This window comes from Poecilia mexicana, unplaced genomic scaffold (genome assembly GCF_051168715.1).
Source record: "Poecilia mexicana isolate PSO_F unplaced genomic scaffold, ASM5116871v1 scaffold_18, whole genome shotgun sequence".
Taxonomy (NCBI): domain Eukaryota; kingdom Metazoa; phylum Chordata; class Actinopteri; order Cyprinodontiformes; family Poeciliidae; genus Poecilia; species Poecilia mexicana.
The window spans coordinates 4,116,172-4,369,278 of NW_028263387.1; the positions used below are offsets into that span (position 1 = coordinate 4,116,172).

General features: G+C 39.0%; 1 long non-coding RNA gene and 1 pseudogene across 1 annotated transcript; both read left to right on the forward strand.

The window, feature by feature from the left end:
• Positions 1-4,220: 4,220 nt before the first annotated feature.
• On the forward strand, positions 4,221-6,701 carry LOC148153874 (neurexin-2 pseudogene; annotated as a pseudogene).
• A 91,450-nt stretch (positions 6,702-98,151) lies between these two features.
• On the forward strand, positions 98,152-235,685 carry LOC148153875 (uncharacterized). Its single transcript, XR_015766045.1, has 3 exons — positions 98,152-98,766; positions 142,947-142,964; positions 235,270-235,685. It is a non-coding gene; the product is annotated as an uncharacterized LOC148153875 (long non-coding RNA).
• The last annotated feature ends 17,422 nt before the right edge of the window (positions 235,686-253,107 follow it).

Here is a 253,107-nt window from a genome sequence, read left to right on the forward strand (position 1 = left end):
ATTTTTGAAAATTATAGACAATTGAACCACATGGATAGTAGTACTTATCCCAGTATCCCTGCATTATTTTACCACCTCAATTTAGAGATGCTCTTTTATACAGTCATCAATCTGAACTCTTATCCACACCAGCAGGTGTGAAAATGGAGTTGAATGAAAATTAAGACATTTATTAACACAACCTGGTGGAATTAAAAGACCAACAGACTAATACTGAGCTGTATTTGTGGTATTTGCAGCTCTAAACATGCTTTATTTGCTGTAATTGCAGCAGTTGCAGGTCTCTGTACTCTTCCTGTTTGCAGTATAACTCCTGTCTGGTGTGTTTTTGCCAAAGTCGCTATAGTCCTCCTCCGCTTCTCATAAAATGATGAGAACAGTTTTTGACATATCACTAAATTCAGTCAACAACAGAATAATCAAAGCAGAAAAGTTTGACTTTCAATAAGCCTGTCAAATAAGGCTGATTAAAATCTCTTACAGTTTTCGTTTTGTTTGATTAAGTTCTATGAATCAATGATTCCCTCCTCCTACTCATTTGCTGCTTCTTGGCATCTATCTAACTCTACCACCTTGTTAGGGCTTTTATATGACATCTGAAAGAGAACATAAAGCAATAGTAATTTGATATTTTCATAGCTAAGACCCAACACGTTTTATTATGTTTAACTTTGCTGTTCCCCGTCGCCTAATATCTTTTTTTTTTCTTCTTCTTCTTCTTCCTCTATTTTACTGCCCATGTTTTCCATCTTGACCAGAAATATTGAAAGCAGCTTCACATGCTGCTCTGGGTAATTAGAGCTCAGTGGTAGCAACGGCAGCAACTTCACGCTGACTGATGGAACACCAGTGGGCTTCTCACACGCCTAGATGAATGACTTTTGCCAGGATATGCTGTTTGAGTGCCTGCTTGTGTTCTACAAACTCCTTGGTTCGCCCACTTCACACGCTCTTCTTTTTTTTCCTGAGCTACGTCTCTATTATCCTCCCGCCGTGTAAATGTTTGAGTTTCCTCAGTCGTTTTATGCTACCAGAAAGGTGTGCGGTCGTCGGTTCTAAATGACGCGTTCAGTACGGCGGAGAGAAATGCAACACGGTGAGCTCCCTTTAGCACTGACGGATGGCAAATTATTCGAAGCAGGCCTAATCTGATCGTCGGTGGGCTGAGTGTTTGCCGAAGGAAGAAGATGAAAGCCTGGCGCCGCTCCATGCAACAGGTGTGCGACGGCCTGTGGGGGAATCTAAAGACCAGGGGCCAAGGCGGAGCTCGGCAAGAGCTGGATTAAAAATGAAAACACATTTAAGCCAAGGCACGCCGAGAGTGCAGAGGAAAAGCAGATATTAAATTCCTCCAAACAGAATCAGACTGTAGAGAGAGAGATCCATACTCCTCTTTTCATCGGACAAGTCAGTTTATCTCTTCATTTTTTAATTGTGTTGGAATTTTGTCAGTCCATTTAGCAATAGAGTTTTGCTTTCATTTGCCGTGTGAGAGCAACTTGCGTCGCTGTATGTTCTATTGTTTCAGTGACATCCAGTCGTTGTCTCTAGTGACGAAATAAAAATAAGAAATGGGACACTTTGCGCTGCAGTTTGAACGTAGCCGCAGACACTTTGGAACAGAGTCTGTCAAGATTAAGCCAGCTTTTCCCCAGGGGGGCGATGAGAGAGGAAATGGGTCAACGGTGGCTCACATGACTCCTGAGTTATTCTGAGGGGTGAAGAGCTCTGTGTGGACAAAATGTGTAGTGAAAGTTTATGATGACGGTGGGGAAAGATTCAATCTCACAGTGAATTTCTACCAACTTTTTTCTGTTCTTTAGATGTATAATTTGAGAGAGAGCATTGTTTTTTTTCTTGGTGAGAGCATTTACAGGTTTTCTTGACGATTCTGAATCGTCCGTCGTAAAACCAGATGGATGCAGCAGCCATAAGCAGTTAATTTTCTCAAAGGAACACAGTGAAGGCACCAATGATGGTCACTGAGGGACGAAACATCGGCTGAACTCGGCCAACTTTGTATCGTTTCACAATAAGGAAACGTAAAGTTTACAATTACTTAGTTGTTTTGGAATTTGCAAGAGACGCATTTCACTCTATATTCAGTCATTTTGTTCCATTTTGTGTTTTTGTAAAGTATTGTTAATCACACAAATTTTCTTATTTTTCCCAGTATCACTGTACATTGGGAAAACCTCTCCAGACCACTCAGGTCTTCTGGTTCTGGTCGGCTCTGCATCTCCAGAACCAAACATGGAGAAACGGCATTCAGCTTCTATGCACCACAAATCTAGAACATTTCAAACAGGAAATCAAATACATCACATGCCAGATTCTATCGATCTAATATGTGAGGTACCCAAAGTTCTGTTTTGGGTCCACTTATTATTTTTATTTATTTATTTTTTTTGCTCTTTACTCATAACCTTGGGAAGATCAAGTAGCTGAATGTTTTTTGCATTTGTGAATATTTTAGCTCTACGGAAAATCTGTGAATAGGCGAGTTTTTCAAAAAAAAAAAACCTCCTGAAATGGGTGAATAATGATCCACGAATATTCAGGGATCTAATGTACTATAGTTAAGATGCTGTCTTTTAAAAATGTTAACTTCTGTTACTGACTGCTGTGAATCCTACGTTGATTCCTACAAAAAATGTAAATGTTCATTCAAAGAACTTTCTCATAGATGAGAAACGTTTGGACAAGAACAGGATCATATAAAATCAGCCTTTTAGGGTTTCAGTAAAGCTTTTCACTCCGTGGCTTTTATTTATTTGGACAGAGAGGATGCCAGTTTGGAATTGCTCTCTCAAAGAACAACATCAAAAACCAGAGCTGCACAATACATCAAATCCTAATCATCACCACCATAAGTGCGCAGTAGACTGTTTGGAGGCAGGACTTGGCAGGCTTCTGCATTTCATGTGCCATGCATTCCAGTTTTGGATCCAATAATTTAGATTATAATATTAAGCCAGACTTTTAACTGTTGATTGTTCCCTAGCTGAACTAGGTCTTAGTAAATAATATGCTAAAAAAAGAGAGAGAGAGAGAGGAAGGGAAATATTATAACAATGAGGGGAAAACATAACTAGAAACATGTAGTACATCATAATAAATACAAATTCAGTTCAATTACAAAAAAACTGTATTAATCCCAAAGGTAAATTAGAAGTTACTGTAACTCATATTACTATTTAAAGACTTTTTTGCACAGCTTCTGATGGTTATGGGTAGGAAGAGTCTCTGTAGCAGTCAGTATCGTCTCAGATCTGAAGAAGTGTCTGACTGAAGTCAGCCTGCTGTGGTTTGACAGTTTGAAACAGACACTCAAATTTCATAAAATGGTGAACATTATGAAACTGCTGCAACATTGCAACACAAACGTTTCAGCGCCATGTTTTTCATTCAAACCTGCTCAAAAGTGTCTTGCAGTACTTTATAGTTCATCCTCAAATTCAAGTAAAGAAAATAATAATAATAATAAAAGGTTAATCCATGCTGTAGCTTCAGGTACCTTAAAATCTTTGATTGGTGTCCGTGAGATTCAATATTCCCATTTTCCTGAATACATTGTTATTTCCAGCTTATTAGGAAATAAACGGTTGAAATATGGACTGACTGAATTTCAGCATTGACAAAAGCAGCAACGATTAGAACGCAAGAAATCCGATCTCAGCAATCTCTAAGACTGTAATCAGACAGAAGTGAAAGTTCAGAAGTGAAAGATTAAGTATTTCAACTCATAAGATACATATATATCAGTACTTGTTTTTTTAGCAATTAGTTTTACTTTTTATTTTTGCCTGATTTGCTGGCTTAGCTTCTAAACAAATTGGGAATAAACCTTTGCATATATCTGTTTCATGTATTTTAGTAGTAAAAACACTGTTTTCTGGAAAGTGTTCACACACATGCACAAAGTAAGCTGGACTGCTTTTATCTCTCCTATTCGCTTTTCAGAAGCTGCTTTATCCCAGTTGACCCTCATTTATAAATGTAATGTATTATAAAAAAATATTACAGGGGTTCTTCAACCCGTTAAACATGTTAAACTCAGCTGTATTGAACCAGGCAGGATGTAAATCTTACTTTTTCTCATGAGCATCAAAAGCCAACTTGACCTCCTTACTGCCACACTCCAACCCGACGTTTTACCCAAATAAGATGATTGGAGCAGTTGCACATCAACAGCTATTTGACTGCCTTTATGTGTGCACTCCATTAAAACACTCCTCCTGGGAGGAAACCTCAAAGAGATATTTAATGGGCTTAAAAAATGGAGCATAGCAAAACCAAAACAAACTCCCTGTGGAATCTAGACTTAAGTGTTTACGGTATCACATTTTTCATCTTTGTCAGGGAGATGCTGCAGCGCGTCTGCACAGACTGACTTCAGGCTTTTTTTTTTTTTTTTTTTTTTATTTATTTTTTGCAGTGAGAAGCTTTAAAATGTGCTGTTGATCTGAAGTGGATTTAATATTGTTAGTGTGTTTGATTGTATATATCTTTGCTTTATTAGGCTTAATAATAAGAAGTGAAAACCAGCCTTGAATGCAGGGTTGTATTTTGTTTTATGGTAGGAAACAAGAACGTCCAGCAAGGCAAAATGACCAAAATTTCACTTTTTCATTAAAGTCTGTCTCTGACATTTCCAGCTGCTCTCTGTGTCCTTCCTAATCTTCCTCCATGTTGTGCTTTGAGATCACGATTACGCTGCTTCTTTCTCTGTCTGTTTCTCTTTTTCTCTTTCCTTTTCTTGCATCCAGCCATGATTGGTATTGTCACATTAAAGCAGTGTAGGGTAACGGGGGGGGGGAGCATGAGCAGAGTTGAGTCTTGCTTTAATTTTAGACTGTCTGTGATGGAAATTAAATCTCACTCAAGAATTAATGGCTGGGGATCAGGTTGAGCCCCAGGGTCAAGATCTGCTATTCACATAGCTATTGACTCTGCAGCACTCCACTCTGAATTACATTGGATTTAATGATGTGTGTGTTTGCAAACGCATGTCTGTAGTGCGTGTGTGCGTGTGTGCGTGTGTGTGTGTGTGTGTGTGTGTGTGTGTGTGTGCCACAGTGTAACGCCGTGCTTTTTAAATATGAACTATTTCTGTGTAAAGGCACGGGTTTGGATTGCTCCCTACATTGAACTTTATTACAAAGCTCCATAATTATATCTCACTATATTTCAGTACATCCTTAAAACATGAAGTAGATTTTCTTTTGGATAGTTTATTTATTTATTTTTTTTATCAATTCATAGAGTGTTGGCATATTACTTAAATTTATTTTCTGTTTCTTTTTTCTAGGAAAAAAGCTGCAAGCTGCTGCTACAATCATGGAACCGATACCTACATAAATCTTAAGGCTTTGGAAGAGTGGGAGGTCATGGGGAAAATATGAACCTCTTATACCCTGCAGCTGACACTCTTTAAAGCTGTCACCTTATGTCCTTTTATTTTTCTTGACAAGAACACCCTCACCCTCCCCCAAAGCGTTTGGCACAACTCAAAAATTTGTGGAAATTTCCTCAAAATCTAGACATTAGAGACGTTTCAGTCCAAGGTACAGCAGGACCCTTCAAACCGTCTCACTGTTATATTTCCCCTCTTTTACCCTCCTGCTACTTCTTAAGACTTTCAAGCACCAACTGATGGAGAAACGAAGGAAAGAGTCAGGATAAGGACGAGAGTTATCGTAACAGGAAGTGAAGGGAGATACTGCCTGTTGGCTTGGCCGCTTGGAACAGGGCTCCTGTGAACAAGTTTTATATTCCATTTAAATTTTTTGTACAGCTTATATAAATTGAAACTGGGGATTGGCTTTGTAGCTACAAAGCATAAAAAAAAAAAAATAGGCAAAGAAAACATTGGAAATTTTAGTATGACAAGGGTGTTAAGATTCCTATGCTGGCCCCTGTGGCCTTTGGCCCTTTTCAGCATGCTAGCTACCGTGGACATGCTGGAATTTGGTGGGGCAACAGGTCAGTACGCACGCTACGGCCGCTGGGAAGCAGGATCCGTGGGTGAGCTCAGCTTCAGTCTCAAGACCAACGTCAGCCAGGCCTTGGTGCTCTATCTGGACGACGGTGGGAACTGCGACTTCTTGGAGCTGCTTATCGCCGGCGGCCGCCTTCAGCTGCGTTTCGCCATCCACTGTGCCGAGCCGGCCATTCTGCACATGGAGACGCGGGTCAACGACGACCGCTGGCACATGGTCTTGCTCACCCGCAACTTTCGCGAGACTTTGCTAATGGTGGACGGCGAGACAAAAGTGGCCGAGGTCAAATCAAAGAGGAAGGAAATGGCGGTGGTCAGCGACCTATTCGTGGGTGGGATCCCTCTCGATGTGCGCCTCTCTGCTCTGACCTCCAGCACTGTGAAGTATGAGCCACCCTTCATGGGGCTAATCACCAATCTGAAGGTGGGGGAGATGCCACCCACGCTGTTAAACAGCCAAGGCATTGAGAGCGACCTGGAGTACCTCTGCACCAAACAAAACCCGTGCTTCAATGGAGGGTTTTGCTCAATTCAGTATGGAGAAGTTCACTGTGACTGCACCAACACCCGCTTCAGGGGGAAGTACTGCAAGGAAGGTAAGGACCCGTCTCACTGTGCATGTGTCTGTGCTGATTGGATTTGTGTTGTTGTGTGGTACCAATTTGGACATCAGTCTTGCTTTTCTGAGGTGAAATTGTAGGTGAAAATATTGCCTCACTTGGTTTGAAGAACATATGCAGAAAAACATAGTGTTTTGATATGCTGGATGCATGCAACAGTTTTTCCTCCCCAAAACTCTAATGATAACCAAAGTAAATATTGGTAATTTTATTGCTTAAACACACCCAGCGAAAAAGCCTGTATCAACTTGTCTTGGTTCATGTACCAGTGACCACCTGGAGATTTCAGAGGAATGCTGAGATGCTTAATTCCAATAATGGAACTTATAGAAGTTTACATACACCATATTGCCAAATTGATTGAGCCACCTTCTCAAAAATAGTACAGGTGTTCCAATTCCTTCTTTGGCCACAAGGTGTACAGGCCACTTTATCACGGTGGAGTCAGTGGATTCTGACCACAGAGGTCACCAATCTTCAAGAGAACCATCAAATTTGCTCAAGGAACAGGGTTCAGAGATCTCAGTGGAATGACTTGAGCAGCTGCATTAAAGCCTTACATGATCATGTGTAATGCAAAGTGCTGGATGAAGTGGTGTAAATCACGCTGTCATTAGAACATGGAGAACTAGAAATGTGTTGTTTGAAGGGACATTTCTTGCCTTTTCCTTGGAATGGCACTTGAATTGAGTCAAGCGTAAAGTTTGGTGGACAGGATATTATGGTGCGTGACTTATCTTCAGGAGTTGAACTAGGCCGCTTTTGACAACTTCATGCTCCAGCAGACTGTGTGGTGACAGTTTGACAAAGTCCCCCCCCCCCCCCAGAAAACTTGCTAAGCCCGGTGGTCGGGGCATTCGGCAGTCATTCATCCAGCTGCCGTTTTTTTGAGTTAAAAAATCTTTAAAGTTGATGGGGGCACAAGTAAAGCCTGGTGGCCTGCCAGGCTTATAATACACATGGGGGGAAACCCTGGTTTGATAATGGCTGACAGTGCACATTGAAGCACAGTCTGCAAAGGCATAAAAAGGGAGTTTGGTGTGTAGAAACATGACTGGACCTGCACAGAGTCCTGTCCTCAGAGTGGAGGCTGTAACACAGGCAACTCTGATCAAGGAAATGTTCACCTGGGAGAGTGGTCACATCTGCCTGTGAATGGCTGAAATTAGTGAATACTTGAGACTTCCTCTAGAATGCTGAGAACTGCATATTTTCAACCATCAAACATACCTCGACTGAGCATTAATACATGCAGGCATGCTTTCCAAATGTGAACTATTTGTGTATCGGCGGTTATCGCAGAAGCTAGCCGCCATAAACTGTCTTATTTCCGTTCTTGGGGATACAACCAATCAGCTCAAAGGGGGAACAAACGGCACATCTGGATTGGCTGCTTTGCGGACAGCCAATAGTGTGTCAATTAGCATCGCACACCCAGGTATTTCTTCTTCAAACTGCATGTTGTTTTGATGAAACAGAGACGGATGTTTCACAAATCATTTGGAGTTGAATTCCAAAAAAGGTCCAACCTGCAAAGTATGAAATTCCCGATCACAGCCAAGGTTTCAAAACATCTTCAATTAGTTACTTATTATCATAATCAATATCTCTGAGACAGTGTTTATGTTCTTTTCATAATGATACTGTAATTGTCTAGTAGTTAAGGTAAGACTTTTTCTGGACTGTTCAGACAATACAACCTTCAGATTTTGTAAGTATTACATCAATATTACATTTATTTCAAAACTATATATACCATGAAATATGGAAAGATGCAACATACTAGATCACGTACAGTGCAGACACTCGACATTGTTGTGTTTTTCTGTTTGTTCTCCTCGCTCCTCTCCTGCTTTTATTCCGAACCAGCCCACTACTGCTGGCGAGCGGCCTCCTCCTGCCTCCTCCTGCCTCCTCCTGCCTGCTCCTGCCTCCTCCTGCCTACTCCTGCCTCCTCCTTCCTCCTCCTGCCTGCTCCTGCCTCCTCCTGCCTGCTCCTGCCTCCTCCTGCCTCCTCCTCCCTCCTCCTGCCTGCTCCTGCCTCCTCCTGCCTGCTCCTGCCTCCTCCTGCCTGCTCCTGCCTCCTCCTGCCTCCTCCTGCCTCCTCCTCCCTCCTCCTGCCTGCTCCTGCCTCCTCCTGCCTCCTCCTGCCTCCTCCTGCCTGCTCCTGTCCGCTCCTGCCTGCCTTTGCTCTGGGGACGTCAGCTCATGTCAAACCTGCTTCTGTTTTAAATCCCTGGAATGACACATCCCATTTCCATATCTGTGGTTTCTCCTTATTTTTCACATTCATCCTGTTTTCCTTCTTTTTTTTTTCCTTTTTTTTTATTTCTCTTCATCTTGGAATAAAATTCCTCCCATCTTGCCTCCTACCTTCTTTTCTCAAGGCCATCTGCTCTCCACCTCCCTTCACCTCTCTCCCTGTCTGCTTCTCTTGAGGTGACTCCGTTCCTCCTCTTATCTTCTTACCCTTTACCTGCTGTCAGCACTTCACAGTCCTTCCTCTCCTCCTCCTGCACTTATCGCCCTCCTCTGCTGCTTTCATGTGTCTGTGTCTTCCCCCCATCCTACTTGTGAATTCTCTAATTCCCCATGTAGCCATGAGGAATTGCTCTCTCCATCTTGATCATTTGTACTCTGGGTGGGGGGTACGGTGGGAAAGGCTCTTCATCCCTCATTATCGCCGTGACTTATAAATGTTGCATTATTACTTTCGGAATAATCAATACACTCGGTATCTCGCAGCTTTTCCCATGTGATGAAATGACGTGTAATTAGCGCTAAGAACTGCAGATAGCTTCATCGCCGCCGGTTACGTGCTGGTTGTTTGAAGTGACGCGTTTTTGCGCGGCCCACACTTCAGTTTTGACAGCGCTGGAAAAAGATATCCAGCCAAACAAAAATATTTAGTTCTTCTTTCTTTTTATTAACCCGAGGTGGAAAAACTAAAACTGGCATCATTTAGATCAAAGCCTTTTCAAACCTTCTTAGGTGAGACGGAGATGCCATATTGTCGCCTTTGTAATCCAGCGACTCAAAGTCTGACTCTGTATTTACTTGACTATTACTTCTTGCAGCTCAAGACTCGGGAGCTAAAGTGAAAAAGCCACGCAGTTCTATTCTGTTCCCTCCGTTTTTCTGTCCAACTTTCATAATTACTTTAATGTCTCAAAGCCTCTCTCCTCGCGTTCTTGTCCATGTACTTTACCTAAGATTGCCGTCTGGGTGAAGAAAAGCATACACTGCTGCTTGTCTCTCGGCTAAATTGAGAGTAGAATACCAATGTAGGGCTAGAATGACTGCAGGAAGCATTTGTCCTTTTGAAATGGAGTGAGGAGGGGAGGAAAACGAGGTGGCTGAGGCGATATGAAGGTGTTGCAAGGCCGGAACAGAAATTTGGGGGAGGTAAGAATGATGATGGTGAAAAAACTGAAAAGGGGTGAACGGTTGGGGTGCTGTGGTGGCGTATGGGCAAAGCACAACCCAGATATGGAGGCCTTAGTCTTCGTTGCTGTAGTCGCAGGTCTTCCCTCTCTTACCTTCTTTTCTCTCTGACTACTTTCAAATAAAGGCCACTAGAGCCAGCAAAACCTTTAAAAAAGAAACTGGACAGGGGTGAACGGCGGAGCAGTTACCTTGCAGAAAGAAGGTGCTGGTTTTCACTCCCATCCTCTGGGGTCTTTGTGCGTGGAGTTTGCATGTTCTCCATGTGTATCAGATGCTTCCTCTCACAGTCCAAAACATGACTGTTGGGTTAACCAGACTGTTGTGCCTCTGTGGTTCCCTGTGATGGACTGGCCAGCTGTCGGGTTCGTACCCTGCATCTCGCCCAATGACCGCTGGAAGTACACACCCCGAAAGGTTTTTCTATGCACTCTGAAACGAATCAGCAAGCTTTCAGTAAACATGCAGACATGCTTTATTTGCTCAAAAGCACAGTTTTTATCATGCTTTTTATTTAATGTTAGATTTATACATGCTACTTCATCTATAAATCAACAACTGCTTGTTAGACGTACATTAATATTTTGAAGAGCCTGAATACTAATCTTTATGTAAAGATTAATATTTGTAACCATGGCAAAGAGACAAAGGGGGCGGGGTTTGGACCAGAAACCCACTGGTTACAGAACAAACCAGTGTTTGTTCTGTAACCAGTGGGTTACAGAACAAACACTGTAACCCACTGGTTATTCAAGTAATCCAAGTAAAATTACTTGAATTTTACTATAATTCAAGTAAAACATCATTTTATTGTATCCCCATATGTTATGAAGTATAATAAGCCAGAATCTACTTACAGCACGTTGTGTATTTCGAGCAAATAACGGGTCCTTTGGTCTTACTCGTGACAATGTGATTGGACTTTTTGGACTACTCAACTAAGTCAGCCTAAAGTTGAGTATTTGCTAAAATCTGCAAATATTTAACAGCACCATTCTAAAAATACTAGCTTCAATAGCCTAAACACCAAATATTTCTTAATAAGCAATAATATCCACAGTAGAAACCGCCTTATCGTTTCAGCAGAAGATAACATCTAAAGTCTTCCTCTTTCCAGTCTTGTAGAGTACAGCCAGTCACCGGTGAAGGAAAATAAATTGCGGTCCTACAGCCTATAGCGTGTCAGGTAGCAGTGCACCGATATATTTCAGTTTTTGATACAGAAAATTTCTCAAAAAGACAGGTTTTCCATGAGAAATATTCAGTTACATTCCACATATGAATATGTGAATACTCATCCTTTTTGTTTTCGCTAATCTAGACATCAGCTTGGATGAGTAAAACTGATTTTCTAAGACACACATCTCCATTTCACAACACCTCACATCTAAACATAGACCTCACATTGTGTCCGAAGCTAATATGTAGCTTAATATACCCAGGTTACGTCTTTTTGGTTATGTCCGGTTAGACTGAGACCACTCTGACTGCTGACCTCACTCATGCCTCAAAAAGATCCTGTTAAGTATTTTCCTTAATTAAATTTGTTGAAGACGATTAAAATGGGGAACAAATATAAACATTAATCAATAAGCCAAAGAGTTTTAATTATTACCAAACATTTTCCTCTCCACATGCCACAGTAAAGGTTCTACCAATGAAGCTCACATATTACTTTAGTGATTGATGTGCTTTAAAAAAAATCTCTGTTCTTCCCTGTTTTAATCATCTTATTAGAATGCAATTTGTAATGGTTAGAGGTTTGTGTTTTACCATTAGGAGTTGTAATTAAAGCAGCTCTGTGACTCTGTAGGCCTTTGTTTTTGTAATTGATGCTGACCTCTGCCTCATTCTTGGGTTGACCTCTAAGTAGAGATGCAGGAAAGTCAAGAGTTCTCAAGTCAATGTAATTAGGATGTAAGTGAATGATTACTTTTATATTATGACAGTGATTAATAAGCAGACAACTAACAATGGTGCTTATTTATTTGAAAAGAGATGATGCAGAAGCATTAGCAGAGTTTAGCTCTGCTAATGTGGCAGATTTAGCCGACAGGGTTTGTTTTAATCAGCAGCCTCAGGTTGATGATACAACTATTATAAAACAGCTAAAATAAAGGTGGCAAAATTTGACTTAAACAGACATAGAATGAAAAGTATAAAGCAAAATAAAAGGGAAATAAAATGCTTATGAATGTTCAGATTTATATTTTAAGATAAGCCTTAAACTCTAGTATTATAAACTGTTCAAATATTTACAACCCGGTGCCTTCCCAAATATTCAAATCCAACTATTTCTTTGCTGTAACAATGTTTCCTGGCAGGAAAAAAAAATCGTATAATGTTCAAAATCCACGTCATTCTACTTTTAAAGTTTTGCCATATGTGCTACAAAAATGCATTTGTTATATGAGCAGCAGAGTTTGGGTGGGTGGGAGGGGAGGGGGTGGACTGATAGTCGTTTAGAAAAACAAGACACTTTGCCAATTTAACTGTTTGTACAGTGACTGAACGCCGCCCTCTGTAGGGGAGGAGCGTAAACAACCACAGCAGTCTGGAGTCTCCCCAGGCTGGTCACCTGACTGGTCACACACTGTTGTGGGATGCCATCCTGCTCGTCAACCAACACTTTTCACAAGTCGTCCAAGTCGTTTCATGATCTTGCATGTGTTCCTTGAGGTTGCAGTCAGGACTGCATGCAGTACATCATGGTTCTTGAGAATACAGAATTTTCTCACATGCGTTTGTGCCTTTGTTTAAAATTAGTTTTATGGATTTATTGTCTGATCTGTTTGTGATAAAATGATAATATTTGATAGGGGGGGAAACAATCAAAGAATTAACACACATCCTAGTAGCAACAACAACTGCTAACTATGGTCTTAATGACTTAATGATTTTTGTAGATGAAAATAGCGTTTGGCAACTTTGACTTGATATCTCTAAAACATGGAGCAGAACATGAAGAAAATGAAATGTTATCAAGCTGCTGGACTCAGGAAACAGGAATACAACCTCCAGCAGCTGAGAGTCATCTGCATAACGTCATAGGCTCAGTTGTTCAGTGTTCAACAACAGATTCTAGAAGTCTGTTCTGTACTTGATTCATACAGGATGTAATAATCGATCTTGGACATTTTTTGCATGTTTAAAAACCACAGTGTTGCCGTCATACGTTTGGACTGTAAACACGTCTGAAAGAAACACTGTTAGCAGTTATGTGTGAAGAAGGGAGTAAAATCTCACATTTCTTTTTGAGGAGGAAGTTTATCTGAGCATGTCTCACAAACATGCTTTCATTATTACATTATATAAACTTTCCAGTCACCAGTAAACTGACCCTAAACAGCCTGGTGGTCCCCGACTCAGAGAGAATCTGTGACCTGAGGCGAGCCTCTGGCTGCAGAGCCGAGGAGAGGAACAGTTCTGTTTTCAGGAAATCCCACATGCGCCGTTCTGTTCTGATCGTCGGCTGTAGAAGTTTTATATTGTATCCTGGACGTGTGCTGGACACAACAGAGCGAAGTGACCCGTCAGCTGTTTTAGTTTGGAACAGGAATTCAACACAGAATTGTACATATTCTAGATTTAAGGGGGTATCTTTTCACAAATTCTACAGAGAGCTCACATTTGGCGCTTAAATGTTAAATTAATAAGTTATTGTTTTGTAGAATCATCCTAACTTCCTACTTTTTTTATTTCCTGGCTCGGGTGTTTGCTATTGGGAATAACATTTTTCTTCAACTGGAAATCACTGTATGAAAAACTGATTCATGTTGTTGTGGAGTGTGCAGCTGAAAATGAGAAGCTCACCTCTTTTTTTTCTCTTCAATAATGAGGGAGCAGAACTCTGAAAACATTCTGCAGATTTCCCTGAGATAGACTTGGCTGAATAACAAGACATTGCTTTCTGCATCCAACTATGCAGGTAAGGCAGTAACTGCACTGAGACTTCAATAATCTGTATTTTAAAACCTACCACCATACAGCAAAGGCAGGGACTTGAGGGCAGAATAACATGTTTTATATTTCCTGCTAATAATCTCTGCAAATTCAGAAATGGTGTTCAAGCTTTAGGAAGGTGCTTTAGACACACTACTCGGCTTTTGTTAGGGCTGCATAATATGACTGAAAAATGTTTCATGATATGAGCGTTTCATATCAGTCGATATCGATAGCTACTGATTAGTTTTTTTTTTTTCTTTTAAATATCTGAAATACTGCAAAACTGGTGGCAAACTCTGAAACTGCTGCTGCTCAAGTTACTCAACAGGTTGTTGCTTGGTAACCAAAGAGTGAGCGGGTTAGTTGATGCCACTCATGTAACTTACCTGACGCTGAGCAGCTAACGCTAAAGCCTTTTTCTGCTATGCAGATAAGTTCCGTGAAATGATAGAATATTCTGACAGTCAGACCTGAATGTCTCCTAGGGAATGATCAGAGGATTTACCTGCCTCTCTCTCTCTCTTCTTGATGCTGATTGGTTGTCCACCCAAAGCAGAAATCAGGCAGGCTATTGATATTAGCTTCTGTGGTAGTGCTACAGAAGCACTTTCTACTGTGTGCATTGAGTTTGAACTATTAAATTATGTTATTATATGTGTTTTCTGAGGGGTTCTCAAGTATTTGTGGATTTTAGATATTTGCGTGTGACTGTAATGTCTAAGCCCTGGACCAGGGATCCACTGTACTGCAGAAAACCCTAATAAAGTAACTAAATCAGACCTCACTTTCTTGAGTTTAAGAGGCACAAACCTTGTTCTAAACAAGAATACAACATTCATTTCTTTTAGCAGAATCTTTGTACATTGATTAAAAGAAAGGAGGAGAGAAAAAGGCATGGAGAGAAGGATCCTTTGATAATATTGTAGCCATTTTGTCTGTACGGACAGACACTAAAGTGAATTCCTGATGGACCAGTTCTCAACGCCTATAGTTGAGATTAAACAACTTCTCAGACACAATGAGTCATGTTGTGTTTGCATTCCAGCATTTTCATCTTAGATGTGCTCATGTTCAATGTCATTACATTTTATTTACTTTTTTTACTTTCTGCTCCAAACTGCCATGCAGTTGGGTTTGATTTCTCTGTGTCCATTAAAATGTTAGCTCTGCTGTTAGTGAAAACTGCTAAATAAAGAATTCAAGTTCACATTTAGCCATATTAAGTATTAACTCCTGTGTTTTGGCTGCTTTTCTTCACTGACTGATGAACGTCCACTCAGGTTTTACTCCTCCAGCTTTGAAAGATTCTTTGTAACAAAGGATATTTACATTAGGAGTTAAATATAAATATATTTAGAGATGTGGCGACTAACTCGGCAAGTGTTGCATTTGCTCGTTTTCACCTCTCCTCCTCCAAACCTGAATGGTTAGCACTGTTCTGCTAGCCTTTATGCCATGTTTCTTACTTAATGTCTATTAATACAGCTGCAGAAACATTGCGGCTCAAGCATGTCAAAGGGAGGAATTGATCCTGACATGCAGGGGAGCATTTGGCCTGAAAATACCTGAAGGAACTGAAACGCCATCAGTGTGGGTTTCCACACAAACAAGGTGACATTCATTATTACGTTATAGATCTCCTGCGAACCGAGCTAGCTCCCTGACATTTATTTCCTAATTCAGCGCTCCAAACAGACAGGCCCACCTATGGAGTTAATACAGCACAAGCAACATCAAATTAGTCGGAAATGAGCGTCTGATTGCCGATGTGCCTGCTGCTTTAATGCTGTCACTCAAGTTGCAGATTGTTGTTGCTCGTGGCTCATCAGTATTAGCGAGGCTTCTCAACAGGAAGGCTAAAAGTTAGCCTGTGTTTTTCTATTTTAAACAGCCCTTGTGTGAATGTTTTCCCAACTTATGGAGGAAATACAAAGTCTCAGCTCTGCTCAGCTTGTGAGTAAAAGATGTAACGAAGATGGGAGCCGCCGTGAGGTTCAGTATTCCTAAACATAACACTGAGGATATAATGGCTTTGCACTTTTGAATGCTGTGTGCCTGTTTAAAAATTGACGAAGAGTATGTTGCATAGGGTGATTGCCTGTAATTAAAAGAATGATGAATATCGACCAGTTTTCTGGACAGGGAGATGAGATCGAGGGTGAACTTTCTAACTTCCCCTTTCTAAAACATGGCTTCCATTTTTTCTTGTTCCTTCATGCTGAGTTGAAGCCACGGCTGACTGTGGCTGACCCAACAGCCTCTGCCTCGACAAGATGAAAACGAGAAGCATCAACACTAGTAACCCTGTTTTAGAATCAGCAAAGTTTGGGTGGACAGAAATGTTTTGGCTATAGAACCTTGTTGGCATTCCTTCCAAATGTAACATTACCACTTACAGTTGGTTATATCTGTAGTAGACACACTACTGCTCCACAATGGTTACATTGTTTTTTTTTTAAATTTTGTTTAGCATTTTCTTTATTTATAGCTTATAATTAGACAGAAGGGATTCACTACTGAGCTTCGTGAAAATGTCTGAAACACTTTTCTTATGTTTCATCTCTGTCAGTTGTATCAGTTAAGAGATGGACAGTTATGTTCACCATTAGACTCTGATATAACAAATGATTTTTTTTTTATAGTCTCTACTGCTAGAAATGAACACTGAGCCATTTTAAACAAAGTTCTGTATGGCATTGTGATAGCTTACACATTGGGAAACGATGTACTAAAAGACTTGGTGCATTGTATACTTTAGTACTTTAATCGAGATGCTTGAAGTACTTTCTAGAGACTTTACTATGAGCAAACTATGAGTCTTGGAAAAGTCACTGGATTCCAGCTAAAAATCCCTGATGGATATGCTAAGCTAACCACTTGGTGCACTGTTACCTGGGTTACGGTCTAAACCACAGCTGTCAAACTCATTTTATTTTGAGCCATACCTTGATCATGAATGTTCTCAAAGAGCTGGTTGTTCCCAAATGTATTGATAGAACCTATTATCAAAGTGATAAAATATGAATAAATAACTGTCTCTGGATTTGATAAGTACTGCTTAAAATTAATATATCAAACATCTTTTCACACTGATGTGATCTGGCTGTGCACAGATTTTATTTGATTGATAAAAATAATAGTTAAGCGCACGACTGTTGTCTTGAAGGTTCTATTTATGTGTCCCTAAAGAGGCACATAAATAGATGGCCATTTATTGTCGGCCATCTGTTTATGGCCATAAACAAATCGCCATAAATAGATGACCCACCATGGCCATTTTAAAAGCCATGGTGGGTCAGATTTGGCCCCCAGACCCTGAGTTTGACACACCTGGTCTAAGTGGTGACAGGTTGTACTGTGTTGTTGTAGTTCTTCTTCTGAGTTCTAAAAGTGACTGGTGAGGTGAGTGAAAGCTGCGTTACTGCCACCAAGTGGACTGAAGTGTAGCCATGTTCTCTCTGGGTCACGTGACATCATCACATCCATGTCATAAAAAATTATATTATTACAGTTTGTAAATCATCGCTCATTACTACGTGACATTACAGAAACACTTGAAATCTGAAGAAGAGACTCATGGCACAAACCGATTGAAAATAGTCAAATTGGTCAGGAAGGATGGATCTGCTTGACAGAGTGTGTGTGTTGGAAATTTGGAAAGCCTGTAGAGAGCATGGATCTGCCTTTAATGCACCTTGGTGATGAGGAAAGTCGTTTTTACCTTTTTCTTTCTTGCATTCCTTTATAACTGGACAACATAGCAGCTCGAAACAAGCATAAATCTTAGATTTCCACTTGGACGAAATCAATAAGACGATGAGACGTAGCGACGCAGAGCGGCGTTTCTTTTCCCTCCGAAAGGATTATTGTTTGTTCCGTCATCCCACTCCGAAGCCGTCATCCCAACACGGCCCAACATTTCTTCACAGCCATCTTTGTCAGCTAAAGGTCTTAATCACACATTTTCATAAACACACAAACACACTGACACACATCCCTCTGGCATCACCGCTCACAAGCCAAGCAAGGAAGGTAAATATTGACTCACAGTCTTCTCATTAAAGAGCTCGCTGACTACCGGAGCCTGGGAAGGACACATAGTACACTGGTTTCAAACAGAAGTCTTGCTGTGTGTTAACATTTGCTGGTGTTAGTAGTTAATAGCGAAACCCTTTTTGTCTCCTCTTGATCCGGTGTGAGCCTTTTACCAAGGGATCACTTGGATTATTGAATCAATTTATTTATTTTTTTTATTTATTTATTTATTTTTGGTCATTCTGGATTGTAGGAATTACATGAGCTCACTTTTTATTCTCCAAAGATAGTTCATATAAAAAGAAGGGTTAATCTTGTTATGCTAGAAAGTTATGCCAAGTCCATACAATGAGCAAAGCCTCTAGCCCCATTCTCCCTGCCAACTGTTGTCTGTACTCCACTGAGGCATGATTTGTTCTGAATTATCTTCCCAGCTTAGGGTTACAATGACGACGACGCTTTTCCCTGATGCTTGTGTTTTTCTTTTTCTTTTTTTTTTTATCCTTTTGGCTTCGGTTTCATTTTGGTCCATAACAGCTTCCAACACCAGTTTTGTGGCACTGCAGAAACGAGACATCACAGTGAAAACCGCGATCACGTATGAGCCTAATGAGATGGAAGGTAAAAGAACGGGAGCATTGTTCGAACGCGCACACGTCTGATCTGGCCTAAAAATGCTATTACCTTATTGTCACTTGAGCTGTTCTCCCTGGTTTAGCTCCAGAAGAAGCAGTGACCTTTTCAGCGCCGTCCCACATCAGGTCTGTTACGTGCTGACAGTTCACCTCTCCCTTTTTCCATGTGAGAGGATAATATCAACCGCCCTTTTTTTTTTTTTTGTAGTGATGAAAAAGCAAGACTGGCCTCAGTGTGATTTCATTTTCTCTGCTGCTGGAGCTTCTTTTGGCAGCGGTGCTAACAGTCACTTTACCTGAAAGCAATCACAAGGACTGACAGTTCCTTTAGTGTGTGATTAAATATCAATAAATCTCTGTTTTTTTCTCTTTTACTGAGCATTGAATAGTGATGTGGATACCAGCTTGCATGGATAGGATTGGATTATCTTTAGCACTGGATGATCCAGAATACCCACACACAGATTCTATCAAATATGTAGTTGGAGGGATTGATTAAAGCTGATACTGTAATCCATATAATACTTGAAAATGGAATATTCCATCAGCCGGTGCTGCATGACTCTCATATATACTGTTTGAAGACGGATTTTCTACTTTTGCTGTTTAATGGCACAGGAGCTGGTTAAAGCTTATAACTTGTAGTGATCGAAATGTTGATATTCTGCTAAGCGTAGAAAAACATTACATTTCGAAGTTGCAGTGTTTCCAAAAAACAAGGAATGCGATCAAAATCACACCTGAATGAGCTTGTTCACACGATAAGTCATTAAAAACCATCTCTGTTTTTCAGCTTCTCTACAAAGTAGTGTTGTGATTTAGGGTACAACAAACCGACTTCTGAAAGTGGTGAGAAAGGTTATAAAAATAAAAAAAAAAATCCATTATTGCAAAATGTTATTCTTACTGCAAAGAAATTGTTGTTTTGGAGGTCAGAGCATTTCTTAAAACTTGTGAAAGTGTCATGTATTAGGAGCTAGTGCTCCCTAAACTGGAGTACTTCAGATTAGTTTCACCTTGAGTTATGAAAATACACATGTAGCGCTCTCCAAAATAAATATTACATTTCCTTAAATACAACAGAAAGTCAGCCATTTTGTTCCAAAGCTAGCAGAAGAAATGCCTTGTGGCCTTTTGCCAAGAACCAAAGAGAAATCATAAAACCACTAATATCTGACGCCACTTCATTTTTGTCTCCATGTTAAGAAGGAACGTCTTATTTACCCTGCTGACGTTACCAAACCAGCACACCATTCCAAAAGTTAAAGGAGAGTCAATAAAAGATAAAATAGTTAAAATAGCCTCTAGTCAGCCTGTTTTAGAACAAAATAAGTTGAAATCATACACTGACATTGTGAGCCAGGATGTTGGCATACACAGACTGTAGCACTGCTGAGAGGGCGAGGCTCATGAGTATCACTGGATCCTTCTTCTCTTCCTGAGTTTGTTCAGATTCAAACTTAACACAAAAATCCTGAAATTACTGCTTGGATGATTTTGTAATGCAATAGTTGATAAATTGTTGACAAATGAACAATTGAAACTAGAAATCAATCTGAAAATTGAAGAGGCAACATTCTGACAAAAATGAGTTTACTCTGCTTTTCATTCTCATGCACTGAGACTAATAACTATCACCCAAAACCCAGGTGATGAATAATCAACCTGGCGTTATCCCTTTATCCTTCCTCAACATGGGTGTTGATTTTAAGCTGTGACAGTAATGGATTTTTTTTTTATTAAAAAAAATATATATATATATAATAAATGCTAATATCATTCATGGTTATGGAGGGATGAACATATAACCACAAAGACGAGGATTCTACATGAGCTGAAGAACTAGAAATACATCTGTTTTCTCCAGCTGCACTCAGCTGAGTAACCACGGCGATAATGCCTGGGTTAGTTACGATGTTGGTATTCAGTGCTGTGTGTCACGCTGCGCAGGTGGCCAGCAGCAGGGGCGGAAACTGGCCAGGTAATATGTGGAATATTACTGAGGTGGAGACGGTGGTAGTGGGGCAGATTACGCTGGAAAGAGATTCCACTGATCTGACCATGGGTATGTTTTCTGTGCTGGACAAAACCTACAAGTTTGATTAATTTGTATTTGCACAGTAGTGAAAGGTGTGCAATTAAATAATAACTGATGTTTTTTCTAGAAGAAACCAGAAAAAAAAACCAATATAACAGATAAGCTAGAGACAATAAAGAGTTGATTCAGAATCTTTAGGAGGTAAAAGAAGCAACTCTGGCAAAAAGTTTTAATTTTAACCACAGTCACATTTGTTCAGGAAGGAGGTCAACATAGAACTGGTTGATTATTTTCATCAAAGGTGATGGTAGGGTTGGTTATTGGCTGCAACAGTGGCCTACATCCTGATTTAAGACACATGGAAAAATTTAATGTAGCTGGATTTCCATTGCAACTCTACTGGAAATCCAGTACAGTTGTAATGGTGTCGACCTGACTGTTCCACTAAGGTCCACAAAACACAATTTTGCAATTGCAGTGTGTCCAGTTAAAATCACGATTGTCAATAAATCAAACTTATTGACAAACTATCTGATAAATTTGTTAAGTTTAAAACATTAAAAAACCTTCCACATCATCATCCTCCAATTACTTCCTGTCGTCTTGCACCAGTGGCAACATCTGGTTGTCAGTGATGTGACGTGTGACGCGAAAAACATGTTTCCATTTCAGTTTTGGGAAACAAACCAATTTAGATACGGCCAAAGATAAAACACTTTAAAACTTTTTATGTAAAAACAAGTGTTTATTTTTTTTTAAATTGGCATTAAGCGAATATCTTTTCAAAATGTCAAATTGTGCAGTTATACGGTCAATGGAAATGTAGCGACTGCCTTGTTCCATAAATATTTCCGCCAAACCAAACCATCACATTTTCAGATCGAACAATGGAAAATATCCGCCAGGCAGACCAGCTCCCAACTTGTTACCGTTGGTGTTATACACAATAATCAACGGACTTCCTGTTTGTGCAAGTGTGTGTGTTACAATGACATTACTTGAATATTACTGCTGTAGTTTTGGACCTCACCAATGGAAGATATTGGAGGGAGGCGTTTCCACATATCCTGCCCGGAGAATGGAGTCTGGGATATACTATACAGAAAAATCAAAGAATCAAGGGACTCATTAGCAGAACACTTACACCAACTGAAGCCGACCTTACAGTTTGACTGAGAAGAAATAGTTTATAATTTTATGAATAAGATCCAAGGAATAACAGTTTCCTTCTGGGGAGACCAGGTGCCTTTTTATCCATCTTCCCACTGTGCTCCTGGATCAGGAAATAAAACAAACAAAAAAAAACAACAATGTCAGAAGTGTTGGAACACAGTAAAATTCTCAAATTACAACGTTATATTCAGGTTTTAAAAGATGTATCACAGGCTTGACTGTCTGACCTGCACACAAGTGAAACTTTTTGGAATCTGAAAATAGCTACGAGGAGCAGGAAAGTAAAAGGAGACCCCCTTCTGTTTCAGCCGCTTTAAATCCTCTCTTTGTTCTCGGGATTTTTGGCAGTTCAGTCAACTTTCACTACCGTGATTCTTCAGTGGCGCTCCGCTAGTTCACAGATCTGCTCCACACTCGATGCTCAAAGAGTTTAAAGGGGTGAGCGTAAGTGCAAGCGCATCCTGTAAGGCCTGCCCTCGGTCCAGGCTCTCACATCACAGGCGATTCTCCTCCATATGCAAGTCCATTCTGCTCAGCCGGAAAGCCAGCCGCCGCATTGATTGAGCACAATGTTTTGGTTTTCCTGACCTGTTGTCTTTGTACTAAGGGCCGGATTTCCATGACTGTGCCAGGCTGTGCATCACATTTTAAATACAGTACTGCTTTCTTCATTTGCTTTGTCAAACCCAGAGATTACTGGAAGAGTCTCGAGTTGTTGTCCTGTCATCAGGAAGCTATAATGAAGAAACTGCAAGCAGCCTCTCAGAATGCATTTAGAATCCTCCTCAGACTTCCAAGATGGCCGTTTGCTCGTCACATGTTATCCTGAGCAATCTTCCAAATTTTTAATGCTTTGTCGAGGATCAACATGTATGAACTTATGCGATGCCTGGATGTGTCACACAGCTTAATAGTACAAGATCCGTCAACTGCAACATATAGTGAAACAATATTTTTTCAATATTGGAAAAACTGTCTATTTCCTGACTGATGTTTGTCTTTTTGACTTGATGATTTGTCCGAGTTACACACATGTGTGTATATATATATATAAAAAAAAAAAAAATTCCCTTCTCACCCTCCGCGGGTGGTCTCTTTCATCCTCTGAGCTCGGGTCCTCTACCAGAGGCCTGGGAGCTTGAGGGTTCTGCGCAGTATCTTGGCTGTGCCTAGAACTGCACATTTCTGGACTGAGATGTCTGATGTTGTTCCTGGGATCTGTTTGAGCCACTGCTCCAGTTTGGGGGTGACTGCCCCGAGGGCCCCTATGACCACAGGCACCACTGTGGTCTTCACCTTCCAGGCCTTCTCCAGTTCCTCTCTGAGGCCCTGGTATTTCTCCAGTTTCTCATGCTCCTTTTTCCTGATGTTGTGGTCACTTGGTATTGCTACATCCACCACAACGGCTTTCCTCTGTTCTTTATCCACCACCACAATGTCCGGTTGGTTCGCCATTACCATCTTGTCTGTTTGGATCTGGAAGTCCCACAGGATCTTAGCTCGGTCATTCTCCACCACCTTTGGGGGTGTTCCCCACTTTGACCTCGGGGCTTCCAGTCCATATTCGGCATATATATATATATATATATATATATATATATATATATATATATATATATATATATATATATATATAAACCAACTCAATGCTAAATCTGTCTCGTTGGCATGACAACTACCAATTCATCATTCACGCACTTGCAGATCTAGAAAAAATGTGTTTAATTGTTCATGATACAATAAAGAATTTGGGGGAAAAACAGAAGCTTGAGGTACTGTTTACCTTAGTATAAACCAGCTTATTGTTCTACGGCTCGCTTCACCCAGAGGGTCTGGACCGTCAGCTTTTGAGAAACAATTGCGTCTTAGAGGCGTGGACTCTGTTAAAGTTTTAACTGTTTGACTCTGATTTTACCCAATCGCTGTCATTTGGTTGCGAAATATGTAATGCGCCAGTTCATCCATAAAGGAAGCTACGAAGCTAAACGGAAATTGCGTGCGTTGTAATTGACACCGTAGGAAGCAGCACCACAACATCTTTGCCAGCAATAAAATATCTTATACATTCCTCTTGCTCTGACATAATCGTTCATAACTCTTCCTTCTGCTCGCTGATTGGCTTGGTTGAAATCTAAATGGAGAAATTTAGCTTTATGGAAGAAAGCCCACACGGAGCACTGTAAGGAGATGAGAATCAAACACAACGGCAAGGCTAGCCACTTTCAACAATCTCAGCTGAATCAAAGGTTAACAGTTGGAAGCTTTGGTTCGTTTTGGTCTTAGGAAACAGAAAATACCTTCTTTCACCTCATTAATTCTTGTTGGGTTCTACTGTCTTTGCACAACTGATTTCCAGCTACAACAGTGTGGTTCAGGTGTAAACGTATCATTCAGAGAGCTTTTATTTTCAGTTTTTAGTGCTTTAGATTTCACCTAATCCTAAAGCAAAGATTTCATTTTAAAATGCACTGTTTAAAGAAAAAAAAAAATCATTTGTTGGGCCTCTTTTCTTCTGTCATCATCAAAAACTGTAAACACTGATTATCAAATTCACCAAACTGATAATTAGTTCATGTACAGGAAAATAAAAAAACTGTAACACACCATTGGATAAAATACAGCTGAACATTAAATGGAAACTTTTCACGTTTTTCGGATCGACTTGCTCACTTGTACAGAGTGAGTCGTGCTGGTTTATGAAATGCTGAGAACCGTTTTGCATTGCTCTGCTGGATTAAACAGGCATCCTGCTTCCTCCTGGTGTCTGTCTCCAGTGGTCACTGGGCAAGAGGTGTGGTGCAAACTGTTTTTGCTTATTAAGACCAACATGCAGCGTGACCCACCTGGAAGTTCCTGACTGTGTAACACTTTGTTTCCACGTTTGGCAGAAATGCTTTCTTTGCATTTTTGACATCTCACCTATAATTAGAATTCCTGCTGCACATCCCATAAATCTTTCCCATCTGGTGACTCACTAACCCCTTATTCACATTTACTCACTCGGAAACTTTAAAGCTCCTCTTTTTTTCTCTTAGCCACCAACAGACAATAAAAAATATTTAATATTACCTTAAAGTTTTCCCTCAATTTGGAATAAAAAAAAAAGCATTTTCCAGGCATGTAGCGCCTTTTCATAGCAAAATCGACTAACTGTGACCTTCATTTGCTATGAAAATGTTGTTTACATCGAAAATAACAACTTCACATCACAGCCGTATCTGACTTCTTGATAATGGCCTCTGTCTCTTTAAGAAGCTCCTACTATTTCCAACACTCTCCCTTCTGCACTTCATTACCACAATGGATGTTTTTTTTTTTTTTTGCCCGTTTTCGCTCAAAACTCAAAAGATTGAATTAATGTATTAAAAGATCAAATAGTTGCCTAATTACAAGAGAAGTTTAAGAAAAAAATGTAAAATTGTGATGATCCAAATTTGTCTATTTTCTTTAGGTTTTAGCAAACAAAACAAACAAAACAGTCACTTTGAAGTGAACAAACATTAAGTAGTTATAGATGTCTTCCTGAAATTGGTAGTACTATATTTTTGCCATTAATCATAGACTCCTGTTTATGTAAATATATTTGATAGATTTAATTTTGAAACCTAAAATCTGATAAAGAAATCTATTTAGTCTGAACAGTTTTATTATCTTTTTCCATTTCTTTGGAACAAACAAGAGTCGTCAAATGGAAAACAAAGCTTGAAGCTGCTCAGAGTAATTTATGTCAGCATTGAAAAACAATAGACTTTGTAATAGCTTTCTAGTTAACATCTATCTTTCCTCCTCAGCATCTGTCTCCCAAGCAATATTGGATTTTTAGCTCTGTGTTGAAAACAGCGGCTCAAAGCAGCAGCTATCGCCCACATTACCCCTTATTTTTCTATCATTAAAGGTAATAAGATAATGGACCTCCTGCCGGAAATGGGCTGTCCAGTAAACCTCAGGGTCATCTAGAGATAAACTACACATGATAGTCCTGATAGCGGTAATTTAGTGGGTGAGTCAGAGATGGAATATAAAAGACAGATGAAAACTGCTAATAACAACTAGATTATCTTACATTTGTGTTTTTTGTTTGTTTTTGTTTTTTTACATTATTTACATTTGAAGAGATCTGCTTTGTTTTTACCTCGGTCACATTTGCATACAACACCTGAAGTTTACATACTCTGAATAAAAGGACATATGCACCTTTCTCTGCTCTCCATACTAGATGACCTCATGAGTAAATAACAGTATGTGGAAATCGAAACAAAAGGAATGAGCCAAGAAAAGTTAACACTTTTGGCATGTAGCTGTGGATTTCTGTTTGTAAAGTTACAGTAAAAAATTCACAGCAGAAATTTGGGTTATTAGCCCAAGAGGAAAAATATGTGGATTAATTTCTCAGTCATATCACGACCTTATTCGTTTATTAATGTCTATTTCAAACTAAATATTTAATGAACAAGCTAAAGCTAGAGCTAAAGTTTGACGCTAAATATTTTGCTACATATGCTCAAAGCTAAATATTAACATTTACTGATACTTAGATGAATATGTAAATATTCATGAATATGTAAATATTATTCTAAAGCTAAGTATTAGCATTTACTAATACCTAGTTTTAGATGAATATTTACATTCATCTAAATATTTATTTATATTTATTTGTTTACCTTCAAACTAGACATTTAGCTCAGTGTTAGCTATTTAGCCAATATGCAGATTTATGTGCCAATAACTGGAAGTGGACTGTCAAAATAAAAGCTGAGTTTTGAGAGCTTTTATGTAAATTTCTGCCAGTTAACTGGTGCAGTTGTTGTTAAACGTATATATTGGCATTAAAACAGCTCATCCTCTCTTTAAAGCTAAAATGTTTTACATGTCGAGAGGAAAACAAACAATGAGACAGACGAGAAACATGAGCAACAATTGAAACCTATCAGTTATGCCAGCAGGAGATTATATAAAAGTTAGCAAGCCCCAGCTTTTGGTTACCAACAAATGAATTAGCAGATCATCTAAATATATAAACCTGAGCAAAATGTTTATCTTGAAGGTAAATATTTATTTTGCAAGCTTCATTAAATATTTAACTAGGTAATTTTCAATTGAGGTAGAACATTTAGCTCACTAGCTAAATATTGATGCTCAGCTAAATGTTTAGTTTGAGGTTAAATGGGTAGTTTGAGGGTAAATATTTAGCTACCTAGCTAAATATTTAGCTCCAAGCCCACATTAGCCCTACAATGTTATCTTGCTAGGTAAATATTAGCTTAGAGCTAAATATTGAGGCTAAATATTTGGCTTGCTAGCTAAATATTTGGCTTGCTAGCTAAATATTTGGCTTAGACATAAATGAGGCTAAATACTTATCTGGCTAACTACATCTTTTCTTCAGAGCTAAATATCTGGATCAACATTCTGCTCTGATCCAAAATCTTCCTGTTCTTTTCTTGACATACTGTAACACACATTTTCTTCCCGACATTCATCACTGTTTCACTGCAGGGAACTAAAACACGATGTGCTCACTGCATTCAATGGCTCCCGCCTCTGAGTGGTGGCATTTTTCGAGATCTATGAGGGTGTTTATGAGAAGCTTGAAAAGGGCATTTTGCAGATTTATGAATGACAGGCCTAACTGATTTCTTGTGTGTGTCTGAGACGGCGGTTCTCCACACACCCTACCATATCAATGACTCCGTCAGACGCAGAAATTGACAGGGACGGGGTGGGAACCGGGGGGGCGGCGGGGGAGAACGGCGGGCTTTCGAATGAATAAGTAAAAAGGGCACGTCAAGCCAGTTTCATGAAAGTACATTAACTTTTATTTGTTCAAAAAACATGCCTGCGTAATTAAAATGGCAGATCGAGGTAATGGCGTTCCAATAAACAGCGTCGAGGCGGAAGCGGAAAACAATGATGCAGCGCTCACACGTGCCTGGGACTTAATTGCACATTCTTGACAGGTGACCTTTAAAGGAGATTGAGGTAGATTCCCAGTTGGACATTTTGAATTCGTCTTGTATTTCTGGATGTGTGTGTGTGTTATCTCTGTGATGTCTGAATACTTTTGCTATATAGGACTCACTCATGCGTGAGTAAATCACGTCCGTACAGTAACCAAGAGGTCTTATTGCGTCTTCGACTTTCATTTATTGGCTCCATTATCCCCTCCTGGCAAGGAAGTGGAACAATAATATTTTTGACAAATGGCAAGTTGTCGAACGGGCTTTTACTACACCTTGAACAGAGGAAAAAAAAAAAAGGATATTACAAGCTCACATATAAAATTTATGAGCAGCTTTAACAGTGAGATTTGAAGCACTTTTATCCAGGCTCTCATAGTACTTGCCTTTACTTTACCACTTTGAAAAGCCAACCAAAGCAAAATATATATAATTTCAATATCGTCAGAAAAAAAAAAAAAAAAGCAGCAAGAAGTAATTTCAGTTAAAAAAAAAAAAAGTCCTTTCAACCTGAGGAGATGGAACTAATTGTTGAAATGTGTTCAGGAGAAGCTGCCCGCTTTCCGCCCTACGTGTCCAGACTTTTAGCCGGTCCCAGTCGGACGCCTCTCCCTCTCCTCTGGATAATTGACAGCAGCTGAGAATATTTTTCACTGCGTGCCATTAGCAAGTCCAGGCCATAAATGATGGATGGTTCTTGATGGTACATTGATAAGACTAATCAATTCTCCGTCCGATTAATTATCTCGTTGCTTTAATATCTGGGAGCAGTGACGCTGAGACATGAGTGATGGTCAAGATAAAAATAATAATAATAAAAAAATTCTCAAAGCGTCCGTAAATTCCATCTGAAGGCGCGTGAAGCTACGATGCGTCACCTTTCCCAACCTGTGTGCAGCCTGGCTTCATTCTGCTGATAGCGGGGAGATTTGCCACCGCCCCTGTTTGTTCGCTGTGTGTGTCCTGATAGCCTGGCAGCCTGGTTTGTTTGTTTATACTCTGTCTAGGTCAAAGCAGATGCCCTCACTCTTCTTCTGTCTTCTCACTCTCTTGCCAAGCCGATGAGTCTCTTGCAGGCCCCGTTGTTCTGACCTTTTCACAGGACTGTATGTGCTGTAAGGTAATGTCACAACATTCAATTCTCACATCCGCCGCACACCGGCAGACAGAGAAGCTGTGTGTCGTCTCTGGACTGTGTATTTTGAAGGTTCAAGTGTAACACTGGATGACATTTTTATTATTGCAATCAAGTAAATCAGACTAGTGTGGTTTTGGTCAATATAAACATTTGAAAGAAAATTCTGGGCAGTGCATTGCTAATATTTTAGGCCAATACTGAGGCTTATTTGGCAATATATTTTTGACATTGAGCTTTGTTTTATCTGTTAATTTGTTTATCTTCCATAGAAAATATGAAATGGTCAGTTATAATGTAATTAAAAATCCACTTAATTAGCTCTGAAATAAATTTTGTTGTGCACTTGGAATCTAAGAGTTCAGAAAATGTTGAATTTGGTGTCTAACGCTGCTATGTAGATATCTTTGCATTCTGTTTGGGTCATATTTTTCAATCTCTCCAGTTTTCTCTATTCCGTTAGGTTTTTTTTTTTTTTTTTGCTATTGTGTCACAGTATTTACTGCGGAACTGCTAAATAAGGTCATGGGCTTTCAGCTAACCAGTCTTCCCAGTCAGCCATTTTTATTTCTTGCATCAATTTTGTAGTCATAGTGCAGGGATGCCGATAATACAAATAGATAAGTCTAAATGTTCTGTGTATGGCTCGTTCTTTAAGTCATTTGTGCAGTGGAACGCTCTACGATCTGTTAGGGTCGGTGGGATGTGAAGGATCTCATTTGCATTTAAACCTCACCAAAATAAGTTGCTCTCAGATGGGCATCAGAACAAGGCTAAACAAGGGACAATAATAGTTGCAGTTCCACTTTACATTGACAACAACTGAATGATTAAAAAGTGAAAAGAAAAATTTTAAAGGATGACATGTTCACTATAAAGTGAGTTGAATAAACCAGTTGTTTTTTGTTTCTTTGTTTTTTTACTTCTGTAACTCTACTGTTATGGTGGTGGACAGACCTCAGGTGTCTATATATTGTGATTTTCCAGTTCTTACAATTTGGGTCAAAAAAGGTAAAATACACAGAAGAAACAGACATTTCTTTCACTGAGTATTTTTACGTTCAACATTTTTATCTCCCCGTTGTTTTTATCGGTCACTGTAACACAATCTTTAGCTTGTTCTGTCTTCAAACACACCATGTAGCCAAAACTTTCAAAGATTCGATGACTAGAACAGCATCGACCAATAAAATGGGCCAACCTGTGCTTCTCTTTATTAACATACAAAGTGACAAGGGGATAGACGGATTGCAATGTTTTTGTCAATTATTGATTAAAGTATAATAAAATTAATATACAGTAACATTTTTTACGTGTTTAATGTGGATGTTATTGGACCTTTTGCTCATGTAGCATAGTTAATAAGCTAATTGCAGGTTAAAATTGTGATAGTTGAAAAGGAATGGATTTTTTAATCTCCTCACTGTAACACTGCATGTTTTTCATGACCCAAAGATTGAATTTGCCTCTCCACCATTACTCACAGCGCCCTTGTCTATACAGGCAGAGAAAACTGGTCAGTTCAGCACTTTCTCCATTTTGCTATTAAAGGGATTTGCAACAATAGTAACAGCATGATGGATAGATTCAGTGGTATTTAAAGTTTTTTTTTTATTTATTTATTTTTTAAAAACCCTTGGTATATCTTGACATCAGTAACCATCTCATGTCTACATCTAGCACTTAACTGAAATTACTTTCAGACTGATAGTTTGAAGATTAAGATATTTAAATCCGGTGTCAATTTTGAAGAGTATAAAAGTTAAATATCAGATGATATAACAGTCAGTAGATTTTTTTTTTCTTGGCTAGCTTAGAGTTTTTCCTCTTCAATTAAATACTTCTGTGGAAAACCTCACTAAAGGCACGGACACGAGTCATTTTCTATGTTCACTTATGTTGCTCTGTGCTTGTAGCATTGGGCTTGAAGCTGTTGTCATGCTGACATACATGCTACTTCTCATAGCTTGTTGTTGCTGCTGTTAATTTTATGACTTTCTCTTTCTTTCTGTGGATTGAAAGTCAAGAAATGATTCACTTCAGCCAGCTGACTGGCAGTTTGCAACTACAGCTGGGATAGGTTGGGGTGCGCTGCTTTAGCTTAAAGGTTTCACCATTAGTATGACTTTTCTTCTAGCTGTCTGTGATGAAATGGCTGTGAAACCATGTTGAGAGAATATTTAAAATGATTTTTTTTAATTTTTGTTTGTTTGTTTGTTTCCAAAGTAACCAGTTAAAAACCAGACCCTTGTCTTACGCTTCACTTCGTAAACAACATGGACTTATTGAGAAATGATTGCTTGCTGGAGGCGTGTTCTTTGTCGAAGTTTTAAGTTTTAACAAATCGTTAACATTTGCTCATGACTTGTGTTATTTGCCAGTTTGACACTATGAAGCTTACCAGACAAAATATTGTATTAGGGGAATCCAGCTCAATGGGAGAAATCCCAGATGGAGAACTAGAGGGAGATGAGAATCAAGGGGAAATGCATAGGAAGGCAACGGCCATGCTAGTTTTATAGTGGTCACAATCCTACTTTTAAGTTCTTTCTTTTCTTTCTTTCTTTTTTTTTAACAAAATGAACCAACAGAAACACTGCGCAATGCTTTTACGTTTTTGAAATCTATTATTTTTATGAACATGGATTGTGTTATAATAGCAGAGTTTGATGCAATTGCATCTCTACACATGCTATAGATTATTATTAGGTGCTTTTTGTTGCACAGGAAAAACAATTCGTCTGTCTGTTTCCTCAAGCACTAAAACTCCACCACATTTTTTAAAAGAAAAATTAAGTACCCGAACACAAAGATCCCTTTTCACTTCCTGTTGCAAACAGTGCAATGAAAAATCATTTTTCCCACTTCTACTTAAGAGTTCCCTCTGCTTGTTAGCACAGACACGACAGTTGGTACGCTTGAACTGTATGTGGCCACTACTTAACTTCTTGGCTGGAGGTGCCTCACAACAGATTTTCAGCTCTCTGCAGACAAGCCTGCGTCTGTTTCTGATGTGCAGCAGCCACCGTAATCTCCACGCAAGACAACGGGCCTCATTGCCAGTCCGCTAGATCTCTACAGAAGAACAACTCCTGCTGTGACATACTACTCTAAAATAGCCGCATCCGCTTTCAGATGGGGGAAATCTCATGTGGATTATGACAGTGTGTGCTGAGACATAGTTGAACCAAAGCAGACATTCCCTCTAACACACTGCAAGATAATGTAGGTCAACATGCACTCTTATCCACACGTTGTGAAGATACATACTCTCTATTTGCTGTCATCACCTTGTAGAAAACCCAGACTTTGACTTCTTCTTTTTTTTTTTTCTTTTTCCATGTCATGTGAATTTTGCATCATGCGCTTGTGAAAACACAGCATTACATTATTTGAGTTGGCAGGAATGTAACAGCACTCAGGCTACATGGAAAATTATATTCCTTATCCACTAAAAAATTTGTCTTTTTTTTTTTTTTTTTTTTTTTTTTTTTACATTTAAAGGACTTTAAAATGTAGCAATATTATGAAGTGACATTTGTGATTTTGAAACCATAGTTTTCATAGCTGTGTTTCCATTGCAAAGCTGCGCAAATCTCTATGTTCCGCGAACATCATTTCGCAATTGCAGTGTTAACATTAAGTAAGAAGTGAAATTAAAATTACATGACAATAATCTTCATGTAAATAAGGCAACTTGTTCAGATGTTGTTTTGCAAAACCCATCTGATTTGATACGGCTGAAAAAACCACATCATTCTATCGTAAAATATTTCTATCAAAAGTTTTTTGGGTTTTTTTGTAATTGGCTTGATTCCATTTAGTGAATTTATTTTTGGAATTTAATTTTGTCCAGTTTTATCTGCTTTTGATAATAGTGTTTCATAATAACAGTGTTCCAAAATGTGTTTCACCTTCTGATTGTCAAGCAGCAGAATGAATTCAGGACAGAGCTGACTGTTGAGTATCGTTGGTTATAAACCGAGTCTGGTGTAGCAGTGCACATTCTTATAATGTCCACTGTTGGAATACTTTTTTTATTTTTTGTTTTTACTTTGTGTTTGTTTTTTAGATTTAGAAGAACCATCAATTGTTGCACAGAAATTTGCTGCTGTAAATCACAGAATACACCTCCAAGCTAGAAAATAATGACAGGCGTGCTCTATAAAACCCATCCAAGCTGTACAGAAAAAAAAGAAAATCAATACTCCTCTGTTGATACAACACAAGGAACGAAATAAGCAGCAATCGCAGTGCCACTTTGTTGTAAGCTTTCGCAAACGAAGACAAATATTTCGTCCCTGCTTGGCGTTTAATTCCCGGTCTCTGCACTTTTTCCCCATTTAAGAATCCCCTCCGTCCATGTAATCCAGGGCCATGCTGCTGACACACCGGAGCCACTGCGGGCAGCTCCAGACAAAGTCACATTAGCTTCTCTTGACCTCGCAGCTGTAATCGGCTCTGGGGAGAGGCAGGTGGTTAGTGTTTTGCAAGAGTCCCTTGCTCAACGTTAATAGTTTTGTAAGCACAGGGCTGAGACTGAAGAGCGAGGATGCAAGCGTTACAAGGGGCTTACCTGGAGATTAGAGCATCAGCAATTCCCCCACAATCCCACCCTACAGATTTAACCATGGTGACCCCTTTGCCGGACCCCTATGAGGAGGAGGTTCAGCTCAGAACCAATATATTCATGTTAAATTCAAACAGAAAATGTATTAATCTTGATCAGTGTTATTTTTGTTTCAATCTAAAGAACACAAAGCCAAACGTAGTATTTTGAATTCGTGTCAAACTGGCTGCATTTCCATTCGCCTTAACATTGTGCAAATTGGAATTATGAAAATATATGCAGCAGTTTCAAAAAAACCTTCCGTCTTTTGATCTAAAGTTTTTGTGCTCAGATGAGGTGGATCACATATCTCTGCCTCGTTGTTTACATGAGGGTCTGGGACAGAAAAGTTTTCATCCACATGAATCCAACAAATCCATCCTGAGCGTTGTTTTAAGCATGCCAAACCCACAGGGGGCAGTGTAGTGCAAAGCTAAAACCTTTGTCAGCCAATCAGATTGTTTCCAGACAACCACGGCTTCCTGTTAGAAATTAAACCCGACACCATTTGTGTGAATGGAAATGCTGCATTATTTGTTACACAGGACCCTACATTTTTTTTTTTTTTTTCATGAACACATGGTGAGTTTTCTAAAACCTTCTCTTTGGTTTGATTTTCCATGAATACTCATTTTTAGTGGTATGAAATTGCGTTTTTGAGTGGATAAACGGCCAAAGCGCAGAAAAATGCCTCAGTTTCCCCAGATATGCGGCTACATATCGACCAGGCCCTAAAAATGAGACCAGATAAAACTCCAAAGGTTCTCTACCTCAATAAATTCTGTGCATCCAAAAGCTGCTGCGCACCGCTCCAGTTTCAAAGACAGATGAGAGCGGACGGGGAATTGGCAGCGCCCTTCTAATAAAATCACAACGGCAGCTGTGCCGTAGCAGCGGGAAAGCCGGCTAGCTCAATCCTAACTCAATCGAGGATCATCAACAATTGTCACTAAATCAGCCCCTTTAGTCTTTTACTTCTCTTTCAATTCATTACAAGTGAATGGGCCTTTATTGGCATGACAGTTTTAAGGGGGACTGTGGGAGTGTGTGGAAGCTTGTAATGTCGCATTGACACAGGCAATGTACTAAGGGATCGACGGCGTCTGGAGGCCAGAAAAGCGGCGCAAAAGTAACAGAGACGCAGAGTAAGAGGTTTACCTCTCCACCCCCAAAACTTCATTGTACATCATGTATTTTATTGTCCTTCAATTCTTGATTTTTTTTCTTCCTTTTTATTGTATTTATTTTGGTTTGCTAATCTTCCTTTGGTCCCAGCTGCTTTGCTGCTTTATTTATGAGTTTATTTTCCTTTCCAAGTTCAACACGGCGTCCATCGAGACTGATGTTCAAACTGCCTTATTTTATCTCGTGTTTTCATTTCTCCCCAAGGACTCAGACAGTCGAAGTACATTTAGAGTGTGAAGCACCATTACATAAGACCAAACTCTAAGAAGCACTTTCTCATTCCAACTTCTGTGGAGTAGCACTGTGCAACAAGATAATATAACACATTATATGTACCAAATTGGAAATGTGGAATCTGCACAAAGCTTATCTCTGCAGTAACCTCGATGTTACAGGACATGGTATTCAGCTGTGTTTTGTTAAATGTAGTCGTCACTGTAAGCTCTACAGGCAAGGAAGGGTGTATCATCTTCCATAATAAAGTTATGGGAGATGATAACTCCCATAGCTTTACCCTGGGTAATAGGGCAATAGGGTACTAGCAGTACCCAGGACTATGAGTACTGCTGGTACCCATACTATCTGGGTAATACTAGCATTAAGAGCATGTCAGTGGAAAAACTCCCAAAAGCCAGAAGATAATCCTAAATATTCAGAAAAGTCTGCCACAGAATAAGCGCTCCACACATTTAATCAACTAAAAATCATATTCAAAAGATACTATATAATGAAAAAATTAAGGTTCAGAATTCTTTTTCCATGTTGGTTTTAGACACAAGCCAGCATCACGCTGAAAATAGAAGACAGGTGATACGACTTTAAAAAAAATCTGAGTTAATTTATTATATGTCATATAAAAAATATTAACATGGATAAACTCACATTGAGTCTATCCAAGTTTAAGTAAAAACAAAAAGTTTAACAAAATGTTTTTGTTAAACAAAAGTGTTTTTTTTTAACAAAACAAAAAGGCAAAATTGACTCTGTGGTCAATTTGCCTTTGACCACAGAGTCAGAGGCAAATATGCCTTTCACTCTGTTGTGTATTCATCTGATCTGCACTGCAAAAACAACATCTTACCTGGCATTTTTGGTCTAATTTCTAGTGCAAATGTCTTAGTAAACTTGAATTAAGACACAATTTGTTTTAGTTCAATAATTTCTTAATCTTGATGAAATGGTACTAGTTCCAGTGGCAGAATATTTCACTTGTAACATGAGAAAAAATGCATCGCCATAAGTGAAATGATCTGCCAGTGGATATTTTTTCATCGATATTAAGCAATTGTCGTCTTTAAACAAACTCCTGTTTCTTGCTGGAAAGTTATTTGTAAGTTAGTTTTGTCTCATTTCATGTGAACTTGCACTAGAAACCAGACAAAAAAATACTTGGAAGGATTTTGTGTTTTTGCAGTTTGTCTGTGCAGCTTATCTAGAATTGTCAGCATCAGGCCGTCTTTCTGCAGTGTTTTTATGTGTGTGTGAGATAGATTTATGGGTAATGCATGCAGTAAGAACATGCCCATTTATTCACACTGCTTGTTTTTATTGCCTGATACATGACATAAAGTTCATAAGTGGTATATTGCGCCAGAGTTCTGTAAAGTTTTTCATCCCTGTATACTTACTGTTGAGAAATATCAACTTTCTTGGCGCATTGCACAATTGTTCAACTCCCTTTAAAGAAGAAGAAAAAAAGCATCGACATGGAGTTTTAAAAAAAACCACACGAGTCACACTACTGAAAGTGTAAAATAAGGCTTTGACTGGGTATTCCTGCCAGACTTTTCAAATTAAAATCTGTGTCTTTCAAGTCGACGCCTCACCTTTTAAATCTCTGCTCTCATCCTCCTTCCTCTTCCTCGTATATGATAAGCCGTCTGCCAAGACTTCTTACATCTCGTATCTCCCTCAGCCCCTCTCCCTCGGTATAAACTTCAACTCTCTCTCTCTCTCACTCTGCCTTTCTCATTATCTTCTCCCTCTCTCTCTCTGTCTCCCTTCTCTCTGTTCCTAGCTTTGCAAAGATAAGACTCATTCCCCCCAGTGAGTTCTTGGAGTCGATAATAATGTGCTGCTATCATCGATAATCTGTCAGGCCCCCTTTTCCTGCGACCCGGTCTTCACTGTACCTCTCGTCCCCTCCTCCACCTCACCCCGGCAATCACATAGGGGGGATAAAAAAAACAAAACACACATCTAGTCACACACTGATGCTAATTTAGATGGACGAAGTTGAATCGTTCCAATCTTTTTATCCGGCGCTGGATGTTGGTCCTGATCAAGGCGGCGTTTCATTGATCAGGATTGGAATTCTTGAGTGCATTCAGCCTCCTATCTCTGTTGTTTTAACTCAGGTGAACTGGAAAGGCAACACATCCGCCTTCAAAAAGTGAGGTAGGGATGTGAAAGCAGCCGATTGGAATTTCACATGGACCAGTGGATTAATGAGGTTAGGGTGGCCATTTATCGTATCGCTTATCGTGATAAATTGATTTATTGTCGTCCTGATAAATTTCAGTTATATTGATGGTAAATGTTATTTTTTTGCTATTTTCTCCATTGTTTGTTCCACGGGAAAATATGAAAAATCTGGTTAAATACAGTTACTGTGTGCAGTTTATTGATAAAATTACTCTTATAAGTAAGCAGCATCCTAAAGAAGCCGACTGTTGAATATTTTTCAAGAACAGTATTTGTGTCTGTGGTGCTATGAATGCTGAGCGATGCAGATATACAGTTACCTGAAAATTAAGTAATACATTTTTTTTCATCATAATCTTTATTATCACAATAGCACCACAAAATACCACGATAAAATTCAACATCCATATCGCCGACCCAAAAAATCCGATCTGAGATCGAATGACTCCAGGTTTCCGATTCGCAACAGAAAAGTGATATTTATTTCCTCATAAATATAATTTTTAGTTTTGATTAGTAACTCATCCTGAACTTTCACCTTGATCAACTACATAAACCAGAAATAACAGATCACATGTTCATCTTACCTCGTATGGACGTGATTGTGATTGTTTCTTACTTAATGGAAACACGGTAATCACAAAATAGTTTTTTTCGACATTCTCAGTATCTTGGCAAAGTTTTGCGCACATTTGCAGTGGAAACACAGCAAGAGGGGGTCTAGAAAATGGCAAGAGACCTCAGCAGGTTAGCAGTGCTGGTTCTCCTCGTTGAAGTATGAGCAAAATTCCCTGTAGATAAGTGGTGCTTATAAAATATCTACAAAAATATTTAAAAAACTCTCCTCTGAGGCAATTTTGAAGTACAAATGCCCTCTCTCCCTATTTCAGCGGAACATGTCAGACGTTGGGATACTTTTTCTGCTGTATTTTGTTTCTAGGACGTCAGACATCAGGTTTGCTCATAAAATCTATGATCTCATGAAATTCACCTCGTCTTGTGAGGTTTCTGTTTTTATTGTTGGGGCCTGCAATAGCAATGCATAGGGAGAGCAGTGACTGACTTGCTTCGCAAGTCACAATAGGTGCATGGCATGCAAACTTTGTTATTATAGTTTTATTTTTCTTCCGTCACCATTAATGCGGCCCGTACCGCTGCGCGCAGTGCACCCCCACAAAAGTGGTATCAAAACGTTCAGCTTGATCCCGAGAAGGGAGCTATTACTTTTAGTGGGATTCTGAGTTAAAATGACGACATAAATTGATAAAAACGAGAAAAATCTAGGCTGAGTGTCTCACAGAATCAGTAATCTTTCTCTCTGAAACACACACACAGCACAGTGGATTTCTGACTCCAAAACTCTTTTAACTCCCACTCACAGGCACAAATATCGCCCTACTGGTCTAAAAGTCGGTCATGACATAGAGACACATGCCTGCTCCCTTAAAATGTTTTCAAAATTGTGCTAGGGCTTATGGTTTTTTGTCAGGGTCCTTGAGATCGACGCTGGGTGTCTCACAAGTATAGAAACTCTGCCTTCAGCATACTGTCTGACAGAGAGCCAGCCCAAGTGCAGATAATTAATTACCATAGCAACGGGGCCCAGAGAGAGGCACAAACAGGCGCAGTGACAAGTCTCACAATGCATTGTGGGAAGAATACTTTGTGTTTTATTTACCGTTGTCATAGCAACTGAACTAACGGGCGCTGGGAGGAAAAAGAGCAACAGCGGTTCTAGTTAACTGAGGTATAAACCTACTGTACAGGAGCTGAATTGCAATCTGTTTATATGTACAGATTGCTTAATACACCGTCAGTTATCAGCTTTGAAATAAAACCGTTCTGGAAGTTGTTGGAAAGTAGTATTGACATGTTTAGATTGTTTTTTCGTTACATGAGTCGAATCTATTTAGCTATATTGTCTTTTTGTGAAAATGTTGGTGTACAACCCCCCCCAAATATATTGTATATTTGCCTTCTTTCGGAATACAGATGTATTTTTCATAGAAATACTTTTGCACTCTTTCTATGTTGTGGCATTCACATTTACTCATTTGCTTGAGTAACTTTATGAAAAAAAATATTTTTTTGAAGTAGTTTGACAGCACAGTGCCGGTTATGTTTACTTGAGTTGTGTTATGAAGAAGTCTCTTTTCTCTTTATCTTGGTTCTGCTGTGATGTGGATCTCATCACAGCATCTCGTTGATTAAACTCCAGCTGAAACGGCGAGCCCTAAGCAATTTTTCATTCTTAAGCTATTCATAAACTGTTCTTTTGTTTATTGTAGGTAAGACTAACAAGGGAAATAGGGTCTTAAAAATCACACATGAGTGCGTCATTGTCGGGAAGCGATTAACGGGCTCGGTAAACCGCCACCATCTGTCACCTTCAGCAGACATTTCATTCATTGCAAACTTAATTGGACTTTAACTTTTGTTTGTTTTTAACGGCACTTGGTGAGAAACTGTCTAAACTTGGAGCGAGCTGGTGGGTTTCAGACAGAAGGTCTTGTCAGTGTGCCTGTAACAGCTTATTTACAATCATGTAAACTGAATTAAAGAGGTGGCTTTATGCAAAATTGACTGTTTTTAAGCCTTACATCTTGTTATAATGTTCCACCCTAATGCTGCTTTGAGTCTTTCTAGCACTTTTGAGAAATCATTGAATCTCATAATTATGGAGATATGGCTTAAAACCAGTCAGATTTTTTCCATACTAAATCCCATTTCAAAAGATTAATTTTTCCTTTTCTTTTCTTTTTCCTTTTGTACAATTCAATAAGTGCCTTTTATTTCAATTTTTGATATTTTTCAAGTTGGAGTTGTCTTAAAATTACTACTTTTTTACTCCTAAAATTACAACATTATTCTGGTAATATTATCACTTTTTTCTCTTTTATAAAAACATTAGAGTAAAAAAATAAGAATCTTACCCTAATCTAATACCCAGTCATAGATTTTACTGAATTCAAAGTCCTAATAAGCTGTAGAACCTGCTTGTCAATCAAGATGGCTGTCTTGGGCGTGCTGACAGCCAAGTGCACTAGTAAAAACAACAAAACAAAAAAAAATCCCAACTTTCCAAAAGTTACATCTTCAAAATCCCATAAAACTTCACTTTATCGGCCCCAGCCCTCACCATGACGGAGAAACATTGTTGTGATGTCCTGCTGAAGGTGGATTGTCAGAAAGAGTCGTGGCTTCTTAAAGAGACAAAAGACTAATTTCAAGGCATCAGATGAACATTTTATTTTTTTTGTTTTATAACAATTACAGGTAACAGTTACTTGTTTGTGCTAGAAAATTGCACTATGTGCCTGGAAATACATAATAACCCTTATTTAATGTTTAATTTGAAGGCAATTAGAGCATTCTGGTCAAACAAGTGATTAGCTGTTAGGTATGTTTTTAAAGACAAGGCAGAAGAAGCATCGGCTCAAGTTTCTACTGCTGAGGGGATGGGGGGGTTGCCCCCCATTTAGTTCCGCCCCTGGTTTGACTTCAAATAAACAGCCTGTTTGTATTTTTTTCACTCGGCCTGGATGAAGTCTTAAAAAAAAGAAGGGTAAACACTAAATTAGAATGCGGCAGCTGCATTGAAAGCTGCTGTCTAGTCTTTGCTGATAGCTCAAAAGCTTCTCCAAATAGACAGCAGCTTTAGATGTCGTGAACAGAGACTGTTTTTGAACAACCAATCATGTCATTACTTTCACAGCTTCTCCTTTTTAAACCTACTATTTGGCAAGTGTGTGTGAATTCTGCCTCTAAGACCTGTTCTAGCTGACTGGAAGAGGAAGACAGCCTTTCTTTAACTGCGTGAACACCCACACTGTAATTTACTACCCTAAAAACATCACTCTTCTTTCATCTAATGTTAGTGTGTAATGAAATTGACTGGGCTGCTTAAAACATGTTTCTGATCAATACCTCTGTACTCTTAAGGTCCTTACGTTTTTTTTTTGTTTTGTTTTGTATTTTTCTATCAGGCATAATAAGGAGTAAGTACAGCTTAAGATGGTTGGATGTTTTTGTACATTGAAGAGAGTGATGCACAGAACACGCCGTACCTTTTAAAAGAGAGTGACGACTGACGTGTTGTGTAATGATGGGAAGCTGAACAGAAAAATCTCAGGATGGTGTGAGCTGTAGAAGTAGCTAAGTTTTAGAGTATCATGAGTAATGCGTTTGAAGAGAAGAAGGCAGTCAGGATCTTTGAAGAATTCTGATTTTTTTACAGTTACAGCAAGTTCATCAACGGTACAAGGTAATTTTGAGTTATTTTGGGCAATGATTAGAGTCTCTGATGGTCAGAGTATGAATATTTTGTTCTAGTCATTATAAAAGTGTCCATGCATTTGTAAAAGTCTTAAATCTTAACATTTTGTTTTTAAAATTAAAGACTTAAAACATCTTAAAATGGCCTTAAATATGTTAATTGCAGATCTTAGTTTTTTTTTTTGTTTGAGTCCTATGCATTCATCTTCATTCGTTCTATGACTTGAGGCTACCAGGAACTAGCTGCTAACATACTGTTGCTAGCCAGCTAGCTTTTTAGTCTCTATCATGGACGCAAAACCAGGCTGCAGCAGACCCACACATCCTCCATATTTATTTATTTATTTATTTATTTTCGGTCTTAAAAAGCACTCGAGGTGGCATTATAAAAGGTTTTAAAAGGTCTTAAATTTGTAAATCATTAACAATTGCTGCAATAAATCTACTTATCGTGCACATTACAAACTACATTTTTGAAAATAAACTACTAAACTCATAAGAAATTACACTTTATTTAATCCAGTTGTTGAAGGTATAAGTATTCTGTCATCACAGAACTAACAAAGAAAGTTTAGAATAGTGCAGAGCAAACAGTTATGCTGAGTGGTTTCCACTTCAGGAACCTTTTTCAGGTGCTTTCATGAGGTCTTTATTCACGCCCACACAACAAAATGCTTTTATGTAGGTTGTGCTAGCCAAGCTTGCCTTTCAGTTTGTACTGTAGATCCCATCAGTACTTAGAAGCACATCTCTTAAATGTGCTTCTTTCGTATTTTTACTTGAATGTGTATCTTTATCTTCCAAATAAGTCGTGTTTCTGCTGATCCAGCTTTGTTTTCCAGTTCTGTTGTTTCAACATTTGCTCCTCATTGGTTTAATATTTTCTCCTCCTCGTGATTTTTTTTCACAATCCAAATGTTCACTAAAGTCTATAGTTCTTTTTTTTTTTACGTAGATTACAACTCTGAGGTCCTTATGGAAAATCTCTTGATGTTTCTGCAGCACACAATCAAAACTGAAATATGGAGTGAATGTGACACTAGAACCTAGAGATGGGAAGCTCGATCCAAAATATTTTTGATTTGCTCTCAAATTATATTTATGTGAAAAATACCCCAAAATGTATATGTTCCGTTTGTTGTGGTAACATGTTAAGTTTTTTATGGTTACCTATAAACTTTGACCAAATTCTGACCTAGGTTTCAACAAAATAACTCAAAGAAATCTACAAAAACACCCAAAGGTCAGACGTTTGGTATGTCGAACCTAAATAAAAACTATTGCTGGCTATCGGCAGCTGCGATACTGGCCTTCTATTTACTTGGTAGCACATTAGTGCCAAAATATGCAGTATTACACATGTATTACACACCTATCTGAGATGCTACTGGCTGGTATGTGTGGAGTACCCAACCAGGAGGACCATTTCTTTTTCCTGTTTGGCTGTTTCCCCAACAGCACAGAGGAAGGCTGTATAGCTTCTGTGTTCCTGCTAAAATGGCTTCCACTGTTTGCATTAATGCATATGAAGACATATTTTGTGTTTAAGCAATTAAAATAGACATTTTTTTCCAAAAGTGAATCTTAAGTACTTGTGGATTTTAGCTAATTTAGCTGATTTTCTATTTGTGGTGGTCCAGAATACCTGGACTGCTCTGTATGCAGTTTCTACTGGCAGGTTTTGTGCAAATCCTCCTGTCATTTTTTGCCAAAAGTGATTTTTTTCTTCATCTTTTTGCAAAATAAGAGGTATTTTAATTTATTTATTTTGCCAAAATCACTTTTGGAAAAAAAAATACTTATTTTAGGATGTTGACGACATGCTAAAGATTACTTAGTATCACAAAATAATTACACGACCGCTGGTTTTCCTTGGGGTGGTAAAGGTAAACCTGCCACGTGAAACACCAATGGTAAAATGTTTATTTGCTTTAATATCCATAAAACTGTCTGGGCTTTCTAGTGCCCAGAGTTTTTGTCAGTGTTCAGCGGGGGGGCAGAAAGTCGGTGTTCTGTGAAAATGCCAAAGATATCCCACTGATAATAGGTTTACCAGATCAGAATGCCAGGCCCCCATGAAACCATGTTTTTATTGTATCCAAAGGAATGCTACATTTCATCTGAGAGGATAAAGCTTTATGTGCTGCTGCAATTTTCACCCTTTATATAAAACAGGCCACATCGTCTGCTGGCTTTCAGAAAACATTCAAAGAAATGTTGGTGTTCACTGACTGGCGTGGACACCAACTGTGTGTGCGTGTGTGTTTGTGTGCAAAGCAGGCCGGCTATACTTGGACGATATAAAGTACCACTTTGAATTGTTTTTTGTTTGTTCTCTTTTCTGGAATCAGTTATTCTATTTCTTGGTACCCAGTGGGCTTGAATTACACCATCAGAAGACAGTAATGAATAGCCGCAGAAAGAGGCTGAAAGGTTATCTTTTGTTTCTGTATTCTCTCTGGTAACACTTTATTTGAAGGGGTGTGCATAAGACTGACATAATACTGTCATAAACATGACAACACCTGTCATGAACATAAAGAAGTCTTTATGAATGTTTATGACTGTTGTCATGAAGTGTCATTCGGTAAATAAAGACACTCTTAATGCAAAGTTGCTCTAAAAGTTGCATTAAAAGTCCATTAAAAATGCCAACTTTGCATGATTTTGTAAATTCTGATAATTTAATCCAAACTTAGCACTTTTAATGGACTTTTAATGCAAATTTTAGAGCAACTTTGCATTAAAAGTGTCATTATTTACCGAATGACTGTTCAAGACAATTGTCATGAACATTCATAAAGACTTCTTTATGTTCATGACAGGTGTTATGTCATGTTTATGACAGTGTCATGTAGGTGTTATGCACACCCTTTCAAATAAAGTGTTGCCTTTTCTCTTTGTTAAATTATTACGTAAAGCCGATTTGCAGAGCTTCATTTTAAAGCCGTAACACGGCGTTCCCAGGCCAGCCGACAAACTTAAGGGTTAAAACTGATGGAATCAGTTCTCATTGCGCCGTTGAATGATAAAGAATCATGTCGTTCGACCTTGTGTCGTCACCAAGGTGACGAACCGCCTTCTCCAGGCCAGCCTGTTGTGTGACTGGTCTGAATTTCATGGTTGTGTTTTATTTAAGTGGAAAAGAAGAGCTACTCATCAACCCAGACACCTTGTGGAGGAAAATGTTTTGGTAAACCACACTTCCTGAATCGGAGGTTCGACTGTCCTGTCCAGAACCTCTGAATAAACCTTACTTGTGTGATGAAAATTCTAATTTGTCTAGGAATATTACACTAGACGTTTGCAAAGGACAAAAACACAAACCAAGACAGCCTCAAATTGGATTAATACTACTAATTCTGTCTGGTGTTTTTCTATTGTTTCTATAATTTTTTCCACTACCACTAACTTTGACGAGATAAAAAAACTTGTACAAATATCGGTCGTACTTGACTCCGAGTCTCAGGTGTTGGCTTTGTAATGTAACTTTTGGTGAATAAGTACCGTAAATACTTTTTCCGATAAGTGGCAGCAACATGGCTGCTTTGAAAAAAATAAAAATAAATACAGTAGCCTATCAGGAGAAGTCATTGATTGCTATGTTCATATTCCTCCTGCACACTAAAACCACTGAAGTTGTGAACTGTTTATTTTATTTATTTAGTTTTTTACATCACCGGATCATAAACAAAGTTTGTGCATGTTTGTAGTGAAAATACGGCTCTTGTCAGAACTGAACAGCCAAACACACACACACACACACACACACACACACGCACACGCACACGCGCGCACACACACTTCCTCAGTCTCTCTGTCATTGTTGTTCTCAGTATCATTATCATCTCGAAGCAAATTCGCCCTCCATCCTGTGCTGTCCTCTTCATCATGCAGCCTCGTATTAAACACAGTGCATTGAAAAAAGTTGAGACTTATAGTAGTTTTCTACCTTTAATATTTTTAACCCGATTGTCTTCAGTTGTCTTTGTTTTTATCTCACTACTCTCACTTTTTTCATTTCCTTCATCGCCAGCTCAGTTTAACATGCTGACGTTGCTTGCACTGGATGTCAAAATATATTTTCTTTAAAAAAAAATCCATTTTACTCATCAAACACATCTGTTTTCTGAATTTATACAGTAACAGTTGTTTTGTTATATCGACTTTATTGTTTTCTCACTAAATCTTGTATGAAAGATAAAAGCCTTGCAGTGTCAGCTATTGTCTTTAGCTCATCATCCAGCTGAGCGGCTTGACTTTGACAGGAGAGTCAGGACCTTCACACTAGAAGTTATTACATTTGCCTGACCTCCCTCTGAAACCTGCCTGGCCATCAAAGCAAATGACTCAGATCACCGGCGTCATTCTCCTGTGAAGATGGACGTTCATGAGAGCCAGGAGTTCTGCCAGGATGAGGCCCAGCGGTGAAGTCCACCTCCGGCTCATTTCCCGTTCACACAGGTTAACAAGCAGCGCTGACCTGGAGCTCTTCACCTCGGCTGCTTTGACGACTTACACAAAGAGAGCAACGCGCTCCGTTTGGCTTTCAATAAAGAAAACGACTTATTTATTTCCTGTGACTCATTCTAAAACAAAACGCCATTAAGAATTACATCAGTGACTCCATAACGTACTGCGATTTTAAGTTTTTCTATTCAGGCAGCGCAGCAAAGCAGTGAAAGCTGGAAATACGTACATAGCAGTTCCATTTGTTTTATTTTAGATTATGTAAATGTTGGTAACGATGGCAACCACTCTCATATAGTTGACCTTTCTCTGCTTTAAATGGAACGGGGTATTAAGTGTTTTCTAGGCACAGAGACATTTGATAACATAATTAACTATGTTACCTTCAGTTGGTATGAAAATGAAATATATATCAAAAGTAACTTCAAAGAAATTTGAATTTGATGCCTTAAAATGATCCTCTGTCTCTTTAAGAAGCTCCCACCCATCTTTGGAGTTTCCTTTGAGTATTGGGGCTCCGTCTTGTTGGAACAGGTGGGGGCCAACCCCAAACAGCACTGAGCACAAAGTTTGTTCTCTGCTGTATCAAACTTCACATTTGACAAAGAGCAGTCAGAGAAGCACAGTTCAACTGAAAGCTGTCAAATTTGGACACCCATGCTGGGTTGTGGGATGGAGAGATTCAGAATGCTTCTCCACTGCTCTGTCCATCCCAGCCTGTTGCAGATCTACGCTTTACCTCCACTGACAGCTCTCTGGTTTTGCCATGGCAGAGATGATGACTGGAGTTTCAGACCAGCTCGAGTTGCAATGAGGGCTACGCTCACTCTGCAACCTGAAGTCTTACTGCCAGCTGCATCTGATCGTTTCAGGTCGGATTGTTTTCAGATGCGACCCAGGCCACTCGGACTAAATCCGGTTAAATGCATCTGATCTTTTTAAGTGTGATCTGAGTCTATACAGTCGGGTCGCACTCATCCCACCGCTCCACCGTTTGCATCCATGGTTACTTCTGCAAACACTCAGCCCCACAAATAAAGGTACGATATACTCAGAGCTGAAGTATAAGCATTATTTATTTGTTGTATCCTTGTCATTTATTTTCAACCTTTTATCACCACTAAACTTTAAACTGTAGGTGGCGGTGTGTATTTTTTTCCCATGCAGTTTTTAGAGACTTCACATCATCAATGAGCGTTAGCTCCTTGGCTGCTATAGAACTCACAATGTATATGGTATATTATGCAAAGTGTATTCTGCTACTGATGAATCTATTTGTTTGGTTATGATTGGGTAAGTTGTGCTGCTTCCTACAGCATATAAATAGGGGGGAGAGTGATATGAAAAAGGCTTATTTTAAATGCAAGCAAAGCTTTCTTCCCCTTGGTAAATCCACTAGTTAGCTTAGTGAGAGGATTAAGAAAGAAAAGTCTCTCAGTTGCCTCCGAAGCCCTTTGGGATTTATTGTTGAAGAAACTCAGCTTTCCCACTGCTTCCATCTGAACTCAGTTGGAATACTACACTGCTGTTCTGCTTACCTGAATTCTCCTTTTTTTAGGTACTTATGATTAATTGTGGCTATTGTATTATTTTTGTTTGGTTTATTTCGGAGGAAAATTTGTCTTCCCCTGTGTTCGATATTGTTAATTATCTTAAATGTGTTGTATCAGGGGCTACGCAGGAAGGCGCAAGGACAGAAACACTACATTCTCTTAAATTTAGTGAGAAAAATCTGCGGAGAAGAAAATAATTCAAAAATCGTCTTCATTCTCCAGAATTGCGCCAAAGAATCCAGAATGGGCGCGCCCAAATGAGCAAATATTTGTAATATTTTTAAATGTTACAGAAAACTAGCCGTTTTAAACCTGATGCAGTGCTGCAGCAGAAAACCTAATGAAGTGAGAGAAATGTGCTGGAGGAACCTCTGCGTTCAGAATGCTGAGCTCTTGTTGTGTTTTGATAAAAGACAATGTGTTTGGCCTTGGCTAGCGGTTCTCATTTTAGCACCTGTTCCAAAAAAACAGCAAAAAATAAACACACACACATTTCTCTCCACAATCGGCTGTGAATCACAAACCGTCCTGACAAGATGAGAATCCTGCTGGAGTTTTGAAGCCAGTGGCTATTTGAAATCCACTCTAATGAAAAAGACCTCTGGGATAAAAACCAATGGGTTGTAAAGATAACAGGAAAATAAATTGGATAAAAACGACAAAGCTTCAAATAGTGAGAGAATCCTGCTTTCTGAGAGCAAAGTCCTCTCTGCTCTTTTTGCACTTTGATTTAAGGCAGTTCAGATGTGAACTGTCGGGTTAAAATCCTGCTGTTAATGCCGTTCATTCATCAATTTATCATTTATATCGGCAGTTCTTTTAATTACACACACGGAAAAAACCAGAGCAGACCAAGCCTGGCTTTCAGTGTGAAACGATAAAACTCCCCGTCTGCAGGGGTTTATTTTATCTGCTCAATAATACACTTAGACAATGTCAGTTTTAGTGAAATAGTTCACAGAAACACAGCAAAAGATATTGCAAGATTGCATTAATATAAGACGAGCCGCAGATTCTATAATGATTTTTTGAGTAGAAGCAGGTCAATAATTGTGGTTCTAGTTTAATCATTTCTGTTTCTCAATTCTAGAATTGATACACCAGGCTAAGAAGACCATGTAAATATATGTTTTTTCTTTTTTTTTTAATTATGTGAAAATTTTAATTTAGAACACATCTGCTCATCACTACAGGTACCAACTTTCTGTAATAGTTTGAGTTTCCTCTTCTTCTTCAGGCTCTTATCCTAGTTGTTGGTGGATGTTCCTGTCAATAAAAGATGATTTGAATTCCTGGCAGTTTGAAAGAATTCGCTATTAAATCTGGAGAAAAGTTTATACATGATTGAAGGATGTGTTTAAGAGGATCTATTTTCAGGAACTCGACTTGTTGTGGCTGATCTGATTGACTGTCTTTGCAGCCACACGTCTTCTGTGGGGATTTGTTGAAGTTTTATCCTAACAGCTCCACTTATCATAAAATCTTAATGTTAAAAGCCAGTGGAAGAATGCTCGGGTCATATTAACGCATTTCAATTCTGCTTTCTTTTTCTTTTTTCTTTTTAACCCATTTATTTATTCATGTATTGGAGGCGGCATGGTGTGGGGTGTTTTTCATAGTTTTTTCCAGGTTTTTTTGTGTCGCTGGGACACAAATTCCCGTGAGGATACCACATGCTGCTTCCGCCAGACTGACTGAAATTCTGACTTCAAGACTCTGAGCTAGTGCAGAGCTGGGCTAACAATGTTTCATGGACACCAAAAGACCCATACATACACACACGCACACGCACACACACACACACACACGCACAGAGATGTAGATCAAAATGCCAAAATCTCCACAGGGACACATTGTCAACTTCCATTTTTTGGTCCCTTCTTATCTTCAAACGTGGCCCTTTTAGTGCGGCAGGCGGCTTCAGTTTTGTGCCGCTGAGCGATAGCTTCATGAAGTCACTGTAGTGCTGTTGTGTGCTGATTGTTATAACACCGCCTTTCTTAGCACAATAAAAAGTATGTGAGAGTGCTACCTGTTAGGGGCTTGGCGATATGGACTTTGCGTTATGTCACAATATTTTGTGGCGCGAATGTGTAAAAGTGACGATAAGAAATTTTATTTCTTTTTTAGCTAACTGTATAACCCAGAAGTCAGCCTGGTTCTCACAAAATAAATAAGTCGTTCCCATGAGACAGCAAGTCGTGCCCACAAACTAAACAAGTGTGAAGGCGCTAAGCTGCACACATTAACTGCATTTTATCATATTTTCAAATTTATTGCTTTGTATTGACACACGTTTTGAACAGTGGAGAAAATAGTGATATTAACAATCCTGACAATACAGAGTATAAACAGTAATAGGAATTTATTATGATGACAATAAATCAAATTTATTTCAATAAATGATTCGATAAATCCCCATCCCTGCTACGTACTTCAGCTGGTACTGGGAGTGGGTGTGGTCACGGTTGGCTGATGGTTACACATATTTACTGTTTGTTTGATATTTCTTTAAAACAGTCATGAGTTTGGAAGACGATTTGACTTGTTCTCTGTGTTTTTCTCTCCCCCTGTTCTTCATGCATTTCGTTTGGATCCCTAAGCTGAAGAGTATGCTGTGGAAGGTAAGACCGATGCTTTTCTCCTCAGGCAGTCTGTTTGCACTCCCCACTGCTGTCATGGCTGCTGATGCTGGGTGCTTGTTAATAATCTGTGCAGAGGTGGCATTGTCAGTTTGGACTGCGGTTTGAAGTGACGTCCAGGGGCCTCAATTCAAGTTTCTGAACGAGATAAAAGGGATACATTTGCAATCATATCGATCCCTTTTTATCTGGTGTTTTTTTTACTTTTTTTTATATATATATGGTTCTTTATTTTTGACTTTTTAAATATTTTTTTTCCAATTTATTTATTTTATCTTGGTTGTGATTTGTTTACGAAGATGCAAAACCGTAAATCGCACGCAGGTGTGTTGAAGTCAGCAGTGTTTCACAGTGTTTCATCGAAAATAACAAGAAAACTTGTGATTTAGAGATCAACTCTTTTTACTTTCCTTCCCTTATTCTCCTCCCCTCAGAGGTGAACAAATGCTTTTAGCTGGGGCCCCTGAGGGACGCCCTAAGCCCTTAGGCCAGGCACTAAGCCTGAGCTGGATAGAGGAGAATTAATGGATAGATCAGTCTTCACTTGGATGTCTGCAGACACTTGCCTGTTTCACCTCTGCAGCTGAGGAGCTTCAACTGTTTAAGGGGATGCAGGTGTTGGTTAAGTAGAGTCAGAGCTGGCGTCTCGCTGTGCTTGCATGGCGTGGCGTTTAAGAGGTGGGAGCTGACAAATGTCATCGAGTTTGTTGGGAAATGATCATTTATTATTTTTATTACGATCAGGTCTAAACCTAAAGATTGAATCTATGAGGAATGTTAGCAGTGTTCTTCCAATCCAGACTTGCTGTCGGTTGTGATGCTACATACGGTACAGTCTGCAGATGCAACTTAGGTATCTTCATTTCATTGTTTCCTTCACGTGTGCAGTTCACTTAGTTATAGGGAGTCTATCATTAGCTGCGTTTCCATTACTAATGTACGTAGATCTTTGTCGATATTCTGCTGATGTCGAAGAAATTATTTTGCAATCACTGTGTTTCCATGCAATAAGAAATTAAATTAAGGTCACGTGCTCACGTGATAAGTCATTAAAAATCATGGCAGGAGAGCCGCCTCCTCCTATCACAAAAATCTTTATAGCGAAAGCTGTGCCTTTTCAAAATTGGCACGTTTCTATTAATTGAATTTATTTTCATAACTTCAATTTGCGCAAATCAATGGAAACACAACTAATGAGTGAGTAGGACATATTTTGCATTTGGTCTATGATCAGTAGACAAGTCTATGGTCTATGATCAAACAGTTGGTTAGTTTCTGATGAATGACATAAAGCATTGCCAAATGGTATAGTTCCCTGCCTAGCTTAGCTAATATTTTAGTTAATCTTTATCTGTTTTATGAAAAGATGAGACTTTTTGATAAAAAGTAGGAGTTTTGTTGGTGAACATATCCTCTTCAGAGGAGCGTTTTCAGGTCTATTGTCTCTCAGACTAAACTCATGAATGTCTCTGAGTTTTCCATTTTGTCTCTGTCTTTACAGTTTACTTGAGTCTGTGTTCGGTGAGATTGAGTTCGGTGGCTGCAGGTTGGAAGACTGGCACCGACTGATGGTGCAGAGAGAATGCAAAGGCCAAGAAGTGGCAGATGACCGAGAATATATTCACAGTTCATGGTGTGCTTGTGATATGTTGCTGGTTTTAGTGGCAAGCTTGAAATACTTTGATTGTTTCACGGATAAGTACGCGAATAAACGTGTTGTACTAAGAGGACGGTGGTCAGAATATCAGTAGTTTTATTTTGTAAGCACTCTTATTTTCTCTGTTATTTTCTCTCATTGCTGTGTGTTCTTTCCTTGGGTTAAAAAAAAAAGAACTGAAACTCATGGCAGTAGTTTAACTGGCTTATGGCAGTGAGGTAGACTCATTGTGTCTGCAGTGGGGTACTTGCGTTAAAAAAGAGAAACACTTTAAAAAATGAGACACTTCAATTTTCTGAACCGTCTACAAGTGTTGGAATACTGATGAGGTTTTGTGTTGGAAAAAGAGAGCAGAAGTTCAACATGGTACGAGGTGATGCCAAATTTAAGACTACTGCGCAACCAGCAGTAGCTTCTTCCTTTTAAACTAGAACCAATTAAAGATGCTCAAGGTAGTAAAAAGGTGGTGGTATGTTTATGTTTGGTGTCACACTAGAGTACTCTGTCAAAAGAACACATCAGTGCATCGGATTGTCTCTTGCGTTGTATGCCAACCATTTTTTTCAATTCAGTTTTTTTGTGACCAGCCTAGGTATGCTAGTTGCTACCCGACTGAAGGCTAATGATAGCTTAGTTGTGCTAATAAACAGCAGAAGAAATGGGTAAACCAGTGAGTGACCCATCTAGTTAGTTGTGAGAATCTCCTATTGCTAGCAGTAGCCTATTTGCGCTAATGAATGGCAGAGGAAGTGGGCAAACTAATGATTGACCAGCCTAGGCATGCTAGTCTTTAGCCTGTCCTTCTCCCAGCGCCAACCATTCAGTTATCAGTGTCAGTTGCTCAGTTGCTGGTGTCTCCTTCGTCTTCAACCAGTAAGGTACAGTAAGTACAGTAAGTAGCCACCACTGGGGGTGCAATAGTGTCATTTTTATCCCTAAAACTGCCCCATAGTTGAAACTATCTCTTCCATCAAACATAATGGGCAAGAACCATATTCCTGATTCCAAAGTCTCCCTGCCTGTCTTCCCACATATAGTATAAGTAGACTGTTTATTCCAGTGCATAGGTACAGTTTTGTCCATGACCATGAACATGGATAAGAGGAAAATAAAATTCCGGGTACAGGGACAAGATGATGGATTTAGTGACCAGCTGCTGTGTTTGAGTGAACAATGTCCTGAGCTGCCCACACTGATCTTAATCAATCTGGTCAAGGCTAATGATCTTTTCTCTCCAAGCCATGCAGGCCTCCGACTTAATCTTCCTCTCCAGGGGAGAGAATAACTGATTTTTCTGCAGAACAACAGACAGAGGCTGACATCGCAGAGATACAGGATTATTTATATAAGTGGAGCCTGTAGATTCAAGAGATTACTTTGGATCATCCAAACCAGATTATGAAATTTGTTCTTATTTTGGCGAGGATAAATAAAACAGAACAATAGGCAAAACTGTTCCTATTTAAGTGTACATGTTTGTGTGCATGTGTATAAAGAAGATATTAAATGTAGTGATTTCATGTAATCATATCAGTCTGGTAGTAACCTAGATTTTTTTTTCTATAACAACTAATACTCATAAAGCTTTATTTAAATGCTAAAAATGTTGGTGTTTACTTCACAGCAGATAGGAAAATGAAATCAGTTTTTACCCTATAAACTGGTGAATTCAGCTGTTATTGTTGAAATAATACGTAAGTGATATTAGAGAATAAGTGACATTTCAGTCTAAAAGGGGAAAAACATGAGATAGTTCAGTCACTTAACAGAGCTAAAGAGTCCTGACTAACTGCCCCTATGGCCAGTAAGTGGTTGGGACTGCACCAACCTTATAGATGGTAACTTTTATTTTGATGGTCCTTTATCAAGTGTAGGGTTAGAGTTGGTGAACAAAAACAGTGACATTAGTTATGATTCTTTTTGGAATTTTAGGTGCTAAACTTGTGGATGTTGTGTGTAGTTATACTTCAGGAACCAAATGTGTAAAAAATAATATATATTTTGACTTGCATAACCAAGCCTAACCTAGCTAAAAGTCTAGACAAAGAGAAAATGCAATAATATGATATACAATAAGAGCGGTATTTTTTATTTATTTATATGTTTTTTCGTTGAGTGATACGAGCCTCTCCATGTTTTCCTGAATTCCAGGGAGATTAGTTGTGTTCAAACAAAACAATCAGTTTCAGGAAGATAAACGTTTTGAACGTAGCAAACCGAAAAGGCTGGATTACAGACACACACTGTGACCTTGTTGAAAAAGGAAAACTGGACCAATGGGAGGGAGGATAAAATGGCGTCTCCTTTTGCCGCTCGCAAATTGCTCATACTGTTCAGACCGTAGGGGGCTTCCTTTGTGTGCCCTGCTTTTTGCCAGATGTTGGGTTGAGATTAAGCTCTCTCGGGTCCAACCATGCCAGGTACTAGTTCCAAGGCTCACACAACTCTCATTTTTTTCATGTGAATGTTTTTCTTTGTCATAACTCGTACGTGAACAATCAAATGGGCAACTTTTTTTGTTTTTTTGAGAAACTAGCTTTTTCAGTACCAGAACATGTGGCGGGTTGTGTTAAATCCTGCCTCTATGCACCATACATATATCAGAGATCTCAAGAGATTTTGCTATATGAAAATATAAATATATTCCTGTTGCCAAGGACTTCTCCGGATGGCGAAAGAGAGACTGTAAGAAAATATTACAATACACCACGACTGACTAATGAAACTTTGGTTTCCATCTTATTTTAGGTTTTATAGTTTAAAACCTGAAAGACTAATCAGCAGGTTTTACAAATTAATTTTCTGAGCTCGTAAATCTTTATTCTGTTTTTAAAACACTAAAAAGTATTTTTTTTATGCTTATTTTAACCTGTAGGCACAAAACCGAGGAATTCTAGAATAGTTATTAATAACTCTTAGGAGAATTTGCTCAAAGTCTAAAACATTTGGTATGGTCAAACATGACTTGGATAATTCCACAGCTAAAGGGTTCAAATTTAGTCTGTGTGAAAAGCCAAAGCTTGGAAGGAAGGTGGTAGGAACCAATCTGTAGTGAGCTGCTGTGTAAATGGGGACAATGGAGATGATGCACAGCTGGTGAGATATGGAAGAAGTCCAGGAAGTGCCAAACAGAAAAGTGTGAATTTCTGTAAAACGAAGACATTTCCATCTACTAGAGAGGCAGCTGGTAATGAAGGGAACTTTAAAACATGCAAACACTGTGTTGGACATTGTTGTTTCTCAGATGGTGCTACTGCTGATGCTGGTACAGAGCTAATTGCTCTATAGGGTGTGGCCCAAACACACCCCATACCAAGCAAAAAGCAAACTATTTTTTGCTTGGTGTCTCATTAAACCCATAATGAGGACATGCCTAGTGAATATTTATAGCTTCTTAAATTAATTTGAGTTCTTCTTAGTTATTTTCTGTGAAAGAGTATTGTATGGATTTTAAGCACAGCCATGATTTTTGAGAAGTTTAGTCCTGTTGATGAAAATTGATCTCCTGATGTTAACGGTCTTTTGTCATTAACAGATTAAGCATAGGCTATTTAAAATCCAGTCTTGTGTTTGGTCTGTGGTATTTGTTGAAGGTTTTTCATCTGAAAACATTGCCTATAAAACGACTGAAAAATACTTTTCGCTTCCTGCCTGAAAATAAATGATAAAAGGAAGAAAGAAAGTTTGGTGATTGAGCAGAGTCCGGTTGATAGAACTCTTTTTTTAGATATCGGTCCCTTTCAAGTGCGGAAGCATGATGAAACAACCTGAAAATACATAAAATTGTACTCTTTTGGTGAAAACAACAGAAGGCCATTTCTCTCTGTTTGTAGCGTTAGGAACACCTTAGATAAAGGGAACTACTGTTTTCTCATCCAGGCTTTGACTCAAATGTAAACCAAAGTGTGATACTACATGACTGCATCCTTTGAAACATATATGGACCAATGAAACCTTCACTCTTAACATAAATTGGGCTACAACATTTTCTTAAAATTGTTTACGTAAACACCTTATTTTATATTGTTGAACTTTGTGGTTCAGTCTTGATGGATTTTTCTCTAGAATGCAACTCCAAGATATTGACGGAAAATTTGCCTACCTGCATATGTTTTTGCAGAGCACATTGAAAATATTTGACAATGGAGATTGGGAAGTTTCAATATCTAGGCAATGCTACTGGACAAGGTGTTGCTCTGCAAAGCAACCAAACTAGGAATGCCTTCATTTTCCTTGAACTGACTGGCTGCTGCTCATGTTGGCTACTGGAGTAGTGCTAAGACAGCTTTCCACTGTGCGTATCAATGCATGTTAATACACACATTTGAACTATTAATATTTGAACTATTAAAACAGGCATTTATAAGTATTTTTAAAGGGGATCCCAAGTATTCTCGAACTTCAGCCATCCACGGTTGGTTGTTGCCTCTCACCCTGGAGAAATCCGAAGGTCTACTTTGTCATAAGGTCTCATCAACTGAAAATAGACTCACACTTTTGCTTACAATATCAAACGATTTGCTCACTGTACAATCTGACACAAACAAAATATTAGTTACAAAACTAAGTGACTACCTGTTTGACTCCCCTTGTTATACAATGTGTGTCCTGGGGGGATGAGGGGGGTATAGAGAGGAATAGAGAGACTCGTACAGACTCCCTGTTATACTCTTCGACACACACACACACACACACACCTACACACGCACACACACACACACACACACACACACACACACAGCGTTCATCGTTTTTTGTTTTCTTTTTCTTTTTCCTTTTTCATTCATTCATCCCACGCATCCCCACCCATCCCCCTTACAATGGCACGGTGTCCCCCCTAGGGGGCGCGTCCCACAGTTTAGGATCCTCTGCTGTAAGCAATCGCAATGTATAAGATTGTTGTCAACTTCTTTGTCAACTTCTTTCAACTTTTGTAGTTGGGTGAGGTGACAAAGGTTCTTCCAAAGCGAGTCTCCCTCTATGGGAGACAACTATATAGTCTGAATCCTCAATGTGTTTTTTTTCGCTGGTCTCCAAAGTGAAGTTCCTCTGATTACTGTCCACTCCTGGTCACACACGAGCTTATTAAATGAAATTGCTTTAATGAAAGCGGATTATGTATCAAATTAAAGTATCAAATTAAGCATATTTTACAGTATAATTGTTCACATTGTTTTTACAAAGTGGAGCTTTTGACATTTAAATGCTTATTCAAATGTGGCGTTTCTCTTCTAACATGAAAGTAAATCTCTTCTTTTTGTTTTACCGACTGCAGTCAAAAACACAGTCATCCTATTTTCTGCCTGTTTTTGATCTCCACGTCTGTCAGTCAGGTTTTATTTCTACTTTTGTTCAGGCCGTCTGCCATTTTATTCTGCGTTTTCCTCCTCCTTGGCGTCAGGCAGCTCTACGTTTCTCGTCTTGCCGCAGTCCGTTGGCCACATTTCTATCCTTTCCTTCCATATGTTGCCTCCATTCTCGTTGTTCCTTTGCTGCGAGTTGCGCTTTGAGGCTGAGCTAAGAGGCGTATTGCAGAGCTTCTCGTGGGAGGATTTTTTATTTATGTCTGTGGAGTGGACAACATAATGAAGCTTTAATGAATTAGAGGGGAGCAGGGGTTTAGGGGCTGGTGCCCACCATGTGTACTTAACAGGACAACATGTCCTTTTATCATTTGTTGTCCCTGAGCTCTGATGCTGCTCAATTGCTAAACTATCAGAATATTTGTAAAGGTAAACAAATATAAGACCTGAGTTCTTGTAAATGAATGCATTTACAAGCCCCCAAGATTTTACACAGAGGTTTAAAAAAAAAAAGTCTAAGAAGGTGATTAACCTGAAATAACTGTGCCGTCAAAGTGAAACCAGACCCAGAGGAATGGGGATTATGAGGCCAGTGTAATCACGGCAACACTTTAGTAATTCCTTCTCCCTCTGCATCCTTAGTCAGTTTCACTTTGTGTGGAAAGACAGACACACTTGTCTTTAGTTATGAGGAACTCAAATGTTACAGATGTTTTTTATTTTTTATTTTTGTCTTAATTCACACTCTGTCCTGAAATGACAAAGTTAAATCAAAAATCCATCCATTCATCCATCCAATTTTTTTAATATCTGCTCATCCTTCACAAAGTTTCTGTTGCCAAATAAACCAAAACTACAATCCAAAAACCACTTCAGTCTAATTTTTTATTGAAAAAAGTTTTTTTTTTCTTTCTTTCTTTTATATCTGACTTAATACTGACATTATTCTTGGACTGAAGCAACTAAACCTGGGTTGTTATTGATTGTATGCTGAAATTCTACTTAATTTGATGTTTTTTATCTAAAAAGATTTGTCAAGTTCTCTGAAGTTTAAGTCGTTGTTGAAGCCAATTAACAGTCGTCTTGCTTCATAGTAAACACTCTGCTGCTCAGCATGGCCTTTTGGAGATAATTCAGTATTTAGGAGAGAAAATTCAAGCTTTGTCTTTGTTGGTTGGATCCTCATGCCCTCTGTCTCTCAACAGTTTAACACCTTACCATGTATAAATATGCCAAAGATTAGATTAAATAATATTTTCATATATTGACGAGGTTTGTTTTTGATGGGATATTAGACGAGCTTCATCTCCCAAAAAATGTCAAAACCATGTACAATGAACATCAGGCTTTTACTTTTACATCTCTGTTCTTCGTGGAGTTTAGGAATCAGAGCTGGCTGCGAAAAGCTCAGATCTGTGAATCCTTTAGAGTCCCTGTGGAAATGATTATAACTGCCTATTTTAAAAACACCATGTAGACCTTAATATGCTTTAACACACACAGTGGAAGCCTTCCTAGCACTAGCACAGAAGCTAATATCTAAGTTCTGATCTCTGCCAATCAGTGCCAAGGAAAAGGAATGCTGCTCCTGGATTGGCTGCTGTGCAAACACCATCCAGTAGCGTGTCGGGTAGCATTGTGTCAAAATATTACAGTTTTCCAACCTGTCATGTCTTTTTGATAAATCAGTAAATGCAATAAAAGCACAATAAATTTGGAATCTACAAACACTGAACCACAAATAGACGAAGTTCTGCTGCAGTTGGAGAGCAACAGAGCCTTCTCTTAATACTGATCACCTTATTGCATGTTTTCACTTGTATTTTGACTATTTGTCTTTGTAAGCTCTCCTTGCCATCACCCTAATGTTTAGCTCCCTTAAGTACTTCCTTATATTGCCCTAAAATAATATCTCAAGTAATTGTTTGCCAAAAGTGATTTTTTTGTGTGTGTGTGCCTAAAATATATTTTTTGGCCAAAAAATAAGTGGCAATTTATTTATGTATTTATTTATTTTTTTGCAAAAATGACATGAGCCATTATTTCAGGAAGGTGATGATATTCAGAAATGTAGCTGGGCCTCTCCAAAAATGATTTTGATTATTATTTGCACACAGATGAAACCTGTATGTGGCGTTCAGAGCACTGTAGACCTGAGTCTGTGAGGGGATATTAATTATTTTGAGCTTAACCATAGCTGTGAGTTGTGTGTGAAAGACTTAGCAGTTTGAAACAGTGTTTGTATTTGTTCTTATTGAACAACAGGATCTTAAACTGTTTTTATCGATGGATATTCAGATTTGTTAGAAATAGAAAAAAAACTCATATTTGTTAAACATCTTCAATGTGTTCCGGGTCCAGTTGTCTCTTGTGTTTGACGAACATTTTTTTAAACCTTGTTGTTGACCAGTCAATGGTCAGGTTCACTCAACCCAAAGTTTATATGCTGGTTCTTTTTTATGGTTTATCTGTATAAAGTCTGTTTGTTTGGGACTCTTGTGTGCAGAGCCAGACTTGATAGAGTAACAAAATAGGCATCTAAAAAGATAAATAGCTAATCTGTCCTTTTTACATCAGTATAGTTAGAAACCCCACTGCTTTTTTCTTTTTCTTTTTTTTCTTTTTTTGTGGCGTTTCACTGCTCATGCTGTCAGTGTGCTCCAAGCACTATGATGAGTTGTTATCAGAAACACCATAAATTTGTTCAGCATCTGCCACAAAGCCTGGGTCCCTGCAGCTCTTATTTATTTATCTGTCACCGGAGAGGAACGGAGAGGAGGAGCTTTAATGCCACTCAGGCTCGGGTCGCTTTGCGTCTCGTCTTATCTGCTGAAAAGCGAGGAGGAGAGGGAAAGGCGTCGGCGGGGGCGGGGGAAAGGTGGACTGGGGGGAAAAAAAAAAAAAAAAAACTGGGGTCAAAGAGCAAAAACGATGAGTGCAAAGAGGAAAAAGATGATAACAAGCTGACGTGAATCACCGTTGGGAGGGGAAAAAAGGGCTGAAGAGTTCAGACATGAAACTACCAGTGGAAGAAGACGTGGCCTGAATATTTCAGAAAGATTCATTGTTAATGACTGCTTAGTTTGGACAAGGTTTTATTTTGTCAACTGAATTAGTCTTCTGCACAAATACAGTAAGAAAGAAAATTAAATTAAAACCAAAAAAAAAAAAAAAAAGAAATTGATGTGAAATGTATCTTTGAGGTTCATAAAGGAAGCAGAATTTAGACCATCTGTCAAACTTCATTTTAAAATATTTAAAAGAAAAACAACTATAATGACAGATTCTTCTTAATCTTACATTGCGTTAGATTGATTGTGTATGTTTTCTGTGGCTTCACATATTGAAGTGAACAACCTTTTGTAGTTCGTTTTTCATTAAACCATAATTCATTTTTGGTTTGTGGGCTTTATTTTTTATTTTGTAGTTTTATTTTGAATTTCTGTGATCTATGTCTGTTGTTTTATGTTGAATTTTTATTTGTTTAAATAATGATTGTGAGTCACATCAGCCACTTTTCTTGCTGACATTATTTAAATCTATTCAGATTTTTTATTTTTTTTTAAGTGAGGGAATTAAGTGGAATACCAGTTTTAGTGAAACAGATGGTCTCAAATTTTTGATCTTCAAATCAACAATACATTTTGTTTTTAAAAATCACTGGAAAACTGAAAATAAATACCTTTTTAATGACTTGACAGTTGGCAAATAATAAAATCGACAAGCTACAAACACGTCTTGAAAAGGTCCATGAAGGCAGTCTAGTCCAAGGCTGTTGACGCTCCTGGCTCAGTTAGCTAAAAACTCACCTCTAACAGCCACCAACGGTACGCGTGGCGGCTCCGTTAGATGCAGAGAGATGTGCTCTGGAGCCTGAGAGTCAGTAGATCTGTTTGTGGATATTAGCACAGACTGCTAGCAGAGAGCTATAAGTGAGACCAAAGTTAATGGAAAAACCTGACATCTGAGTGAATCTGGAGATCTTTCCAGTTACAGCAGCAGACAGTGTGATTTCATGAGCTAAAAGCCGAGAGTCGCGTCCGCTGGCCTCCCTGAGCAAACATGAGGGATTTGAACCCGATGGAGGAAGCAGCTCTATGTAATTTTACTCTAAAACCATATACTTTTTAATCGGTTGTTTTGTTTATTCAGCCATCATTTGGTGCAAAGTGCTGTCCCACCTGTTCAGCTTTTAAGTGTTTCACGAACTCCTGATCATTTAGGAACTTCTCTGAAAAAATCCCTTAAACATGGACTGTGGATGCTGAGGTTAGCGTTGGGCACGTCTGTGCTGCTGCTACATTTTTAGCATTGAGATGCTATTTTAGGCTTGAATACCTTCACTGATTGGCTAACTCCTTTTAGTGCAACCTGAACACAACAGTAGTTTTGTTTGGGGGGTTTTTCCAGGGTCCCATAAGATTCTTTTTCTGAAGCAAAATATCACCACCAGTGGGTCAAAAGAGGTGGATTTGTCATCCGCTGCTGTTTGTGCGTCAGATTTACGGGCGTATTAGAAGCATTTGAGCATTTTTTCTTAACTAATTACGAAAATTTACCATGTTCGTCTCCACGTGTTACAGGGGCTAATTCTTATCATGGAGTTTCTCTTGTGATACAGCCAGTGACTCCACCCTCTAGCCAATCAGTAACTGTCAGTCTTCTGACTTCTTGTTGTCAGCGTGACTGATTGGAGCCCTAGCGAAGTACGTTCTGAAACGTCAAGTCACTCCACGTAGGGGGCGATGGTAGCTACAGTCTGTGTATGAGAGTAAGGGACAGTATTATTGTGCAGGGCATAAATTGAGCTGTCAAACAGGCATGCTGATCAATGTGGGGACCAGCTTGTAGATAATAAAGTAGCTCAGCCTGCCCCCTTCGCCTTTAATTGAACAAGTGTTGTTGGCCCCATCCAAGCAGAATCCAGGGAATTGAACGGTCAACGTGATCGGTGAAGAACACACCTAGTTATATGTAACAGCTGAATTCATCTTTTATCTTAATGTCCAATGCTACGACCGGATTTTGATGCAGCTCATTCCTAAATATGCTGTACCAGTTCAGAGAGAGTCTTCTCCCACTTTCTCAGCTTTGTGTTTCTCTGGGCAATCTCTCCCAGGCAGTGAATGAAGCTTTTCTTTAATGCTCTCTATCTGCATGTCCTGTCCCTATCTCTGGCTCTCAGGAGCAGAGTTGGTCGGATTGTACAGTCAGCTGTTTAAAGTGAGTCCAGCAGCTGCCCACTCTCTTGGAAGCAGATTTCTCCTTCTGCGAGAGTCACAACCCTAAGCAGAATAAAGTCCCTGTTCGTTTGAATTCCTTGGAAGTGAAAATATAGCACAAGAGAAAGTGTGTCAAAGCACATTTATTAACATCCTGTTAGACTAAAGGCGTAGCCGTGAACTGGGGAAGGATGTTACCTCTGTGTGCAGGCAGAATTTGCTGGAATTCTTTACCACAGTCAGAAACCTCACTGAACAATTCAGCAGCTGAAAGGGGCAGAATTATGTAAAGTTCTTGAGATTTACATCATATTATGAAGTTATTCCCTCATCAGAAACGCACCTGGAGTGTTGCCTTGATTCTTTTATCCATGTTTGAGAAATCCCTTATCTCCATGCCAACCATTCAGCTGTTAAAAACGCCTGGGTGGACCTAGCTCTGCCTTCGAGGATGAAGCTCCTCCTTGATGCTGCAGTTTCCAAGTTTCTAGCTTCTGACTCCCCCACTCAGCTCCTTCAGACTAGCCTGCAGCAATTAGCAAACACCTGGTGGAATAATTCATCTGCTGAGCTCATTATAGGAGCTACTAGATTGGTAGAAACGTTGATAAATGCTAGATAGAGGAGCCATGTTTTTATGACTTTCTGAAGGCGGAGTTTCAGAAGGACCAGGAATTTTTAAAGAGACAGAGGCCCAGTTTTTCAAGGCATTAAATTGCAAAGGAAAATTTATTTTAAGTCAAGTCTTATATATACAGCATTTTTATACAAACTAAAAGTGACATAGTAACTTGACTGTGCTATAAAATGGTCTGGAAAACATAGTACTGTCCCTTTAAGTGGGTGGTCCAGTTGAATAAAGAAGGTCATACCTCCACTCATGATCCAAAGGATACAGAGCAGTTCCCATCTGGCCATTGACAACAACACTATTTACTTGAACTAAGTCAATGAAGGGAGCGCCTACCTGTCTTGTTTTTCCGCCTCTCCTTTCCATCAGCCAGGGCCCCGACACACTATTCATAAAGTTGGCCAGAGGGTTGTCTGACCTTTTTGTTGAAATGTTAGGGCAAATTAGTTGTCAGAGCGGTGGGACGTGGCAGCCATGCCAAGACCCAGTAGTAGTCCCACACAGCTCCACCGGCCATCTTTCTTTTTCTTCTTTTTTTTTTTCCTTTCATCTTTTGGGGATTTTGGGGGATTTCATCACAATGTGCTTGCCCTTTTACAGTTATATAATGTTGGTCCCAACACAAAATACATCTTTCTTCTTTAGTAATGGATTGCTATAAGTGCAATGCAGCACAAAGTTCAATACCAGCAAGGTAAAAAAATAACAATCTGTGAGGGGGGGGGGAAGAAAATGGTTCGAAACGCAAAATATGGATTCTAAAATGAAAAATGAAAGACATTCTGAGTAAACTGCACTTCACTTTCAATCCAAACTAATTTTGAGCTTTTAAATTCTGTACAGGGAGTTGGTTTGTTGGTTGCCTTAACTGGATCCATTTATCACAAAACCTTGATTTTTTACCCTGAATGTGAAAAAAAAAAAAGCCTGAAAGGCAAGCAGCACCCTTTAAAAGCAAACTAAACACTACGCCTGCTCACCCACCGGCCACCTCACTGTATACATATTCATTACCTTACATAATGGATTTTTTTTTTTAAAGTAAACACCACGGCATCCAGCGAGCATTATTCATTCCTGCATCGTAATTACCTAATGGAGGCATTTTCGAGGGGACGTGTTACTGATGTTGCACTTTTATTTTGCCGCGCTGATTGAGAGTGAAATCATACTCTTGTGTTCATCTCTGAACTCTGATTTCTGCTCTCACTAACTGATCTGTCCTCCACGTGAACCTGATCTTAACTATGGGTTTGGTGCTGCGGCTGATCCCTCCTCTCTGTGGGTCTCTCCTTGTACTCCTGACCTTAGCCTGATGCTGATCCTGCCTTTTGAACACAGGAGTAAGATCAAATGGGAATTAGGAGGTTACTTTCTCTTGAGGTCTCTCTTTTTTTTTATTTATTTATTTTTTTGTCTTTGGGTTTTTTGTTTTACTTTTTGGGTGTACATAGCATGCTAAAGCTAGCTGCACAGTTCCTAGCAGAAGCATCAATGTCTCTTGAACTATTATTTCACATTTTGCTGCATATTCAACACAAACCTGCTATGCAATTTACTGGGATTCTATGTAATGGAAGGTAAAGAGGAATGGAAAATGAGCCATGCATTTGCATTTAGTCTCTTTTAAATGAACAAACAGCATCATGAGGACAAAGGGACGTAGCAGACATGTCAGGTAGAATAATTATAGATTATAGAACAATAATCCAAGTTCTACCAGATGACTTATTGTATTGGTCATAAATGATGAACACCAGATTATTCTTGGTTAAGCATTTGGAGTTTAATCTCTTTGTGGATTTTTCTGTGTAATGTAACTCCATATTTGTGGAAAATATGTCCATCTGTGGATTTCTTTGGTAGAGCATACCTAAATTATCCAAAGGAAAATGCAGCTTGTGCAGCCGCATGGCTGCTTGACATGCTATTGTTTGTTGAAAAGGTGTGTTCTCTCTGGGTGGGCCTAAAGTGCACACTGCATCAACAAATCACTAAACACAACTACAATTTGAAAAACACAACGCATTCAAAAACGGGAGAGAACCTGGGGCATCGCTGATTGGACTACAACACTTTTGGTTTTAGAATCGGAAGTTATTCTGGCTTTAGTGCGTTTGTTGAAGCATGACTGTTGTCGCTGATGCAAACGTAGCCACCGCTATCTGGGAGTATTTGGAGTCGGGACGTACAGCTTTGTTTTGGCTTTTTTCATTACCTTGCTCTGTGACTGTCTGCCTGCCTGTCTAAACAAAAGGAGAGTGAATGCCTGGATAATTTCCAGTTGTAAAGTCAAAAGTTGTGTCTCACAGTCAGCGATGTCTCAGGTTCCTCTGACCCCTACCGCTTCCATTGTCGTTCTTAATTTGCAATTGTGTTTCGTTAACGTTGTTGTGTTTTTGAATATGCCGTTGTGTTTTTCCAATTTGTAGTTGTGTTTAGTGATTTGTTGCACTTTGGGGCCTCCATAGTGTTCAGCTGAAAGTCATTTCATCAACATTTAGAGAAACTAACAGGATCAGTTTCAGTGTGTGTGAATGTTGTCTGTAGGTGTTTCAATCTAGGCTGGTGTTTTGATCCCCGACTGTTTGGCTTCGCTAATTGTGGCACACTCTCAATTTTAGCTCATTATCAGTCATAAAAAGTTGTGATCCTTTTGCGAAGTGGTGATCTGTTCAACTTTAGTAGAAGTGTCACCAGCGTATTGTGTGTAGTGCAGTTGAACCGCATAACCAGTTCCATTGAGTCCAATCCATTGCAGTAGACATGACAACAAATGAACCGACATCAAACATTTGAGGTCAGTTTTTAGTCTTTATCAAAAATATGAATAAATTCCTTTGTCAACTCTTCAGTGTCACCAGTTGTCAATATATTTATTGCTACCAGGTCCTGTGAACCTGATGAGAAATGCTGTTGAACTGAACCCAGCAGTGGAGCGTCCCTGTCGAACATCGCTCCTCTACGCCGGTGTGTACATAACGGCCACGTTGTTACTGTCGCCATATCGAGGCCTATCACGTTCAACTACCCTTGCTGTTTACCGAAGGCCATGATTAAGCGCTATGATGGAAACTATCAACATCCATTTCATCCATATTTGATGAGCGAATGCCTCCCTCCCATTACACACAACAGGGGGAAGCTGTAATCAGCATCCAAACACACTGCGAATAATTATTCACCCAGATAATGGCTGTGTTTATGCAAGGACATAGAAAAGGTTGCTTTTTATTTTGGTTTAGTATTTTTCCCCCCACTTCTATGCTAAAGAGAACTCTGATTAGGCAACAATGTGGCTGATTTCTGTTTGTCTACATGTCTTTTGTGTGCCCTCATCTATAAGCTAATGTTATTAGCCCACATCCTCTCTCTCATCAGGGGTAGCAGAACCAGAGTGAACTTATCAATATCGATCCCAGAACGTTGTTGTTTTATTGTCCTAATAATGTGGGATATCAACTGATTGTCTAATGTGGACTTGGACTGAGCAGAAAGAGGTTTTACGACTCCGTCGAGCCGCGCTGCGTTCGGTTTCTGAGCCGTCCTGTAAGCTGTAGATATGGGCGAGCCGGACCCGATTCCAGCTGGGTGTCACCGCATTAAACTGACTGCAGAGCTACAAATGAGGTCAGCACAGAGGTCTGCTGCGTTAAGGGCAGAGGAATTATCTTTTTTTTTTTTTTTTGACTCCATCTATTGCAAATGCCATGTAAAGATTGGTTTACACGAGACACTGAGACCGATTGTAAAATGTAACTTCAGCACAGGGTCACATTGACTCCAACATTTGCTGAGTTGTCACCTTATTAGATGACTTCACACTTTCTTTCTGGCTTTTGTAATCCTGTAAATGAGCTTTTACAACAAAACCTGTCTAAACAAAGATTGTGTTGTTTGTTCATGGAGTTGTTTATTCAGCAGTTAATTCATTTTGGATTAAATTCTGCCCTGTGTACACATTATGTTAACTTTCACATTGCATGTGAATATCTGATCCTAATAAGGTAACAAGCCAAACAGCGGTAGATCCCGACCCGGATGAGTCTGGGGGAAGATTCTGAAATTTGCTGAACTGCTTGTGCGTTCAAATTCAAACAGAAATATCTTTCATGTGATGCATTTAGACGATTACTTTATTGAACCTTTCAGATTTTACAAAGCAGGAAGTGCATACGACTGGCTGATCCTTACCGTCCAATCAGCAGCCTGCTGCAGTTCACGTCTCAGCTGATCTCTTTTGGACACAACTGGCATGTTGGTGAAATACAGCAGTGATGGTTTACACTCAAATGTTTTTGTCCAAAGTCAGAATCAAATTTCAGGTTTTTAATGACTGAAAGACACATTTTTGGTCAGATGCATTTAAGCAGTTTTTTTTTTTTTTTCAGGTTGTCATGATTCAAAAACATGCAACTTCACAGATTTTTAAAAACTAGAAATATTGTAAATATTGTGCTTATGCCTCCAAATGTAGTGAACTGCAGCTGCCTTTAAAATAAAAACCTTCACATTACTACACAGCAACAGGACATAACCCAGGACCAGGCAACACCATTTTGTCTGTCAGCCATTAGAAACATACATGACATCTACGTAGCTTGAGATGTTTTGTTGTTGTCCAGAGTTGTGGAATCAACCGCTTGGTAGTTTAAACTGATGTTTTTCCCCAATTAGCCTCACAATGCAGCAAACATGCTGTAAAGGAATCGCTGACGAGTGTCACAAGTGTGATTAACAGGTTCTTAACAAGTATTTCCACTTAGAGTTTTTTTCACAATTAGTTGTTGATGCCGAACAAGTGGTTCAGGCATGTCTCTTAATTGGCATAAAGATATCATGGTTAACTTAAGAGTTCAACGAGGAAGCTTCTTAATGCGTAAAACATTATGGATTTGAAGGTAAAAAATAAGAAAACCTTTTGGAAAAAAAAAAAAAGATTTGTCATTATTGGGTAATTACGTTTATCTACCTAGTAATTTATGTTGATGTTCTTTCTTATCCTTAATGTTTTTGGGGAGAACTAATAAAGTGGCTCTGCACTCATTATACAAACAGATTTGGAGGAATTAGGACTTGTGGCAGATTTCTACTGAAATAAAATCCACAACAAACCGAGCTCTAAGTAATTGTTGCAGCCTTATAGGCTACATGTCCTTGTTTCCTGAGAGTTAAGCTATTATTCCAGGCGATCCACATTGATCCCTGTTCCCTGTAGCATCGATCCTACTTTTAAACAGAACAGAAAGGTCTCTTTTGTACACCACTTAAAAAGGTGGGCCATTTTGTTGTCAATGCACTCTGTGTCTTTCCATTCTGCTACACTCAAAGTAAATCTGCCCAGCGCACAATGAAAGGGCCACAGTGCCAATGGTTTCATTTTTCTACTCCTCTTTACATTATTTTTTTCTGTGTTTTTATCTTTTTATTTTATACGGCTACTTTTTTAGAGTGTCGGACAGGACCAGGATTTGAAATTGGTACTAGAAGGGAATAAGAGTGTATTAAAAAGGGTAAACAATCCCATTTATTTGTTGAGAAATCAGAGTCTGATTTGCATTATGGGCTTTTGGTCATCTTTGAAATACTTGTGTGAAAATTCTAAACTCCTGTTGACACAAACTTATTCAATTTCAAGCAAAACCATATCAAAGACTGTATGTATCAGTAGAAATCAAAGCCAGTTGTAGAAATCCCACAGCCTGTCTTTATATGCAAACAGGCGGCGCACACAGTTTCACATATTTGACTTTCTCAGCATATGGTTCTAACTTTAAGCACGCTCTTTTTTATATGTGTATGCTTTACATATTTGACATCCCTCAGCCTTAAGCTGTGTATGCCTTACTTTTCTTGATCACTCCCATTGCAAGGCTCTGGGTCAGAAACATTCTAAGAGCGTGCCCTGCAGCATCAAGACCTGATATGGTTTGAGACTCGTCTAAAGTCTGGAGGACTCAGTTTTCCACATTTTTACACATATTCCTATATAATATCTCCACAAAATAGCTCTGTCTCTATTACAAATGTGCACAAATCTTTCATTATTCTGCTAATGTCGAAAATTGCGAATTTCGCAATCAGTGGTGGGAAGTAAGTACTTAAGTACAATTTTCGTGTATCTGTACTTTACTTGAGTAGATTTAATAATGGGTACTTTCTACTTTTACTCCACTACATTTCACAGTAAGTATCTGTACTTTCTACTTCACTACATTTCTAGAAAGCCGTCGTGTTACTCGTTACATCCAAGTCGCGTTGTGCTTTTTGTCCGTTAAAATGTGAAGTTCAGGGTTTTAAGGTGGCGCCGTAAAATCCGAGCAATAACGTGACTTAGTGTCTGTTGTCACCCATCGCCTCCACCTTTACTCGCACGCGGAGCTCCAGACATGCGCAGTGGTTTCCTCTGAGCGGGAGAAGATGTCTAACTAAACGATAATAGCTGCATAAATCATAAGATATGGCGACATGTAAAATCAGCAGCGCTTCGCTTTCACAGACGGTGGGGGCTTCGTCCAACTTTTAGTGTCACTTGGAAGGATATTAAATTATGATGCATAGAATCACATGTCTAAGTCTAATCTATGTTACAGAGTAAACATAATAAAAACATGCTTTATCTCTGGCATTGTTCATTAAAATGACACATTTCTAATGTATTAAAATTAAATACGATCAGTTCACTTAATGATATTGTATTAGGGATTAGGTAATGCATTCAGCAAGTACTTTTACATTTAATACTTAAGTATTTTTAAAAGCCAGTACTTTTTTACTTTTACTTAAGTAAAATGTTAATGTGGTACTTTGACTTTTACTTGAGTACATTTTTGTCTGTGTATTTGTACTTTTACTTAAGTACATTTTTTGAGTACTTTCTCCACCACTGTTCACAATTGTGGTGTTTCTATTAAATAAGAAATTAAAATCAAACGTGAACAAGCTTCTTCACATAAGTTACTCTAAAATTATGGCAGCAGCGGATTTAATCAGTCACATGAGAAATATTCATAATATATTCATAATATTCATAAACACAGATGAGCTTCTTTACATGTCTTAGTCTGTGTAGGAAATGCAAAGAACAAAAAAGTGCACATTTTCAAGACATGATACTTAACAAGTGTCCTAGTTATCTTATGGAGGTGTGACTTATAGGAACAAATATAAACAGAGAAATATTGCAAACTGCTGAAGCTGATTTCTGCATGTATTGTATTTGACCCCAAGATGATTTACCCACCAACAAACAAACAAACAAAAAAACCCTAAAAGGACATGAGAGCTGAAATTAAGGCCCCATCTTCATAAATATCAATATATCACCATGCATATTCTCTCCTTGCTCTTCTCAGTCTCATGTAAACAGCATTATTTTGTACCAAAGTTCTGAAAACACACAGAGAAGTCGCCTGGTCACCGGAAACCTCCAATTTTCAGCTTGATCGTCCGTGAAGAATGACAGGTGGTCAGATAATCAAAAATCCAATATTTTTCTGATCAGTGAACGCTCCTTACTAAGTGCTGCCAGGTTGAGCTAATTAAACCCTTCAGAGTGGAGGAGACTGACACAGTCAGCTTTTTCCTGTCTGTGTCGTCCTTGTAAACAAAATCAGAGCGAGCACAGAGATAAAAGTCTAGATCAAACCCACCGATATGTTTTTTTCTGTTGCTTAGAACATTTAAATTTAGAGTGATTATTTAAATGTTCTATTTATTACATTTTGCCTCTCTCTCTGTCTCTCCACAGTTTCTTGATCTGTGTTAAGAATTTAGTTTTTCACATAAAACCCAATGATTGCTGTAACAATGAAGGCATTTAAAGATCAACCAAACCATAAGTCAGTTTTATTTTTGCACAATAACTATATAAATTGGTCATGTTTTCTATACAAACTGACATTTTTAATGTTAATTTGTTTAATTCTGCAATATTTCATCTTAATCCATCAGTTCTGTTTGCAAACGTACAGCTTAGTCGATATCTATGTCACAGCTTTGCTGGAATAGAACTGTAATGAAATACTTTCACTTACATAAAATTCTGCTTTTTTGAAAAAAAAACAAACAATTTGGATGTGGAAAAGGAAATGAGGAGTTGTGCCAAAGTGAATATCATTTAGAATTTGATTCCAAGCTATATTAATCAAGAGAAGCTGCATTTCCATTACAAATATGCATAAAACTTTGTCAATATTCCATTAATGTCGAAAAAACATATTTTCCCAATTGCAGTGTTTCCATTAAATAAGAAATGCAACTAAAATCACATGGGAACAAGTAGTTAAACGTGCTGCATCATGATCCTCCAGCTGCTTCCCCTCATCGTCTTCTTTGTGGTTTCTACCAGTAGCAGCATCCGGTTGTTGTTCATGTGATGCAAAATAAGTGTTTCTGTTGAATTTCTGCAAAATAAACTATTTTCAATGTGGCCAAAATAAACACACCTCATCCTAAACACACCTTTTTTTTTTTTTTCAAAACTGGTATGTTTCCATTAAGCTAGTAAATTTTTCAAAATGTCGAGATGATTATGTAGTCAGTGGAAATACACTTAGCAGTGTGAAACGCAACGTAAGAAATTGCATCATATTTGAGGATCAGGCAAATAAAAGCAGCTTTTTTAAGATGTCGATTTTTTTTTTTATTATTCTATTTTTTTAAACCCTGAATAACTTTCTGCTCCACATTCAGTCAGGTGTTTACTCCACCCATCTGCAAACAGAAACCCCCGAGTGGATCACGCAGAGTGAGAGGCTGACGTCAGAGTGGGGGGAGGGGAGGGGGGCGTTTGAAGACAAAAATATTTGAAGATGAGCAGGGAGACACCACGACACGAGAAGTCACAGCTCAGCTTCCCCGCTTATTCAGTCAGAAATCTGCATGGCGCCCCCGTCGGTGTTTCTAATACAAAGAGACAACTCTCAAATGTAAGTGCTGAGACACTCTGCCTCCTGCTTCTGACTGTGCTTTTCATTCCATCCTTGCACTGCGCCTTTTGTCTTGCTGCATCTCCCCCCTCTGTTTGTGTCTGCCGTTGTACAGGTGACATCACACAACTAATGCATTTTTCATGACAATTCTTTGCCCCTGAGCAAATAATAGATGCTATAAAAAGCTTAAATATGCTCCTGCTCATCTCAGGGCCCTGCACACGCCCCACTCCCTTTTTTTTTTTTATTCCTCCACTATTTCATCATACCTTTTTGCCTCAGTAGCTGTAAGAGCCGTACAGAAGAAATACATAAAAACATTTTTTGAGAGGGAGCCCAGTTGGTAATGCAAACCTGAGCAATAGTTTGTGGACATAATCTCTTTGGTTGTTTTTGCTGTTCATGTGCCTGTACAGTTTGATGGTTTCAATTCAGATTCCCTTCATTACTTTTTTTTTGTTTTACTTTCCCTCCTGTTTCAGAAATAAAGTTTTCTGTATTTCCCTGATGTTTAAGAGACTGTTCGTCATCACTTCCTAACTACCTCTCTGCCCTAAGAAGTTAACATTTAACCATTCTTGCCCATCCGACTTCATCAGGGTCTGTAGGAAATCTATTTATCTGGTTTATCTGGAGCCTGATGGCTCATTCCTCTTACAAATCCATCAAACTGAGAAGCTCTGCAGTCAACTAGGATTCACACACCTCACCCATTTCCAACCATTTTGTAACTTGGTCTTGACTGTGAACCAGGCGTTGTTGTGACTCGTATGGAGCCCCAGACGTGTTGCTTTTACCAACCTGGGGATTTAAGGCAATCTGTACAAACCTCCCAGACATTTCCAAACTGTGAACTTAAGAGGTTAACTGACCTTCATTATCAAAGCACAGAGGACTACTGTAGCAGTATACTCCCATGTATAAAACACTTATTGGTTTACTACCAGTGTATTTGACTTCCTATATTTCACCTTAACAGACTAACTACTCACAAGATGTCATCCTCTGGTCCTCCAGTTACATACAGAACTTGTGGGACCAAAAGGCATTTTCTTCCAACGCTCTTCATGTTTGAATCAAGTTACATTTGGACCTGAAGCTGTGCAGCTTAACTGAACTAAAGGGTCTGAAACATAGAGCCTACGGTCAGCGGAGAAAGCATTACTGGATGGCTGTTCCTGCTCTTCATGCTTTACTGAGTTGGCTGATCACTGTTAGATGTTGGGTTTTTGTGCAAAAAATGTGTATATATATTTAATTATATATTAATGGGGAGCTTTTCTTATAAACTCTACATTTCAGCACAACTTTCAGAGGTGAAATTAGTGTGAGAAATGTTAAGGCATTAATTTCCAAGTGTCTGTCCATTTCATTTTTCTCACAGTGCCTAACATAAAGCTAATGGACACTAATGCAATGGCTAGAGCAAATCTTACACACCATGAGTGCCTAATCACCCTGTTCTTTTCAAATCAAGTACATTTCTGGCCAGTGCCTATGTAGGCCTCGGGCTTAATTACCTCTAATACATGCCTGTGTGATGTTGTACCTTCGTGGTGTACCTGTTGAAACCCTCTCAGGCTGAAGTCAATCATACATGCGTAGGTCAGAAACAAATTACAAAGACCGTGGCCTTGTGAAAGCCCACACATTTCATTTGTCTTAAAAGATGTGATTAGTTCTGTGTGGCTACAGGGAGCCCACACTCTGTCTTTGCATGGAGAAAAGAAAAATGGAGAAAAAAAACAAAAAACGAAAAAAAAAAAACATCTAGTTAGAAAATAAATTCATGTATTCTCTGCTGTGTCTTTAGAACATTTATAACTGAAGTGGCTCCTCAGTCTAGTCTGCAAGGGTAAGAGACACCCACAGCGAGCGCTCCACTTCTGATTGGATGCTATTTGCAAAACCGACACATGCGGAGCTGGATTTCTTTGATTGCACAGCAAACATGAAAAAAAAATCATATGTATTCATATTTATATTCAACAGATTCCCACAGAGAGTTCTTATTTTTTTTTTTTGTTTTTTTTTTTGCCCTCATTCAATAACATAACGATGTCCAAGGTCTTGCAATCTGGACAATGGTAGGTTGCTGTCACAAATCGCTAACAGCAACACTCTTCGGTGTGGAAGTTGTAGCAATGCAGCAACAAAAGTCAAAGTTAAGCATATTTGGTATTAGTTTGGTGTAAAACAAAGTACGTGAAACACAAACATGTTCAACAAGCCAATGTTGTAATGAGCTAACGTTGTAGCCAGGTGAGCTGAAGCAGAGGACAGGGCAGCAGACCTGGAGGGCTGGAGTTTGAGCCGCTGCTTTAGAGGAAATAAAACTAAAGTTTAAAAGGAACAGTGTTTTAAAACTATACAAAGCAAAGGAAAAGGGAGAAGGCTCATTGTGACACTCAGGTTGTTTATTGTTAATCATAGAAACATTCTGAGGGAACAAACTGCCTCAGTGGTGGAACGTTCTCACACATAGAAATGTCTGGCACCGACGTCAAGGTAAAAGTTTAAACAGTCCTGGATGTGTGTGTGTCCAGGATATGTGTGTTTCAGACTGTACAGTGGCCGTGAAGACAATGACCCGCATGTAAAAGGTTGTACTTGTGGAGGGGTGTTCTCCAGAAGTCAACCAAAATGTAGATGGAAAATAATTGCTTCGATTTATGTTTTGTTCATAGTTTGAAAAATGTTGTTTTCTTTGAAATTGTGTGGCTTTTCTGCTTGCATGTTCTAAATCACCGTCTCCCTGTGTGCGAGCATGTTTGTGTTTTTCCCTCTCGGGCTGCTACGAGAGATGCGTTTTGTCCTGACAGTTGAAATGAACGACATTCATTATTGAAGACGTTGTCCACATAAAACTCACAACTCTGCATCGTCACAATGTCAACTGCTGGCTGCCACGAGCTGGATATCAGGGAAGAGCTGCTCCACTAGACCCTGGTGCTTGGGAACCCACATAAATAAGTGTCTGCATGTGCTAAGATGTGGAATAGTGTCATGTAAAGACAAATGGAGAGAGATCCATCTTGCTTGTAACACCAGCTGCGTTTCTGTTGATCATATAATTGCTCTTTTGACATTTCGAAAATAAATGTGCTTAATGGAAACGTGGGAATTTTAAGAAAGGTCTCGTTTAGGAGGAGTTTTTTTTTCTTATTGGCTGTATAGAAATTGGTTTATTTTTCAAAACTGCAATGGAAAAACTTTTTCAACAACCAGATTTTTCCACTGACGCAAACCACGAAGTAGACGACGACAGGAAGTAGTTGGAGGATGATGGTGCAGCATATTTTTTTTAATGATGTATTCCGTGAACAAACTTATTCACGTGATTTTAATTTAATTTCTCATTTAATGGAAACACAACAATTGCAAATTTATTTATTTATTTATTTATTGTTCTTTTTTTCTACTTTGGCGGAGTATCGACAGAGTTTTGCTCTCATTTGTAGTGAAATCGTAGTCACTGATGTTTGCCAGATTACATTTCCAAAAATTGAGCCTGAGGAAAGGCTCTCAGGCACTGGAGGAAGCTCTTTGTTGCGGCACTTTATAATTACTGTAAGCAGTCGACACAATGGGGGGCGAGCTACACCAGAATGTTTTTGTCTGCTTTGCAGGCATCTTTTGAATTGAACCATCGACTGAGGCATTCCTTTCGGACTCCTTTTGTAATTACCGAATGGCTGAAAACTCTCCGGCTGTCAGGTTTACCTCGTTGTTACCGTGGGATTTGTGGGACTGCGGTGTTATACTTTGTGAGCAACAAAGTCACAATAGATTCATTAATAACTCGAGGAAGAACAGGTGTTTTGGCTCCAGTGTTTTCGCTCTGATGGAAAGTGCTGAAGGCATTTCATAATCAAACACCTAAACCAATCCAGCAATCTGCCTATACGCTCGTCTTGGTCACATCCATCACCGATCTCCATCTTTTGGTTGCTTTTAAAGCGCGAATTGACAGTAGTACAGGAAGCTGTGTCTTCTCCCTCCACCTTCTTTACCTCCTTTGCTCTGGAGGTTTGGGTGGATTACAGCTAAAGCCTCATTAAATCCATCTCTGCCGCTCGTGTTTCCTTTCTTATTCTCCCACTTGTGAACACAGTTTCAAGATTAGACTTGAAGGTGCAGGATTCCATCTTGACCACTTCAGATTCCCTTAGACCGAGTCGTGTGTGTGTGGGTGTGTGTGTGCTGAGGAAGTTATGATGAAGCCTGTAGAATCTGCAAGATGTGAGAAGGCGAGTCTGAGGATGGATAGAAGGTTGAAGAAGAGAATGGATTTTAAGGATGAAGTGTTGGTTTTGTGATTTATGGTCAAATATTTTCGACTTTTCTCGAGCTGTGCCGGTCCTGATGGTAGCATGTCGAAACGGTTCTGCCCTTTTAGCGCTGATTTGTTCTTTTTGTAGACTTTTGTTGACCTTTTTTTTCCGGTTGAGGCATTGCAATGTTGGGACAATGTTTCCCTCTGGGTTTGGATGCCAAGCAGCTGGAAGGATTTTCCCTCTTGCTTTTTGGACGGCCATGATGTGTAACCATGGCAACAAGGTGGCGTTTAACTACTGCGAGCAGCTGATAAGCATCTTAAAAGCGAAAATAAAAACTAAACTACAACCCCGAATCCCAGAGGAGGTGAAAAGGCGACTTTGTGGATGCAGTGCAGAGAGAGTTCAAACCAACGCCGCTCTGCAGACAGACTGAGAGAAGCAGCAAAAGCAAACGAGGTGGATAAGCTGTCGCTGCCGACAACTGATGGTGTCATTAGCTGCATTTCCATCGACCTTTAAAATTGCGTAAATTGGAATTACAGAAATAAATTTGTTTAATGGAAACATGCCGATTTAGAAAAAAAAAAAAAAAACTCACGTTTGCGCTTGGATGAGTTCTTTTTTGGGCCACTTCAAAATTAGGGTAGTTTTTAAAAACTGAATTGGAAAACTGTTTTCACACTGTATGAATCTTGTGATCAGCAACTGGATGCGACTCGATGAAGAAGATGACAGGAAGCAGCAGGAGGATGATGACACCGCAGGTGTTTTTTTTTTTTTGTTGTTTTTTTTTATTACTATGCAAACTTGTTCACATGTGATTTTGTTTGTTTCTTATTTAATGTTACATTAATTGCAAAATTGTGATGAATTGACACAGTTTTGAGCACATTTGTAATGGAAACGCAGCTATGGTGTGCCATGATGCTGAGTTGTTAGCATATCGTGACACATCCATACATGAACAGTGTTTTCAGTCAGAGGCTGAGATCCTTCCTGCCCACAGCGTCACCGTCTGCGACTCTGAAGATACTTGAATCGTATGAGGTGCATCTACAAACTTCAAATATTAAACCCACATTCAAACAGTCTGTACTATAACTTAGCAAAATGATTCCAAACAAGGTTTTTCCAAATGAATGACCAGCATTCATTTGCCTTCTGACCCAAACTTTTATATTATTATTCAAAGTTAATGAGAGATATCTTTACTTGTGAAAGAATGAGTTTCCGTAATTCATTTAGGTTCACACTTGCCTGTTGCCAGTGACTGTTTATTCATTTCTTCAGAATGTCTGTGAAATGATACGTTTTGATCGTTTTTGTGTAAATATTAAACGCGCCTGTCAAGAGATTTTCCAGCTTCTGTCATCTGAAAAGGGCAAATTCCTGGTCTTCTCGGTTTGAGATCACTCACACACCAGCCTATCTTTTCCATTCCAACATTTTATTTGCTTAATTATAACCGTTTAGCTCCGTATCGACACTTTGCTGTCACAACTTTGCGTTTCAGAAAACACTTTACGTTTACAAGGCCGTAGAGCAGATTCTCCCTGCGGTGTTGTCAGTGTGTGTGTGTGTGTGGTGAAGGGTAAAGTAAAACACAAAAGATAACACAACCCTTCAGAGGCAACACAGGGCTTCAAACCCTCTCCGCTGACCATCTTTCTCTCTCTTTCTTTCTTTTTTTTGTCTCTCCCCCCTACAGTGACATTTTTCAAGACTGTGTGTTGCCATGAATGACAACTAGGGGCTCTTTGGAGTGCATGATGGCAGAGTGGCCTGGTAGGAAGAGATAAGGAGGGAGAGGAGGAGGAGGCCACACACAATTGCACATTCCCTCACACCCACATGCATATTGTCCACGTTAAAATAAAAAGCAAAAACACCGAGACCTCCACATCCAGAGGCCAGTCGAAGTCGCTATCATTCCAGAAGTGTACATGCCCTTGTGAAGGAATTTCATCATAAAGCAGGCGTCGACGGCCGCCACAAACGGCGCCGCTTACGTCTGTGTTTGCCGGTTGCAGTCAGGCGTTCGCTGACATGGACACCGTTTGCATTCTAAAGCACCAAGCAAATTTCCATACGAGAGCTCCCTGTCGACGGCAGATAATTAACGACACGTGTAGCCACGTCTGACGGACGCTGCATGCAAACAACGTGTCCTCTCACTCCACAGCTGTGTAGCGTGGAGACCCGGGTTGCCACGGCTGCAGGTGGCGGGAGCTAAAGGAGTCTGAAGAGCGTCCCGGGTTTTGTGAGACGGATAGAGAAATCGTTGAGCCTCGAGATGAAGATGGGATGACGGGAGCCGAGTTTCAGTCGACCAAGCAGTTGAGCGATTTGACGTTCGGAAATAAATCATCTTGATGAAAGCGCAGCAATTTAGAAAGAAAAAAATCAGCTTTTTTTAACCTCAGACGTATCAAAATTGGTTTCATTTGTAAAACTTCAACGGAAACATTCTTTTTCGTTCTTTTTCGCATCACATTTTTTCCTACTTTTCTTACTTGTGCTTAAAAACCTCCTGGTCATTTGGTTTGACGACACAGTTAAATATTTAAGATAATAACAAAAAAAAATCAAGTGATGGTTCTTCTTAATTGCTGCTGGTATTTTTGGAAACTCTAATCCTGTTTTTGTGCGGCTTGGAAAAATCCGACTCCTTTCTGAAATGTGGTCTCAGTGCTAATCTCAGTTTGATGAGATTTGTTTTGGAAAGCAATTAGTTTTAATTGCGGGAGTTTATATTAAATTGATCTGTTAATAAAAACTGATTGATAGGGAAATTCTTGATGGGGCCATTACTGAAGGGTTTCCTCCTTAAATGTGTGTGGGGCTTATTAAATTATCATTTGATTGGAGGTGTTGTTCTTTTTGTTTTTTTTAACCAATTTTCTTGTAATGTGACGTCTTTTTAGGGACCAAAACATATTTCTTATTAAGCTCAAAGTTTTATTCACACAATTCAATCAATTCTGGACAACTAAGCAGTTACAATGCTAATCAGTGATTGCGTTTAAAATGTTCCAGCCAACATGAGTGGATGTTGAAAGAAGAAATTCTGCCCAGGAATGCTGGAACCCTGGAAATCAGCCCTCGCTTGGTCGCTCTCCCTGCTCTGTAAGTCTGTAAGCTCCCGCTGCTGTTGCACCATCTCCAGATAACATGCACACAGAGGTGTGATTGATATGAACATGAAGGAGTTCTGAAGCCTCCGAGTGTAGCTCTGGAGCCAAGAAGGGCTGCGACTCGGTCCTGTAGCTTAATACAAGCAGCACGCCTCTCATTACCTGCTCTTCTTCTTGGCACCTTCAGCCGAATCCGACATTCAAAGGCATCAAAATGAAGCGACGGTCGATGCAGAGCTGGTGTGAGAGGTGCTGCTTCATTTACAGACGGGGGGAGGGGGGGGAGAACACCAAACTGCTCACTCATATTTGTTTCTGTCTTACTTCTGGCTTTCTAAAGCTTAGAAACTGTATCCAATAATCTCATGGGTAAAATGTGGACCGTATCTTTTAAAAGTGTTGAGTTGCAGCAGAGGAATTAGCCTGCTTTTGGTGTAACGATGATTCTTTACGGATTTTAAGCGTTCGCAGGCGGTCCTGGCCTCGAAACCGAATGAATATCAGATTTCTATTCTAGCAAATAATTTACAGTTGGATCACATGTAATTTGCAACTTAAAATCTTGACAGTAGGAGTTGTAAAACCTTTTTATAGGACATGTTACTGAAGCAGAGGTGTGTAATGACATGGGGAAAAACCTAATATTATGCGTTGCTTGGTTATTATCACTTATAATATTTCTTTGCATTGGTACCTATTGATGCAGTTTTCAGAGATCTTGTTCTTGCAGGGGAAATTGCAGGGAATGGTGAATAAAAGACCCAATTTATATTTAAGGTACCTGCTAATAACCCAAAGTCATGAGCCTGCTGGCGTATGGTGATGTTGTTATAATAAATTTTGCTACTCGTCTCACATTTTACTTGTAGCGTTCCACCCAAAAGGCATGGTGCAGTTTTGTTTTGTATTTTTCTTTTTCTTTTTTAACATAGACTGAAAGTTATGCAAAAACCCCCAGCTTGGCTGAAAGACACATTTTCATATCAGATAAAGAAAAACTCATCAATAAAACTTACCAGAGGGATTTTCATAGGACATATTCCGTTGTATTCCAGTTTCTCTTTCTGTTGACGCCACATGATGCTCTTTAGTAACCTTTTAGTTACATAACACATAGAACATGATTTAGAGTGTCACTGACTTTCACTGTCTGAGATAGAAATGATCTCTTGTGATCATATATATATTTATGCATACAAAATATGAAAGTAAAACTAACAGTAAAGAACACGATATAAACATGAACACAACATCTAAAGGCATGATAGAACATGTAATGTCATTTAAATGAATGCTTGGGGCTAACGCTAAAGTTAGCGCATTAACATTGGCTTCCAGTAAATACTACAGTGCGTCACTTCAACATCTGCAGGAACGTCAATGTTGACATACTGCTTTAGCGTTAGTGGAAATAGTATTTATGATTAGTGCTTTTGTGTTAGCACAGCTAACTTGTTAGCTAAAGGTACCCAGCACTGATGGATGGTTAGAAATGTGATGATCTTGACGTTGGATCTAAACAGAGCTTAGTGTGTACAGCAGTGGAGGTGTCCTGATTTTTAAGTCATGCTATTGTGGACTACTAAGATTTATTTCCTTTGACAAACTCTTGATAAGAATTTTACACAAAAATTTCAGTTGTAGCTTTTTGAAAGTCTTTGAAAACTTCATTCATTCATTAATTCATTCATTCATTCATTCATTCATTCATATTTTTCAAATATGGAAGATCCTTCTGTGAATTAGTTGTCTTTGTAAAAGGAAGAAAGCTAGCTAAACTGTATTGAGGCTAGCTAGCATCATTCAAACCTAAACTGCTTGAAGCAGGTTCCTTAAATATCGTATCAGCTCCCCTAAACTTGTAGCTTGTAACCAGGTAATGACCCCCTGCACTGAACACAGCAATAAACCAAAATTAAGGAACTCTCTCTGGTCCATTAAGAAGCCCATTAATCCAGTTTGCTGTGGGCTCCCTGTGGATAAACTAATCCAGTGGGAACTGGACACACTGGTAGGAAGAGACACGTAGTGGACGAGAGCCAAATAACTGGAGGTTCCACCTGATCCAAACCCCTCTGTTCTGCTGCCAGACGTCTCTGTAGAGCTTCAGGTAGTGGATGAAGAGGAGAGGAAACTCTCACCACGCGCCTTCGACTGAAAACACCCTCTGCCACCCGGTAAACATTTTCCCTGAGCCTCTTTTTCTTTTTATTGAAAATTACTAAAGATTCAAAAATAGCTCAGTGAACAGATTGAACGGTTTTCTTAAAGAGCTGTCTTGGGGCTTGAGCAGCACGGAGGATCCAAGAGGAAGTTTTGACAGATGGGCTCACTAGAGCCCAGCACAACAACGCTGTCTGATTAAGAAATCCCACACTTTAAGAACGCTGGCCAGAATGACTCTGCTGGTTGAGATTTTGGAAGCAGTGGTGATGACAATTTCTAAAACAAAAAATAATAATAATAAAATTCTCCACAGCAATGGTTAAAGTTCACTCTGGCGCAGGCCCCTAAGTATCAAATGTAGCGCCGAAGGAGCTTCTAGACTCCATGCAGGCACTTTAAAATTTATGTGGCTCACATTCAGCATGATCTTCTACAGAAAAACTGTATTTTTAACAAGCTTAGAGACACGGCTCCATAACTTTTCTTAAAATGTAAGGAATGTGTTGGACAAAAAGACTTTTCCCAACCATCCATTGCATTTCTGCTCCGATAGAGAAGAGTTTATTTGGGTGGGATTTTTTTAGAGTTTTACTAGAGTTTTAGGACCTACCTAAACTCTGTGGTGGATACTCTGATGATCCCACTTTGCACCCCTGGATGGCCTGTTTCTCTGAAATCTCTTGGTATGCGTTAATTCTGGGTTGCCCCATAAAGTTAAGACTGTCTGCGTTCTTCCACAAGTACTGCCTTTACTCATCTAGTGATGTAAATCCAATGTGCCAGTCAACAAGTGCAGTCTGCTGCCGATCAAAATCGCTTGCCGGACAAGCGATTTTGATCGGTACAAGTCGGACGCAATACCCGGCTTGTACCACCCCTGAAGCAGTTCCGAAAAACAGGGAGGAACTACACAGGATCTGCAAATGTAGACCAGTCTGGGGGTTGAGTCTGGAGTCGGGGCTTTAAAGGCTCTGCTTTCTACAGGGGAGGTGGGTCACCAGCTATCAGAGCCATTACTGTACGGGAATAACTGAGCTACATTGGAATGGATTGACTCAAATTATGTTAATGTGTTACAATTCTAAAATCCAGACCTAAATCCTACAGGCTAGACTTAAAAACTTGCTCTAAACAGTTTTCATTCAGCCGATGCGACTTAAATTGATGTATGTTGTAAAGAATGCACCAAAGCTTTATTTTTCACATTTGCAAAGCTGGTAGAGATGTACCCAAACAGACTTGTGGCAGTAAAAGCAGTAAAGGATGTTGTATAAAGTATTGACTTGGTAAGGCGTCGGTTTATCACTTGTGTAAAAAAGAAGTTAGAATTCTCTTTCCCTTTTTAATTATAGACTTGATTGATTTGATTTACTACATAATATTTCATTAAAATGCATTAATGTAAGGTTGAATTGTTACAAAACACTTTTGTAAGGCACTGCAAATTATCAGTTTGAAGGCTCTGATTCACAATTCAGTCAATGCTCTTGTAGCAACATCACAATTACTATGGTAATAAATAACATTGACAGCCCACTACCATGCTACAGTTAGCACTGAGCTATTTCAGTTGTGTGTTGAGGTAGAAAAAATGGTCCTTCAGAGGAAGGTGGGGGGTCCGGACACCTGTGAGCCAGTTAAAGGGGACAGAAATATGTGAAGCATCAACTTTGGCCCAGTGTTTTAGATAAACATAGCCAGTTGGGTCAAACCTGACAATGCAGATAGCACACTGTGGCCGACTTATCTCTTCTCCCTCTCACACAAATGCACTTACACAGAGAGTATGGTTCTCTTGGTGCTCAGAACGGTGTCTGGCAAAATGAATTGCTAATGAAGTTCTATAATAGACTATCTATTCAGGACACAGACCAATGATGTGATGTTCTGGATTGTATGTAAAGCATCAGTGATGTATCTATTCGAGACAGGAAGACAAGTATGGGCCGACCCACCGTTGTTATCCTTTTGACGTGTCATTTGTTTTGCATAAATCTGAGTCTGACTTTTAACGGGTTACCTTTTCATGCCTGGGATGTGTCCTTGTTTTCAGCCTTTCCTTTTTTCTTGACATAAATCAAGAAAAACACAGCTGACTTAACAAATGCACAAAGCTTATAACGTCACGTGTGCTACAGCAGTAGTTTATGACGGATTCAATGCTGCTGTAAAAGCAGGGAACTGGAATTCTGCAATTCTAATGTACATGGGGCAATGGTAGCGATGGTGTGGAAGTTTCTCCTGTAACCAGTGGGTTGCCGGTTCAAGACCCTGCACTGTCCATTTCTGGCGTTGTGTCCTTGGACACTACCTTGCCAGCTGGAGGTCAGAAGCTCAGCTAACTGTCAGGTTGATGAGGTAAAACATGTAAACTTGGACTTACTTTATCAGTGGAGCTTCTGAACATAGTCATCCTTCTCCCCATCTTGGAAAGCCTGTGTAGTTGATCCATGGAGCGATCAAGTCTAAAAAGTCACCAGAGAGCTGGCGGGCCACTGTTTTCAGAGTGTACTGATAAAGCCATAATATGTCTGTACACAAGAATGGACACTATTAACCCACATACCAGGCGTACTTCATTCTGCAGAAGTCCACTTGTACTCTAAGCGGACTAAAAGTGGTCGTCCACCGGACACGTACGTTTTTACGACTGTGTATGTGGTGTTACACAGCAAACCGCTTGGAGAAAACACTATTCCCATCGAACTGTTTTATAAGTAACACCAAGCAGAATGTTGAGAGTCAGTACAAGCAGTGGCAAGGACGCGCTGCAGGGGGACTGCCACTCTGTGCAGGACTAGCCAGTGTGCGGTTGCCGTCCTGGTAGAGAAGAAACGAGGCTAGGCGCCCAGCTAGCTCAAATTTGCTAGTATCCATTCAGTTTGTGGGGAGCTAAGGAGTCTGTCAAGAGAAAAGGAGACACACCTGGTAAACCTACCATCCGCGCACAGTGTTTGCAAAGTTTGCGCGGTTCATAGAATATGCACAGAACGCCCTAAAATGTTGGAGCCTGAACTCTGAGGTGGTCATTAATAAGTTGAAATGGGTTCAGTGCCAGAGACCGTCATCAAAAGATCTTTTCCACTTTAAGTTCTGTAGTAAAGGGGCAGGTTCTTCGGTCTCTATTCAGTGGTTGCCTTTGTTTTAACTACTTTCTTCCTATTTGTTTGAATTATTCAGTTTCCACTCTGTAAACAACCATGGTCAATGTAGTGTAACAGATGTTGTCTCCATTATGTTGCTGATGGGATAACCATGAGAAGATTTTTTTTTTTTATCTCACTGAGTAAATGATCAGATATTTTGCGTACAGCAAATATTCACACTTTTTGTGTCTGCGAGACACTACAGCCAGGTTTATTAACTTATTCTGAATCTCCCTTGACCTTTGAGACGGATGCATTATGAATAACATAATAAAACTGCTTGCAGAGATAGACAGTCTGGATGAAGTGTGTAATATAGCACTGAGGTCAAACAGAAAATGTTTCAAAATTAAGAGGGGGTGTCGTTTTTCTGCTAGAAACACAACAGCTGGACCAAGCATTGACTCTAAATGGTGGAAAAATAGAGTTTGAATTAATAAAGCAATTTAGTTTTGTATCTAGGAAAGCCAATTTAATTTTCCTGTTCTGTTTTTTTTTCTGTATTTCCTGTAGTACCAGTTTCCTTAGTGTCCATTCAACCCCATCTACACCGTCAGACATTTGTTACATTTTCAGAAGTTTAACTAGAGGGATTCATCCCAGTCTAATTTCTTTTGATCAGCTCTCTTTCCTCTCCTTCCACCGTTGTGCTCCTTCCAATAGCTGGAAGTCAGGAACCATCTTGTTTGAATATGCATAGGACTTCCTGTTGCTGTTATTTGTTCAGTCAGCCCAATTAGGGTTTGGCATGATGAAAGCAACCAGCAAAGCCTCTGCTTTGAATGTGAAAAAGGGGATAATGTCATGTCTGCAGGAAAAGGAAACTTGACATTTGCTGAGGTCTGTTTTTTTATATATAAATGTATGAACTTAAGCTATAACAGTTTGAAATCATCATCATAATTAAACAACCACAGGAAAGACTGTCTATTATTGTCACTTTAAGGCTGTTTATGAGAGCAAACCTGTTAACAAATGTTTGTATCGTTAACCACAGCTGTTTAAGCTAGTTCATATTTAGAAACATAACAAATTAATACGTTATGTTCCCACTTTGAGAAGAACAGGGCCTTTCCAATTACTCAAGTAGGCAGTTTTCATTTTTGACAAACATTTTTTTATAACAGTTTTATTTTGCAGGCATGCTTTTATTTTCTAATGGCACATTCATTCTATTCTTCACATTCCAACACACTGACACAAATCACATAATGCTCAATGTTTGCAACAAAACACATCTTGCACATCTCAAAGTTAAGTCTGGAGGGATATTAGTAAATAATTATAATGACTAAATTGTATTGACCATATAATACCTAAAATTAATCAATTTGATGCCTCAGGAAAATATGAAATTTGTTTGGTTTAAATAACTTTGTCTTGTCTATTTAACTCCTGGTCCCCTTGGAAACAAAACAAAAAATCTTTCCAGCCAGTTGAAATAGACACTACAAAAATAGTGTCTGAATTATATTAACTATATAAAACCTACATTTAATAAATCGGATGGTTCAGTAAAATCCAAAATTTGTTTGGTTTGAATAACTTGGTCTTATCTATTAGTAGTTGAGTCATTTGTTGGTTTTTCTAATTTCACAAAGTTGCATATTTGAATACTTGTCAGATATTTAAATGAAGTTGTAATATAGAAAACAAATCACTTTCAAAGCAGTGTACTCTTGAAGTGTAACGTCTACATTGACAAATCAATTTACATAATTTAAATGTTTCAATATTGACCAAAAGTAATCCTGAATGTAACTCTTGATGATCGCACGGCCATAAGAGAAACCAGGCGAGACCCTCCAATCTGAAGGAAATCGATCGTTTCCCCAAAGATTCTCAGAATCTATCCATAAACGATGAATACATTTGTCACACACATTTCCATTAATTTTCCCCCATAATTGCCAAACCCCTCTCAAACGACTGAACTTCCAGGAGCGTTGCCGTTGTCGAGGTCTAATGGTGTTTACGAGATGTTGAGTTAAATGAAGTTGGCGCGCCGACTCAGCTGGAGGACATTAATTTTCCATTAAGGGAAGTTGTTGTGGTTACCTGCTGACGCCCACCCTCAGACACAGAGCGGGGTGGGGGCTTCCCTATCGGTACCTCACTGGGAGCCTCCCCCCGTTTTTAGGAAAACTCATTACAATTTCATGTTTTATTTCTCCAGACGCAAATCTGCAACACCCGGCGTGGCGGTGTCGATGCAGAGAAACAGGATTAAGCTCCGTAGCGCGAGAGATGATTGTCGAAATGAAGTATTAGGCATCAAGAGATGCTCAAGGCAAGGTGCTGATTTGCTCTAATGTCCCTTAAGATCTCTTTGCATTTAACTTGAGCTTTTGTAGCTGAGAGGAGTAAAGAGACTTTGAAGGTTGTTCTGATTTTATTTGTGCGATCTGAAAATAACTTGGCAATGGAAGCTGGGAAAAGAAGAATTAAAGGAATATTAAATTCTGAACTTTTGCATAGGTGAGGGTGGAGCACTTGACTTGAGGACCGGCTTTCTTCCTCCATCAAAAAGGGCAGTTTTTTTTTTCTTTCATAATCTCAGGAAAAGGGTTGAGGAAACAAAAAAACTTTGTGTGTTTAGTTCATGTAATGAGCTACAAAGTGGCAATCAGAAACATTCACTCAATGAAATTTGCTTGTGAAACAGGACGGACAGACAGATGGACGAAGGGAATACGGTGTGTAAATCTGGCAGTCCAACACGAGAGAGAATAGAAATGACCTTATAAAATTAATGTGCATTATAAAATATCATTCCATACATTAAGCAGTCCTCTGACTGCCCAGGTTGATCAAATACTGCGTTCTTTTTAAATTCTGATAGCTTATCTGAGCAGTTTTCTTCCTGTGTTGTGGTTGGTTGGCATAAGAGAACTACAGCAGTTTTTCCCTGACACCTTAAACACAAAATGAATCTAAGTTTTTCCATCCTGACATATGGACGTCTGATTTATTTATGAGATGTTTAGTGAAGAAGGAAATGAAGCTGTACGATCTCTACACCCCCCACCGTCTCCAAGAATTTATTCCTCACAGTGTTTTCTGTTACATACTAGCAGTTATAATTAATAATAAAGTGTGAATCAATGGGGATCAATTAGTTATGGATTTAATTAGTTGATATGAAGTGTGAGATTTTCTTTAGTCACCCTCTCTGATCTTTATCCAGCGAGGCAATTAACTTGAGATTTAAGTTTTTGCAATATGGTAAAAACTATCCAATCATTGTCTGTGTCCAAGTATTCATGAAAGCTCAAGAAGGGGAAGGTACCTACTTCCAGCGGCCATTGGGTGGTAGACCCTGGACATGTCGTCAGTCCATGACAGAGCAACACAGAGACAAACACGACCAAAAACAAACACACTCACTGCGAAGGGCAACTTCAGGATGCATTCACACCAGTCCTGTTTAGTTCTCTTTACTCCAACTCCAGTCCGTTTGCCTAGAAAATCTGGTTCGTTTGGGGAGATGTAAATGCTCAATCATACTCTAATGCAGACCAAGAAAATGAACTCTGGTCCACAAACCTATGTTCAAATGTGTATGTCAATGTCATGTGGACTGGAGAACGCTCCCAAACCAGGAAGCGGACTGTAGCGCAGGGCACTCTGGGTAAATTCAACCAAAACAAATACACGAGTCTACCTCTTGCTGGAGAAATGGCTGGTAGAGTTTTGCATAAGACAAAAGAGAAATCCTCCAACCGCTAATATCTGACCCTACTTGTTCTTGGTGCAGCATCAGGACAGGCGAGGAGGGGAACAGGTTTCTCATTGCGTTTGGTTTGTTCGACACTCTGAAGATGTAACAAATTTTGCAATTCTGGTCCCAAATAGAACAAAGTTTACTGGCCTATCAGATGTGAAAACATTCTTAGACTCCCCATCTAACCTAGCAGGCATATTTTTGGACTTTGGGAGGGTCCAGATTCCCCAGAGGGAACCCATGCCAGTACATTCAAACTTTATTTTCCCCAGACCAAGACTGCAGTGAAGATGAAGCCAATGCTTTAAAAATACAAACTACTAGTAGAAATAAAATGTTCATCAACCTCTACCAAGACCTGCCACGACAACAAATTGTACTTAATGATAAATTGTCCCAGTAGTTGTTATAAGCGATATTGTTGTTTTAAGATCCTTTTTCAATTATTAATAATGATAATAACAATCCAAGTTTGCCCTTTCAAATATCAATAAAGTTTTATGTTATAAAGAACACTTAACACTGGAACTGGGAGATATTTAAAATTCTTCAATAAAACACAACAACCAAAAACAATAAATGAAACAAATATAAACGTACACATACAAACATCCAAAACCATAAATAAAATGGACTATTTTTTTTTAAATTGCCCTTCAAAATATATTAATCACAAGGTGAGATAATCAAGCTCATTTAAATGTATGTGATTAATTGATTAATTGCTTATTGTGACAGGCTTAGCCAACCGCTACTATAAACCCAATGACAGGCTGTTATAAGCCGGACCTGTAGGAATATTTTGAGATGAATCATTGCCATCTCTTATCCCAGTTAGCAGCAACACACTCATAGAGTAGCAGCATCACTTCAGCTTGATTGTAGAGCCCACTTCAAACATTGATTTAAAGGTCTCACCTTTATTCTAACATTTACACACCCCTGTAAAAATTCTATCCTGTGGTAACACTTTGAAACTGAAAAGTTTTTCTACCTTGTTTGTGTCATAATTCTTATAAAACGTTAGTACTGCCAAGATCCTGATAACATTATAACCACCAGAGGGCGATGTTTAGATTTTGTGTTACAGGTGCCATAACCATGACGCCTCTGCTCTGGAGAATATGAAGGAGTTAAACTCAAAGCTGAAGTTTGCAGCCTGCAGCAATTAGCTCAGACACTTATAACTATATTAGTGCCTACCTTATTCTTCTCTCATATCAGTTTCAGGTGATTGTAACTAATCCTGTCAGACCTGTAAACTCGTTTACAATTTAACTTATTTTGTTATCCAGTAAATAAGCCACCACAGTAACAGTGTTTCAATTTCTACTTTAAGATTCACTTTGTCATTCAGCACTACCTCAAGAGGTAGAACTTATGATTCTCATAAGATATGTGCTACGTCCTGGTTACCATAGCAATAGTCTAACGGTATTAAACAGCTGTCTGTGAGAAATTTTTTATTTTGCTTTTGTCATGTCAAAATAACACCCGTTGGCTAAGAATGCAGATGTTTTTGTACTTTCAAGAAACCTCCTGGCAGCATTTCTGACTATTACCATCTTTTTCTCATTTCTACCTTAGATTCTGACAATATACTGAGTTTATAAGCCAGAGCTAATGAGATTTGCCGGATGCAGTTGTCTGCATTCATAAACTGGATGTAGTGCACACCACTATGGTGGCAAAAAACTTCTGTTATAATCCTTTGTATGTTACTTATATGTATGAAGCAGCATTTGTGGTATATGTACACAAACTTTGCTGTATTCAGCCTGTAATGGGATTGATGCTAATTTGCGACACTCGTCATAAAGGGGTCAAGCATTTATTTTTCTCCTTGTCAAAAACACACAGTAATATGGAAGAACATGCCTGATTCTGAAAGTTGACTTGAGAAAAGGGGGCAGGATCAATCATTAAAGCATAAAGAAATACATTTGACATTTATATAGTTTTGGTATTTTGAGATTTTCAAAAGACTGAACTATATATAGAGCATGCTCAAAGATTCAGATGTTTAATACGTTTAGCCTTACTGTCTTCTGCCCCATCCTTCCTGTTAAAACATCCAGCGATGTTAGAAATACCCACCAATCAAATGGATCACCAATCAGAGCCTGTCAGATTCCAGCCACCAGCCATTTTCTTGGATCATTTGTAGTTTGAAGTGTCGATGCTGAAGTACCTGTTATCAGAGATTGTGGTTCCAGTCAAGTCTCATTGGTGGTGTGTTACTCTGAGTGACTGTAACTTTGAATAATGACTCGCATCATCTGACAGACCTGGACACAGTTTAATGCATCACGACTGACAGATGACCACTGCTGCTGCTTTGTAAAACGGAACGAGACCATAAAGACTTTATGCTTCAGTTGCTTAGTGCTTCACCAGGAGTCGGATACCCTGTGGTAGTTCTGTGGAAACACTACACTGAATGAATAGACTCAGACTCAAAAGTAAAGCAGCAGATCTCACACGTACTAAGATAAGTGCAATCCTTTTTCTCCCTTTTTTGAGAATCACAGGAAGACCAACCCGAGAAGACTGTCCAGGGGTTTATTCACTCCAAATGATTTGAAGAAACATAAAGAATAGTTGCTGCAATTTGAACAGCAAATACACACTTTGCTTCTATTCCTAACATACCAGGTGTTCTGCTGTTTGAATTCTATCCATCCTGTTGGCGCTCTACCCTCTCATGCACCTGTAACACCAGACAGGCAAGTTTCTGATGTGAATAAGACAATGAATTACCTGTCAATCAATTTGGACAGGATCAGTTCAAGCAGAGGAAAGAAACAACTGGAAAACAGACACACCTCGAACTCACCTCTTTTACCAGAACATCAAAAATAATGTTGTTTACTCTCGATTTGCAATGACATTTGTGTCAACCAAGAAACTTCAGCAAAAATGCACAACCTTAATTTTTATTTATTTAATTAAAACGGCACTAATGTTCGGTTTGATAGTATTTATGTTGGAGATTTGTTCATTTTCCCGTTTTGTTCGAACCATTGAGCTGCAGCGTTTTGCATGACTCACTGCTCCCCTTTCTAATTTTCTTAAAAATACTATTAGATTTTTTTTTTTTGTTATTATTTCTGTTTCAGGGCTAAATAATATGTAACAATCAGCAGTGCAGTTAAAATATAAAAGTGTTCTGGTAATTCTATTTTGCCTAAGTTGACTAAAATTTTCATTGCTACTCTTAAATTTTTTATGTAGAAACACCAGATCTGCTTGTGGGGGAGAAAAAAAAAGTTGGTCTGGAGAATATATTAATAAAAAATATTCCTCTTGATTCATTAATGGTCCTCGTGGTATTACAAGTGGTATTGCGTATTTTCATTGGTAATGAAATCTTTGTAGAAATTAAAGGTTTTGCGCATTGCAGTTTGGTTAATTTTCACTGTGGCCATTGTGTTGTGAAATCTAATAATTTAAGTTCCGATTGACATAAAATTGCTGTGAAAACAACGGGGTATACAAAAAAAATCCACAACTTTCATAAAGTCCTAACTTTATGAAAAGGGTTGATATTTATAAACTTTTTGAAGCGTTGAAAGACGTGGAATCCATATGGCAGAAATGTTTGTAGCTGTTAGCTCCTCATCACCTGCTTCTCTTCCCCATACAATTGGCACTCAGACTGAATTATTAAAGCCTGCTGAAATCTGCTGCAGCTTTAATATTTAGTTTTGGAAAGGTCATACATTATAGATCAGGCCGATGAAATGATAAATGTTCACATTGAATGAGATCAACCTTAAAGCTATTGCACTGTTGTTTTTAAGCAGAGCCTGTACCTCTTTCCTAACAGAGATAAAACAGCATTCACAGGGGTAACATTGATCCAGACCTGATGGAAGCATTAAGCCTTGATTTGCCTCATGTTTGTACAGTAGATGATTCCTACATGCTAATTAACTCTTATAATGAATCTGTAGTGGTATGTTTTTCTATGGCATCTTTTGGAATTTTTATGAATTTACATTTAGGTTATTTTTGATTGGTAAATGGAAAGCCATTTATCTGCCATCATCAGTGGCCATGCTAACTAGCCTTAGCATTTGTGGCAGGCTATTTTGTGGCGAACCAGCTGTAGCTTAGCAGATTGCTAGCGAGAGGAGTTACAGATAGCACTAAGACCTTCTTCCTGTCTCTGATTGGTTGTTTTTGACTGGTGTATTTCTGCAAGTTATACTAGGAGCACTGGGAGAAGGCTTGTTTTTTTCCCCACAGTATTGTATTGCAACAACATAATGAAAATTTTAACAAATATGTATTTTTTCCCCCTAAAAGTTACATACTGTAGCTTTAACATAAAGTGCATGGGGTGAAACGAGGGCAGAGTTGCTTTGTTGGGCTTGGAACCCGTCCACAACTGCTTGCAGTTCTAGTTTAATGTATTACTGCTGTTTCAGTTTGTACCTTTTGATCATGCTTGCTTCCTTCTTCAAAAGTAGATTTGAACAGCTGTTCTCAAACACACTTTGCATTCAGGAAAACAAAACCTGTCTCTACCTCGATATGTTTTCAAGGAGGACATAAACCAGGAAATAACCAGATGTCGGTGTAAGTCTTTGGAAATTATACTATTTAATATGCCATAGTGCTTATGTGGATCCCACAGGAGGGAGGGGGGGCTTCAAGGTGAACATATTCTTGTGGCTCGTTCTGTGTGTTCATCCAAGAAACGAGGGCTGCGGCGTTAGATGAGAACCCAAGTTGAAAAGGAATAGAAGACGATAATGATGATGACGGCCATTTTTCTTTGTCCCCCTCGAGTGGCGAGTCGCTTCTGCTGTGACCCAACACATCTGCTCGTGTGTGTGAATGTGTCTGGGATGATGGAGCTTAAGATTTATTAAAAAAAAAAAAAAAAATGCGAGTAAAGCTGTGACGGCTTTTTCAAAAATGCGTGCCGCTATAAGACAACCATTATCTGCTAAACATACATGCTATGCTAATTGGATGCTATTAGAGGTCTGTTTTTAAGCATCCAATGGTTTAAAAAGAGTGTTTAGAAAAACTAAAGAGCATTATGTACTGGCAGATGAGAAAGGAGGAAAAAATAGGTGCTAATGTAGAGTTGCATATGGAGGCCAAGAAGGTTAAGGTGAGCAATAAAGGTAATAAACAGAAGGAAATGGGAGAAAAACAGGACATAACAGAACAATGTCTTCTTCTAATGATAGAATTATGACTGGCCTCCATCTGCCACTCGATCATAACCAGGCAGTCCCACTCTCCAGATAGCGCCCGTTCCATTAGACACTCCCATCTGTGCTCGCCACACGATTAACAATGTAATCAATGCTCAGATGTCAAGGAGGTGCGAGAACGGTGGCTCGGATTTCATCACGCTCCCAGGCTGTAAGGAAGCAGCGCTGCTTGTCTTGTTGCCGTGGCAGTTTGATTTCCCCTCCGATGTCGATGAAGCCTTGAAGAGCGTTTCCTTGTGATTGGATTTAAATGTGTTACAAAGATAATTGGTGTAAATGCTCAATCCCGCTGCCTTATCTGTCGTCGAGCCGGTGGCTTTGAGTAGTGTAAGGAAGGACGTTGGTGTGAATGTGGCATGTCCCATAATTTGGTTTGTCCAAAGGAAACAACTACACAAAGTATGTACCATAATGTTTATTTTTTCAATTTCCTTTAAAGCAACAAATATTTTTTTTATTCTTAAATGCTTGATTTGGCAATTGAAGTCTCACATTTTTTACTCCATTCAACATAATTCAAATTATGTTATAATTGTTGTTAATCAATGCTGGCAGTTTCAAAAATCAGTCACAGCATTGATTCTGTTTTAATTTTTATTTATTTATTGATTTATTTTATTTTATTGTTTTATCCAAAAATAAGTTTAAAGCTGTTTTAACCATTTAGATTTTACTCAAAATGGCTCCACCTGGTTGAAAACATGTTGAAACAATTTCAACACCAGAGAATAATAATAATAATAATAATAATAATAATAATAATAATAATAATAATAAAGTGACATTGAAATAAAACTGTGTTCTAAAAGTTGATTTCCAGTCAGAATAAAGACTGACACATGTTGATTTGGCTTGGGGATTTTTATTTATTTATTTTTTATTTTTTTTGCGATAATGATTATGCATCAGTCATAACATTATGACCACATGTCGGTCCAAAACAGGCCTGACTCATTACCAACCTTAACACCCTAAAAGTATATATCTGACATCAAGCTTGCTATTTCTTCCTACTAAGAGTTCTCCATTGAAGTGATGCACATGCATTAAGTCATTCATGCAGTTAAAATGGCTGTCTGATTGGTGGGACCAGGCCACCTCCTTCTGTTGCTCCATGGTCCATTTCTGATGTTGTTTGGCTTTGAGATCCGAGTTCAGGTCCTGGTGAGCCAGCCTTTGCTCTCCATGTGCACCACTGAGACTCTGCTGCTCCTGGACCTGGATGATGGGCAGCCTGGTCCGTTGCTGTTTCTCCTCTGGGATGATTTCGATAGATAATGACCGCCGCTGCCTCTGAACGCCCCACAAGAGCTGAAGATGTAGGGCTGCTCCTCTCACCCAAGCCCTTCATCTCGCCCGTCGTTTCTGCTTCCCTTATCGCCTAGCGTCTTGTTTGAAAGGGAGACTGTGGTGTGTTTTGGAAGTGTGATCTCGGATTGGTGCATACCTTTTTAATAGCTTTCTACCTACACCTTTGCTTTTTTTTTCCTTTTTCCTTCGTTTCAACACCTCCTGATAAAAAGGCTTCTTATCGTTTCTTATCTCATGTTTTCTTTGTCGTTCACCTGTGTGTGAAACTAAAGCTGGAAGTTTAGTTGTGAATAGCAGCCATTTAACAACCTGCAGCTGCAGCACTTTTTTCTCCACCGTCTCTTTCTCTCTCTGTGGTTTTTCCTCTTCTCATACTTGTTTTTTTTTTTTTTTTTTTTTTTTAAATGTATGGATTTTTTTCTTCTTCTGTTCGGCTGCTTCAGCCACATGAGGCTGGAATGAGAGAACATGCAGACGGTGGTGTGTTTGAGTGATTTGGTATGCAGCGACAGCAGCATTCTGTTTCATTGCAGGAGCCTCAGCCTTATCTCCTTAATGGACTATGAGCAGAGGGAACAAAACCAGAAAGTGGCACAGTGAGAATGATTGGTCTTTATGCAAAGGGAGCCGGCAGGAAACCGACCTCCACCGGATAAATAAAGCTCTCTGCCTCTACATTTCCTCTCACCCTGGATCACAGGATGCATTATATGGAGAACAGCAAGAACAGCTTGTAGTTATTTAAGTGTCTTTGGTCTTAAATGACTAAAGAGTCATCTAGCAGTTACATAATGTCCTGGTTTTTAGAGCAGAGTTACAACATAGATGTGTCGTTAATCCTTCAACAGGCCTTTATGTCGTCTTTGGCCCCTTGAAAGACTAAAAATAAGACAGTATTGAGTAAAAACCTGAAGTCCCTTTTAGATCACCGTTGGCTGAGTTGTTGTCTCTGCGTGGCTCCTGTTTGGACCGCTCCTGTTCTTCGTACAGTGCCAAAACGCCGCCGTTTGACGCTGAATTGTTGCTGACGTTGGATTGTTTGCTCGGGCCGCCAGAAGCTTTGTGTTTGAGCTGCTATCGATCACCAAAAGACAGGCTGGCTCGAGAAAGATTTGACCTTTACATTCTCCTTGTTTGTGACCTGTAATGCCGTTTTATATCCTGCTGTTGCCCGAGGATAAATCCAATTTCTTTTTAGTTGGGAATGTTCTCCGCTTTAGGCCACAGGGTTTAATTTTTTTGCTCCTCAAAGTGTTTTCTCAAAGGACTTTGTTCACAAAAAACATGCTGCTGTTTGAGTTCATGAATACAGCTCCATAGATAGAAATGCGGGGAAAAGACAGACTTATAGATGAAAGAAACAGAAGCAGGCAGGCAGGAACAGATGGACAGAAACAGACAGACGGAAAGAGATGGACAGATACGGGAGACGGACAGAAACAGAACCAGACATTTAGACAGAATCGGACGGAAACAGACAAACGTATAGACGGAGATTGGAAATAAATGGATAGCAAGAAACAGAGACAGATATGAAGACACAGACGAATAGACTGATATGAGAGATAAACAAACAGAGACAGATACAGAGAAACAGAGGGACAGATATGGAGATAGATGTAAAGACAAACAAATAGAAGCAGATCGAAATACAGACAGATGGACAGAGATGGATAGAGACTGAAACAGACAGACAAAAACAGAAAGAGATGCAGATCAACAGAGACAGAGATGGTGAAAAAGATGGAGAAAGAGATGGAGACAAAGAGATAAAAAGATAGAAACAAAGATAGAGACATATAGAGACAGAGATAGAGACTGAACAAGACAGAGAGACAGAAACAGATCCAGTAGAGGTGTGAGACGGACAGATGGCCATAAACAGACATGATGCACATCACTTTGGTATTTAATGTTTCTATTTCCTTAGAAGCTTGGCTGAATTTGACAGAAACGTAGATGCTGACATACTTTATACTAGAAGCTGAAGTGAAACAGTGTGGCAGCAAAGCGTTCATAAGCCGGCATGTTTCTTCTGTCTACATTCAGTTACAGATCCGTGTTTCTGTAGTTTATACCTTGTTTTCTGTGGTTTGCGCTTATTACCCTCCTTCCATGTATTTATCTAGTTATGACCACAAGTAAAGGATCATCAGATTTCTGTGTTTTCAATAAATATACTGTAGCTGCACGTTTCACTCAGTTTGTGTAAAGTAGCCGTCCACCAGTATGAGGTTTCTATGCCGAGGTTGTGATGCTGCGGCGGTGCCGACGGTATTTGCTCTGTTTCGTGTTGTTTCAAGTTCTTAGCGTGTCTTCCAAAGTGATTCATTCCCCTTCAAACGTTTTCACGCGTCACGGTTTGAGCTCACGCTTCAGTGTGTTTCTACAGGGTTTTTGTGGGTAAACCAACAGAAGGCGGTGCATAATGTTAGAGCAGAAAGAAATCGATGCATGATTTCCTGGATTTTTACCATATCAAAATCTGAAAAGTATGTTTTGAAATTGCATTCAGACGCTCCGAGTCGATGCCTTGTAGAGTCGTCTTCCACTCAGATCACAGCTGTGGATGTTTTGAATTCTGCTCCCGGTTTTAACATCCAAAAGAAGACAAAGCAGAATTTCTTGGCCACTTTTCTTTTCCCAAAAAAAAAAGACGAAGCTGGGTGGAAATGGTCTTTGTAAGGACGTTTTTATTTCGTGCTGCAGTTTTTCAATTGGATTTAGGTCTGTAAAACCTTTTCTGTCTATTATTATGTACAACTTTGTGTTGGTCAGTCACACACTGCAAAATCACAAAATTTTTGCCAAGTATTTTTCTCTAGTTTCTTGTAGAAATATAAATCTATCAGTCATGTTTTTTTATATAGCACATTTTAGTAACAAGGCAGTTAAAAAAGAAAATCAACAGTTGAAATTTTTAAATTTTTCCAAGTACTGCCGTATTACACTTGAATTAAGACAAAATTAGCTTAAAAGTAACTTGTAATTAAGCTTGTTTTAAGTCAATATTTCTTAAATTTTGATGAAAAGTTTGAGTTCCACTGGCAGATTATATAACTTATAATTCGGGAAAAAATGTCTCGTTATAAGTGAAATAATCTGTCGGTGGAACTCGAACTTTTTCATCAAAATTTAAGAAATATTGACTCATTTCTTCCTGAAAAGTTACTTCAAAGTTAGTTTTGTCTTTATTCAAGTGCATCAAGATATTTGCACTTGAAACCAGACCAAAGATACTTGGTAAGACTTTGCGTTTTTGTGGCGCTTTCATCAAAACGGCACCGTTTGAAGGTTGGCAGCTGAAACATGACTGAGGTGGAAAAGTTTGGCGGGTGTGGAAGCCTCCCTCTGAAAGGCCGTCGTGTCTTCTCTGTAAATCGGCTCAGGTTCCTGCTTTGTGGTTTGAGTAGCGATGGAGATAACCAATCAGATCCAAGCCTGTTTTTTCTGCCAAACAGTTCTCTGTGTGTTCCATAAGTACTCCAGTGGAAAAAAAAAAAGCATTTGTGTGAGCAATAGCCTTCGGCGGTTGCGCCAAATGAAAATGCTTTTTTTTTTGTTTTCCAGAACCCCTCACACCTCACTCAAGAAGTGTTTGCTTGTTTTCTGTTGTTATTCGCTCTCTATCTCTCTATCTTTCACTCTTTCTTGTTTTTGTTTTGTTCTTGTTTTCGTTTATTTTTTTGTACTTTTTTCTTTTTACTTTTAAACTCTGACATCCAAGTCTGCCCCAGGATGTCTGTCACAAACTGCAGTCCAACGTTGTGACAATGCTTTTTTTCCTTCCCGTGCCTTTTATGACCTTCTTTTTCTGCCTTTGTGTTCCTTTTTTCTGTTTTTTCCCCTTCAAGGTCTGGCGCACCTGACGTTAAACGACCAAGGTATGGGTTTATTCGTTTTTTTTTCCTTTTTTTGTTTGTTTTCTTTTTTTTGCCTTTTTTTTTTTAGAGGAATTGACTCAGCCTCTACGCTCCCAAAACTACTGTTCTCCCTCACAAATTCCTCCTCTGCTTTCCACCTTCCCTCTGTGGCGTATCCTTCCATTTTTCTCCTAAATCCCCTGCTCTGTTTAATCCTTTTCATCTTCTTCTCGTCCATGTCCTCTTTAACTTCCCCTCGTTTTTCTGGCCCCCTCTCCCTCCCTCTTTGATTGTGCCTCCTTCCTCTCCCTCGCTGCCATTATCTTTGTGTTTTTTCTGTGACCTCCGTCAATGTGTGTCCCACCCCTTGTCCTGTCCTATGGCTCACGTCCTGGACTTCAACACTGACCACCTTTGACCCCGCCGGCCTGACCTTGGGGCTGAAGGTAACACTTTTCTGCTCTCCCTTTCTGCTTGGGCTTAATCAAAAAAAAAAAAAAACCCTAACCTGAAAAAACTTCTGATTCTATTGGAAATGTGTTTGTTGGTCAATGTTTTAACAGCGAAATGCCTTCCAGCTTCCATTCACTAACACTTCAAGGTGAAAGTGTTGTCGAATGTGCAGAGTTTCTCATCACCACTCTGCTGACATTCCCATTGTTTGGCAATGATTTTGTATAATTTCCTCGATGGGCAAACTGTGACAAGATGAACTGGGATCAGGTTTTGTACGTTGGTTTTCATGGGAAATGTTTTGACATGAACACAGATTTCTACTGATGTTTTTCTATGTGTGACACAACAGCTGTTTAATATCTGCTACACATCCTCTTTTGTCACAGATTTCCCCTTTTTTTTTTACAGGTTGACAGAATTGGTTTTAAGTGACTCTTCGAGCTTTTTTTTTTTTTTTTCCTGTGATGTCTTTTCATTTCCTGCCCTTTTTCAGCCTCTGGCCTCTCGCCGAGCCTGGCTTATTGAATGTGGTGTTAAAGCAAAGTTCACGAGAGGAAAGTGAACATGTGCAATGAATGTTTTGACCTTTACTGGAATAGAAAGAGGTGCCTCTCCTCTCATTATGAACCATGTCACACAAAAGCAAGAAAAAAAAAAGCTGCTCTACTTTTTATGTAATTGTCTCTTTTTTATTGTTGTTATTATTTCAGCCTCCTGATCCAATCAAAGCTTTTATACATTTCCTTTTCCTTCAAGTGGTTTACAAATAGGCAGTCTGAAACTTTACCCAACACATCTTGATCCCCCTCTAATCCAGGTGTGTCCAAAGTGTGGCCTGGGGGCCATTTGTGGCCCTTGGGCTGATTTTGTTGAGCCCCCAACTGCAATTCAGCAGTGATACAGATCTGACCCATGTAGCACAGGAGGTTGATGCTTTTCAATCAGGGTAAAATTATTAATGACATCATTTTCTTAAAATGGAAAATGTTAAGTGCGACACAAAGTATTCATCTTTTTAAAACTTCTATAATACATGGAATCACATTTATCCACACCCGAATCAGCTTTTATTTAATGTATTAAACCCGGTTAGTTACAGCAGCCATTTTGGAAGAGAGTGACCAAAGTCCTGTTCCTATGACTGAAAATAAATGTATTCAATCGAGCCCAAAATAAATTGAAAACTAGAAGACTTTCTTTTAATACAGCAAACATGTAAAATCTTTGTTTTGGATTTACAATGAAGCTTCTCTTACAAAAAAAGACAACCCCCCCCCCCAAAAAAAAAAAAAATATATATATATATAATAATTAATTAATATATCAGGGGTTAGGAGGGTTTGGTAAAAATTTGGTCAATGAGGCAAAGTTTGTAAACCGTTGCTCTAAAGTCTTTTTTTCACATGACAAGATTCTAAAATTGTCAGCTGATTTTCAAAACCTGAGACCATAGACAAGATGGTTTCAAAAAGAATAACAAGTCTTAGCTATAACAGGTTTAGCCGTACAGTGTGAGGCGTTGAGCAAAACATCACATACAGACAGATTTCATTCACCAACATTCAGATGTAAGATGGGAAAACTCTCAAAACCTCTGGAGACCGAGCGTGAGTTCAGAGTAAACAAACATGGCCGACTGCGAAGAAGCTCTGGCGATAGTTCAGAGACTGTATTTAATAACAAAGGAAAAAACAGTAGAAAAAGACATTTCCCCACCAGACTTTCTGGTGGACAGGGTTAGTTGACACACAAACAATAAAATATGTTGACTTCAGTTATAGAAATATATATATGTATATATATAGAGATGTATATCAACTATGACTTCATAATTTAACACCTTTAAATGGGGCCTCTGTCTCTTTAAGAAACTCCTGCTCTTTCTGAAACTCCGCCTTCAGGAAGTCATCACAACATGGCTCCTCTATTAACCCTTTAAGGTTTTTACCAGCATTGCTCTGAGAAGTAGGAAGCTGCAGCTCTGAGGAGGAGCTGCGTTCTTGAAGGCGGGGTTTGGTCCACCCATCCAGGCTTTATGTACATCAGAATGGTTGCCATGGACATTAAGTGATTTCTCAAACATGCATGAAAGAATCAAGACAACACTCAAGGTATGTTCTTGATAAGGGAATAACAATATAACAAAGTACAGCTCAAAAAGTCGATTTTACACGATACTGCCACTTTAAGAGCCGTCCTGATAATCTGGGTGTCAGAAGTGGGAAATTGGGACAAAAGTATAAATTAGAAATCAGCCAGGCACTTTTTGGATACATTTAAAAAGTCTGGGACACACATAATCCATGCTGCTACTAAGTTGACTAAAAATATTGCAACAATAAATCATAAATTACATTTCTCTATCTCTTAAAATGTGCTATTTTTCTCCACAGGCAGACATGAGTCTGTCTCATTCTAAAGCTGCCAACCTTCATTGTTTTCAATGCCTTTAATAATATGTAAGGCATTATGTCCACTAGAGGGCAGGTCTGAGTTAGCTTCTTAAATCTGAGGCACATTTTCAATGATGGCAAGGATGAAAAAAAAAAATCTAAATATTGTACATGATCTTAAAGAGAAATAAAAGGAGCCATAAAATACGTCATGACATTCTGATGGAGAAGTTCTACTTGTTTATTTTTTCTTTTCTTTTCTTCTTTGGTTCTTTTGCTAGTTGCACATCAGCGATACTGTGCCACACTGCCCCAACCCTACAATTACCAATTTCTGTCTGAATATGTATCCACAAACTCCCAGATTGACTAAAATAGCACAACAAATGAACACGGAACGCATTAGTGTGCTTACCAATAATTCACTAAGTCAGAATAAACTTTTGGCAAAATTATTTTTATCTGACTACGACACACCAAAAAAATGAGGCAAAAATGTTTTAGATTTTTTTTTTACCACAAATAAGTTTCTCGTTTAACACAAGATGCGAAACTCATTAAAACGAGAGCTTGTTGTTATACCAAGATTAGTGTTATGTCATTTTATAAAGATAAGATATAAAAAACAACATAAAGGGGATAAACGAGCACAGAGGGACTCGCTATGACTCTCCTCACCCTGTTTCCTCTACGACATACAAATCCCCAGAGCCGCAGCTTTTTTACTGTTACGACCTTTAAAAGATGTTTTGGTTTTAATGAGATATAGACGCCGTTATAATGTGTTTTTAAAATCTTGTTAAAACGAGGAACTTTTCTCATTTAAACGAGTTTTGCGTCTCCTCACAGCGAGAAAAGTTTCCTCGTTTAAACGAGATGCTCAACCCGAATTTATTTCGGCACTCGGGCAGTTAAACGCTTCCGTAGCTTTTGTGTGGCTTAGCAACTAAAAAAAGAAGGCATTCAATACTCTGAGCAGATGTTTTCTAAGCGTAATCCTGTTATCTTTATACTGCCTCTTTTTTTTTTTTGTCTCGTTAACATTTCCATAAACCTTCCTCAGCTGAACTTTATCAGGTATGCATTCTGGGATCCACTCCAAACTGAGCCGCCAGTTCATCAAAGCCCACATGCTTAAAGAGAGAAAAGCAAAAACTGCAAAAAAAAAAGAGAAAAGGAAAACATTAGAACAGCAGGAAATCTGACACCAGCATTTATCCATTGTGATTTCCCTCTAGCATTGCTCTAAATCCAACATGAGACATATTTTAGATTTTACACTTGAAGGATAAACTCTTGATTTTTTTTTTTTTGCTTCTTCTTTCATTTATATATATGTAAAATAATATATGTAAAATGTGTAAAATAATAAAACTACAGTTTAGTAAAACATTTTTTGACCTTTTGAAGAGAACTTTCAAAAATGACCTTTTGTAATTCCTTAGAACAGGAGTTCCAGACCTCATGAACCTTTGGCAAAACTTTTGGTGCTTGCTAGCTATGCTAGCTATGCTAGCTGTGCTAACTTGAGGAGCAAAGCAGCTTGATAAATTGGACTGGCAGCCAATCAGAAAGATGCGCATGGCAATAAATTATTCCAGCTTATATTTTATAATGAAGCTTAAGAAACAAATTAAAATTTATTTTTTTTAAAAATGAGTAAAATATTTAAAAAATGCATTTTTTTAATTTTTGCATTTTTTTCTCATCTTCCCTCCAGCTTTCCGTAATTCCCCCATTTTGAATAACACTGCCTTAGAAAATTAAATTAAATGACAGGATTAATATAATTTTGGAGTTTCATAAATGCAAAACACACTTCATTGAGATTATCGGAGTCTGATAGTCTCAAGTAATTGGCATCAACTACGATTTAGTCTTATGTTTTTTTTGTGTGTGTGTATCTGGTTTGATAATAAATGTTAAACCTTTCTCCTTAGTGGACAAAAACATGTCAGATTGTAGAAACCTCATGTTGGCGATTTGTGTCAACCTCACCAGGCAGCACGCAGTTCAGCTTGGACTTGGTCTTCTCCTCTAGCCCACAGCAGCAGCTAAAAGCCATCATGGTCCAGCTGTTGGTCCAGACAGATGCTCTGCCCGGGGCTGTAGGTGATGGGAAACCTCAGAGCAGGACGATGTGGTAATGGAGTCTGATCATCAAACTGGATCCTTCGGCTTCAGGGTGATGGGATGTGAAGCGCTTTGACATGGGAGCCATAAAAACAGAACAGGGTCTTGCCTTTTGTTTTACCCCTAAGGCTTCTGGTTAGCCCCCTCTCCATCCTGACTAGTTCAAACGTGTCCTACCTAAAATACATTTCGGTACTTTACTAACATCAATCCTTGAAAATGGCCTTTAAAATGATATTCAGTTGCAGTGTATAGATTTAAAATGTCCACACACTTTGGTCCAAACTGTGTCAAATGGCTGATGTTGTGGCTTCTACTAAGGAAATAAGACACATGTCTAAAACTTTTTGCCCCAAAATAAATGTGTAGGGATTTTTAAGGTACTTGCATCAACAGAGCGAGAGTAGTAGTATAGGAGGGGTCTTTAAATCCAGCCTTCAGGGTCCAGTTTTTATGCTACGCTAACACAGCAGGCAAATGCGACCCGAGTCTTTTTTTCCCCCCAAATGCGACCTGTATCCAACTTCCTCACAGCAGTCTGAACGACCTAATTCTGATCTTTTTATCCCTAAAAAATCTGATCTGTGCCTCTCTTATTTGCGGTACTGAATTGGATACGTATCGTTTCTCCGTGTCATGTCGCATTTAAACCAACTTTCCATCATCAACGTTCGTCACAGTCCTGCCCCAGAAGGAGTCGGACATGATCAATCCAGATTTAAACAATGGCTAAAAATTATAATGATCAAAATTATAAAATGCGTCTCGTGGCAGTGAAGTGCATCACGTCACAATCCCACCGCTCTTGGTTCTGACTGCACATCCAAACAGAAGCTGCAGCAATGACTGCACTATTGGTTGTGCTTTCTTTTTGTTAACGTCCTTCATGTGATGATCTCGTGACGGTACCGTCAGCTCTGGAGAACTTTAAAATCGATCCATAAGCAGCGGTGTCCATTGTTACTCCCGAAACAGCGGGTTGCTAAGTTCTTTTTTTGCGCAAATAGGTCGTCGCTTTGGGGTCATTAACCGTTCACACTGATTGTAGCCTTATTGGTCCAAAACACCAGAGTCGGTTTTCTGAACCACTTCCTCAGGGTGCAGCCATGTCCTCCAGAGTCCTGCTAACGATCCCGTTACTCAGCTCAGGTGTGTTGAAGCAGAGAAACATTTAGAAGTTGCAGGACACCGTCCCCTGAGGACTGGATTTGAAGACACCTGCTCTAAACTAAAAATGGATACTGCGTTGTTCAAGGACAAACTTTTAATATTTTATTCAGAAAAGAGTTGGAATGTGAACTTTGCGATTGTGTGGCCGTGTGGACACGAGAGCTCTCCTACAGGGAAGTTGTTGTTCAGACATGATCTTTGCAGTCTTTGTGGGAACCGGACCTTGATCATGTTTGTTTCTCACCTCATTTTTAAACTCGACCAAAATACAAAAATGGCTTTAAATGTAACAGCAACAAACGGCTACAAACTGAGCAGACCTTCCTACATTATCTGTCAACAATGCAGCGGCATAAAATAAATCTCAATTCTGCTGCTAAAGCTGCTTTGTCATATTTTTTAAAAAAATCTTTAGTTTCTATGTTAGACTCCATACCCTGGTAACAAGTCCAATAAAAATCTACTGACATTCAATTTTGAGTTGAAATTGCCAGGGTGAATCATCTCACCAAACACTTTATTCAATTTTCACATGGTTTTGCTGCTGCTGTCAGGTGAGTGAGTCAACTCTACATACCAATGCCCTCCGTACATGCAAGTCTCACTTCTATTTTGAACTGCTGTGGGTGCGTGGGGCGCTTGGGGAGATGCTCAAGTTGAATCCTCAAAGATCCACTGGTTGGGATGCTCAGGATCAGAGGTTTCCAAGCCTGGACTTCAAGATCTAGTCTCCTGCAGGATTTAGATCCACCACCATCAAATCAAATGATTGAATTAGCTCTTCAGCAAACCACCAAGCTTGGGAAAGGTCTGATAATGAGTCATTTATTTGATTCAGCTGTGATAGAGCAAGAATGTATCCAAAACCTGCAGGACAGTAGATCTCAAGGACCAGAGTTGAAGACCTCTGGTCTAGATGCTTTCTTTCTGAGGTTAGCAGTAAATGACATCACACCTGCCACTGATCTATTTAACCCTCCCTACAAACTTGTAACTTCCCCATGATTGGAAATCTGTGGCTGTTCACCCTCATTTCAGTGATATGACATATTAAACCAATACAGACACAGACCTGCCTCTATTTAGAAATTTTAATCATTTCTATGCTGATAACACTGTTCTGTACGTTCTAGTCAAATCCTTACAGTTCCATTGAGTTTCTTACAATGCAGTTTTCAACACGTCTTCTCCAATCGTTTATGAAACAAACGTCAAACCAGACAAATGATTTTTAACCATCACTAACCTCACACTGTCCTCTTAATGTCCACTCTGAATGGAATGATACGGCATTGAAACCTATCAGTTCATAAAAATACCTAGCTACTGTCCTTTGACACTCACATTAATTCAGGACTTTGTAAAATCCCATCAATAGTTATTTTTTTGTATTGTCACAATATTTTTCACTCTTAACCTACACTGCGGTAAAACCGTCTGTTTTAGATCACAGTGACAATATCCACAGGAATCGGATGTCGCCTGTTATACTGCAGTCTGTTTTGCCTCAGGTGGTCTCACTGTAATCTGCACTCGCCTGTCAGCTGGCCATCACTCCGTCCCCACAGGATGCTGCATTTTATTTCAGTTTATTTATAAGATGATCATTGGCAAAACTCCTCCCTGCCTTCACACACTTCTCAACCTTCCCAGTAATCACTGCAGTTTTTGCCCCAGTAACTTTATCTTCAAACTCATTCCAAAAGTTTGTCAGCTGACCCTGACCCCTGGAATGTAAAAAAAAGAGAGAGAAGTAATTCTCTCCCATTTGGTAAATATATATATATATATATATATATATATATATATATATATATATATATATATATTTTAAACTGAGTTTATTCTAACTATACAAAGTAAGAGATTAAATTTTATTTTAGATGGAGATACAATCAGGTCATGAAGAGAAGCAGGAATGTAATACGTTGCCATTTCTAATTTTTCTCATGGACATCTTACACATATTGTTACCGAATTAACATTTCAGATCATTTAATTTAATTGGTCTGACTTTAGATTTTCTATATCCAGTTTATATATAAAGCACTTTAAGATTAGCAGGTTTCCTAAAGTGCTGTACAAACAAAACCCTGATCTCTAACAGATAATTAAAAACTGAAAAAGAAAAAAAAAAAAGTTCACCATAACGCTTAAACAGATTCTGGGTTTTATTTTAGAGAAATGCTAATTGACTTTCACCCAAAATTTCTAATTTGTCTTGTTTTCTAAAGCATTTGACTAAATTATTTATTTATTTATTTATTTATTTATTTATTTATTTATTTATTTATTTAATCCTAAAAATAAAATAAATATTAAGAATTAGACTTTTAAATCTGGGCTCTTCAGGTGACAAAAAGTACATTTCGTCTTGTTCACTTTGGTTTGTTGCTAACAGACACTGTGAATTTCATGGCCGTCGTCCCATTAGAGATATTTAAACTCAGAAAAATGTTCAGGTGTTCAAAACTTATTTTCCCAGCTGTAGAAAGTGAACGAGTTCATTCTTCTGTGAACTGAACTATTTATTTTTTTAATTATTGTTAACTGGGGCGTTTCTGTAAATTTGACCTTTCGGCTGAACAGCATAGCTTGGCCAAACAACCGACAGGAGAAATGAAATCAATACAGAACTCCTCCGTGTTTAAAGACAATTTCAACAACATTGTTAGTTTGGCCAGAGGACTTAGAGATTATTAAATGTTTCATAAATCTCTATGTCATAGAAATAACATTTTAAAATAGGTCTTGGTCAGTTCTATAAATCTTACTGTATGCTGCCACATAATCAGGCCAGCAGAATCAATATCAGCTGTCCTTCACAGACTGAAGAAGGACAAACCCTGGGCTTTGGTTCCTATCTTCCTGAAGTCTGATCCTTATCTCCCCGTCTATAAAAAAAAAAAAATAAAAATGTTTCCAGACTAACACACTGCGGCTTCACTCTTTCACATAAGCATGTCACATTTAACTTTAAAAATGTTCTCTTCAGTCTAAGGGAACATGTGACACTGTCACATATTGTTCTCAAGTGAAAAACTTTCAAATACAAAAGCAATAAACATTTTTTTTCTGGAGAGAAACTTTATCACATTCATCATGGATGGACATGATTATTAGAATTAGTTTGCAGGTGACATCTATGAACTATTGCTTATGAAATTGTTTTTTTTTTTTTTTTTACCCTGAGAATCTAGTAAATAAAATAAAATTACAAAATATTGTGAGTTTATGGGGTAGGAGTTGATTAGTTTCTTACTTCTTCCTACTCCTTTTCGAGCATGTTAAGATTATTGCACAAACATGTCTTTTGCATTCCTTGTTCATGTGTGATTTTATGTTTCTATCATGTTCGAAATAAACATTTTCAGCTCAACATGTTCACATTTTGAGATGTTTTACAGGGGCAGTGTTAAGTAAAATCTACTATTGTTGTTCCCTCATCAGAAACACACCTGGAGTGTCGCCTTGATTCTTTCATGCATCCTTTAATCTCCCATGGCAACCGTTTGGCTGTGCACAACGCTTAGGTGGCTCTAGCTCCGCCTTCGAGGCAAAGCTCCTCCTCTGAGCTGCAGTTTGCTTCACAATTGGCAAACGCCTAATTGTGGAACTCAGCCGAGCTGTTTGTAGGAGCTACTTCTCAGTGAAACGCTGCTAAAAAAACAAAAAAAAAACATTGTTGGTTGGTTTATAGAGGAGCCATGTTGTGATGACTTCCTGTAGACGGTTTCAGAAAGAGCAAGGATTTTTAAAGTGACAGAGACATGATTTTAAGAAAGTAGCATTTCTTAAGCCATATTTGATACACATGGCATTTTTTTTAACAACTTAAGGTAGTTACTTGATTATGCTATAAAATTGCACTATGTGACTGGAAAACACAGAATACTGCTCCTTTAAAATCCTCCTCAACCCAATTTTAAGTCCTCATTACCAACAGTAGTTAGTTTCTGTGTCCACATACATGAAAGTGATTCCATTGACTGCTTTGACCAACACAACAAATACAACATCAAGGTTCCAACCTTTTTGATTTTAGCTTTCTGTATTGTTGGATTCAGCCTTTTATCACTTGATCAATGCAACATCGCTGCCACTTCAGCAGAGCAAAAATACTCATCACTGTGAAACAAACAACAAAAACAACATTAGATAAAACAGAATGTTGCCTGTCCATTCTTTGTATTTAGGATCTTCAGCACTTTAAAGTGCTTTAGGACATGGTTTCCAAGGGTTTTGCACACCTGAAATGCTGCCAATTTTATTCCAACATTACATACATTATATGTTGTTGTTATTTGTTATATGTTATATGTTGTTGTTGTTGTTGGCTTTTGTTGTTCTAAAAACCAGTAAAAAGTAAGCTAAATATTTTTTTCTGTAATTGTTTGTGAATTTCAGCTGGAAGGAGCCCTAAATGTTGGAGTCAAAATCTCTCCCTATTATACATTTGTTGACTAATTACTTCAGCATTTTTAGAAAAGCCTCACAATAATAGTAACACCTCGGATATGCAAAAAACTAACCTTGTTTGTTTTAAATGAACCTTAAATTATACCTGATTATTCCATGGAGTTGCATAATGAACATTGTTTGTATTTATATGAAACAATGTCACATATCTAAGTAATTTCATTAATTACCAAAGTGTAAAAACCAGCCTTTAGGCAATCAGCTAATACAACCTACAAAATAAATTAGATGCTTTAAACAAAATAAATGTTTATGATTTAAGAACTTTCTTTTAAATCTGAAAAACTTGGAACTTGACAGAACCTTGAAATAGTTTTCGTTTTACTCAAAACCTTTCATGTAGTCGACGAATTTATTGAAAAGGGACCCAAAAGCAGAGCAGATCTGTTGTGAGACAAAATATTTTATTAAAATAAAATATTCTGAACATATCAGAGTGCAGGTCTTGGAATATAAGAAAATGAGCTTAGAGACTAAGGCTTTGTACACATGTAGCCAGTTCTTCATAAAACAATATCTCCACATCATTTAAAAAAAAAAAAAAAAGACATGAACTTGCACAAATTCCCCCTAATGTTGTTTAAAACATGCCAAACCCTTAGGGGGCAGTGTAGCCCCAGTGATGGCATAGTTACTTTGAAAAAGTGACTTTGATAAGATTACTGATTACTCCTTGAAAAGTAACATAGTTAGATTACTGATTACTTAATTTGGAAACTAAGTTATTGTCAACAGCTACTTTCAGCAGCTGTTGACAATAATGTTCCGCCACCTGTGAAAATTACACAGGTGTTTTTAGTACCATTCAGTACTAAAACCGAGTTGCAAGTTATAATGGCAACATGCGTCTCCTCTTATAAGGCTGAACTGAAGAGGAGATTGTTTAATGGTTACAAAAGGAAAAAAAAAAAAACTTTAGTAATTTTTGCGTGTTTTTGTGTGTCCTACTTTTTGTGTGTCCTACTTTTGTCCTACTATACTGTAAGTAGGATTTTAGACCCCATGCCACCAAACCCCTCTCCCTCCTTCCCCAGCCTCCAGGTTCTGTGTTTACGGCCCTGTGTTTGCTGTCACAGCCCAGCTCACAGCACTTCTCCTGCGGTTCCACAACTCAGATGTCCCGCTGCACAGATTTGTGACACTTATCTTAATATTATTATATTATAATAGCGTTTAGTTGCACAACTTTACCAACTTGTTCATTCGTGGCGGTTTTCGCGTTTATTGCGCTGTTCATATTAGTCTCGATGTTTACAGTTTTCTGGAGCGCAACGCGAAGCTCGACGTCATTCACAGGTAATACATTAACTTGACAATTACAAAGATGGAGCAGGATGGATCATCCGGGAAATGATGGTCAGGGAGAGTCTGACTAAAACTATCTGGATGTCAGACAAATTCTGGGCCTTATTATGTGTCTCTGCTCATTTCAAAACCCAAATTAGCAACTTCACGTTCAAAAACGAGCCCAAAAGACCGCAGCCCGCAGCTCATTAAATTTACAAGTGAATTTAGAAGAAAACAAGCCCAAAACTGTTTACAATAATTGTATTTGGTGATAGAAACTCAAAATAATTCCTCTTTTTTCAGCAACAAAATGTACATCTCTCTCCTTCCTCCATTGTTTACATTCCATGGTGGTGAGCTGCTGCTGTCGCATAGAAACGGCGGTCAGTGGACGCTTAAAGGAAATACAATTACATTACAAAAGAAAATAGTAAATCACAGTGATTTGGGTAAGTAACTTTAATCTGATTACTGGATTTGAAATAGTGAGGTGTTGGATTCCTCCTTACTGAAAAAAGTGGTCCGACGTCAGTAACGCAAAGCTAAACCACTGTCAGCCAATCAGATTCCGTCAAGACAACTGCAACTTCCTGTTAAGAATTAGACATGGCACCAGGAGGTTTGTTTGTGGGGACAGATATGGAGTTTGAACTACTTTTAAATAGCATATCAGATTATAAAGTTAATAAAACACAAAACCATATCAGTTGAAACTTGTCAAAGCAAGTATGTGAAAGCCTCCTGAGCTGATACTATTCACTAATGTAAATCATATTATGGGATAACACCCTGAATTTACAAGTTACAAATTAGTAGAAAGATGTTTTTTTATTATTATTATTTCTACAGCGGTATCATTGAAATGTCAGACATGTGATCACTGTCCAGGTTAGTTTTCAGCAAAATTAAACTAAAAACTATGTGTAAACATGGATGTTAATGTTTGATATATATGTACACATCTTAAGTTGAGTCTGTAGAATGTATCATTGTAATTAAAGGGACAAAAAAATCATTCATATTACTATAACTACAGTGTGGGGTGTAGACAGTAATACAGGTAGAATGCCTTGGCCTTTTTTTTTGTTGGCTTAACAATTTCTATGATGCAGACATAATGCTCTAAACAAGCTACCCTGAAGCCGTTTCAACCGTGGCAAAGTAATTAAGGGGCCTTAAATAAACCGTGGTTTACAATACAGTATAAAAAAAGAAAGTTAATAGATCTAAATTGAAAACATTTCCAGGCTCTTGGCTTTGGAATTGCACCTGCTTAGCTTGTGGACCATTTAATTTGCGTGTAAGAGATGTTCCCCCGCTGCGGCTAGCAGCCATTCATAGCCTGATGCGCACGTAATAAAATAAGCCAAGCCCTGAGAGATAGTCTCTGCAGAGATCTCCTTGGAGATACTGAACAGAAAAAAAAGAAGGGGTATATCTAGTCTGATCTGTATCTGACCTCAAATGTAATAGACTAGGTCCAGGCCGAGATAGCCATCTCAGCCGGCACTCACTAAGGGCAGGGTATGTCCTGTTTTCGTCTGAGCTATGCAAAACACACACACAAAGTGGACTGGTGGGAAATGAAGCAGATTTTGTTCTTCATGCTGTCTGTTTTTAGACAGTAACTAAAGATTGATATCTGAAACAGGAGGTATATGGTCCTTGAAATGTGGAGTTTTGTGTGATTTTCTGTTGGCTACCATGAGACACAAAGATGAAAGTGGCATTTCAGTAAAAAGAGACCAAGACGAAATTATAAATAAATTATTCCATTTAAAGAGTGAAAGTTGAAATCACCACGTTCTGAGACACTTTTTTTGTATATGTAGGAATGCCATTCTAGAAGTTGTGAACTCACAAGACATAAAACCTCAAAGGTTACAGAAATGGGAAAAAGCCACAATGCAAAAGGTTGATGGCACACTCCTCTTTGAACGGCTTCCTTTAGAGGATGAAGTCTTGCCTCTCCGTTGCCCGCCTTCGTCACATCAACCATCTCTAAAACCTTTTCACTGCAGCCATGATGCTTCTCTACGGTGTTCATTTCCTCCTGACCGGTGGTCAGACTCGCATATCAACCACCTCTTTTCTGCTGTCACATTCTTTTTCAGGCTCTACATATTGTCAAAAAAACAGCCTGTTTTTTTTTTTTTTTTTTTTTAACATTCTAAAACATGATTGACCGCATAATTGACCAAACTCAGGAAAACTCAATAGAAATATTGACGCAATGAAGAAAGACATCAGCCAGGAAGTTGAGGCTTTCACCCAAATGTGTCTTCCAAATGGAAAACGGCTCTAAGCAAACAGCCAGATGGGTTACAAAGTGGCTCAGGGACAACAAAGTCAATGTTTTGGTGTGGCCATTGCAAATTAGTGAAATCATTCAACTAAATTACCAGCATTTGACCGTAGTAATTTAATCAGCATTGGAAACAGTCTATTGGCCAATGCCTTCCTTAGTTCTAAACATCTCTTTATACTGAATTTGAAAGAAAACCCTCTTTCTTTCTCTGTCTGCATAACTAAAACAGAGCGTTGCATGAGTACGTCTAAATGCGACATAAATATGCAGCAACCGTACAGTACACACACACACACACACACACACACACACACTTACACAACTGCACACACTGTGTATTAAGTCATCGTTGTGAAATTAGCTGTAGCTTGACATTTTCTCAGCCATTAACCAGAGATACCTGCAGTTTGCATAGCAAGCTGTCAATAAAACACTGAGAGTAGCGAGCCTAATGGCATAAACACAAAAGGGCGAAGCTGATTCAGTCAAAAAGAAAAGAAAAAAATAAACAGCTTTCAGGAAAAAGCTATATGAAATTTTACTGATGTCAGAAAATGGAATTTTCAGAAGTTATCAAAACACACTTAGTGACCTTAACATTTTCAATTTGTTCTTTTTCCTACTGATTCAAAGGCTAAACCATTGTTTTCTGTCAGCATGTTATTGATGAGAAAGCGTATTCTTCTGCTGTAAGTGGCGTTTGACCTTGTGGATTACTGCAGCCATAGAGGAGTGTGCTTTGATGATCAAAGGTATGTAGGTAGATGGTCAAAATAACGTCCAGTTAACCCACGTCTTGAATGAAAAAGAATTTATATTCAGTCTTCATTCAGATGCTGCAGCTTTTATTTGGATGGCCTTGCTTTTTATGCAGTTTAAGATAAATAATCCTTACAGTGCGTTCTCGGGGATCATTTTAAAATTAATTTGTGACCTCATTGAGCTGGTTCATCACACTAGCTATTGAAGTCAGTCCAGACTGCAGGAGACACAGGAGGACAGGACAAGGCAAATGTTAAACAGAAAACCTTGTTTTTTTTTTTTTTACATATTTGCTTTTTGTAGAGAGATAACTATAAACCAATAATTGTTTAACGGTGCAATATTATATGTTTTCCAGGCACATTGTGCCATTTTATACAATAATCAAGAAGAAATATAGCACTTCAGTCAAAATGCTATAAATGTCACATATGACTTATAAGAAATTTTACTTTGTAATTTAACGCCTTGAAATTGGGCCTCTGTTTCTTTAAAAATAAACTCCTGCTCTTTCTGAGACTCTGCCTTCAGGAAGTCATCACGATATTGCTTCTCTATTGACCCTTTATCAACCTTTTTACCAGCGTTCCACTGAGAAGTCTGAAGGAACTGAGTGGGGGATTCGGAAAGCAGAAACTTGGAAGCTGCAGCACCGAGGAGGAGCTTCATCCTTGAAGGCGGAGCTAGGTCCACTCTGGTGTTTTGCACAGCTGAATGGTTGCCATGGAGCTTAAAGGATTTCTCAAACATGCATCAAAGAATCAAGACAACACTCCTGGTATGTTTTTATAACATGATGTAAAACTCACAGAAGTACATTTTACATAATAATGCCCGTTTAAAATCAAATTCCGAAGGAGGTAAGATATAGTGCAGGTACATTTTGGGGTTTAGGTCCTACATGTACTCTTAAATGTATATAGGAGTTGATGTAAGCAATAGAAACACATCACACTATGATTAACAGTGTCTGCAAATTAACTGAATAGATTATTAATCTGTCGCTGCTGTCACAAGTCTTAATCACAACTTTGACGCTGATGCTGATGGACAGCGGCGCACCGAGGCTGCCCTCTGCGACCTTCAGTCGGCCCTGTGGGGAGAGCGAACGACAGCGTGAGGTGTGTGACAGTCTCAGTCCCCGCATCCCCCCCCCAAACCACCCCGTCCAAGATTGATTAGAGGTCGGCGACTCGTTTCCCAGGCGAGTCACGTCTCGTCATTGGCAGCATCACTTAGAGAAACTGACAGGTCACGTCATGTGCCCCGAGAACTCCCACTTTATTATACAATGATCACAGTTCAACTGAGACACAGAATGACATTATAAATGTATTTCCCCCCTCGCCCCCCTTCATATGCTTAAGAGAGATGGGTTCAGGGTTACCTCCCGAGAAGATTTATCAGACAGCTGAGACATTAGAGATATGATTGTAATTATTTTAGCAACACTCGTAACATGGGACCAAACAGACTCACAAGCTACACTAAATCTGATGTGTTTCTGACATTTATGACCTTTGACCTTCACATAGACATGCTATCAGTAAATTCTTGGTAGAGAGAATCACGGTGTGGGCTGGAATTTCCTCCTTTAAAATCTGTAATGGAAACATTCTAGATTTTAGATGTTACTGCATATGACAGTGAGGCATATCTTAAAGGGCCGGTATTATGTGACGTCTACTTTTTTGAGCTTCACATCATGCTTTGGTGTTATTCCCTCATCAAAACCAATCTTGGTTGGTTTGTTTCAATGACTCGTTCGTGTGTGTTTGAGAAATCCTTTAGTCTCCCATGGCAACCGTTCAGCTGCGCAAAACTCCTGGTTGGCCCTCGCACCGCCTTTGAGACGCAGCACTTGCGGTAAACACAACATTATACCAAACATGGAGTAGGGAAACGGAAGAGAAAGCTGTCCAGGTAGCTACAAAATTAAGTTAATATCCATGTTCAAAATAAAAGCTGCAACACCATCTACAAAAAGAAGCTCTATACTCATTTAACCACAGCTGATCGTAATTAGAAAACATCTGCACTGCTCATAAAATTAAAGGGAACAGTAAAATAACACATCCTAGATCCCAATTAGTGAAATATTCTCATCGACAAACTTTGTTAACACACATAACACCAACACCCTCATCATGCAAGAACTGCCGACACACTTCAGCCACATGATCCCAGAGCCCACTGCACCATGTGGTCTCACAATGGGTGTGAGGGTCTCATCCTGGTACCTCTGGCTGCATACGAAGGGCTGTATGTCCATGCAAAGAAATGCCTCCCCCACACCATGACTGACCCACCACCAAACAGGTCATGCTGGAGGATGTTGCAGGCAGCATAAAGTCCACCAGTGTATCCTTGTGATCCGTGAAGATCACAGGGCACCAGTGGCGAATCTGCCAGTTTTGGTGTTCCCTAGCAAAACGCCAATTGTCCTGTATGGTGTCGGGCTGTAAGCATCGGCCCTATATGTGGACGTTGGGCCCTCATGGAGTCAGTTTCTGACAGTTTGAGTAACATCAGTGCCCTGCTGGAGGTCATTTTGTAGGGCCTGGCAGTGGCCCTCCTGTTCCTGCTTGCAGAAGGAGAAAGCAGCAGTTATATGCTGCTGGGTGGTAGCCCTGCTATGGGCCCCTCCATGTCTCCTGGTGCACTGGCCTGTATCACGGTACCTTAGTACATGTTCCAGACACTGTGCTGAGAGACGCAGCAAATCATCTCACTATCGCTCTCACTGATGATCCATCTTGGATCAGCTGCACTACTTGAGAAACTTCGGTGGGCTATAAAAAGAAATGCCTCATGATGTCTCAATGCATGACAGCGCTGACAAAATGAAAGTGACAAAAAGTTCAACCAGAGAGATGATCCACGGTCACCACCTGCAGAATCGTTCTTTTATAGAGGCTGACTGGCTAATTGCCTCTCATTTCCACCTGTTGTGTGTTCCATTTGCACAGCAGCAGGTGAAATTGATTCACAATAAGTGTTACTGCCTAACTGGTGACACTGAGTCCACAAAGGTGTGACTGATTTGAACTTACATTGCTTTGTTTAGGTGCTCCCTTTATTATTATTATGATTTTTGTGACTGGAGTCGATCTCCAACACACGAGGAAAAGCAGCTCCAGGTTGATAAGGCATATAGAGCAGATGGCAGGAAAAGAAACCATGGAAAACCAATCAAGCTGAACTCTGTGGTCAGGAAACGTCACTTTCTGACCGCACCGCTGCTGCATCTTGAACCTTGATAGGCTCCATGGAAGAAGACCCACAGGGGAGCGTCACTGTTGACAGGCAAAATGCAAAGAGACTGTCAACCACCAAAATGCATGTTGACAAGCTCCAAAGTTTCTAAGAAAACATTCTGTGGACTGAGCAATAGTTGGCCATTATCTTTGTGGGTTTTTTAAAGTAAAAATGAAGCTTTCAGAGGAGAGGATAACACACCTGCTGTGAAACATGACCTTGGTTTTGTTCTAAGGCTGCAGTGACATGTCAAGACTAGCAAGGGATCAAGTTGGGAGTTTTCACAAAGTCGACAACTAAAAGCATCAACAGGCTGATAAAACTTTAGACTCTTGATAAAAGACCCTCCATGACCCCAGACCTCAATACTGTTGAATGGAACGATCCTTAAAATGAACTCCAGGAGCACTCTTTATTTTCCTCAATGTTGATTGGCTGGAGCAGAACTAAAGACACTTTGGAGGGTAGCATCTGGTAATTAATGAATGTGTGTCTGAATTATTAAAGTAGGCAGTTCAGGTACCTCCATAGATACCTGACATCAGTGGAGTGGGGTAACCAGATTTTAAATCAAGGGTTATTGTTATAACCCTTAAAAATGTCTAACTTGTTGAAAACAAAGCAATGTGTAAAATTGGGTGTGGTGAGTTATGAGAAGTCGGGCAGTAGAGTATAAAACAGGAGAAAACTGTCTGACTCAACCAATCAAGTTTTCTTTGTATGGCAAATTTAATCAACAAGTCAGTCCAAAGTACTTTACATCATTAAACACAAAAACAAAAAGTTATGAAAAGTAAGAGCTTAGACGTGGACTGAGGAATTTAAAAACAACATATTTTGGGGGGGAAAATACAGATTTATTCAAAATTTAAAGTCAATTATTGTCTCCAACATAATGTGTGTTACGTAGCATTTCCATAGCAATGAAGTAAATTCCAGCTCAGATTTGGAGTTACACAGAAAGGAAACACATTTGATCATTTAGGACCTCATAATTATGGAGCTTAATTTACAGGCAGGCAGTTTGTGGTTCTATATTATCATCATCATCCAGACTCAACTGCCTTTTCTTTAATATTCAGCCTGGCTTTCCCTGTGAGGTTTGCCCCAACACTGGCGAGATACTTATTAGCTACGCACTGCGAAACAAAATGAATGGTTTCTCTTTGTTAGTAAAATCAATACTAAAAAATTTAAACATCCAAACGTGCCTCTTACATTTCACTTCAGCCACTTTAATTCCTCACCCGTATCAATAAGAAAACACTTAGATATGCTCTCTTCTCAGTGGTGCAAATCAATGGTTTCACCTCCACAACCATATTGCGCCAAAGCCGGAGTCATTATTTAGAAGCAAATTTAATTGAATTAGGCCCACTGAGGATTAATCTTTCATCATTGGGGTCAGAGGTTAGAAAAGTGGTGCAGGTCAGGTTTTTACATGTTGTAATTAGGGTCACTTGGGGCCAAAATAGAGAGAAGGAGAGAGAGAGAGAGAGAGAGAGAGAAGCCAAAAGGATGCAGAAGCAAGCAAACGTGAAGTTAAAGCAGTGGATGGAATGAGAAGTGTGTGAATCAGTGGTGAACAGTAATAACATGAAGACGATGTAAGAACTGATGGTAACACTTTATTTGAAGGGGGGTGAATAAGACAGACATGACACTTTCATAAACATGACATAACACCTGTCATGAACATGAATAAGCCTTCATGAATATTTATGACTGTTGTCATAAAGCGTCATTCGGTAAATTATGACACTTTTAATACAAAGTTGACATTATTCAAAATGTCTTTGTTATGACAACTTGACATTAACCAAGAAATCATTACTGTTTAAACTTTACCTTTAATAACATAAAGTTACCTGATTTTTAAAATGCAATCAGTAATACTTTTATAACAAATTTATATCAGTAATGATTTCTTGGTTAATGTCAAGTTGTCATAACAAAGACATTTTGAATAATGTCAACTTTGTATTAAAAGTGTCATAATTTACCGAATGACACTTTATGACAACAGTCATAAATATTCATGAAGGCTTATTCATGTTCCTGACAGGTGTTTATGACATGTTTATGATGGTGTCATGTCTGTCTTATTCAACCCCTTCAAATAAAGTGTTACCGAACTGATTCACCAGAATAGTTACAATCCAAAGCAAGGAGATATTTAATACAGTTATTACATAATATTCTTTTAAACAATTCATATTTTGAGAACACAATGGTTTGAACACTTAGCAGACACTTTTAACTAAAGGGTCAGTAACAAGCGAAGAGCAGCAAATACATTCACTTTGAATTATGTCTAACAGAGAAAAAAAAACTTGACCAACAAATCCAAAGCATTTCAAAGACAGGCTAAAGGTAGATGTGCTGCAACCTTGGTTCAAAATTCTATTGTGATAATAAAACTCTTATGAGAATATATAAATATTTATGAATATATTGGACTAAACCAAGACGACATGTTTATGGCCACAACAAAACCAGGAACAAGTCTTCCTAGAGAGTTACTTTCAGATTCTGAAAGGATGGATTCTAAGCTTTCTAATGATGTCAAACACAGAGAAATAAAAACGGATGAAGGAAACGTAAATGTTGGCTCTGTGCAAATAGGATTAGTGAGAAAGTTTCAGGAGAAAGGTCCCCACTGATCTACCTGGGGATTTTTAATTTACAGTACTCATCCCAATATCCCCACTGCCAGCAATAACACGCCAGATACATATATAGACGTCAAATAATGCAAAGAGAACAAGTTCACATTTATTTAGAAACAGCAATACTAATGTTTGAACTCAGAAAGAGTTCAGAAATCAATACTTGGTGGAATAACCATCAGGTTTTCAATGGGGTTCAGTGCAGTGGACTCTTCTCTTTTTCCACAGGTGTATATATAAATAAAGTATTCAGGCCACATTCAACAATGCACTTCTCCTTTGTAAGGGAAGAGACAGTCCGACTGGAACATTACTTTTATTCCAGGAACAAAGTGACCAAAGAGCTCTTGTTTCCCACCTTTCTCCAAACCTGCTGCTTTAATGTCACAGATGAAAAAGAAGCAGACCACGCATGTATCTCAGCACATTAATCTACTCCTTGGCCACTTGTAGGAGGCTTCCTATAACCTCCTATTAAATTCAACACTACAGAGGGAAGCCCTCGAGGGAGCAGAAATTGGCACAGAGAACATCAAAGGGATCGTAGACTGAGAATTATTCGGCCCGCTCTGTGCCACAGATTTGCGTTTCCTGAGATGGAGTCTTGCTTCAAATCGGTTTTCTGGAGCGACGTCGATAATTACTCCAATGAAGCTGGCGAGCCCTCGATCCAACGCGTTCAGATAGCCGAGACCTGAAGCTCCTTTTAAGGACAACACTCCCTCCCTTCCCCACTCTTAATGTCGCTAAAACCACCTGTAGTGAACCTGACGGCAGCGTAAGTAAATTTTACACCCAAAACATTTAATCATCTTTTTTTGGCTAACAGAAAATAAGCTGCGACTGCCAGAGCAGCAGGAAATGTAATGAAGAAAAATAATCACTTCCCCTTTTTTCACAGCTCTCCCACACTTTGTCCAGGAGAAAATGATATTTCTGCATTAAGTAAATAAAAAAGAGAAGGAAGCTAATCTCTGGTGAGAGGAAGGGGGGGAGAGAGCTAATGAAACATGTTGACACATGTATTAGATGTAGCCATAATTGAATATGGGGATTTGAATAAAAGAGGGAGAGCGTGCGCTGCAAAGACGCAGAGGGATTTAAAAAGGGTAGAGGACAGAGGCGAGGCTAATGGAGTCAAACCGACGACTCCAAGCGTCTCCTGTTGGAAGCGATATGCTCGGGTTGTTTTACGTGTCCACGGGAAGATTATGTTTGCTTTAGTTGAATAAATGTTCACTGGTTTTCATTGCAGTGAGCAGTTCCACTGCCACAATAAGCACAAATATTCAGTTCGGTTGAAGAACACTTTATTTATCCCAAAGAGGAATTAAATGTTGCCATAACTCATGTCATCCAAATATCTTCAAAGAGTCATTGTGAAATGTGATGCTGTAGTAGTCAGTGTTACAAAGAATGTGAAGAAGCTTCTGACTGAAGGCTGTTAAAAAAAAAAAAAAAAAAAGGTGGAGAGTGTCATGACATCCTAACAGCTCAGTATCTTGTTAGCAGAAAGGATATTTCTCAGTAACATGTCCTGGATGACATTGGCAGTCACTGCTAATCCACCTCCTTTGCTTTTGCTGCTCCTCATGTTGTAGTCGAGTATATGATCTGGCTGTAAAAGCCAGGGTGTCCATAAATCCTTAAAGTCTAAAAAGCCTTAAAATGTCTTAAGTTCATATTTTTAAAAAGTATGTTAGCCTTAAATTTGTGATTTACAGGTCTTAAATTTTGTCTTGGCAGTACTATTAAATTGTGTATTCTGTTTTTTTTTCCTTGCACAACTTTTTTTGTCAGGCATAAGACTGAGTCACACTCATTGCATTCTTTGAATCAATGCTAACATACCCTTGCTAAATAGCTGGATATCTCTTTTTGCAACCATCGTGGGGAAGTGCAAATTTATCACCAGCTAGCTTGTTGAAGTTTGTACATTTCTTTGGATCATTCAAAATGGTCTTAAAATGTATTTAAAGTCTTAAATGTGAGTTGGTGAAACCTGCAGAAACCCTGAGTAATTTCTTCTCACAGATCATAAGAGCTGTCCGAGAGGAGAAAACAAAAAGAGGGTCAACACTTTTCAGCTGCCAGAGGGAATAATTGTCCAAAAGATCAAATGACTCGATCAACAAAAAAAGATCAAAAGTCTACAAAAAGAACAAATCAGAAGTAGCAGAACAGAGATCCTCCAACATGCTGTCACCATGAGCAACACAATTATGAACATTCAAAACGAAGACAAATATCAAACTTTACACAATTATGACTTAAAATCTAATTAACATTGTTGACATTTTTCCATCGCAAATGTTATGTTGACAAATTATGGCAGTGTGAGTTTTTAGCATGTTTATGTAATGCAGCCCGGTTTGGTAGAGAAAACAAAAACAACAGCCTGTTAGCGGTGGAAATTCAATCTTTATCTAGTTTCTTTTTCTTCTTCTTTTCAAAACTTGTATTCATAGAACCGGCAGAAACTTGGTGTCAGCCCAGGGTAATGTTTAGAAAGCCTCTCTGCTGCACAGACAGATGAATGTCTTTAAAATACCAGTGAGAATGATTCAGTCAGATGAACTTTGACCTCCCCATGTTGCACATTTCCTTGTATCGTGTCTTCAGCGTTATTTTTAAAAAGTAACAGATTCTGTGCTGAGGTTAATTATGAGAGTTGCATAATTTCCTTGTGGTACATTTTCCTCCAGCACATTTAGCTAAAGTATTTATAGCCCCTTGAACTTCAGTATGATATTCTATGTAGATCTATATATTATAACACAGCCCTGCTTTAGACTTCCCCACAACATCCTGTGACCTCTGAAGTGTTCCTTGGTCTTCATGACTTTGTTCACTAATCTTCTATTAACTAACCTTGAAAGAACAACTGCATTGACATTAAGATTAAATTACACACAGGTGGGTGTTAGTTACTTAATGGGTAACCTCAAGAGGTGTTTGCCAGCACCTGATTTTTTTAGGGGCATCAGAGAAACTGGATGAATATGAATATGGCTCAGATATTTTTTTTTTTTTTTTTTTGTGAGGTAAAATCCAGAAGCTGTTGCTGCCTTCTATTATAATGGGAATTAAAATAACTTAATATATACAATTAAAAAGTGTGAAAGCTTATGTGCTGCAAAATTACAATTTTAGTAAAGAGAAGCACCATGGTGTTTCAGCAATCTTCATGACTAGTTTTATGGGGGGAAATGTGCAACGAGTTGGTGTCAGATTTCATCATGTGGCAGTTATTCTGTAATGCTGGTTTTTGACTCTGCAATAATGGTGTAAAAAGAGGGAAGGGGGGCTTGTGCCAAGTCCTGTTTGCCCCGATTTAATGGTAATAAGAGTAAAGTGAATACAGTGACAAACATGTCAGTGGACTATTTTTTTTTGTAAAAAAATAAAAACAAAAGGGAGGGGGAATGAGAGCTTTCATTCATCATTCTGTATATATGACATTAAAACAAGTCGTTAAAACATTAAACCATGATATCCTCTTTAGGAATTCAGTTGTTATAAAATGCAGTTTAAGTCGGCAAAAACAAAGCAGTAATTGAGTTTAGAAAATAAGATAATATGTGTGATATGCAATAAATATTTTTAACCCTTCAGTTTTAGACAAAGTATGGACAAAATCAATCAGTTTCATTTGTACAGCACATTTCAGCAACAAGGCAGTTCAAAGTACTTTACATCATAAAGAGACAAAAATCAACAATCGAAACGTCACATTTTGCCAAGTGCCGTCAAAATCACACGACAAAATGTTGGTCAAAGTTTCATTTATTATGGTTGAACAGCAACAGGTGGGGTTTCAGTCTAGATTTAGAGAAAACTAGGTGTTTGGACTGTTTTACTATTTTATGTTTGGTATGTAAACGCTAATTTCAGAAGACAAAACATTATCAAGTGTCTCTGATTTCCTTTACAGACACAGATATTCTAGTTTTCCCACATGTGTTTTCTAAATGGTAGTAAGGCTAAATGTTGAAAAGGACATGCAACCTCTTTAATATTTGTTATTCCATTGGTATACCAATGTATTCCATGACCGATGGAATACCAGATCTAATTATGAGCACTATTTTTGCTATTTTCTTTTTACAGTGGGATTTTTCCATCTGCAGAGATCTTTTTTGAAACGGTCAAGGACTCTAAGGCATCAAATTTGGGGTTTGGGGTCCAGAGGTTGTCAGGCAATCAATTAGACAATCTGTAATATTAGACATTTTTAAAAAAATATATATATTATCAATATTTCAAATACCTGGAAGTTTGACCATTTTCAGTTGTACTTTAGCATGTTTTTTTTTTTGTACTTTTTATAAAACGGCACACAGAGTCTACCTGCAGCTTTTTGACAGACAGCCAGGCTCTCAACACACCAGCTGCAACACTTTGTTCATAGTTCTTTGATTTTTAAATAGACATGTCTACTTTAATTCAAAGCAAATACACCGGCCAAGCTCTAAAATACACAAAATGAAAAACCCTGGGTCAAATCAGTTTCCACAAGACCTAATTTATCTTCACAAGTTGCTTTTATGTTGCCAAAAAAAAAAAAACCTCAAACCACTGAAATGGACAAATATTTAAACTGAAAAATAATTTTTCTAGTGCTTTTGCAAGCCAAAATCTTATTCTTTGTGTGACGCTGTAAAATCTCAGTGGTTAGTTCAATTTGTACTTGTCAAATTTGTGCAAAGCAAATTCGAGAAATTCTAAAATGCACCATAAGAGATATCAGCTCTTAAAATCAAATTATTGAGCACACAGTGTTTCTCTGTGCTGCAAAATTCTTCTCATATTTAAACAAAAAAAATAATTTTTAGGTAAGATTTTGCCCATTGTCAGATAAACACCCCAGAGCTGTTTGGATCATTCAAGTTCAAATTAATAAACGATTGTTGGGGGGTGGGTGAATGTTGCTAATTTTGATGCAAGATGACCCATTGCACTTTTGCCGAAAATGAAATAAATCCAAAATAATTTTCCCATTTTCTCACCCTCATTTATTATACTGTTTTTCTAACTAGCAAAATAAATACAAAATTTTTGTACTGCCTTCGTTCACCTCAGTTGCTTTGCTTCTCACCAGAATCTAAATAGACTTTGAATTTTATCATAACAGCGATGAATGTCTCCTAAAACTCGCTATAAATAAGATAAAATAAGGTTTAAAAATAAATAAAAAATAATTCCTTGGCATTGCAGGTGAAAACTACGAGTTGTCAGACCTACCAGTCCACTGCCTCTGGCAGTGATATGTGCAGAAACACCAACCCAGAGAGGCTTTATTCTTTAAAAAGACTTTTTAAAACAGAATATTACCAAAACATGAAAAACTATCAGAGAAAAAACATGTAGCAAGGTTCAAACTCAGCATCCCACGCATTTAACTAGAGTGCCTTAGCCTCTAAGCTACTGAAACAGCATGTATTGAGATGTGCAAAAGGACTATATTAAAAGTAAACACCAAGAAGACCAATGTTTCATCTGATGGAGTTTTAGGGGTTGGTAGGATGGGAGATATATATATATATATATATATATATATATATATATATATATATATATATATATATATATATACTTTTTTTTAAAGCATTTTATAACACACTGAGTTACCTATCATTGTTGAACATTCCGACAGCATAACAACATAGGTCAGATGAGGAGGTGGCAAGCAAGAACACAATTTATTTGTGTAAAAAGTGAAATCGGTTTCTTTTTAATTCGAAATTTAAATTAACTACAAATTAGTAAAAGTATGTTTTCACATAACCATGTTGTAATCACTGAAACCTTTTGTACTTTCAAAACGTTGAAGTGATAAGTTATTCCACTGTCTCTCACAATCTGCAGCTTCCATTAAAACATTCATCACCTCTTCAGAAAACAACCTGAAACCTTCTCTCTCTCTGGCTCTTTGGTCACTTTTTTATGGAAACCCTGAAAGACGCAGAGGGAAAAACGTCTTTCGCTCCACTGATTCATGTTCAAGTCTAAACTAATTCTGTTTCTCACAACTTGAGGTTATCTTCTGGTAAAACAAACAAAGCAAACAGTAGATTAAAATATTTTAAAGTTGTTTTTTTTTCCCCTCGTGGATTTTTTTCTTCCTTGAAAGGGAGCACAACATTTTGTGATGTACAAAATTTGATCAAGTGTGCATTTCCATTGGATTTTTCTCAACCTACTGAACCTTTTTTTTTCCTTTTCCAAATATTTTTTATAGTCAAAAAGACTTGATAGAAAAGCACAAACGGTCAGTTTTTTTTACATCATGTTCTTTTTTTGTGCTTGCATTCAGGGGGGGCGGGGGGGAGTTAGCTAAGAGCTAATTGCATAGCTTTGTCAATTTCCCTCCTCTGTTTCTAACAGCTGTCCCCCTTCGCCCTCACCCTGCTCCTCTGAAACATGGTGGACGTTCTTCCTTATGGACTAAAATAGCAAATCTAGGGCTAGTGGTGGGAATCTGTATTTTTCCTTTACTGGAGAGACTGTGATGCACAAAAGCAATTAAAGTTTTATAAAATCTTTAGTGCGTCCTCTTAAGTAATAATAAACGCTGAAACAGCAAGAAAAAAGTTTTAATTTACCAATCCTAATTAGCAACACTTGTGCTTCTGTAATAACTCAGTGTGTATCGATTTGTTCTGCCGGAGGCAGGGTCGCTTCCCTCTGAACACACCACTGTATGTTCCTCCAGGTCTTCATGGGTAAATCAGTAAAGTCATTGTTAAACAGGATGCTTCGTCTCTCCGCTTCCTGTCCCCGGGGTTGTTTCTGCTGTCCCGACACAGGTCGAAATATTAAACTACAAATGGAAATATTTAGTATGAATTTATCATGTACCATCCTCACACTTTGTTGCCTTCACTCACTACATTCCTTTGGAGTGTTTAGGTTACGTCATTAGTCAATGAATTCTCACTTTTACCACCAGATTGCTATAATTTTAACAACACATTCTTGCAAAGTGTGATAATTCATCTTTATGTAAAATAGTGATGGTTTACTTTATCTGCATAATCACTGTTGCACATTCCAGCTAATCTAACACATTATACAGAAAAACTATACTGCCCAGTTTATATTTCCGGACAGTACAGTGCATATTTTTATTTATTTTTCATAACTTCTGTATGTTTATCAAGGCTATCTTAAACCTAAATGGCACACTTTAGCTAATCCGCTAGTAGCGGAGCTTGCTTAGCACTTTTGCTAACTTTGAAAACATATAGTGCACTTAGCTTTCCCTCAATTAATTTTTCCAGATAAATTCTATAGCGCTAATTTACTTCGCTGTTTTGTAGACTTTCAGTGGAATAAAGTTTCACATCAGTCTGGAAGTTTTGGTTAACGACTGTTAGGAATTCTTCAAGTAGCTAAGTGTTTATATTTATGCTCTTATTTTGAAGTGAGCGAAGACTGTGTATGAAGACTAGGGTTTCCACCTTTCAGAAATCAAAATAAGGGACTCCCTCCAAAATTGTACTCCAGTCAGAGTAGCAAACCTTCAACACGTTTATACTTGAGTAGATTTACTTAGTGAAGTAGGTGTAAAATGTATTTGGTAAAAATCTACTCAAGTACTGAGTAATTGATCATAACTCCCGATTTAATGTTAAAAATGTGTCCTCAGACAGCCCAAAATATAAAAGTTAAGTGAACATTCTGGTATTAGAAATAGTATTACCAAAATATTTATACAAATAAAGAGAAAGGTTTGGAGGCTGGTTCTAGACCAAATGTACCATGAGGTTCCAGTGTAGTCAGTGTTTTTTTTTTGTTTTTTTTGTGCGGAACACTTAAAAAAGAATGACACACACACAAAGAAAATGGAGCTATATATGTCATAATTTAATATTCTGAGCCAAAGAGCCACTTGTGTCTCCAGATTCAGGTTGCAGATCCTGATCTTGCCAATGCAAATGGAGAATGTGATCGTATCTCCATACAGCAGCTAAAAGTGCAGAATTCACTTTTTTTTTAATTTTAGAAATGGAGTCCAACCGATCCCACACACGTAAAATGTATATCATTTGCCACGGTCCTCTACGTTTGCCTCAGTCCTCGCACACTCAAGGGTTAAATTGTCATTCATAGTACTTTGGCTGATACTATTATATATTAAATAAATTATCATCCAAACTCAACATGCTGCTGTATGATGTGATTGATATTGTCTATCAATCACATCATACAGCAGCACACACCACCACAATGGACACATTTTTTAAGTAATTGCCCGTTTAGCCTGGAATCGGATATTTTTCAGCCTGGAATGTGCGTCTCTCCACTCATGTCTGTATTTCTGCCAGAGTTCTTACTGCTAAGGACGGTGGAGTATCCAGTCGAGGACATTTTAAAAGACGCGGGTTGATGGCAACTCACCGCGGCTGTGTAGTGTCCGTCTCTAGGCAACCGTGACAACAGCGTCAGGCCGTAGCGTTCCAAGAGGTGGGGGGGGGTCCTTTATCTCCCCCCACAACAATTTAACTGACCTTAATATTTCCTGTGTTTTATTTTGGTCATTATTGGTCCACTTAGTGTTGATATGTGTGTGATAGTCGTGTCTATCAGACATTTATAGAAATACGGAACAAATCATGTCCCGTATTGGCTCAATACAGGACGCAACATTTATAAGGGACGATTCTGTATTTTACAGGACGGTGGCAACCCTAATGAAGACTGTTTCTTCTCCTCACGTTCTCTTTTCCAACAACTTTATTTCAAACAAGGAACATAAGAAAACGATACATAAACATAAATATTATATCTAAGGGCGTCTATAGAACATGTCAATTGTAATGTCAGAATTGAATTGGTGATTTAGGGTTGTATTTTTAAAAAGGCAGATAAAATGTGCTTTAAAGTTAGCTGTTAGGATTAGCATTAGCTTTGCTGGACCCCTTGTTGGTGTAGTGCTTTAGCATTAGCAGAACTAATGCTTATTATAAATCTGACTGTTTATGAAACACTTCCGGTACATTCTCGCTTCACCCACCTAGCCCCTCCCCTAGTAGCTTCACCCACCTAGCCCCTCCCCTAGTAGCTTCACCCACCTAGCCCCTCCCCTAGTAGCTTAATTTCAAACAAGAAACATACAGGAATGAAATAAACATGAAAACAATATCTAAAGGCATGTAAATAATGTCCAAATGTAGTTGGTTCTCCAGGGTTGTAGTCTTTCAAGGGCAGATAAAATCTGAATTTAGGTTAAGAATTTTATAGGACAGGGAAACATGTCTCCTTACTGCGCATATGAAAGTTTTAAAATTAAATTTGGATTTGACCTTTTCATATAGAAATGACATGTCAAAATTATCTACTAAATTAGCCTATGACACAAGGCCTCTTTTAATGTGTTTTATCAATTTAATAAGACCAGTAATGTCACTGTTTTGGCATAAAAACAAAACATTTAAGGAAGAAATGTACAAAATCTTTACCTGGAATCCATAGCTTTAATGAAACATCTCTGTGAGTATAATAGCAGTTAGCCTGGCATGTTTCAGTGGAAGCTGCAGTCTGAGCTCGACTCCAAATAGGAGAGACATGACCTTGTTCTCCAAATATCTCGGTACGCAGCACTGATCAAAGCTACCTATCTTATCTCCAAATGGCTCTAATTGGGCAGATGATTAGTGTAGTGAGAGGGTTTTTCACATAAGGCTCAGCGAACCAAAATAATACTCCAGCTCAGATTAGAAGGTGGTGTCAACCGTCTGGAGTGCTTTCAGTGCATTTGCTATGCTGCTTCCATCAAGGTGAAGTGCTTAGGCAGCAGGATATGGGTGGTTTGCGGAGTCCCTTTAAAAAAAAAGAAAAAAACTAGGTGAGGCAAGCAGAGCCTCTCTAAATCAAACGGCGTACTCTGGGCATCTCCACCTTAATATCGCCCCTTGGTATTTTTGAACATTCACAGGGCAGCGTGTAGTTTTGTGCTCGCCGGAGCATACGAGCACCGGCAATGAGGCGAGGAGAACAACATTACAGCCCGGTTTTTTTTTTGTTTTTTTTGTTTTTGGGAGCAGGTACAGAGTGGGCAGGCGGAGGGGAGTGGATGTTAGGACCTTGAATCCAGACCAAAACTAATCACTTCACAAAATGTCAGCAAAGATCCAGACCTTTAAGAAATGTTTAGACCAGAACTCAAAATAAAGGTCCAATTACGGAGGATGTTAACATAAAGGTGAATTTGCGATTCTAATCAAAGGGAGTGACTCTAACCTAATGATGCCAGAACGCTCCATCACGTTCATTTGCTCAGCAAAGAAAAACAACTTAAAGGAATCCGGTTTGTATTATTTGTCTATCTGAGAGATTATTAAATCAGAATATTCGATGAGCAGCGGGAGTTTCCACTGCGACGGTTGTCGAAACCAACGCAGACTTTGATTAATCTAATTTAATAAAACTATGAGATTTATATTTGTAGTTCACATCAACTCAGGCAAGCTGCCTGTATTTACACTTGCTTGGTTCTGCTGCTCTGCTCAAAGCGTAGAGAGCCTTAAACATTCTCCACCTTCTTGCTTTTACAAATAAATCATGATCAGCAAAATGTTGCTTTAAAAAAAAAAAAAATTACAAGAAACTCATTTGATATTGAAGTAAAAACAAATTTCTACAAAATAATGACAAATATTTCACATAGAATAAGATTGCATAAATATGGCCCAGCTAGTGATGCAATTCAACAGAGGGGATGATTATTTATGCAGTCATGTATTTATTTGTTAAAGATTTTTGTTTGCCATTGTTTTGTAGAAATCAGTGTTCAATATGACAAAGTTTTGGGGTTTTTTTTGTGTTTAAAATAAAACAGCTGGATTGATTTGAAAAAGCAAAGAAAAAAGGGAAACGTGTGTGAATATCTCAATACTTTTTACAGGTATTTATGTGTATTTACAATTTTTAAAACATTGTCTCTCCTTTAAATGCAGTAATTTTTAAAATATGACTCACGTTTGTCTTTAATGACTAGGACTTTACACCGGTTAAATGTTGTTATAGGATATTTTTAATCCATATTGACAATGCAGAGCTACTAAGTTGACTTCCGAACTTTCACCGAAGACAATTAGCCAGAACAATCCTGAAGTGATAGACATGCAAGTAAATAAACTTTTCAACTCAATAACTTTATAGCTAATTGATATAAATTCTCAAAAGCTGAGAAATTGAAAGGTCAGCCTTCTATAAATCACTCTAACATTGTAAAATGGAATTGTATTTGTTCTTAAATTGTAGTTATGTATTTTCTTTACTCAGGTTGACACTGTTTTTTTTTTGTTTTTTAAAAAGAAAAAAAGAAAACCTCCATAGCACCTGAGTTGATCTGGTGCTGAGGTTTAATTATTTCTGTTCTGAAGGTAATTATAGATCAACCTCATTCAGTAGTTATGGTGACAATATTTTGCTCAAATGAACAATTTTAGTTACCATTCAAATCCATCTTACTTCTTCAAACACACTTACTCTCTTGTTTTGTCACAGTTGGTAAAAACTTCTACATTGTTAATAATGATGTGCCATTGTACTGCCAAACTATTCACTCAGTGTTAATACAACATCCGGATACTGAAGCACGTTGTACGCCGAGGTCGCCAACTTTCAGCAGAGTCGATAGTTGCAGACCTTCAGATTTTCCTTCTGCGTGGAGCGGCTGCATCCACGTACTGCAACTCGGCTTGCCTCACTAAGCATCGGGTGCAGCGGTGTAGAAAATGTTGCTACTGGGCTCTGGACTGAATTCTCCAGAGTGACAATCACGCATGTCTGTCTGGCAACCCAAGTTTGGCAATTTCCACGAGAACAGCAAGTTTGTGTTTATGTTCTGCTAAGTGTAAAGTTTGGTGCTGAAGGGATGATGATGTGGGAGTGTGCTTCAGAAAAGGGGCTTAGGAACACCGAATGAATTAGCATAGCAAAACTTTATGGATAATTTCATGCTCCCAACTTTAATGGACCCCTTTGGGGATGGACATTTCCTGTTTTAACAAGATTTCACATTATTGCATCTCTATTACAACGCCCATAAAGACCTGGATTAGTGAGTTTGGAGTAGAAGAATTTACTGTCCTTGATACAGCCCTCACAGAATACCTTTAGAATGAATCAGTGTCTGGCCTAGCAAATGCACTTCTGAAAGTCAAAAATCTCCATAAGTACAATCCTCAACATTGTGGAAATCCTTCTGAGAACAGCTGAAGGTTCTTAAGCTGCAACATCATTTTAAACCGTACAGTTTAAAATGATGAACACGGCATGACGTTTAGCCGTGTTCTTTTATCAAAGATTTGCTACCTGGAAAGTGTTCTCCATCCGTGTTATTTATTTATCCTTTTTTCCTTACTGAATGTTGTAAAAACCAGTTCCAAACTTTACAATATATGCTTCATCTGCCAAAGAACAAGTCCAAGAAATCCTCCTTCCTCACCTTTTAAAATGGGAAAAAAAAAGAAATACAAAGTGGTGTATGAACAAACTCTTCCCATGATTCACACTGTTCCATGGTCACCAGAAAATATCTTGTGATGCATTCTTGTGAAGGTAGAACTAAGATGGTTACCCTGTAATTTGTCCACATTTATAGCTGAAGATTGTAAACTTACTCAGTTTGAATACAGATCTTTATTTAGGGCCCTCTATACTGTTACATGTCTGAAAATGTATCATCTGATTTAAATCAGAGAGACAGAGAGGAAGGGGTTAATTATCAATTTCTCAACAGTATAAATCACTCTAAGTATTGGCAACAAACGCTCCACCAATGAAAGTTGATTCCTAATTCCATTTTATACCAATTTGTGATGTGAATAATTAAGTTCTGACATAAAAGTCCTTCCAAAGCTGGCATCTGATTGGCTGGCACCAGCCACTATGTTAACAGCACAAAATAAAGTAAACACTGAGCGAATATCAAATAATGGCACTGTTGGTTAGTCAGCTGTTGCACGGAGTCTCCGTTACAATCACTTTGACCTAGCCAATTAGCTGGTAGATTAATCTACTAATACTAAGTTAATTATTTAATCAAGTAGCAAGGCTTTGGAACAGTAACCACAGACCATTAACTTGGCTAGAGCATGACAGCATTAGTCTAATAACATCTAGCAGAGCAGGCACACTCATCATGGAGGAACAAAGACGGTGCTGTGAGAACAGGTCTCAGTAGAAGGCCACTCCAGTAATTCAAAGTAGTTTTTTTTTCTTTCCTACCAGAGCAGCAAAGTGTCCTGAAATGCTGCAAAAGAAACAAAACACACTTTTTAAGGTGTTTTGAAAATTTTCCTCTAACCTAATAGTCGGACTGTGCTGTCTTTCTTTTATTTATTTTATTTTACTTCATCCCTCTTTTCATTTGTTTTCCATTTTGCAGACTTTCAAGGCAGCACACCTATTTTTTTTTTCCTTTCTAACCATAATGTTTAGTTTATATAATCCTGACAGGTCTCCGATATTTCTTTTTTCTTTAGTCATGTGTCTTTAAAACAGAAGGCCTCCTTTCCAACTGACCCACTGTTCAAAACAATTATATTTCCAGATAAAGTCATGAACTTTGACAAATTTTCAATTGCTAATTCTTGCAACACCCGCCGTGGCTGTCAAACTTTTGAACGGCTGCACACACAGAGTTCTTTCTTCAATTCATTATGAAGCAGGATCCTCCATTAGTGTGTCCAGTTTATCTTTTTATCCAGTTTGTAATCTCAGCCTCAGTTCTTTGGCATGCTGACCGATGCCTCTTGCTGCCTCGGCGGCAGGATAAACTTGTCGGTTCTTCTGGGAACTCTGACGGCAATTCAGCCGTGACTTCAGTGTTTGGCGAAAATAACAAAGCGTCTCATGAAATAGTCAAAGGTGAAAGCTTTGTAGTGACAGTCGACCAAGATGTCAGACTTAAGCCACGCTTGGAGAACCTAAGACTTGAAAACAAATTAATTTGGTGCCGCATGTGCTTTACCTAATCGACCAACTTTAGACAAAATTTATTTAAGAAAAAAAGGGTTTTGAAGAAGTTAAATTGTAATGTTCAGCCTTTCTATCTACGTTTATGTTTGAGGGGGTGTAGGTTTGGAAAAGTGTGTGTTTTCTGTCAAGGAGCACTTGACATTGGAGGAGAGGTGTGGGTTGAGGGGAGCAGAAGGGGATTTGGTGAATTACCAGGCTGCAGCCTAAGCATTGAGTCCAGAGGATTAGAGCAAGGACCGGGGTCCAGGAAGGAGATGTGCAAACGCACAAGAAGAAGGGGATCAGGGTGTTTGTGTGTGTGTGTGTGTGTGTGTCTGTGTATATGTGTGTGTGTGTGTGCGCGTGTGTGTGTGTCTGTGTCTGTGAGAGAGAGAGAAAGAATCATTGGTTAAGCACGGCTTCAAGCACCACCTAACATTGAAGATGTATGTTGTGAAATCACAGGGGAACATCCTGAAGGTCACGGGAAGGCACACAGTATGTGTTGCATGTGATTTTATTTTATTTATTAATGCCTCCAAAGCAAAATGGCAGCAAGAACTTTAAAAAAGAAAGATGTAGCGCCCTCTATAGTTGTTATTGGAAAGGACTTTACATGGATTAAATCCTTAATCTGAGTTTAACAGCGCGGGACAAGAAAAACACAAATAAATAAGAGTAGTCATTCATGGAAAAAACTAATCACATCAATAACTTTTTTTTTTTTAAATAAAAGGATCCACAGCGTAGCAGGGCTGTTGTAAGTGATTATTTGGTAACACTTTATTTGACGAGGTGTTCATAAGACAGACATGATACCGTCATAAACACAACACGTGTTATGAACATGAGGGAGTCTTCATGAATGTCTGTCAAAGTGTCATTTGGTAAGTAATGACACTTTTAATGGAACGTTATACTAAAACCTGCATAAAAAGTCCATTAAATTGACTTCACATTAAAAGTGTCCTTATTTACTGAATGAAGCTCCATGACAACAGTCATAAACATTCATAAAGACTTCTTCATGTTCATAAAAGTTGTCATGTTTATGAGAGTATTATGTCAGTCTGATGCACACCGATTCAAATAAATTGTAACCGATTATTTTAGTAACCAGGTAATCTGTCGATTATTCTGATGGTTACTAAAGCAAACAAATAAAAGTAGCTGCTATTTTAGCTACTTTAGCTAGCAGCTCCTTTAGCTAGCAGCTATGTAAGCTAGTAAAATATATGAAAGAGAAAATGCTAGTAATAAACAATTCAGTTCCTTCTTTTCTTTGATCAAATATTTTATTTGTAAAATAAATGTAAAATACATCGATTTTAGTCTCAAGGTTGAAGTAGGATTTTTTTTTTTTACCTGCCAAAATGGACAACATATAAAACATTTCACATTCACTTTTAAAAGTTAAAAAGCAAACTTAAAATGAGGTTTTAGTAAACGCTGCATTTTATATTCCACTTCACTTTCAGACACAAGTTTGAAGTATAAAAAAGCTTTTTCATAAAATAGAGTTCTAATATTTTTGTTTTGTTGTTTTTTCCAGATCATTACTCGCCCTGATAAGCATCACAAGTGAGAAAATTGAGCTGGAAGCAAAAACGTAAAACAGGGAAAGTTCCACTACTAAGCTCACAGAGCAGTTTAACATAACATAATTTACTTATGGCTTCGATTTCTAGAGTTATTTAGATTGGGCTCAGACACAACATTTACATGATTGGTCAGGTTGTCAATTTTTAGGCCTGATCTAAAACTCTAAAGTTTCCAGCTGAGCTGTTGCAGCATAGCAGACAAAATGCCAATTCTGTGCTGCAGTACATGCACTGAGCCATCTTTCTTGGCTTGTCTTTCTTCTTTCCGTCCCTCTCCGTCTCCCTCCATAGCTGCTAAAAGCACTTAGCATTCGTCAACAGCTCTTTGGGGGAAGTGAGATTGTTGCGCAACCCAAAGAAAACAATAATCTAACGGGAAAGCAGCAAGCTAAACAGTCAAACATAAATTAACCAAACCTCAAGACCTTGAGGACTTTTCAAAGTCCAGGTCCTTGAATCATTAAATCACGACCCTATAATATGATTACTGGTACCATACTGTATTACTTTGCACATATCCGTTTTGTTAAAAGAACAACACTTTGTCTTCTCCTATGAGATGTGACAATGTCGGTCCTAGAGAAAAGCATCTTTGACTATTCCTTCCTGCACAAACACCCCTCATCATCTCGAGTCCTTAAGTCTGTCCTATGCAGTCTTAATTTCAGCTCAGATTTTTTTCATGGGATTTGGGGACTGAAAGACACGGAGTGTCTGGCGAACCATTTATATGTTCGTTTTGCTAAAAAATAAAGAATCTAATTTATTTCAGCATCAGCACTGAAATATTATCAGTCAAGAGTCCTTGTCTGTGATTGAAGAGGGTTTTTTAAATACCAATTGATCTTGAAATGCTTTCCAGTTGTGTCATGATTAAAACAGAAAACCTGCCTTTTAGACCTTTCAGCATCATTTTCAAAACCTTTTCCACCTCATTTGCGAAGAACATGCTTCATAACGTCATCTCTCTTCAGATGGGTGTGGTACTGACACACCCAAAGTCTCCACATTGGCTGGGAGGAAATTCTAGTAGTGTGTTTATCTTGAGCAAAAAATCTCTCTATTACTGCATCAAACTAACAACTTTTTAAAATGCACATGTGACTTCTCCCTACTGTCCATGCTCTGGATGGGGGAATCTCCCTATTTGGTCCAATAGCCCTGCCAGCATGCCTAGGTGGGCCCCATGTGCGGAAAAGGAGGGCAGACCATATGGGTCCCATATGGGTTTGTCCACGGGTTCCACGGTGGCCCCACATGGGTTTGCCCATGTAGGGCCAGAGCCCACATGGGCCCTACATGGGCCCTATATGGTGATGGCCCACATGGGTTTGTCCATTTAGGGCCCATGTAGCGCCCATGTGGGCTGTGGCCCTACATGGGCCACATGTGGGGCCATCGTGGAACCCGCGGACAAACCCATATGGGACCCATATATCAGCCCTCCTTTTCCCCACATGGGGCCCACCTAGGCATGCTGGCTGGGAGGGAGCACAATTGTTCAGTTCACTGAATGAAACCTCATATCAAGGAGTGAGAAAGAGAAGTGCTCCTCTTCCCTACTGTTGAAAACTCTGGTCACTCCATCACATATTTGTGTGAGCTTAACATGAACATGTTTTATCATTTTATTTTGTGTTGGCAGAACTGTAAAATGAGTTCTCTGATATGTGAATGCACATTTAAGTTCATTATAAAATTGAAATACAGCCGTTTTACTAAAGTAAGCCTCCTTGGACTCAATCAGGCGTCCTTGACAGCCGGTTTTCTGAAACTTTTAGATGCGTCTCTTCTTCAACACACTTGAGTCGAATAATCAGGCTGATGGCCTGATTATTCGATGACCTGATGACCTGGAGAACCTGTCTCCATACTGAGGAGGCAATTCAGTCATTTGATTCAGGTGTGTTGGACCAGGGACACATGTAAAAGTTGCAGGACACAGGCACTGGAGTTCAGGTTGCTTGGACTAGATGTTAAAATCCCTTAAAATCCCTCGCACAAACATTTTCAATTGTCAGGTTCTGTACTTCATTTGCCAGAGTTGCATATCACAGCTTTTTCCTTTAAAATGCTTAATCAATGGCTTCCTCAATGGGACGGACAACTCCACAATGACTATGACGTCAATTTGGACCAAATGAACAGGTCTAGCCACAGGTTGGTTGATGTTGATTTAAGTCCAACTGCATTACCCAGTCCTAGGTAATCAGCAGACATAAGTTCGGAAATGCATGTTTCGCCAGCAGCTACTCCCCCTCCCAGAGGAATGCTGTTGATGACAGAAAGCCAGTCTCAGCTTCCAGGGGCATAGCGTTGGTAGTAACCCTATCACTCACCAGTAAAGTCGGCAAGAACCTCAGCACCTGGTTGAGGCACCAGGCGTATCTGACTTAGTTAATTTTACTGTCATTCCTGCACTTTATATTTTATATTTATATTCATATTTTATACTGTATTTTATTTTATTCTGGAGTAAACTCACAACATTGAAAGCTCAAAACACTGTCCTGAGCCGTATGCAACGAAATTTCGTTCTGTATACACCTTGTGCATGCAAAATGACAATACAGTCAGTCTAAGTCTAAGTCTTTGTCAGACATCAATGCGTTCCCACATAAACCTCAAGTCATAATAAATGTTCCAGTCTTTGATGCTTAGTATCTTCTGTTATTTTTATTGCTCCGACTTCACTATCTTGATTGAACCTACGCCATCAGTTTGATCCATTTGTTTGGGTTTGTCATTCTTTGACACTTGAAAATCTCACAAAACCAAGGTTGTCAGTCATGATTGTATTGTAGTGAATGTCTGTGACTTTTTTGTCTCTCTCAGAAAAACTACAGAAATTACAAAAGCCAAAGGTTCCTCTTTATTTTTACTCAAATGTGGAGCAAAACGCCACTAGTTATAGGACTTTGATCAAGGGAGAATCCCAGCAGCTTTTCCTTGTCTGCTCAGTGATGGAGAAAATTAGAACTCAGTAATTAATGTTGTTGTTCTGTCAGTGTAAGACTGTGGGTTTAGATTTTGGCCCAAATTCTTCATGATTTAATACACAGATTCACTATGACATCCATTTCATGTACACTTCATCCCATTATTCCTTGCTTCTTACTAAAACATGTTGAGCAACAGCTCACTTTCTGGAGATCTTTCAGATTTAATTTAAATTCAAAATACATTTTTATCCCAAAGGAAAATTAAGAGTCATAACTCATGTCTTCCAAGTGTCGCAGTGGGCAGGAATGGATTCCAGTAGCAGTCAGTCTTGCAACAAATCTTAAAATGCCTCTGACTGAAGCACTGCTAATCAACCACATTTTGCTTTGCCGCTCTAATTTATATCTCTTTTAGGTCATAGAGTTACAAAGTCACAGACTGGAGTCGACTATATGATCTTTGATGATTTTAACTTCCTTCTCTCTCTGCTCTTTGGTCCTGCTCTGCATCCATCAGGTTGCAGTTCAGGTTTTATTTGAGCTGCTAATCAGCTGCTTCGAGTTGTAAAAATAGTACCTTGTTGCTATGGTTATGCATCATAACAGCAGTCCAAAAGAAAGAGCTAAAAGCTATTCCAGAGGGATCCAGAGCAACCCAGCAAATCTGTACAACCAGCTACTATTAGGATGAATGTGTTTTACACATTGTTTTACTATTAAATGAATCTTTGATTATTTTCAGTAATGTATCAAAAAGAGGTGAAAAGGAAATATTTAGTGGATTTTTGCCCCTGTCAATGTGTAATTATTTTAGATATTTATTTATGTATTGATCAAAATATTAAATATTACTATTAATACAGCAAAGCAGCTATTTTAAAGCTATTTATTTTCTGATTTCTTTTGAAAATAAATATTTTTTTTAAAAAATGTGTTATTTTAGACTTCATACAGTTCTGTTAAAACTTTTCTGATCCCTGAAGGAATTTTATTTTTCACACACATGCCACCTCATTATTTTTTTTTCTTCTGCCGTTTCATGTTAACTGACAGGTTTGTTGGGAATATGGAATATTTCCTGTGAAACGGTTTGAGTGTGATTCATTCTGAGGTTTTTCACTGAATTCAGATGCGTTGTTTGTTTCCTCGCCTTTACTTTCCATAAAAAAGAAGCAGAAATCCTTTGCCAGCGCAACTCTAAAGAAATTATATAGTAAAACAAAATAATCCCAAAAAATGATGTCAGCTGCTATCGTTTTTTTAATACATATAGAACTAAATCTGTTCTCATTAATGAATGTATGTTGTACATATATTCCCTCGCCTACTAGCGTTGGGAATTTCAATAATATTTTCAAATTCTTTAGTCAGTTTTTATTCTTTTGATGCTTTCTTTCTCACACACTTAAAGACCCGTACACACACAGGTTATACATGAATTAAAAAAAAAAACTCAGTAGTGCGCTTTACAATGTGTTTAATAGCAGTTGAGTTGAATAACCACCTGATTCACCTCAATTCTTTTTGCACTAAAGGAAGTGTACGTCACAAGACCAACTGGTTCAATTATGTCAAATTACTTAGAAATGACAGAGACAAAAGCTGAGATCAAATGGTGTCAGCACAGCTTCCATTTTTTATTACATTATCAAAAGCAATAAAGAGAATTTACAAAATCTTCTAAATGACGGCACTTTAGATGGAGAGGTTACAGTTTTTTTTTTCTTTTGCAGACTGTTGTCTGTGTTTGGCACCTGGTTACGTGTCTGAAAAGATGGAAACTCAGAAAAAATGTTTTTAGGCTTGTGAGTCAAGCTTTTTCCATATGTTCTTTTTCAAATACCTCCAGATAAGAGCATAGGAAAAGGGAAATGTCTGCTGAGTTTAGTAGGAGGAGGAACGCAAAGTGGCAGACGGGGATCACTGCCTGCTGTAGACAAAAGAGAGACAGTATGCTGCATTGTTTGATCTAATGATGGATTCCACGCTCTACAAGGAGGTTCTGGCTCGGCACACTAAAGTCCTCAACGTCCCCGGAGCTCACCGGCCTCAGCTCAGGTATATTTCCTTCAAGGAACGTCTTCGTGAGTATTACGGTTCTTCTGGGATCCAGCTGCCGTTATTTACTATCCTGAAGGGCCCACTAGAGATTTTATAGGTTTTCCTCGGGGTCCTGTCAGCTCTCTAGAATACGTCCTCAGTAAAACATGATTACCCCAGCTCTGTGACCTGCGCCGTGACGGCGGCTGCCACAGCCTTGTGTCTGTACGGCTGCCATGACATTATATTACTTAGAGACTGGTATCTTGCCTTGCAACAACTTTATTTCTCCCACGGTGGCTGACGGTGGCCTGGGAGAGTTGAGGAGACATGATGGATGAGATATATTTGAGCAGCTATCTCTTCTTCGTGTCCGTTCCAGTTTCTCTGCCTCCTCGTCTCATGCGTGCGGACTTGCTTCCCCCTGCCTTCTCCTGACATTGGCAGTACGCCGTGTGTTGGGGAATGTTTTTCTGTGTCAAAAGGAGCAGCGTACCCGGATATCATGCGGGATGTGGAGATACCCCTGTCACAGTCCAGGATATTAACAAACTAGGCCTGGGAGACTTCAGGTGTCCTCTACTATTTCTGCAGTGGCCTTTTTCTACTCTTTCAGACATTTAAGCTCTGTCTCTGCTCCTCAGTCTGGACCTTAGATCAAGAATACGGTTGGCACTGCAACATAAAGACGAACCCTTGGTGCTTCTACTCTGGCTGGGATCCCTGCTCGGCTCCTCTGTTTCATGCATTGGGACCCCAACAGCTTCTTTTCGCCAAGGGGCTTTGAATGGCATCAATCGTGCCAATATGCATGGCAGCCTACTGGGGTCCGCTGGGTCTAATGTTGTCACTAAATAATAAATAAAGGAACTCTGAGTCTGTAGTTTAAAGGGTTGGGATTTTCTTCCAATGCGGTAACATTCGAGACATTTGGAGCCATGGAGGAATTTAAAAAACAAAAAGAAATCCAAAACAAACATAAGAATACAAGAAAATTGTTACTTTTTTAAAAGCTGGTATTGTTTTTAATATTAGGAGCAGCTGATTCTAAAATAATACATGAACTACGACCTTCAATCACTGGGGAGTTGAAAAGGAGGTTTTATGGATGCAGAGTGGGACCAAAAGGCAAAGAGAGAAGAAAGAAGTTCAGTTCATCTCTTTCATCAACCGTGAAGGGGAAAGCTCATATCTGTGACTCCAATATCTCTCTGCCAGGATTCAATTTCTTTTCACACCTGATAGTCTGGTAGACTCGGTTCCATTGGAGACCAAAACTGCAACATATGTTACATTTTCAGCTGGTGTGGTTCACTTTCACACTACGCTGTTTATCAAAGGATCTAAACTATTTGATAATCCTGTTCCCCTCCTCGCCTGTGGGGGTGCTGCATCAAGAACCACTGAAAAAAATGACACCAAATCCTCCAAACAAGACACTAAATGCAACTTCCTTCTCTACAAGATGCAAACCAAAATGAAGTGGCATCAGATTTTACCGGTAAAATCTTTGTAAATAATAATAATAATAATAATAATAATCGTAAAAAAAAGTCCACAAGCCATTTCTTAAGCTGGTGCTAGACTGAGATTGGTTGCATTTACCCAGAATGCTGTGTGCTTTAGACCACTTCCTGCTTTTGAACATCCATTTGGCGTTCCGATGTGCATTTTTAGGCAGACCAGAGTTTGCATTCATACTTCCCCAAACCAACCGGACTTTCTAGGTCAATTAATCAGAGTTTGACCTAAGTGACCCAAACAGGGCTAGTGTGAATGCACCATAAAAAGAGGTGCAGCAAAAGCAAATGAGATGGATTAGCTGTGCTTTCCAACAACTGATTTTCATCTAAGGCATGTAACTGTGGAACATCATCTCTGCTGTTCAAAAACTGAGCCGATAACATTTCGTGACAAGACTGTTGTGTAACTACATTCTTCAGTCAGAGGTCTCTTCAGACTTGAGGAAAGACTGACTGCTACTGGAGATCCACTCTGCTCACAGCATCACCGTCTACAATGACTCTTTGAAGACACTTGGATGATGAGCTATGACCTTTAATTTTCTTTTTCCATGAAAGTTTATTTCTTTGTGTTTGTTTTTTAACTTAATTGAAGTCACTGGGTACAAGCTGATGAATTATTTACCACATATGTCTTTCTGTGTAGAGTGATTTATTTTTGCACACTGTTTTTATTAACAAATGATGTATTATTAATATTATTCATTATCAACTTTTTCTTCCCTTTGTGAGATTTTGTTTAATCTTGTGGCTGTGTACCATGCTTCAATGTTTTTGTTTCGACTAAACCAACATGTATGGGAGTCTCCCATTTACCGTGACACTTCTTTTAACAAAATGACTTTCATAATGAGTTTCTTATGTGGATGAATGTCAAATGTAAAGAGAGGAGAGCCGCTGCCTGAAAGGTTTTCCTCTGACCTTTAAGTCTTATCTCACAAGGAAAATATGAACGCTGCCGTCAGGACATGATGAGCGGTTGTTTTCCCTCCACCGTCTCAATTAGCAGCTTTGTGTTGCAGCTTATGTGTGAAACGGCGCTCTCCTAGACATGAAATGTTAATTGCATTCTGACTTTCCTTTTTCTCACTCTGCTATTATATCTCATTTAGTTGTGACTTTCCCTTTGATGAGCAGGTGTGAACAATATTTTTGCTATACCCTTTAGACTAATCCACTGTTTTTTTTTCTGTTTTTCTTTCATTGCAGGTGACTCATCTCTAGTTGGTAAGTCCTTCTTTATGCTGTGCCTCTCTTCTGCTTTTTCTTTCCCTGCTCCTTGCCACACTATCTGAGTAGTTACAGCTCGTCTTTATTGGATATTAAAGGTAGGCTCGGATGAACTATTTCATGCACACAAAGAAAGCTTATGTTTGATTTCCACCTACGGAATTCAGTGTATGTCATGAAGAGTTGGAGAGATTTTTTTTGTTCTACGTCTGCCTTTTCCTCTCTTCTCAGTTTCAGCATCGGTCTGTGTGTACCGCCGCTCTTTGATGTAGCCTGTTTTACTAGCCTGAACATGTTTTTCACACGAGGTTCTGAAACAGAGGTATAATTATCACTGCTGGCACCTTGGCTGTCTTTATTGAGAACCGAATCTTAAAAGACGGGAGAGTATTGAAGGGAAAGGTGGGCACACTTCAGCTAATCCATCAAAGTTCTAACAGATTAGCTAATTTCTTTTGTGTAGCACCTTTGCTAACTTTGAAAACGTTTAGCGCACTTAGCTTCCCCTGAATTATTTTTCCGGGTTAAATTCTAAAGCGCTAATTGTACTTGGCTGTGATGTAAACGTTCTGTTGTCGTCTGTGTTGAATTCTTCAAGTACTTGGATGTTTACATTTGTTATTTTAAGGTGTGTAACCCGAGTTACACTTTAAGATTATTAAAAAACCCAAATCAACGTCACTCTAAGTGAAAAACTAGGTTCCAGGTTCGTCTACTGGAGGTAGTGGCAAATTGCAAGACACAAACAACTGGAGAGTGCAAAATCAATGAGGTGTATTTATATTTACAATATATACAAATTGTTTCACAGCTTTAAAGTCCAGTTCCTTAAACCAAGGAAGTCTCTGTCGGTGACGAAAGGGAAAAAACAAAAATAGTCATTTAGTTCCAGCTGTGAAGTGGTTGGTTGAATTTCCCTTCCGGTTTGGAGATGTTTCCTCAGATTATGGGTGACTTTCTGAATCCGCTATGGTTAGCTCGCCAGTCCGGTCAGTGTACAAAAACCAGACAACTCTTAATGTGTCCCAGATCCTTCAGTTACTCCGAGCGGGGGTGGGATCTGGAACACACCTGGCCTGCGCAAACAGGCCCGACAATCAATGTACATGTACATGCATTTCTTAATAATCGAATCTGAGCCTACATAATTACATGCAATTTCAATCCAAATGTGTTTTTATGTAGGTGTGTAATCACAGGCTGGGAGTAAAAGTAAAACAAAGGAGGATTTTTAAATTAGATCTTTTAATAAAACAAAATAAAATTAGATTTAACAAAATAGAAAAAAAAAATAACTAAACTACATCTAATATAGAAAAATTATCCTGGTTACAGGTGGGTGAAGACTTTTTTACTGCAGTTCCTCTCTTGACATTCTCACATTTTTTTCCTTAACTATATTTCAAAGAAGAAACATACAGGAACAAACAGTTAAGATGTAAACATAAATACAACGGGTAAAGGAATTATAGAAAATACAAAATTAGAATGTCAAAATGAAATAAGTGCTTGAGGTTTGAAGTCTTTCAAGAGCAGATGTAATTTGAATTGAAGATAGCATGTTAGCTTCCACTAAATACCCTGTGGGTGTATCGCTTTAGCGCTAGTGGAACTAATGTTTACAATTAATGATTTAGAGTTAGCGCGACTGATTTAAATCATCTAATTTTAAACAAAAGCCGACAAACTACCAGTAGCTCCCTATGTACCTCTGAAGTTGTACTGATTTCTTTGCCGTTGCTCTTAATAAAGTTGTTTGTTCTTCTTTTGTCTTCATATTCAGGAGGCTGTCGCAAAGTTTCCTCTGTGGGCTAATATCCAAATTCAAAACCTTCTGAGCTTCCTTCATGCTAATTTCAGGGTTAAATTGATTTATTTTTATTGATTTATGTATTTATTTTCAGTTGGCTTGAGTATCTGAGTGCTTTCCCTTTTGTAGCAGGAAGGCACAGAGCCTAATCTTCCCACCGGTTAATGGCTCAGTCTCTCTGGGCAACATGCTGTCGTCGCTCCGCTTCTCTAAAAGGACCTTCAAATTAAAGCAGAAATTTCAACCCGCTCTTAAGTTGTATTTGTTGCGTTGCTTGACTTAAGACAGCTGATAAGAAATTACTAAAAGCCACAGAAGCTTCATCTGCAACATGCTGACATGTCACAATGTGCTAGCCGAGGCGATGGGCGAGGGAAGCGCAACACTGGACAGACTAATGGGATGTATCAACACCTCTCTCAAACAGTAAACACACAAGATGGAAAGAGTTTAAAAGTCTGGCTGATAGCACTTTGTAACTATTGCTTTAGTGATGTGTCAGTGTTATTGCTTGCCTCTTAATAATTAGCTTTGTCTTGCTCCAGTACCCACAGTGCATTATATACTTGCTCCAGTAATCTACTGCTGAGCAGAATGTGTTGCCTGTAATGAGAAAAACACTGAGTTATTTTCCGATGATAAAAAAATGTTTTTTAACCAATTGTGTGATGAATATTTTCTCCCCGAGAGTCCCTGCGCTGTGGCAATTCGAGCATGTCTCCCGATTCTCACTCATGAATAGCTATTAATGTGTGTCTGCTTGTCAGGGTTTGTCCACTGAGTGTTTTGGCCCAGAGATCTGACGTTGTCTGAATACTAATGCGCCGTGCTGTGTGTCTGCGGGCGGCCGAGTACAGATTGGGTCTGGAACGTTTTCATCCCAGTGGTTTTGAAGGGAGTCCGGGCAGAAATGCTTAAATACCGCAATGGTTTCTTCCTACCTACGGGACACTGATGGGAGAAGGAATAAAGACAATTTAAAATTTGGTCAGGCAGGATGTTCAATAAAGAGAACGTGGTGTAGTTTTTCAGATAAAAGTTGTTTTAATCTGCCGTCCCTTTTAGGTTCAAAGTCATAAACCAGTCGTGCTTTTTTTTTTAAAACTTGTTTTTTGTCCCGTTTGTTCTCCGTACATCAGTACTTAGTAATTATTTAGCAGCCTTATGATCACACAGTTTAAATGCAAGAGTTGAATCATGTTCTTTGTTTCAAAGGAGACGACCAACAAAGAGTGTATGTTAGAGTTTCTGTCTTTTGCTGTGAACTATAACAAGATAAATCATAAAGCTAATCTAAAGTTTGTGTTGTTCTGATCTTTATCAGAGGGAATATTTCACATTAGGTAGAGACTTCCTTTTTCCTGCCTTGGATTTGCAACCCAAACATTTTTCCTTCTTTCTACATTTTTTTTATACCAAAATTAGCCTTCCCTTAGAAAGCTTCAACTATTTACTTTGTGTAGCGCGGGATCTGAGTTACTTGTAGCAACAATGGTGAACATTATTAACTCTGTTTGGAAAGTCTCTGTAAACTGTTAGTGGGACATGAGCCTCATCTTCATTCTGCTTTTTACTCCTTTGACTTATTCACGTTTTTAAAAAATATATATAATATAGGTTACACAACTATTTAAAAGATACAATTATACGTGAGATGAGGTAAATGTACAGTCTCCATAAAAATAATCACCTCCTTGCAGTTACATTGCACTTACTGTTGGACTACTAGCACCAACTGGCTGGACCTCTATTGAATTAGGTCAGTCACTTTGAAGGGGCTGAATGTTTATGCACTTACCTATTTTATGTTTCATAGTTTTTAGTCAGATTGTACTTTTACGATTTTGCTGTTTATCCAGGAGTTAAAAAGACGATTTGTTTGCTATGACTGCAAAAGCAACATAAAAGGGATTTAAAAAATATAGACACAGAAGATTTTTTCATGCACAAACAGTTTGTTTGTAAAGGTAAAATATTATTATTTTTTTATTAATTATGTCCACTACGTTCTCATTTATTTGACTGAAAAGACCATTTAGCTTATAATGACATTGTTAAATCTTTATATTTAATGTATTGCATTTGGATAAACAGCAAAACCCTAAAACAATGCTTTTCAAATGAGGCATTTTTTAATTGTTAGGCTGTTATTTGTCGAAATGTAGTGGAAAGAAATCTGGGTGTTTTCATTTAGCTGTTTTAGCAAAGATTGTGTCAAGGAGAAACTATCATGAGATGCATTATCAATCCACTTCACAGGTATAAACTACTTTCTGTTCAAGCTCAATGAAACGCTGAATAAATACCGAGGACTGTTGTTCAAACACGACAGAGTGTGAAACGGTTCAAGGACTATGAATATTTTTGCGAGATGCAGACGAGACTTTGAACTGCGAAAACCTTTATAAATTTCACCGTGTCTCACACAAGTATAATTAGTCCAAGAATTCCCAGTCAAGATTTTCTTTTCATATCCATTTATGTTAGACACTAACTGTCTGCAAAGAAGAAAAAAAAAACTCCTTTGCTAAATTTTAGGCTGGAGATATTTGGACCTTTCTGCGTCTTTGCATTACCCTTTGTGACCCAGTTCCATATGTGAAGTCAGCCATTAATTGGCTCATTGTCGCCACAGTGACTGCTAATTCACAGTCTGTTGCTGGTTTTTACTAAGAGAGTCATGTTTTTATTGTATTTTCTGTCTAATTCTTCAGTGGATTCCACTGAATCTGCTCCGGCTGTCTGGTCCCGTAACGATGTAACGATGAGCGGATGCAGTAGCTCCATGTTGCCCATTGTTGTGTCACAAACTAAATTCCGTCACATACAGAGATTCAAACTTTTTTGATGTGACGACCGCTGTCGAGGTGGCGCTCAGTGCACACACAGATCTTGCTCATGTCTCGAGCCTTGTCCAGTGGCGATCCCTCACTTTTTTTGTTTCTTGAAATCATGTTTATTTGTATCTCGCATTTCAGCAACAAGACAGTTCAAACCCTAACCCAACCCTTTCATACAGTGACCAATTATAAAACAGCAGTTAAAGCATCAAGCAAACACACATGAGATATACTGATCAGTTTTCCGCGTATTCTGAATCAAAATCAACTCCAAACAGGTGAGTTTCTAACCTTGATTTATAGGAACTCGGTGTTTGAGCTGTTTTTCAGTTTTCTGGAAGTTTGTTCCAGATTAGAGGAGCTAAAAACTGAATACTGAATCTTTGAGTGTTCTGGAAACCGATGGAGGTCTTCCTATGGTGATGCTATGATGTGATTGACCTTTGGTGAAACAGCTGAAGGCTGTTCAGTGAGCCACACCACTATACTCTGAATGAATAAAAGGAGAGATGAGTGGCACAAGTTATAGGCGGAGGGTGACACTAAGTAAGGCATTTGTTCCCTTTTACAAGCTCTTAAAGAAAACAATGGCTTTTCTAAGTCTTTTGTCGCCTTCCCATTAAGCCGTTTCATTGTGGAACTAACAAAGACTTCAGCATCGAAATGCAATCCAATGTTTTCAGACACTGCACCCTGCTGTGCAACAAATGTAAGCATTGAAGTTTTAAGACAGTCTAAGCCTTTAGTTCGCTGTCAGTAACAACTACTTCAGATTCAAAACAAAGCATCAGATGGTACGTAATTGTCTGCGATCAGAAGGGGGGGTTTCATTGATGTTTTTGTTTGGAAAATTGCCCCTAAATTCATAATAAAAACTTTTACGTCGATAAAACACCACGCTTCGAAAGGTTTGCAGTCACCTGGCAGCTCAAGAAGTTCAATTCTAGTGACGGGGATTAACTTAAGACAGTGGGAGCGTTGTGGAGTGCAGCCTTGACTTAAGGCGTCTCGCCGGCGGTAAACGGCTCAGCTTCAGAGGAGAACAACAAAACGAGAAGCTAACGGTAAAACTCTGAGCCTGCGGCCACAGCTACGTACCAGGAGCAGGACAGTAATGAGATAGCTACCTGAGATAATTACTGCTCACGATGTCTGGCTCTCATTCCGTACCACAGGGCACCAGTTTAGCTCGCTGCTGTTTAATGGACACTCAATTGCCTCCATTTGAGTCACAATTAATGTCGTTTTATGCTTCGTTGTGTCTTAAAAATGCGTTGGTTAAGAGAGCATTAAATGAGTCTGCAAACATGGAGGGACGCGTGGGGGGGCGGGGGATGCAGCTTTTGCAGTCTGAAATCTCATCGATGTGAAGAATTGAACACGCTAGATTTGATCTAATGAAGCAATGCAGCCAGGGGAAAAAAAAAAAAGTAATTTATTAATTACCTTTGCTCGACTACCTGGAAGAGCAAAGAGAGCGCTTGATCTCATCGTCTTACTTCATTTTATCCATCTTGGAAGCAGTTTTGTTGTTGTTTGAATCATTTTAATCAGATTTTTCTGACAGTTCCACTTGTTTTGGATGCAGTGCAGCAGGAGGGTTTTTACTCTCACTTTACTTTTTTGCAGCTATGTTTTGAAACCAAGGTATTCTTTTCACAATTTGGTTGGATTTGTCAAGAGGAAAAGCAGTGTGAGATTATGCTGCTGCAAGTAAAATGTGAAAACCTGAATTTATTCAAAAGCTTTCTTACATCTCTACTAGGATTGCAGAGTCCTGTGGGTGCGGTATAGTCACTGGGGAAAAATAAGGACACAATCTTTCTGTAAAGTTCTTCTATCACCATATTCATGCTCATTATGAGTCAAGAGCTAAATCTGATGAACTGTCCACTGTCACCACATGCTTTCTCAGGAGAAAGGATCACTGCCAATTCTAGAGCTCAAATCTGTGAGCATTAGCATGATATATTTTAGTTGTATTACAAATCGAATCAAATTGGTTGATAGATATGAACCAATATTTATGATTGGGTTGAATTGACTGTTTTTTTCTTTTTATTTATTTTGCAAAATGGTTTGGTTTTAATTAAAACCACCTGATATTAAATTGGTCCAAAGTGAATTAAATACAACTCAAATCAGTAACATTTTAGCAGTTATTTAAAATAAACTTTAAAAAAAAAAATGCTGGAGGAGGAGTTGGGGGGGACTAATTATACCCTTATGGCTTCTATAGATGTTAACGGGGTCAGCAGCAGCCAGGTGGTGTTAATAAAAGCCACTTAATTAACTGACCGTCCGCTAGCGGCTTGCTGTTCTGCTCTTTAGGTGCAAATTAAGAAGCCAATGAGGAATGGGATAAGCAACGAAGGAGAAGGAAATTGATATTGTGCCCATATTCCTGACCAAACAGGACAGGAAAGCATCTATTTTTAATAATAATGGCTCATATTTGATATAACATGATACACTTAATTCCTGATGTTACATATATTGTAAACAAAAAAAATAGACACTACAATCCTATCGGCAGAGAGATAGGTTGACATTTTATGCCATAAAATGACATGTTTAAAATACAAACTAGCATAGAACTAGAAGCTCTAGAATTGAAACAGCTTGCATTTTACAACGCAGGAATGTATCTTCCAGTGTTTGTCTGTGGCTTTGTTTATAAATTGTATTATGCTGGGGGTTTTTTTTATGCAAAATTATAAGTAGATTGTTTGCAGCTATATTAAACACTGATTGTGTCTGGACCAACCCTGTAGCCTTCTTTTTTTTTTTTTATTTTGAGTCTAGAGAAATTCCTGTCTTGGCAATCACTCACTCTCACTGCCTCTGTATTTCATGCCGGTCCCGTCTCCAACAAATAAATTAAACCGTAATACCTTGACTGCTTGGAAATTACATTGGATTGTTATAAACGATGCCGAGCTGATAATGTGTGATGGCCGGGGCGAGTGTATTCAGCAGAGCAGCGTCGGAGGCTGCATGCTAGGAATAAGAGATGCGACGCGCTGCTAGATGTACATTGGGGCCAGCATGCGAAGATTAACCGGCTCCGCTTCCATTAGTCTCAAAGTAATTGTAAAGACAGCGATGAGCAGTCTGTAACTCTTATCTTCAAATCACACACAAGTAGCGCAGACCTCCAGCATTCAGATTTGATTTCCCTTGCCTAAAAAAAAAAAAAATTGTAACTTAATCTTTCTATCTTGCTTTGAGATTATATCACAGAGATGATTTACTTCCTCTATTTACTGATTAGCTGTAATTTGATCGGAGTTCTTCAAAGAGGAACTCGGGGCCAGCTTTAAAAAAATGGAGATGAGTGTTTTTAAAGACGGTGTCTTCATTCATTAATTCACATTTGCTCCAGTGTGGAGCCCTTTTTGATAAAACACACAGTGTGAGTGCATGAATCCAGAACAAGATGGAGAGCAGCTTTGAGAAACAGGGATGACTGGTGCATGAAATTTTAGTAGTTTATAGTTGATGCCCTTTGTCGTTTCATTCTGTCGTTAATCAACATTTTGTCCTTTGGAGGTGATGTTTCGTCCAAAATGGCCGTCTCAAAGTTACTCTACCTTCATGAATGGAGCTGAGAAAAGGTCAATGTGATGCTGACACTTCACTGGAACACCAAGTGTGGTGAAGTATGTGATCAGGAATCTTGGTTCTGGCTGTGGAAGTGATCTTGGTGTCTTGTAGCTCCATGGTTTTAGAAGGAGCCTTTGCTAATACCCTCAGCTTATTACCAGCAGCTGCTGCCGGATAATTACAGCAAGTCATCACAATTCCATACAGCGTTCAATTTTTTACTCTAATGTGACTTGCCTGCGTTTATTCTCTAAGTTCCCAGCATGCTTTTTTTTTCATTATTCTTACTGAGAACACAACAGACATTAATTAGCGCAATGTCTTGCCATATCATACGAGCTGCTCTGACTTTTTCCTCCATTTAGTCACTTAACCACAAGCTGTAATTTATTTGGGTGGGATTTTTTTGTGATAGAACAACACAAAGTGATGAAGCTGACTTCCTTTAGTAACACTGACCAGTTAAGTGTCAACTTGGGTGTCAAACGCAAATCCAGTTGTAACTTATTTTCTCATAAAAAGTGGTTTACATGCTTTTTTATCAGTGGTGTGGATCACTAACTAAATAGCTAGCTGTGCTAACCCTTTGTCATTAATGATAAATATTAGTTCCACTAAATAATGCTAAAGCTGTAGTTAGTGGATTTAGCATTAGCTTGTTTTGCGGAAGCTAATGCTAAAGCACTAGCTTGAATTCTAATTATATCTGTCCTTGAAAGACTTGAGCACCAATTTAATTTTCACATTATAATTTACATGTTCCATAAAGCTGTTGGATATTGCATTCATGTTTATATCTGGTTCTCAACTGTCCGTGTTTTATCTTGTTTCTGTACGAGATATAGAAACAAGATAAAACATGTTCATGTTCTTTTTTTTTTAAAGAGAAAAGAACATGAAAGGAAAAGCAACTGCTCTGTCTTTCATCCACTTCAAAATTAGAGCATGAATGCAAATGTCTAACTGTGTGAAGAACTCTTAACAACTTCAACACAGATGTCTAATTTTATTCAACTGAAGGTTTACAAAACAGTCAAATAAATCAAATAAATCAGTTCTTTAGAATTTATCCAGAACACTTCATTTAGGGGACAAATTAACTCAGAATTAGCAGATTAGTGGAAGTGTTCCCACCACAGTTCCTCGTATAGTATGTTCAATAGATCACTTGATTATAAAATGATATTTGGCATTTTTGGGGTTGTGAACAAATCACATCACGGAAACCGAGATGTTGCAACAGAATGAGCTGTGTTTACTTGGTAAGGTAAAACACAGACTGTAAAATACTTCTTGTTAAATTACGTCTTCACTAAATTATATGGAGGTAAATAAATTACAGCTTGTTACATTATTATTATTTGTGAAATATGACATTGTTTTAACCAGATCAAAGCAACATTAGCACAGTTGGTTACTGAACTCTCCGCTGGTACTTGTTCTGATTCATCCCTCCATATAGTGAAGCCTTGTGTGCTCTCCTCTGTGTAAACCTTAAAGGAAAAATAAACGATACAGATTGACCATCCATCATCATGACAGACACTGAGCTTCCAGCAGAATCAGCCGCTTCACAGACGCAATATTTCAGATCCTCCATCTTGCACAACCAGTGCTGGACGGTCTCTATCAAACTGAATGAGACCGAGTAAATATCTGATCTGACCAGATGTGAAAACAGAATAATTTATCACATGGAAAAAGATGTTATTTAGTATATTGTATATACGAACTATCAGTAAAGTGGAATACACTGAAGCAGTAAAAAAAAAAATATGTAGGCAAACAAAACGTTGCACTGGAACTAAGCAAAAAGAATCAGTCGGGGTAATTGATTGTTTTTCTCCCTTTAGACGTATAGATAGGACATGGAACATGTGCGGAACATATGGAAATGTTGAGCATTAAACTTAATCTGTAACTAATTCCTGACTGTAATACTCCTCCGCTGCCGTATGTATATCTTAGCGATAACTGCTCTCTGGCTCCCAGGCCACGGTCAGCAAAAGCCCCTCAGTCGAACTGATCGATAGGAAACCCAATTGGAGGGATTAAGCTCATGAATCAACCTGTCAGGACATGAACCAGCACATGTACGCGTTATGCACTTAGCAGGGAGAATTCATCTGGAGCTCAGTTAAAGTACGGCGCGCTGAAAGCAGTTTCTAGCAGGGCAGAGTGTGTTTGCAGGAGTCATTGTCTTTTTTTTTTGTTTACAGCACAGAAGATGGTAAATCCATTGTTTGTCAAAGCATGTCTTCTATCAGAAGAACTCATTGATTGCACCTGAGCAGTTGTTGTCTGATTGCTGATGTAGAAACGTTGTTGGGATTGTGGTTAAGTGATAAACAACCTCAGTATGAAGGTCGGGTCTCTTTGATTCAGTCACATCTGCCTACAGCGATGCCACCGTCAGACAGCAAGCAGAGACATCCAAGCATCCGTTCAGACAATATTCACACCATCTAAGAACAGAACACACCTAGTAAAACATATGTGAACAGATTCACCCAATGACAAAAACTATGTATGTACAGTAGATCTGTCCAGTATTGGTGGGAGTTACCACATCCACCCACAATGAATAGGTCAGATCTCATCGAAAAATGTTTAGAACCGCCCCTTTTTAAAGCGCCAACTATAACTTAATGTGTGTGAACCTCTTAATGCACACAGTGGAAGCCATCTTTGCTCTCCTCCAGAAGCTAACATTTGCCGTCTTTCTGATTTTTGCTCTTGAAGCTACAACCAATCGACGCCAGTGAAAATAACTCACCATCCTGGATTGGCTGCCTTGCAAGCAATAGCAAGCAACGGCTCAACTCGATGGAAATTCAGCTAAATCACAAAGCTGTGGAGATTTTTTTCAATCATAATTTCAGTGATTGCACTCTGTTTGCTCAAACTGAATTGGGTAAGAAGGCTGTGGTTCACTCTGCTCCCTTTTCTTTGAACTTCTTACAAGAAAGTCTTAGATTGGCTGAATTCATCTCGTTTAGTGCTTTTAAATCCAAACTAAAAACTTTGAAGGACGATACAATAAGATGTACCTGTGGTTTTTTTATGGCTTAGCAATTTCTTTTTTGTTTGCTGTATTTGTTGCTGCCTCTTGGTCAGAACTCTCTTGAAAAAGATGATTTTAATCTCAATGGGCTTTTTGTCCTGGTAAATAAAAGTTAAATGATAGAACTGAAAGAAAAAATAACTATTGACTATTGTGTGATTTTAAAAAAATTAAAATTGTATTTACAATGTTCTTGACTTTTATTCACTGTAGTATAAATGTAGATCTCTAAGATGTTGTTTTTTCTGAAATACTACATACTAAATTCTTCATTAGTTAGTAATGATTTAGACTTGCTGGTAAGTTATTCTACTTATACTAATTCTCTAATGTGTACCTATCATAAATTATGCTTGGACATTATTTATGAGAACTACTAGAGCTTGAGTTTTATCGGCGCTGCTATAGTCTGCAAGCCAAGAAGAATAGTGCGTTTGCTGTGCTATAGGACAAAGCCCCAGGGCCTGAGGTAAAGGTTAATCTATCACCGTGTGGCAGGAATAGAATGTATGTTGTTAGGCCTTAAGTGAACGCTTTTAAAAGCAAAAAGGTCCAATGGCTGCAAGATTCTGTTTATGGAGAGAACAGAAAAAGGACCCAAGGTGAACTTCATACCTTGCAATATTTAAAAAGGAATTGTGAGTGGATTTTTTACACTGAAAAATATACATATAAAAAAACCAAGCCTGTCTTGTTATACTGCGCGCTGCTATTTTTCCTTTAATATGAAACGTATTGGGTCGTGGGTTTGAATCTGGGCTTGAGGTCTTTCTGCATGAAATCTCCATGTTCTCTTTGTTCATGCAGAGGTTCTCTCTGCTTCCTCCCACAGTCTGAAAAAAAGATATACATCAACTAGTTTCTACCTTCAGGTATAAGTGTTTGTGCATGGTGGCCTATCATGTGTGTCTCTGTGTTGCCCTTTGATGAACTTTGACCTTTCCATTGAAGCGAAGGCAAAACAGTGAGATGCAGGAGGAGGGGGGCAAAGGGCCGACTTGGTGGTTTGGGTTTGGAACCCGTTAACTGCTTGCAGTTCTACTTTATCATTTGTTTGGTTTTTAAAGTTTATTGGTGCATAAAAAATGCTGTATACGTAACCATTAAAGGGGAAGCATTAAGTAAAATAACATTTTCTGAGCTTTCCATCATGTTATGATCTTATTCCCTCATCAAAAACATCCTTTGAGTTTTTTTCTCGCTTCTTTCATACATGTTTGAGAAATCCTTCAGTCTCCCTTTGCAGCCATTCAGTTGTGCTAAACGTCTGGTTGGACGTAGCCCCACATTTACCAACAAAGCTCTGCCTCTGAGCTGCAGTTTCCAAGTTTTCACCTAACGGAGCACCTCTCCCCCACTCTGTTCCTTCAGACTAGCCAACAGCAATTACCAAACTCTACGAGAAACATCAGTTGAGCTCATTACAGGAGGTGAAAAATGTTGGTAAAAATGTTGTTAAAGGGTGAATAGAGGAGCGCTGTTGTGATGACTTTCTGAAGATAGAGTTTCAGAAAGAACAGGTATTTAAACAGACAGAGGCCCAATTTCAAGTCCTTAAATGATGATGTCAAATTCCTTTCAAGTCATATTTGATATATACAGTACTTTTATAACTGAAGTTAACATAGTTACTTGATTTAGTTATAAAATGGCACTATTTGCCTGGAAATTAACATAATACTGTCCCTTTAAGTTAAACCGTGGTTAAATAACCTGCTCACAGCAGCAGCAGTAGCTTGTGGCTGATTCTCATATCTCCATGAATCCAGGGCAGACTTTCACACCTTACACAGCAGGATCTCACCCTATTTTCAATATGAAGTCAGAAAATCTGCTTCTAAAACATAAGCGACATTTTCATGAAATCCACTAAATAACATCAGCATTGGCGTGCACCATATGAACCTGTGCTGTGTGTGTGTGTGTGTGTGTGTGTGTGTGTGTGTGCGTGTGTGTGTGTGTGTGTGTGTGTGCGTGTGCGCGTGTGTGTGTGTGTGGCTGAAGCTGTGGGGAGTGTGTGGGAATCTGCCTGATCCTGGAGCCATGGCCTTGAATAAGTTTAGCATCCTCCAGGAATCTGTTTGCGGCGCTCCGGAGCTCGAATTAAAGTGGATTTAAGAGAGATGAGGCTTGGAGGAGAGCGAGGGTTTATAACTCTGATTGCCATGCCCACCACTCATAATGAGGTGCATTACAGAGCTGATGTTGTAAGATTAGAGTGACTTAGGAGACACGAGGAGCCTTGCAGATCAGAAGAAGGGGGTAGGAGGAGGGGAAAGAGAGGAGCCTCAGCAGAGCCTGAGTGCTTAGTAACAGGAAAGAAGAGTGCTGAGAGGTAAAAATAAAAAAAATTGAGGATGGAGAAGGGCTATCTTATTTGATTGTGGCACTAAGGGTGGGAGAGGCAAGAGGAGGATATAAGACAGAGGGGACAATAAAACCAGCAGAGGTAATATCTGCATTCCTGTCAGCATATGAGAACAGAAAAGAAGCTCTCAGTTATTAAAGGGTTGACAGCCGGTGACAGCAATATCGCTCCATTTTGTTTGGCCCCGGTGCCACCCTGACTGGAATTGAAAACAGTTTGACGTGTTGCCGGGAAAAACCAAAGGCGACTGCAGTTTGTTAAAGATTTCCTTGGATCAGCTCAACATCATTACTGCATACAGCGGGCGTGTACGAGTGTTGATCTGTCCAGTTGAAGTTGAACATCGCAGTTGAAAACAGTTATAACAGTCCTCGGGTGAATTTAATATCAGTTCAATGTGCAAACGGCAGAATTTGATCATAAAAATCATCCGAAGGTAAAATTACTGTCCTGCTCAAAAGTTACACTGCTTTGTATTTTCGCAAGTTTTTCAACTTCCAACAGGTTTTCTTTCAAGATTATCCTGTCTGTACACTCTAAAGGTAATACGTAATATTAATTTAACTAGTGTAACATTTTTGCACTTAAAGTTTAACATTGTTTTTTGAATGAATGCCCTCCGGCTGGCTGTAGCAAAACATCTGGAATAAGTAAATGTGATATTTTCAATTACATTGGATTTAAGCATTTAAATGAACCTTTTCCAAAAGACTCCCCTCACCTCTCCCCTCCCACCCCCCCCCAAAAAAAAAAAAAATCTGGTAGGCTTTGGTGTTTGGAGTTAAGAACCGCCTGTCTCCTCTCCTCCAGAGCGCTGACTCATCCGGACCGAGGATGCAGCCATGCAGGGATCATTTTCATTGATCCCTGCCGTTCCTTTAACATGTTTTTAAGTCTGCGCTGCTAAGAAGCTCCAGATGAATACAAGCGGATCCGTTGTGAAACACTCAGCTAGCATACTGACCGTCAGCCCTCAGGTTTTCGAGACAGAGGCTGTGATGTGTGTGAGAGGCCGATCTGCACACACCAGCAGCGTGGGAGTGAACCGTTCCAGGCTCCCTCCACAGCTCAGACGTTACGAAAATTCATAAAGAATTAGACACAGAGGGTGTGTGGGTGATGACCGCTTTATTAATATCAAATTTTTATTAATGGAAGACTTTAGTGGAACCAGTAAAAAAATGTAGTTTGAGTCTGAGACATTGTGATTTTTGATAGGTTAGTGTTCAACAAGGGACTAGGATTGTCACAATACTAAAAGTTTGAACTCATGTTTTGGAAACTTTCTTTGAAACATACCTGGAGTGTTGCTTTGATTCTTTCATGCATGTTTGAGAAATCCTCTAATCTCCTATGGCAACCATCCTGCTGTGCAAAACGCCAAGGTGGCCCTAGCCCCGCCTTTAAGGACAAAACCCCTCCTCAAATATGCAGTTTCTAATCTTCCGCCTCACAGAGCAGCCCCTCCCCCACAACTTCCTCACTCAGGTCCTTCAGACTAGCCGGCAGCAATTAGCAAACACCTGGTGGAACATCTGCTGAGCTTATTTTAGGGCAGGGGTGTCAAAGTCAAATGGATGGAGGGCCAAATAAAAAATTTAGCTACAAGCCGAGGGCCGGATTGATCGAATGTTCATTGAAATTTTTTTAAATGACTCATATAGTCTAGTGAACCTAATTGAACCTACTGAAAACCTAACAAATATATTCCAATATGATCAGATAAATAAAGCAATATTTTCTTATGGCTCTGTCAGTAATCTTTAATTTTCAACAGACACAACTGAAATATTTTTAAAATATAATTGGATTGAAATACAATAAAATAAAGTGCAAAAATCTATTAATCCACATATGTCAGAGTCAAGGCATTTAGATGTGTCGCCGGCGACACATCTAAATTTGCAGTACCGTAATTCCGCCACACGTAGCGCTAAGTGGAAAAATTCCAACGGTTTCTGAAAGGGGAGATGTTGCACTTTCCAGCAAGTATCGGGTTAATACGGTAACTTCGCAGCTGCAGCTGCAGAGAGTGTAATTAATCCGGGGGGCACTCGTTTAATAGACGGTATATTTCGGCAATAACTTGGTGGATATTGAAAGTTCCGGTTGTTATGGATACATGGGTAAGTACATCATCTCACAGAACATTTAAAGAACTACTTACAGTTCAAATAAGGAAGATATTTTTTTTCAGACGGGGTGCCGGCTTGCTGCGGTCTGCGGGCCGGTTCTAATAATAAATCAAGATCATCCCAGGGGCCGTAAAAAACCTTCTCGCGGGCCGGATGTGGCCCGCGGGCCTTGACTCTGACATATGTGAGATACTATTCAGTGCAACGCTGGTAAAAATTTTGCTAAAGAATTTTGCCATGTTGTGACAACTTCCTGAAGGCGGGGTTTCAGAAAGAGCAGGAGCTTCTTAAAGAGACAGAGGCCCAATTTCAAGGAGTAAATCAGGCAGTAAAATTTCTCTTCAGTCATGTTTGATATAGTTGGCATTTTTATAACAACTGAAGTTAACATATTTACCATATTGTGCTGTAAAAAAGCACTTTGCACCGAGAAAGCACATTAAACTTCCTCTTTAAACATTAAAATTACTAAGTAACTAAATTCTGTATTTTCCACCAACTTTGTAAAGTAAAAGTTGATGTTGAAGTTGATAATAACTTTCAGTCCAGAATATTACTTGAAGTAGACAGATGCTCTGCTCTGCCACAGTGCAGAAAAACTTTGTGTGGGAGCAGAAATCTTTTTTTTTCTTGCCCTGATGAATGAAGGGAGTCCGGTATTTTAGTTTCTGTTTCTCCACTCCGACTGTTTTGTTGGTTTGTTGTTTGTTGTTGTTTTTTTCCAGAAACTGCTAAGCATGTGGCAATTTCTGACAGGCTTTGGAAGTGACAGCAGCCCCTGTTCTCAGAAGGGTTGGTGCACGGCGCCCGAGGCAGAGTTTATGGAAATAACCTTGTGGCAGGCGTGCGCTGCGAAAACGAAGAAGAAAACAAGTGAAATTTTCGCCTTTTGTTGCAGCATTACGGCGACCAGTGTTAGACGGTGGCTGCGGTTGGACTAGTGCAGCGCGGCTCCCCTCATTATTATTATTTTTTCTGCAAATGTTAAGACATGGTGGGCACCATTAGTGTCAGATAGCATCAGAGCTGAAGTTAATCAGACTGCACTGAGCCAGGTTTGACAGTTAGCTTCTCCCTGTAGTGGCAGCCAGTGCTTTCATTATTCACCACAAAAACACGCTCCTGCAGAGTGGGTGGTGCTGCTGCTTTCATAATGCCGCTGCTGGCTGTCCACCACACACACAATACACTGCGAGGCATGTAATGCATGCAATAAAGGAATTGTGGAATTTTAATGTTGGAATAATTGAATGTTGATGTACTATCGACGTCTTTTTCACCACAGTCAATGGGGTTTGCTTCAGCGATCGATGTTCCAACTTCACGTTGAAGCTCCTGGAAAATATTTGGGCAAAATGTACCGACTGAGTGTTTGAGGCCACATAAAGGCCAATAGGATTATGGGAATTAATGAAAAATTACAAGAACAAAGACATAATATATTTCCAGAATAAACGTGTATGAGAATGAAGTCATAATATTACTAGGAAGAAGTCGAACAAAGATGCAGCATTATGAGAAAAAAAATCAAAATAACTCAAGAAATAATATGAATAAACTTGTTTGAGAATATAGTCATATTACTAGATTAAAGTTGAAATATTATGATATATTCATACTATTACCAGAAGAAACTGGAAATAATACAAGAAAGTGGTAACAGCATGATATTAATGTCATCCTCCGTGTTTCTGTGTGTTTTGAGTTTTTCTGTGTGATTCTGTTTCCATGTGAGTCTCTGTCCTGTCCTCCCCGTTGATTGTCTCCCAGGTGTGTCTCATTCCCTTGATTACCCCATGTGTATTTAGTCTCACCTGTTGTCTGTTCTTCGTCAGGTCCTTGTCTTACGTATGGCTAAGTTTGTCTTATGTTGTTTTCTTGCCAGTGGAACTGTATAGTCCTGGTAGTGTCGGCTCTCGTTTTCAGTCCTGTCGTTCAGCAGCTACCAGTATTTAGCTGTGTGCTAGTTCTCTGCCGTGCCGCCTGTTTTGGACTGTGTGAGCATTTTCTCCATTAAACTCATCATCATCACCATGACCTGGGTCTCAGCGTCTCTCCTCACCACCACCAAACCAACACTCCTTATGACAATTAAACATACAAGAATATAGTCATATTACAAAATCAAGTCATTGTATTACAAGAATGAATTCATTTTACGAGAATGTCGAAATAACACGATTATAAATCCATATCACTGCAATAAAATTTTATAAGATAAAAATAGCCAATATTTAATTAACAGTCATATTCTTCATGACATATTCATGTTATGATTTTATTCTTGTAACACTATAACTTTGTGACTGTATTCCTGCGATACAATGACCTAATCTCATAACATTCTGACTTTTTTCTCATAAAAGTTATTTCAACTTTATTCTCTTAATACTACAACTTCTCATAATACTGTGACTTCTCAATTTTATTTTATTTTTATTTTCTTCGCGTGGCTCTAGTAGTCTGTTGTAAAAGTGAAATACAAATGAGATCAAGTCTTTGCTGGGTATCATCATTCTAAGGAACATCAGAAATCAGACTTTTTAAAACCCGTTTTACATTCTGACCGAGGATTTCATCTTATGACCAGTTATGAAACTCAAATGTGGTTTATTTTTGTTTGCAGTTGTTTGCATTTGTGTGTTTCTGACGTACTTTAATTTTTTGAAGAAAATGTTTTTGTCTTTTTCTTTTTTTTATGAAGATGTCCCAGGTTTACTTTAAACACTCAGCCCTGCTGGTTCCTGTATAATCACAGCTGTAAACAGGTTGTAATCATCCTGGCTGTGGAGAGGCTGGATCTGCAGCCTCTGCTCTGATTGGGAATAACAACGTGTCAGCATCCCAGCTGATGGCGCCGCTATTCATCCTTTATGTTTATTCGCGAAACAGGATGTGCGTTAAAGAGGCTGGGCTGAGGGATATCAGAGGTTCACTTAAACATTTTTTAAATGTTCTGGTGCAACTAGAGGAGATGAAGGTTGGACTTTGACTGGTTAGGTGTTCGCGTTAAACCCGAACACCTAACAGGACATCATAGTTGTTGAGCAACAACAAAATGTCTCCTGAAGCTATTTATGACTCTTTCTGTTGGCTCGTTTTCCAGTATCCCTGTTTATTTCTTTGATATTTTATAATATTTTATAGATATGAAAAGACAAGCCTATCACGATCTGTTGGACTTTGAGCTTAGCTTACTTGGTTTGAGTATATTTTCTCATCTTATGTTTCTTCTTTTCTGTGTTCATAATTGCTAGTGTTATTTTTACCTCAGTATCTGTGTGGCATCCAGTTATTAAGTCCCCAGTAAATGTACTACTCACCCTACGGATGTTGTCACACCTGATAGTCCGGTACAATCGGTTCTGTTGGGAACCAAACTGCAACATTTCTTACATTTCCAGCTGTTGTTGTTCTCTTTCACATTGCACTGTGTCAGACAAACCAAACCCTTTGAGTAACCTGTTCACCTCCTCACCTGTGGTGGCACTGCATCAAGAACCACTGAAGAAAACGACACAAAAACCTCTGAAGAAGACAGTGACCCATCTTCCTTCTTCAGGACATATAAACAACAATAGAGTGTTGTCAGATTTCAGCTGGTGTAGGATTTCTCTTTTGTTGTTGGTAAAACACCACAAGATATTTCTCCTGCTAGCACATTTGTTTTGGTTGTATTTACCCAGAATGCTTCTTGCTTTTGGAGCAATCTCCAGTCTGCGTGGTACTTACATATACATTGAAACCACGCTACGGTTTACTTCAACCATACTGAGACCGAGGCTTGTAGACGGACCAAAGTTCACTTTTTTGGTTCAGATTGAAGTTGGGTTACACATCTCCCCAAACTAACCAGACGTTCCCGGCAAACAAACTGGAGTTTTGTTAAAGTGGACTGAAGGAGTTGGTGTGAATGCACTGTTGTCCTCACGTTGGTCTTTTTTGTTTTGGCAGCTCACACCATTACAAAGGCAGTGTTGGGTTTTTACACAACCATGCATCTTGTATGAGGAATCTCTACGTGCAGCACTGATGTGTACTTACACTAGAAATACAGTATTTTTTGTGAATGTTTCTGAAGATAGTATGAAGATTATTATTGCTTGGAAAAGATTAAAATTGTTCCTCCTTTTTTTTTTTTTTAATAACTTTGGTTCTTCCTCATATAGTGGAATGTTGTCTTGTACTCTGTGAGTTTTCGGAGTCCTTCCCACTTTTAACTGCTCTGAGCAAGGCCGCCTCAGTTTGAGCCTTTCACTGTTGTTCCACACAAAACTCTTATTCGTTTTATCAGCGTTGCGACTGCTGCGGCTCACTGTCCTAGGGCGTTTAATTGTGTTGCCGAACCGCAGGCCCTTTTTGTCGAGCATGGCTTCCAACAATATGACTCTGATTGTGGTTTTGGACAAACAATAGTGCTGTGATTTGAGCCGTTCGGTTGGTGATTGCTGTCAGAGTGGGCTTTCTAACTTGTAGCATGGGGACAGCGTCAACATCCGCCTCAAACGCTGCTTTAGATTCAGTTTGCTTGGGTTAAACTATGAAAAGAAGTGGCTTAGGTGTTTTTTTTCTTCTTCTTCTTCTTCAATGAAAACCCCAGCACCATGCCTCACGAATGTTATCGCACTTGATTTTAGACAGCAGTGATATTACCGCCGGTAGGTTCCATTGTGCTCCATTTGCATCGGATGGCTGTAAAAAGGAACAGTCAGACATGTTTGGTAAATGAAACCGTTTTCTGCGGTTTGCGCTTGGTGAAGGACCAGGGGTCTGATGGGGGTTTAAGCTTTGATTTAGACAAACACAGGCAGAACTGTGAGAGCTCGCCGTCTGGTGACTACCTGCCACTCTGCATTGATTCCACCTGCAGCAGGTGGTGCGACTCCCAGAACAGGATCCTCACTCTGCCAGACAATGACAGATGACTGTTGGTGCTCTTTGTCACGATGAAAAAGAGCCATTATTAACCCAAATTCACCGATGAGTTACAGAGTCCAGCTGAAATCAGGTTAATATGTTGGTTTATTTCATTATTTCTACATTCTTTGACTTAATGGGGAAGTTTTATGTGTTTTCTAGGCACATGGCATCATTTTATAGCATAATCAAGTAACTTCAGTTGTTATAAAAATGCTATCTTCATATATCAAATATGATTTAAAAGAAATCTAACTTTCTAATTTATGCCTTGAAATTAGGCATCTGTCTCTTTAAAATCTCCTGCTCTTTCTGAAGCTCCACCTCCAGGAAGTCATCACAACATGGCTTCTCTGTTAACCTTTTAATGTTTTTGCCAGCGTTGCTCTGAGAAGTAGCTCATATAATGAGCTTAGCAGATGTTCCACCAAGTGTGTGCTAATTGATGCTAGCTAGTCTGAAAGAACTGATTGTGGGTTTGAGGCAGTAGCTCAGAAACTTGGAAACTGTGTTTCCTAAGAGGAGTTTAGTTTTTGAAGGCGGGGCTAGGTCCACCCGGGCGTTTTGCACAGCTCAATGGTTGCCTTGGGAGATTAAAAGATTTCTCAAACTTGCATGAAAGAATTAAAGCAACACTCAAGGTATGTTTTAGATGAGAGAGTAACATTATAACATGATGGAAAGCTAAAAAAAAAAGAGTTCATTTTACATAATGAACTCTTTCATTATGTAAAATGTTTCTTTTTCCCTGCCCCATTTGAACAATATGATCTAACTAAAAATGCTTTCTTTTTTTTTGCAAATAGAAAAGAAAGTGAACAAAAGTTCTGAAAATCGTAGCTGATTCAGTTTAGCTCTGTATTTATACATTTGTAGAGTGAAAAGTGAGAGACGATGGTGATGTGTCTCAGCTGTATATAAGTAGTGTAAAAGTTGGCATCATTAATATAATGGCACTCATTTTCTCATCCTCACACTTCACCTGACTGGCATGCTCTGGATTATTACTGTATGTTGATTTTACTCTGATTGTGAATGCACACTGGGGAACCAATCGTTTCCAGCACTACTTCAGCTACTTTCAAAGTACAGGGACAAAAATATGTTTTTTGGTAAATTGTTTTTTTTTTTTTGTTCAGAAATGACACGTTCACCCATTTGGCAGTATCCCTGTGATTTACTTAGTAGACCTGAGCAACTCCTGTTGTCAACGCCTCTACTTTTCTACAGTTTTAAGAAACTTGCCTCAGTATTCACATTTATTGTCATATTTCCAATGCCTGAGAAACCACACTGAAAATGTGGAAAAATACATCATTTTAAAGGAGTGATAATATAGCAGGTAGGAATCTTGTGTGGGGGTGGACAGATGAGGGATGAGATGGAGGCTTTGCATTGGAGGAAGCTGGCAGAAGGTTGAAGCAGCACTTTTTGTTTTTCAGTTAAAGACTATCGATGTTAAATTGTCATAACTTTAGGAAAATATGTGTGGAATAAATCATACAGATAAGTGGCCATTATATCCAGCTGCTAAGGTTTTCCTCTCTCCATCTCTGGGACCTTTCACTGCAAAGCTGAATGGATTCATGTCAGGTTTGGGTGTGGAAATTAAAAAGTCCATATTTATTTATTTTTTTTATTTTTTGTCAGTGAGTAATTGTTTGAAACATGGCATTAACAGTCTTTTCAAGAGCAGTTTTAGTTTTTAAATGATCAGCTTCTCCTACACCTACTATTGTCAACAGGTCATGTGATTGCACCGCAAACAGTAAAAAACTCCAAAACATACAAATGGAAGAAAACAAAACAAATGAAACTAAAAAATACCACAAGAAATGGCAGCAAAATGGAAAATGCCACAAATAGCAACAGCAAGTATAAAACGCTACAAACTCCCCCAGACCACAAGGGGGAGTCTGGAGCAGGTAACATTACCATTATGTAAATATGCAGCTTTTCTGTGATACTGTCAAAAACTCTGTTTTTGACAATATCAGATATTAAGTGGCCATGTCCAGCAGAGAGTTTCCCATTCAATCAAGTCATGCTGTCTTTTCTGAGGGTCTGGTCCCAGTGTGATTTAGTGATTGACTCCCCCTAGTGGTCTGGAGCACTTCCATTTTGTGGAGCAGGTTTGCAGTGTTTCATACTTTATTGTTTTTGCCATTTTCCCCTTCTGCTTCTCTTACCTTTGGTTGCAGCAGTTTTTATTTTTTCCATTTGGTTCAATCTTATTTTCTACAATAGCAGCATATGTTTTGGAGTTTGCATTATTTATGCCGTTTGTAACTGTTTACGGCATTTTTTGACATTTGCTACTATTTGCATCTGTCAACCAACATTTATAGCCCACTGGACATAAATCTATTTTTTTATGTTGTGATCCAGTCTTAAAAATATTGAGGCTATAAGAAAAATAAACTTTTAGCTCATGGGTGATTTGAATATATGTTTGACCTGGTCTACATAAAGTTCTAGTGTTGCAGACAGTTATTACAACTGTTGATTACCTAGTGGTAAGGCAAGCTAATAAGTCCTAATTTATTTTTCCTATGAGGGTGTCTGGTTTTACTACAAAATGTGTTCTGGTTGTGTTCTTGCCTCAAAGTTTATGTCCTCTGCATGACCTTTTTTATTCACCATAAGAGAAAAAGGCTGCATGTGAAACTTTATTTTTTTTGCTCAGTTGTGTAACATGGTCCATCATTATAATTGAAATCACATACAGCTGAAACCAGAAGTTTGCATACACCAGATAAAAAAACAAAACAAAAACAAACAAATAAAACACATCCACCATTTTTTTTCATTGTGGAATCTTAAGTGAAATCGGCCAAACTTCCTCTGGAACAATTTCCAGATGCTTAAAGGTATCTGGAAATTGTTCCAGATACCTTTATTACAAATATTAATAGTTGTTATAATATACAATTATTATGAGTTGTATTATGACTCACCTCAGTCATAATAGTTGTATTTAGTAAATAGGAATAATTCTGGAAATTCTAACTCATTTAAAACAGAAGAAGTTTGGTCTAATTTCACTTCAGACAGTGAGGAAAAAATGGCATATTTTTCTTTTTATTCACTGTCTGTAAAGTTGTGGTATGAACACTACTGTAATAATACCTTTCAGTATTGAGAACTTTATTTGGAATATGTGGGAGCAGACTGGTCCTCTTTGTTTGAAACTTGATGCTACTGTTACCGTAACGTTGCAATTTTTTTCCATTCCCTTTCGGTCTGAAACTTTCCAGGTTGTGCCTGGAGGCTGTAAATGTAAGAATGAACATTTCTAAATCACAGTAAATTTCCAAACTACGTGTGGCTGCTGCTCAAGTGAATTAAACAAAGGAAAACTGTCAGAACTCTTGCGGCAGCTCTTGGGAATCGTAGGCTGCTTAATTTTTAAGGCAACTTGCATTTTAGAAATTTCTGCATCTCCTTTGGCTCTTGTAGTTTACATCATTCTTGAGCTTTATTTTTTATTTTTTTTTTTCCTGAACAAAACTGAGGTGGCTAAAGGGGAGCTAGGGATATGTAACCACATTTGAAATATAAGCTGAAAACAATTCCTTTTACTTCATTTTTTATGTTTTGATTCACTCACTTTTTTGACCAACTGAGACAATATAATGAAGCTATGGAAAAGATATCTCAGACACACAAACATTGTTACCTTACAGACTCGCACACAATTTTTTTTCATAATAAAATACCATAATAAAAGTGGTTGGTAACTTTACTTCTTATTGCCTTCTTTTTAAAGCAGCAGTGTTATGTGAAAATAGATTTTTTTTTTTTTTTTTTTTAGCTTTACATCACGCTTTGTTACTTACTCATCAAAAACATACCTTGAGTGGTGCTTTGATCCTCTCGTGCATGTTTTAGCAATCCTTTAATCTCCATGGCAACCACTGAGCTGTGCAAAATGCCCGGTTGGACCAAGCTCCGCCTTTGAGGACGAAGCTCCTCCTCTGCGCTGCAGGTTCCAAGCTTCTGAGGTTCTGCCCGATGGAGCAGCTATCCTTCAGACTAGCCAGCAGCAATTAGCAAACACCTGGTAGAACAACTGCATATGCTGAGCTCATTATAGTAGCTACTTAGTACAATGGTGATAACAAGGTTGTTAAAGGGTTAATGGATGTTATGCTGACTTCCTGGAGGCAGAGCTTCATTTTCTTTTAAGTCACATTTGATATTTTTTAGAACAATGGAAAGTGACATAGTTACTTGACTGTGCTATCAAATGGCATATGTGCCTGGAAAATAAATATAAGACTCTCTTTAACAGAAAAGCAAATTACACGTTGGTGGTAGATCTTTATATAAAGTGTGTTATTAAAATGTGCATCACTTCTCTGTGTAATAATCAGCATTTTCCTAAGAAGCTCCTAGATAAATGAATTAAAACACATGACTCCTCTTTACCTGCTGTATGTCAGGAACCACTTTTGTTGCTATAGTCTTTTTTTGTTTTCCTTTTTCTTCTTAGTTTACTTCGGTGTTGTTACCTCGCCTAAAGTAAGCTCAGCCGTTTAAGCTTTGTTTGGCCCTGCAGCAGCAGCAGCAGCAGCAACACAGAATAAAGTTAAATGAAATTCTTGGGGCCTCTCACCTCTTTGGGCCCGCTGCAGTTTGTAGGTTGGGGTCAGTTACAGCTCACAACAGTCACCAAATTCACCGTTGGACCTTTATGCCATTCAGTATTGGGTGAAGTGTACATGTTGCTAGTCACTGTCTGGATGTGGAAAATACTGATGACTAATACTATATCAGTCTACCGACTGTGTGTGTGTGTGTGTGTGTGTATGTGCGTGTATGTGTGTGTGTGTGTGTGTGCGTGCGTGTGAGATCTGGTCTTAGAAGAGAGAAGCGGAAAACGTTGAAGCGCACTGCCAAACACCGTACATAATCACATTACGTCCATCCTGCAGAACAAAGGCCAGAGCCGGGAGCAAATGTTAACATCTGATTTACATTTCAGTTTCTCCGTCTTTGGAAGGATTTTTGTGTTTGCATGGATGATGGAGCATGTGATCCGTTGTGTGGAGAAACGGCAGTGGTGTCGTGGGGAGCCTATTATGCCGATCGATGTTCTGGTTCTTAAACTCGGTACAAGTTTAAAAACTCCTTCCTGTTTGTGTTTTACGTCCGCGCGTTAATTTCTTTATGTTTGATGTTGTGTGCTCTGGTCTACATCTCGCACCGATGGAGACTTCCTTATTACCATCTGTGTTACTTTGCGTGGCTCATTAGGGCCAAAGGCATATTTGAACCCCCGTCGTCATGACAACAGTAAAATTAAACTTCCCGTGGCGTCTTCTGGGGGTTCTCACCTTTTCGCCTCTGAAAACGCGGAGAAAGCGCAGTGTGTGTGTGTATGTGTGTGAGTATAAATACGCTGTATATCCACACGGAAGACTGCTCTTTACAGGAAATGATCCAAATTGATTATGACCTGTGCGTGATCCCCCAGAACCATTTGAATTTACCTTGAAATTATCATAAAAGTTGTCTGTCCTCGCCCCTTAAGCAACACCACTTACCACACGATGGGATAAGAGCAGACTGGCTCATCAATTTGTATGCATGGAGACGCTCCGGCTGTCACGGGGTGGGCTAACCCGAGAGATTAAGAGCCCACAGAGTCTGTCGCGTCAGGGAGAGATCATGTTTGAGTTCTAGTGATCAGCGCTCGCTGCCACATTGCGGCGTGATAAACAGGAGGGCTCAAATGGCACATTGGGATTGATTTAAAAGCCACCCTTCACACTCACCTCACCATTAGCGGGGGCCACAGCTACTTTGAAGGATGCACTCTCCATTCCTTATGAAATATCTTGGTCAGGAAGGGCAGAGGGATGACAAACGGCATTCTCTCTCTCTCTTCCACAGGCAAGCACGTATTGTAATCTTTGTATTTTTTTGCCATAAAGACATGATGTGTTGTTCTGAGTCATTCAAGGAAACTGGCATTTTCTCCCACCCTCACACCTAGTGGCAGTTTTTGTAGGAGTATTGGTGTGCAAGAGTCTATTTGCTGCTCTAAATTGAGTTTTTCCTCCTGTGGTCTGTAGTTTGCCTCTTTGATTTGTCTGTTTGTCAATACACTGACTCTGTTGTAAAAGATGATATTCTCAGAGTGGACGTTTTCAACAGAGTTAGATTTTTACGATGTCACCGCCTGTATTACTCAACCGGGTTTTACCAGCCCTCCTTTAGGCCAATGATGGGAAAGAAATCATCTGGGTTTTATTGACAGGTGTCCTTGTTTTGAACAGATTTAGTACCGGGTATAAAATACTTGCTCTAAGCAGAGTAAAAAACAACCAGGATAAGAAAAGATATGATCAAAGTGAGGCGTAGTAGCAGGGTTCTTTGTGTTGCAGCTTTGGAATTGTTTTAAATAAACCAAACTCATATTCATTTTTCTAAATGATGTCGTACTTTTACTGTCCTCTGGGCTAGCACTAATCAAGATAATCAAGAGCAACTGTATGCATCTTTCATTCATGGTATTCATTAGAGACTGATTGTTTCTATTTTTGATTTCTAATTTCTATTTTTTTTTATAAACGAATAGCCATTAATGGAAAAACTTCCACTAATTCGCTTATAATGGAACTAATTCTTTGCTTAGCACTTTTGCTAACTTTTAAAATGTTTCGCACAGAGATGGGCACATTTCTGCTTATCTGCTAACAGCAGGGCAGATTTATTTTTAGCACTTTTGCTAACTTTTAAAATGTTTCACGCATAGATGGGCACACTCCGTTATCTCGCTAGTAGCAAATCAAATTTTTCACTTAGCATTTTGCTAATTTTGAAAACGTTTATAGTTTTCTGGGAGCGTCAATTTATTTGTCTGCTTTGTAAGCTTTCAGTTGAATGTAGTTTGACATCTGTGTTGAAGTTTTGCTGTTAAAAATGCTTCATGTAGTTAAATGAAGTGTTCATGCTCTCATTTTGAAATGGTTGAAATTTGTGTACATAGCAGCACTCTTTCTTTTCTCCAATAACTTCATTTCAGACATGAAACATACAAGAACAAAATATAACAGAGTAGAGAACAAAGCAACATAAATACTACAGAACATGTACATTATAGTGTCAAAATTAAGTTTGTAGCAAATATAATTTGATGTGAAATTATCACTTTATAATTAGCTTCCATGTTGGTGTAGCGCTTTAGCGTTCGTGGAACTAATATTTATTTACTTTAGGGTTAACGTTTTAGCTAGCGGTGTCCACCGCTACAAATGACTCACGGCGGCTAATGTGCAAGGCTGTCTGGCTGCTGAAAAAAAGTCTGAATGCAGCTGCTGGATTAGCTTAAACCAAAGAGCTGAATAAACAGTTCCTCAGCTCCTTTCCCTTCTCCCAGCTTTGATCTGTGAGCTTTTAGCACCTGATGCCAACAAACCATACAAACTCTCTACTGCTTTTGTCAGACACTTAAGATGTAGATGAAGAGAACGAGGCAGAAGGATGTCAGCTAGGTGATAAAAAAGAAAAGCAGGAGGGGGTGGGGGGGGGCATCTCAGCCGGGAGAACATAATGGATCTGAACTTAATCAGCAATCAACATTAATGTTGATGTTCTCGTGTTTATTCAAATTAATCATCAAGGACATGGCACCCCCTCACCCCCCACCACCACCACCCCACGCTCCCCTCCTATAGCAGTAGGCTGTGACTCTGTGGTGCCTTGGCAGGGAAACTGATGATGAATTACTCTGTTTATCAAGTCACCCTCCCTAACAAGCCTGCTGACGGCTCCATCTCCATTCCAAACGACGTATTTGGCTTCACTGGGTTGTTGTTTTGAACCTGGAGATCGCACCCCCCACACACACACACGCACGCACGCACACACACCTTTCCTGTCTGTTTGTCATCTGAATGAAAAGTGAAACCACAGTAAGCTTCAGTAATGGCTAGTTGTGATACTGAACCCTAATGCATTTCACTTTACATCTCCCCCGTTTGGGTAAGTGGGTGAGTAGCACCGAAAGGAGCAGTTATATGGAAGTGAGGAAGCCAGAGACTGCGTAAATCCCAGGGTATCTTTTCTGGCAGCTAGAGTAAACAAAGATTAATGTTCTTCGACTGATTCATCAGAGTGGAGCTGTGCTTAGATAAACAAGATGTACTTAGGATATTGAAGCTCTGTTCGCAGTGTTTGTTGTCAACGACGCCTTTACATTGAGCCGAGATCAGTATTGTCTTTCCCTCGTAGAAGCCAGGGTCAACGCACGGCAAGATAAGTGCTCACCTGCTCCCAAATCTCTGGAACACACGTCCAAAGACGAAATGTTGCAATCGGTTTGCTGGGGATCAAAATTGAACAGCTTTGACTTGATTGATCACCAGATCCGAAGCTGAAAAATTGGATTTTCCTTCCATCTCCCACCACCTGAATTGGGTCAAAGGAGGATCCCAGCCCATAACACATTACATAATGTTAACCCTATGAAAATACAAGGAAAACTGCAGAGGTCCTGACCCCATTTAGTTTAGCAAAGACACCAACAGTGAGGCTTGGTTAGTCTGACTTGATTGACATTTCAACCAGACTTTAAACATCAAAAAATGTCTTTATGTTAATTTTTTTCCATAATTTTGGTTTTCCACCCATCCATGATCCTGTTTACCCAAAAAGCATTGCTGTATTTCTGTCTATTTAAAACTAATGTTGCTCTGCTAGGTACTTTGATGCACAAAAAAAAGAGTAATTTTGTCATTTCTTTCACCAGTTATTTCACCAGTTTTAAAGTCCCTGCACTGGCTCCCTGTAGCTCAAAGAATAGACTTTAAAATACTGATGTTAGTTTATAAATCACTGAACGGTTTAGCACCACAATACCTTAAAGATCTATTATTGCTGTACCAACCGTCCAGACCCCTCAGATCTTTTGGTTCTGGTTCTGCTCTGCATCTCCAGAACCAGAACCAAACAAGGAGAAACAGCCTTCAGCTTCTATGCACCACAAATCTGGAACAAACTTCCAGAAAACGGTAAAACAGCTGAAAGACTGAGTGCCTTTAAATCTCAACTTAAAACCCACCTGTTTAGAGTTGCGTATGGCTAAATTGTGGGTTTTGATGTTTTTAATGTTTTTATCTTTACTTTTCATCTAGTTATTAACTTCTTTTTATTTCTCTGTTTCACTGTCTAATGTTTTTATCTTTTTCAAAATGTCTTTCTCTTTCTCACTGTTTAATCAATGTCACATGCTGTTTTTATTTTAATTATGTAAAGCACTTTGAAATGCCTTGCTGCTGAAATGTGCTATACAAATAAAATTTGATTGATTGATTGATTGATTGATTGATTTCTTAATTTGGTTCCAAGCTACTACTTTTACATATAAGAAGCAAACTGGTGCACTGCGGTGGCTACAGTTGGCAGAAAAGGCACTTGTAGTGTAGAGGATGCAGTTCTTGATGTGGTTGTTCCAGGTTTGAGACCGGGCCGTTTGCTACATAATGGGTAGATGGTTTCATTCTCCAGTTTACTCAATCTTCAATTAAGGTCACTTGTGCCGAAAAAGCTTAAATATCTGCTTATTGTTATTACTCTGTGTTTTTCGGAATTGTCCAAAATCAGAATAAGTAGATATGGTGTAGAAAAAATTTAACTGGCGATGGGGATTGGCCTGGAAAATACATCTGTTCTGAGCATGAAACCTGTAAGAGAGGATTCCTTTATGCACCATTTAGCTTAACCGACCAGAGGTGAAGGTATTTCGCTTAGATCAGCAAAGATAGCTCCAACTCGTCTAGCTGTAGATTGAGCTAAATGAAAAAAAAAATTTGAGATTCATTAACTACCAACCTTCGGCGGGAAGACGTATGTACGAGGATGGCGAGAAAAAAGGTTCAGAAAGCTTGTGGCGAAGGGAAAAATTGCTAGATATCGCTGTGCACATTTGTTGTACGGGCCATTCATCATGTACAGCTGGAAAAAAGGAGGCAGAGAATAGATGGAGGTGTGAAGTGGGGCAACGAAGGAGAGGCAGGAGTGATGAACAGCTGGCCTATCCCATCAAGGATGCCTTCTAACCTGTGCTACAAAAAGGAGCATCCATCACCCTGGCAGGCGGGAGTGCTTTACACAAATGCACCAGAGCTGGAAACACACAGCACACATCCATGGTCTCGTGTGCACAAAAGGGCATGGTGATCACAGCCAGAGGCTTCATTACACTGTTACCTGTGGAGAGATGTTCCAACCAAACGCTGTTAAGGTGCCGCTTCCTCACCCTGTTGTTCGATCTCAGCTCTCCGCCCCGGAACGGGTAGACGTGTTCCAAAGGAAGCCTCAATGTGACACAGTGAACCTTTTCCTGTGATCACAATTACGTTGAGTACAAAAGCAAACTTAATCTGCACCTGATAAGCTACTCATTTAATTAACTACAGAGGAAAAACACATGGTAGTGGGTCTATTTCTGGTGCTGGTTTAAATGCTGATGTGGTTGGGTCCGTCGAGGCTCGCTGCGGTCGCGAGGACAAGTGGAAGGGTTTTCGCTTTGGTTAAGACAAAAAAAAAGATGTTCCATCATGGTGGTTTGAGGGCAGAACTGAAGGGGGAAAAAAAGAACCACAGTTCTTGTATGTGTTCATCATTGCGCACACACACACACACGCTCCGTACGCCTCTGCGTTTGCAGTTTCACTGCAGCTTTTCTATCCTCTGAGGAAACACCTTTGTTTTCCGCGTACTGCAGGGCAAGCATTTATCTGCTCAGCCCTGACACTCGCCCAGCTGTGTGTCAAATGAGGCACACTGGATGAGTCTACTTGTATGCGTGCGTGTGTGTGTGTGCAGATTGAAGCCTATGAGGGGCCGTTTAGGACAAAATTTACGTTTTGTCTCTCACACACTACCAAAAAGTCTCGCATACTCCAAAAAAGTTGCCTCGCATACTCAAAAAAATTACGTTTTGTCTCTCACACACTACCAGAAACTCTCGCATACTCCAAAAAAGTTGCCTTGCATACTCAAAAAATTTACGTTTTGTCTCTCACACACTACCAAAAAGTCTCGCATACTCCAAAAAAGTTGCCTCGCATACTCAAAAAAATTACGTTTTGTCTCTCACACACTACCAGAAACTCTCGCATACTCCAAAAAAGTTGCCTTGCATACTCAAAAAAATTACGTTTTGTCTCTCACACACTACCAAAAAGTCTCGGATACTCCAAAAAAGTAGCCTCGCATACTCCAAAAAATTACGTTTCGTCTCTCACACACTACCAGAAACTCTCGCACACTCCAAAAATTACGTTTCGTCTCTCACACACTACCAGAAACTCTCGCACACTCCAAAAAAGTAGCCTCGCATACTCCAAAAATTACGTTTCGTCTCTCACACACTACCAGAAACTCTCGCACACTCCAAAAAAATAGCCACGCACACTAAAAAAAATACTAAAATGTCACACACACACAAACGTTAACTTTCTCGCACACATACACTGCTACCAGCTCGCACATTCACAAACGTTAACTGTCTCGCTCACATACACTGCTACCAGCTCGCACACACACACACACAGACGTTTATCTCTCACATACACAAGACTAAAGTTGAACACACAGTACTAAGACTCGTTTTTTGAATGTGTGAGAGCGAGACTTTTTTTGAATGTGTGAGAGCGAAACTCTTTTTGAATGTGTGAGAGCGAGACTTTTTTTGAATGTGTGAGAGCGAGACTTTTTTTGAATGTGTGAGAGCGAAACTCTTTTTGAATGTGTGAGAGCGAGACTTTTTTTGAATGTGTGAGAGTTGTCACGGAAGAGGCGGGGCATAATTTTTGGATCAAACTGCGCATGCGTAGATCCTAAACCTTAAGTTTCGATTGTTGACTCACTGTATGTTCTATTACTTAGTATATTTGTGCTATATATATTTTAAATATATATAGAACGTTTAACTTTCTTGTAGATTAAATGTGCTATAGAAATAAATGAATTTGATTGATTGATTAAAAATAGCAAAATTGCTGTAGTACAATCTGTCCACTGGGTGCCAGCATTACAGGAATTATTAAGAGGTCTTGTGAGAAATTCTGTTCCCCCGTGAAAATCTGTTCCCCCTGTGACGGGAGCGCGCATTGCAGCCAGAGACGTGGATCCGGTGAATCTGACCATTTTCACGGCGCTTCTGATCGATTTCTCGGTAAAAACTACTCATATGATCATGTCAATGTGTAACTTTCAGTTTAATCGGCAGCTATCAAAATAAAAATACATACATAAATAAACGAGGTCCGGTGTGGAGGTCTTTTTTCGCTGTTTTGTGTTATTTTGAAAGCGAAGAAAATCGATCTTTTTTCAGCTTTTGTCTCGTAAGCCTGACAAATAAAAGTCAGTCAACAAACACAGGTTCCCAACACATAGTGTGCATTTATAATTTTTCATTTCTGATGAAGGAGGAAGGAGATTAATATACCTGCAAGATCTTTTACTTTGTTTTCAAAATATTTGCACTATGTTTGACATTTGTCCTTAATATAGTTTAATATAAGGTAGCTATTGAAAGATAGTTTCAATATATTTATATATATTTAAAAACACAAATATACTAAGTAATACAACATACAGTGAGTCAAAAATGGAAAATTATAGTTTAGGATCTACGCATGCGCAGTTTGATCCAAAAATTATGCCCCGCCTCTTCCGTGACAACTCTCACACATTCAAAAAAAGTCTCGCTCTCACACATTCAAAAAGAGTTTCACTCTCACACATTCAAAAAAAGTCTCGCTCTCACACATTCAAAAAAAGTCTCGCTCTCACACATTCAAAAAGAGTTTCGCTCTCACACATTCAAAAAAAGTCTCGCTCTCACACATTCAAAAAACGAGTCTTAGTACTGTGTGTTCAACTTTAGTCTTGTGTATGTGAGAGATAAACGTCTGTGTGTGTGTGTGTGTGCGAGCTGGTAGCAGTGTATGTGTGCGAGACAGTTAACGTTTGTGAATGTGCGAGCTGTTAGTGTATGTGTGCGAGACAGTTAACGTTTGTGAATGTGCGAGCTGTTAGTGTATGTGAGCGAGACAGTTAACGTTTGTGAATGTGCGAGCTGTTAGTGTATGTGAGCGAGACAGTTAACGTTTGTGAATGTGCGAGCTGTTAGTGTATGTGTGCGAGACAGTTAACGTTTGTGAATGTGCGAGCTGTTAGTGTATGTGTGCGAGACAGTTAACGTTTGTGAATGTGCGAGCTTGGTAGCAGTGTATGTGTGCGAGAAAGTTAACGTTTGTGTGTGTGTGACATTTTAGTATTTTTTTTAGTGTGCGTGGCTATTTTTTTGGAGTGTGCGAGAGTTTCTGGTAGTGTGTGAGAGACGAAACGTAATTTTTTGGAGTGTGCGAGAGTTTCTGGTAGTGTGTGAGAGACGAAACGTAATTTTTGGAGTGTGCGAGAGTTTCTGGTAGTGTGTGAGAGACGAAACGTAATTTTTTGGAGTATGCGAGGCTACTTTTTTGGAGTGTGCGAGAGTTTCTGGTAGTGTGTGAGAGACAAAACGTAATTTTTTTGAGTATGCGAGGCTACTTTTTTTGAGTGTGCGAGAGTTTCTGGTAGTGTGTGAGAGACAAAACGTAATTTTTGGAGTGTGCGAGAGTTTCTGGTAGTGTGTGAGAGACGAAACGTAATTTTTTTGAGTATGCGAGGCTACTTTTTTGGAGTATGCGAGACTTTTTGGTAGTGTGTGAGAGACAAAACGTAATTTTTTTGAGTATGCGAGGCAACTTTTTTGGAGTATGCGAGACTTTTTGGTAGTGTGTGAGAGACAAAACGTAATTTTTTTGAGTATGCGAGGCAACTTTTTTGGAGTATGCGAGACTTTTTGGTAGTGTGTGAGAGACAAAACGTAATTTTTGGAGTGTGCGAGAGTTTCTGGTAGTGTGTGAGAGACGAAACGTAATTTTTTTGAGTATGCGAGGCTACTTTTTTGGAGTATGCGAGACTTTTTGGTAGTGTGTGAGAGACAAAACGTAATTTTTTTGAGTATGCGAGGCAACTTTTTTGGAGTATGCGAGACTTTTTGGTAGTGTGTGAGAGACAAAACGTAATTTTTGGAGTGTGCGAGAGTTTCTGGTAGTGTGTGAGAGACGAAACGTAATTTTTTTGAGTATGCGAGGCTACTTTTTTGGAGTATGCGAGACTTTTTGGTAGTGTGTGAGAGACAAAACGTAAATTTTGTCCTAAACGGCCCCTCATAGAAGCCCACTCATCTGTTTCCTGTACGGTCGGCCCCGCTTTCCACACGGGGGGAACGCGAGTGTCGCTCTCGGCTCGGCAGATGTTTGCGATAATGCCGCTCGAATGTTCACTCTTAATCACGCGGGCTCGCGTCAGACGCCCCGCTGCCATCGCAGTTATGGATTAGTGTCTTCCTGCTATTGACTGCTGGTGAGGCTGAAGGCTGTAGAGAAACTGATAAGACACCTGGATGTGTGTGGTACCCCACAGCTCCGGCTGCGGTTTTTATTGACTACCTGGCCTAATCAACACTCGGGAGCCAAGGGGGGATCTTGTTAACGGCCATGTTCAGTTTAGATGCCTGCATGATGCGGCAGTGACGATGAATGGGTGGCAGGTGCCTTTGTGCAAATGTCAATATGTCGTCAATTTCAGCAAGATAAAAAGCAAAGAGTAAGGAACCAAATTAAGGAAAGGGAAACTTAGGTCATCAATTTTTTCTGGTTAAATGAGATGATTTAGTGGTTCTCAGGTTGAAATGTTTGGATCTTGTTTGAACATGTTTGATTAAGTATGACTGGAATTATAACTGTATAACAGTCTTCATAAAACAAGATATTTACTTATTAAACAAAAAGCAATGTCCATAGCTGATGCTCACTGGGGCATCAGAGTAGCTGATGCCTCAGTGAGTTTGGTCTCAAATTTTCTCTTTTAGACTCAAAAACAAAATGTTAGAAAATAACATGTAAACATGTTGTGTTTTTCATTTTGTTTTGCTTATTTTTCCATCGTTCTTGTTTTCCGGGAAAATGTACGGCGGATATTTTTTTTAACCAGTTCTGCAGAGGAGACAGGTGGCGTGACGTTGGGTTCAATATGCATAAAGCATCTGTTGGAAGTCATTGGCAGACATCGCCGCGGCGATGATCATTTTCATCTGCTCCACCAATGAAACAAATACCACATTAGTTTCTTTGGAATGTTTTTCACCGTTTCATGGGAGAAATATGCAGAAAATATTGTGTCTGGAACAACGCTGGACTTAATGCTGCATCTTTTGCAACTTTCTTTTTCCCGTGCTGCAGCAAAAAATTGTAGTTATGTGTTGGTTCATGTCCAAGCGACAACAGAAACTCTGAGTAATTTCTGCATTTATTTCACCAGGAAGATCTCATTGACATCAAAAAGCTCTTTTTATACAGGAGCTTTACACAGTTTTAAATATCTGAAGATTTTTAAGGATGACTTATTCAATAACTTTTTCTCTGAAGCAGTTTAAACTTCATTATGTGTTCCAGTTTTTCTTTACGGTTACATTTTTACATTGGCTTTGCGGCCTCAGAATCATTTTATCACATAATCTTGTAAATGTCCGTTTGAGAACTACAGAAAACGTTCATATTCATTCTGTTTGTGAGATCAGAGTAGCTGATGCCCCAGTGGTCTAGTATTTGCAGATTCTACTGTGGAACATAATTTCAAATTGTTCGTAGAGAACATCTTAAATATTCAAAAGGAAAAGTAGTTTTGAAATCCCACATACCAAGATGCGATGCTATTTGTCATGTTGTTAGCTGGCATTTAAAAAACAGCCAATCCAGGAAAGCCTCTTATATTCCTCGGCAATGATGGGCTGTCCCCCCCAAGAGAGTAGATATGGAAAACTGTAGACGCTAGCTATGATGGGTTCCACTGTACATATAAATACATATAATACATATTGGGTGTATTTTGTGTTTGAACTACAAAAACAAGTGTTTTAGTGAGGGCTCAGATATTTGCAGATTGTAGCTGTTTGTGTTTAGCTGCAGTCCTGAATCTGCACAATGCTGGGATTCAAATCTACATGAGTAAACAACCTGTTAAATGTTGTTGAAAGCTTTGTCAGTAGCTGTTCTTTCATTACAAATGTGCACAACAATATTTCAATATTCGCCAAAAACCAAAAAAAAATCACAGTTTAGATATTGTGCTGTTTCCATTCAATAAGAAACATAGTTAAAATTACATGTGGAAAACTTTGTTCGTTCATCCTCCGACTACCCAGTTGCTGGTCATGTGACTCGTGATGCAAGAAAGGTGTTTCCATTGCAATTTTGTGGAATTTAGAAACGGCCAAAAATAGCACCTCATCCTAGAAGCAAAACTGTGATTGTTTGATAAACACATATGTTGAACTATTAAACGGGAAATCCACGTGTGCAGAATCCTAACTGACTAGATCTGAACTAGCACAAAAAACCCGATATGGGCATGAAACTATTTATTATTTTAAACTATTTCTAAACTATTTATATTAAAGCTTCGTGCAAAGCAGACACTGAATCTGAGCTTGCCTCCTATTAGCGTAACTCCAGACCTGTTGGATCCTCTAAACAGCTGCTTTCGGCTGATCCCTGATGTATAGTAGTTAGTAATGGAGACTGTAGAGGCCCCAAAGCTCTGAAACAAGCTCCCACTGTTAATTAAATACAGACCATCCATTGAGAATTCTAAATCACAGCTCAATCACTGCTCTTTTAATATCATTCTTCTGTAGACATTTTATGAATACATCTTTTTTAATGTTCTCCTTTCTTTTTTTTTATTTTATTTTAATGTTGTGTATAATCGTTGCTGGTTCTGTGGAGGACCTGCGTTTCTCCACAGAACCAGTAACAGTCGATAACCAAAACTTTGACACAGATGTCAAACTTTATGCAGCTATAATTTTATTTAAAAAAAAAAAACAGACAAGTAAATTAGTTCTTTAGATTTTAACTAGACATAATCATTTATGGGAAGGTAAGTTGTTGCAAAATATTTCAAGGTTTTAGCTGTTCACGATAGAGCAGTGATGTTTTATACACGTCTCCATAGAGCACCAAAAAAAAAAAAAAGCCCTACGTTTAATTATGTTTTCATTCTAACGAAGCAACATCTCAAAGCAATGCTTTTTTTAAATTTAAAATATGAATGTGCCTGTAGACGTAAAGTTGATGAAATATTTGGGAAAAATGAAATAGTCAGTAGGCAAATGAAACGCATATCTTTACGGAACTGAAACCTAAAACGACTTCAAGTTTTCAATTTTGTTTTCTCCGTGTGCATCTCCAACGGCATGAGCAGGAAGACAACAAAGTAAACAACAACGCTAACTTAAGCATTGTTAGGCCTTATTAAAAATGGTTGAAAGCATTACTAGCTTTTTTTTTTTTTCCAATATCTGATTTAGAGTTAATGAGGGAAATTAGAGCAAAGGGAGGGGAAAATGACTGATTGTAGCTGGGAATGGGGAGGAAAGTCGGCTGTGCTTGCAGCCTTTGTTGCTATGGAGATCAGTGGGGAGGCAATTAGAAGTGTGCAGATTGTTTGAACAGCGTATGCATAATTTATTAAAATCCTCAACAGTGGGGTTATGGTCGCGTTAGTGGTGATGACGATAATGAAGAATCAATACTTTGTTTCGTTGGGAAAATCAAAGTGAACGTTAGTGCAGGACGGTTCTCAGACATGAAAAATCTGAATCCATTAAGTCTGCAGATTTCCCCCTCAGGTCTTCCTGAATGTTGACAGTAAAGGGTTAAAGTCTCTGGAATGCAATATTTTTTTTCATCTTCCAAGATCATAATGTTAATTTCTTTGGATTAAGTGTTACTTTTGTTCCCATTTCACCCATCGCCAACAAACAATCAGAGTAACTGAGACAATTATCAGCCAGAGGTTTTACATAAACAGACCCCCAAGCTCACCGTGTGTAAAACAATGTGAATTTTTCACTGAAAGCTGCACTCAGAAACTTTATGCTCTTTTTTTATTGTGTTATTAGAAGTTGGATAATTTGCTTTCACTACTCTTTGATTAGCCTAATTTTCCTTTGCTTAGCTTTCATGGGGTTAAATTGTTCAGAGCAGCGCTCTGAGGTTGTAATATTTGACCAGATTTTTATTTTTCACTCAACGAGCTGCTAATCTCAAATGGGAATATTTTCATTTGCTGTTGCAAGCATCATTTCTTAATCAGTGTTTTATATTGCTCTGGTGTCCCACAAAACTTAAATGAGAGATTTAGTTCAGAGAGGATTTATTTTCCTTATTTGTGGGGTCATGTGATCACCTGGCCGATACCAGAGAGATAAACCTACTGCCATTTTGAAGCTTTTTCTTATCTAGCTTTTTTTTTTTTCATGTTCTTCAATCACTTAATTCAGTCTCATCATTCAGCATGTAAATTAATATTTCCTAACCACAAATCGGAGTGCGTCACGAGTCCAGCACTAAATCAAATCTACAAACTTTTTGTTTTGTTAGCTTGGGCTAACCACATTTTGTCAGTAATTTGTCATGGATAAAATTTCTGACTCAGTATAAATTGCACAACTAGATACATTTTTAGTAATCAGATTACTGAAATAAAACAAATGATATGTTTATAACCAGTGATTAAATATAGTTACTGCTCATGTAGAATATTTGGCAGCATCTTTTCCCATCAAACAGGCAGATTGGTGACATTATTTGCATTGTTTCCAAATGAATAACTATCTGCAAAGATCCTGAAAAAGCAAGTTAACAGTAGAAACACAATAGAAAATTTTGTTTTTGAATTTTATGTTTGTAATGAAAACAAACATTTGATGGTTTTTGCCTTTTTTTCTGAATTTGCCCCTCGACGTAAATAAGCTTAATAAAGTAGATCCCCAGTTTTTAGGGGGTAGGGTTTGCGAAAATAATTGCTAAAGTCTCCACATACTTGAGACTCCCTCAAACCTTCATAGCTACCTATTTTTTAGTTGAAACTCCAAACATGCCACAATACGCTTTAATATCCACAGTAGGAATCATCCTAGCATTACCTCAGAAGCTAACAACCAAGGTCTTCCTTATCTCTGCTCTTGTGCTAAATACCAATCAGTAACGAGGAAAATGAATGGAGCTTCAGGATTGGCTGCTTTGCAAATGGTGCCCAATGGTGTTTGCCAAACACTATTGGCAAACGCTATGGGAATTTCAACTTTCCAACCTATTTTTCGTCGACTAGTTTAGATATACTCAATGAAAAAATCCATGGCCAGGAAAATTTTTCTCAAATAATTTGGAGATGCGTTTCACAGAAAAATCTACAAATCCATGTGAACCTATGAATACTGAACGGTGAATAAGCAGGGTTCCACTGAGTAGCATATTCATGTTGTGTGATACACTCAAGTGTTGCTTCCTGTCGCTTTGGTTTGTGACACTAGGAAGTTTCTTCACATATGACACTGGATTCAGTTCCGTTACTTTATTATCTTATTTGTAGACTGAAGTGCTTAAAGTACAACAGCACTATGTTAGTTTTAGTTCAAGTTAATACGTTTGGACTGATGCAATGATTTTTAGGTGAAAATGAATTAGTACACCTAGAATGTGTCGCCTTCACAATTCAACCAAAAAAATGGCAAACAGTGATGTGGTTTATTTGAATATTCTTAAATATTCTGATTCTGCTATATATTTGACAAGCAAGCATGATCTTATTGTTTTTATTACATGATGAAACTGCAGTCAACTCTCCCTCAGGCTTGCTGTGGTGCTACGCTAAGGCAGCTTTTATTACAAAAGAAGCAACATTTGCTGATGACAAATAATCATAGACTTAAATGCAGGAGAAAAATGACTACAAGTTTAAGTTTATTTCTTAACTTTTGTGCCAGCTGCTCCTGTTATTCCTTTTAAACCTGACTATGATGTTGACCAGCTTCTGGCCATGTCCTTGTCGCCGTGGCGATGGGATGTCCCTGCAACTGCTTTGGCATCAGCACTCTGGAGATTTTTGCTCTTGCCAGGGCTTGCTGCCAAAATTCCCTCTTTGCAGGTGCCAGTGTTCAGGGTAAGGAGATTTGGGAGTTTTCAGCGTTGTCATGAATATGACACTAGGCTGTTGACTGTCTCTGCCTCCGTGATGTAAAAGATTTTCAGGAAATCTTTTAGAAGCTACTTTAAAAAGAAGCGATCGGCAAACACTCAGCGTTCTTTTGTATAAGAGTTGTTGACTGTTGATTATAACAAAAACAACAACATTGTAGTGAACCTAATTGTCATGTTCTGTCTTTTTGTGAATTCCTTCAAATGTTTTAGTAGTTACTACATCTGTTTAATCTACATCTTGTTTTGCCTTTGTTTTTTTTTTAACTTTTTCAGCTTTTTCTTCTGTCCACTTATAGTTTTGTCTCTTAAATGTAAAAACATTCTCATGGAAGTAGTTCTGGACTTCAGTCTAGCATTTATTCAATTTTTCTCAAACAGTAGCCGCGCCTCCATCAGCGTATTTTTATATGCATTTTGAAGTATCGCGCCTGAAATAGTTGATGGAAACACCAACATTTGAAATAAGTTCCTCAACTTCACAAACATGTTTTTACACTGACCTGAGGAGGTTTTTGGTTTTAACAAAAAGAGATAATGCGATACGGGGAAGATGGAAATCCATTTCCCAAATAAATTTTTCACATTCACCTCATCTGAAATGAGGTGAATGTGAGGCTGTGACTGGTTAGCTGTTTCTGCTGTGGCCGTTCATTAGAACTGCATTTCTTTCTCTACGTCTCCATACGGCATGTAACATTGCTAACGATAGTTGACATGGCAGAACAGTTACAACTTGTCTGTTAACAACACATTCCTTAAAAACTTTCTCCATTTTCCAGGATGTGTTGTCCATGCTATTGCTAGCAGCCTCTACTTCCTGTTGCACAGGAAGTACAACTATTTGGGATTAACTGTTTGTTGACTAAAAAATACAAATTTGGTCTAATTTTAAAATCAGAGTGCTGTGCTGAATTATTGAACCCCATGAAACCTAATCAAAGGAAAATGAGGGTAATCTACTTCCTGTGCAACAGGAAGTATAGGTTGCTAAGTGAGGTTGTTAACTGTAACATCAACATCTGATAAAATTATGCTGGTTGATTTGCTCCAAACTAGAAAATGGAAACACGGAAATGTGCTTTCTATTTTTAAAATATATATATTTTAAAAGTTTGCTCAAAATGTTCATTACAATTGGACATAGCTATTGACTAATTCGTAACAAAAAAGTAATGATTTCCCTGTTTATCCCTAACCTTAAAACAATGACAGCCATATTTTTAGCCCTTGTGCTTAAAGTTAGCAACATTTAGCTATTTAATTCCCCTTTGAGAGTTACATTGTTCTACTTTTAATTTAATTAAATTAAAAATATTTTCTTTTCTTTCTGGTTTTAGTGGTTTCCTATTTCTGTGGTCAAGTTTGCTGTTCCCTCAGGTTGCATTATGTTGGTAGTGTTGCTGTATATGTTTGCATTCTGACAAACTGTGTAATGGAGTGATATGTGTACAAAAAGCAATAGGAAGCATGTAACTGCTTTTACATGTCTGTAATGCATTTGTACATACAGTTGAAACCACATGTTTACATCTCTTCTCTTGTTTTAGGTCAGCTGGAATTAGCAGAATAATTTCTAATTGCTAAATGCCTCTATAATGAGTGAAAGAATGTCAGAAATTTGTTCATCAGTGTCATTTCTAATGACTTTTTCTTAAGCACTTTCCATCTGTAGCACCGTTCACAGCATATACACATATAGCCTACATTTTCTTCACAGGGTTTTACACAGTAAATTGTGTACTGTATAGTAAAAATTGTGCCTCAGGCTGCCTCACTGTGGAACAAAGCGCTGTGTGCGTTGCCTTGCGGCGAAGCAAAGCTTTAATGAGCCTCTGATTCTTAAAGTTGTGCAGCTGATGGCTGTAAGTGAATTTTACATTCACATCACATTTCATAAGAAGACGCTTTAGCATTTTTTTTTTTTTTTTTTTTTTTACTGGAAATATATTCCTCGGAAATGTTTTTGGTCTAATTGGACATTTATGTTCTCAAAAGCAGGTGTTGTACTTAACAGTTTGTGAATTAAATTAAAACAAGATTCTTTCTGACTGACGATATAAACATTTCTATTGGATATAAGTGCATAGTGTGTGTTTGAATCCACTCTGTAGATAGAGCTGTGCTTCACAATGATCCCAACCTTCTGTGCTCATTTACACACACAAAGTGCTCTTGCTTGCCTATATTTTTTAGAAGATTGTCCATACGTTCTGTTAGTAGACTTTTTATGTTTAACGCAATCCCATTTCCTTCACCTCCCAATCAAAAATACATGTACAGGAAATTTCTTGAATCCATTTCCCCTGCTGAAATGAGCAGATAAAAGAAGCTTAGACTTACAGCTACGACAGTTCACAACTGATATTGGTGAGAAAAGCCTTCAGTGCGGTTTCCGTTTTTTGGACCTCTCCCACCCTTTGGCTGCAAAACCCATCAAAATTCCTCTGATTTAATTCAGCCTCAGATAACACTTACATAACTTATATAACGCTGATCTTTTTCACTAAGCCTGCCTGTTAGAGCTTTTATAATCATTAGAATATTGATCTTTTTATCTCCGTCATACGCCAGACTTCCGTTTTTATTATGTGTTCACCACTGTTACTTAGTCTCATCACTGTTTGCTTTGCGTTGCTTTTCTTTGCGCTCTCTGTGGTTTTTATCCGTAGTGTGAAGAAATATTCCTGATGAATATTGAATATTGGATGTAATTAACACTTGACAGTGAAGTGATGCTAAAAAACCCATTTACAAAAGACAATATTACCTGGTTTCTGGGTTACGTTTCTTGAAATATTTCAATATTTTGAGTAGTTTATTATATTCTCTTAAAAAAACATATTGGGGTTAAAATATTTAACATTGTTCACATCTCAGGTAACACAAATAATTTATACTGAACATGCATACATAGGTAACTATATGCTATTATTTTATAGATATGGTGCATGGGAGAAATCTTGTTAACACAGGAAAAATCACCTGATGCCATTAAAAAATGTTTTTGACTTCTATTGTTGGTGCGCTTATTGGCACGCAAGTAACAAGGGTTGTCCGGGCGACTTGATTAATCGAAAATATGAATGCATGGAAGCTGTCAGGTAAAAAAAAAATTGAGATGCTAGAAAACAAATCCTTCCATGCGAGCATGGCTTCACTTTCACAATAAATCATCTTAAACTTCCTGTACCCGACTTTATGCTCCTCATCTACAGAAGTATCTTAAGCAGGGAGATAGAGATGCACATAATGCTGAAATAACACCTGTGTGTGTGTGTGCTTGTATGCGTGTGTGTGCGTGAGAGAGAGACAGAGTGTACACCAGTCACTGGCCTCTTATTGTTGTTTCCTACATGCAGATTGACAGCTCTAATTGTGATCTCGTTTTCTCCACTTGCATATTGCATCATTTCAGTGCGCTATACATCGCCTCGGCAACTCATTACGCGTGTGGCGCTCTGACACGTTTCAAGCTGTGGAGGCCTCCGATTATTAACTCCAAAAGGATTTTAAGTTTCTTGCTGCATAATGACGGCGGCGGCGGGTGGGGCATCTCCCGCCATAAATCAAGTGTGTCAAATTACAAGACTGTGTTACATGATTAGCATCTACATAATGAGAGGAGTTCATTATCCTCTTTAATAGCTGTGATTGGGCGTTCCGGATACATTATGGGAAAAGCAAAAAAAAAAAAGAAAAAAGAAAAGGAGAGGCGAGTAGTGTGTTCACGTTAGTTGGGATCAGGGTGGCTTGGCATCGTGAAAGTGAAAGAGTGAGTGTTTAGTTTATCAGATGTTCATTCATGGTAAATTTTAGTTGACAGAGAACCACTTGCGTTCATAAATGTTTGCATGAATGGTATGAATTTATGTACGTTGCTTTCAAAGAGTAAATTTCTGATCTTTTTATGGGTATTTTATCAGTCAGCATTGCACATCTAAAGGCTAACACTTTTGTCCATTCTTGTTTGCAACACCCCCTAAAATCAATCAGACTGGATTTACGAGCAAAACATCAGTTTTCAAGTTTTGCAGTTGGTTGCTAATTGTTATTTGGTTTTAGGCCTTAATGCTGGGCCATTATAACAGATAAATAATCTGGCTGTATATTTAATTTCGTCTTACTGGAAGGTGAACCTTCACCCACTTCTACATCGTCTGAAAACTTTTCCTTCAGTGTTCCCCTGTATTTAGCTCCATCTGAGCCTCGAATCGCATTTCTATAACTGTGAATTGCAATAAACATATTAACTATTTATACATATCGCTCTCACCCCTCTCCCTCTTTCCCATCATAGTATCCACGCCGCTCTCCCCAGTCGTTAGCATCTCAGCTGCCAAAAACATACATCAGGTCTGAGAGAGAAAAAAGCAAACAGGGAATTGCATCCAAGTATCCATTTGCCATTGTGATTTTGTACACATTGATGTTGCGATGACAACTTCATTTTGATATTTAGCCATCTGGTGTGTTCCCTGGACTTCGGGAAGCTGTTTGCTCACTAATCTTCTCTAACAAACCTCCGAGGCCTTCGCAAATTACATTAAACACAGGTGGACTGTGGTTACTAATTGGGTCTCTTCCAGGGTTAATTGTCACAATTAGATTGTTTTTTAAAGGGATAAACCACCGTTTTCATATTTTGGTTTGTGAAAGGAAATTGAGTCTCTGACTTCCTGCCACCTCACAGTTATGCAACACTTTGTTTTTGTCTATCACGTAAATTCCCAATGAAACGCATTAATATTTGCGGTTCTGACATGACAAAATTTGGGAAAACTTCAAGGGATATAAGCCTACAATAAAATCAGGGTTTTATTGTATTACATGGTTGGGGACAGATGTCTTCCAATATGTCATATTGGTAATTATTCCAAAACAATGACAATATGTGTTGCTTTCTCAAACGCTGTTCGGAGTGCAATGTACAAAACCTAAAAATTCCTTCAGTTACGTATGCCGCAGAACGCCGTATGACTTTTAAATCCTTCATTGTGTCACATGGAGAAGATCTTGGCAGGAGTGTGTTTATGTAACTGAAGCAGAAATAATTCAGAAGCTCTCTCCCCAAAATAATCCTGGAGATACGCAAGCAAATATCTGCCAACTTCTAGAATAATGTTTAGTTTTGACTCGGTTTTGTTCTGTCAATTTCAGGACCGGATGAGTATGTAAGGTGGATAAAAATGACCTTTTATGGTCCAAGACATCCTTGCCCAGTAAACCACAGTGCATGTTGGCTTGTATCATTCCTGCTCTGTCCACCAGCCGCTGAGAAGTTCTCTCTTCAACCTTTCAGAGGCGTCAAGATCTTTTGAATAGAAAATAAATAGACAGCATAGAGAAAGCATATGGCATAATCAAAACTTCCCTGTATGTCAGTGTATTTAAAAGCTTACCAACTGGCCTTGGAAACCTGTGTCATAATATCTGAACAGTATGAGTGGCTTAAAGGTGTTAGCTTTTTCATCTAGTGGTACGTTTTGTGTATGCTGCCATGTTATACCTTTTGATGCCTTTCTCTGTCCCGTCTACCTCCTTTATGTCTCACCTAAATGCTTCAAATTTGTAATTGCTGCCATAATTAAATAGAAAAGGAAGTTTTGAGAGGACGATTGTATTTTTATTTTTTTTTTCAGAGGAAAAACCTTCCAAACTAAAGTGGCCATATGTGAGAAGGTACCAGCCTCCTAAACCAAATACGCAAATGGTTTTGCCACCGTTAGCATAGACAGCTGCTGTCAAGCAATTCCAATAGCTGGTAATTTTACACTCTGGTGACCTATGGGAGCATGCTTCTCCAGTCTACATGCATTTCATGGATTTGGAGAAAACCTACGTTGATGTCCCCCAAATATTTTGTAGAGGGTACTGAGGGAGTATGGTGTGCCTGTATTTTTTTTTTGTTTTTTTTTTTTTTGTTTTTTTTTTAACCAACATATGTTTATTGGTTATTTCTGTATTTTAATACAGACAAACAAACAGAAAAGAAAGAGGCAGAACAAAATGCCAGACGGTAACATTAACATTACCCCGGGTAACATCCGTTGTGTTTTGGATGGAGCCTTATCTGTTATCCAGTTCAAGAGGTACACAATCAGGTAAACATCCTGTTCAGGTGTTTTTCAAAGTTCTTCTTAAAGCTGCTGTTCGTCACTGAGGGCCTGTTGTTTTAACCGTCCTGGGTTAATAGAGGAGCCATGTTGTGTTGACTTCCTGAAGGCAGAGTTTCACAAAGAACAAGAGTTTTTAGAGACAGAGGTCCAATTTGAAGGCATTAAATTACATTGTCAAATTTCTTTTGACAATGTAAAAAGAAATTTTACATTTCTTTTTACATTGTAAAAAGAAATGTAAAATTTCTTTTTACAATGAAGAAATTTGTAAAATTTCTTCATTGTAAAGAAATTTTTACAATGAAATTTTTACAACTATATATATATATATATATATATATATATATATATATATATAGCACTTTTCTAACATCCTAAATTACGTTATTGTGCTATGAAATGCCACTATACGCCTGCAGAATACATGATACAGCCCCTGTAATTAAAGCATGAATGGCTTTTCCCTTAAGGTACATCTTTATTCAGAGAATACATTTGTATTTTGTCTGGTTTTATTTGATATTGGTCTCCAAAACCAGACCATTAACAAGTCAATGAAAAGTTACATAAGACGAGAGCTCTTATGATTTCATTGGGTACATCAGGGATTATAAAGTAAGTTCTTTGTGCAAATTGTAAAGCCATCATCAGTGCCAAACGAGTATAATGAAGTTATGTTGAAATAAAAAAAATAGGCTACATAACCTTTAGAATGTATACACATACATGTATACTTCTGTATGTTTATGGACTACATAGAGAAGAACTATTTGAAAATGACTGAAATCCTTTCAAAACTTCAAAACAGAAGCGAGTGTGGAGACGTGTGTGGAGACGTGTGCTCGTGCCGTCCGAGGATTCCTTACACGTCTCTGTGAGGCATCAAGGCGAGCTACCAAAGTGGCAGCATTTGATGCCTGGGATGTGAAGGAGGGGCGGTGTGTTCACACATGATGTAAAGAGGCTTTCAGCGAACACAGCGTTATATATAGCATCGAGCTCCGCTTGGAGGTCAACACACAGGGTGTCTTTGAAATGTAATTATGTGGCAATTGGTGAGGTGTGGATGCCGATGTGGCAATTTATTGTTGGTTCAGACTATCACGCACACACACATTTCAAGGCCTTTGTGTAGACCAGGGTAAACGAATGATGGTGACAAGGGCTTGTGATAGTGACTGCATGGCTCAGTGCAAGGAGAGGCCAGTGGAAATATCCTGTGCCTGACTGATCTCCATGTTGACGACGTCCATCTGATTTGAAATTAATGGCATGGACTTTAAACTCAAGTTTTGATACTTTACAGCTGATTATTTAATGTGAAAAAAGATGTTTTGGGGTAAAATACTTCTGGACTTGTGGAGGAAATTTAACAGATAAAGCAAGTTTTCGCAGCTGTTTGTCTGGTAGACTTGATGAATCTGAAGCTACGGCTGATGGGGAGTTGCTGCATTAGTTTCATTTTCAGCTGGTGCCGTTTGTGTTAACTGAGCCAAATTTTTTGATAAAATGTTCCCTTCCTCGCCTGTGGTGGCGCTGCACCAAGAACCACTGAAGGAAACAACATAAAAACCTCTGAAGAAGATACTGAGCACAACTTCCTTCTTCACAAAATGTAAACTTAAATGGAGTCGCATCAAATTTGAACAGGATTTCTCCTTTGTCTTTAGCAAAGACAACAAGCCAATTCCTTTGGTTGTACTTACCCAGAATGCTCTGCTCTATAGTCTGCTCCCTGCTTTTAGAGCGGTCTCTAGGTTTGCCTGGCGTTCACATATGCATTCGAACCGCACCAGTTCACTTCACCTGAAACAAGAAATAAGTTGGTAGGTGGACAAGTGGTTGCTTTTTTGGCCCACATCAGAGTTGTGTTACGCATTCACACTTCCTCCAAACAAACCAGACTTTCTCTGGAAATGAACCAGAGTTTGATTAAAGTGAACTAAACAGGGCTGGTGTGAATTCACCCTAAAAACTCCAAAACACCTGTTTAACGTTGAACTTGCATAACTGTGCAGGATGCCATACTGTACAAGGACCAATCAGCACACTGAACAGACACTAGCCTAGCTCAAACTGATACCTCCTGGGAGAGATTAGGTTTAGCTCATTTCAGTAATCTCATGTCGGAGCCAGTAGAGAAATGGAGATAAATATGTTTGCAATTCCTGTTAAAAAGTGACTCCAACAGGCCTGCCCTGTCAAATAACCACCATTCCTGTCTCACCACGTTGTAAATATTATTTCTATATTGTAATTTCCAGGAGTTACCAAACACTTGTTTGTGGATGTGGTTTGCTGCTGACGTGTTGGTTGTTAAATGTAAACCTGCATGTAGAGAACAGAGTGAACTCCATCTGAGTGTTTGTTTTCTCTCCACTGCCATCGCTGCTGTAAGGCATGTCTCTGTCTGCTCCTCTTTGCCTCAGATCCAGGAACTCTTACGGTTTCTGATTACCCCCATTGAAACTTAGCGGTGGCAGTATAACACGTTGAATAATCAATCATCAGCACAGCCCTTGTACATTCCAGAATGCATGTATCCATATAGCGCGTTTCCAAGGACTACATCATTTTTTGCTGACAAATGATAAAAAAAAAAAAAAAGGAGCACGGGGTTTGTATGCAATAGCCTATAAATATTTAAGAACCAGAGTATTATTACAAGGCTTGATTTTACAGTGAGCTTTGGCTTTAATTGTTGTGACTTGGAGGGATTCAGAATCTGGTGCTTGGGCACTGACTCAGGTTAGAGAGGCACATTTCTCCTCCATATATTTTGTTTTTATGATCTCAGACTTTCTGCCTCTGCCTCTTAAAAGAAATAAAGCCATGCCATTTCCTCAAATGGAATATTTTTGGTCGAACTGCCTGTACAAAATATTCCAGATTTAATTTGATGAGAGTCATACATGACTGGTGCAGAAGCAGTGAATGTCAATTAAATGAGAGAGAGGTTTGCAGGTTGTGAAATGTAGAACAAAGCAGTACTGAATCGGCTTTTTGTTTCAGGTCGTATTGTTCGTAAAATCTCCCGACTTTGGAATTGTGGTGTTTCCATTAAGGACGAAACGCAGCTAAAAATCACACGTTCATTAGTTTTTGCTCGTTGCTGCATCATGGTCCTCCAACCACTTCCTGTTGTCTTCTTTGTAGTTTGCGAGCAGCATCCAGTTGTTGTCATGTGATTTGTGTGATGCGGAAAAAGTGTTTCTTTTGGTATGGCCAAGGAAAACACATACACTTCATCACGGCGGCAAAACTTATCAAAAAAGAAACAACAGTTTTTTGTTTGTTTGTTTGTTTGTTTGTTTAAATTGGCGAGTTTTTAAGTGAATTAATTTCGGAATGTCTAATTGTGCGATCATATGCCCAGTGAAAACGCAGCTATTGTCTAAATATGAAAGATGGACCAACAGAGTGTGAAGTAAAGCCTGTGGATACTTCTGTAAATGTGATTTCCTGCTTTTCTATATGTAGTAAATTTGGGAATATCACAAAAATGTCCTTCTTGTCATAACGGAGCATTTCTGTGTAGAATTGTGAGTGCAATTATTAGTTAATAAGGCTATAAAATAAAACATGGGGGGGGGAGCGTAGTGAAAACTTTCTTAATGCACTGTAAGTTAGCATCTTGACTTATTTACTTCTAATAGATGGTTTATTGTGGTGCTTTTTGTTTTTCTCTGATATTTGAAGTCTCTTTATGAAGTTTTAATGAACCCTGGAGTTTGTTTTTTGTGTGTGTGTGTCTCAGTAATTTATTTTTTCAATATTATTAATGTCTGCTTTCATTGTGTGACAGGATGGTGCTGACACTATTCTGGAAAAAGTTTGGATGTGTTGATATGAAAGTGAAGAAATGAAAGATTTCTGTGGAATATTAAGTCCTGTGATGTCTTTAGGGAGAGAGAGAGTGTGTGTGTGTGTGTGTGTGTGTGTCTTGTTTGATATTCTTCTGGTCGAAAAAGTGTTAAAAGAAGTGTTACCTATAGCTTTAACTGCTATAGGTGTCCATTAAAACTTTTATCTCTCCCACTGTAAACAATTTTCTTTTGCTATAGTTCAAATCATTCCATTGCAGGGGAAGCTAAGTTCTGTCTAGTGAGACATAATCATAAGTCTGATTAATGGAGTCAGTGATATGAAGAGGGTTCTGATTATTTGTCCTCTATGAGGGTTTTCTGTGTGGTTTCAGTTCACCAATCGTGTCGCTCCCAGACGATACAGAATTTTCCTTTTGTCTTGGATATTTTTTAGCTGGTGGATGAAAAAAAAAAAATCCCTCTGACATTCATTATAGATTCTTCATTAACTCATCGGATGCCATGGTCGCCTCAGACATATTGATTTCTGTTTTAGCTGTCACTAAAGAGCACAAAAAGGTGAAGCTTTCCAAGCTTTAAAAAAAAAAAAAAAAAACCTTAATCGGTTGTCCTTTTTTTAAAAAAAGATGCCATCTCACCACAGCTTCTTAAAGGTGACAGCGTCCTCTGTGGCTGAAGTTTGTAAGCCGTCAAGGTGGGAACAGTTTTTTTTCTGCCTTCAGCCTTGTGTATAAATACATCGCTCTGTGAAGACTGTCAGGTTTTTGTAAAATGTTTTCACACTTTTTAGGACGTTAGCAGATTTCTGACATCAATGCATAATCATTAGAATTTGGGAAAAAAATCCCGTAGTAGAAAAAAACTTAAACTGGTCAGTCTCAGACTGGTGCAGCCTGATTTTCTGGCAACCTCAGGGCAGCTCTGGCTATAATGGAGTGGCTAACAACCATCAGTGTGTGAATGTGAGCATGAATGACTCAATGCAGAGTTTTCTTGACTCCAAAACGGATCCTGAATTGCTTTTGTGAGTTTCCAAATTACTTTTACGAATAATTTTTGTGAGATCCTAAATTATGTTTGGGAAATCTTGAATCATGCTTAAGAGATCCTGAACTGCTTTTGCGAGACCCAAATTACATTTTTTGAGATCCTGTGAGGTCCTGAATTAGGTGTTTAAGATCACATAACATGTTTGATATGTAGTTAAGGTCCATTCCTTGGGTATATGAAGCAACCACAGCTTCATAAGCTAGACCTGGTGGTTATGTCTTCCATAATCATAGTGGCATAGTGGAGATTTATTGATTTTTACCTCAAGATTGCCCTGAACCATAAAGACATTAAATCAGTGCTTGACAGGAGACTAAGTTTTCATATAGAGATCTGAACACAGTTGATTGCGCACAGAGAAACGGTCAATGCTAATCCTACTGTTAGTTGGCAGTTTCAGCTGAATACATGCATAACAGACTGCAGTTCTCTCAACAGCTTAGCAGGTGTTAGGTCAGGCTGCATTGCATTTCGGCATCGATGTGTTTCCGCTTCAGCCTAACGGCAAAAAGTTGGGGAAAAAAATCACATCGTAAGCTAATTTCTGTGTGGTAAACCGGTGCTCTCTCCTGGCAACACAGGGGAAATGCAGCCACTGCGGCGGGTCAGACATCACCTGAGCGGTGTGGGGCATTAGCAGAAAACTCAAATTCTAAGTAGCTGTGGAAAATGTTTCCGCCAAGCTGCAAAATACACTAGCTCATTCAAAACTCATCTCACAGCCGATGTGTAGCTAAATTCATTCTGAACATTTTGTTTCTTCGTTTTGGCTGCTGCTGGCTCCTTAGTCATGGCTTCAGCAAAAGGAAAAAAAAAAAAAAAGTTAGACTGAAGTTATCGTATTCCAGCATTTTCTCTCTCTCTCTCTCTCTTTGAATATTTATACAGATTCACCTCAACACTTGGCTGGCTGTAAAACATTATTCTGGCAAAGTGGCAAAAAGGCAGCTGCCGTGTTAGAGCTGATCGTGGCATGCATACAATAAGGCAGGTGCCTCTAAAAAAACATTCACACATTTTATGGATAGCAAACAAGAGCATCATGAGAAATTAGATCAATATCTACTTTGTATATCTTTGGTATTGTTACAAACAGGTGGATGTATAGTGGTTAAAAAAAAAGTCTTTGATAAAATGCCCCGGTTTTATGACATAGGAAACGAAACCATAGTATATAATTTTCAAACTTTCCCCACCTTTGATGTCACGTTTCATCTCCAGTTGTGAATAAATGTTTAAGGAGAGTTTAGCTATGCTAACAGTGATAGTTAGCATAGCTATGGTAGCTATGCTAACTGCTGTCATAGTTAGCATAGCTACCAATGACAGCAGATAAACGGTTTCTTGTAATGATAAGTTGTTTCTCCACCATTAGCACATTTAGCAGTGAGTGAATGAGGGTAATTGGCAGTGCTAAGAGCATCCTACTAGTTCTGATTGGTTGTTTTGGTCAGAACGGTGCATTACTTTAACCAGTAATAGTTCAGGAAGGAGATGGAGGAGATTGATTGTTTTCACAGATTATCTGTCTCAAAACAAAATGCTACGACATCGTGACAGCTTTAACAAATATGGAAAAAACATATATTTTATTAAAGTTATATACTGTAGCTTGAATAAAATGCAACTACATACCATTTTTGAGAAGTCTGGATTGCTTTATGTGTAGTTGCACTTTGCTTTTGACTGTTGCTCATGGGGCGAGATATTTCAGTCATCTAAAACTAATAGAAAAAATTTAAGCAACCTACTTGCATACTGGATGTGGACTGTTGGATGTTAATTTCATGAGCAGTAAATGTTGTGCTAATTATTAGTATTGAACCAAAGAAAGCAAGGCAGTTGCAAGCCTTTAAAATTATGACCCTTTCAAAAAGACTCAAAGAATTGTAACAGCAGCTGCAAGGGGGGGCCCAATCTAATTTTTTGTCAGGGGGCCCACGATTCCTGGCGGCACCCCTGAGATTCTTGCCAGGCTGTTTGGAGTTTGTCTTCCAACCCTGGTGAAAATTTCAGACCTTATCGGGAATACGAAACACAAACATCAAGTGTAGAATGGAGAAGGCAACCAGGATTTATTAGAAATTCACGCAGCCCAAAATGCACACCGCTCTCACCAAAATACCTGCAACGAACATCCAAGGGAAAACCCTACAAAGTTATCATTTCTTTATCGGTGATATCGGCAAACCTGTTTTTGTGTGTGTGTGTGTGTGTGTGTGTGTGCGTGTGTGTGTGTGTGTGTGTGTGTGTGTGTCGCAAAGACGTCTCCAGGAAATGCCAATTACGGTTATTACATTGTCAACGGCCTCGGATGTAATTAAATTTTCACGAAAGATTCTCAATCATAATTTTTTTATTTTATTTTTTTTTAATATAAATTCAGAACATATTAACCGTCTGACAACCCAATCTCCTTAAGGCATTCAGTTAATTGACAATCCTCTTGTGTTGTCGTAAGCAAATTAGATTGTGGGCTATTGACGTTCCAAACCGGGATTCTGTTATTGACAGAAAATGGCAAAATGTTACTTAATTTTTTTTTTTTTTTCCAGTATTGCTTTGTTTTTCTACCATTTAGATCCAAAACTTAAAAGAAAAACACACACACACGCACACACACACACACACATTACCCTAATGGAATGAATTAATTTATTTGGTGGTTTTTAGCCGCCTTCCTTTTTTTGTGGCGTTGTACAGTTGAGTATGCAGTTGTAACTTGTACGCAGAGGCCACAAAGCTGCTCCTTAAGGGAAGGCATGACATTAGTTTGTTCACAAAGGAGACGGCATACAGAGATCGATGACTAAAACACAGTGATTACTCACCCTGTTTAAAGCTGCCCTTCCAGTCACCCATGACAAACGCAGTGAGTGTCAACTTTGTTGGACAGCAGTGATTGACAAACACATCAGCGCTTGAACTCGTGTCCCAGAAAAACGGAACGCAACGACGCAGACGTCAGAGCCAGGACCTGCATCTTTACAAACCCTTACCTTTAAAATTAACTGCAAAGATAAAGACATCTTCTGTTACAGTTTGCGGCAACCCTTCGATAAATGCTGCCTCCAGCTTCACAGGTATGTAATTTCATCTCAAAACCGGCAGAGTATCGCTCGGTGTATAACCTCACCAGTTGACTGCCTGAAATGTTTTTATTGACAGAAGAAACTCGATCCCTTCCATCTACCTCGCAGTCAATGTCAAGCAGCTTATTGAAGGCTGACAGTTGGCCTGATTCCTGGAAGAGCAGCTCCTTGTGAACAAAAGGGCTTCCTGACGCTAGTTTCTGATTTAAAACGGGATCGCTTCAAAGGCTCTTCTTAATCTGTTTTCTGAAACATCTGCCTTCTTTTTTTTTTTTTTTTGAGGTTCAGCTAAGGACTTATGGAGCTTCAAATGCCGTTGTGTGGAGATTAAACAGAAATACGATGTTAATCAGAACAAAATGTACACATGCTGTCAGCTTGCCGGCATGTCTCCTCTGAGTTGTGGAGATATTTATCAAGGTATGCCAAGGTTTTAAAATGGCCTCGCTGTGCTTGAGATTTAGAATGCTTTTAATTGGACCAGGAAGAAAGCGTGTGAGTCATTTTTTTTTTTTTTTTTTGCTAAACATGCGGTGCTGTATAAAGAGCAGACAAGCAACAAGTTATCCCAGATCATGGTCCAGTTTTCACAGACTCACTTATTTGTGGACTTTTCTGGGGAACATATCTCCGATTCATTTGCAGAAAAGTTGCAGATCTTTTTTTTTTTTTATAGAGCATATTTAAAATATTTGAAAAAAAAAATGCAGCTTGGAAAGCTGAGATACTTGGAAGCAGTGCTACTTAGCACGCTATTGGTTGATGATTTAAAAGCAACCAGTTCTTGGCGCTGATTGGCTCTACTCCCAAACAGCAGAGATAAGGGAGGCTTCAGATGTTAGCTTCTGTGGGTTGCGCCAAGATGGTTTCCACTTATACTTAGTGTTTGAACTATTAAAATGAGGATTTTTAAGTGTCTCATGAGGCCTCAAGTATTTGCAGATATAATCTGTTTGCGGGTGGCTGTCGTCCCTAACCCCGGGGTTCACTGTAAATGTAACGGCTGTTACATTTAATTTAAATCTAGAACAATTGTTTAAGCTTACATTAGTATTCCTGTAGCAGTTGGAATATATTACAATATATTTAATATTTTAATTGCATAATTTTAAGTGGGACTCAATGAAAGTTTTTTAATGAATTAATAGCAAAATCTGTAAATCACCTCTTAATCAAAAACTGTATATCCACAAAACAAGCAACACTTTTATTTCAAACACCCCTTTTGCTGCTACAATATTGAGAACATAGAGATATGAGCTCAACCATAAAATATTTCTTGTTTTTAGGCTGTTATTTATTTCATTCAACCATCAGATCAGAGCAAAATGTTATTCTATTCAGATTTTAAGTGTTTCAGGATCTTTTGATCATTTGTGGAACTTTTTTAGAAATGTGGACTGTGGACGCTGACATTAGCGTTGGGGACCTCTATGCTGCTGCTAGATGGTTAGCATTGAGATACTATCTTGAACTTAAATGACTTCACTGATAGGCTAACTCCTTTTAGCACAACTTGAATACAACCACAGTCCTTTCCAGCTTCCTATCCAATTGTTTTTTAGAGCAAAAATTAACTCCGAGTGGGCTGAGAGAAGCAGCTTTATCGTCCATCTCTGTTTGCGGATGTCACTTGTGCATCAGATTTACGACTGTACCAGGAACACGCAAATACAAAGGTTCCAGCTGGGAAAATGTAATTAAATTTAATTAAATATTCATCAAAATTAATCCATTAAAGTCTCATCTAGAAATGGGATGGTATGTAATCAACTTCAGTACTACATTCGGAAACCCTGAACCACTACAGTTGGGTTTACTTGAAAGCATACATCACTGTTATTTCTAGTAATAGTATGAAACGTTCATACTAGGGAAGTGTTTCAGTGCGCCGACTCGTCCTTGTCCATGAAGTTGACACGATGAGGTTACACTGATGAGCAGATGTTAATTTATGAAGTCGGCGTTCTTGGAAGAGCAAGTTGTGGGATCACACAGCTGGGTTTATTAGTGTCTTAAAGAAAATCAAATGTGCAGCAAAATGTGATGATCCGATGATGATGCATCTTCAACACAGCTGATGGAGAGAGAGATGGAAGTGGGAAAAAATAAAATCTTTACGTAATTACCGCTAACTTCCAGAGAGAGGCTTATCGAATGGCACTTGGCAAAGCATGGCTGCGGTTCATCGCAGCTGGTGGAGGAGGGAGAGGACGGGCTTTGACTACCGGGAGAAAGAGCCGGGCGAGCCAGTGAAAGCCACAGAGGAGAGGTTGCAGGAATGCAACGGAACTAGCTTTAAGGGATTCAACACATGGGCGAATGATGTGCAAAGGGCAAGGGAAGGAGGAGGGTAGCGGGTTTCAGAATCCGACTTTTTAACGCTTGCCAATACGGAGGGAGAGGAGGATGGAAGAGTGGATGGATGGATGCTGGCAGGGGGAGCAAATGGAAACGGATTTGATGCAGCAGTGTGTGTGTGTGTGTGTGTGGGTGGATGGGTGTGGGGTAGAGGAGTAGGAAATGTTATCCCATTGTCCTTCCTTTGATAATCTGCTGTATACAGTATTGCACTTACACATATGATGTTCCAATAACCTGCTTGCCTTGAAAACAATATTCCATAGATGAAAGCCATTCGATGCCACAACAAGCCGCATACAGAAAGCAGTGAAACATGTAATGATGTAGCGGTTTCACGAAGAATACCGTTTTTTTTTTTTTTTATAATTTTATTAATAGGAGCCAGGTTTTGATATATTTTTTAAATATATATTTAGAAGTCTGTTCTGATTCACTATTGATGTCTTTTTTTTCTGCGTCTGAGCCAGTCACAAGAGCAAGGTTTAATAAAACGGAGCGACTGCTTAAGTGATCAAAGCAGAATGAGAATCTTTGTTGGCGCTCGGCGGCAATGAGACGGCCAGTCAATGCTAATTTCAATAACTCTTTAATTATCGGTGTCAGGCCTCCTTTGGATCACTTTTATGCTGCGTGAGCAAGAAAGACGCCACGGAGAGAGGAGGCGGATAGCCGGTGGGATACAGTAGAGTTTCTCCACTCTAAAATATTAATGAAATATGAATGACGGGCGGTACTCGGATGTTGCTTCAGATGAGAAGAAGCGGGAGTGAAAACGGTAATAGCGATGTCTCTTCTGTAATATTGATGCAGAGGATTTGGATGTAAAAGAAATCAGGGATGGAATTGGGAAAAGGGAGGCTGAAGGTCATAACTTGAAAATGTTCAAGTGTTTCTGGAACTTTTATACGTTTTGTTCCGTTACGACCTCGACCATCAGTGGATTCTGTTAGAATTTTAAGTGATAGACCGACACGATGTGGTGTGGAATTGTGAAGTGAAAAGAAAGTAATGCAAGATTTTGAAATATTTTGGACAATAAAAAAATGATTAATGCTCTGATTCCCTAAAATAAAATCCATTTAGACTAAATTCCTTCACTTAACCAGAGACCACCTGAACCCGTATAGTTCTGTGCTTTATCTGAGATGCTCTACTCACAAAAATCAGGGATTTTTGGCTTGAACCTTAAATTCACTACAACCTTTACAGGTTGTGACCTTCTCTCAACGTTTGAATGGACATGTCCAGCTTTTAAGTGTTTTAGTACTTTTTAAACAACTTGCTGTTCTCTAACAACTTCCTTAACAGCAAAACTCACAACTAGGTGTTTGATCCTAGAATCAACCAAACCAGTAAATTCCAGGTTCAATCAGAATTCGCATTTAAACAGTCCTTATCATTTAAACAGTCCTTATCATTTAAACCACATATGTCAGAGTCAAGGGTTTTTTGCGGCCCCTGGGATGATCTTGATTTATTATTAGAACCGGCCCGCAGACACAGCAAGCCGGCACCCCGTCTGAAAAAAAATATCTTCCTTATTTGAACTGTAAGTAGTTCTTTAAATGTTCTGTGAGATGATGTACTTACCCATGTATCCATAACAACCGGAACTTTCAATATCCACCAAGTTATTGCCGAAATATACCGTCTATTAAACGAGTGCCCCCCGGATTAATTACACTCTCTGCAGCTGCAGCTGCGAAGTTACCGTATTAACCCGATACTTGCTGGAAAGTGCAACGTCTCCCCTTTCAGAAACCGTTGGAATTTTTCCACTTAGCGCTACGTGTGGCGGAATTACGGTACTGCAAATTTAGATGTGTCGCCGGCGACACATCTAAATGCCTTGACTCTGACATATGTGGATTAATAGATTTTTGCACTTTATTTTATTGTATTTCAATCCAATTATATTTTAAAAATATTTCAGTTGTGTCTGTTGAAAATTAAAGATTACTGACAGAGCCATAAGAAAATATTGCTTTATTTATCTGATCATATTGGAATATATTTGTTAGGTTTTCAGTAGGTTCAATTAGGTTCACTAGACTATATGCGTCATTTAAAAAAATTTCAATGAACATTCAATCAGTCCGGCCCTCGGCTTGTAGCTAAATTTTTTATTTGGCCCTCCATCCATTTGACTTTGACACCCCTGATTTAAACAGTCCTTATCATTTAAACAGTCCGTGTCATGCTGTCCACATTTTGACATCATGAGAACAAGACGACACCTAGCAACTGATCAGCAGTACCTCACCATTGCGTGACTTCAAACAGGATGTTGTCAGACAGAAGGAAAATGGCCACTGAGCTTAGAGTCTCAGAGATACAGAGAGACTGGAAGAGTCAAAGAAAAGCGTAGAAGTGGACGTCTTTTTTGCCACATCCCACACTGATGACATCTTCATTGTGAACAATGCCCTCCAGAGCAGGATGATGAATGCTGCTCAATTCCTGGCACCTTTAAGGGAAGTGAGAGGCAACTAAGCGTAATGTCAGACCATTTGAAACCATTTCCATCAGCGTGTTCTGTGCGCCTTATGATCTACAAGGGTACCTGACCACATCACCGGGCACAGGTGTCATCATCCTGTAAGGGCCAGGGAGGACATATGGGGGCCTGGGGACATCAGTGCTGTTCTCTAGTGAAAGTTGATTCATGTTGGGGTGCTTTGGTGGTGCAGGGGTTAAGCACAAACCCCATATGGAGGCCTTAGTCCTCTACGCGGCTGTCACAGGTTCAAATCCCAGCCTAGTGACTATTGCTGCATGTCTTCCTCCTTCTCTCTTTACCCACTTTACTGTCAATTTACTATCAAATAAAGGCCACTAGAGCCAATAAAACCTTTAAAAAAGTTGATTCATAAACAGAAATGATGGCTTCCAGCTACACTATGTCGGAGATATCAAGGAGCGTTCTATGCATCAGCCTCTGTTGTCATGAGAAACTTTGGTAGTGGTGATGTTACAGTGGGATCAGGTGTGTCTAGTTAATAAAGAACTGCCCTACCTACCTGTTGGAGGGTGGGGTACCTTGAATGGAGTGGTCTGCACTTTCTACAGACTTAAATCTCGTAGAAAACCAATGAGACTGGCTCATGACTCTGGACCCCAGAACCTCAATGACCTGACTTCTGTCGTTCAAAAAGACAATAAGTCAAACATCACGAGACATTGTTGCCTCAAGGGCACATGACACATTCTTGAGACATTAGCAACTGTGGCTCTGTGGGTAGAGTAGTCGTCTTGCGATTGGAAGGTTGTAGGTTCAATTCCAGCTTCCTCCTGCCACATGTCGATGTGCTCCTGGGCAAGGCACTTAACCCTAAATTGCCTACCAAGCTGCATATCGTTGTATAAATGTGTGAGTGTTTGTGAGTGCGAATGGGTGAATGTGACTCTAGTGTAAAGCACTTTGAGTGGTCAAAAATGACTGGATAAAGTGCCATATAAGTTCAGTCCATTTACCTTTAGCCACTGTTGTTGGCTTTTGTTTCAATACAGTGTTTGAGATGAGGAAATAAACATTGTATGCTTTTACTTAAATCCTCTATTTTCTTGATGCGTACAATATTCTATTGTAAACTTGTTACAATAAATTCCACCCAAAAGCCAAACATCCTTTGTTTTTGTAAGTAGTAAAAACTTTCTGAAACAAACTACATCAACTATCACTGCACAACACACATTATGGGTATGCATGCATCATACACATAATATGACCACAGTATCGTGCTGTGGGGAAGGATTTCTTTAGACCGTACAGGAGAATGAACCTTGTCGAGGTTCATTCTCCAGTAAGACAACAACCAAAAAACATAGACCCAGAGCTTCAACAACATAATTTAGATGAAAAGACATTATTGTGTTAGACTGGCTCAGGTACAGTCCAGAACATAATCCTACTGAGAACCTGTTACAATACTTTACAGACATTGTCCAATCTTATTTAGCTTGAGTTATTTTGTGAAAAAAGAACAGTTAAAATCTGGAAATCTGGTGGAGACAAAATCCAAAAGATCAAGAGTGATAACCGCATCGAGAGGTGGTGTGACAATGTGTTCAGTAAAGACGGTACAATGCAAATGCATTAAATTTTATTTATGAAGGAATCTGAAAAGCCTGTAGAATTACCCTATCACTTTATAATTATACTCTACTTTGAGTTTATCACAAAACAAAATCAGAATAAAATTGAAAAATAAAAGTCCACTAGAAGTGAATACTTCACGTCTTTTCCCTGTGTCATCCACAGTCATTGTATTATTGATGTCTTTCTTTCTAACACATGCCGGAGGCTGAGACTTTGTGAAATAACTTATTTAAATGCTCTGTTTTGATCCCGCTGTGTCCTTAGCTTCCCCCCTTTAGTCTCTTCCTCCATTCAAGTGAACAAAAAAAAAAAAGTTCAGGGATTCCCATTTGCTCCGTTCTCTCAGTGAAAAGAACATGCTGGCATGCTGTGGAAGTAGCAGATGCTTCCTGCCCTGTGAGAGGACCTCAGACAATGGCTGCCAGCCTGCTGTTTGTAGGATAGTTGGGATGCAAAACATTCTCTAAGAATTTTTGGTGGCAGTCCAAGGGCATGAAAACACGCTTTGGTTTTGTCTCTAGTAAAATATCACTCCCCATATACCAAGAGTCACATATGGATATCATGACAAACGACCAATCAGTGACCTAGTTTCTCTGAATTTTTAAGATGTCCTGAAAAATATCACGTTGAACCCCAAAAAATAGTGAAAAGCTATAGCCACAACAAACTTAATTAAAATAAATTGTAAGATATTTTATCCTAAAGAGTTTTTAAAGAGTCCTTTAAAAACACGAAGCGCCATGATGGAAGTGAGGGATGGGAGTGTCAAACTGAGAGACTACGATTGTTTTTCTAAATTTTCTGCCAGTACAGCCATGGCGTCTACTTGTTCCAGTGAAGCTAATTGGTCTGTGGAAATAACTCAGCTAGTTGGGGGTCCTATGCGGTATTTACGAATGTTGGAAATAGCTAGCTTAGAAACTAACCCAAACTTTCTCTCTCCTGATGTTGCTGATTTGATTAAATCACTGACTTTGCCTGAATTCACATGACATGATTTATACCTGTGTGTTGTAAATCGCGATTCCCTGTAAATCAGAGCAGATGTAACCAGTGGGGTTTTTTTTCATACAACTTACTAATCTTACTTACTTATAAAGTATATATTTTTTATTTTTTAACCAGGTAAAACCCCAGTGAGGTCTAGATCTCATTTTCTAGAGGGATCAAAGAAATAATCTCATCTTGATTTAACGTTAAGCATTGTCCGCTACAAGTCCCACCTGGAATATCAGTCCTTACGACTGACGGCTGCCATCCATCGTCGTTGGATGGCATTGTAAACCTTTTTTTTCATTAAAAGGTTTACAATGAAATTACAATGACACACTTGGTTTGTATCCTTGTCTGTTTGTACAACCGACCGTGCAGCACCTTATGACCATTACTACGGTAACTGTTTCCATTATGAATGTGCGCAAAGCCTTGTCAATATTCTGTTAATGTCAAAAACAGAATTTTGTCAAACACAAGTAAATTTGTTCATGCAGTGTCTTTAAAAGAGGAACAAGAGAAATCTTTCTTGCTGCAGAACATACAAAACCAGACGGAATAATTATCCCAAAAAGCAATACATGAACAAAAAGGAACAATTAAAATAGCAAAAAGAACAAACCAGAACCAACAGAGCTACTCCAACATGCTGCCACGAGGAACAGTTTTAGAGTTGGGTTTTTTTTAAGCTACATTGTGTTACCTTTACTCCACTTTCATGCACTTCAAAATCCTAGCATACGGTTCTCCACGTAGGGAGGTGATGGTCTTCTCTCTAAGCGATGACTGGAAGGGTCACAGTCCTCCCCCCCGTGGAGCTGAACAGACTGCATCTTTTAAGTTCTTCATGCAAGGTTACCTAACACGGCCACGGGCAACACTTCAGACATCTACACAGTAAGGAGTTGTGACACTGACATGCGAGTCAAAGTGCACTCCTCACCCTTCTCCTGTTTTGACAGGATTGATGAGGATGCCGACCTATTTTTGGGGGGGTGGAGAATAATCAGAGTAAGGATCTATATGGAGGAAAAACCAGGCAACCAAAAAAAAAAGTCTGTTTTGCAGATTTCAGTCAGACAATTAAATTAATCAATCTTGCAGAATACCAAGAAGCCCAGGGAATCAAACACCCACATAGTCAGCCAAAGACGGGCCGATCCGTTGAAGCATTTTTGCGTATGTGGTTTCACTGAAGCAGCAATAGTTCTCAGAGCCTGCAGATATTCAGAGGGGGCGACATAACGAGTGAGACAGAGAGGGCCCGATGTCTAATTAACTTAGTGCCTTCGGATACTGCGCGTCCTTAAATTCAAAGCAAATGATGACCACTGGCGATTGGGGGTGGGGGGAGCGAGGGAAGGGAATGCAGAGGAAGAGGGTGTTGTGGCATTGAAGAAAGTGGTTGTTTTTCTATAACTGTGAGAGAGAAGAATAACCTCCATCACTTCCTGTAACTGTTTGCAGTCACTAAGAGAAAGACAGCAACTCTACCAATGTTGAAAGGAAACACCTGATGGCTATTTGTTCATGTTCTGAGACATTATTCCCCTCTCTCTGACCCCCCGTCGAACTTCCACCTGGGACCATATCGACTCGCACCATGTTTGGCATCTTGTAGAACTGCAGAAGTCCCTCAGCGCGAGTTTGGAAAGCAATCCGAGATGCCGAATCCAGACAGGAAGGGGACGCAGAGGCAGAAGCAGAGGGAGGCACCATATCCGAGTCTTTAATTAGACGAGGCATGGAGCGCTGTCTGCGTGTATCGCGCAGGCTAGGCCCGAAGGGAGGAGCAGAAAGGGAAAGTCACTTTCAAGCTCGGCTAACATAATGGTGGGCACCCGTGGGGACCTCGCAGAGGGTGTGGGGGGGAGGGGGGTAGACACTGCGCTTTTTACGTCTCTTGTATTTCTGCATCTGCGAGTGTGTGCTTATCTCCACAAAAAAGAAAAAAAACAGTTTCTCATTGCTCAACCTGTTTCAAGGCTCACTCCAGACGATGAGGTTAATGTGTGAGTTTTTGCTATTATCTTTCTCAGCCGCAGCGAAAACACACAACAAAAACTATTTTAAAAAAAAGAGCCTCTTGCTAAGCCTGGTGTCATATCAGTCTTGTGTGGCTAAGCAGGCTGTTCAGTCAGTTGTGAAATTGAAATGCAGCCTTGGTTATTAGACAAACAGCCTATCACCCATACTGCTAGTTCACTGTCAATAGCCACTGTAGCGTCAACTAACAACACAACTCATTTGTAGATTAAAAGAGAAGTGTGTGTGTGTGTGTGTGTGTGTGTGTGTGTGTGTGTGTGTGTGTGTGTGTGTGTGTGCTGCCTGTGTGCTTTTAGGAGGATGAGCTCCGGCGCAGGTTCACAGGCTTGTATTTGGGAGCGCCGGCGTTTAGGTGTCATCAGTGTATACATCACTGAGACTACATTAGTGTGACATATTAATCCTTAGCAGCGGTGCAAATAAGAACATGACTTCTATTTGAATGTTCCATTTAAATCCATTTACCCAAAGCCATAGCTATATCAGGATGAGCCCACAGTACAGGGGATAAATAAGATATGCATTTAATGTGGTTGTATGCTATGAACTCTGTGCATTCAGTCAAAAGTACACCACTGCCAAGACAAGGAGGAATAGTTTTGGCAGTAGCTTTATTTGAGAAATGTATATATGTTTTTATTGTTTGTTGATTCAAATTGTTGAACTAAGACTTGGACTCACTTCTGTATGTTCTTACATACTTTGGCATTTGGCATCCATCCTCAGCTGGTGTCCACGCGGACTCCAGCTGAGATTTCAACCGATTGCATACATTTCTCATGACAAATTTCCCATAGTGGGAGTGGATACCAGTAAGGTTTATGAATAAGTGCAGCATAGAGCAGCAGTCACGCTGCGCGATCTTGTGACTGGTTGCGCCGACTTGCAACATCATCAGCTCGGTGTTGGATACGAACCCGTTCGCTGAGCAGGTTCCACTGGAACACCGAGTACGTGTTTATGGCCGTAATGCATCTTTCTCAGACATGTACGGTGGACGTCCATTCCGAGTCTGCCTCGAGTACACGTGGACCTCCACAAAATGAGTATGTGGGGGGTTTTAGTTCCACAGCCGATAAGGTATAACCCTGACATTTCATGGTATTTAATTTGGGATTATTGATATATTTAAATTGCTCCTTTTTTCAAGGATGAAATGGTGATACAACACACACCTAGAATGAATTTCAAAATGGCAGTATTGTGTATTTTGTACCCACATTGTGTCCTTTTGTAGTACAGTCAAGTAACTATGTTAACCTCACTTGTAAAAGTATATGTATCAAATATAACTTAAAAGAAATTTGACTTTGCAATTTAACATCTTGAAGTTGGCCCTCTGTCTCTTCAAAACCTCCTGTTCTACCTGAAACTCCGCCTTCAGGAAGTCATCACAGCATCACTCCTCTATTAACCCTTTAACAACCATTTTTACCAGTGGTGCACTGAGGAGTAGCTCAGCAGATGTACGCCTCCACCAGATGTTTGCTAATTGCTACTGGCTAGTCTGAAGGAGCTGAAAGGCGGATCTAGGTCAAACCAGGCATTTTGCACAGCTGAATGGTTGCCATGGGAGATTAAAGGATTTCTCAAACATGCATGAAAGAATCAAAGCAACACTCCAAGTATATTTTTGATGAGGGAATAACATGATGCAAAGCTCAAAAAAGTTGATTTTTACCCCTTTTAGAAACAGTAATTGTTTGCATGAGTTTGATTTCATTTGGAATCTTTTCTTTTCTCTGACCATAAAACTTACCTGCTCTCACTTCGGTTTTCCAACAGTTACCACTCGTTGGCAGGCTGAAGCCTTTTGAAGGTTGGGTCTGGGATATGTGGTTAAAACTTTGACACAGTTGGGTCTTACAGCAGGACAGTAATCCCAAACACAGGTCAAATGTAAGAAACGATAAATTCTTCCAAAGAAAGTAGTCAAATATCAAACAAATTATTTAGAGTCTTAGAAATATTCTGGAAATTATTTGCTGTATATAAAGAAACAGAGTAAATGCATTATGAAAAGGTCAAAGTTATAGTGTATTCCATCACCATTGTGACTGTATATCAACTTCTGACAGAAAGCAGAACATATTGTTGTCTAACTCATACTGTCCATTCCATGTGGATCTGGATGTTGTTGTACTGGGTGTCTCTTTTACCTAAGTTACATCTAGTTGTATTGCTCATATAATAAGCCCCACTGGTCTAATTCTGCAGCATTTTGAAATGATTACTCTGGTCTAATAACGTTGAAAACCGCTTCAGGCTCATCTGATGCGCCTGAGTGTGTGTGCAGTTGAGAGTCAAAACCTTCACACACACAAACTGACGTTGCGCGTTCGTCAACAGTGACTACCCCAGCGAGCTAAAAACGGAAATCTTAGCTGTTGCGTAAATGAGAAAGTACTTTTCCACAGATTAGAGAACGCTGACGTTTCCAAGGTTGATTTTCTACCTTGGAACATTGTCATGTTTGCACAAGTCGGTTTCTAATCCCTTTTTAACGACGTCTTTCTCTGCGTAGAGGACAAGTCACTGTCTGATTTAGGAAGAAGTTAGGGCAGGCATGTAGTGTTACAGTATGGCACTTCTTATTCTGTAATGCCCTTATGCTTTTTCTTTAAATTTAGACAGCAGTTCATTGATGTGCTTGACTTGAAAATACGTTTTTATTTTTATGTTAAAAAAAAAACATCTTCAAGCATATTTTTACATTAAAATCGTAGCAGCAGGAGTTCATTTGTCAACCATCTGATTGCGCAGGCCGTGATATATGGAAGCACGCATTGACACAGCCCTGAGCTGCCTCTGCCTGAGCTGTATGAATTACCAACGTAGAACTATGGAGACTGAAACTAGGACATGGTTTTGTGCTGATTTAGCAGGAGTACTGTTAGAACCGGGCCACTGACTCTGCATCGCGTACGGCTCTACCTTCACATTTGTTCAAATGAACTCGCCTCGTAACTTGGAGAGCAGGTTCATCTTCTCCTTGGTTTCTTTTTTTTTTTTTTCTTTAAAGACAGTGTTGCACTTTTACTAAAATTAAATTGCACATGATTAGCAAGCTTTTCAATAAAAGATATATAATTTTTAGCTGGATTGGATCTGTGTTTGTAATGAATACAAGCTAAAAAGACAAAAACACTTTTTCATGATTTGTTTTTCTATCGCAAAATCCAGCGGTATTGTTGTACGTCAAACTAATTTTGCTCAGCCCTGTCTTTAAGTAAATGCTATGGAAATTAAAGTGAGATGATCAGTTTGTACAGAGGGATTCTTCTCGTCCATCTCTTTTGGAGGAAAGATTGGTAGCCATATGGTGTGTTTTCTTTGAATTCGGAACCCCGGATTCTCCTCATTCCCAGTTGGAAATAAACAACAAGAACGCTCCAAAAAGTTGTAATTCCAACTAGAAAACTCTGAGCAACTCCGAAATCAATGCATGCACACAGAGGGTAGTAAAAGCTGCCACGATGAACTTTTAGCTTAGCACTACTACTGATTAATCTCATCACCCATTCTTTTTTGTTTGAATGCAGGAAATCAAGAAAACTATATCGTATGCAGGCCCAAACTAATCAAGTAACATTGTTGCCTTCAGTTATTGTAAAAAAAATATTGTACATATCACATATGACTTGAAAGAAATTTGACTTTGTAATTTAATTTGGGCCTCTCTCACTTTAAAAACTGCTCTTTCTGAAACTCCGCCTTCAGAAAGCCATCACAACATCACTTCTCTTCGCCAGATGTTTGCTAATTGCTGCTGGCTAGTCTGAAGGAACTGAGTGGGGGAGAGGTGACGGAGGGCCTCTCTGAGAGGTGGAAGCTTGGAAAATGCAGCTCTGAGGTGGAGCTCCGTCTTCGAAGGTGGAGCTAGGCCCACCAAGGTGTATTGCACAGCTGAATGGTTGCCAGAAATGGAGAATAAAGGATTTCTTAAACATGACTGAAAGAATCATAGAATCACTCCAGGAATGTTTTTGATGAGGGAATAACTTTATAACATAAAGTAAAGCTCAAAAACGTTGATTTTACATAATACTAAACTGTGATTGTTCTGCGAGTTTTCTCCCACGTTGCTGTCTGATGATCTGAATGATGCATTAGGTTCGTTAATACATTATTCTGGATTAGTCCTTTTCTTGACTTTTGGCTCTACGGTGTAATAGATCACTACAGATCAGCCTCTGGGGAAATCTTGACACTTTGTGATTTAGCCACAGACTAGCGACATCATGTGAAGTGTTTCCCTCTGTTGCCGCAAAATAACGTCACACAACATCAAGCCTGTTTGCGGCTGGAAGGAGTTCAGTTTTGTGGAGTTAAATGTTTGTCAGTTTGGAACCAATATATTCTGCTTACTGTCATATTGAACATTGTCAGCTCACAGTGTTTATTTTATGCTACATGCCAGGATTTGGAAATTAAAATGACTTGGCGAAAGTTTAAAAAAAAAGAAAAAGAAAAGCATGTTTGTGTTTTGAAGCAGATTGAAATTTCCTCTCTCTGCTTTATCCGCCGTTTGATGAGTCCCAGTTTATCTGGAAAATGGACAAAACATGGTGCCGACAGGGGAAGAAAGAAAAACAAAAAAAAAAACACATACAATCATTCATTTAATGTCTTTCATATTTCATCACGAGACCTCGTTAAGACCTCGTGTAAATCTTGATGAGCCGTTTCCTCTAAAAAAAAAAAAAAAAGTAATATTATAAGTCAAAGCCTTTTTTTTGGCCTCAATTTGTGAACAGAGAGAAGCCAAAATGTTATCTACTCTTCTATAATCTAATACTGGGAAGCAGTTATCTCTGCCGCTCAATGCTTCTATCTCTCTGCCTGCCATATGGGCTGATTCATGTCTCTGCATTTATCACTGACAAGCCTCCAGAGGGAAAGGTTAGCATTTAGCTAAAGGCTTTCCAATACATCAGTGGAGAAAATCTCATTTAAGTTCTCGGGTTCTGTTTGTTGTCTAGTCTTTAAACTCTGCAAGTTAATAATTTTAACAATTACTTTTAAATGTCACGTGGAATATTGATCAGGTAACAAAATAAAGGAAAGAAGAAAACAAAAATGATCCTGTGCATGTGTAGATTTTATCAGCAGGGTTCTGTCTTTTTTTACATATGGGTGGGAAATTTAAGCAAATTCCGATTTATCCTTCTGTCTTTCAAATTGACTTGAGGGAAGCAACATGTAGAGCCATCTTTATAAGCAGGCACTTTTTTTAAACTGCTGCTGTTCTCATTTAAATATTCAGAAAAGGGACTTACCAATAGATAGAGCCTCAGGCAATTTGTCAAGGAGTCTTGTTCAGATAAAAGGATGAGCATAAAACATCACCAGGCGCCCTTCCAAATACACCCCACATTGTTTTCATTCTTTGCCTGTTTCATCAGCTAATTAGTGATTCAGCGATCAGCGTGCGACTGGAAAGTCATTTCGTAAAAATGACTTGTATGTATATTTGGTATATTGCACAAAGCTGTTTTGTCATTGCCGCTTTTCGGACTCATACCAACACGGTCAAAGTTGGCATGTATGTCTCTCAGGTCGAAACTGTTGTTTTTGTAATAAGTACTTGCGTTGGTAATATTGCTACTTTGCTGTTTTTCACATGTATTATGGCGTGTTCCAGAAGAGTCAATGTAATGAAAAAAGCGCAATAACAAAAGCCACAACTTGACGACAAACATCACAACTCAACAACAAAAGATATGAGAACCACACTGGGATTTATTCTAAAACTGAAGCTATGCTAGCAAGGTTAGCTAAACTTCCGTTTTACTATCACTTCTGTTGTAGCCTTTTGCCTTTACATTGTGACTGTGATTTTTGCGTCGTTACTTTTGTTGTTGTGGCTTTTTGCTGCTGTGTTTCGGTTTTTTGCTGTTGTTTAGCTTTTGTGGTTGTGTTGTGACTTTGTTATGTTAATGCTTTTGCATTTTGTTGACCCTTCTAGGCCACCATCACCATAGTATCACCTCTAAGCTTTTATCTCCATCAAAATAGCTTCTCTGCTGTATTTATAGCTACATAAAAAAAAGCAACAAAAAGCCTTTATGCGTCTCATGTCAGCCATATTTGAATGTTTGCCAGTTGACATGCCGTCTCTGTTGCTTCCTCTTCTGCTCCCATATTCTCATAATTATGGTAATGCATCAGCCCAAGCTCTTAATTAAGCCTGCAGGAATGAGTAATGCAAGGTTACTAGCTGCTTCTTCCCAGGTGCTTCCTTAAAAAAAAAAAAAAAAAGTTGCTAAAAGGGTCTAAAAAGGTGCTAAATGTTGTGAGTAAATATTTATATGGCACAGAAACATAAACAGACTTAAACGACAGCTGAGCAGGCGTCGATTCGACGTGTTCCTGCATAAGAAGGAAAGGAGCAACTTGGACTTTTTTTTTCATTTTTCAATGTTTATTAAATCCCTCAACAATGAAACGTATAGTGATATCAATATTGACAATATCAGCACTGTAAAGAATACAACATTAGGTAATTATACAGAGAAGGACTTAGCTTTTAACATTTTCTCCCCTGAACCTCTCCCAATCCTCCCATACTCCCCCTCTCAACCAGTCAGAGCTAAAGCAAAGGAAATTAAAAAATAAATAAAAAATAAATAAAAATATGTACACACACATTGTATCTATTTATTTTGGACCCTTGTTATTTGAATCTCTCCTCTCTAGTTTTAAGAATGATTCCATATACTCTGGTATGCCACCAACTGGCCATTTATTTTGTGAATGAGTGTTTCATAAGAGGCGGTCTCTAAAAGTGCTGTATACCATTCTGTATAGGTAGGGATATTTTGGCCTTTCCAGTGTCTTAATATGACTCGTCTTGCTGTGGTGAGTGCTATTTTTAACCATTGTGTTTTTTCAGTCTGTATTTGAACCTTGTAGTCTAAATAATTAAGGAGTCCCAAAGTTGGTGTCAGGAGTAAGTTTGAATTAAGGATGCTGTTGAATTTTCCCATAACCTTCTGCCAATAAGAAGTTAGAATCGGACACGTGATGAACATATGAAGTAAGTTTCCTGGAGTTTGTTTACATCGCCAGCAAATATCAGAGTTACTTATCTTAGCTCTAAATAGTTTGACTGGTGTCCAATACAAACGATTCAGAATTTTGAACTGTATCAATTTGGAGCGCGCATCTTTCCTGGGTTTCAACATTTGTTTGACAATTGTACCCCACTGCTCCTCTGTGAACTTTTTGTTTAGTTCTGATTCCCATACTTTCTTAAGTCCTGTATTAATGTTGCAATTTTTCTCAATCAGGAAGTTATAAATGTGACTTACTCGTATATACATATTGTATATTGGTGATTCCATGGGTATATTTCCCTCCAGTTTCTTTAATTTTGTGAGGCAGTCCCTTATTTGTAGGAACTTCCAAAAATCTTTATGGTGTAGATTGTATAATTCTTGAAGTTGTTGAAATGACAGTAAGTCACCATTTTGGAAGAAGCAGTTGATACTATCAATCCCTTTTGTATGCCAGCTCCTCCAAAAGATCGTTTTCCCCTCTATTTTTATTTTGGGGTTATTCCACACTGTGGCATTTCCTTGAATGAAGGGACAAGCATTTGCTTTTTTATGTAAATGCTGCCAAACGTTTTTAGTGTGGATCATAATTGGATTGGATTTAACTCCATCTATTGAATGCTGTGATAGATAATCAAAAGGTTTGAATGGAGCAGTTACTTCACCTTCCAAGTTTACCCAGATAGGACTATCATGGTTCTTTAACATAAGTGATGTTATTTGTGCACTTAAAAAGGCTTCCTGATAAAGTTGCATATTAGGTAGTCGTAATCCTCCATGTTCAATTTTAGATTGGAGTTTTATGGCAGACATTTTAGGCTTTTTCCCCTCCCAAATAAAGTTATCATTTTGTCCAAGGTCTTAAATATAGAATACTGTATTTTGAGCGGGAGTAAAGCAACAAGATAATTTAATTTAGGTGTAATAATCATTTTAATGGCCTGAACTCTACCCCACAACGATATTTGCAGTTTGTCCCACCCTTTTAAAAGCAAGTTTATCTTATTTATGACCGGTTCAAAGTTATCTAGAATAATATTTTCTAGGCCTGGGTTCAGCAGTACGCCTAGGTACTTAAGTATTTTTGGTACCCACTGAAAATTCCACTTTTGTATGTGGCTTTTATAACAAAACTTTGATAGAGGCATTACTTCACATTTAGACCAGTTGATCTTGAATCCGGATAATTCAGAGTAATTATTGATCAAATCAAGTAAAGGAGGTAGAGATTCTTCAGGGTTCGACAGTAGAAGCAGTACATCGTCTGCAAAAATCAACATTTTGTTGTCTAGTCCGCCCATTGTTATACCTTTTATTGCTTCATTTTGTCTAATGGCTTGGGCTAACAGTTAGAGTGCTGTAATAAAGAGCAGGGGTGACAAGGGGTCTCCCTGTTTGGTCCCGCGTTCAATTAAGAATTGAGTTGATCTCGATCCGTTGGTTGTTACCGTTGCTTTTGAATCTGAGTATATCATTTTTATTATTTCTAGAAAAGATTGTCTAAACCCAAATTTTGTAAGTGTGTAGTAGAGATAATTCCAGCTGACCCTGTCAAACGCCTTTTCCGCGTCCAATGACAGGGCCGCTACTGGAACACTTAACTGTTGGGCCTTCAATAAGATGTAGTAATCGCCTTAGGCTATCAGTGGAGGTTCTGCCCTTGACAAAGCCTGTTTGGTCAGGGTGTATAATTGATTTTATAACATTATTATTCCGCATTGATAATATTTTTGTGAATAATTTTGCATCACAACATAATAAGCTTATCGGCCTGTAGCTTGGACATTCTAAAGGGTTTTTCCCTTTTTTTGGGATTCCCCACATCTATGAAGGAATCATAGATGTGGGGAATTGATGTGAGTCAATAGCTGAGTTAAAAGTTTTCAATATTTCTGTGTTCAGTTCAGATGAAAAGTTTTTATAAAACTCATTAAGAATACCGTCCAGGCCTGGAGTTTTCCCATTGGGTGAGACTTTAATAGCTTTAAACTTGGACATTTTTTGACAAAGAGGGAACACCGAGTATTGTTTCACTCTCGAGAAATAATGCAAATACTTAAAAAAAAAATAAAATAGAGTGCTAAACTTGTAAATGAGTTGTGTGGCAGGTTATTATGAATGCAGGCTCTGGGTACAGGTTGTCCACAAGCCCTTAGTGACACATGAGTGCAGACTAAGGTTAGGAATAATTAATTAGTACATGACGCTCCAGTGTTTCCATCCTTGCCCTAATTTCAACATTCAAAAGAAATTAACTCCTTAAAATGAACCAGATAGACTATTAATGTGTTTTCAGTGTTTTAAATGTACCGGAAATATGAATATTTACATTATTTTCAACTTCACCACAAAAACTGACACAACTTAAAGGTGTGCCCCTCTCGCCCCACCTCTACCCGGGTCTTGGATGGTCACCTGGAACGTCTGAAAAGCTGTACTGTTCCTTTGGAAAACTTAACAGAACTCATTTTACAAACTAAATTTACCAGCTAATCTGGTAAAGTCTCTTTATACAAGACATATGTTCTGTTTTATAGAATGAAGACTCTTGCGTAATGACCTACCTTGACCTGCTTATGGCTTTCAAAAGAGCACGGACGGTCAAAAGGGTCAAAATTAATTAAATAAATACACCATTCAGTCATTAATTAAATGTTTCATGAAATAAATGAATGTTTAATTAAATGCTAAAATAATTTAACAGACAATGAATTTATTACATATTTCACTAAACGATTAAAAAGCAAACTAATAATAGCCAATGGGTATAATTAAATATGTGTTTAATTATTTCATGGCTTCTCTTCCTGTAGTTTCTCCGTGACATCGTTTTATCCGTCTGTCACCTGACTTGAAGTGAAGTTGTGACTCTTGCAGAAACTGAATCTGCCACATGGGATTTATGTTGAAATTCTGCCCACAGTGCACTGTACAGTATTTTTATTCTTCATTCTGTTTTTATACATGTTTTATATTCTGGTACTGTGTGAGTCTTTTCGGTGTTACTGCCCTTCACTTTGCTGCTGTTGCACAGAAATTTCCCCGTTGTGGGACAAAACGGAACTCATACAGAATATTTCTACATTTATTTAGCCATTTTCTAGTGGCAATGTATAGCTAGATGAAAATCCACAGAAACGGGGCACATCAATGAGTTCTAAATACCTTTAGTGCTCTTACTATTTTTTATAAAGATGCTGTAAACCGAAACCTGAGTTTGCTTTCTATTGATAACTTTTATCTATTTTTAGTCATGGTTGGTCATGTTGCAGTGATTTATTGTAAAACCCATTTTTGAAGTGAGATGAAAAACATTGTCAGAATATTAGATTTTACAGCAGACGCTTTGTCTAAATAAAAATATAAGGATATGAGAATTCTAACGCAATTGAAAGCATCAGTCCCTACCATGCAGAATAATGCTAGCTAATCTGCTACTCTGTAAATAAGTTGTTTGTTCCATGAGCAACAGATTTGGCTGAAGTTTTATACTTTTTATGCTTCCCTAATGTCGTCTGCTTTTTAAAATCTCATTTTGCTATAGAAAACAAAATAGTTGTTGAGCTTCCCCGCTGCGCTGACAGAGTAAATAAATAGTTCTCATCAGACTCTCTGACAACGTGTTACAAAAGCGTTGAAGAAGGCACAAGTTCTAAATAATGTGTGGCGACACTTCAAGGAATTCAGTTAGAAATGAAGCTGACAGACAGCAGACTGCTTAAAAGAAGCGTCAGACTCTGACGACTGGCTAACCATTAGCCGCTAATGATGCTAAAGCCTGCATCAATCAATCAGTCAGACAGTGAGCAGTCAGTCTTGATGTACTGGTGCGTGAAATTCAAAGCCTGGAGTATTTGAGGAATCTGCTGCAGTTTTAAAAGTGTGAGACAATCTGGGCCAAAGTTTGTTTGTTTGTTTATAGTAAAAATGTTGAAATTGTGGATTTATGTGAAATTTTGGGAAACCTTCAAGGTCCCCTGCTGGAATTTCATAAAGGTTGCATGTTATAAATGATACTTATAAAATGTCCGTCGTATACTGTATTTTAGAGGTGTATGGTACCAGGTAAGCATAATAATGTGATGTTGTATTTTTATATGCTGTGTTAATATCAATGGGAATTGATCACATTTATCAAAGTGCTGTCTATTCTTCCATGACCACATTGTTCTCTACGATTTTCCTTAATTAGCATGTTTGTCGCTAAGCTCTAGGCGGACAATAAAAATCTACCCAACTTTCCAAATATATAATTTAGAAGAAAAGTTTAAATGCCCATGAAATCTAACAGTCTACTAAACGTAACACTGTGAGGATGACAGTGATTCAATATTTCTGGCAGAGGCAGAAAATTTGGATGTTATTAAGTTAATAATGCTTATTTAGTTCATGTTAGGAGGGCTTCTGATTCACTTTCGGCTGCTTTTAGCTAAGTATCCCGCCACTTTAAAAGCACATTTGCCTGTCCTATAATTTTAGTTGACATTTCCATTTTGTTCATTTGGGTACAAAGACCAAACAGCATTTGCTTTGGTAATAGTCACCTGCAAAACTCCCACAGTGGAAGAAAATAGGAAATGGCTAGAAGAAGAAGAAAAAAAAGAAATGTCAGAGAATTAGAAAGTACAATTGCAAAAGTGGAAGAGCGATATGAAGTCTCTTGTCTTGATTTCCAAATTTTGTGGTAATGAGACGAATTGTTTCCCCGGTGACAGATTTGAACGAAGCTGTAATGTCCTCTCAGTTTCTAACTTCTGTTAGCATTTACAGAACAGGAACAGACAAAGCAGTAAAAGGACGAGGGCAGGTAGTCTCTGAACCCTTAAAGGAAAGACAGTGAAAATGATAAATGATGGTCTTTTTATTTTGCCAAAATCAATTTTGGCAAAAAATGACGGGTCATTTTTTTTTCTTTCTTTATGATATGCAGTATTATTTAGCTCATTATCACCAGTTAGATCAGTGTCGACTATTCATGACCAATGGGTGGATGTGATCTAAGAATAAGTAAAATGATGTCATTTTTTAGCCTGTGATAGCTTTCATATTTTTTGTGTTGCATGTTCTCTCATAAAACATCATGTAGCGCAGTGATTTGAATGTGATACCACACCTCAGCCTATAGACCCTTTTCACAGTGACGTCAGACAATGGCCGCCATAACTCAAACCTGGGTATCTTTACTTCCGGTGTGATTTTGCCTTGGGAACCAAGCTGAAAAATTCCCGCATTCTCATAATCTTAAGGATATAATAAAAGGTAAGTTTAATAATAACAGCATTTAAGTGTTAGATAGCTGTTATTAATCATTGTAAAATCACCATTCTCTAAATGTGTATAAAATAAACAGCCTCCGATCGGAGAGTAAACCAGCTAGCAGCAGCTTTAGCCACATTTAGGAAAAAATATACTCTCTGTCAGCGCTGTAACGTTTAGAGGTTCACTTTCTGTATTTTATAAACCAGTGTTTACGTGTTAGATAACCGTTATTAGTCATTGTCAATTTACCATTCTCCAACCAGCCTCCGATCATGAGTAAACCAGCTAGCAGCAACTTTAGCCACAGTTAGAAAACATATACACCGCCGCCTGTCAGTGATGTAACGTTTAGAGGTTCATTTTCTGTATTAATGGAAAATAAAGGACATAAAAATAACTTTAATCTGATTACTGGATTTGAAATACGAGCTCGTTAGATTATTCGTTACCGGAAAAAGTGGTCCGATTAGAGGAAAGCATTACAAAGCAGCGGCGGCACCGGACATCTCTGCTTATAACAAACAAACCCCTATTTTATGGGATGAGTGGCAACTCCAGTCTATAATTTAAGAATCTGATCAAGATTAGAGCCTAAAACGTTATAGTTCAAAAACAGTAAAAAGTTCTGGTTAAGGAACAGTTATGTCACGTAGTTAGCTAGCTAACAAAATTCACTAATGCTAAGCTAACGGTTACGCAAAACAAAAATACCTACCTTCATAGTCAAACAGGTTTTGTTCAGTGAAGAATTTGTAGCCTTTGTCTAATTTAGATTTTATTGTCAGAGAAAATTGGTTTGCAAATCGTGATCTATCTTCAAATCTTATTTTAGGCAAATGTTTTAGAGACTGTGTAAACTCCATGCTCCGGTGTTCTGTCTGATCAACATATGCTGTCAGATATATACATATATATATATATATATATATATATATATATATAAATATCTAAATCTCTCTTTCTATATATATGTCTCTATATAGATATACATAGATATATATGTGTCCATTTTACATATATATATATGAAATAGACAACTTTATCGTTACTTACTATGTACACCGGAACTAAGGATACACAGCTTCAAGCCAAAACGGAGGTTGTGTGACGTCATGTGAAAAGGGTCTATTCAGCTGAGTCTGTATTCAAAGATCAATGTATTAAATGGATAATAAATCGAGCACAATCTGAAACAGGAAGTAGCCATATTCCAGCTCAGATAAGCTTAGCCAGCTATTGCTACTGGGGTTTAAATGAATGGCATTTTGAGAAAAATCTAAGCTTTTGTGTGTCAATTGAGATGCACTTCCATTTTGCATGGTGGTTGTATATGAAATGAAGGGTATTTTTTCCCTCCATACCTGAATAATGTATTATCTTCTCTGTATTCTTTTTTTATTGTTTCATACACAGTCTATGAGTGCCAGCAAGTGATATTTTATCAAATGACTCATAATGCAGAAAAACCGTTGAAGAACAACTGTAAACCACTTGTTTTCTTCCTTTTTCTCACTCTGTGTTAACTCAGGCCCCATTTACACGACAACGATTTCGGGGGAAACGGAAGAGTTTTGTTGCATTTGTAGTGCGCATTTACACGAAACCATCGAATGTTTTCTCTGACAACGGCACAGATTGAAAACGGGTTCCAGAGTGCGATGTTTCTGAAACGTACCGTTTTCCGTTGTCATGTAAACCGAGAAAATGGATCTTTTCTTCCAGAGATTCCCCAGCTCATGCATAGTATGACGCAAAACATAGCTGCTTCCTACAATCCACAGAAGAAGAAACTACTCACAATACTGGTGTTACTGTTTCCCCATCAGATACGGGTCCCTCAGCGTCTCTTCACCGCTCCGCACCGCCCAGGTGGCAAAATACACGGCTGTTTGTTCAGCCTCTTATCTAGAGAACTGGACCAGCCCCGGCTCCTGACGAGTTTAACCGGGGGGGGGGCATCGACTTATTTTGGGGGGGCAAAATGAGTCTACGTAGCTGAACATAGACAACAACATCAATAGCATACAGGCTACTTGTTAACAAGCTTAACGTGCTGTATTGATATTAGCTAGTCATCTTTTAGCTATCATTACCTGCATCCAACAGCTTTACTCAACTCAGTCGGTTAGTTTGGGGAAAAAACTGTGCAAAGTTATTTACATTTTGCTGGTTTGCTGCCATGATTCTAACACACACCTGCGCAGCAGCAGCAGGCGTCCCAGCGTTAATGTTGCATTTGAAGGCGGCTCGGAAAAACAGGTTACGACTTGTTAGCAACGGATTAAACTGTTTTAACTGCTGGAAAAGGTGATATGGGATATGGGAAGGGCGGGAGTTCCTATTTTATCAAATTTATATAGGAATAACAGACTGTTGGCCATTCCAAGGTAAAAGCAATAAACAGCTTCCAGTCCGGGGCTCGCTACAGACACCGAGAAAGCTCAAACAAGGTGTTGCAGAAAAGTTATCCCACTTTTTCCAACTGCATGCGCCCTAATCAGACGCACACAATGTGTGTTTTCTCCCAATCTATGGGAGAACGGTATCTGATAGGGAAACACAAATCCACATGCCTTCAAGTAAAACTTTTTTTTTAAACACATGCGCACTCAGTTTCAAAGAACCTAGCACAGGGGTGTCAAAGTCAAATGGACGGAGGGCCAAATAAAAAATTTAGCTACAAGCCGAGGGCCGGACTGATCGAATGTTCATTGAAATGTTTTTAAATGACGCATATAGTCTAGTGAACCTAATTGAACCTACTGAAAACCTAACAAATATATTCCAATATGATCAGATAAATAAAGAAATATTTTCTTATGGCTCTGTCAGTAATCTTTAATTTTCAACAGACACAACTGAAATATTTTTAAAATATAATTGGATTGAAATACAATAAAATAAAGTGCAAAAATCTATTAATCCACATATGTCAGAGTCAAGGCATTTAGATGTGTCGCCGGCGACACATCTAAATTTGCAGTACCGTAATTCCGCCACACGTAGCGCTAAGTGGAAAAATTCCAACGGTTTCTGAAAGGGGAGACGTTGCACTTTCCAGCAAGTATCGGGTTAATACGGTAACTTCGCAGCTGCAGCTGCAGAGAGTGTAATTAATCCGGGGGGCACTCGTTTAATAGACGGTATATTTCGGCAATAACTTGGTGGATATTGAAAGTTCCGGTTGTTATGGATACATGGGTAAGTACATCATCTCACAGAACATTTAAAGAACTACTTACAGTTCAAATAAGGAAGATATTTTTTTTCAGACGGGGTGCCGGCTTGCTGCGGTCTGCGGGCCGGTTCTAATAATAAATCAAGATCATCCCAGGGGCCGCAAAAAACCTTCTCGCGGGCCGGATGTGGCCCGCGGGCCTTGACTCTGACATATGTGACCTAGCACCAACTAGGCGCAGCGAGACCATTACATGTTTTCGATGTGTGCCGTTACTGTGTAAACACAGATCGTAATTAGAACATTTTTGTGTAAACGATCCAACAAAAACGGAACAAAACTTCCGTTTCTGTTGGATCGTTGTTGTGTAAACGCCCCCTGAGTTACACGCAGCCCCGTTGCCATGGCAACTAACTGACAATCTCTCCACTAGTGTATCAGAATTCAACACCAAAAAATATGCAAACATTTCCCACACAAGGAACAGAACATTCTGTCCGTTACAGTATTATGTTGTCAGGCTTCGTTCATTTTGCAAATATTAACGTGATGGTCAGATCATCACATCGGTCGTTGATTAGCTCATTTAAACAGCTGTGCTACTGGTGACCTGTCAGAGTAGATGTGTGGGCTTGCCTTCATTTTTTTAAACTACCCAAAATACATCAAATTCCACAGCACATCTACATATTACATTTGTCATAGTCAAGCTAGCACAGCTGACCTACTTCTCTCACCCTCACTTATTCTATACACCTCCGAAATGCAACACCCTGAAACCTTGTTATCTAGTTGTCGTAGAGTGGACAATTTGTAGCAAAGTGCGCCGTCCCTTTTTCTTTTATATACCATGCATATACAATATTTAAGATTTATGTTGACAACTTAACAACTAAAACCAATGGTTGTCTTCGTTGCATCCCCATCAGTCACACTACCTTTAGCTTCTGTCAATCAACATAATGACATAAAGGATTGCATTAAACAGCCAAACACCATAAATGTGCCCTTGAGCACCAGCTGAAGGTGAAGGAGTAAAACGTTATCTTATTGATTCTCCTCTTGCCAGGGGCTCTGAAAATTCAATTTTTGAGTTTTGTAATTTATTTCCTATCTAGAAACATTTTCGTTGTTTCTCAAGGATTAAATAATGTTGAAAAGAAATGTTCTAATTATATATATATTTTTAACTGAGCTTTATTGAACTAAGGGAGGAAAGGTAATTGGAAGGTTCTGTAAGTTTTCATCTGTCTGCTGCGACCCTTAGCCCTTATGTCTTAACTTAAGGCGTAATATTCTTATTTAAAACATCACAGGCCATGTAGATTTATTCCTTTTTCCTCCTGATAAGCATGCTTCAGATATGAAGAAACAATCTGTTGCAACAGTCACGCGAGACAACATATTTTGCATGTCACCAGAACAATAGCCCCAAGTAAATTGACTGCCCAGATTTCAAATTATAGCTCTTTCATTTAAGGTTCCCAATCAGCCTTTAGATCAAAATGTGCAGTAATCGCCCTCTGTAAAGAGGAGGAGGAGAAGTGAAGAGGATTTGTAGATGGAACCTTGTTCCTGGGTTTCAGTTGATGAAGCTAAGCAGTCACAGGACACACTTAACTCTGGCAAGAACCAACATCTACAGTAGAAAATAGGAGAGTTTTTCATCAAAATATGTAATTATTGTAATTACTACCTACTTAATTACATACATTCCTGCATCCCAACATGCACTTTTGACTTCAGCAGTTCGTGGCAAACATTTCTGTTTAAATTCTAATGCATAAATGCAGATCTTTAGCACTGGGAAGTTCTCACAACAGCTTGTGTTCAGGATGATGTGGTGATATATTATTGCAGAATGATGTTTGGCAACTCTTTGAACTTCCAAATGTGTTTCTTAAACCGGGCGTCTGAGAATATATGTCATGCTTTCACAAGTGTTTAGAGAAATGCAGCTACAACAGATGGCTCAGAAACAACATTTTACGTTTTACTGACAAGGGTTTTCCTTGCGAAATTAGATTTTTTTTTTTTCTCATTTTATTTGGTGTGCTGTTATACCATGTGATAGGCCACAGACAGTGGAAACCCAGTATTCACAGGATTTGGGTACCACATCTGCAAATATTTGAGATTCACTCTAAAAATGCCTATAACAACCTATTTTAATGCATTAATACACACAGTAGAAACCTTCTTGGCAAGACCGTACAGGCTGATATCTACAGCCTTACTTATCTATGCTCTTGCCCACAAATAGCTACAATCTGTATCAGAGAACCCCTTAAAATGTTTGTAAAAAATACAAACTATACCTAATGTATATTAATCTGTACAGTGGGAACCATGTTAGCCGTACTGCAGAAGCTAACGTCTACAGTTTTCCTTTTATCCGTTCTTGGGGGTACATCCAAACAGCGCCAAGGAAAATGAAGAGTGCTACTGGATTGGCTAGTTAACTTTTGATTATTTTAGATAAATAATGGATTGGTGATGGGTTTTGGGTTTGAACCCCCACTCCATCTATCTCAGTTGCCGCATCCGAAAAATCATACAGGTGGATAATTTGGAGTTGCATTCCACAGAACAATGAGCAAATAGGTGAATCTGTGAATACTCAAGAGGTCCTCTTTATTGCTCTTAGAGGTCAATTATATCAGACAAACTGTCTTGGTTCATTGACTTTTTGCCCTGTCTTAAAGTACCTTAGATGTTTTTGTTAAAGACAACTGAAAGTTGAAGAAAGACAGCAAACATAATCAATACAGAGTAAAACTCAATACGGAACCTACTGAGACTGAGGGAGGATACAGTACATCATTCCGCCTCTGCAGTCTTTTTGCACACTAGCTGTGACTATGAAACGTTTCCAAACCCACTGTCTCAGCCCTCAGTGCCGTCCTCCATTGCTGCCTTTGCTTTCCATCCATTTTGATTCCATAAGATTAAAATGTGCTATGTGGACGAACAATCTTTTGTGCACTATTGGGATTTTTTTTTATTTATATATATTTTATGAACATACACAGCTTACACACTCACAACATAGCTAGGCAGAAATACTTGAAAAGCGTACAAGGAAACGACATGCCTTTTGCAGGAGCTTTGCAGAAAGCGCAGGAATCTAACCGCCGCCTGTGGACCCAGCAGGCCTGTTTGATTCATGAGGCAGCATCTAAGCTTTCAAATAGCCCTTGCATTTCTTACCGCTCTCTCTCATCTTGCTGTTGAAGCTTTTTTCCAAATCTGTCAGATATGCTCTCTGCAGGGCGGATGGCAGTCATTGAAAGCTAATAGAGGGTGACTGTGCATGCACACGTGGGTGGGTGTGCGTGTGTTTGAGAGAGCGCAGCGAGGTAATGTGTTGTGACGAGCAGTTTTGCCAGCGTGTGGTCATCTAGGTTTAAAATCCTTTTCCTACAAACGCACACGTGCAGCGACAGTTTGCCTTCTCTTGATCTTTATTTGTTTCGCCTTCTCTGAAGTGATCTTATGATTCATGATACGCCGCCCAATCAGCCGGGACTTGTGGGAAGGTTCATCATCTGTCGACTCATGCGTCCCACGTCTTGGAATAGAGCTTCTCATGTTTTTTGTTTCTCTAGTTCTTCTGGCTGGACAAATCAGAAACTCTGGCTTTTTCATGGCAGCCAGGAATTGTAGCATATTTATTCAGACTCGCACTCATCGTCTCTCTTGGCTTGCAAGTGAATCTCTGACAGCGGCGTCAATACTTTTTGGGTGCCGTGCGTGGGAGGAGAGTTCGTGTACGAGTCCAAGTCTAAGGCAGGAATTCTACTGAGTTGGTTATTCTGTTCTTTCCCTCGATTCGTTTTCTCCCACCCACTTTACCTCTCACACACAGAGTGCAGGAGACACGTCGCTTGACACAATGTCTTTAGTGTAGCCTTGAGCTTATTGTTGGTGGCACCCTCGTGACAGATGTGGCAAAGGTCAAAGTTAGTAACACCTTTTGTCTGAGAAGGCTGACTGGAGGAAAAAGGTGGAGACCTGAGGAGGAGTTTTACTGTAAGATGGACCTGCATTGGTCTGAAAGTAGCTGATTTAATGTCGTATAGATGCAGTCATTGCAACATTTGCTAATGATTAGTGTATTCCTTTTATTTTAAAATAAGGAATGTAGCTCTTAAAATTTAATTTTAAACTAAGCTTGAAAAAATAGGAACAAGGAGGGGGGTAAAGAGTTATAAACTAGATTTGACCAGTTTAATTAAGTTTTAGTTTTAATGTTAATTAGGGATGTAAAAAGATCTTGTGTAACTGTATGTATTTATGCCAGGCATGCCGTATGAGGAAGCTGGTGGTGGACGTGTGCCAGGGCTTTTTATTTCTCTTCAAAAATGATATCTGGGGATAGTGTCCTAATTGCATAATTGATTTTATTAAATGAGGCTTGCCCCTGTAATCAAAGTAGATGGGTTGCATTATGTTGAACCGGTGTTGGTATGACCTTCAGCCTTCTGGAATATGGGCATGTGAAAGAGAGTGTATAGGTGTCTGAGGTGGAGTCTGTTTGTAGTATAAGTGTGTGTGTTTGTGTGTGTGTGTGTCTGCTCATGTAGTTATTCTATTCAGTACCTTCTCTGGCATATTTAGTAAACTTCATCTCAGCCCAGTCACTATTTGTAGGGCTAGGGGTTAGGTTTAGAGGTATGGAGTGAATAAAGTTCAGTTAAGGTTAGGAATATACTGATAATGGTTTGGTCAGGGTAAATGCTTTGGTTAGGCATAAATGCAGTTACTAAAATGATTAGAAGTCAATACAAAGTCCTAATATTGGTAAAAATATGAACTTGTGTGTGTGTGTGCAGTAGATGTGTGTGCTAATTTGTCACCTGGAAGTGACAAGAAGCTATTAGGTTGGCGAAGGACATAAATCTTATAGCATTTACTACTGAAGAACAGCAGGGGGCAGGAAGCCCCGGCTCCTGGAAACGGCAGCAATCCCTGGGAGGTGGCCACTAGGCATTCGCCCACATCTATCCTCTAAATATGGAGATAGGTTGACAGCGAAGCATGGGGGGGCAATAGGCCTCAGGCCAAAGAGGCACAAGGAGAGAAGAGAGCACAGAGCAACCTCCACCGAACCTCAAGTACTATTCCCCCCCTGTGAAGGTTGAGCTGTGGTTCTTTCACTCTGGCCACCAGGTGCCTGCTCAGGCCCCTGGCAGCAGAGCCACCCGGGGCTTAGAAGCTCCCAGTCCACTTGACAGGAAATTGCAATCCCCAGAGGTACAATGAGGCGAAGTGCACCATGTCATCCACACCCAGACCAAGGACACGGGACGTTTGTCTGGATCCAGCTCCATCCCTGCAGGCTGCATCTGGTCCAGAACAACCCAAAAAGCAGCAGGAACCAATCACTGCACGACATGGCTTGAGCTCCCATTCAGACTCCATCACACCTGAGGGACAATCCCGAGTGTGTCTGAACTATAACTTTGATGATGGTGAATTCTATTGGCTTTGAAAGACTGTTCTATCTTTCAAAGAAAAGTTTGGTAAGATGGGTGTAGCGCTTGAGTAGTCCTGTTGTCTTGTCAGAGTAGGTTACTAAGAGCATTAGGGCACAACGCTCAATTACAGAAACATTTAAGGAGGCTCTTTTACTCTCTTTTAAAATGTTTGTGTAGCAACCAGTGTGTCCAAGTACAAACAAGAAATGGTGGCAAAGTGATAGGCACGATGAAAATGACTTCTACGGAACGTGAGAATGCTACAACAGGCTAACAGCTGGCCTCTAATGGTTTCTTCTGTAACTTAAAGTTGTATTTCTTTGGTCTTTATATCTATCCCTTCATCCAAGCTGAAACCTCCTAGACTATTCTGAGGGGACCAAAGTGATCCCAGATAGAAGGGGCTTTTTCTGGGTTCTCTGGGTGGGATGTCCTCTGGAGATGGAAGTAGATAGAGCTCACGGAGTATTGATTACTGATAGTCGACCCTTTTGGACTTGATACCGCAGTTGCTTTGCAGCAAGTACATCATGGGGTCTTTCTGCATGAAGTTTGTATGACAAAGCCCTAACTCATTCTTTATCTCTTACTAAGTCTGTCTGTCAGTCAAGAATGAAACACCCAACCTCCTTCACTTAAGAGAAAGAGACCTTCTCCAACCAGGAAGGTGTAATACACCTTTATCTGATTGAGAACCACGGCCTCAGACATTCACAGGCTCAGCTGCATACTGCATACTCACCAACAGAACTGCAGCTTAAAATAGCAAAAATGAGACTTCGACTTCCTTGGTGTTTTCATCTCTCATCCGGAAGTTGTTTCAGTGCATTTGTTGATCTTTGGAACAGTTGTTGGTCGCATCGCCTGAAAGCAAAGCGGTATCATTTTTCTGCTGAACAGTGCTAAGTGCCAAAGGTCTGTCAAACAAACTCAAAGGGAGCTCAGGTCTTAATTAATAATAAAGATGCTATTACGGGTGGCTAACTTTCAAATGAATCATCTCTGTACAGTGCGCAGAGCTTCCTTTGAGGCTAATTGAGACCTTGACAGCACTTTAGTCTGTGCTGTGCCTCATCTTTGTTCTGGTTAGACAGTCTGCTCACGGGCTTTCTTCAGAAACAGATTTGATCTAAGTGAAAAATGTATATCCCAAGTGTGTGTGTGTGCGCGCGCGCGTGTGTTATCACAGGAGTGCTGCCGTGGGAGAAGGAGGATGAGTGAGCTATGGGCACCAGAGGAAAGAGGGAAAACAGATGTATGGTGACAAGCCTGCATTCATGGAATCTGAAGTGGTCTCAGAGACGAAGACGAATGAGACATTATTTAAAACAGTTGTGGGATTTTTCTGTGTACTGCTGTGCAAAGGGGGATTGCAGATGACCTCTAGTGCAAAGAAGATAAAGGAAATAACTTCATAGAGATAGGACAGGGTATCTTACAGTGGTGTGAAACAGGGTTTGATTGATGGTATATTTCTTATTTTCTGCATTTTTCTGAACCATAAATGTTTGGCATTATCAGACAAATATTAACATCTTACAATTCTAACCTGAATAAATGCAAAAAGTTATTTTCAAATGATCATTTTTGCTTGTTAAGGGGAAAAAACCTGCTCGAGTATGGAAAAAAGGAGTTACCTTCAAGTTTGGGTTGAAGGTCATGAGATTTGCTCTGCAGGAATTGATTGCTTTCTTTTTTTTTTTTTTGGACAATTTTTTTTTGCAATACTTTCTACCACATTATGTAATAACATTACCTCCTGTTTTAGAAATGACTATGTATTTAACCATCACAACTTAAACTGAAACTTTGGTGCATAAATGCTGAACTTTTTTACGTTTAATCACCTTTTCAGACTCGTAGTTAGAACCCTTGGTATTATCCTACATGTTGTTCAAGGCAAAACAATTTCAAGGATTGAATTACACTTTGTGTTATTACATAGCATGGTTTTAATTGTGTTTTGTTATATTTTAAAGCCCAATTTTATTACATTGTTACTTACTGCGGCGCTGTTGCCAGGGTTCCAGTAGTTTTGGGTTTTTCATAATAGCTTTTATTTCATTGTGACTTTTTGTCTAATTCAGTTCATGAACAGGAGAGTGAAGGATGTTGCATCTGGAACTTCAGTTTGTTTTAGTTACTTTTCTAAACCCACAAAACAGTTTCAGGTAGCTACAAAATTTTCCCCATTAATTCCCATTTTTATTTCAGCAAACAGAAATGTTTGCATTGCATGGTTAGCTTTAGTTAACTATGTGAATTGTTATTGCATAACACAGCGTTACGGCAACCCTGCTTGGACATAAAGGCGTAGAAGATGGATAGCTGGATCTGAAACAATTGTGTAACAAAAAAAAGCAAAAAACTAAACAGGAAGTCAAATCCTTTTCCATAGCGCTGCTAAACACAGTCGGACGGCTTCATATGTTTGTGTGAATCTGGTTTATGGAAGAGCTGCAGTGGCGTCGTAACTGGACTGACTGTTGCTGCTGTGAACGGTCCCACCGCCGCCGTCACTCACCGGTCCTCTCCGGCTTTATCTCCTCCTCTCAGCCTTCTGTTCATTAAAAAGACATAAACAAAAGAAAGTTTCTTGTTTGCTCCTCGGCCCCCCCGCTGCATCTCGCTGAGCTCATGGAAGCAATCACAAGCTGTTTGTTGCTTACCGTTAACAGCCTCCTCTATAGGGGTGGGTGTGTGTGTGTGTGTGTGTGTGTGTGTGTGTGTGTGTGTGTGTGTGTGTGTGTGTGTGTGTGTGTGTGTGTGTGTGGTGGAGGTGTAGGGGGGGCAACTTAGTACATAATTGAAAATGCTTGCCGTGGTCCATTTGCTACGCTTTTGTTCTTCCTACATCAGCAACGGAGGCGCCGCCAAGATGCTGCTCTTAGGGGATTTGCTTTTTGTGTGTCATTTTTTCCCCCCTCCCCATCTCATTCCCTCTCTCCTTTGATGCCCCCTTTTTTTCTTTTTTTATGACAATCCACACTTCAGTTGAGATTGCTCTAAATTTCAATTCATGCCAAAGTGCTCTTTTTTTAAGTAGCTTTCTCTGTCTGGATGCCATTTGTCCCTCACTTCCTGCCTTCATCCCTGAGATGTTTTGGTTTTCTGTGAGCGTATCCACCCATATTATGCGCTCGTATTTGAGCTGTGTCACAGACTTAAATGTTTCCAAAGTACAGCAGTTAGCGTGTCACTTAACACTTATGCCTTCTGAGAGGCACTTATATTCTAGACGAAATTGCACAACATTTTCTATCTCTGTTTTAAACCTCCATGTATGAAAAATTAACACCACATTCTCACTCCGGGGTTTACAGGATGGCTGTTTTTCCTTCTCCGCCCCACTTGCCCTTTGACCTGTGATTGCTTGAGTGGTAAACATAGTCGCTCATGAGATTTAGCTTGCAATGTGAAAACCGACCACCTCCTTAAATTGGCCCAGCCTGTTTCCCCCAAGGCAATGCACCCAGGACTCTTAAAGTCATTTTGTTGTAATAGAGCCTGAGAATAAACTAGATTTGGCGGTGCACCAATCCGAGCCATCCAGGGTGTTTTTTTGTTTGGTTCGCACCGTTTCCTTCCTTTTTCAGCCCCAAACTTTATTACCCGAGGCTGGGTCGACGGTGTGTCCTCCTCCAGGGAGTCAAAAAGTGTGGAACTTCACAGAGACACAGCAACTCCAATGCATCTTTAAGTTATTGCTCATGCAATTGTTGACTGCAGAGGGAGTTGAGGCTTTTTGCTGGTGCTGGCAACATTCTGCGTCCGTCCTTTCCCCAAAGAGCTTTTCTGTTCTATATTTTGTTTTCGGTGTCCAGAGATGATTCTAAATTATACTTCCTAGCCAGCTTTACCTGGCAGAATTTTGTCTTTTTGACTTTATTTTCAAACTTTGATAAAAGTTGTTTCATAGAAATTTGAACGTCATAACAAACCATGAAGCAAAAACTTTTTTGAGCTTTATATCTTGGGTAGATTTATTTGCATAGTACATTTTGTATTCAAAGTACGTTACAGAAAAATGTAAAGATTTGAACCTCAGGCATAAAATGAACAAGAAAGATGAGGAAAAAAAAATCCCTGCCAATTTAAATTAGAAAAAAAAGAATGTTGGTAAAATACTTCCATCTGTCATATTCACAGGTAAAAAGGACTACAATGTCATTCACTGCCAGATTTAAGTTGATTTTTGATATTGAAGTTACTTGATTTTGCTATAACCTGGCATTAAATAAATAATACCCCAATTTAAGGAAATATAAAGAGAATTCCAAAAATTCCTCAGCATGTTGAGTTATACATAATAGGTCAATAACATTATATGTTGTGATAAATACATGCTCACTATCAATATATAACACATCTGATAGAATATTCACTGAACTCCCATCCAGAACTGCACAGCATTCTGGGGGATGTAGGCGGAGAAGAAGATTTGAGCAGTTCAACCTCTCATGGCGACATTAACTCACTCACTATTTGGTTACCTAGCAACAACTTGTTGAGTAACTTGTGCAGCAGCAGTTTCAGGTTTTCGTCATAGCTTCTTAAAAATAAATAGAAAACATACGGCGCGAAGTGAAAACTGCAAATAAAAGAGGAAAGGTCGCGCCACCAGTTTGGCAGAATTTCAGATATTTAAAACTTATCCATAATTATAAAAATAGTCTGATTTTAAACGCTTATGTCCTGACACATTTTTCAGCCACATCGTCCAGCCCCCAGGTTGAGTATCTAACAGGTGAAAGAACAATAACAGCAAATAAATGGAAGCGATCTAAGAAAGTGTTGTGGAATTAGACGAGCGGAGCTTTCTCCTCGCGTCAGTTGAGCTTCACCGTTTGTATTTTTGTCGAGCGAGATTGAGTTTTCACCACTGCGAACACTCTTGAAGGCCTCGCTATCCGCGCGGCGATAGCTGCAGGTGTGTGTTCTGCTTTTGACAGATGCATACACAAAGTTCTCCCTGGCTGCTGTTAGACTGATGCCTGACATGTGTCCACTGTGCAGGCTGCCTGTTTTGACTGTTAGTGTGTGAATGAAGCCTAATGCGGTGGAAGGGGGCCATGTGCTGTATGCAGGCTGGCAGGCTTCAGCCAAGATGTCAGCACCTGTTTTTATCCGCCGTGATGGACTAGCACAAAGTTGTGGATTATTGTCAAATGGAAGAAAAATGATACATGGCTTCCTTTCTTTTCTTTCAAAGAAGAAAACAACGTGGTGAGCATGTGTTTGTAGCTTCACCGTCCCTGCTGAAGAGAATATCCAACTCCGCATGACGGTGTGTTCATGGGGTCGAGATGCGTTAGTAATTCTCCCCACATACAGTTTTACATGTAGGTCAAAAGATCATTTTTGCAGTTTTCTCTTGGTGACTTTCAGCAAACTGTATATTTCTGTCTTACTAGGGGCCAATTCTGTGGAGTGCATGACTAATATTTGGGTTAAAAATGCTCTTCTTGCCTGGCCTGTCAGTTTTTGGCGCAGGGCCATTTGCAGCTTTGCAGTTGTGCCCATATTCCCTCAGTTTTCAAATTTTGGAACAAACGGAGCGCCACTTCACTTCAACACATCTTTTCTTCTCCTGACCACTGTTAGTGTTCCCAGTCTCTATGTTTCGGTTTTCTGTATTTATGAGATTAAATTGCTTACACTTAGGGGTTTATTTATTAATTAGTCAACTACTGAGATGCTGTTGGTGGCTTCGGATTTGATTTAAGCGCATCAGAATGTAAATGGAAAGGGTACACGAAATGTATATTTATGCACATGTGAAATTCTGAAAAGCGCATACACAAGGCCTGGCCAGGAAAAAGTTGAACCGTCTCTGGCTTTGGTTGCGACACACACACCATAAGTTTCTGCAGCATTACAAGATTGGTTTCTGTCTGTGGTTTTGTACATTTTTCACCAATATCTTGCATTGATGATGAACGGAGGATCTGACCTTCTCCAGACATTCAGAAGAGTCTCAGTGGGGCGAAGGTCCAGAGTCTTTGGAGGTCAGTCAATGTGTGAAAATAATGTCTCATTGTTCTCTGATGAATCCTGGCATTGTCATCTTGGAATGTGCCCGTCTGATTAGGGATGAAACAATCCACTGATGGATGGAAGGATGGAATAATCTGGCCATTCGGTATGTTTAAGTTGTCGGTGAACCTCAATGTTGCTGGACATAGAGGTCAGTACCTGTCTACTGCCATGTCCAGTAGACGCTAGGCATGATGGGTACATCAGTTCAACTGCCTCTCTTCTAACCATGATGTGTCCATCACTGTGGAAGAAGGTCAATCTGAACTCATTAGACCACTTTGCTCAACAGTCCACTGATTCACTGATTAGTGGTTTTCTTATGCCTTGAAGTTCTACTGGTCTTTTTTTTTCTGTTATGATTTCACTAAACATTAAAGTTTTTCCCTGATCACAGTCAGTCAGGACTTTCTCCAGGTCACATTTCTTCCTCATTGAAGATGATGGTTCCGCTCTTTCCTTCCAGGTTTTTAATAATGCGTCAGACAGTTCTTAACCAGATTTCAGTAGTTCTTCCAATCTCCTAAGTTGTTCTTTTCTTAAACAAACTTTCCTCCGTCATTTCCATGACCATGTCTTCTGACATGGTTGTTAAGAAATGGGAAGGTACTCATTGCATCAGTTGGGGTTAAATTACTTGGTGCCATCTGTCAAGCTTGTGCGGGTGGTAACTTTTTTTTTGGCTAGGTAGTTTATGTTTAAATGGTCCGTCACAAAACATGCAATAATTTTAAGGAATGTGAATACTTTCACACGAAGTGGGACTCTGGGTAGAAAGAGGTTTGTTCGTCTTCTCCCTTTTTGATTTATGAGTTTTTCCTCTCTCTTTCTGTGTGTGTTTGTTCTGAAGGTAAGGAAGAGTCCGTTGCCACCTTCAAGGGCAACGAGTTCTTCTGCTACGACCTGTCCCTGACCCCCATCCAGAGCAGCACCGACGAAATAACGCTCTCCTTCCGAACGCTGCAACGCAACGGCCTCATGCTGCACACCGGGAAGTCGGCTGACTACGTGAACTTGTCCCTGAAGAGCGGCGCCGTCTGGCTGGTCATCAACCTGGGCTCTGGGGCCTTCGAGGCCCTGGTCGAGCCAGTCAACGGCAAGTTCAACGACAACGCCTGGCATGACGTGCGCGTCACACGCAACCTGCGCCAGGTAAGCAGCTCACGGTGGTGCTGTCAAGGTGGTTCCTCTGTCTGCCACTTCCTCCTCCTCGTTTCCGTAGGGCTACGTTTGGAGAAAACCAGAAGATCCCGCTTTACATGTGCTCGTGTCCCACGTGTTTGTTTTCCCTTAATGTAATGTCTAAACTTTCTCTTTTTTTCCAGGTGAAAGTTGAACATTTTTCCCTTCAACTTATCTCTTCTTTGAATTTCTGTTTTGACGCAATGACCAAAGACCCACCTCACCATCTTTCAAAAGGGAAATGGTTAAAAGTACATTACTTGAGCTCCAGTTGAATTGATACTCGCAATAAGCAATAAATCAATTCATTGTGTGATAAATTAAAACAAGCTCAATAATTTTCTTTTTAATTTGTAATTGTTTTTCTTTCTGCCAAAAACTGGCTGACGAAAGTGTTTTGGTCTTAACTAGCCCTTTTTTTAAGGATAATTTTGTTTACAAAGACTTCATAGTTTATTTGTTGTCTTGTTTACTTATTTTGGTTATTTAAAATCTCTTCCAGTTTCAGTGTTAAATGTTCATCAGAATTTAAAGTTTATTGATCTTTGAGAATGTGTTCTTGAATTATTATTATTATGCTGTTACCATTATATTGAGATAATTGGTCTCAAAACAGCAGTATTATTGTTTATCACAATAACTTTGAGTCCAGTAAATTTTTTTATGGCGACAGGCCTAATTGATACAAAATCAAAGATGATTTTATTTATTTTAGGACTATAAAAAGAAACGGTAAACAAAGTGTTCTGCCCTTTATTTATGCACATATGCTCAGACATGCACACTTGAAATCCAGCCTAGTTTGTCAACGAAGCCAATGTTTCACCTCAAACTTGGTCACACACCGGTGTCTTTGCCCGGGCTGGCGAAACGTTGTGTATTTATCCGTGGCAGCTTGTTTGTAAATGCACAACAAAACCTAAAGTGCTTTCTGTGAGTGCCGGCCGGACCCTGTCCATACGCAGCCAGTCATCAATTGGCAGCTGCAGATACCAGCGGCGAGGTACGATCAATTTCACTTCCGCGTGCCATGCTTACTTCTGCACATTTTTCCTCTTAAGTGTAATTGGAATGAATGGCTTGTCGGTACTAATAATTGGGAATTCTGAGCAGCCTGGAATACAAAATGAAACAAAAGAAAAACAAGTTCTAATGTGAATGCGTTCCCACAAAGTAGGTGCATCAGCTCGTTCTGGGTCTCTGGGAGGTGAAGAAACATAATCAGGAAGTTACTTCCAGCAACTCGAGAAATCCTCCAGCATCGCCAAGGTAATAAAAAAAATAGAAACTAAGAACATCTATTAAATTAAAAGGCAAATTCTTTAATGTTTCTTTCTCATTTTCGATTTCTCGCACAAAAATATAGACAGGAAATACATCTTCAGGTACATCTTTTTGCACTTTCATGCCACAAAATAAAGCAAATTATGGTATACTGAGGAACCCACACACTCACACAAACTCTAAACCAGCATCCAAGAAGCACACACACACACACACATGCATACATACACACAGTTGGGGTCAAATGTGGAGCTGTGTGTGATCAGCAGAGTGAGACTGGCTTAATGAGTTTGGGAAGCCAACATGATTTTAAGGATTTACAGCATGAGACAATCCACCTACCACCAACCGCACCGTAATGATCATTAGGCAAATGGGACACACAAGTACACACACTTGAAACAACACACTCTTTATCTGGGTGCCTTTCTCACCGCCTGACAGTCGGGCTCTGGACCTTAAACTCGGTTGTGTTTTTGTTGGCGATGCTAACGAGGAAAAAAACGTAAGACAGCGGAGACTTTACCAAATCATTTACCTTTATTATATACGTTTTTTGGAAGTTTTGACGCTGAAGACAAAGCTCGACTGCTTGAATCGCTGTGGTGGAAACAAAACAAACAATCTGACACAACTCATGTCCTTCTGCAGACATCAGATCAGGATGCTTAGTCCATGGCTTGACTCAGAGTTAACCAGCCGTATCATGTTGTTCAGGTGAACTCTGTTAAATCACACCGCAGCCGAAGTCTCCAGTGGATCATTGTAATTGATTTAACAGGCAGTTCTGGAGTTTATAGAGCTCTGTAGATTTACACCGCACCGTCAGTGCAGAGGGACACAGGAAGTTGGGTATCAATGGCGCCGACCACCTCTGACCTCATGTTTACTGCAAGGCGGATCAATGAGAGCTTGCGAGTTATTAAACCTTACGGAAGCTACACCGGCATTACGAAAGCAGCCTCGTTACAGGAACAAGTGAGCAAAACATGATGTCAGAAACAAAACAGCGAGAAAAGGTGAGGATTAAAATGAAGAGCAGAAAAATGAAAACTCACAGGTTGTTTTAGGACTCTGTGAAAAACACAGCTAGAACGAATAAAGATAAATTACATCGTCACCTTTGTAAAATAATGGTGTAAGTCATTTTTTGCCGAAAGTGTTTCTGTAAAAAAATAAATAAATAAATAAACAAGTAAAAATCACCAACTCTTTTTTGGCAAAAGGTGATTTGGGCAAAAAAAATTACACGTCTTTTTTTTCTTTTTTCTTCTATACATATATATACATATATATATATATCCTTTTTGTGCTTCAATATTCATGGATTTACCTGTGGAAGGTCTCTAAATACATACTGTATCTGTGAAATGTGAAATCATCCTTAGAGCATATCTAAAAATATACATCTAGGATAGCTGAAATGCTACTGGCTGGTGTCTAGAATTCAGCCAATCCAGGAGCGCCTTTATCTCCTTTGGCACTGATTGGCTGTACCCCCGACACCTGAGAAAAAAAATAGACTTCAAATATTATCATGTGCAGTAGAGCCAAGATGGTTTCCACTGTACAAATTAATACAAATTACTATTGAAATAAGTAGTTATAGACTATTTAGAGGGGATCTCTAGTATTTGTGGATTTCAGCTATTCAAACAGCTGTGCAGATAATTCAGATATTACTTTTGATCCAGTTTCTGCATTTTTGTTTGGGCTTCTTTTTTTATATGTGTACATATAGATATATATCTCCACAGACTGCTTTATGGTTTGTGTTCCCATATTGACTCCTTCCAAAGAAAAAGGCTCCAGGCAAATGAGCATCCCAAACAATTCTGTGACATCATCCACTCCTTGCATCCCAGACTAGCACAGCAGACTAACTTGTGCCGGCTGAATCCTGCCGCATGCCCTCTGAAGCTGCAGTTTGCAGGAAGAGTGTTGGATGTCACCTGAGGTTTTAGTGGACTCTAGTGTCTTGCAACATCATCGATGGCTATCTTGGTATCAGCAACCTCCCCCTAAAAACAAAACAAAAACTGAAGCAGAGCCTTGGAGCGTCCCTCCTTTGTTTTCTGGGGTGTGTGTGTGTATTCACTCTGGTTCTCTATATAACCTATGCATTTGTCAGCTTTGTGCGGGATAAAATGAAGCAGACAGAATTAGGTGAGGCGATAGGGACTCTCTGCCAGCACAGAAGAAAGAAAAAGGGGGGATGTAGGGGCTGGCTCACTGTGTAGCAGGATAATCTCAGAGCTCCCCCTGGTGGACACTTGCAGCACTGCAAGAGTGTTTTTTTCAGTAATTTCTCTCAGGGTTAGGCTTGTCCTTGTGGTATACTCTGACTGGCAGGCCAGGACACATCTTTTGACCTTTTTTTATCAGCACAAGTCTCTGCCCGCGACACATGCAGAGTCCCACCCATCCTGTACAATTCACAGTGCACATCAGTTAGCATAAACAGCAAGCCCCAGCTTCTTTGTCTCCCCTCTCCCTCTTGCCTCCCTTACATGATCTGCCATCACGGGCGTCTTGTAGACGTCAGAGCAGGGGGCCATGCTCTCCTGAGGGAATGTGGACGCTGTCTAAACACAGCTGCAGAAAGGAGAGCGCCAGAGGCACAGATGCTAATGTCCATGTCAGGTGTGAGTCTGAAACACAGCTGTATCACCAAACTGTGTGAAATGATAGCATTGCTTTTGTTTAAAATAGAAAAGCAACAAAAGCAAACTCTTGTAGTACATTCATGAGTCATTTTCAAACTGTGCTACTTTTTGTAGAGTAGCACAAGAATAACAAGCTGGTGTTAGTTGGTCTGTCGCTCAAGCTGGCACTTTGGGTTGCTAGCTAGATCCCTAGCTTACCAGCTGTAGATTTCAAACATTGTTACTTTAATATGAGTGACAGCTGTTTCAGTTTCCAATTTCCTTGTTTAATTACAATCAGAAATATTGTACTTTTAAACATCATATTTCTTTGTTTTGGGCATGAAAACAGACATTTGTAGCCATTGTCTAGCTAGCTCACTAGCTGGACAATGTATGGGAGATGTAGGGGTCAGCTACTTTATGCTCATTACAGCTGGAGCGCACAAAATTACTTTAAACCAAAGTAATTATGTGATGGAAAGTTTTAGCAGTTTTGAAACAGTCAAATCACGTCATTTCAGCAACTACGGTCCTCTGAACGGCATCCATCCAGACCAGTGGTTCTTAACCTTTTTTGAGGTACCGAACCCACCATTTTCATATGTGTATTCACTGAACCCTTCTGTAGTGATAAATAAAATATTATTTTTTTCCCCCAAATTCAAAACATTGGGGTGCCCCAACTAGAGTCTAGTTGGGTCACCCCATGATCACTAAGTCTTCTTAAAAGGTAGAGTCTCTGAGAACAGTTCTTCAAAATATAGTCAGTGTTTTCAGCAAAGTTGAGCTGACTGACCAGGAACGACCCAAGGTATTTAAAATTTGCTACAGTTTCAACAGGTTGGCCATCGAGAGAAACTGGAACCACTTTAAGGTCTTGTTTAGATCATTTAATTAGCTCTACATTCATATATTAAGAGAATGAAAAACTAATAACAACAGACTTTGTGGTATTCTGATTTAGTAATGTAATTATATTACTTGTGTTACCACCCCCACACCACTAGAGGCAGTACCAACCCCGAAAAGATGCGACTAAGGAGCAGATTTAGAAGTACACCGAAAGCTACAGAATTTGGTAAAAACAGTGAGCTTTGCTGAAGTAATTAAAGACACAAGTTCAAATCCATGCTGAGAGTGGAGCTCCTTCAATCAGTGCTCCTCCGCAGCTCTGATTGGCTCAGCAATGTAACGTGATCCTCTGCAGCAAGTGATGGCAAAGCGGGGCGCGTCTTCACGACTTTACACAAGTGTGTCTTTACCTCCGCGGCAGAGGCTCCACTGAACCCCTGAGGCCGACTCATCGAACCCCTGGGGTTGCGTAGTTGCATAGTGTTGTACACTTGCCATAGAAGCCCTATACTGACCCCTAGAGTCTATCAGAATATGGCCTACAGTGAGGATGAACCGCATTGAGTATAAATGCTGTAATAGCTGTCAGCCTGTTTCTGCACGTCTATTTTCTATGTGGAATTTACGTGTGTCGAGCATGAACCAAGCTCATCTTTTCAACTTTCAGTGCAATGGCACAAATGGCTCAAATAGTAAATATTAATTATAAATAACAAATAAGTGACAGGACGTACACAGGGGTAATGTTGGGAATTTCACAGCTGCTCACTTCCTGTCTTCACGGTCGATGAAGAGCCGGCCACATCATTCAAAGGATGCAACCCCTCAGTTTGGACATCCTAATTTATGTGTAATATTCAGATTCAATCTTTTGAATCTTTTGAATTTGTCATATTTGCTACAAAACCAAATATGACAACTTTTGTATGTGCAAAACATCTGGACCAGCTCAATGGGGTACAATCAGAATTCACACTTGAGTTATTAGGATATAAAATTTGTTATTAGGTCCTTTCTAAATGCCTTCAGGCTGTATTTTCTCAGGAAACCCAATTTCTTTCCACATTCTAAATATTTATTAATTCTGCCATACGTATTTATGTCAAGAGCTTCGCCCTTTAATGTATGACGTCATTTAGTTATCTTCTGCTGTCAGTTAGTAGATGTCCACGTTATATTAAAAAATAAAACGGTACTGTCTACATTTCTTACAGAAATGTGGTTGTTCCATAGATCTCAAGTCTCTCTGGAATTTTCCTTTGCTCAGCTGTGAGGCTGAAAATATGTTCTACACAAAAAAAAAAAGATGTCTGATATGGGAACGCCAGCAGTAGATGAACAAAATATTTTGATCAAAGGCATAAAAATTCATGACACATTTCCAACATCTGTACATTACTGTTCTTCTCTGAAGTGGTTAAGATTCACCATTTAAAGGACTTTGGCATATTTTCTTTGTAATTTTGCAAATAAAATCTCACTGGATAAAAAGGAAAACCAGAATGAATCTTTGTTTTTTGTGCTGCAGGTTTAAAGAAGCGAAGCAGGCGAGTGAAAAATGCCGCACAATCATGTGCCTGCTTTGATAATTGCATTACGTTAGCATCATTAGCTTAATCACATTCTAAGATTTGTTGGGATTATTACAATGTGCGATATTGCTCTTTCATTTCCTTCTATTCAGTCTGCCAGAAAGAAAGATTAATAAAAAGCATACTCTAAATGCTTCCCTCTTCTTTTTTTTTTTTTGCCAACTCTCTAACTTGATGATTACTGGCTTGATCCTAGCAGAGCGTTTTTTGTTGTCGGTGGGCTTTGGAGCCCCACAAGACACCGCTTTGCAGTCAGAGCTAACCCAAATCTTACACCAGCATGAAGAATGAAATGTGCACTTCTGTGTTTTTTTTTTTTTTGCTTTTTTTTTTTGTTTTGTTTTTCTTAACTCCTGTTTGGAGGAGGAGGAGAAGGAGGAGGAGGAGGGAACAGTGTGCACAACAGAGAGCTGGAAATGAAGCGCAGCGATGCTATGAGACTTAGAGTATCAGAGCAGTGGGAGGATCAGGGCTGAACAGGGAAAGAGACAGTGGTTTGATTTTGTGCTACACAGAACAGAGGCGAGTTTCTCTGAAATCCCCAATGTGACTTTACAACCTGAAGACTCAACAACCATTGTGTCACAGATCTGGGTCAGTAGCTTATTCGCTGCTGCAGAGAGGGATGAACCCTTGATCTCGACGTCTTCCGTTTCCTTTCTGAATTACCATTACCCCTTTTTTCTGTCTTTTATTCTCTCAACAACTGACCGCTTTGTAGTCGGCCGTGTCCTTTCTAGTTCCCACTCAGACCTCGTTTTGTCCCCTCAGTCGCACGATTGACTGAATCAATCAGATGTTTTCATATAAGTTTTAAATAATGGAAAGTATCCACTGCCTTGTTACGTTCTTTAAATACGGACGTGCAAAGAAGATGTGTTCCAGAAGGAAATGTGTTTTGGTGAAAAATGCCCCTGAGCCGTCTCTGGTCGAGCTTATGTTTTCATGAATACGGCAGTTCTGAGTGTTTTAAAACCATCAAAACAGCAGCCAAATATGAAACAAGCAATCATTTAGCAAATAGACATCAACTAATCAATAATCAATTTCCTGAGAATCAAAATCCGCTCTGCACAGGTGGCGTTTGGCCTCAGTGTTTTGGCAATTTTGGTGTTTTCTGGAAGTTTGCTCCACATTTGTGGTGCATAGAAGCTGAATGCTGCTTCTCCATGTTTGGTCCTGGTTCTGGGGATGCAGAGCAGAACCAGAACCAGAAGATCTGAGAGGTCTGGAAGGTTGATAACAACAAATCTTTAATGTATTGTCGTGCTAAAGCCGTTCAGTGATATATAAACTAATAGTATTTTAAAGACGATTTTCTGAGCTACAGGGAACCAGAGGAAGGACTTTAGGACTGGGGTGATGATGTGCTCTAGCTTCCTGGTTTTAACGAGAAACAAAAAGGCTTTTAGAAACAGCTGAGATTGTTCTGATTACAACTCAACGGTACAAAAGAAGCGTTTTCGATCTTTGGGAAACTATAAGAAGTCAAGTTGTCTTCTACTTAAGCGCTTAAATCTCCCATGCTTCGGCTATGCTTCGCTCCACTGAGGCCCACATGAACATGAAGTGGACTCGGTGCAAACTCAAAGTCAACATCCACCAGAGACGTTGGTGCCAATGTCAGTTTTTACAACCACATTCTCTGTGCCGCGTGGTAAACTGCCCAGAGGGAGCAATTGTTTGGTATGCGACTCGAAGCTGATAAGGCTGGGAGTTAGCGCCATATTGTGGTTGAAATGCAGGCAAGTTTTGAAGAAAATCTGACGGAAGGGATTTAAATATATAGAACTTGTGTTTAAAGGAATTTTTAACACAGGAGAATGAAGATAAAGAATAGGAACCTTAGGCGAAAAAAATGCACCTTAACTGGGAGGCAATAGCATGGAAATTGAAAAATGACCACAGAATATTTTATGCTTAAAAAGGAATGAGAAAGATTTATGGATATTTAAAAAAGCAAAAAGAGCAAATAATAAATTATCCAGAGACTTAGAAAGTGTTTAAGATGGGAATAAAACTGAAACAAATTCTTCCCAATTGTAGTGCAACATGATTTCCCCTCTTAGAGCTCATCATTAACTTAACTCTTAACTCTGTTAAGTGACTTTGTGTAACACAGCTAAACTGTGACGTACTTTGTCTGGGAAAGACACTCACTGTCTTTGTGTATCATCTCCAGAGGGAGAACAGGAAGTTTTTGCAGCAGTAGTTCAGATAAAGACTCCCTCCCTTAACATGACACAGAGCCACAGGGTGGGGGGTAGCTTCTCTTCCAATGGGGAAAAAACCCAGAAACAGAGAGCAAATAAAGTTAATGGCAGCAAATGTTGCAAATAATGAAAGTAGGAGAAAATAACAGAGTGAGGAAAAGTGGTCAGCATGTCCTCCAGCAGACAATAACTTGGTATAATCTAAGCCAGCCTTATTGGATAATAAGCTTGGTTTTCCCCAGACCTTTCCGTAATGTTTGCTGCCTTATGAAAAAATACAGCTGAACTCTAATTGTTCTGTTTGTATGATTGAATTTCAGGACAGCTGTTATTATTTAATGAGGCGGTGAATAATCATCAAACTGAATGACTGTGAAGTGTGTGGACAGGTTTGGACTAGAACGTTCCTTCTATTTGGAGTTATTTTACCTAGCATGCGATAGATGCCCATTAGTGTTTTCATCTAGTTATGTATGGCAAGGCAGCTTTATTTATAGAGCATATTTCAACCAAAGGGAACTTCAAGTGCTTTTAATCAACTTATATTAAGAAAAAACTTAATATTAAAGAGGTTTAATAGTAAATAAAAATAGATTAAGGGTAGGAAACAACAAATATAAAGCTGTTTATACTTGTTTTAAACCAGCAGATTGAAGATGGGCAGTGATTTTTAACCTGTGCTGTTTTGGTCCAAACACTAAAACTTTGGTTTTATCTTTATTTAGCTGAAGACAATTTTATTTAAAAGTGAATATTTACACCTGACTGTATTCTCCTGGTGATAGACTAATGTACAGCTTTGTGGCATCAGAATAATTGTGACGCTCTATCCTAGTGTGTATATATTTGGAAGGGGAGAGGACCGAGGGCGGAACCTTGGGGAACTCCACAGATCATTTTATTCACTTTAGATTTATAGTTGCCTCAAATGAAGTTAAACTACTACTGGCATTTTATGACAGTCAATGTTCAGGCATCAAAATAGTTGTTCAAGGCTAGAATATGTTTGTATGTTTATATAGGCTTTCACTTATTCATACCTTACCATACATTACACAGTTCCAGACAATGACACAATTTATGCAATAAATCATGTATGTCACATTCCTTGTTAATCTTTAATAATAATTATTATAAAGTTACTCTGAAGGCAACAAGATAGAAGTACAACAGTCAAAAGAAAATGTCGTTCTAGACGTTTTCGAGTGTTGTTGACTGACATGCTCTGACTCATCTGGTACATCCAGTTGTTTCTTTTATTAATATACAACCACATCTGAATAAAAGCAGAAAAACATAGAGGACAAAAAGTTGATATTATCATATCAGCCCTAGTGGGGAAGGCGACAAAGAGGATCTGCTGCTCTGACAGAACAGCAGCGTGGTTTGCCTGTAGCATGCTGCTGAAAATGCACCACAAGAAAAAACTTTTTATTGAACTGTTTTCGCCATTACTCCCTTGACATTGAATCTTCTCACTCATGCCAGTACTTCACTTACTTCTAAGTTGTCAATGTGGTGGGTTGGGCTGGGGGTGGAGGGGGGGGGTATCAGTCAAGTCATTGATGTTTCTCGCAGACTCCTCTTAAACAGGCCGGCCCTGTGATTGGCTCAGATCTGACACATCTGAGCTGATAACCAGCACTTAAGCTGAGGATCCTACACGACATCCATCGATTTTTGCAAAGACTAGTTTACACTTTGACGACTTAAAGACCGAGCGACGAACTCTTCACTGCTGCTCCTGCTGAGGGACCAACTATACAGCCGAATGAAGGTGTCAAACTCTCGCAAGCACAATAGTTTGATGGGAAAAAAAAGCCTGCCAGTAGGTGGCGGTAATAGTAGACATTCAGAGAATGAACTGTAGTTGTTCTTTACATGTTGAGATGTATTATGTACCGTATGTCCGTCTAAAATATCCGAATGTCTGTTTTTTAGGGGGTTTTATTGCGTAATTAGTTACTGGTTTGCACTATGCCCACTGTTTGTGCTTTTATGTTTATAATTAGTGGTCGTTTTTCCTTCAAGTTAATTGCAGGGTCTGCAATTAATTAATCACAATTGATCTCAGTTTATCTGAAAACTATATATCGACAAAAGAGGCAATATTTTTGATTCAAAAACTTTTTTTTTGAATTGACATATCAGCTCAACAACAAATATTTTTATTGTTTTTAATATGTTATTCAGGTTTGGTGCAAAGTGTTATTCTACCCTTTCAGCTTTCTAGAGTTTCAGGAACTCCTGATCATCAATTGGACTTTGTGGACTGTGGACGCTGACATTAGCATCTGCTGCTACTACATGGTTACATAGCTTTGAGATGCTATTTAAGGCTTTAATAGCTTTATAAGTTTTAATAGGCTAACTCCTTTTAACACAACTTGAACACAATAGTTTTAACCTTTGTTTGCAAAAAAAAATTGCAGCAAAATTTTTAATGTGCTAAAATCTAATTAGTAAATCAAAATTAACATGGCAAACTCTGGGCTCTACTTACAATACATAGTTACAAATAGTTTTAAAAAATTAAAATAAAGAGCTTGCAGTTGAGTCTCTGTGCCTCTTTCTCATTGGCTGTTGGCAGCACCTGTTGTCATTTCAGTCAGTACACTCGAACCTTCTGCTCCCAGATAAAAACTGGGAATTGGGATATTTTTTTCAACAATGTCCTTTTCTAGGAGACCCTGTTTGGCGATAATGTTAAGAAAAAATACACATAAATTCACCTGTTGCACCTCATGCTTAAATCGGAATTGGGAACAACTGAAAAGAGATGCATTTCTCCTGAAGCAGTTCTGTGTCTAGTTTTTTATATTTTTAAAAAGATTTCGATTTGGATGACCTCTTTATATAGGAGACCCTCTGTAAGACACCATGGTCGTCTGGATATACTGAAGCTGAACTAATGTCCAAAGGTTTGACAGAAATAATTAAACCCAGCTTCTGATATGTGAACACAAGCAACAGATAGTTAGCTTGATATGGTTTCCATGCCTTATTTACGTATCTATAAAGTTTATTCATTTCCATTTTGATCTCCTGAGGCAGACTGCTTGTATCAGGAGTTTGTCTGAATTCACTGGGACAGTACCGCAGGTGGTCCAAACCTTTCGTTATTGGTGATCTCTGACTGTTATTTAGAAAGATTTATAACATAAGAATCCATGTAGAGCTACTCACCACTCAGCGTCTTCAGTTTTGAAAGTCAAAGCCAAAGATTGACACAACCAAACCGCTGAGGCGTTAAAATTTTCATCAAGGAGAATCGTTTTGTGTATTCCAATATTAATGCATCCTAATTACAGGAACAGTAAACACTTATAAACTTTTCAGCAGCAGTGCCAGTTTAGCTAATTAGTTTATTTTACACTCCAGTTCCAAGGCAGGTTCAAGCACACCATGAGACAAAAACATAAAAAAAAAAAAAAAACATCTTATGCATGAAATAGTGCGCTTTGGAAGCCCACATGAGATGCGGTAGAAAACGGCACTAATACATAAAAGATAAAGGCACTTTTTGGAGAACGAAATGTTTCTTCTTTTTTTTTTGTCTTTGATTTCTGTCACCTTGTGTGATAAGTGTTGAAAGAGCCTTTTATGTGTGAGCCAATCCCGCTGGAGACGCTGACTCTCCACAAGGCACTCTTCCTCCTCCTGGTTGGTGTTACGCAATCTCCTCTCGCCACAGGCTGTGTGTACCTGTCACTGGACATTTTGCATCAAATACCAACGCAGAGCACATTAACATAATGTTATCCTTTTGAAAATGAAGAATTTACCACCTTGTCTATTAGCCACGTGGATGAGAAAGTAGGAGTTTTGATGATTTTCACCTTTCTGCTTCATGTCGGAGACAGAGTAAGAATTCCCTGATAATGGTAGTTGACAGACCCTTGATCGTTCACGTCCCTTCTCCATCTGTCTCAGACTCAATCTGAGCGTTTTTTCCAACCATTTCTGTGAGGCATGATCAGCTACAATTACCCCTCTTTGCCTAGCATGCCTTTAACACAACCCTCCGTCCAAGAAGCAGCCGGCATTCCTAAGAGAGAGGCAATCAATTCCTCTCTGGCACATCTCTCTCCTCCCCTCGCCCCCTTCGCCCTCTCATTTTCACTTTATCTCTCGCTCCCCCCGATTCTCACTGGCAATTTGTCACTTAGCAACGGAGTCCACTACGCCGTCGGTTGTGAATCATCCTCGGCTCCGCTCCTGCGCTTAACCCTTTCCATCGCTGTGAAATGCTCCCAGTCGGACGCCGGCGATACGACATTCTGGTCTTCGACGAGAAAAGTCGGGGAAATCACTCAACCAGGTGGTGGCAGCCTGGGCAGCTTCCCCCTTTTTAATTGTGACTCAAGGATATCAAACAAGTTAATGTAGGAGGTTAGCTTCTGTTAACGTGGAAGGTCCAGAAACGTGTTTATTTTGAGAAAGATCAAAGCTCTACCAGCCAAAAAGGAAAAAAAAAAAGAATACTATTTAGAGAGATCTTCTTTGCAGCCCATATAGCACGCTCTCTTATGATGATATGGAATTGCTATTCAAGACAAGCATGGGTAGGGGGTTTGTTTGATGAACATAATGGCGCACTAACACCCCTGTAATCCTTTCTCAATTTACTGCCAATGACATTTTAAGTATTCCTAATGTGCTCCAGCCACGCTGCGAGGATGTGGGAGTGCAGTCGTCATATATCTGTGGGAGGCTGTGCTTTTAGGATTTCATTTTTTTCTCTTCCCTTACGTCCTCTCCTCTGCCTGATCACAGCCAGTCAGCTCCAAGCCCAAACTACAAACACCATGTGTTAAAAAAAAAACAACAAAAAAAACAGAAAAACCATCCCAGCTGTTTGATTTTATCACTGGTAAATGTTGCATTTCAGAGGCGGGGGATGGGGGGGAGCGTGAGGGTGAGGGTGGGGGTGTGGGAGGAAAATGGTAATTTGCATCATATTTTCAACCCATTAGCATGCCTCCCCGCTACCCCCGCACGCATTCACATTCTCATCAGCTTCATTTGCCACTACCTGCTCCGGCATTTTAATGTTTATTCACCCCACCCCACCCCCTCGCTTCGCAAACCTATAATCTGATAACAGATCTCGGCGCCATTAGCGCATTCAAACAGGTGGAAACAAGTGATAAAATGTTGGCGAGATAGACACTGTGGAGGAGATTGAGATGGAGATGGCGGACCGGCACAAGACAAGTTGGCGGCGGAAACGGGTCGAGAAAAAAAAAAAAAGAGGTATTGAGTGTTTGTGAAAACACAAGATGTCGTTTGAAATGAGATATTCTGCTTATTGTTATGCAAAGTGTGAATGGGATGTTGAGTTGTAAGTCTGAAGGATCTCAGCCACAGATGTTTGACTGACTTGTTTTTCCACAGTTTCACATTTCATTTGCATCGTCAGTTTTTTAACAACTGGATAATCTTATGGCAACTTTTTGTAAGGAATCATCCATGCACAAGACAATTGCTACTAGAAAAATTACATTTAGAGTGCATTCATTCCCCTTCGTTTGCCTAGAAAGTTTGATTGACTTGGGAAGATGTGTGTGCGCAATCGAACGCTAATGTGAACTCTGGTTTGTTTAAAATCTTAGGTCTCTGTTTGGTTGAAATGAAGTCTGGTGTGGTTCGAATGCATAAGCAAACCGGAAACCATTTCAAAAGCAGGAAGTGGTCTGTAGCGTGGGGCATTCTGGGTAGTTGCAACAAAAACAAACACACAAATCTAGAATTAGCGGGAAAAATGATGTTTTGCCAAAGATAAGAGGAATCCTACAACCGCTAAAATCTGACGCCACGCAATTTTATTTTTTTTTTACATTTCGCAAAGAAGGAAGTTGCGCTCGTTGTTTTAACTTTGGAGGTTTTTGTGTTGTTTTCTTCAGGGCTTATTGGTTCAGCGCCACCACAGGCGAGGAGGTGAACTGGTTTTTCAAGCCGTTGATAACTTATACAGCTGCACTTGTAAAGTGACATTTATGGATATCAAACAAAGTTGGACTAAATAACATATGGAGAAACAATTAAAAATGTATTAAGGTAATCACAGTTTAATGATTATATTATGGTTCTTCATGAAGTGGGTCCTTTAAAGCCTCCAAAACATTTAATCAATGTTTAATCAGCTAATCCTGAATTATGAATCTGACTTTCCATCTAAATAACTAAAGAGTCTTATAAAACCAGATAGAGAGGAGAAAAGGCTGTCTTTCATTTTGCCTGATTTAGTTTTAAGTCTGGGGCACCACAACTAACTTATCTTGTTTGTGAAAGCTCAATAAGACACTAACTTCATGCCGTACGGTCTGTAATATGACGCAGTACTGCTGGACATTTCCTTAGATATATCCACTTACTTGTTTTCTTGAAGCATATCTTTTTATTTTCTATGAGTTTCCTCTATTGTTATAAGTTTTAGTTTCCAGCAGATCGTACAAAATCCAAACATTGAACAGCAGCAGCTCTCTTAAACATGCATATTCATGTTCAGCTGCTATGAGCTCAAAAACTGGAATCCGAATCTGTATAAAACAAGTTCTGTCACATAAGTTCCATAAAATACTTCTGATATTACAAAATATGGAGTCATGGGCACGGCTGACTAAAAAGTCAGTTGCGATAACTCTAAAGCAGTTATCATAAACATCAATACCGCTAACGCTAATTCACTACACTAACACGGTTTAGTGGAAGCTAATGCCAAAGCGCTAATTTCAGTTGAAATTACATCTTCTGTTGAAAGACTTCCACCGACGGGCATCAATTTAGTTTTTGACATTATAATTTACAAGTTGTAGATGTATGTGTCTCTACTGTCTGTGTTTTATTTTGTTTCTGTACATTTCTTTTTTGGCATAAGGTTATTGGGAGAGAAAAAAAGGGAGAGAACCTGAAGAGACAAAGGAACTGGAGCATAAACAGTCATAAACTGAAGTCAAACTTTATTCAACCCAAAGCTTACAAAACAGCCACATAAATCAGTGCTTTTGACTTTATCCAGAATAACTAACTTAGGCGAAGCTAAGCCTGCTAAATGTTTTCAAAGTTAGCAAAAGTGCTAAAGCACAAAACAGAACATTAGCCCTCTATTAGCGCATTAGCAAGTTTTGGCCCACCACTGGGTTCAAGACATGCATGGGGCTAAACAATATACAATCTTATTTTTTATCACTGCAACTGTACAAGGAGGAAAATGTGAAACAATGTTAGTGTTTTGTTTTTTACATTTCTTGAAGACATCACGTAGTAAGTAATATGGCACTGTGACATAAAGTTTCTCAGTATTTTTCGGGGAAACAAATGAAATCCAGAATGAAATAAGTAGCAGAAATGAAGGGGGAGTGAAAAAAATAAGACCGCAGAGCCGGATGAGAAACAGACAAGTACACTGCAGCAGGCAAAAACGTTCTGCTGCAGAATTCATTCACACACTCTAACAGCTCTACATCTGTGCACACCCTTATGCTGTTTGTTTGCCGACTTCTTCCTGCCGTAATTGCAGTGACATTTATATTTGCACCTGAAGCCTGTCTGCCTGCTTCCATTAAGTGTCGCCAGACTTGCAGAGAGGCAGACGAGGCTCAACGCTAGATTGGTGGAATGTACACAGAAGCAAATGTAGCTAAAAGAGCCTTTCTGATTCAAAGGAAAGAGCCGTATTTATGCTTTTTATTCAAAAGCATAAATACATCACCAAGCATCTGTTTAAGACACAGACACCTGCATTGGTCCTGTCACGGATACGCTATGTCTTGCTAACCATACCTTCAGACTGCTAGGTGTTCACCTGATAGCGAGCGACATTTACTTGCCATTGTAAAATAACAGAAGGTGGCTTTCATTTCTTACTTTCACACCTCAAAGTGGAGACGCGCGAGACGACGGTGATCCGTCTCCAAACTTTCCCAGCTACAATGATAAATCTGTCCGGCCTGGGAATCCTGGCTCCACTCTGCCACCCATTGATCATCTTCACAGCTCTGTCATTAAATATTTATTCTGCTTATTCGCTTGTGGCCACAGTTCAGTAAAGGCCACTGAAAGGGGTGTGAAAGAGATCAGCGACTCAACAAGACATCATTTTGCATCTTCTTCCAGTCTGCCTCGGCGTCCTGCGGGTCTGCTGCCAGGGCGGTGGCTCGCACACCTACAGCGGCAGTCGCAGCGTTTATGCTATTATAATTAGCTCCTCTCTTCTCTCTCTTTCCTCTTTTTTCTCTCGTCTGGCAGCATCCTTCACAACAAACATATGAAGATTCCTCTTCCCGGGAGGGGCGTGGGGTTATTTGAGACAGATGCAACACAAAGTTGTTTTTCTTGGCCCGTGGTTGTTTACCGCACGGGGGAGAGCGTTATCCGCCATCAGTAGCATCAGTGTACCCAGTCTTCATGTTCCCACATGGGTCAATTACGGAAAGGGTCGCAGCAGGGGGGGTACGCCAAATACGTTGGCTTTAGGGGAGAAATGAGGAGGCTGCAGGGTACTTCCTGCTCTCCTTGGAATCACTTACCGGATTTAGCTGCTTACTTGCAGGTGTTATTCAGGCAAATTGTCTCAAAAAACAGGTGATCTAACGTCTGCGGGGTTCCTGCCGTCGCAAAACGCGTTCATTATTTTTGCCTTTCGCTCTACAAACTCGCTAGAATGCCTGATGGTGTGGTAAAACTGCCCTTTTTCTGACCCAAAAGACTCTAATTCTCTGCTTCTTTAAACTTTTGACATGAATCGTTTCGATCCACACAAAAGCCTGTTCCTAAAAACGCTGTGACCGACCACACGCCTGCCGCCTGCACGCTCTCGAGTTACATTCCGAGAAGTATAAAAATGGGATTCACACATGGTTCCCCCTTGTTGGAGATGTCACTTTCTCCTTTGTCCGACGTGCGGGAGTTTTGC